This window comes from Grampus griseus (genome assembly GCF_964374135.1).
Source record: "Grampus griseus genome assembly, chromosome: 15".
In the NCBI taxonomy this organism is placed as follows: domain Eukaryota; kingdom Metazoa; phylum Chordata; class Mammalia; order Artiodactyla; family Delphinidae; genus Grampus; species Grampus griseus.
In genome coordinates, this window is record NC_139009.1 from 8,086,307 (window position 1) to 8,374,664 (window position 288,358).

General features: G+C 47.2%; 2 protein-coding genes across 6 annotated transcripts; one reads left to right on the plus strand and one right to left on the minus strand.

Moving 5' to 3' along the window:
* Positions 1-4,821: 4,821 nt before the first annotated feature.
* NTSR2 (neurotensin receptor 2) lies at positions 4,822-13,233 on the minus strand (the record flags this gene model as incomplete). The annotated part of the gene is made up of 4 exons (XM_082672184.1): positions 4,822-5,083; positions 6,062-6,152; positions 7,737-7,986; positions 12,610-13,233. 4 exons carry the CDS (start codon positions 13,231-13,233, stop codon positions 4,822-4,824), a joined length of 1,227 nt encoding a protein of 408 aa, XP_082528310.1.
* An 8,233-nt stretch (positions 13,234-21,466) lies between these two features.
* LPIN1 (lipin 1) lies at positions 21,467-143,026 on the plus strand. Of its 5 annotated transcripts, none has more exons than XM_082672908.1 (22): positions 21,467-21,599; positions 52,764-52,820; positions 91,432-91,632; positions 92,361-92,456; positions 95,737-96,035; positions 98,642-98,767; positions 100,934-101,041; positions 104,462-104,591; positions 105,937-106,252; positions 107,357-107,450; positions 108,112-108,302; positions 109,331-109,424; positions 110,206-110,275; positions 113,358-113,450; positions 116,506-116,585; positions 122,434-122,560; positions 123,815-123,963; positions 124,322-124,408; positions 130,517-130,669; positions 135,736-135,850; positions 137,302-137,405; positions 140,500-143,026. In XM_082672908.1, exons 1-22 carry the CDS (start codon positions 21,519-21,521, stop codon positions 140,657-140,659), a joined length of 2,931 nt encoding a protein of 976 aa, XP_082529034.1. In that variant the 5' UTR covers positions 21,467-21,518; the 3' UTR covers positions 140,660-143,026. The 5 variants fall into 5 exon arrangements, with proteins under 5 accessions (XP_082529034.1, XP_082529035.1, XP_082529036.1 ...); XM_082672909.1 differs by having other exon boundaries at positions 100,937-101,041; XM_082672910.1 differs by lacking the exon at positions 21,467-21,599 and adding an exon at positions 24,441-24,492.
* Positions 143,027-288,358: the final 145,332 nt, after the last annotated feature.

The window sequence follows — 288,358 nt, forward strand, 5'->3', positions numbered from 1 at the left end:
AAGGAACACTTTTGGGGTCTCTTGATCTTGGCCAAGCAGGCAAACGAGTAAACCAAACAACCACACAAATAGATATAGCTTATTTTTTTAAAACACAGAATTTAGGACTTCCCTGGTTGGGGGCGCAGTGGTTAAGAACCCGCCTGCCAAGGCAGGGGACACAGGTTCAATCCCTCATCCGGGGAGATCCCACATGCCGCGGAGCAACTAAGCCCATGCGCCACAACTACTGAGCCTGCGCTCTAGAGCCCGCGAGCCACAACTATTGAGCCTGCGTGCTGCAACTACTGAAGCCCACGCGCCTAGAGCCCACGCTCCACAACAAGAGAAGCCCGCGCACCGCAACGAAGAGTAGCCTCCCTCACCGCAACTAGAGTAAGCCTGCGTGCAGCAACGAAGACCCAACACAGCCAAAAATAAATAAGTAAAATAAATAAATTAAAAAATACAGAATTGTAAAGATCGGCTGCATTCGGGAGCCAAGAGCTTCCCTTTATATTAATAACGGCTACTACCCATTGAGCTCTTTGAGTGCTACATACACACTTTTCCAAGCATTTTTTCATATGTATGATGTCATTTACTACTTAACATCCAGAGGGTGGTGGTTATCATATCTGTTTCACAGGTGTGGACAGGAGGCCCGAGCAGGTGAAGGAATTTGCTGGTAAGTGGCAGGGGCAGGATCCATCTTCAGGCCTGTCTGAGCCTGGTCTGCAGGGGCTTGAGCCAACGCCCAGTGCTTCTACCTGGGGCCCCAGCAAGGGGAATTTGATTTCTATTTGAAATTTGTTATTTAGATATTATACAAACAACATTATGCCAGCCAATTAGGAAAAAAAAAAAAAAGGTTTCACAGTCCTTTTTCTACCAGACATTTACTAAACTCAGATCCTGGGATGAAGGTGGCAGAAACCGCCCTTATTCTTAGGTCACTCATGCCTCCATGGAAAACCCACCATCTTCTAAGTGCCTCATTCTAGACCTTTTCTCTGAACCGGAATGACTTGTGCATACTATAATTTTGCATTCTGTTTCCCTGTTTAGTTAATAGTAAGACCACAGTACGTTTATACTGCTAAGTAAGTCTTATTATGTGTTTATGGTGGCCTAACACGTAGGATTTGTTTGAATAAATGATCATGAATCGTTCGGTTCCTTAAGGCAGAGCCTTTAGTTTCTTATCATCTTTTGTCATCAGACTCTTGGGAAGCGGTGTGATGCAAGTAATGGGACAAGACTTGTCTTCACCTCTCTTTGCTTCCATTTCCCCACATGTTAAATGACAAAAGTAATAACAGTGTTTCCAGGCAGGATGTAAGGGGCAGGCATCATGAGTGATTAACCTGCTTGGTCCAGAGCCTGCTGGTAAATGTCCCATGAAGAGCCTGGCAACACACCTGTGTGCCCACAGAGAGGCTTTTCTTCCTTGGCAAACTGCCTTAAAGGAAAGTTCCAGCGGGTGAGACATAGGCTCTAAGTTTTTGAACATTTCTCTAGCTTCCAAATTTCTTGTCTATTTCCTTTCTAGGAGGGCACTCTGATTTTCCCTCCCTCCACGGTCTGAGCACATCGGTCACACCTGGCTTCTGGTGGCAATATGGGCTCTTGTCACTGACGTTTTGAAATGAATGTATTCGCCGCAAAATGCTGCATCACTATTGTTTCGATCGTTGTTTCTTTAGGAACTTTTGAGGCTGAACGTATTTCCTCTGGTGTGTTTCTTGGCCTTTGAGGTCCTGGTGTTTTCCTTAATGATTTGCGTGACATCTTTGGATAACATGGAAAGTAACTCCTTACGTATCGTTCATGTTTTCTTAAATTGTCTTCTCAATATGTTTTTCTTTAAATTTTGGTCCTGCTGTTCTTTGCTATTCACAGGGCCTCCTGTAAGGGTTTACCCAGTTACCAGGTTTTACCCGGTTTGAGGTCTAGAGTGATGACAATGGCAATAGTGATGACTAGTATTTATTGGGCATTTACTGTATGCCAGGCACTGTGATAGGAACTTTTCATTCTTTCTCATTTCATCATTACAAATTGATTATTAGGTACTATACATGCATAATCTCTTACCTGAAACCCTTGGGATCAGGTGTATCGATATTTTGCAATTCAGAGTATTTGACTTTTTGAAAAGTAGCGTGGTTCATATCCCACTTACCACAGCAACCCTAACAGGGTGTTACGGACTCAATGTTGGCATCCCTCAAAATTCATACGTTGAAGGCATAACCCCCACTGTGGCTGTATCTGGACATGGGGCTCTAAGGAAGTAATTCAGGTTAATTACTGATGAAGTAAGTTCATCATAATGAGGTCATAAGGATGGGGCCCTGATCCAGCAGGATTAATGTCCTTGTAAGAAGAGACGCCCGAGGGCTCTCTCCCTCCCCCGACACAGGCACAAAGGTCATGTGGACACACAGTGAGATGGCCGCTGCCCACTAGCCAGGAGAAGCCTCAGAATGAAATATAAACTCGTCGGCACCTTGCTCTTTGCAGCCTCCAAAGCTGGAGACAATAAATGTCTGTTGTTTAAGCCCCCCAGTCTGTGTTGTTTGGTGATGGCAGCCCGAGCTGACACGCAGGAACTTGGAGCATTCACGTTTCTGCAGCAAAATGTACATATACTTCTATGAAGAAGGATAGCTAAGGGCTGTACATGGCTTCAAATCCAAGTCAGTTTTTGCTGATCTACATTATTTTTAAAAACTGGATTTAAGGACTTTTGCTCCATCCGTTTTCTAGATGAAAAAACAGGCTCAAGGAAATTCCTTCGCCCAGGGTGGGCTCGTCCAAGTGATGAGGCCAGGCCCCAAACCGGGTCTGCCCGAGACCAGGGCCTGAGTCCTGGGCCGGCTGGACCCCGCTGGTTCAATTGCGTCTGTGCCCTTAACGGAGCTGCACCAGAGTTTGTATTTTGAGCTGCTTCTTGCTCTTTCCTACTTCACGGTGCTCTGTGAGCTTTCGCTAGAATGAAGGGGGGTGCCCTCCCCCGCCTTCACTAAGGAGCTCCAGAGATGGACCTTTAAGATCAGCCCACAGGGATCCTCAGCCAGTGCGGCGGAGCCCAGGCACACGGGGCAGAGAGGGGGCGCCCACCCTCCACGTGTTGGTCTGGAGTCCGTCCTGTTCCATCCCCCGGGCGATCTCGTGCCCGACCCTCGGAGCCACCTGACAAGAGGTTCCCAAGACCAGCCCCGTGTGGCTCCTTCTTTCCAGGTGGCCCTTCCCCTCCCTGACAAGGAGGGTGGTGGGCTCTGTGTAGGCTCTCTCTGAAGTGTGTTGTCATCGCCTCTGGCCTTTTCTCAAGGGCTTAGGGGCTGGGGGCCAGAACGGTCACCTCCCACTCATGCAGTGGCCACTGCACAGCACCCCAGGCCGTGTGCCCTTCCTCCTGGCCACCTTTCCTGTCTTCCTTTGCCTGTTCTAGCTTCTCACCTCCAACAGGGTACGCGTCCAGGCGCGTGTGCGTGTCGTGTGTGGCGTGATACGTGTGCATGAATGTGTGTACATGTGATGTGTGTGATGTGTCTGTGTGACTGTTTGCCCATGATGTGTGGGCACAGGTGCTGGTTCCAGGACTGGGGACCAGGGTGAGTGATGGATGGAGTTCAGGGAAACATCAACACAGTTAATCAGAGAGAACCTTTTTTCTTTTTAAATTTTATTTATTTATTTATTTTTGGTTGCGTTGGGTCTTTGTTGCTGCGCGCGGGCTTTCTCTGGTTGTGGCGAGTGGGGGCTACTCTTGGTCGCTGTGCGCGGGCCTCTCATTGCGGTGGCTTCTGTTGTTGCGGAGCACGGGCTCTAGGCGCGTGGGCTTCAGTAGGTGTGGCGCAAGGGCTTAGCTCCTCCGCGGCATGTGGGATCTTCCTGGACCAGGGCTCGAACCCGTGTCCCCTGCATTGGCAGGCAGATTCTTAACCACTGCGCCACCGGGGGAGCCCCAGAAACCTTTTCTTGGTCCGTCTGCTCTGCGCTTCACTTTTCTCTTCCTACCCCTTTGCAGATCTGTGGCTTCAATGGCGACAGACAGGAAAGCCACCCTTTCTCTCTGGGCTCAGGCCTCACAAGCCTTCAGGAGCAAGGCTGGCCGCGTCAAGCAGGACTTGGCCCTGTGCAGGCAGGAGAGGGGCTGAGGCCTGCGGGGAAATGGAGGGAGCCTGCTCTGACAAAAAGAATGGAAATGCAGCCTTTCTGAACACTGCTGGCCAGAGCACGTCTGTGGGGCTGTTCTCCAGAGGAGGCAGCCCTGCCGTCATCCCACAGCTGCACCGGCCGCCTCACGTCAGGCAGACACGCAGGTCCGAGGCCAGAGAGGGCAGCTGGTGACTCCAGGCTCTCTAGAGCCCACAGAACGCTCCTGCTGGGGTGGACGGCTGCTCCCTTACTTGGAGTGACTGGACGATTTTACTACAGCTCATGTGATCTAACAAGCAGTCAGCTCTGGGCACTGTTGGTTTGTCATTTGCAGAAATTCAGGAGAGCAGAGAAACAGCAATAACAATAATAATAATAATAGTAATAACAATAGCAACAAAAATAATGCCAGCGAAAATACATTCTTTATTATGCACCAAGCACTGTGCTAAGCGTTTAATCTTCAGACAACAGGAAAGATGGGTATTATTCATCTCCATCATACAGACGAGGAGACTGAGGCTAAGAGGGGTAAGTGACTCGCCTGCAGGTACACAGCTGGTGAGTGGCAGAGCTGGGGGTCCCTGTAGGTCCGGCTGACTGCATGGCTTGAGTTATTAGTGATGCAGTTGCTCATCTGACTGCTGGATGGCTGTGCAGTCAGTGTTACTCTTCTCATTCTTCGATTTCATCCAGGTCAGGATTCCTGGGGGAGCCCCAGGGCCGGATGCTGTATCCACTAGTACGGGGCTCCGGGGCCCCTGGGGGGAATGGCTCCGTGGGGTGGTGCTCTCGACACAGGGAGCTGAGGGCTTCCAGGAAGAGTTTTCTGAAGGAGGAGGACACAGCATTGTACAGCACAGGGGTCACCGCCGAGCTGACGTAGAAAAGCGTGTTTGTCACCATGTAGAAGTAGTGATAGAAATCGTAGAGCTTGCTGGAGAAGAAACCGGAAGGCAGGTTAGAGGGCCTGCCACCTGCCCGTGGCATCCTCCCCTTGCTGCTGGGAGTGTCTCCCCTTCCACACGGCTGGGTGAGGAAGGCCTGCTTCCTGCTGTCAGGAAGCTCAGTGTAAATTCAAGAGACGTTCCGTCACACCAGCTGCCTTTGGCTGACCTGCCCCACCCAGCCTTTGAGTCCCTGTGCCTGGTTGCCCGGCCCGGTCACCTGCACAGTGAAGGGTGCACCTGCTGGTGGACGGGGGCCACTGGCCAGCCCTCTGAGACATGGGGAGCCTCGTGGTGCTGGGCGTGGTCAAGGAGATGTGGCTTCGCTAAGAGGAGAAAGTCCTTCTGAGAAGCTGCGCCCCTTGTCGCTGTGGGAAGGGCTGTGTGTGTGCATGTGTGTGCACTTGGGGGTCGGAGGGGGGCGCTAGCAGCTCTCCAGAAGGAACCATCTGTTGACACAGCTATCTCCTTGGAGGCCACGTGGGATCTCTCTCCTCTCAGATGTTTGACTTTCCCTTATGATCGAGGCATAGTGATTTCCAAAAGGAAGATAAGGGATTCTCTGCTTTGCTTTTCTCCAATTGTGTCACAAAAAGGGTGTGCATGGTCTGGTCTCTAAGGGGCCTCTGTTAACTCATGGAATCACAGCTCTGAGGCTTCTTCCCTCTCTCCTTGTAAGAACATGGCCTTTTCTCCGCTCCCTGCCTGTAGGCCGCTCTCCGTCCTGAAGTCAGGATGCCCTGACTACCACTCACATGGCCTGACCAGTTCAGAGAGGCTTCTGGATAATGCTCTGTTCCCCACCCTGAGCTGGGAGCTTTTGGGATAACAGACTGGGCAGGACCAGATAGAATGGAGGCCAGAGTTCTGGGAAACCCAGCAACTGGGGGTCCCTCCGGAGAGCAGAGGCAGCCCTGGCCCCGCCCGGCGGCCCCTCCCTGTGTGCTGGGGCTCCTCCCCTCACTCACTCAGTCCACCCGTTGTCAGGGACGTAGCAGTACATGAGCCTGCGGGCGTGGTACGGCATCCAGCAGACGACATACACAGCCACGATGGCTCCTGCAGGACCGGGGAGAGACAGACAGACAGGAAACACGTAACAGTTACACCATCTCTGGGGAAGAAGCTGCCCAAGGTGACAAGAGCATTTCCCTTGAACTTGCTCCTGGAGTCTAGGGGTTGGAAGGGGACTTTGAGGTTATCTGACACACCCTTACCTGGATCTGTTCCCAAACCTGGTGTTACCCTGTCCTCTGAGTGAATGTCCACTTTAATCCTGACCTGTCCACTGACATGCTTCTAGAAACTGCTACAATATCTATAAGCTCCTGGTCACTAGAAAATACTCCCAACTCAGGGCTAGATATTCCCACTTTGTCTGACTGCAGAGACAACAAAACTCAAATGTCCTTCTGCCTTGTAAGGCCTCTCCCTCTTCTGTCCCTTTTTCTGATTGATTGATGGTACCACCATCCGTGTGGCACTCACATCGTAAGCCACAGAGTCTTCTTTTTCCATTACCCCCGAGATCCAATCTATTACAAAGCATCCCCCTCTCCATTCCTTCCTCACTTCCACTGTGCCCACCCTAGGGGCCCATATCTTCCCTTCACCGGATTATGACGGCAGTCTCGTAAGTGGCTCCATTGTCCCTAACCTTCTACCTCTTCCCTTCCTTTCTTCTACTCCTGCCCTGGGTGGCAAACCCATTCTCTAATCCACTGTGGCCCCTGTACCAGCAGCGTCCACCTCAGCTGGGAGCTTGTGAGAAATATAAAATCTCAGGCACATCCCAGGCCGGCTGAATCGGAATCTCTGGGTTGGGGGCCAGTGGTCTGCGTCTTACAACTGTCCACATCATTCTTGTGCACAAAGCACAAACTTCTCAAACTTGGAGAGCCTGTCCTCTAAGACTGCCGAGCACATATATCTCAAGAGCAGCTCTGGACACCAGCTCTTGCCATGACGGCCCGTTGTCTATGGAAGGAAATCCAGGCCTTTCATGGGCTGCCTTTGTTACTTGTCACATCACGTTGCACTTGGCTCCTATATTTTGGTCCTGCCCACAAGACCGTGGCACTGATGACAGAGGAGACCCTCTCCCTTTCTCCATCCTCCCAGACCGTCGTGAGTTCCTGGATCACAGCAGGTGCTTGGAAAGACCTCCGTTTTCCTGTGCCTTTAAAGTTGCCCTTACAAAGCCAAGTTTGCCCGGATACGTAGAAAAGCAAACACACTGATCGATGTCACATAGGAACGGTAGAGAGTTAGTGGAGAGCTGGATTCGGAGACCCAGCTGGTCTGAGTCCACTGTTCCTGGTCTGGGGATCCTTAACTACCTTTGCTCCTTGCGTCCGTCTGTACGGCCAGACTCCCTGAGAAGCAGCCAGACACCTGCTTGTCTTTGGGCACCACTCCCTGGATCAGACTGGGGGGTTCACGTGCACAGTTCCCATTCTTTCCTTTAATTCTACTGCTGCACCTTACAGAAGCCTATTGGTGATTATATAACTCCCCGGGGCAAAGAGAAAAATGAGGGCTGGAGGGAGGCAGCAACTTGCTCAAGGTCACGTGGCCAGGTATTGGCGGAGGCAGGCCTGGATCCGGCCCTTCACCTCTGGGCGGTGTTACCGGGCACTTAACTGAGAACTTGGATACTGCGCTGGAGGCCACGGATCCGGCGGGAGTCCTTGTGTCTCACCAGGGTGGCCTGGCCTCCCAGGGCCAGTGTCCTCCTCTCCTCGCTCATTAGCTTCAGGTGGCTGGGGGCGGAGCTGCCTGTGGCAGAAGGGGATGGCCCCTGGGAGCAGAGGGCCTCCAGGTGGCTCACGGTGACCCCGCTGAGGAAAGCAGTTAGTGCCAAGGGGAGCACAAAGGACGCCAGCACATTCACCTGGAAAAGGTAATTCCAGAGGTTACGGAGGTATCACCAGGGCTCAGTGATACTCTGGTCATCAGGCCGGGCCCAAGGGCCCAGGAATCTGTAGCAGCAGGAGTGGGGGCTGGCAGGCACGTGGTGACAGCAGGCTTACAAGAGTAAGTCGAGAAAATCCTCAGAAAGTAAGGAGAGAGCGATGAAAATGGAAGAGAAAAGATAAGAAAATTTGGGACGTTTAGGATGCTCACCATCTACATAATAGCCATTCCAGAAAGAAAAAGAATAGAGAAAACAGAGGGGAGGAAATTATAACAACATCGAAACACACGACCAAAACCACGTTTAAGGAAGATTTCCCCAAATGGAGGAATATGAGCTTCTAGACTGAAAAGCCTTTGACTACTCAGAACAATGAATGAAAATAAATCCATGTCAGGGCGTGTTCTTAGGAATTTTAGCGCCTGGAGATAAAGTCTTGAAAGCTTCCGAAGGGATAAAATGGCACATACAAAGGATGGGGTACCAGAATGGCATTATACTCACTCAGAGCAACAGTGGAAGAAGCTAGAAAATAAGAGTGATGCGTCACAATCTGTGAGGAAAACGATTTCCATCTTATAACTTTCTGCCCAGCCATATTATGAGAAACGCAAGGATAAAATGAAACATCTTCAGACATGGAAATTCTTAAAAATTTGTTTACCTTCTACGAACTTTCTCTCAGGTCGCAGGAGGTTACAAGAGCATATGTTCCATCAAAATAAGGTTCTGAACAAATACAGAGGGAGACCTGGGATCCCCAAATCAGTGTCCCACAGAGGAGCAGAGAGATGGGGTGGCATTGGCAAGGTGCCAGCTGTGCGCCCAGTGAGGCTGGAGCAGAGGAAAGGGCACCAGGGATGATTGAAGAAGACAAGGTGAAGCTGGTAGATCACCTCATGGGTCTGAACATATTGAAATGGTATTTATACTTCTGGTAGAGAAGGAAAAATGAGTTAGAAATAGATGGGAAACTAAACAAATGAGAGGGAAAAAAAGGCTGTTCATTATTAACTGCAAGGAAAACAAATACTGGAGATAATATTGTAATACTGGAAAGGACAAAAACCAAAAATATACAACCTGGCTCATCAGTGAAGAATTTTACATAGTCACAATAAAATAAATATTGACCATGAATCTAACCAAATACCATGACATAATTATACTGAAAGGATGGTGAGAGGAAGTGTGTGTGAACGTGGGGTGTGGAGGGCAGGGATGGGAGTGTAAAAGAATGACGTATTCAAGTCAGTGGATAAATTTAAGGCTGGTGGATAAAGCAGGCGTATTCTTTGGAAAATGTAGGCAAAATGTAGCGGGAGTTACGTAAGAGTGGATGGTGGTTGCCTTCAGATCAGAGACTAGAAATCAGAGCATGGAGGAGCAGAAAGGGAGCAGCTGTTTTACATTATAAGTCTTGTGTTATTATTTGATGTTTTTTGATTTATGAAAAACAAGTTTGTGTTTTAAATGTTTTAAATGTTTAATTTTTCAAATTCAAAATACATGTGTTATAGGGTTTTCTCCTCCTCAGTTCTTTCCCTCTGCAAACATTGGGAAAAAAAATGAAAGATTTTAATAGCACTTTAAAATCAGTGCAGAAAAAATGGGGACTTCCCTGGCAGTCCAGTGGTTAGGACTCTGCACTTCCACCGCAGGGGGCATGGGTTCCGTCCCGATCAGGGAACGAAGATCCCGCAAGCGTGCGGCCAGAACAACAACAAAAAGCATCACAGAACGTCTCAATTGGGTGCTGGACCTTTTTAAGGAGTTATCATTCAGGCTTTTTTCACCTTAATGCATGCTTACAAGTCAGCAACACCTAGAGAAAAATAAAACACTGTACATGACAATCATTTTAAGTTTGTTGTGGAACCAAACAGGTTTTTATTGACAATATACTTACTATCAAACTGTAACTTTAGTACCAGTCAAGACAGAAATTGAAGGTAAAACATATATTCATAAGTTAGTGATTAATCTTTGGCACCTTTGAGATCTTTCTAGAAGAACTATCAAGGCATACCTGGAGATATTGTGGGTTTGGTTCCAGACCACTGCAATAAAGTGAATATTGCAATAAATTCAAGTCACACGAATTTTTTTGTTTCCTAGTGCATATAAAAGTTATGTTTACCCTACACTGTAGTCTATTAAGTATGGAATAGCATTATGTCTAAAAAAAACAATGTACATACATTAATGTAAAAACACTCTATTGCTAAAATTTGCTAACCATCACCTGAGCCTTCAGTGTGTCATAAACTTTATTGCTGTCATAATCTTTATTTGAAATATTGCGAGAATTACCAAAATATGACACAGACATGAAATGAGCAAACGCTACTGGAAAAATGGTGCTGATAGACTTGCTCAACTCAGGGTTGCCACAAACCTTCAATTTGTAAAAAACACAGTAAAGCCAAGAGCAATAAAACAAGGTATGCCCTCGCAGCTTTTTCTGCTTTCAAAAACTCTGAGCAGTTTCCTTGGTCAAAAAGCATTGACTCATGTGGGTAATGAATCAACTCACTGATAAGACACTAAAAAGAAAGATGGGCCAAAATAATTTGAGTCTGGTGGTTTTGTTGTGTTAACACAGGCTGTACATCTCAAGTGAAACATTTTTGACATACACCATTTGTCAGACAACACTGGTTCACTGAAAGAATTCACTACATATAATGTCAAAAGCTTGGCCCGCGAACACTTCATGGCTTTCATTGCATTGGTTGGTCCGTACCAGTAAAGCAAACGTTGAGAGTAGCATATCTGCAGCACAAACATTGCTTGACACTTTTTTTTTTTTTTTTTTTTTTTTTGCGGTACGCGGGCCTCTCACTGTTGTGGCCTCTCCCGTTGCGGAGCACAGGCTCCGGATGCGCAGGCTCAGCGGCCATGGCTCATGGGCCCAGCTGCTCCACGTTATGCGGGATCTTCCCGGACTGGGGCACGAACCCGCGTGCCCTGCATCGGCAGGCAGACTCTCAACCACTGCGCCACCAGGGAAGCCCCTGCTTGACACTTTTTTCTCTCTCAGGCCTAACTCCAATATAATTATAGCCTGGAGGCCACTACCCCAGTCTGTGAAGCGTGGTAGAACTTGACAACCAGGTCTCTTGAGCCTGGGGTTGTTAGTCCATTGCCGGGGGACCACACGAGTGTGCAGCGGGAACCAGGCAGTCAGGCCTTGGGCAGAAGCAGCAGTGCACTGACTGTTCTGCTGACTGATTCCCTGCAGCTCACAATCTGGGACGCTGGGAGGTAGATGAGTGTCCCGTGCTGCCCTGTGGCCGGGATGTTCTTGGGCCAGGGCTGGGGCAGGCAGCAAGCATGTGGGCAGACCGCTGAGGTCTGAGGTCACAATTAGTCCACCTGATGCGGTGCTAGGAGGAGCCACTCCCACTGTTGTCAGTGGCCTCCCTTATTCTGACTGCTGTCTTGATTCCCTGCAGGACCAGTTCCATTAGTACGGTTACTGTTGGTGGGTTTTGGTGTTTGTTGTTTTGGTCTCCTTTATCATCAGGTCCAGACTGGGGTAAGGAATTTGACAACTTGCAAAAATGTCTGATATAGGAAGTGGATTTTTTAAAAATTAGGGATCCTGCCTAGCCGGCTTTGAGTAATTCTCCTTATAGGAACCATAGTAAGCCACTTTGAAAGCAAGTGGAATGTTTTCTTATCGGGTTTAACTTCACATTTTTCCATATTCTCAGTAAGGCTGCAGTGGATATGTGTATTTCTTTTGAAACGCTTCATTAATGTTGAATGTTCAGGCCTCTTTTTATATCTGCACAACGTCCCAGTAAACTAGTTGTTCTTTCATGTTCTTGTCTTGGGGCTAAAGATGACTAGTTTTGGTGATAATACAAAAGCAGAAGCCTAGGGGGGGTCATGAAATCTATATTTTTACCTGCTCTCAGGGTAATTCTTATACCCCGTCACATTTGCTCACCACTCCTGCAAGAGTGGGAAGACTCAGAGTTAATTTGGAATTCAAATCTGGACTTCTCTTTCTTTATTATTTTTTTTTATTGCGGTATAGTTGATTTACAATACTGTGTTAGTTTGAGGTATACAGCAAAGTGATTCAGTTATACATACATACATATTTTGTTTTATTTTCCATATAGGTTATTACAAGATGTTGATTATTGTTCCCTGTGCTATACAGCAAATCCTTGTTGCTTACCTATTTTATATAGAGTAGTTTTTATCTGTTAATTGCATACTCCTAATTTATCCCTCTCCCCTCCCTTTCCCCTTTGGTAACCATAAATTTGTTTTCTATGTCTGAGAGTCTGTTTCTGTTTTGCATATATATTCATTTGTATTATGTTTTAGATTCCACATATACGCGATATCATATAATATGTGTCTTTCTCTGACTTACTTCATTTAGTATGATAATCTCTAGGTCCATCCTTGTTGCTGCAAATGGCAATATTTCATTCTTGTTTGGACTTCTCTTAGTGTTTCACTTTAGCCAAGTCTCTCCACAAGTCCTTTGTAAAATGGGGCAATGAGACCCAAGTTTCCGACTGGTCTCCAGTATGAGAGATGAAAACAGGCTGTAGGGTCGCCCCTCCCGCTTACCTGGATGAAGACCTGCAGCGTGGTACGGCTCACCAGCACGGTGCACACGCGCGAGGCGGGCTCCGGCTGCCCGCCGGCCGTCTCCAGCTCGTGCTTCTGCCCCATGACGATTGCCATGGGCAGAGCCAGGCCGAGCGAGGCGGCCCAGACGAGGGACAGCAGGCGGCGGGTCCTGCGCGGTGTCAACAGGCTTCGGGCGCGCAGGGGCTGGCAGACGGCCAGGCAGCGCTCGGCGCTCAGGCTGGCCACGCTGAGCACCGTGGCGTAGGCGCACAGCTCGCGCACGAAATAGTAGGCGCGGCAGCCCAGGTCGCCGAAGACCCAGGGGTAGTGGAACCACACAAAGTTGTAGAGCTCCATGGGCACGCCGACCAGCAGCAGCAGCAGGGCGGAGAGCGCCAGGCTGAGCACGTGGCAGCGCAGGCGCCCGGGGGACCCGGCCCGCGCCTTCAGCACCACGTGCGCGGACAGCGCATTGCCCGCAGTGCCCAGCGCGAAGATGAGCGAGTAGAGCGCGGTGAAGAGCACCTTGGCCCAGAGGCGCGTGTCCACGCCCAGCCGGGCGTCCAGGCCCAGCGCGGGGCCGGGGCTGGGTCCCGGGGGCCGCGGGCTGCTGGTCTCCATCCCGCTCCCGCGGCTGCACTCCCTCCCTCTCCCTGCCCGGAGACTGGGCGAGCTGCCCCGTCAGCCGGCGCCTCCTCCTCTCTGGGAACCTCCAGAACAGGAGGACACGCCCCGCAAATGGTGCCCCCGAGCCAGCGCAGGACCGCGAGGGGAGGCCCGCTAGCCACGCTCACATTCTTCAGTTCGGCTCCACGCAGGAAACACGTGCTTGGTGGACGGTGGGCTCCTTTTGGGACCTGAGAGACATGCGTTGGGCCAGACGCCTGCACGTACTAGCTGTGTGACCTTGGGCAAGTTATTTTTTAACCCTCTCTCAACGCATTTAAAAAATATTATTGCAGAATCTCTGTGAAGATGAAGTGGGTGAATCTGTGTGAAACTCTGCACTGCAGCATAAGTAGGCATCCCACACGCACTGCGTGCCCCTGTGCTGTGCTACTGTCTGTGTGTATAGTCCCAAGGACAACTGATCAAGAATTTGCCCGCAGTTCAGCATTTTGCAGCTGTCATCCTTCTTGCTAAAGCACTCTTTCATCTTCTGTTAAAGGCTGTTTCAGTGCCGCACTAATAACCTCAAGGACTCCTTTGTCACTGTCAGATGCCTCCTCATGATATCACGTTTCCCCAGTCCTTCAAGAACGTCATTCTCACGGAGCAGTGTCAGCAAGGGAAAAGAAGTATGTTTCGCATGTTTCAAAACCTTCCATTGGTGTCTTTCCTAAGCCCTTCTAGAACACCAGAATTTTACAACTTGAAGGCCCTTGTGGAGGGTTTCTTATCCCCCCCTTAGCTCCCTGGGCATTTAGGGCCAGAACCAGGTCTCCTGATTTTTTGTCTTCAGCAAAGTTGTTATGGCCCAGTGATATTTAATTCTTCCATTTGGATATATAACCTTACAGTCACTGTGGGGGCTAGGGCTTCAATATATATATATATATAGATAGATAGTTTGAATTTTTTTAATATTTATTTATTTGGTTGCATGGGGTCTTAGTTGTGGCAGGCGGGCTCCTTAGTTGCAGCTCACCAGCTCCTTAATTGCAGCATGCGGCTCCTTAGTTGCGGTATGAGAACTCTTAGTTGCGACATGCATGTGCGATCTAGTTTCCTGAAGAGGGATCGAACCCAGGCCCCCTGCATTGGGAGCATGAGTCTTATCCACTGTGCCACCAGGGCAGCCCCAACATATATGTTTTGAGTGGACACAGTTCAGTCCATCACAAGGATTCCATACATATGAGTTTTAGACAAACTTTCTTTAAAGCAAATAACCAATATTAATAAATTTTTAACTTTTTATGGGTTTCACATAGCTCAATCAGGCCTGTAGGACCTGGAGAAGGGCAAGTTCCTGCTTCCCTTTGGACGAATTCTCCAAGGACTTATAGTCTCCCAAGGTCTAGACTGGAAGAGTGGAAAGACCCCCGGGGTGGAGTCGGAAGAGGTGGGTCCACGTCTCATCTCTGCTGTTCACTGGTTGTGTGTCTTGGACAAGCCTCCTGTCTCTCTTAGCCTAGTTTACTCTCTGAAAAGGAGGAATGAAAAATACTATGATCTGTTTTTCTTATCTCTTTGGGTTAGAGCACAGAGCAGATAGGAATCTTCCGGGCTGGAGTTCCCAGGCTGTCACTTCAAGGAGTTAAATTCTTAACTCTTTTGAGGTAAAGAAGCTCCAGGAAAAAGGGGGCAGTCTCTGGTTTTTCATTTGTGGTGCTATTGGGGGTGAGTCTGTTTTCCAGGACACACCCATCAAAGACATGAAGAGGTATTGTTACCTTTTAAGGATAGTTCTAGGCAAGCATCCTGTGTCACGGAGAAAGAGGAGAATTTCCTTCGTATCTTCTGTGGTTGGGCCTCTCCAGCCAGGTCAGAGGAGGACGGTGAAGTGCAGTTAACGAGTGAGTAGGAAGATTCAGCACCAGTGACGCACCCAGTGGGTTCCCCTTACAGATGTGTGCAGAGGGATTGCAGTTTCTCTCTTCACCCAGGGGGACAGAGGAGAATGACTGATGTGCCTTCTGGTTGTAGATCTCATGCATGGCCCCGCTAACCTGAAACTCTTCCTAGAGAGTGTATCTGTGTATAGATGCTCGGAGACTAGCGCTTGCTTCTTCAATACCCACGAGAACTTACTTTTGCCTCTGAATACAAACATCACTTGTGTCAAGATTGGTTTCAGCCTGTATTGGAAGACTCTGATCCTTGATATCCCCCACTGTCTATGTTAGAATCAAAATCTTGGGGCTTCCCTGGTGGCACAGTGGTTAAGAATCTGCCTGCCAGGGTGGGTGACACAGGTTCGAGCCCTGGTCCGGGAAGATCCCACATGCTGCGGAGCAACTAAGCCCGTGTGCCACAACTACTGAGCCTGTGCTCTAGAGTCTGTGAGCCACAACTACTGAGCCCACGAGCCACAACTTCTGAGCCCGCGAGCTACAACTACTGAAGCCCATGCGTCTAGAGCCCATGCTCCGCAACAAGAGAAGCCACTGCAATGAGAAGCCCGCGCACCGCAACAAAGAGCAGCCCCCGCTCGCCACAACTAGAGAAAGCCCGCACGCAGCAATGAAGACCCAACGCAGCCAAAAATAAATAAATAAAAAATAAAAATAAATAAAAGAAAGCTGCCTGCTGACTTAAAAAGAAAAAAGAATCAAAATCTTGGCTTTCCTGTTTAGCCACAGACCAGGCTAAACTCCTCCCTCTCTAATTGTGCAGCAAATAATTCAGAACCACTCAGTGCTGGAGGGTGCTGCCAGGGGTGGGCAGTTATGGAAGGGCAGCAGTTCTGAGTCCAGGGATGCCAGAGGTGGAGTGTTGCTCTGCTTTGGGCTGTCCAGGCAGTAGTGTCAAGTATTGACAAGGCTTCCTGGCCAGGCAAGGGGGTCTCTGAGGCCAGGAGTCGGGGTTTCCTGCTTGCTTTGTGTGCTCAGGTTCCTGCCTTTCTTGCCTGTTGCTTGTAGGATCCCATCCCGGCGGCTTCTGCTGTGGATTGAACTGTGTCCCCCGCTCCCCAACTGTTGAAACCTTAGTGACTGTATGTGGAGTGAGGAAGTAATTAGGGTTAAACGAGGTCATAAGGGTGATTAGTGTCCGTATAAGAGGAGACATCAGAGAGCTGCCTCCCTCCCTCTCTCTCTGTCTCTTTCTGTCTTTCTGCCACATGAGGACACAGTGAGGAGGAGATGTTCTGCAAGCCAGGAAGAGAGCTCCCACAAGGAGCCAAATCTGTTTGGCACCTGAGTCTTGGACTTGCAGCCTCCAGTGCTGTGAGAAAATACATTTCTGCTGTTTAAGCCACCCAGCCTATGGTATGCTGTTCTGTAGCTGGAGCAGACTAAGACAATTTCCGATCCCTAATCAGCTTTCGGTCCTGATGCCGACAAATGACCTGGAGAGATTATTTGCTACTTGAACCTTGAAAAAAAGACAGTTGATTCCCTGTTTCCCTCACTCCAGGAGTGAGTTATGGTGGGGTTTTCTGACTCAGAGGAACAGAGTTTACTTTCATGAGAACAAGAGAGTCATTGTGTGTGTGTGTTTGTGTGTGTGATGAGAGAGAGCGACACAGAGAGACAGAGAGATACAGAGAGACAGAGAGAGGGAGGCAGAAGATGTAACATATCCTGTGTAGTGTGACATATCCGCAGATTCGGACCTGGACACTTTGGAGGCCGATATCCTGCCTCATACACCTCAGGTCACTGATTCCCCTCCTGAGGGGCCTGGCCTCAGCCCCTCCCCTGGCTGGCCTACGTCCTGCCACCACCCCCTGCCAGTCTTCTTCACCCCTCCCCATATCCTTGTAAACAGCTCCCTTGTCAGGCCGTGACCCAGCTCCAGTCTCCCATCTGTTCTCAGCTACGACCTTGACCAATCTAGTGTATGTGCACGATAGAAGGCTGTTATCCAAAACATACACAGAATTCTTAACGTTCAGTTAGATGAAAAATGCGCCAAAGACCTCAACAGACACCTCACCAGAGAAGATATACAGACGGCAAATAAACGTAAGAAGTTGCTCCACATCATGTGTCATCAGGGAAACGCAAGTGAAAACAAACATGAACCACCATCAGACACCTACTAGAAAGGCCAAAATCTGGGACACTGACAGCACCAAATGCTGGAGAGGACGTGGAGCAACAGGAACGCTCATTCGTTGCTGGTGGGAAATGCACAATGGTGCAGCCACTTTGGAAGACAGTTTGGTGGCTTCTTACAAAACTAAACATACTCCTACCGTACAAGCCAGCAACTGTGCTCCCTGGCATTTATCCAAAGGAGCTGAAAATTTGTGTCCACACAAAAGCCCTCACAGAGAGGTTTGTAGAAGCTTTATTTATAGTTGCAAAACTTAGAAGCAACCAAGATGACCTTCAGTAGGTGAGTGGATAAACGATGGTACATCCAGACACTGGAATATTATGCAGCACTAAAAAATGAGCTCTCAAGTCATGAAAAGACATGGAGGGAGGGAGAGGTGACAGGCTGAGGACAGAGGACATTCATGGCAGTGAAACTCCTCTGTATGATTCCAGTGGTGGTTACATGTCATTAGACATTTGTCAAAAGCATAGAATGTGAAATACCAGGAGTGAACCTTGATGTAACTTATGGACTTTGAGTGATAATGATCTGTCAGTACAGGTTCACTGATTGTAAAAAATATACCCCCCTGGTGTGGAATTTTGATAGTGGGGAAGGTTGTACGTGTGTGGGAACAGGGACTCTATGGAAACTGTATTTTCAGCTCAATTTTGCTGTGAACCTAAACCGCTCTAAAAAATTGTTTATTAATTTTAAAAAAGCGGATGTGACCTTTTCACATGCTGTGTCACCCTCTACTGTGTGAGGTACTGTTGGAGCTAAAGATGAGTAAGGCCTGGACCCTGTGCCTACAGTGGTTGACATAATGAGACATAAACTCACAGGTAACTCTCCTGCCCCACCACACGCTAAGTGTTGGATAAGGGGAGTGGATGGTGAGGATTCTGAGCTCCACCTCTTCCTGGCCAGGGGAGCCCCTCTGAGTCTGTTTCATCCGGGAAATGACAACACCTAACCTTGGGACTTCGAGATGATATGTGTGAGAAAAGCACTTGGCTCATGGAAGATGATCAGAAATGTCAATCCCAACCTCGCATCCTTTTCCTCGAAGGTCAAAGCACGGAAACATCCTTATGGAGTGGAGAGATCAGGGAAGGCTCCATGGAGGAAGAATTCAGTTTGACCTGGGCCTAGAAAGTGGACACTTTTGGAAAGGCATTCCAGGAAGGGGTCATAGCATGAGCTAAGGTTCAGAAATGGGAACATCCAAGGTGCTCTTGTGGGGCCTCGCAGGAGACTCCCAGACCCTGGGCCTGGCCGTCTGGGAGAAAGGAGTGCCCTGTGCGTTCTTGCAGCCAAGAGCATGCAGGGGCAGTGTTTCGGGGGAAATGCCGCATGTTCCTGGCCGTGCTCCCTTGGGGCAGCGAGGGGGTCCTCAGAAGCTCCAGTGGAGGACAAGTTGGAGGGTGTGGCCAACAGAAGTACAAAATGAAACAGAGCCTCCACTGCTTTGCCTGTAAAATGGAGCTGTGAATACCCACCTCAAAGTTACCGTGAGGATTAAGAGTTGTTACGTCTTTTTTTTTTTTTTTTTTTAATTTATTTACTTTTGGCTGTGTTGGGTCTTCGTTTCTGTGCGAGGGCTTTCTCTAGTTGTGGCAAGCGGGGGCCACTCTTCATCGCGGTGCGCAGGCCTCTCACTGTCGTGGCCTCTCTTGTTGCGGAGCACAGGCTCCAGACGCGCAGGCTCAGTAGTTGTGGCTCACGGGCCCAGCCGCTCCGCAGCATGTGGGATTCTCCCGGACCAGGGCTCGAACCCGCGCCCCCTGCATTGGCAGGCGGACTCCCAACCACTGCGCCACCAGGGAAGCCCAGTTGTTACATCTTTTTGAGGGTCTGATGCACTCCAGGCATTGTGTCAAGGGCTCTCCGAGCCTGGCCTCAGTATCCCCACAACAGCCCTATGATGGAGAGACTATTTTTATCCCTGTGTTTCCCAGATAAGGAAACAAAGGTTATTAAAGGCCTGAGTCAGAACAGCTTGCAGGGGCCGAGTCAGCCCCAGGGCCCAGGTCTGCGTGACTCAGGTGACGAGGCTCAGTCATCACATGGAGCTTCCGGGAGCCAAGTCAACACTCACGTCCCCATCTCTAGGCACGCCAGTCAAGCCAGTGCTGGCTGTCAGCGGCCTGACGAGGCAGCAGGACACGCATCAGCCTGACCTCCCTGCCAGCCGGGTTGAGAAACGCGCCTGGGCCCAGAGCCCCGAGGACCACGCCTCCCCCGCTTGTTCCTCCCGCGGCTCCACGTGATAGCGCCTCAGGATGGATGCAGGGACACCGGTGTGCTGTGTGCAGGGTGACTGCTCCTGTGTGGCTCTGTGCATCTAGGCTAAATGGTCACCGTGACCAGGTATAATTACAGTCTTATCCCTCATCGGTCATGAGGTTCTCAAAATATCCCAACAGGATGAATTAAAACTAGTAAGAGGGGTGGGGACCCAGCTCAGTACAGATGTCTTAAAGTGTTATCGTCTCCCTTGCACTGAGGACATGTGGGAGCCATTCCAGGGGTGGGCTGGTGGGGGTCTCCCTACTTTTTCTGCTCTTCCCCAGTGGGAGGAAGGCCAGCAGAACAGTGTGACCGGGACCGCGGTGACCTGGGAATGCGGAAGCCGGGGGCTGAGGACCTCCCTGCTCCTTACTAGGTGCAGCGCCAGGGCAGCCACCGGCCCCAGCCTACAAAGGGAGGTCATTATACCCATCGTGTTAGATAGGACTCGCCAGGCACCTTTCATGCGTTCGCCCACGCCGCTCTCATCACAGCTCCGGATGGATTCCTTGTCAGGATCCCCTCCGGAGGGAAGGAGGAAGAAGAGTGAAGCGAGTGGAATGGGAGAAGGCCTGGCTGGGATGGAGGGGAAGGACCAGAAAAGGTGCTTCTCGGCCCACGGAGCAGAGTTGGGAGACTGCAGGAGGTGGTTGGTCTTAGTGTCACAGGCTGTAGGGACAGCAGCTCTGGGGGACACGCGGGGCGAGGGGACCCTCTGTGCTAAGAGTCAGGGAAGTTGTCTCCCTCAGTCCCTGTCAAACTGGATCGGAGCCTCTGCATGCATGCATGCTTGCAGCGTGCCCTGGACCCCCTCCCCTCCCCTCCCCTCCCCCTCCCCTCCCCTCCCACTCCCCTCCCCTCCCCTCCCACTCCCCTCCCCTCTCTCCCTCCCCTCCCCTCCCCTCTCTCCCTCCCCTCCCCTCCCCTCCCCCCACCCAGAAACACCTTCCCTCCTGCCCTGCGCTCCTCTGAGCCCAGCCCCATCAGCACAAACCCATGACTCCCGGCAGGATGAGAACCACATTTCAAGCACCACGTGTGGGATCAGGCTGACCCTGCTTTGTCACTTCCCGCTTTGTGACACAAGACCAGCTCTTCACGCTCCTTATTTTGCTTGCATAACCTTAGATGCAAAATACATACCAGAAAGCAGCTTCCTGGTGTGTGCAGGGCATTCAAATCCAGCGAATGGTCGCGATGCTGCCGCTGAGCATGATGGAGGTGACTGGGGCCCACTGGGGAAGGGAGGCCACCGACCCCAGCCTTCCTGACTCCCCGAGGGGTGCCCGGGCACGGAGAGAACGGTTTCCCCGTAGCTTTTGTGGGACGCACAGGGAAGAAAGTGAATAGAAAGTGAAGAAATGATCTGCACAGCTTTTTTTGCAAGGTTCCCAGCATGTGAGGTGCTCCCTCCCTTAAATCCCCTCCTCCCCTCAAATTCCCTCTGGAGGCAGCACTCGTGGGTTTGAATCCCAGTTCTGTCCTCTGTTGCTGTGACCTTGGGGAAGTTAGTCAATCTCTGAGTCTCACTCCTGATTCCTCAGAGCTGGTGAGGAGAGAATGGCCAGTCGCCGGCCAGCAGGGGTCACGCCCCCTCACCGGGTGTCCTTCTCAAAAAGTCTAGAGAAACTGGCATCTGTGGGAAACTTCTGCATCCTTCAGGGAGCGGGAGGTGTCCCGGTGTTGTTTTCTTAGCCAGTCCCAGGTGGGAGAGGATTTGCAATTCAGCACCCTGCTCTTTTCCTGAACCTTGTGACTTGGCGAGGCTCCTGGGTGTAAAGAGAAGCCGCCTGCTCTGGGCTCAGTGTCGCCAGCCCAGCCTCCCAGCTCCTGAAATTAGCCGCTGCAGACACTGCTCTCCGGGCACTGGGTGAGGAGGCGGCTGGCATCCCTCGGGCCCGGCCATGGAGGAACAGGACCGCGCCTGCGGCTCCACCTGGGAGCCCTCACAGGGCAAGAGCCCCCCGGACTCACCTTGGTCATGGGTAAGGGCCAGGGCGTGGCCACTTGCAAACCACACCCCCTCCTCCCCCAGCTGAGGAGCGCTGATGGGACCTGCGGGTCTCACTGGGGATTTGTGCATTCCTACTTCTTCAAGTGAGTGACAGGACCAGCTGCTGCCCACGGGCCCCTGCTATGGAGGCTGCATTTATAGACGAGGGTTTAGAACTTATTCAAGAAGTGAAGGCTTTTTTCTTTGCCTTGGATGGAGAGAAATAGTGATTGCTTTGAGCCTCAAGATGGGGCGTAATTTGAGGGCTCCCGCTCGCCAGGCACAGTGCTGGGACCTCTTGTTGTCGTCTGTGTCTGCATGCGGGAGAGGAGGGAGGCCCTGAGTGTTGAAGTTACTGGACCGACACAGTCATTTAAGCATAGTTGTCTCAGAGAGTGTGATGTGTGTGCTGTGAGTGCCCCTGGACTCCAAGGCTGGTGGCTGCACCGTCCTGCCTTTTCTGGATCTCATCCTAGATGCCAAGGCTTTGTTCAAAGGTAGTTATTTTCATTTAAAGCCCCAAAGCAAGAGCAGAGGGTGCTCAGATAACCCCAAGTGGAAGTGGGGACCGAGGACGGAGCCTGGGCTAGAGTCAGGCCTTGTCCTTTCTTCCGGGTGTTCAGATAACCCCAAGTGGAAGTGGGGACCGAGGACGGAGCCTGGGCTAGAGTCAGGCCTTGTCCTTTCTTCTGGGTGTTCAGATAACCCCAAGTGGAAGTGGGGACCGAGGACAGAGCCTGGGCTAGAGTCAGGCCTTGTCCTTTCTTCTGAAGGCTGGAGGTTTGGCTGCAGTGAAGACAGGGTGTTAATCTCCCACCCCGAACGGCATCTAGGACACCTGTGATGTTCCTCAGCTGCAGAGGCTGGGCCGGCACTGGAGGGTTCCACACGTCCTGCAGGCAGAGAGAGCCTGGGGCCTTCTGCTCCCTACAGAGAAGAGGGTGAGGGTGTGGCGTGCGCGGGGCCGACAGAGCCTCCCGGCTGCCGGTTCCCCAAAGCGCCTGTCGCTTGCACTTCAGGCACGTTCCCCCCGCAGCGCGGCTCCTTTCCCTGCGGGGGCGAGGGGCCTTGCTGTTGGTGCTCGGGTCAAAATGCCGGGGGCCGGGGGCGGGGGCCCGAGAGAGAAAGAGTGTCTGGATTCTGCTCTCACCATTTGCCGCTTGGCCCTTTGGGCCGGTGTTTCCTGGGTGGACAGATGCCTGCAGAGGAGACTGGTCAACAAGCCTCCCTCTGCAGGCTGAGGACAGGAATGGGGCCTCCCCCAGCAGCGCTGTGCAGATCAGTGGCGCCCACGCTCGGGCTAAAGGGACGGTTTTGTGGTTAGCTGGGGATTAAGATGGCTGTGTCTCATTTCCATTCCTGGAATATCTCTCTTGGACAGAGCAGCCCCGTGCTGCCTGAGAAGCGCCCCTACTTCTCCCGCGTGGGGAGCGCTCTCAGAAACCTCTCCCAGGCCCACTCTGGGACCGAGTCTCCCCGGCCCTGGGATGCAAGTTTTATTATCGTGGGTATCTCTCTTGTGCAGCCCAGGCCGACACTGTCATTCCCATTTGACAGCCGAGCACACTGAGGCTTTGAAGTTGGGACTTGCCCGCCGCAGCTTGGGGGCCAGCGGAGGCCGGAGACAGGATAGCAGCCCCGCCTGTCTGTCATCCCTGGTACCCAAGGCCGCTGTGATCCGAGGAAGCTCAGACGATATCTGCTTTCTGCTTGTGTCTTTGGATTATCAGTTATTTTTCCTGGTTATAAAAGTATGTTTATTACAGAAGATTTAGAATCTACAGCAAAGTGTAAATAAGATAGTAAAATGCCAGTCATCTCACCCCTCGGGAGGTAGTCTGGGAACTTTGTAAACAGAGGTCGTGCTTCATTTCCCTGAAGGCTCATTATAGTTGAGTCGCAGAAAGGATTTCAAAGCCTCTGGTCCCTTTTTATTTCAACCTTTACACCGCCCTGTGTGCTTGATTCTAAAATCCTCAAAGGCCCCTTGGCTGTCGCACTGTGGCCTGGACCCCCGCTGCGTGGCGCCTGTGACTGTCCTCCCTGGGAGAGGCAGGCATCCGTGGCAGGAGCGGGGGAAGGGCGGGTGGGTTGCTGGACCCCGCTGGCTCCTGCGGGGTGTCCACCCCTGGGCGCGGGGTCTCAATGTGCCCGGGAACTTGGGCTTGGCTCGGGCCGATGCCCACGTCTGGGAGGTTCTGACCTGCTGTGCTGAAGGGTGTCTGCAGGGTGGGGATCCTGGGAGCCTAACTGGGCTCCAGTGAGAGAGCTGGCCTCCTTCCACTGCTGGGGGCTGGGTCCAGCCCTGGGAGGACAAAGGAGGGCCAGGTCCAGAGTCGGGCTTCAGCAAAGCAGAACTGGAACACAAAGGAAGAAATGAAGGCAGATGCCCAGATGGACAGACTGCCATGCAGGAACGCTTAGGAGGAGGCTGCAAGAGAGCTGGCCAAGCAGGGTGGGAGAGGCGGGAGCCACAGCTGCTGTGGCCAGGAGCCCGGGCTGGGCTGGCTGCTTGCGGGAAGGGGAAAAGTGGCTCGGCCACCGTGGGGCACCTTCATTCCTGGGGCTGGGAAAGGGCAGCTGGCAGCTGAGCCCTCGGAGGCACCTGTGAAGTTGGCACCAGCTACCTGAACATTGGCCACGACCCTTCCCAGACACTGTGGGCGTGATCTCCAGGCCCTGAGCCTGTGCAGAGCCCCAGGGGGCACAGAGATGGGTGAGACCTAGTCTCTACCCGCAAGAGGTCCGGGCGGAATTTGAGTGGGTGGGTTTGCACCGAGCCAGCTGCCAAGTTCATGGGGACACAGATCAGGAGGAATTCCTACTGGCAGGGCTGGAGAAGGCGTCTCTGAGAAGCTGACATTGGAACCAGGCCTTGGCGAAGGGTAGGATTTCAATAAACAGAGCACGCGGTGGGTGGAGTCTTCTGAGCCAAGGGTTCAGCCTGAGTGAAGGCTGGGCTTTGCGAGCACAGGGCGTTCCCCTAAAGCTAAGTCTGAAGGTTTTGTTCCTCAGGCCATTTGGGATTTTATTTCTCCTTAGCTGGGGCGTGCATGGTGACATTCGTCTTGGTCAGGCACCCAGCCTGTGAAAGAAAGCGCACAGTCACGGGCCAAATATGCGGGACCCAGCGTGAATCTGGGGGTGGGGGAGGCGGGAGCCATGGGGCTCGGGCGCTAGTTTTGCCACTTCCAAGTTTTGATTAACTGGAGCCTTAGTCTTCTCATCTGTAAAATGGGGCTTACGATACCTAATAATATAATAATCACAGGTATTGGGTAAATGGTAGCTATTATTCATAATAGCACCTAAACCCGAAAAAACGATAGCTTGTTACAGGTTGGACTGTGAATATCACAGTGAAGAGAAATCACGTCCTTCACATTTGGCCCGTGGGTCTTAGCACTGTCAGGAGGAAATGCACAAATCCAGACCCCCGTGTCCACTGATGCAGAGAGTTCTGAGGGAGTCTTTGTCCAGACATTTTGGCTCAGCATTCAAGGCCTCTCAAAAGCTGGCCTCACCTTCCTGCTCTTGGCTCTGTTTCTCCTACCGTGACCTTGTGCTGCACAGCGAGTGCCTTTCGTCAGAGGCGCTGAGCCAGTCGTGTTAGCTGGGTCTCCAGGGAGGTGGCCGTCAGGACCCCAGACCCATTCTGCCACCTCCAGCCCCTGAGACTTGGGCAGGGGCTGGAATTTGGGCCTCAACTGCTCAGAGCAAATGTTTGCTACCTAAATTCCTTTGGGAAAGCTGAGCGGAAGCCTAGACAGAAGCCAGATGATACCCTCCTGGACTCCTTTCTTCAGGGACCTCGGGGGCCTGCACCCCTGACTGTGGTGAGGGCATGGAAAGACAGACTCAGGGAAAGGGTCCACCTCTCCCTAGACCCGCAGCCGACTTGAAACACCTGTTTGCCCACCCGGTCCAGGGAGGCTCCCAAGAGGCTACTGTCTGGGATCAGCCTGGAACCGCCAGCCCCCTGGGTGTGTGTGCATGGGGAGGCGGAGACAGAAAAACTAGGAAGCCGTCCCCACGCGCCCTCGCTCTCCGGGAAGTAGAGCTTTGGCTTCTTTGCTCCTTCTCTCGGTGTCCTGGGCCCACCCGATCCCCCTTCAAGTGAAGTCACAGGGGAGGACTGGAGCGCCTCCTGGAGGCAGTACTCTGCCACTACACACAGGAGAACCACCACGGCCTCCTAACGCAACCATGAGGCAGATGGAACTTTAAGTAGGGTCAGAAACTTAGGATGAACATGGAAACTCAATGCAGCAAAGTCAGTGATTACTGGGTCCAATTTGAATTCCTCGCCATTGCGTTTGTTTGTGATTTAACTCCTTGCGTCAAACTGCTTTATTTATTTGGCCGTGCCGTGTGGTTTGCGGGATTTTGCTCCCCTGCCAGGGATTGAACCCAGCCCCTCGGGCAGTGAAAGTGCGGAGTCCTAACCACTGGACCACCAGGGAATTCCCAGCAGCAGACTGTTGTTGGAATACATTCTGCATCTTGCCCAGAGAGAGATGCGGTTCCTTCCTTCTCAACTGATCCCAGACCTACTCATCCTTTAAGGCCCGGCTCCCATGCCACCATCTCTGTAACATTTCAGTTAGTGTTTAAGGTTGAGGGCCCCCTCCCTCGTGTCAAGTAACGCGTCAATTTTCTCGGCTTCATGTTCTGGATGTTTCTGATGGAAAGAGATTTTGTTTCCCTTTATGGAATTGGAGCGCAGGGGACCCTGCCTTTAAACTCGGACTCCAGCTGGCACCCCTCCCCCACCGCCTGTTCTGTTCTCATAGTATTTACAGCCTCTTCTCTCCCGTTGAGCGGTGAGCTCCAAGCGAAGTGAGGGTGTCTCCATCTTGGCATCGCCACCCCTCCTAACACGGCTGCCTCTGCCTGGGTCAGTCGGATTTACACCTATTGTCCTGATGTAATTACTTGTAGCCTTTGGCTCTGGAATGGGCTCATCTCTCTACCTGGCCCACACCTGTCAGTCCACACCTGTGCCTGGCTTTGGGGCCATCCGCTCACCCGCAGCTTGTTCCCAAAGGTCTTTTCTCACTGCCACTTAGGGGTCCTAGTCATCTCCCCCACCCCTCCGGTCAGGGCTAGAGCGGGTGGAGGGCTTTGTGTGGTAGCGCTGTGTTTCATGCAAAGATTAGGATGTAGCGTTAGTGCAAGGGACAGATATTGTGTGGGGTCCAGTTCCCTGCCGATGCTGACCCCTGCAGACACCATGCCTTGCCATGTTAGCAGAAAAAGTAAGGGAATAGATTAAATAGCTTCTCTGCTGGGGCTCAACGCCCAGCTCTCCGCCTTGCTAGCTGGTGACTGACCTTTCGTAGACGCCTTTCCTTGTGTGCAAAAAGGATTTTGTGAGAACTCAATGAGTTCAAAGCCATAAAGCACTTAGTATGCACGTAACGAGTGCTGGTTCTTGTTAAATCCAGCACAGGCCCTGTTTCCCGCAGCCTTAAAGCAGATTTCCATTCCCTCTCTTAAGCCTTGCATGATTGGCCTTTTTGTCACCAGGTGACCTCTCTCCTGGAACGCTATACTCACGTGATGTGCGATGTTCGCCCCCTAAGATCCTCCTGGGAAGTGAGACAGTGAGGAAAGAGCAGATCTGCATCTTCTATCCCATTCCTCTCTGGAAAACAGCAAGAGAAATTGTCATGCACGGTTGAACATATTATTTTTTGTTCTCCCCCTCTCTATTTTGCCAAAGTATAATTAATTGAATGCATTTACATTAAAAGTATGAACATGATGAGGGCTCCTCTCTTTGCCAACACTAAGCTTTGTTGTACATGTATACGTGCTATTGAGAAGCAAAATGCCGAGGTGCCCTAGAGCTGTGGACCCAGCTTTCCAAATGACTAGTTATCTGACCTTGGACAAGGTCATGTCTCTGAGAGGCTCAGTTTCTCTGCCTGGTGCTGGGAGGCTCAGATGAGTTATGTGAGTTGAAGCACTTCGCAAACTGTAGTAGGGCTCCCTAGAGATGCAGTTGAACTCGTGGGTATCCGCTCTGCCTGCCCTAGACCCTGCGGGGCTGCAGAAGAAGGGCACGTGCTCTCGAACTGAAACGATAGCCAGCCAGATTATGTGGCAGAAAGCTGGCGAGTTATGCTTTGAACCGTGAGGTCTGGAGCCTGAGGACGCTCAGGTTCAGAGATGGAAACCCTTGGAGTGAGGCCACTCGGGAAGTCGGCTTTTTGTGGCAGGTGGGCCTGGAGCTGAACCTGAGGGCTGGGAAGCGGGGCTGAGAAGGGAGAAAGAGAGAAAAGAGGCCTGGGGCAGCTTTTGATTTGGAGAGCTGCAGGTGCGCACTTCCTGGCCCCTGACCCTCACCCCCCCCACCCCCCCCACCCCCGCCCCCGGACTCCGCAGAGGAGAGAAGGCGGAGGCGGGGCCGCCCCTGCACCTGCAGTGCCTCCCCTTTTCCCGCCTCCGCCAACTTGCTCTTAGCCTCTCTGATGCTCCGGCTCTTCATCTTTACAACGGGGCTAATACACCGCCTTGGCTAGCTTACTGTGAAGGTAAATGGGGTGAGGTTTGTAGAGCCTTATTTTATTTTTCTCTTAGCAGCTGCATGAAAAATGCAGTAGAAGGAGCTGTGGGAAAAGTATAACTTCACTGAAAATTCAACGTGAACTGTAAAGTTCGTGAACCACAGGCTGGTGTCATGCTGGTTCTCTCTGATCCAGGGGGTGGCCCTGGATCTGGGCTGGCTTCTGGAGCTGGAAACCCACCCTTTTTCAGTGTCAGGAATGATCCCCACGTGAGCAGGCACGTCTGGGGAGCATGGGCCAGCCAGGGGCATGTGAACCTCTTGTCTTTTTTTCAAGGAAGAAGCACTGTGACCCAGAGCTGGAGGGTTGGGAGGTGTTGGAGATGAACGGCTGATGGTGCCAAAGGCTTCAGTGATTCACAGTGGAAATACAGACTAGGGCAATGTTGTGTGACGTATGCGTTGACGTGACCTTTTCTTGGGAAAGACTACTGTTTATCCTGAGAGAATGCACTTCCCACTTTGGGGAGGTTAAAGTATCTTTCCTTTATGAAATGATTATTATAGTAGATTCCTTCCTTCCTTCCTTCCTTCCTTCCTTCCTTCCTTCCTTCCTTCCTTCCTTCTTAAGATAAAGAGTTGACAGTTCTATGTCACTAATCACCCGTGCTCCTCCAAACAAAAGTAATAAAAGATTACTGTCTCTTTATTCATTTATTCATTCTAGTAATAAATACTCATTAAGTTTCTATTATGTGGCAGACATCTTTCTAGGCACTGGAGATGAAGCAGCAGATAAAAGGGCCGAATATCCCTGCCCCGCTAGAGCTTACATTCTAGGTGGAGGAGAAAAGAATGAGCAAATAAAAAGGAAACTATATGCCAGATGGAGAGCGGGGGTATAAAGTAAAGTAGGGAGCATAAGATGGGAGGATGACGAGCTCTCAGATGGAGAGGTCAGGGCAGATCTCCCTGAGAAGGTGAGAGTTGAGCACTCCCCTAGTAGAGAACCTGGGGGAGGGGTTGCCCCCGTCAGTCGTCCACTGATCCTTCAAGGCCTTGTCCAAGTGCAGCCTTTGCCTGGAAACCCCAGCTGCAAGTGATGTCTCCATCCTCAAGCCCCATCCTCTTTTTGGAACTTGGCACACACGGTCTTTCATTGTAGTTGTTCCAAGACTGGTCCCTGGCACACAGCAAGTGCTTGGCATTTGTTGAAGGAACAGGTGAATGAATGAAATGACAAAGTGAGAACCCCCAGGTCTTTATCACTTGATGGCGAGCTTTTGCCTGGTCTGGTCTTCATTTATGCACTGCTAGCACTTACTGTGTGATCACCCACAGCCCTGCCCTGGGTGGATGGGATGCACTTGGAGAGGAAGGAACCAGGGAGTAGGTGGGCCTTAGAAGCAATTGAGAGATGGCTCTGTAGGTACTTCCCTGGTGGTCCAGCGGTTCAGACTCTGTGCTTCCACTGCAGGGGGCGTGGGTTCGATCCCTGGTCAGGGAACAACGATCCCTGCGAGCCACGCGACACAGCCCCCCAAAAAAAGAAAAAACAAGGAATCTCCGAGGTTGCTCTGTAGTTAGGCCCAAGGGTGAAATGGGGGCAAAGACCAGAATGTCAGGAAGGAAAGACTCTGGGAAAGGAGATGGCTCATAGGAAAGGGTGGTACCGGAGGGTCTCGCCCAGGTGAGGTATTCTGGAATGTCTGAAGTTAGTGGATATTGGCTGCTGGACAGAGGCTGTGTGGTGTGTTTTGGGGGGTGAGCTGGCCTGGTTTAAAGGCACAGGACTGGGGTGGATGGCCACCAGCTGGGTGCCGTGAGCAGAGCGTATGCTCACCAGAAAGATCATACCCATCCCACGCGAGTGATCTAGAAGATGCCTGCTCTTGAGGCTCTGGTGGTCGGACGCTAGCTTCTGTTGTTATCTGTCCTGTGTGAGATGCCATAAATCCATTCCTTGCAGGGTGTATGGTTGGGTTGCAGTCTAACGGTGATGAATCGACATGAGTCCTTCTGTCAGACAAGAGCCCTGTTTCTCATCTTCCCCCTCCGCCCTGGATGCCCTGGGGGCTGAGCCTTTCTAAGTGCCCAGTTGCGGGATTGCTCTGAGACTAGATTCCAGGAATAATCTCTCCACTTCCTCCCCTAATTCTAAATCCTGCTCCATTGCGTGGCTTTTGACGGTAGTTTTCAACAGTTTGATTACTTGAGTTTTTTTCCCAAGCTGCTTAGATCCTTTTTGGATTTGTTAAAGGATATAAGCAAACAATAAGCAAAAGTTTGGAATAAAAATACCTAATGTCTTCTTAATTTATCAGGATTGACAGGAAAGCAGGACGTTCTGGGAATGTGACACTCCTAGTTGGTTGGTCTGTAGTCTGGGGGGAGGGGCTGAAGAATGTGACATCTCCTTCAGCGGGGACAGCACGGGGGCGGGGGGGGGGGGCAAGAGGGGCGCCTCTGAACTTTTGAAGAGTTTATTGTCACCAGGATGAAGAGAATGAGAGTCTCTCTCAGTAGGAGGGGAACACAAAGAGTTTGAATGTCTGGAGGTCTAGGTTCTAAGCCACAGTGTGGCTTTGAGCAGGCCTGCTGTCACTTTGGAGCCTTGCCTCCGCCCCCATAGAGCCGTCTGCAGACCACAGGAGACCCTGTCTGTGTAGCTACAGGCACAGGAGTGCCCACTCTGCAGAGCTAAGCTCACTATTCCTCAAGCCTTATCAGCTGCCTTGTAGAATGAGGGTGCGGCAGGGCTGCCATGTAGGGTCCTGCAGTTGCGGTCCGCACAGAGTGCTGGCTCAAGGGCAACTGGGGGTGAAAAGCCAACCTGCACTCCGCTCACCAAGCCTGCTGGACTCTGGGACTGAGGGTGGCTGTGACAGTCGGGAGGAAGGGGCACCTTTTTGTAATCTGTTCAAACAAAGGGGTGCTCTTTCTGCACTCTGCGCTCCAGAGGGGCCCTGTGTGCCAGCTGTGGCCCGGGGAGTTGGGCCTGAGCACGCTTTTCAGCACTTGCATTCCCCGATACGAAACCCTTGCTATCAATGAAAATATCTGCAGATCCCTCCCTGTAAATGAAGTAAAAACGGGGCAACTTGTGAAATGCCAAGATGGCAAGTTTGGTGCCCTCCCTTCTCAAGCGCCCACATCAGCCACCACCTTGTCCCCACCCTCGCTCTCTTCACCGTCACCCAGGGCTCCATGCAGCATACTCTGAAGCCCCTGGAGAGGGAGGTAACCTCCTGTGGTCCGTCCAAGTGGACCATCTTGGAATCACAGCCTAGAATTCTTCAGGGAGCAAAATGGAGTGACAGTCTCTGGACTTCAGATGGGTGCGCTGAGCCCTTCTGTGGAGCCATAGCTGGGGGACCCTGTTTCCATGTCCTGTTACATCCAGCGGGCCCTGCACGTTCCTCCTTTACTCCGTAAACGTGCAGCCCTTCGTAGGGAGCATCTAACTGCTGTCCTTCGGTGTCCTGGCCCAGAAATGCCCTCTAGAGAGCGCTGTGACACTGGGACCCAGGACAGGGCATACCTGGGGAGGGACCATGTCCCCTCTGCTCCATGCAAGTGCGGGACAAATGAAAACTGAATCAATATACAAAACATTTTGGCCAACAATTAGAGAGTTGTGTTGAAATTCTTGAGTGAATTATTTTTATCTAAGGTGATGTGAACTTCAAAGGAGTTCAAGATAAAGGAAATGGGGACTTGGGCTAGCTAGTGACTTCCCCTGATTTGACCCAGGCAGAAACTTAGTTTATTAATAGACATTTGGCGGACACTTCACGTTTAAAGGTGAAGCAAGATGGGCTCAAGTTTCTAGGTGTTGTCCAATTAGAAATGCCAAACAGGTAAGAGGTCACCAGATGGAAAGAGAAAGAACAGTAAGTCTTACAGGCTGAACACTGAGCGGCCACCTGGTAGAGTAGTGTTTTTGCAAACATATGAGTTATTCGCAATTTATGGATAATTTAAAGTTCTTTCAGATTGATACATGTCCAGGTTTATTATTGTTGTTGCTGTTTACTGAGTGCTTCCTGTATGCTAGGCACCCGATGAAGCATTTTTCTTTTTGTCTTATCAGTCTTCATAAGTACCATGTGAGTGGATTTTAGCCTCCTTTACACACAGAGGCGCTTAGAGAGATTACGTAAGTGGCCTGAGGTCTCACAACTAGCGGTGAAACCATTATTCCTGCTTCTAAAAACCTGCCCTCTCCACCGGAAATGCTGCCTTGCTGTTTTTCTCTGGAAGCTTTCGCAGGAATGAGCTCTTTCACGGGAGCCAGTCTCCCAGCTTCACGTCTCTGCTCAGCCCTGTTGCTCAGGGTTAGAGATTTGACTCTCCAGCAGGGACCGTCTCACTTGAATGACGGTCATTTTTCAACTGGCCCCGTTGCTCCTTGCCTCTTCCTGGGGTGACCTGGCGGCGGAGCAGTGGAGGTGGGGTTAGCAGGAGAGACACTGTTCTCCGTGGCTCCCCCCCTGGGAGATTTTTTTGGTTGAGAGAGAACACTTCTTGGTATATGGGCTTCTCGAATGTTAGATGGGAAGGGAGGGGCCTTGCTGGCTGTCACCTAATCTAGTCTTACACTCACAGCTGACCCCTGGGACTCCTGTGGTCACTACCAGTCCTGGACATCAGACTCACGGGGTTTCCAAATAATACAGAATCAGAATCTGTGGGGTTTAGCTCCCCGTGTCTCTGTTTTCTTAGAAGTTCCCCGGTGATCCAGGCATAGAAACACAATTCTGGTCACGCTGAGCTCTCAAGTTTTCCCCAAATCCACCCCCTCCACGCTTCTGCCCCCTGTTCACGAAGTTCCCTCCCTCCCTCTTTGTTCAGCGAGCTCTTACTTGCCCTTCAAAACCCAATTCCTGGGTCACTTTCTTAGTGAATCTTCTTGTCTACTCTTGGAGAGCAAATGAATTCCACCTTCCTCTGGTGCTGGTTGTACTTCGTATCCATCAGTCTAGAGCTGACTTCATTGTATCAGTTAGTTCTGCAGCCTTGTTTCCCTACCGGATGGTGAGCTTCTTGAGGACAGAAACTCTGCTGTGTTTCTCTGGTTTCCCAGCACCTGACAGGATCTGGGGGAGAGAAGCAATTCCGAGAATGGAAGTGGGAGGTGGGGCAGCTTAACTGCAGGCCAGCATTTAGGAAACAACATTCACCTTTTTTTTTTTTTTTTTTTTTTTTTGTGGTACGCGGGCCTCTCACTGTTGTGGCCTCTCCCGTTGCGGAGCACAGGCTCCGGACGAGCAGGCTCAGCAGCAATGACTCACGGGACCAGCCGCTCCGCGGCATGTGGGATCCTCCCGGACCGGGGCACGAACCCGTGTCCCCTGCATCGGCAGGCGGACTCTCAACCACTGTGCCACCAGAGAAGCCCAACATTCACCTTTTTGTAAGGTTAACCCTTGCCTCCAGCTGGACCTCCTGTGCTACCCAGAATCAGTCTTGTATGTATATTTAATAAATTGAATCTTATTATTAAAACATATATAGTTAACCCTTGAACAAGACAGGTTTGAACTCTGCGGGTCCACTTATGTGAGGGTTTTTTCAATAAATACATACTACGATGTGATCCTTGGTTGGCTGAATCTGCCCATGCAGAACCGCAGATGTAGAACCGCAGACGCAGAACCGCAGATGCAAAAGGCCAGCTGCAAAGTTCTATGCGAGTTTTCGACAGCACGGGGGTCAGTGCCCCTAAGCCCTGCATTCTTCAAGGGTCAGCTGTATTGATAAAATCAATATAGTTAACAAAGATAAATAAAAATATATTTAACAAAATATTAAATATATCTATATTTATTTAATTATAAATATATTTAAGATGTATTTGTGCATTAAATATATAGGTTTAAGTATAATAAATATATGATATATATATAAAATATAAATATATGATGTATAATATTTTTATATATTATTTGTATTATATATAAATATATATTATTTATATATAATAATATATTAATAAATATAATTTTATGATAAATAAAATCTATAAATACATAATAAAAATATAATAAATTTTATGATAAATATGTGATAATATTTTTATATTATTTATATTATATATATATATATTTTTTAGTGACTATGTCTTTTTTCCAAGGTATGTAGACAGCGTTCACAACGCTGCTTCATCTTTTCTTCTCCAGACTAGATATGCTCAGTTCCTTCCACTGGCTCTTTGTTGTGAGACATGATTTCTGATTCTGTCGACACCCACTTGGACTCTTTGGGAAGACCCTAGTTTGCTAGTGTCCTTCTTAAAGTTTTATCTGACCAGTGGCCCCCGCCTCCTTGTTCTAGATCTTATATATCTCTTACTGTTTTCTAAGATCAAAGCATTCAGAGCTAACTGCTGATGGCTAAGCCTTCCCTATCTTCTAGTTGCACAACTGACTTTTTGAGCCTTAGTTTATCTGTCTTAAACGTCATTTCATTGGCTTTAGACCTGTCAGAGTCCTTTGGTGCTTTAATTGTTATCCAATGTACTGATTTTGTTACATCTGGAAATCTGACTTACTTGCTTTCCTTTTCACGTTCCTCAGGAATGTTAGTTTAACTAGCTGTACTTATTACTATATTACCTAACCCAAATTATCCAACCTATCTTTTAGGGGCATCATGAAAGATTTTATCAAATGCCTTGGTCAGACCTTTAATACCCTTGTGTGTGTGTGTGTGTGTGTGTGTGTGTGTGCGCGCGTGTATGATATTCTCCTGATCTGCCAACCTAAGTATTCTATGAAAAAGAAAGCATTTTCTTTGCCAGGCTTATTTTTTGTGGATTCTGGTGGCTGCCAGGCTGTCCACGCCCCTGGCTTTTTAACACTAAGAATGACTCACTTGGGGGCATGCAGGGTAAAGTCTGCATGGTGAACATGCCTTTGCTGGGAACATTGACTCACTATGTATCCTAAGGAAACACCGGCATATTCAAAGTAAAAAGTCATAGCCTATTACTCCTGCCAGGATTTTGAATGTTTCCGCTTCCTGTGAAAGTGCCGCCAGAAAGGTTGGTCCCACTTCCTTCTTGCTTTGCTCTGACGTTTACTGACCTTGTGACTTCAGAACGTCCCTCTGCGCTAGAGTGGCTTCATCTGTAAAATGGGTTGCTGTGAGGGTTAAACGATGTAATACATGCTTCCTAAATACCAGAATGACCTGGGAGCTTTGAGAAGGTCCTGGGTTCTCCCGCTAGAGATTTCAATTCAGCGGGTTAGAGTGGGCCTGGAAGAAGGACTGTTAGTGAATTTTCCAGTTGATTCTGCTGAGCAAGCAGGTTTAGATCCCAAGTCGTAGTGTTTGTAAAGTGCTTAGCAAACAGCCAGTGCCCTGCACAGGCCCTCACCCCCTTTCCTTCTCCCATATCCCCTCCTCTCCTTTCCTCCGAGACACCCAGGGCTCTGGTGTTGTCCACTTTGTGTCCCAGAGGAAAACCACAGGAGGAAACTCATTTAAATTGCTCTTCTCCAGATGTTTTCCTTTGATAAAAATAGAAGAAAGGGCAGTATTTAGTTCAAAGTTTTCATTTAAATTTTACTGCCACTTACTAGGTCCATCTTCTGTACCCTTGGGTAAGCCCCACGATACAGAGGTAAGTAGGATCCTGGCCCTGAGACCTTGGGATTATATTGCAGCCTGAGAAATTTAAGGCATCGAGACCAGCTAAAGTGGGGGAGACATCTTCTTTTGGGTCGCGGGCCAGGCTTCCTTATACAGATCATACCCCCTAGGCTTTCTCCGGCTCGAGTCCAGCTGTGAATGAAAGGAAGCTTTGAGGTCATTATGACAGACAACATGGATCCAGCAGGTGGAGCGAGAGAGTCAGAGACATTGACGAGCCAGGGAGAGCTGGTCCTTGGGGTCTTGGGAAGGTGAGTTGGGACAGTCGTTTTTGGAAAAGACTGTGCACCAGAATCCCTGAGCAACTTGTGTGTGTGTGTGTGTGTGTGTGTGTGTGTTTAAAGACTACAGAATCCTAAATGCCATCCCTATGGAATCAAATTGCTGGCATTAACAAGTTGCCCACGTGACTATGATGTGCTGACAGGTTTGGGAAGCACTGATCTAGAGATTCTAGGCTGATCTAAATGTGGTCCAGGCGCTCTGCTGAATGGTCCGGTCAGCAGTCTGAGAGCCCTGTGTTGGTCCTCAGACCAGCGGCAGCATCTGCATCACCTGAGCGCTAATCAGAAGTGCAGACTCCCAGCCTCCACCCCAGGCCGGCAGGATCGTAAACTGCCTTCATAACTAGAGCCCTCGGGCTGGCTCAGAGGCGTATCAGAGTGTGAGAGGTCACCGAGAATGGCTTCTTGCTTACCTGGGCACCCAGCCCTGCAATGGGAGCTCCTGGAGGCCGGGTTTGTATTTTGTCCTTGGTGTCTCTCTGAGCCTCAGTTTCCTCATCTTCATTGTATCTTCTTCTCAAGGTTGTTAAGGGAACTGATGTCGGACTCCCATATTAGACTGTGAAGTCTTTGAGGCAAGAGCTATACCTTTAAAAAATTTCTGCCCGCTCAGTGCCTAGCATTGAGTGAATTGGTCATTTTGGCACACAGGATTATAGAATCCTCAAAACAGAAAAGACTTTGTGGGTTGTATAGAACAAGCGACCCTGCGAACGGATGCAAAAGTTATGGTGAGGTTGACAGATGTTTCTAGGGTCAGATGCTCTGTTATTGTCACATGAGCTTCCTGCGAGAGTGCACTGCTACAGCTCCTGTTCTCCATGAAGCCTTTCTCCTTCCCATGGCTCATCAGAGCTGACCTCAACTTCCCGTCTTTGGGAAGGTCTGGGCCCTGGGCCCTCTGAACTTCTGTGCCATTGAGTGTCAGTACCACTCGTCTGCCCATGAATCCTGGACTGTCTTCCTCGTATGTTCTGGAAGTTACTGTGTTGTCTCACTGTACGTGTCAAGGTCTTGGAGGGTAGGACCAGCGTTCTTCGTGCTCCCCACCTACTCCCCAGCCCAATACCTAGCATAGGACTGAGCCCATAGTAGTTAACGGCTAACTTGCTGAATATCTGTTATTTAAAAAAATATATGAAATCTTTCATAGATATAAAAGTTATGGAGAATAATATAATGAACATCTGTATCCCTACTACTCCTTTAAAAAATAAAAAAAGATTATTACAGTTGAAGTGCTCTAGGTACCACTCTCCCATCATGTTCTCACCATCTGTGAATCTCCATGACAGCCCATCATCTGTGACATCATATGGTTTATTTGTTTGATTTTGCTGCCCATCAAATAAGCATCTTAAAACCAAGGTTCAAGGCAGTCATGAGACTATAATTAATTCAATTCCATCACTCAAGAATAATTATTGAGAGCCTATTATACGCCAAGAACTCTGCTAGAAACTTGGGACGCATCAGTGAACAAATCTGACCAAAACCCAAACAAAACAACTAAAAAATAAAGCCTCGCTCTCATGGAGTTCACATCTGGACAATCCATAAACAGTAAGTATACTAAATATGTAAATTATCTAATGCACTAGAGGTTAGAAGTGCAATGGAGAAAAATGAAACAGTACAAGGATCCGAGATTCTGAGGTGGAAAGGCAGACTGTGGTCAAGCGTGGCTTGTAGAGAACGTGATGTCTCAGCAAAGACTTGAAGGAGATGAGGGAGTTGGTCATTTGATTTGGGGGAAAACGTGTTCCTGGTGGAGAGAATAACTAGCGCAAGGACCCTATGGTGGAACCTTTGGGGACCAGGAAGAGGCTGAAATGGAGTGCAAGGGGGGCGGGGCATCAGGAGATGGTCAAGGTTGGGGTGGGGCTGGAGTGGATGGGGGAGCTTTTAGGGTTTTCCAGGACGTTATGAGGACTTTGGCTTTTATTTTGGCCATTGCCGGGTCTGAGTTGAGCACAGCAGTGATGTCTTCTGACGTCTGGGCCTGCAGTGTAAAAAGTAGTTTGTAGGATCAGAGAAGCAGGAAGTCCAGCTAGGAGGCCACTGAGAAGACAGATAAGGGGGTTCCAACTAAGGTGAGAGCAGTGAAGGGGCTGAGAAGTGACCAGATCCCGGACACATCCCAAAGGCAGAGCCATCGGGATTTCCTGGTGAACTGGATATGGGTGCGAGAGAAGCAGAGAAGGTTGCCCAAGCCCCTGAAAGTCTATAGCTGTCATCACCCAAGATGGGGGCGAACCTACAGGCAGAGCGGGATGGGGGTCAGTGGAGGTCTGCACGTGCTGAGTTGGAGAATTCTGCTAGATTTCACAATTGGAGATAACGAGTAGGCAGCTGAGTATATGATTCTGGACTTTGGAGAGAAATTGGAGCTGGAGATACACAGTCAGGAGTCACGAGCCTTCTGTAGGTATTTAAAGCCCTGAGACTCGATGAGGTCACCAAGAGAGTCAGTCAGCTCGAGAAGAGGGACAAGGTGGTCCCTAGAGGGCGGAGGAGAGACCTGCAGGAAACCTAGAGCTAACATTGGAGCAGGAAGAAAAGACAAGGGCCTTTGGTGTCCTGGAGGTCAGAGAAGGAAGTGTTTCAAGGAAGGGGGAGTGAGAAATTGTGTCAAACGTTGGGGGGTTTTTTTGTTTTAATTAATTAATTTTATTTTTGGCTGCGTTGGATCTTCATTGCTGCATGCGGGCTTCTCATTGCGGTGGCTTCTCTTGTTGCGGAGCACGGGCTCTAGGCGCGCGGGCTTCAGTAGTTGTGGCTCACGGGCTCAGTAGTTGTGGCTTGTGGGCTCAGGCTCAGTAGTTGTGGCGCACAGGCTCAGTTGCTCCACGGCACATGGGATCTTCCTGGACCAGGGCTCGAACCCGTGTCCCCTGCACTGGCAGGTGGAGTCTTAACCACTGCACCACCAGGGAAGCCCTCAAACATTGCTGATGGATCAAAAACATGATTAAGGACTGAGAATGTTGATGGGATTTAGCAACCCGGATGCCACTGGTGACCCTGACGAGGACAGTTCTGGTGACAGAGTGGGGGAGGCGGGGAGCCCCTGACGCGGGTTTAGGAGAGAACAAGAAGATGCACCTGAAGAACACAAGCACGAACGACTCTTCAGAGGCATTTGCTGGAAAGGGAAGCGGAAACGGGCAGCAGCCAGCAGGGGAATCAGGTGAAGAGAGGAGCTTTGATGGGCAATAAACAGGCAAAACAAAGGGAGAGCGTATTTCATGGTTGACTGGGTGGATCAGCGGGGGAGATGGGCAGGTTGGTGATGTGTTAAGAGGGGCTGCATTCCGTCCCTGGTGCGGGGCAGCCTGCTGAGTCCCTAAGGCCTGATGCACAGGCTGGGGCAGGCTGCGGGCCTTCCAGCCAGAGCAGGAGAGGCGGGCGCAAAGCAGCTTCATCCGCAGCAGCGCGGCCAGCTCGGCCTGGGCCCAGGGCGCCTCTTCCCGGCCCCGCATCAAGCCACAGGCCACCAGGGGCTGCTGCTCCGAGCTGTGACGCCCTTGTGCCCCTTCCCCCGCTGCGGGAATTCTTTCCCCCTTTTGGCCTTGAGACCCCCATCCACCTTCACAGCTGAGCTCGGCTGTCACTCCCGTGTGACTCTCCCTGTGTTCCTGCCCCGTCATCATGCTCTCTTTTACCTGGTTCTCAGGTTAGCAGGCGTTGGTGGTGGGGGCCTGGGACCCCTCAGAACAGGGACCTCCACCCTGTCTCTGGGTACCCAGCCTCTGGCCCAGAGAAAGGTGTTTGTTCCCAAGAAGAGAGCTGCGTCCTAGCTCGAGTGTTTCCCTAGCTCGAGTCCCGAGAAGGTTGCACCCATTTCTGTGGAGCTCTGGCTTATTCCCTCTTTGTTTCTAAGTGAAGCCGTCATTCAAACAGGCAGTCCCCAAACCCGAGGCCCCCTGTGTGCCCCAAGGCCAGGCTCCTGCACGTTCCAGAAGCCTCGCCCAGCTCCTGTGTTTGTGGCAGCCCTGAGCTCTGACTGCCCTCCAGGCTAGAGCAGCAGCAGCTCCTGGGGGCCCGTGGCCGCTGCCGGGGTTGAGGGTCAGGAAGGGGCCCCTCCAGCCACTCTGGACCACACCAGGCTTTGGTTCCTACTTCTCCCTGCTTCAGCCTGAAAGCCCGGCCAGCCCGAGGAGCCTGTGCATCAAGACTGAGGGATTCAGCCTGCGCCCCAGCCCTGGGAAGCTTGCATTTGCGGAACCTTGGTGACCTGCTGGTTCCTTTCTTGCCTGTCATTGGTAGTGACGGTGCTTGGCCCGGGGACAGGGAAAGGCCCCCCTCACAGGCGAGCTGAAGGGAGGAGCTCTTGGATGGCCGTCAGCGGCTGAATACCTGACTCCCACCTGATTAGCCTCTTGGCTGTGGGCACCTGGCAGAGCCTGGTACCAAGCCCCTCCTGGGTCCCGCCCCATTTACATGCCCCTCCTCCCCATGTCCCCAGGCCACCGGCCACCATCAGAGGAAGGGTTGTCATGCTTCCCTCAGCTTTCGGTGACTTCCCAACCTGGAAACACCAGGCTTTGCCTGCAGTCCTGAGTCGGGCACAGGCGGCCGGATGGCCAAAGAATGTCACTGTGTCCAACGCTGACTGCGTTGTCAGTTTCTCCCGAGCAACAGACAATCTTTCCCTCCAGTGCCCCTCCCCACAGGTCCCAATTTCACAGGGATGTGGGTGTCTGTCATCTGGGTCAGCTCAACCCATGGTGCTCTGGGGTAAGGCTGGCCACGTAGGGGCACATCGTGTCCTGTCATGTCCTGATTCTCCTGCTGTCGCCTCCCTTGCCCCTTGCCCGCTCTCCAGCCTGGCGGGGGGCCAGCTTCACCGCAGCTGTCCTAGGAGACCAGATGCTTTCGTAGAAGGAGCTGGATGTACGCAAAGTCAGGAGGCTTTCTCCAAGTTCTTTATGTAAGAGTCCTCCCTGGAATCAGGGCTGCTGTAACTGGCTCTCTCCTCAACTGCCTCTTCTGAGAAATGCAAGAACAGTATTGCGTGAACCTAATGTCTTCGGGGGAAGCAATTTCTTCATCTTCTTGGTGGTTGTTTATACATAGAAACCCACCAACTTTTGAACTGATGGATCAGGGCCCGATTGTTTTTTTTTTTTCCCAAACATGCCTTCCCCGCTTACTCTGTACCATTCCCACCCTTCCATCATAAACTCCTTTTCCTCAGAGCAACCGAATTTGCTGAGCGTATTTAACCTGTGGACACTGTAGGTAAAAAGCTTGCTCTGTTTGTTCTCTCCACAGGCTGTCTGTATCTTAAAAGATGAGCTTATTAATCCAGACAAATACTGAGTTGGTAGATGGCGTAGGAAAGCTATCTTTTAAAATTGAGATATAATTGACATGTAACATTGTATTAGTTTCAAGTGTACAGTATAATGATTTGATGCATGTATATATTATGAAATGATCACAGTAAGTCTAGTTAACAGCCAACACCATACATAATTAAACATTTTTTTTCTTGTGATGAGAACTTTTAAGATGTACTCTCTTAGCAGCTTTCAAATACACAGTACAGCATCGTGAACTGTAGTCACCATTGCATCCTCAGGACTTGTTTGATCGCTGGAAGTTTGTCTCTTTTGACCCTCTTCATTCATTTCATCTAAAAGGAAACGAAACCGAATGCATAGACACGGAGAACAGGTTGCTGGTTGCCTGGGACTCATTTTTAAAAGCTGGGCTTTTAAACTCTGTGGCATGTGGGATCTTCCTGGACCAGGGCTCGAACCCACGTCCCCTGCACTGGCAGGTGGATTCTTAACCACTGCACCACCAGAGAAGCCCCTGTGCTAAGTGTTTTAAATTCATTCACGTTCAATCCTCATCATAACAATATAGTCGTATCCCCATTTTACAGGTGAAAAAGTTGAAGCACAGAAGAGTTAAGTGACTAGATCAAGATCACACGGATAGTTTGTGATGGGTCTGGGATTTGAGCTCAAGCTGGTCAGATTCTAGAATCTATGTTTTAGTCGCCCTGTAAAAAGCTACTTGAATTACTAATTGGTGTATCCAAGGCTGATGTGCCCTTTCTGGTTGGTTGGGTGTCTGTTTGGTTTGATCAGTGGCTGTACTAAAATTCTTAACTGTTTTGTATAATCCCCCTGGGTATATCGATACCTTGATGTTATCATGGCTGCTTCTGTCGAGTTCCACCTTCTGGGCTTGTGGCTCCAGGAAGCCAAGTGTTTTAAGTGTACGCAAGATTTGTTTTTTTCTGGTGCGGTAAGACATGTGGACACAGAAATAACTGCCATGAAGGAAGAAGTTTGTAATTCTCACAGATTCCTAGAAACAGGAAGCAGGCACTCTATGCAGGGTCACACGAGGAAGCACCAGGGTCAGTCAGGAGGTAGAAGGAGAGAGGGGAACATATGGGCAAGAGTCTTTATTGTGGTTTCGGGGGTAAGGAATGGACAGGCAGGGTCAGCAGGCTTCGGACTGGCTGGCGTGAATGATTGCAGCAGGCTCTGGGGGATGGAGCTGTCCCTGGTTGTCTGGGCCCTCTTCCTGGGGTGATTAGGACAAGTGGATAGTGGCCCAGAGTGTGAGCATTTGATCAGAGAGGTGGTTGAGTTAAGGGGTCTGGACTGGTTGCTTTGCATATGAAAGGCAGGCCCCTAAACGTCATCAAGCTGGGATCTGAAGGAGAAACCAGCCAGGGAAAGCTGGACTTCAACTGCGTCACTTGTAAGAGTTTTTTTTCTGTTTTCTTTTTTTTTTTTTTTTTGGCCACTCTGCTGCAAGGCTTGTGGGATCTTAGTTCCCCGACCAGGGATTGAAGCCGGGCCCTTGGCAGTGAGAGTGCAGAGTCCTAACCGCTGGACTCCAGGGAATTCCCATAAGAGGTTTTTATGCTTAAGAAAATAAAGAAGTAAATACTGCTGCCTTTTCTTTTGACTCACAAGACCAGGTGTTCAGTAGCAGAGAAACGGCACTAATTTCTCTTCTTGGCTACTCGGGGAGGGGTAGTCTCTCCAGGATCAGCAAAGCTCTAGATATTAAAGCATTAAATACAGAAAATAAAAAGACATGGTCAATACACCATGGAATGTGGGTGCTTGAGACAGACAAACCTTGGCTTACTTGGCGTGGGCTAGAGAAGATCTTAGTGAGAGCCCAGGGCTCTCTCTTTGATGAGACCTGCATGGAGAGTGTGTCAGGATGGTAGCAGAGAGGGCTTGGGCCAACCTCCCTTCCTCTGGCCTTGGTTCAGTCTTGTCCCTTATCCCCATGGCACAAACATCTCCTGTTTTCATTCATTTTTACTGCCCTCCCAACCCCTCAGCCCTCCCAGCCCTCCCAGCCCTCCCGTGTCTCCTTCCACTAGCCTCCCCATTCAGACTTGTCTTTTTTTTTTTTTTTTAAGATTTTTGATGTGGACCATTTTTTAAAGTCTTTACTGAATTTTTATTACAATACTGTTTCCGTTTTACGTTTTGGTTTTTGGCCGCAAGGCATGTGGCATCTTAGCTCCCGGACCAGGGATGGAACCTGCAACCCCTTCATTGGAAGGCGAAGTCTTAGCCACTGGACTGCCAGGGAATTCCCCAGACTTGAATTTCTTTTATAAATTTCTTTCTTTCATTTATTTATTTTTGGCTGCATTGGGTCTTCGTTGCTGCGCGCTGGTTTTCTCTAGTTGCAGTGGGGGGGGCTACTCTGTTGCGGTGCGTGGGCTTCTCATTGCGGTGGCTTCTCTTGTTGCGGAGCACGGGCTCTAGGTGCGTGGGCTTCAGTAGTTGTGGCACACGGGCTCAGTAGTTGTGGCTCGCGGGCTCTAGAGTGCAGGCTCAGTAGTTGTGGCGCACGGGCTTAGTTGCTCCGCGGCACGCGGGATCTTCCTGGACCAGGTCTCGAACCCGTGTCCCCTGCATTGGCAGATGGATTCTTAACCACTGCACCACCAGGGAAGTCCCTGAATTTCTTAAAACTACTTACTACCTTACCTTCTCTGGGGGGGACGGTGGAGATGGGAGAGGTAGATGACTGACCCCCAGGGTTGGAGACCACACCTGTTACTTCTGCATCAGAATGTCCCGTGAATGAGTTACCAGACACACAGAGACCACCATTTGCTCAGTGGAAAAGGGATTTCAAGATTGTGTGGTTTGAGGAAACCCTACGTTTTATATTCCCCTTAGGAGACTGACAGCATACAATGAGGTAGTAAGGAAAGAAGTTATGCAGGAAATAAATCTTTGTCTGTTTTATCTGGTGTTTCCAGAATTACCTACCCCACCACAGAACTGGTTTTTGCGTAAGACTTACTACCGTCCCACGAGAAATCCTCGGGGAAGGCTGCCCTGCTTGTCGGGTGGGGTGGGGCGTGGCTTGGCTCTGAGCTGCCCACTCAGGGGCTTGGACTGATGCTCTTACAGGGCTTCAGGTGCCCCAGGAGCCCGAGGTCACTGCCCCCAGAACTCTGGGCTCTCATCTTGGCCTGACCCTCCCCGGGTCCCCAGGCTCCCGGCAGCCCAGGGCATTGTACAAGACCTCGCTTCTCTCTGGATTCCCAGATCTTGGCACAGTGCCTGGCAAACAGTGGGTGCTCAGTGGTTGCCTGTACTGAACGAATTCCCCAATAGAACCCACCAATTAGAGGCTATGTCCTTGTTTTCTAATCAGACCTTATCCTTGTATACGCACACACACACGTGAATACACCTATGGTCTGTGTGGGTTCTTCTTAAAGATAGGCAAGGAGGCACGTTAGCCCTGGGGTTGGATTTCACGGGGGAGAGTCGTCCTCATCATTTTGCCATAAATACACACACACAGACACAGAGAAAATAAGAAGACACACAGATAAACACACAGAAGCACAGGCTGTGTAGATACAAGCAAACACATAGACACACTTGCAAAACTAGGCACAATCACAGATGCGCAGATGTAATTTTACATGTAAACAAACAGAGAAATAGAAACCAGACGCCCTCCCCCAACACACATCCTCTGTTCTGGCTACTTATTCCTCCAGAGCAAACTGCTTCACAAATTAGTGCACTTACACAACAACTATCTCATTATATCTCATGATATCGTGGGTCAGGATTTGGGCAGGACTTGGCTGGTGATGTTTCGCCTCCTCATGTGATGACTCAGTGAACCTGACTGCTAGACGGGCTGGTCTGGATGGACCACGCTGGCTTCCCTCACGTGGCTGGTGGCTTGGCGGCGGTGACTGGTAGGCCGGCCTCAGCCGGGACTGTTGCCAGGAGCGCCTGCAGGGCCTCTCAGACGTGACATCTCAGGGTAGTCAAGCCTCTTGCGTCGCAGCCGGCATCCCCCTTAAAGAGCATTGCAAAACGCGGAGGGGACGCTGGAAGGTTTCTAATGACCTCAGGAGTTGAAGAATGTCACTTGTCCTGCATATCAGCGAGCAAGCAGGTCTGTTAGGTTTCCTCAGATTCAAGGGGAGTGTTAGACTTTATCTGTCAATGGCAGCAAAGAACTTGAGGCCATCTCTGATCTAACGCCACACACACACACACACACACTCACACACAACACTCTCACACACACACACACACATTCTCACACACACACACACACACACACACACACACACAGGCTTCCGGCAGGGCTGGGAGGTGCTGCCTCTCTTCATTGTCCTTCCAGTGGCGGCACATGAAGTACGAGGCTTGGGTAAGAGCCTGTACTGGCGGGGGGGGTCACTCCTTTCAGGGGAGAGTTCTCTCCTGGAAGTTATATCTCAAGTACTTGCAGGGACCGACACCACCTTCATCTTTCCTTAGGAAAAGCACGAAAATCAGGCCATCCGCAGTCCCCTTCCTTTACCAGTTGCCTGCAATGCAGATGGAGTGACGCTGTGGCTTAGAGGTCAGTCACACCTGGGTCAGATCCCAGCTCACGCACCCCCGCCTGCTAGCTGTGTGACCTTGGTCAAGTTCCTCGACCTTCTGAGCTCCAGTGTCCTCGTCTGTATGTTGAAAAAGTCACACTTCTATACTTCCATTCAACAAGTATTTATTGACTATCTTCCGGGGGTGCGATGGTGAGAACAATAGGCGCTGTCCCTGATGGAGGAAGCTGTCATTAGCTGAAGAGTTGTGCAAACAATTGTAACTTTGCCAACTGTGCTAAGTGCCAGCAAAGAGCAATAAGGTGCTATCGGAGGCTGCAGTCATGATGTGATCTCTGTCAAGGAGGCCAGGGACCACTTCTCTGAGGTGATACTTGGCCGTGATATGTGTCTTGGGCAGAGGAAGTAGCATGTGCAAAGGCCCTGTGGCTGGATGGAATAAATTGAATAGGAGGTGGTGAAAGGCCAGTGTGACTGGGTCAGAGAGATCAAAGGGTGCAGGTGGGAGATGAGACTGGACAGGTGGGTGGAAACTTTGTTCACCAAGTTAAGGAAGGGTTTAAAAAATTGTATACATTTTATATATTTATTTGAGTGGTTTTACTCATGGAGGTAAAACGACCAGATCGTGTTTCAGAAAGATGCCCTTGGCTGCAGCAAGGAGGATGAACTACAACGTGGCAAAAGGAGATGTGGGCGATCCCATGAGGAGGCCGTGCCAACAGAATACTGCCCCCTGAGATGCCCATGTCTTGATCCTCAGAACCCGTGAATGTGTTAATCACATGGCAAAAAAGAATTAAGGTTGCAGATGGAATTCAGATTACTCATCACCGACTTTAAAATAGGGAGATTATCCTGGATTACCCCGGTGGGCCGGACGTAATCCCATGAGTTCAGAGAATGGGTCAGAGACATGGGACGTCAGAGGCACTCAACCTGCCCTCGAGAGCTTTGAAGATGGAGCAAGTGCTATTAACCTCATTTTGTAGTTGAAGAAACTGAATTTCTAAGACATGAAGTGACCTACCCAAGGCCAAGCATTATTAAGTATTATAACCAGGGCTTAGATCCAGTTCTCTTGAGTACAGACTCTCTTTCCATTTCTACACTAGTCGAAGGGACCCTGGGGGACCCAGGTTAGAGTCTGACTGGGTCCAGTTCCAGCCCCACCTGTGGTGTCCTCCTCTTCACCCCGTCTCCTTCCAACCAGAGCAAACCCTTCCTTATCCTCATCCCTTACTTCAGATCGTATTGACAGAGGGTGCTGGGCTCAGAAGAGGGGGATCTTGGCATTGGAATCATGATGTAGGAGGGCACGTGCATTTAGGCTTATAGAAATTTGGAGATAAAGAGCACTTAGTGTAATTCTGTCCTTTGACAGAAGAAAAACTGAAACCCAGAGAAGGGAAGTACCTTGTCCAAGGCCCCCTCCAAGTTAGTAAGACAGTCAGGACTAAATCCTGAATTGCTTCCTCCCCAGACCAAGGCTCCTCCCACTGCACCCTGGGCTGTTCCCAGGTGTTCCTGGAATCCTCAGCTGGCGTTTGGATGCATTTTCCCATAAAAGGAGGCTGTATAAACCGTACTGCCAGCAGGTCCCTGGTTGTACAGCTCAGCCTTGCTTCAGTTCATCTAGGCCATGGCTTCCTCTGCCTTTCCTCCCCTGGAAAAACGAACTCACTTGGATGGAACACTTTCTATGCGAAAATGTTACTCTTTATTTAAAAAGAAGTTCAGATGAACAAATGAACCTTAGAATGTGTAAACTGGGACGCGCCTGGCCTATCACTGTGGACTTAAGGCCTGATGATCTGGAAGACTTTGTCTCCGAAGTCTCCCTCTTTCTCCTTCTGTGTGGTGGGAATTCTGTGGTCCAAATGCTTCTCCATCAGTGAAACGGCAGCAAGAGCTTTGGGGTCACGCAGACCTGAATTTGAATTTGGATTTAGGCCCATATATGTGACCTCCAGCAAATCACGGGCAAAGGCCCTACGAGGAACACAGGAGACTGTGTCCTGGACTTTGATCTTCATCAGGCAGCCATCGAGATTCAAATTCACCTTCATTGAGCACCTACCATATGCTGGTCACTTTCAAGTACATCTCTCACTTAACTCCCACAGCAGCCCCGAGGTGGGTAGTGTCATGTAGGTTCTTTAGAAGAGGAAACGGAAGCTCAGAGAGGGTGAGTCAGTGGTTCAGTATTATTCTACTTATAAGTGGCAGAGGCCCTGACTAGGACCAGTCTTTGTGGTTCTATTTCAACTGCCCTACACCCCATAATGATTAATATAGTCAAGTGAACAAGCAAATCCACACAGCATAAAGGAAAAGACAAGAGGAAAGTATCTATCTATCTCCTATCTATTATTGTATCTACACTTACTAGGTCCATTCTCCAACCATTTTTTCATTTCTCTATATCTGTCTGTCTATCATCTATCTGTGCGTTACTGTATTTATCGAAGGACAAAAGATGGTTCAAAACATAACAGAATTTCTGTCTTGATCAGCTGAGGCTGTTATAACAAAAATACCACAGACTGGGTGGCTTAAACAACAGAAATTTATGTCTCATAGTTCTGGAGGCTAAAGAAGTTGTGGGTGCAAGTACAGTTGAGTTCTGCTGGGAGCCCTCCCCCTGGCTTGTAGGTGATGTGTCACCTTCATGATGTATCCTTACATGGCAGAGAGAGAGCTCATTTCTCTCCTATCTCTTCTTTTAAAGGCACTAATCCCATCACAAGGACTCCACCCTTATGACCTTTATTACCTCTCAGAGACTCCACCTCCACATACCATCACACTGGGGATTAGGGCTTCAAATATGAATTTGGGAGGGACACAAACATTCAGTTCATAGCAGTTACATATGTCTAAATTAAGTGAGGAATAAAAGAAAATAAGAGGTAGAGGCAGAAAATAGAGCCAAGAATGAGGCTAACACAAACATGCGTTTCATAGAGTCCGGCTCATTTATAAGGAGTAGAGCAGAAGTGTGGCTCTGGCCCCCAATGTCTCAGGAAAGACCTGAGCAATTACACATTTCATGGTATAAATAAGGTGAAAGCAAACCAGCTGTTCAGAAGATGCTCACCTGTTCCTGACACTGAGACTTCCGTGCTATCATCAGCCAGGATTAGCAATTAAAATTTGTGCACTGTTGTTTTACACAGTATTATATCTTTTCTTTCTTACATCAGCTCCAGAACTATTTTATTTTTCTCTTCCTTTTACAGATGAGAAGATTGAGGCTTAGGAAGGTTACATTCCTTGCTAAAGGCCATACAGCTCTTATTGGGAGAATGGGGGTTCAAACCCAAATTCATTTTTGGCTTCCCCCACAGTTGCTAACTGCTTGGTGCCCAGGGACCAAAGGTTGGGCTTCAAATTTTGCGTTAGAATTTTTTTTTTTTTTTTTTTTTGTGTGGTACGCGGGCCCCTCACTGTTGTGGCCTCTCCCGCCGCGGAGCACAGGCTCCGGACGCGCAGGCTCAGTGGCCACGGCTCACGGGCCCAGCCGCTCCGCGGCATGTGGGATCTTCCCGGACCAGGGCACGAACCCGCGTCCCCTGCATTGGCAGGTGGACTCCCAACCACTGCGCCACCAGGGAGGCCCTGCGTTAGAATTTTGAATGACAACAGACAAATAGCTGTGGGGTGGAATGAGATTATTTTCTTCTTAGCTTTGAGAGAAATGACTGTTGAAATACATGGGTTCACCATTTCTGGTGTTCTTGTGTTTATTTTTAATCTCTGAAATCAAAGCAAATTTCTGGGGGGTCAGAGTCATTGCTCCCATGGCAGCAAAAAATATATTTGGTATTTGATTAGAAACTTCATTTTTAATTGGGACCAAATCCAAGCATTGTGAATTTGAACTGCTGCCAGTCTTCCTAGCCTACCTCGTGAGTGTAAAATCCGTGCAACTGTTGTACCAGCGCGTGCTGGCGGGCATGTGACTATGTTTGTGTCCCATGAGGAATTTGAGGTGGGTGGTTCAGAACATCTGTACCCAAGGGGCATGATTTTTTGCAGAATGCTGGAATACTCTAGAGGAGCTAAAATGGAGGTAGTAACTGGACTTCCAGAAGTGTTTCAAATGCATTGATTGGTTGAAACCAGGACTGAAATAATTACTATATTAAGCAATTTATAGATGCAGAAACCAATCGCCTTGTCCGCTCTCCCTACCAGGATCTGGACTTGAATAGAATTCCTTAACTCACACCTACCTTCCTTCCTGGGTTCTGTCTTAGAGGAAAATCTATCCTTTTTATTACAGATCTTCCAGAATACTCTAAGAGTCCTCCCCAAATTTACCCTTTCAGTTTTCCTCATTGAGTGATGCTTAATGATACCATCATCTACCAAGTCACCCAGGCCAGAAACTTCAGTCATCCTCAAACCCTCCCTGTTCTTCACCCATCCGACCATCCGAGTCAATCACTAAGCCCGGGGGGCCTCTCCCACTAGGCAGCGCTCACAGCCGCCCCTTCCTCTTCCCCCCCACTGTCACCACCTTCCTTCACACCCTGGCCACGCTTTGCTAGAATAGCCTTCAAAGAAAAAAAAAAAGGAATTCCACGGCCGTCCAGTGGTTAGGACTCCGCGCTTTCACTGCTGAGGGCTTGGGGGTTGAATCCCTGGTTCCGGAACTAAGATCCCACAAGCTATGCGGCTAAGGGAAAAAAAAAAAAGCCTTTAAATTTGCTTCTCTGCGTCCAAAACACAGATGTCAGAGTGATCCTATAAAACACAGGCCTGACCATCCCGCCCCTCGGCAGCTCCCCACCGTGTACAGTCGCCGTTCTCAAACTGTGTTCTCTGAAGCCAGGGCTCTGCACCCAAGCCTGGGGACGCCAGGCCTCTTCCCTGAAATGACCACAGCATTCCCCTTCTTTTTTTAAAAAAAATTATTTATTTTTATTTATGGCTGTGTTGGGTCTTCGTTTCTGTGCGAGGGCTTTCTCTAGTTGGCGGCGAGTGGGGGTCACTCTTCATCGTGGTGCGCGGGCCTCTCATTGTTGCGGCCTCTCTTGTTGCGGAGCACGGGCTCCAGACGCACAGGATCAGTAGTTGTGGCTCACGGGCCCAGCTGCTCCGCGGCATGTGGGATCTTCCCAGCCTGGGGCACGAACCCGTGTCCCCTGCATCGGCAGGCGGACTCTCAACCACTGCGCCACCAGGGAAGCCCCATTCCCCTTCTATTTACATACGGACTTCTGTAAAAGGTTTTGTTTAAGGAGGACATTTGTTAAAAAAAAAGGAACTTTTTTTAAAAATGACCCCACTCTACGCATGTCTCCTGACTGCAGACCATCCCGGGCCTGCTCTGTATCGCTTGCACACGATGGGATATTCTCCAGTCCTGGGCGCTCCTGGCTGTTCCCCAAACATATGTGTGGTGCCTTTGTTTCTTTGAACACACCCTCTTCTCTGCTTGGAATGGAATTTCTCCTCCTCTCTCCTCAGAGAGCCCCACTTATCCTTCAGAAGCAGCTCAGATGTCACCTGTGGATGGCGCAGAACCTTCCTTATATTCCCCGCAAGCAAACTATTGCCTCTCTCCCGGGCTCCCACCCGACCCTGGGCATGTCTTGGTGGTGGTCCTGGCCATGAAAACCTTTTCTACATGTCTTCCTGCCTGCCCCCCACTAGATCATGAGTGACTCAAGGACAGGATTTCTATTTTACTCATCTCCTTGTTCCCACAACCTAGCAAAGCACTTGGCCCCTGCGGGAAACTAAATGAACCATCAAGTAAAGCAACACCAGTAATTATCTGCCAATCAACAATAGGGATTGGAAAAGCTAAATGCCTTAGATGAATAGCAGGTAGGGTGATGGGCAAGGGAATGAGAGGATGAGGGAAATAGGGGTAAGGGGCTTCAGGGGTTGTTGATTCTGGGCTGCTTTAGTTTCACTCAGAACATATATGGTTTTTTAAAATTTTACTTTATTTATTTATTTATTTGGTTGTGCTGGGTCTTAGTTGTGGCCCGTGGGCTCCTTAGTTGTGGCATGTGAACTCTTAGTTGCAGCACACATGTGGGATCTAGTTCCCTGACCAGGGATCAAACCCGGGCCCCGTGCATTGGAAGCACAGAGTCTTAACCACTGCGCCACCAGGGAAGTCCCAGAACATATGTGTTTCTGAGTATAACTTAAGTATAGTTTAAGGACTATGAAAACGTATCACATCCCTTAGGCTGGGAGCTCTAATGGGGGCCCCTGTTGGAAAAGCAGACTGTGCAGGTCCTACTTGCTTGGATAATTTCATACCAACAGTCTTCACAGCTCATCTGTGCAGGACGCTTTGCCCTTTCACCGGAATAGTCTCAGTGAGCGCTCACTACACACCCATCCATTCCAGGGTTGTTGTTATGCCCATTTTACAGAGAAAACTAGCCCTGTGAAGTCGTACAGCCAAGAAACAGTAGAGGCAGCACGTGAAAGCATGTCTTCGGACTCCCAATCCCATCATTTTTCCACGTTGCCTTATCTCCTGACATTTCCCCAATAGGTCCATGTGCTCTGGGAAGGAGGAGACCACAGAGAAGTAAAGGAGTGGGAGAGAGAGATTTACGACCTCACGATGTGTCGTTTCTTACCAAGACCTCACACTCTGAGTGTGTTCAGAAAAAACCTCACCAAATCCTTCTTCTTACTGCATTTCCTTTTTTTTATTGAGATATAATTCACACACCATAAAATTCACCGTGTTAAAGTGTACAGTTCGGTGGGTTTTAGTGTATTCACAAGGGTGTGCAATCGCTACCACTAATTACAGAACATTCCCATTAAGTAATTTCTAATGTTTTTGTTTTCCAGATTCCAATAATGAGAGACCCTGGATGGATTCGAAATGTATGGTCTTCAAACATTAATGTGAGTAGAGTTGCTATGAATGCCCTAATTATATCAATACTTTGACATTTCAAGATGAGAGAAAATACTCTTTGACAAACTGGTTTATTGACATGGATACATGCAGTCCCCAAACCAGGACTCTGCCATTCGACTGAAGCTTTCAGAGTTGGCCTGTCGCCCTTTCTAAAGGTTTGATGAGCCCCAGATGAAGCTAGGAACATTATGGCTAGTTTCTAACCTCTTCTCCCTGCGAGCCAACCTCTGCCACGCATAGATCTGATTTTGTCACCTCTCTGATTGAAAAGCATTCAATGGGGCTTCCCTGGTGGCGCAGTGGTTGAGAGTCCGCCTGCCGATGCAGGGGACACGGGTTCGTGCCCCGGTCTGGGAAGGTCCCACGTGCCGCGGAGCGGCTGGGCCCGTGAGCCATGGCCGCTGAGCCTGCGCGTCCAGAGCCTGTGCTCTGCAACGGGAGAGGCCACAGCAGTGAGAGGCCCGCGTACCGCAAAAAAAAAAAAAAAAAAAAAAAAGCATTCAATGGCTCCCTAATGCCAACAGGAAAATGTTCATATCAGGTTTATGCCATTTGTTTGCCCTTAACGGACTGTCACGTTTATTTAATAAGAGCCCTTGCGGCTGCCCCTGAACCCCTCAAAGCCCTCCTGAAGATTCTGCCTCTTCCTCCTGTACCCATTGGCCCCTTTTGGCACTGCCCTGTGCCTGGTCCCCAAGCCTCAGCTGGGCCCTGCAGGTTGTCTCTGTGACTGTACTTAGTGCTTTGCTCTCTGCTCTTTTGGGTCTCCCTAGACCCTGTGTTCAGCAGCCCGAGGGCCAGCACCACGCCGCCCCCATGCCCACGCCAGCTTCCAGGTTCTGCTCGTGAATCTGGCTCGCTGAGCCTCTGTAGTCCGGGGGGATAATTTGCTGAAGCATCCCTGGCAGTGGTCCACCTACACCCTGGTTCTTTTCTCACAGTATGTTGGTCTCGCCCTCACCTTGCCTAAGTTCAGCAAGTTCATACAACTTGCTCTACCCCATAGATTTTAAGCCTGGGGTCCTTTCCTGTGGAGAAGAGGCTTGGAACAGCTCAAGGAAAGGCTTTTGGAATAATCCAGGGAGGAAGTGATAAAGCCTGAAGACTTATTTGTCCTGACTGTGGCCTGTCCTAAACCTTGGGGATGTGGAATAAGAGTAACACTTGGTGTCTCTCTCAAAGAGCTCAGTGCGGAGAGAGACTCTGGTCAGAGTGTGGACCGGGAGGCCTAGTGCAGGGCCAGGCAGAGGGAGAGATTCTTCCTCAGATGAATCCAGGGGCTCCAGTTGAGTGAATGAAGAAGGCTGCCGAGGAAGGCCTGGCCCCGGCGACGCTGGGAGGACCAGAAGTTCTATTGATACTTCCCAGTGGATTGGCAGAGACGGGGCCCAATCAGAGGCCAGGAATCTTAAGCAGGGCAGGCAGCTAGTGGCCTCTGAGCCTGGAGTGAGGGGAGCCGTCCTCTATGGAGGAGAGGAAGGGCAGGAGGTCCCGGTAAGTGAGCCGCTCCGCCTGTGGGTAGGCGGGCAGGCTGGCCATCACAAGGTGGTGTGAGGCTGCCATTCTCCGTGGCCAAGTCCCATTCTGCAGACCTGGGGGCCGGAGCCCATGGCCACCGGGTTTCCAGGCCCAGCCCCCGGCCCAAGGTGCAGGGCAATGGCCACGGTTACAAGGGAGGCGGTCTAGGAAGGGCATCTGTTGAGCCTCTGCTGCCGGGCCCTGTACTGGGCCCGTCACAGAGCTCATGCGGTAACAAGACAGGAAGCGATGGACAGGGGATGTGAAATAGAAGTTTCTGCTGCAAGGGCGAAATTACAGGAAATCTCACCATCTAAGCAGGGGACCTGGATGTGGAGTCCAAAGTTCTGGTCACATCTGCCACTTAGAGTACGTGTGACATCGAGCAGGTTCCCTAACTTCTCTGAGCTTTAGTTCCTCGGCTGTACGTTGGGAGTTCGTCCGATCGTGACCACAGAGTGCTTGCTGTTCACCACCAGGCATTGTGTAGAAGAGAAGAGGGCTTGGGACTCAGCTTGGAGGGGTCGGGCAGAGAGTTTAGAAGCAATTCAGAAAAATGCTTCTAAGAGAAAGTGAGTCTTATGCAGAGTCTTGAAAGAGGTGTAAGCTAGCCAGGCACGGAGGTGAGAACTGGGTGGTGGGATTGGAAGAAGGGAAGAGTGGGAGGTGACAGTGGAGGAGAAGGGAGCAGGGTGCTCATGACGGGGGGCCTCACTTGCTTTTCTAAAGACCTTGGACTTCATCCTACAAGTAATGATAATGGGGGGTGTTGGCATTGAGGGGCCTTAAGCAGGCAGTGCTATGTCACATCTGCAGCCCTGTTCCAGGGTAGTCATGGGATGGGGCTGGAGGCAGGGAGGCCATTTAGGAGGTCATCGTCAGCCTGGTTGAGCTGAAGTGCGTGGTGGACAGTCCAAATGGAGGTTTCCAGAAGGTAGCTGGACGTTCGGTCTGGAGCTGAGAGGCAAGGTCAGGACTGGAGATACCGATCTGTGGGTCAGCAGTATTGCTGAAGTCTCCAAGGGGGACAAAATCACCCAGGGAGTGTGTGTGGCCAGGGGTGGTGGGCGAGGTCACACAGGTGGGTTTCCAATCAGAACCTCTACTGTCACAGCTTTTGGTAATTTTTATGTTGTTATCCTTAGAAGATAGGTTCATAAATTCCAAAAATGCTTAGTGATGAGAAAACCCAAACGAAGGGAAAGTACAACAGGGCGAGAGAGTAGGACTCAAAATCTCTGTCTTTGCCTGTCTGTCTCTTTCTCTGTCCCTGTCCCTGTCTCTGTCTCCTACTTATTGTGCAAATAAATGTTCTAGGCACGAGGGTACACTGATGAGTGTGTCGTGGCTGGTCTTTTGCTTGAAGGGCTCACCAACCAGTAGAGCAGATAGGGGCATACGAAATGACGCAGCGACAAGGCTCTGTGAAACGTGCCGTGACGGAGTTCCATGTGGGCTGGTTAGTACAGAGAAGCCAGTGATGAATCCTTCATGGACCTGAGGAATGTCTGAGGGAAGGCTTTCCTGGAGGTCCAGCTCTCAGTTTGAAGAATCTTGGTCTGGCCGTGGGATGCAGAAACCCCCCAAATACACACCAGCATACCCATCCCTGTACACATGGAGGTTCATTCAAGGCCAAAGGCCCCCGAGTTCTGGAGGGAAAGTTGAGCAATGAGATGTTCACCCAAACTGCGTAACCCGTCTAACTCAGGCGAGGGAACATGGTACAGTTAGTCACGTGAAGCCTCCCTCTTGGCCAGCCTGTGCTTTGATTGCCCTATTTCTAACAAAAGCATCAATTCTCAGAATTCTAGATTATCCTGGCACAGTTACGTGGAACCATATTTTTCTTATTCCTTTTCTTTCTTATCTTTCAGTTTGAAAAAGGACAGGATTTAAAATGTCTTCTTGGATGGAGAGCACATTCTGTGCAGAGAGGAAGTGGCTTTTGGTTAGATTTAAATTAATTTTTGAATTTAAATTTTAAATTAAATTTTTGAATTTAAATTAATTTTTGAATTTAAATTTTAAATTAAATTTGAATTTTAAATTAAAATTTGAAAAATTTTATCCAAGTGCTTCACGTGCCTATTTTCTAGAAAATCAACTAGGAGATGCTGACTCACGACTAAAGCCAACTACTTACGTATCTTCTTTGCACCTTATCCTATGGAGTTACTGATAAACTAGCTGATTCTCACAGAGCGTCATACGCTAATGCATCCTCCTTTTTCAGACTCTGCCATTTATGTATAATCTTATCCTGTTTTAGTTTGTTCTTTATTCAGACTCTGCCTTTCTTACATATAGAATTTTTCTTGGGGAGAGGTGTGTTTTTCCTGGAAGTTATGTTTGCCTTTCTTTTTCCTTGTTAGCAGGAAAAATTTGTGCTTCCCATTCCCTGCCCGTCCTTTCTCCCCTGCCCTCCGTCCCCACAACACACACACATAATGTCCTTAAGCTTTGACTTTAGTCTATCACTTGGAAACTATCACAGTCTTTATTTTTAAGTCCATTAACTTGTTTTAATTGGGATCTATTTATCTTATTTGGGTGACCATGATTTTCATATAGCACTTTGGTTTTCTTATTTATTTAACCAACTTTATATGGTGCTTACCAAGTGACAGGTTCTCTCCTAAGAGTATTACAAACTTAACTCATTTAATTCCTTATAGTAATAAGTTGGTCTTATTATCTTCAGTTGAGAGATGAGAAAATGAGCACAGAGAGGTTGAGCCACTTGCTCAAGGTCACACAGCTGATAAATGGCAGGATTAGGATTCAGACCCACATCTTCTAGCTCCAGAGACTTTATTCCTAAGCACTGCAACATGCTGCCTCTATAAGAAGTTTTTCTCATTCAGTAGTTTCTAATTCTTTTCTTTTATTCCTTGCACTTAGTACTTTTATCACGTTCCCTAATTTTTCCAAACTCTCAGCTCTCTGTGCAGGAGTCCTTTTTTTCCCTATGACCTCTCTCTGCAGGAAATCTCTCTTCCTGCTTGCTCTCAGTCTTCTGCCAGAGCTGTCATCTTGGGAGGCTCTCACTACATCCACCTTTACCCAGATCCTTGTTTTCTTCTTAGCTCACTCTTTAAAAATAAGCAAACTGGAGTTTTGTTTTCATGTAACCTCCCAGAAAAGGGAGATAGAAGATAAGTTTTCGAGCCCTTGCCTGTCTGAATCTCCTTTTTAACTTGACTTCACATTTGATAGTTTGGTTGGAATTAGCATTTGAGGTTGATAATTTTTCACAGAATTTGAATGCATTGTTTCACTGACTTCTAATAACCAATGTTACCTCTATGCCAGTCTGACTTTTGTTCCTTCCTGGGTGACCTACTATTACTATTTTCTACCTGTAAGTTTTTAGGGTCTTCAACTAATCCTCTGTGTCCTGAAGCTGCACAGTGATGTGCCCAGCAGTGGATCATGTCTCATTCATTCTGCCTAGACCTTGGAGCACACGTCTGTACTGTCCTAGTGGACAACATACTTGTAAGCTAATGAATATCAGCAGATTAAATATGTCAACAGACTAAAGGAAAATGGAAAACAGATAAAGAGTGGTGACTGGACACCCATGAAGTTGCCCTCTGTCTCTCTTATCTCGCATAGCCCAGCTTTCTGGTCTACAATTGGTATTTTCATTCACTTAATCTTCTACTTTTGTTATGATTCTTTTTGGCAATCAGATTTTTCCTTTAACAGATTCTTTTTTGTTCTCCAGTCTTTTTCTCTTTCACAGCATTCTCCTGTTTTTTGTTTTCTGAATGAAATAACTTCCCAGATCTCTCTGAGATTTGAATTTGGGAATTTCTTCCTATTAATTTCTCTTCTGTTCCCTTCATTATTTTTATTTCTTCTGGAGTCAGGTTTCCCCCTGTCTGTCCTTCTCTCTCTTGATGTTGCAGAGTTTCCTCAAATGTCTGGTGATTGGCAGTTGACTGTATGCCTGGGGTAGGAAGGTTGCCTGGAAACTCCCATGGCTGGGGTTCACTCTAACCAGTCAGGGAGCCGGTGGTTACCCGGGGAACAGTGTGGTTCTGGCTCCGGCACCTGTTTGAGGGTCTCCTGGGCAGGTAGCCCCTCCCTTGGCTGCAGCCCCCCTGCAGGTATTCCAGGTTGTAACTTGCTCCGTGTTATTTCTTTTTCTAAAATTTTATTTACTTTTTATTGAAGTATAGTTGATTTACAATGCTGTGCCAATCTCTGCTGTACAGCAAAGTGACTTGGTTCTATACATGTAGACATTCCTTTTTTAATATTTTTTCCATTATGATTTATCACAGGATATTGAATATAGTTCCCTGTGCTCTACAGTAGGACCTTGTTGTCTATCCATCCTGTATATACTAGTTTGCATCTGCTAATCCCAAACTCCCAGTCCATCCCTCCCCCCCCGCCCCCCCACCTCTTGGCAACCACAAGTCTGTTCTCTGTGTCCGTGAGTCTGTTTCTGTTTTGTAGATAGGTTCATTTGTGTCATATTTTAGATTCCACATATAAGTGATATCATATGGTATTTGTCTTTCTCTTTCTGACTTACTTCACTTAGTATGATGATTTCTAGTTGCATCCATGTTGCTGCAAATGGTATTATTTCATTCTTTTTCATGGCTGAGTAGTATTCCATTGTATATCTGTACCACATCTTCTCTATCCGTTCATCTGTCGATGGACATCCATGGCTGTTTCCATGACTTGGCTATTGTGAATAGTGCTGCTATGAACATAGCGGTGCACGTATCCTTTTGAATTATAATTTTGTCTGGAGTGTGCCCAGGAGTGGGATTGCTGGATCATATGGTAATTCTATTTTTAGCTTTCTGAGGAACTTCCAGACTGTTTTCCATAGGGGCCGCACCAACTTACATCCCCACCAACAGTGTAGAAGGGTTCCCTTTTCTTTTCTTTTTTTTAATGTTTATTTATGTTTATTTATTATTTATTTTTGGCTGGGCTGGGTCTTCATAGCTGCGCTGTCTTTCTCTAGCTGTGGCGAGCGGGGGCTACTCTTCGTTGCGGTGAGCAGTCCTCTCATTGTGGCGGCTTCTCTTGTTGCAGAGCATATGCACGCAGGCTTCAGTATTTATGGCTCGCGGGCTCTAGAATGCAGGCTCAGTAGTTGTGGCCCATGGGCTTAGTTGCTCCGTGGCATGTGGGATCTTCCCAGAACAGGGCTCAAACCTGTGTCCCCTGCCTTGGTAGACAGATTCTTAACCACTGAGCCACCAAGGAAGCCCTAGGGTTCCCTTTTCTCCACACCCTCTCCAGCATTTGTTATTTGTAGACTTTTTAATGATGGCCATCCTGACTGGTATGAGGTGGTACCTCACGGTAGTTTTGATTGGCGTTTTTCTAATAATTAGTGATGTTGAGCATCTTTTCATGTGCCTACTGGCCATCTGTATTTCGTCTTTGCAGAAATGTCTATTAAAGTCTTCTGCCCATTTTTCGATTGGGTTGTTTGTTTTTTTGTTATTGAGTTGTATGAGCTGTTTGTATATTTTGGAGATTAAGCCGTTGTGCTCTGCGTTCTTTCTTTACTCAACCTTTCCCTTTGCTTTCACCTTCCAAATTTGATTAGATGTCTTTTCCACAGAAGATGGCCCTCCTGTTCTCTCTCTTCACTGTTGTAAGTTTTTAAGTTCTGAAGTTGCCTTGAAATTTAATGAGATGCAGTGTCTGGAAGTAAAGGGAAAATAAACACACCCGTGTTTGTTCGGCTTCACCTGCTACCCTGCCCCAGGATTTTCCTCCTTGTTCAGCATTGTTAATGGAGCTATTCTGTGCGTGTCCGATGACATTCACTGTGTTCCTATCTAGAAATGCACTGCATATCTCTTACAGCCGATTGCGTTTCTTAGCCTGAATCACGATAGCCCCATTCTGCCGTACACGTCCCGGGTGGACTAGTGCCAAGCACCAGCACAGTCAAATCCAACAATAATGTATTTAATTAGAATCTTACAGAGAATGATCATTCCCTGTTCAGTGAATGCTTAGGTTTTATAGAGATGTCCCAGGGCTCCTTTCTCACTTGTGATAGATAGAAACGTTCTATGAACGTCTCATTTTAGTGTGTATTCCCAATCCTCCCTTTCACCAAATCCTTCTCCCACCCCAGCGGGCATCCTGTTCTGAATTGTTTGTGTTCGTTTTCTCTTGCTGGACACACTGTGTATCGACTTATCTTGAGCTCTTTGAGGACAGAGGCATCTCTTAATCGTTAACCCCCCACTGTACCTAGCACAGAGTAAGCACTCAGAAATGGCTGGTTCAGGACATGTCAAACCTGAGCTTTCCAGTACAGTATCCACCAGCCACGTGTGTCTCCCGAGCAGCTGAGACGTGGCTGGTCCAGACCTAAGTGTGTTACAAGTATAAAATACATACTGGATTTCAAAGACAGTATAAAAGAAAAGAACGTAAAATATTTCACTAGTAATTCTAATATTGATCACCTGTTGTAATGGTAATATTTTAGATTTATTGACTTTAATAAAATATTTTATTGTAAAAAAGAGAAGTGGCTGGTTGCATAGATGGGTGCATCCTTTGTGACTTCCCTCCTGCCTCATTCATGATAAGGGCACTGGTACCTTTAACACCAGTGCATCCCTAGTTAGTCTATTTTTATTAGGATGAATATATATATTTGCAACCAGGCATTATGACCCCTATATAATCATTATGCATACATTTCAAAATATTTATTGAGCACCTACTAAGTGCCAGAAACGGTGCTAGGTATTTAGACAGAAATGGTCTTTTCCTTCCTGCAGAGTCGGTCTGCTGGGGAGAGATTTTACAATAATTGCACACACAGATGGAGCATTTAAACTATGCTCAGTACATTGAATGGAAGATATGCAGAGCAGTGTGAGTGTCTAACAGGGAGAACTGACATACATGGGGACGTTAGTGATGCTTGAACTAAGGTTGAAGAATGAGCAGTGGTTAACCAGGTGAAGAGGGGAGAGGATTCCATGCAGGGGGAACAGCAGGTGCAAAGGCCTGGTGGTAGAAGGCAACAGGACAAGCACAAAGACAGGAGAATGATCCAGCCCAGCTGGAGCTTAGACTGTGTGGAGAAATAGTGGAACCAGAGCAGCCGGGACAGCAGACACGCAGTCAGACGTTTGATGCTGGAGAAGCGGGCACGTGTGTGTGTCAGAGAACCGTTTCCCATTCAGATGCTCTCTAGCTGATCCATCTGTCTGTGAGTCTCCTGAGGACACTGCAGCTGAGCTGAGCATCAGGGGAGCCAGTCGTACCGCGGTGGGTTCGACGCTACAGAGCACAGAGTGACAGAAGAGAACTGAAACTGAGCAGTGTTGGGACCGGGGTAAATCTTTGTCTGCCAGCCCCCAGTCCCTGCCTCCCACTGGAAATTCAAGAAACCCTCAACTGATTCTTTGTCTTGAGTATGCCCCACTCTGCTCAGGATTTCCTGTAATTAGGTTAGTGATGCCCAAACCTTCACTTACACATCCCCCGGGGAGGGAGACAGAAGAGGAGAATATTGGGTGCGGGTGTTATAGTTTAAAATTAAAGTGGAATCACATTAATTTCTTCTTCTGAAACTACCTCAATGTCCTCTGAAATGAACGGAGATGCCCTGGGGTGTCATGGGCCCAGGACTGACAGGTATCATCACACTGCATGTGTGTTTGGGGGCTTGGGCAGGGGTGACGATGCAGGACTGTCTGTACCTAGGAAGTCACAGCACAGATGTGTAGATGACAGGCCAGAGCTGACGGTCCTCTATTCCCACTTCCTCTCTTTCTGATGTGGAGACTGAGGCGACATCTTTAGGGTCTTATAAGTGGCAGAACACAGACCAGAACCCAGGTCTCCAGTTCCCCAGAACCACACCCTGCCCAGGAAACCTCAGATTCCAGAAAGTTCTGTGGGATTTTATTACTGGGCCAATGTCCTTACTGTTTGGGGAGGAAAAAAATCACAGAGTGTGGCCAAGACCCAGGTCAAATTTATTGTTTTTAAGCTTTTTAACGAAATTTAAAAAAAATTTTTTTTTCTTGCTGCGTTGGGTCTTCATTGCTGTGTGTGGGCTTTCTCTAGCTGCGGTGAGCAGGGGCTTCTCTTGTTGTGGAGCACGGGCTCTAAGCTCGCGGGCTTCAGTAGTTGCGGTGAGTGGGCTCAGTAGTTGTGGCACGTGGGCTCAGTAGTTGTGTTGCAGGCTTTAGAGTGCAGGCTCAGTAGTTGTGGTGCACAGGGTTAGTTGTTCTGCGGCATGTGGGATCTTCCCGGACCAGGGCTTGAACCCATGTCACCTGCATTGGCAGGCAGATTCTTAACCACTGTGCCACCAGGGAAGTCCCCCAGATCAACTTTAGTGTGGAGCTTGGGGAGGGCCACTTTCCCTCTGGGGACATGGGTTACCTTACAGATGCAACCTGAGCGCTGGACCAGGTGCAGATCTAAAACTCAGAATTAGCTTTTGGAACCAGCTTGCTCTCAGAATCCCTTTAGACAGAGTGTCCCTGGCCCTTTTCTCCTCTTGGGGCAGAAGCCTCGTTCACCTCTGTTTTACCCAACACAGAGCTTCCCTAGAACCAGGTCATCCTCTTTGGGGGGCGGGGTGGAGGTGGAGAGCAGCTAATTCACTCCAGGAGCCGAAGAATCAGGTGGCAGCATTTTGAGCCCGACCTGCCCACCTCTACACAGACCACCATTCCTCTGCGGGCTGCTCGGGTGGGACACAGCGAGGCTAAGCCCAGAATTCTCAAACTGGTTATGCAAAAGATCCAGCAGTTCACTCTGGATCTGCCTCCCGTTCAGAACCCTCCACAGCCCTGCTCCAAGTGGGGATCCAGCTGGGAGCTCCCAGGCTCCAGACGCAGCCCAGATGGTCTCTGTACACGCCTTACCTGTCTCCTTTGGTCTTTTTATCACGATCACAAATCCACCTACTTTCATCCTTCAGATCCTTTGGAATCTGCAGGCAGATATGATCGTATCCTCGCATTAGGCCACCATTTTTCCATCTCCTGTTCCCCCCCAGTGGGTTTTCTTTTGCAGGTTGAACAGCTTTTGTTATTAGAGAGTGGTTTGACCTCACCTTTCAGGTTGTGGGTCGTTCCTTCCAGAGAGGCGTGCGCCATCCTTACGGAGCTCAAGTATGAAGGTGGCACCAAACGTGGTTTTGTGAGTGTGGCGTGACCTGCAGGGAAAGCCAGGAAAAATGACTTCCTTTGTTTCGGGCTAACAGTCGTCTATCTGTGCAGCCCAATACCACTGGTTTGGGGAAGTGTGAAGGTTCGGGATCTTCTTCTCCTGAGGCTGGCAGAGGGGCACAGAGGCTGGAATCTTGTGGCCATGCATATGCTGGCTTCATATCTCAGTAGAAAACTGTACACTTTAAAGATGAGAATCACAATTTAAGAAGCGAGTTAACGTTTTTTAGCCTCCAAACTTTGGTAAGGCTGGGTTGACATGATCTGGAGAAACTACAAGAAGAGCCTCATATTTGGTGGAAATGATTTGTAGGTAGCTTAGATACTGCTGCTTCCAATGGCATTCTCTCACACAGGACAGAATGTGCTAGATTGGCACGTGACTTCCTGAAACGTGCTGGGTTGCATGGTGACAAGTCAACAGAGCAATGTACAAATCCCACGCAGCTACTGGGACCTACTGCTCAGCCTTTTCACATTAGAACGTCCTTTTCAGGACTCTGCCTTAACCACAAATCTATCCAAGCTACCATGAGCTAGAGACGAAAGGAACAATTCTCTTCCTTGTTAAGAATTGGTCTTACAGACGCGACTTTTCCATTAAGATTCAAAAGCACCATCTGAAGAAGACATGGGAAGGGGTAAGTGGGTTGTGTAGATCTGGAAGACCAACTCTGGCTGTAACTCTGGATTTTCCCAAAGAATGAGAAGGCCCATGGTTTGTGAACCAGTATTTTCAAGTTTTACCTTCTACTCTGATGTTTAACATCTGGTGGTAGGCATTCTGGTCATGCCTAAAGAAATTGCTTGTGAGAAAACAATCCCACTGTAATCTTAAGCATCTATATAAAGACTGGGTGCAAGATGGTCCTCGAGATTCAGCTAAAAGTTTGAGTTCACAGTGTCACACCTGAGCAAAGACGTCTAACGCTGTGTAGCAGTATTGTCATATTTCAAAGGATTCCAGTCTAACTGTATAATAACTTTCCAGTTGATCACCATTTAAAAATATTTTTAGTTGATGGATAATACTTAAACAACTGTATCCTGTAATTACTCATCATTTTTGTCCGTGACTTAGGCATTTCAAAGGGTTCCTATATAGTTTAAATTTCTTGGAATTGATGCTTTTTCTGCAAAAAGGTCTATTATATAAATATCTTACTAGTATACTTAGTAGATAACACCAAATTTTCGTGTTCTATAAAAAATGGATATGCTAATTCCTCTCTCAATGTTTTCTCACTTTGTTAGAGTGACAGAAAAGTCCCTTCTAGTTAGCTTTTTATAACTCAGAATTCAGCCAGGCAAAATCTGATTTCATGGAAGAATTTGGTCACATTGTGCTCCAAGCTTTCGATCAGCCCCAGCGTTGACTAGGTTCAGCTCCACGCAGCAGCCTTACTGAGCCCTCTCTCTCCTCCCCTGAGCATCACCAAATGCTGACATCATAACCCCAGTGGGGTCATCAGAATCCTGCCACCCAACAATGAGCTTTTCCCGGAGTCTTTGCAGAGGGCACGGGTGAAAGGACAGTGGAGAAGGAGAGAAAATGGCAGTGGACGAGGCAGGTTGAGGGGCAAGATCAAGGAGGAAAGAGAGAGGAGGGTAAGGCTGGGATGGGAGCCAGCCACGTGTGTCCTAACAACAGCCCGTAAGCAGTGGCCTGGGCTGAGGGGAACTAGAAAGCTAGGAGAAAGAGGAAAATCAACCAGGAGGCCAGTGTTCCCATGAGCAGCGACCTCCAGATGAAATTAATGGACGTTGAATGGGGTCCTGCCAACACGCCCTCCAAGTGGGGAAGGTGAGGATTTCTGCTGGCAGTGAAGGTAAACGGCTGGTTTGCGGGGGTGGACATAATGGGGCATCAATCCCCACACGACACGTCCAAACGTCCCCGGTGCTGGCTTCTCAGCCACTGAACCCACAGAAGAATGGCATCAGTGGCTGAGATCTGGGGACACTAGAGCCCTATCACGAGACTCTTGGGGTCTCAATTCTACCTTCTGTGAATTGGTTTGCTCTGGGGTGTTACACAGGTTTCCTCATCTGTTCAGTGTCACGGATTGCCTTCTTGTGGAGTTCTTTGAAGAATGGTAAACTATGGTGCATTATTTATACAAATATCCAATATTTTATCTTAATGGTAAATGCAAAGGAAATGCCATTTAGATGTACATGCAGGCATGTGATACTGAGAGTATTTTCAGGGAGTCCTGCAAGTTGGTGCCTAATTCTCATTAGAAGGACGAAGCAATAGGGACAGGAGCTTCGATTCGCAGACCAGGACCCAAGCAGAGCCCACAGCACCCCTGTGAATAGGTGACTCTGCCTTTTCCCTCCACCCCCTCCTGGCTCCCTCCTCCTCCCCTTGGTATAGGCCCAGAGCAGCTAGTCATGAATATATCAGCACACAAGCATTTATAGAAGGTGCAGTTTCGTTGGGATTTAAGAGAGTGGTTTCTTTCTTTGTTTTGTTATGTTTCTGAGTTGGGATATGGTGGTAGCCACAGACCTCTCCAAACAGCCAGCTTGTGTGGACAGACACCCACACCAGGGTCCCAGCTGGGAAACAGGCAAGCACAGCTCCCGAATCACTTTCTCTCCCTGGTCTCTTGCCCTTCTTTAATGGATGATGGCAGAAACAAATGAAAAATCCGGTTTTCTACATCCAAGAAGGATTTCAGTTCCAGGGAAGTTCTAAGGGCTCTCATTTCACAACGTGGGGCAGGACTTATCCCACCCGGAGCCAGTGTGGGGATTAGTGTTGTTACCTGAGAAAACCCGAGGAGTTTGGAAAGGTGCTGTCCCTTCATCCGTTCTCTGTGACAACTGATGCCTGATCATTGCTTGACCCCAGAACTGGATACCTAGACCATCGCAGAAGCCGCCTACCTCTACTGTCTTCTGCCGCCCAGCCTTCCCGCCATCCCGCATGGCCAGCCCACCCTGGCCAGATTCATTTCCATAAAATGGAGGTTTCATAACATTTCCCTCCCTGCTTATAAGCTTTTAATGGTTCTCCAGGGCCTTCAGTTTAAAGCATCATTTGCAGTGCCATTCTTTTTGCAGTAGGCGAATGTTCACTTTAATTGTAATTCTAAATTACTTACTTTCGCGTTAACAGAGATATTTCATAAACCAAAAGGAACCAAGTATTATATATTTTTTAATGGTTAATGTGACTCAAAGAATTTTTATTAAAAAGGGATCAAGAGCTGGTTGAAATTCTCACCATAAATATAAAATATCTACTGCTATCTTTATTCACAGTGAATTCAGATCTAAGCTTCCCGAAGAGCTGTACTCTCTAATATAATAGGGATGACAAGTACTTGACAGCCACGCTCAAAGGACGGGCTTGACATAAAGCGAGGTGGTTAAAAACACCAACTATAATACGAGGCTGCACTTGAGGCCATGACGTGCTGGTCTCAGCCCACTTGCCCATATTAACTGCTCAACAAACCCACGAGGATATTCGCTCTTTGATAACCTGCACGGCAAATCCCCAACACGTTTCTGACTTGCCCACTGCCAAAACTTCGATAAACTTGTCTTTCCACATTTACCTGCAGCCCTTCCTCCCACCCCTGCAAAATCCCTTCTCTATTCATTTCCACTGCTTGTTATGCAATGATCCTTCAAGGTCTGGATCAGACCCCATCTGCTTAAGTAAATTAAGCACAGCCTGTAGCACCTTTTTCCACCCAGAACTCTCCCAGCACTCCTCCCTAACTCCTTGGGCCTTTGGGTCTTTGCCAATCATTTGGCAATATCGAACCAGTCATCTATTTTTTCTCAAGCTAAGCTGCAGAATTTATTCAAATGTCGCCAGTTTTTCTGCCAATTACTTTTTCTGTTCCAGGATCGAGTCCAGGATCCTCAATGGCATTGAGTTGTCCTGCCTCCTCAGTCCCCTCCGGTCTGTGACAGTTCCTTGGTCTCGCCATGTCTTTCACTATCTTGACACTTTTGAACGGTACTCATCAGTTACTTTGTTGGAAGTCTCCTCGACGTGGGTGTTTTTTCAGGATCAGATAAAGTTGTTCTACTGTTGGGAAGAAGGTTACGGAGGGGACACGCCTCCTCAGTGCATTCCATCAGGGGCACGTGGTGTCACTGTGCATCACCTAAGATGTTAACCTGCATCCCCTGGTTAAGGTCATGTCTGCCAGGATTCTCCACTGGCTCTCCTGCGTGGTTTCTGATGAGAAATACGCTGTAATTCATATCTTGTTCCTCTGTGTAATTTCTTTTCTCAGGCTGCCTTTGAGACTTTCTCTTTCCTTACTTTTCAGTGGTTCAATATGATATGCCTATGTTCATGCGTGTGTGTGTGTGTGTGTGTGTGTGTGTGAATATGGTTGCTTGGTGATCTTTGAGATTCTTGGATCTGTGGTTTGGTGTCTCTCACTCATTTTGGAAAATTCTAGGCCATAATTTCTTTAAAGATTTCTTCTGCCTAGCTATCTCACTCTCTTCTTCTGGCATTTGCTACATGAATGCTAGACAATGTTTGGCATTGACCCACCACTGCAGATGTGTATTTCTTTTCTCCTCCCTTTTACTCTTTGTGTTTCAGTTTGGCTGTTTCTGGTCACCTTACTTCAGCTTCCCTGATTCTTTCCTCACTATGTTGAGTCTATTAACGAGCCCACTGAAGACAGTCTTCATCTTCATTACTGTATTTTCCATTTCTAGCATTTTCCTTAGATTCTTATAGTTTCCATCTCTCCAGTGAACTCATCTGATCTTGCATATTGTGTACCTTACACATTAGAGACTTTACCCTATACATCAAATTTAAAAAATGCAAGTCAGATAATTCCAACATCTGTGTCACATCTCATCTCTTATTGTTACTGTCTCTTGGAAGCGTGTTATCTCGCCTATTCATGTGTCTCCTCTTTTTTTCTTGAAAGCTGGACATCCTGGTAGAACTGTAGAAACTTAGACAAATTGCTTTTAATCTCTAGAAATGGACTCACTTTTCCTCCTGGCAGGCCCTTAGCGCGGGGGTGGGAGTTAACCTGGGTAGAAGTTGGGCTGGGCTTGAGGTTCCTTGTTGCTATGGTTACCCTCAGTGCACTGAACCCTTCAAATTCCTGTGGGAACACCTTGTGTTTCAGGGTGTGGTTTGCCCAAGAAATACTTGCTTGACTCTCAGCTTTAGACCTTCCCTTTGCACTGGGCCCCACAGAGGGTCCCTTTGCCTGTTATTCTTCCTCTCCCTGTGGGGTGTGGGGTGGCAGAGGGAGACGTTCTCTGTTGTTCTGACTAAGTCCCAATGGCTGCCTCCCGTCCTTGGTTCTCCGAGGTCTGGCTGCCTTGGTTCCCCTGTCCCTGAGCAGCAGATCGAATAACGACCAACATTTTTAAGTAGTAATGAGTGTCTAGGATATTTCTCAAGGTCGTCAACAACTTTGTTGTGGTGTGAAAATATTTGTGATCTGTAGTTGGTGGCGTTGGTCTCAGGAACTGTTGCTACCATTGTGTGTTGTTGCCCTACGTTCATAATTGAAGGGAACGCTACTAAATGTGAGTTAGAAGTTAGTGAAATGAAGATTTAATTTTTTCCCCATTGAACTCGTGAATGTGTGCTTTCTCTCTGTGGATCCTCTGGACTCCTAACATGCTTTGAGAGAGAACTTGCGGGATGAGGGATGGACGGCAGTAACCACATGACCTGTGACCAGAAGCAGCTTGTAGAGCTTCTCTCGTGAGTTAACCTTGGCTGCCGCACACCGCATGCTTCCCTGTGCTGCTCGGGGAACCAAGGGGCAGGAAGGCTATGTCCTGAGGACAGCCAGGCCGGTGCTGGGACACAATACACTACCAAACGTAAAATAGCTAGCTAGTGGGAAGCAGCCGCATAGCACAGGGAGATCAGCTCGGTGCTTTGTGACCACCTAGAGGGGTGGGATAGGGAGGGTGGGAGGGAGGGAGACGCAAGAAGGAGGAGATATGGGGACATATGTATATGTATAGCTGATTCACTTTGTTATACAGCAGAAACTAACACACCATTGTAAAGCAATTATACTCCAATAAAGATGTTAAAAAAAAAGAAAAAAGATCAAAATCTCCACCCAGCCCAGAAAACCTCCACAAAGGGAGATGACAAAGAAATGCGTTTAATTATCGAATAAGCATGAAACCAGGCCGTCCAATAAGAGACTGCAAAGACATGAAGGGATTTCACATGTTCATGTAGGCAGGCTGACATGTGTTCTCAGGTTAAACGACAACCAGTCCTCAGTAAGAGGACCTGACAGCACCATTTGTCACACACGGTTCACCTGGTAACGGGGTGGCCATCTGTGTTAGCTTATTGCCTTTATCCAAAGGAAAAACGAAACTTCTAGTTCCTTTGTGACAAGAGCTAGTTTTGCACCGTGGAGCGAGGCAGGACACCTGCCGAAGTTAGGCGCCTGCCCTCCCAGGGACGCTGGGAGACGGGGGGCGGGGGGGGGGGGCATCTTTCTGTTTACATTTCTGAGAGGTGGCTACCAGGTGCTAGGAATATTTCTGAGTTGTACAGGTGCCCAGAGGCTTATTTAGCTTTTAGAAAGATTTACTTTTTAAGATTTACTCTCAAAGGGGCAGAGAAAGAATGTATAGTAAGTGTCCAGTAGTAAACGTGCTAAGGAGAGGGGGGAGGGGCAGGCAACCTCTTTCCCTTGTCGCACCAGGGAAGATGGAATTTTGTCTTGGTTTGTGCTGACCGTCACACCAGAAAGGAGCAGTTGAGTCACAGCTCCGTACTTCCTTCCTCAGAACGGAAGGGACGAAGGGTGGAGAGAGAGGCCAGAGGTTTACTGAGGCAGCGTTCCCATGGGTGCCAGAGGAGGCGATGTGGACGTTCCATCATCTTTGATGCTCCTCGTAGGTGCACGTCATTTTGCTCAGGTGTGATGTTAATGTTCTGCTTTGGGTTAAGGGAAAATTGAATTTAGTCCTCCTAAGCACAAAGGAACGTGTGCTTTAAAATCCAGGAAATTGACTTTAAGTCTCCGGAGTGGTTAATCCCTCTCCCAGGCTAACTAAACCTAGCAGATCAATTCAGCAGTCATTCAGCGTCTCCTCTGAGACCTCCCTGGGGGCCCAGCATGCACTGGACACCATGGAAGAGAGACGGGTATGAATTCATTCTTGCATTCAAACTGGGGAGTCGACGCCACATTTGAGCCACAGGGCACGAGCTCCCCACTTTCCCACATGCCTTCATGAGGCCTTTCCACGTGCTGGTCCTTCGGCCTGAAATATCTCCTCCCACTCACACTTCATCGGTCAGGAGTCTTCCCCAACCTGAAGGCCCAAAACGTGATACTGTGTTCCGTATCAGGCTTCTAAGTGTTCAAACTAAATAATAACAATAATAGTAGTAGTAATTATCATTACTATTATAAAACTCACCAGAGTGGACCATGTATATCGTGCCAGGCATCGCACTAAGTACTTTAGATCATTTATGCCTTCAAACAGCCCGTGAAACATATTTCACCCCAGTTCAGTAGAAAAGGAAACTGAGGGTCAGAGAGGTCAAGATCACATAACTAGCAAGAGGTGAAGCTGGGATCAGAGCCCAGCATGGAGCCCCTCGCCCTGGCGTCTCCCATCAGGCTTGATCCGGTCTTCTCCGCTCTTCCATAGCACCTGCTTCTCTTCCTCCCTTAGTTCCCCCTGACATCAAGGCTCGGATGTTTGACAGACTTACGGAGGCCTTGAAGGAAGGTGCCACGTCTGGCTCACGGCTCGCTCTCCTACAGTGTCGAGCACTGTGTCTGGGGTACGCGAGGTGATGGAAAAGGGGATACGAGCAGAACTGGGGAGCACTGGACCAGGGATGGACAAGCAAAGGTAGTCATTCCTATCATGTTAGTGACCTGCGACTTTGTACTGTAGGTTGGGAGATGACCCGAGTCAATACAATTTCTCCCTTGAAATTTTGGGGTTAGGGGAACTGAGGTAGGTGGTCATGTGAAGGAAAGAGCTACCTGGTGAGCTGTGTGTAGGAGGCAACCCTGGAGAGGAAGCAGAGGAAGCAGCTGGGAGAGGGGAAGGGGGCAGAGCTAAGCAAGTGGAAAGACAGTGAGGGACAGAGAGAAATCTGCCACAGTTCAAGGCCCATTGCTGGAATCCCTGGCCCCTTTCAGTGTATCATGCTCCACACACACACACACACACACACACACACACACACACACACTCACACTCACTCACTCTACTTGAGTTGTCTTGTATGGGTTCTGTTATAAGGACATTTAGAAGGAACATAAATGACATGTTGACCCTTGGCACAGGGTGCTGGGAGAGGAGATGGTGGGCTTTGAGAGAGGGAAGGCCAGCCGGCCAGGGTACAGGATGAAGGGAAGTGGACTCGGAGAACACTGGGTTGTAAACGTGACTGTGCACTTGAATCTCATGGGGAGTTCTGCAGTGTACCGATGCCTGGGTCCTGCCTCCAGAGACTGTGGTTAGTTGATGTGAATGCTGGTCTGGGCATCGAGAGTTTTAACAGTTACCCAGGTGATTCTAATATGTGAGAAGTTTTCGTGGCTGGTCTGGGCATCCAGAGTTTTAGCAGTTCCCCAGGTGATTCTAATATGTGAGAAGTTTTCATGGTAAACACTGCTTTACCGTGTTAGGGGTGGGTGAGAATGTCCAATTCGGAATAATTTTACTTATTCTCAGAACAAGAGATGATGAGAGCGATGACTTGAAGTCCTTGAGTATAGAGTGACTTTCCTCAACCAACCCCAGGTTCTAGGTCAACGATTAAAGAAGTTGTGTTTAGTTAGGCTCCAGGCAACGAGCAGATGCCAATGTGCCTGGCTATTGGCGAGTTTAAATGCTGCATGTTTACAGATATGAGAATTTGTTGGCAAATCCTGTCCCTTCTCCTTTCTTAATTGTTTGTTTAGAGACGACAAAGGATTATATCAGTTAGCATTGAAGATTTTATCTTAACTGGGTGCAAACAAAGGTCTATCAGCTGAAAATTCTAGTAGCTGAGCAATGACCTTGGGGCTGGCCCTGAGCCCACGGCCTGTAACGGGTTGCACAGTGTCTTCTTGCAGGAAGCTGATTTTATCCTGTAGCCAGCTTCCCTCAGTGAGGTCAGAGGCTGGACCACTATGTTTAGCTTTGGCGTCCAGGTTTCTGGTGGGGCTCCACCTTCATGATTTCATCTACAAGCCTAATTCCCTCCCCATCCCAAATGCCATCACACTGGGAGTTAGGGCTTCAACATATAAATTTGGGGGGGATATAAACATTTAGTCCGTAGCAGATGCATTTCCCAGTTGAATTCCAAATATGTTTTCTTCTCAGGTAGATTCATCTAGTATGGCCTTGCCAATGATTAACATACCAGTCACCAGTCACTGTCCCAGGTTCCCTAAGTGGCCTCACTCCTGCCACCTCATCTCTCCTCTTCCCTTCACCTCCCAACCTTCTCCAGAATCCAGCAGGACCCTGCTCTGCCGTGCTACATGTCTGTTCTCATTGGCAAATGCCTGTCGCAGACCAAACAGAGTGACTGTCAGTCCCGGGCCTGGCAAAGGAGAGACACTTGTTCACTACAAGGCTGGGGTAAAAACAGGGAGGGAGGAAGGCTATAGAGCGAAACTCAGACATTTGGTGTGTGTGACGTATACACCAAAGGACATACCTTCCGAGGTGTGAGGGCTGCTTCATAGAGACCTGGGTCCTGCAGGCCTGGCTGTGGAGGAGGAAGAGAGAACGATGTAGTTTCTTAGCAAAAATGTATTTCTTGTCCTCACCTGACTCTTTAGGAATCTCCCCCATGCGGCCAGGGGAGAAAGGATGTCCCAGCCCCGCTTGATCACCGGGACGCAGGCGGGGAGCCACTGCCGGGGCGGTCAAGGGACTTGGCGTGCTCCCCCTCCCCCATCAGAGGCCAGCGGTGCAGGGCCGGGGCGGGGGGTGTCTTCCTTCAAGCCCCGCAGGTGCCAGGTCTGCTCCGGCACACCCGGCCTAGAGCAGTGCACGTTAGCGCCTGCCCCTCTTCCTCTGGGGCCGGGCAGGTCAAGTCCCGCAGCCATGTCCAACCGGTCAGTTCATGGTGGCACTGAATAGGGTCACAATTTTTATGTGTATCTGTGCCATCGACCGACATTACTGCCCCCAACCGAACACTCAACGGAGGACAGACGCCGCGACTGGCCTGGTCCCCGCTGGAGCCCCCAGCGCTCAGCATGGGCACAGGGCGGCACTCAACACATAAGTACTGAATGAAGGCGGGGAGACAGACGGGGCTGGGGCTTGCGGGGGTGGTGACTGCTCTCCATGCCAGGCAGTGTGGCCCGCCGGCCAGTGGGGGACCTGCGTCTCCCTCTGCCCTGAGGCTGGGGGCTCTCCTTGCTTCCCTGCTGCACGGTGTGCCTGAGTCCCATGAGTCTTGGACTCTGCCCAGCGCGTGGCCCAGGGGAGGGGGCACTGTGCTGTCTAATTAATGTATCTGTTAGGGTGAATTAGGGTGGTGTGGCCTTCAAGCTGTGGCCAATTGTCAGCCGCTCCCCTTAATCTCCCTGCGACTTCTTTTGCCCTCTTGGATGCCTCAGCCCTCATCTATGATCCTCCCCCTAATTTGGGGGTGGGCCCTCTGTGCTTTGGTTCCAAGCATTCCCTCCCCCTGGTGTACCCTCCCTCCTCCTCCTGTGGAACCCAGGACCTCTCATACCTGCCTCTTCCCCCAAGAAACTCGCTTTGGTTAGCCCGCCCACGGGCACCCCGCTGGATTGGGACCCACTCCACCTCTGGTGGATTTCCACACTGCTCTGTGCCCTGCCCTCCGAGGGGGCGGGCAGCACTGGGTGGTCCCTGGTTCCCATCTGATTCTTGAGGCCTCGAGCAAGGGAGTGCCTGTGCTGAAGGCCTCCAGCCAAACCCTGGCCTTGCATCCTACTGAGATTCCCTCCCTCCCTAGGAGACCAAGTCAGGCACCAGAGATAAAGTATAGCCCTCTGGGGGAAATTCATTGTTCTTTCTCCGGTATCCTTTCTGCCCTGGGCATTTACCTAACTAACCACTGTTGTCAATGTCAGGAGATGAGTCAATTGCACACCCACCTGTATTGTTTCATGAGACTCAGGTGAAGAGGGGCAAGAGGTCACCCTCCTGTCTCCCCTCCCCCTTGCAGAGCCCTTTCAATTGTGTAGGTAGTTAATCTGGAAAACTTCAGAATTCCCAGGATTGTTATTGTCACTGGATAGAAGGATGGAGATTTCCAGCTGGAATAGGGCGGCTTAGATCATTCTCGTCGCTTTTCTATGTAGAGAAGAGTTCTGACAATCGAGGAGTTGTAATTGTTTAGCCTTACACATCATCAGCCTTCTCTAGGTGTCCCTCCTAGGAGGAAGGTCAGCAGCCTGCAGGGTCTTGAGGCTGGGCAAGCCGGACAGTCTCTGTATCACAGCTGGGCTAAGCACTGAACAGATCCTGGGAATCACCACTCCTTAATGTATACGGTTCTAGAACTTCAAAATCTTTCAAGTTAGCAAAGTCCATGTATTTCACGTGATGGCCATTTCCATCCTCAAAGTGGATCTGTCTCCGATTTTCCAGATAGTGAAACCGAGTCTGAGTCTTTTTAGGATCGAGGGTGCTTGCATCGCTTTGCTCTGGCATCACTCCTCCCTCCTTCCTCCTCCAGAGGCTGGAGCAAGTTTACGCATCCCGGTGGTTTCCTTCTCCTCTTTCGAGTTGGGCTGAAAGCGGCAGGTCCAGGGATTGGCCCAGGGGATCACCTCAGCTGTCCTGGCTGAGTCACAGCTGGGTGACTGCTTGGTTGCAGACCGCACAGCAAGGGCCCTCCCAGGGGGACTCCAGCCAGGGCAGGATCAGCAGGGCAGAGGGCTTTCGTGAATCCAGCTCAGTTTATACTGAAACGTGATCTAGTGTCTTCTCCTCATTGCTTGTTGGAAACAAATTCTCCCTGCAGAGTCTGGACTTGTTTAGATGCAGTGGAAATAATGGGGATAGCAGAGAAAGATAGCAGATGACCCTAAACTTCTACCTAGAGCCAACCGGCTTCTTCAACGAGCACCAGAAGCCTTCCCCTTCCCGACATGTCTGGGTTGGCTGGAAAAAATCCCAGTCTTAGAGTGGCCAGAAGTGCGCTCGCATTTCCTTCCGAGCCCGCATCTTCCGTCTTCCTTCTGCATCTCAGTAAAGAGCACTAAGGTAGGCGAGGAAGGAGGGGGCGGGCTGCCCCGGCACTTCCTGCGAGGGAGGCTCTGCCGCCTGGGGCCGGGCGGGCCCTGAAAGCAGCCGAGTGGCTCGAGTCTCGTGAGGCCCCTTGCGCCGCCCCGCTCGCCCCGCCCCCGGGGGCCGGGCCGCGCAGACCAGGAGCGCGAGGCGGGCTGGGTGTTTGCATACAAAGGCGGCCAAGCGTGCGGCGCCGCAAGGTGAGTACCAGCCTCCCCGCCGCCAGCCTGCCGTGTCGAGCCTCCGTGGAGCCCCGGCCAAACCCCGGCCGCCGCCGAGGTAGGGGCCACAGCCTCTGCGGGGCCAGGCTGGGCAGGGCGGGGCACCGCCCGGGGGCGGGGGGCGCGGTCGGGCCGCTGCCGGCCGGGGGATGCGGGACGACGTGATGCCCGGGGACCACACTCTGTCCCCGCGGCCCTTTCGGGGCAAGTGTTTCAGGGAGGGAGGCGGAGAACAGGCCCAGGGACCCGGCGGCCTCGTGAGCTTCCCTCGGGCCTTCTCCCAAAGGGCTGACCTTGATCGGCGTGGCGAACTCGAGGGGTGGCCGCGGGACTCCGTCCTGGCAGGACGTGTGGGTAGTACTTGGGCGGCAAGCAGCCCTTGCTTAGCGCCGGGGACTTTTATGAAACTGGTCGGGGAGGTGGGGGTGGGTTATTTGGGATTCCTGCTTTGCTGTTGAGGAAACAGGCTCGGGGAGGTTGACTTACGTGCCCAAGGTCACACAGCTGCGGGGCGGCAGGCTGAGCCCGGGTTGGAATCCTGGTTCTCGGATTACATACAGTCTGGTCCCTCCACTGCCAGCTTCTGTGCACCTTTCCTGCAGCCTGCTGGGTGCTAGGCCTTCCATCAGCTGCCCCTGCGAATAATTTTATTTTGGGGAAGGTGGGGAAAATGTAGGATGAAAAGTAGTGTTCTGGAAATACCTTGAAGAGCCGCGGAGCAGGGGTGTGTATAGATGCCCGGCTGGTCATTTGCGTGCAGGGTAGTGGCTGGAGAACGCAGATGTCAACCCGGTTTTGACCAACAAACAGGAACTTGACTAAAACAACTGGCCGTGTTAATTCAGAGAATTTTTAGAGCCCAGTAGTTTGGAGGAGTTTTTTGGAGACATGAGCTTATCAACTGTTTTTATGGGAGGGGGCGGGTAATGGGGGAGTACTTGTGAAATTTACTGTTTGTCCCTGTTCTATAATTCGGGTCTTATGAGTTAGTAAGCAATTGCGGAAAGTACAGCAACTGAGAAGTAAACACACACGTACGCGTCTTCCCCCCCGAAATGGTGGACATCGAAGAGTTTGTCTTCCGGTTCTGTGTTTTGATAATGCTTCGTTCACATCTGCCGACATCTGTTTTATTATCGAGTGTTTTGTGTGTGGGTGTGTGGTTGGAGCTTTTATGCTTGTTTGTGTGGAGGGCCGTGTGGTGTGGAGCCAGGCCTGGACAGAGCCCTGGACCTGAACTTAGTGGGCCTGGAGGCCTGGGCTCTCATCTGGGTTCTGCGTTAGCTTGGCAGTGGGGCCCTGCCCAGGTGCCTTCACCATCCCGGGTCTCAGTTGCCCCGAATCTCAGCACTCTGGGAAAGAATGGCTGCAGAGGGCAAACCTGCTGAGTCTTGTTGCAAGGGAGAGAACTTGGGCACTCGGGTGGGGCACTGACGGATCTCCTGGTCTTGAGGGGACCTCGGAGAGTCTGGGAAGTCTGCCCTGGGAGGGGGCAGTGTGGCCAGCCCGGCCAGAAGGAAGTCTGTAAGCCTGCCCCCCACCCAGTCAGCTGTGTTCAGGGCCCTGGACCAGAGGGCGGGGTGGAGGGCAGGAGATGGAGAGAGATTTCAAAGGAAGGCCTGAGGCCTGTGGCGCGCACAGGCTGGTGCAAAGAACTTGGCTTTGTAGTTTTACCCACTTGTAACTTGGGCCAAAGACACATGCTCTCGAGTGTCTCTTGAGTGTTTCTTCTCCTAGGCAATGAAGAGAGACTCACACCCATTTGCAAGTTATGGTAAACGTGTTCACTGAGATACACAAGAGCCCCTGGGAAAGAATGCGGGGTCCCTGTGGTCACTGTTATTTTAAGGGAGGAACGCAGGGTGCCAGTGAGGAGGGCTAATTGTGGAGTTGGGACAGTCCTGCCTGACTCTGGCCTCTGGGCTGTGAATCAGCGCTGTGGGTCCCCCCTCACGCTGCGAGTTGGCCTCCGCTGGGTCCTTTCTCTTCTGGGTTCAAGGTCTAAAAGGTACCCAAATGTGATGAATTGATTTGGGCAGGGGTGCCGATGGGCATGGATGACACTGCAGGCAGCTCATTCCAGGGAAGGCCTGTTGACGGGAATGGCCTTTGGAGAATTTTGAAAAAGACCTAGGAGACGGTGGTCCCGTTGGGACACTGAGGCTGGTGGTTTGACCTGTTTGCACTTCAACTTCCTCAGCGTGACCGAGCCATGAGAACCGGGGGCTGTTGAGGTGACAAGGAACGTGCGAGGCCGCGACGTCTGGTCAGCGTTGGGGCGAGTGCCCTGGGGAGGGCGGGCGAAGTCCCACTTCTTAGGTTTCACTGAACCCTGGCCGGGTTTATTACGCCCGGAGCCCACTCACTTAGAATCGGAGTGGGATTTGTGAAAAGAAGTCGAGCAAAGTCCGAGCAAAGCCCATCAGCGGGAGCTTTCTAAGCTGTGAGCAGAGGGTCTAGAAAGAGCAGGGGCCTGACACCTGCTTTCATTCCCGGCAGCAGGTCCAGCTCGGGGGATGCAATGTGCCGGGCTCGGGAGACCCTCCTGACAGTGGGGGGGGGGCTGTCAGGGAGACTGTGACCTGTCCCCCTGTCCTGTGTCCTCCACACTTCCCTGTGTGCCCCTTCTCCTTCGTCTTCCCATGTCTCCCCCCTGACCCCGCCCCACCTTTTATTTAAGCAACAAGAAGTGAATACTGGCCCAGGCCAGTATTCTTCACAGTGCCGCCTGTCACCCTCTGGTCCTAAAATCAGTTTAGTAGGCCCATGGGCATTTTAGAAAAGGTGAAATAGAATAGAAGAGAAAATCCCAGACCCGGACATACTAATCTTAGGTGAGGTATTGTTTTGTGAAACTTGTTTAGCTGAGATGGCGTGTGTGTGTGCCCGTGTGCCCCCGCGTGCGAACTCTGGTGGAGGGAAGCGGGGTGTGTGAGACCCAGTGCCTGGTGTGCGGGGAGGGGCCCGCGTGTGTCAGGTGTTGGGCGAAGGGGCAGGGCTCCGTCTGGAGAGGATGCTTTTCCGCGCCGGTGATGGAAACCACATCTCTCAACACGCTGAGCAGGTTTGGGATTTTTGGAACAACCGTTTTTCCTGCTGCTGAATGCTGGCCTTTCGAATAAAGAGCTACAGGTTGTTAGAGCAGAGTCATGGCTCTGCATCGACTGCCTGCCGACCACAGACCCTGCATTCGAGACACCCTGTGTGCCCAGTGCTCCTGGGACACCATCAGCACGCTTCTACCACGTGCCTCCTTCCCGGAAGGCCCGTTATCTCCTTGGACACATGTCTTCTCTCTTTTTGGTGAAATCTTCCTCTGCATTGATTGGTCTCTCTAGGCATCCACCTTTGGTTTACAGAAGATAGAGGCAGCGAGGGTCGTGGGATAACCGGGCACCCACAAGGCAGCTCCCCGCTTTGGCCAGAGAATTTCCTGCCGGTGGACTCTGCATCACTCCAGCCTGTGGCCCGGTCTTCGGGGTGCCTTTGGGCTCAGATTTTTGGATAAATTGGAAATGTATTCCCAGCCTATTGGAATCTAACCATACCCTTCTGATATTTCTGTATTAATTTCAACCAGTAGTATTCTTTGGCCCTGTCTTTTTGGGAGGGTGCGATCTAAATAGTTGACGTATGCAAAGCGCTGTCAGGCTGCAGCCTTAACTCACAGTCCGGCCTTCGGTGCCGTGTGTGACCAGAGGGTTAGCACCTGGCTTTCGTTTGGCCGTGCACTTGGAAAAGAACTCCACGTTTACCCGTCCTATGAGGTGGGTGCTGTTAGGGTCGTCCGTTTTATAGATATGAGACTGGGCGGCCGAGGGGTCGGTCAGTCGTTCATGGTCATGGCTTAGCAGGTGGTGGAGCTGGGAGGTGAAGGCCGGCTGTCTGCCTCTGCGGACTAAGCTTTTACCCCTGAGCTGTAGGCAGCACTCTTGAGCGTCCAGGCGATATTTGGGTGGAGGGAGCAGGGTTCACGCAGAAGTCACAGAAGCAGGGCTTTCTTTTTGGCCAAGACACAGACCTGGACAGAGGGCCCTTGCTGGGGTGGAAAGAGAGGCTGCAAGCCCTGTGCTCCATTCGTGAGTTGCGGGGTCAAGAGCTGGGGGATCGGGGTCTAAACCTGGGCCTGTTTTTCCAGCACATTGGCCACCGGGGTAGTTCAGCTGCCTCCACCCTCCACCACCCAGGCCTTTTGTGCTCCTTGGCAAGGACCTGAGAACACTCATCACACGGGATTGTAAGATCGGAGCATTGCACAATCCCAGCGCTGGAGGAGCGGTCACCCATCTGACCCTTCCGACCAAAGCAGGACCACCCCGCATCGCCCCCGCCTGTCCAGCAGTTTCAGTGCTGGGGAGACCCTGACACCGAGCAGACCAGAGTTTGCCATCCCTCCCCCAGTTCTCTGAGGTCATTAAAAATTAACGTTAAAGCAGTACATGCGCATGTAGAAAACAAAACCCAGGAACCAACGCCTTGGAAATATTTGTGATGAAAAGTGAAGGTCTCCTCCCCTTCCCCAGGCCTGTTCCCTAGGGTGAGCCTGTGAACCTTTTTGGTATGTACATCAGTCCATAATTTTTTTGTGCATATGAGAATATGTATAAATGTAATTCTTAGAAATGGGTTCATATTATAAATATTTTTGTACTTTTTTCACACAGTATATATACCTTTTCATGTTAGTATTTGGAGAACTACCTCTCCCTCCCTTTTTTTTTTTTAACAGCCTCAAAATATTCAATTATATGGTGTGGGTGGTCTCTAATTTACTTAACTGAAGTCCTGTAGATATTTGCTTCTAATTTTCCTTATTATAATCAGTGCCCTGATTACTGTTTTGTACATAGCAGAAGAATTGCTGGAGTTTGCTGGTGTGTGCAAAAAATGACAGCTATTGCCACAATGCTTACCCCGTTTATTACCCCTCCGGCAGGGAGTGGTGAGTGTTCGTTTCCTCCTGTTCTCACCAACCCCTCAGGTTTTTACAAAATGCTTTGATTTTGGACCACCTGAAAGGCCTCCTTTGATTTGCATATCTTAAATTATGAATAGGATTGAGTATCTTCTCATACATCTTTGACCAAATGGACTTCTTTCTCTGTGAACTCTCTCTCTCTCTTTTGCTCATTTTTCTGTTGGGATGGTCTGAGGCCATCTTAAATTGACATTAATATTTTAGAGGTGGATGGTATTAGCAAAGCCACGGGGTTACGAGAGCTATGGCTGGGGTATTGAATTTTGGCAGAAGTTCCAAGAAAGCAGTGTTTCTTGGCAATCTGTGAACCCTGGAGAAGGATTCTGCCAATTTTGGATGAAATGCTGACTCTTCTGGTGTCACAATGAGGAGAGAAGTCATGAGACCTCCCTTCCCTCATCTTGACAAGTGTTCGCAGCGCTGCCCCCTGGACCCATACGAGACTGGGGCAGCTGGCGCGTTTGTGCATCTGCTGTGTGCCCAGAGTGTGGGGCTCCTCCCCTGTGGGCGGCCTTGAAGGAGGAGAAAATCTCCTCGACCTTCCCTTCCCTCTCTGTCTTTGCTGAGTGTCTGGAGTTATTCTGGACGCCCGCTTTCCTGACTGACTTTGCAGAGCGGCAGCCCCCTGCATCCTGGGCACACTCACGCCCCACGCCTCCTGCCGTGTACCCTGTGTCCTGCAGGATGGCCTGCAGCTGGCTCGCCCTTCCTCTGGGCCTGGAGCTGAGCTGTGGTGGGCAGGACCTGCTTAATTCAGAGAGGGCTTTGGCGCGGGGACCCCAGCGTGGGCTGGTTTTGCTGCTTCATCACTTTTGTCAGGAAGTATTGATATTAGTGTGACCTGCAAGCTTTTCAAAAGCATTGCAGGTTTTTCTGGTGAATTTTTCTTACTTTGGACCAGAGTGCCTCCTGAGGAACGCTGGCGTGCCAATAAAGTCCCTGCATCCCCAGGGGTACTGACGGACACAGAAGTTTGCTCTCTTGCGTACGAAGTTTCTCTTAGTGCTCCGTTCAAGATGGTCGGACATGGGCTTCCCTGGTGGCGCAGTGGTTGAGAGTCTGCCCGCCGATGCAGGGGACACGGGTTCGAGCCCTGGTCCAGGAGGATCCCACATGCCGCGGAGCGGCTGGGCCCGTGAGCCATGGCCGCTGAGCCTGCGCGTCCGGAGCCTGTGCTCCTCAAGGGGAGAGGCCACAACTGTGAGAGGCCCGCGAACCGCCAAAAAAAAAAAAAAAAAAAGATGGTCGGACTAACACATGGGGCAGCTGCTGCCAGACTCACCTGGTCCAGACTGGCCAGGGGAAGGGACCTGCCCCAGCGTGTGCTGTCAGCGCGGCAGGGGTGGGCGTGAAGCCCAGGCACCTGGACTTCCAGTCTGGCGTTGTTTACCCTGCGTCACGCTGCACCTAAGTCATACTTCCTCGTTGGTCTATATAATTTATCACATTTGCCACTGATAAATATCAGTGCGCAGTGCTCTGAAGAAAGACTTCCTCTTTGCCGTTGCTGTAAATAGCACGAGGAAGATACGCTGTTTATAAACCAATTTCATTTCCATGTAAGTCTTACTAGTCATAATATCATTTTTGGAATTTCTTAGAAATTGCCTTTTTTTAATGCTTTGTATGAAAACCAGCGTTTGCCTCGTAACCTCCCAGGTGAATGTGATCTTGGCCAGTTCCAGAGCAGCACGATGTTTCTGTTGTTACTCAGAGCTGATCAGACCTCACATTTGGACCCCAGACGTGGAGACAGAGTCTGGAATGTGCTCAGCGGAGATCAGCCAGGGGTGATGGGTGGAGGCCCCCCACCCATCCCTGTGAGGCCCGGCTAGACTGCTAGGGCACAAGGGGCAGTCACACAGCCGTCCTCAGAAGAAGAGAGAGACGTGCCGGGGCTTCAGGGAGCTGTGGGGAGAACCCCAGAGAGGCAGCCTCTGTCGTGTCCTCGAGGAAGAATGGTCCTAGCTAATAAAAGCCAAATGGCTTAAATACGCCCAGTGGCAGATGCTCACTCTCCCAGAGCAAATTCTTCAGTGTCCAGAAAGGTTATAGATGGACGTCCACGTTCAGTTGTTCAATAACTGAGCCAGCTAAGATGTAAGGCTTCCAGCTTCTCAGGACAGGAGTTAGCCTTGGCCGGTGCCAAGCCCTGTGCCGGGCACAGGTGAGCTTTTGTGTCATCTGCTGGGTGCAGGGGGAGTGGACGTGTGTGGGAAGGGCTGGGATTGGCTAGTTACTCACCAGTCCTCAGAGGTGACTTTCAGATGCTTGAGGTAGATAAGGATAAAAAGGAGGAGGGGAAGGTTTTATCCATGGGCATTTAATTTAGATTTTAATGGTAAAATCTCTTTGCCCTTTTTCTTCGTTAACTCAAAAGTAATGAGACCCTTTCCAGAGCTGCAAGGTCCCTGGGGCACGGCCCTGACTATTAGCTGGTGGCAGGGCTCGGCTGAGCCTGTGCGCCTGCCCTGAGCACCTTCTGCTCACCTGCGTGTGCCACCTGGACATGTCAGAGGATGAGGCTAGTCTGCCGCTCCTGGACCAACCGGCAAGCACAGACATACCCCTGGAGCAAGCAGACCAGTTTCCAAGCCAGCAGATACAGCTCTTAAAACGTACCGCGGTGGATAACTTTGCCTTCACCGTTGGAGAAGTGAATTTATTTTTAAATGCTGTGCGTTATATTTACCTTTCCGCAGGTGTAATTTAAAGTCTGCGCGCGCCGCCCCATAGGTAGGTCGGACCATCAAGTCATACGGGAGGCTGGCAGGATTGTCATAGTGTTGGATATAGACTGAACCTGGGTTGGATGTACTTCCACCCCTTACCCTGCCCAGGTTATATATAGACTGTCTGCAAACTGGGACAATTATATCCCTTGCATCATGATGATAACTAAGCAAACAACTTAAACTCTTGATGATTATCCCATCTGGACAGCAGACCAGCCTTAATGGTATGTGAACACGGACAGCAGGTTTAAAGGTTTGTGTCACGCTGGTTTGCTGCGTTATTGTCTTCGCCTAGCGTTGCCAGTAGGTATCCACTCAGTGGATATCGAGAAGTCCCTCAGATGCGCTCCTTTGACCAGAGTAGCTGACAGGCCGGCCCGCCGGCCCCGGAGAGCAGCAGCTGGTTGGGTTTCTGGGGGTGTGATCCTACTGCCGATCACAGGAGCACAGAGTCAGAGGCCTCGCCCTGCGTGATGTTGGGTTGGTTTTCCAACCAGGACACTCCCTGCATGTGCCTTAAACCCAGAGTCCACAGGAGTCCCTTAGGCCCCTGCTGTGAGGGGAGAGGTGACAGAGCACACGGCTGTGTGCACAGGTGGGGGATTCCCGGCAGGCTCGCTCCAGGAAGCCAGGAGTCATCCTGAGGACAGAAGTGCCGAAGATGTCTTCGGATCCCAGACTGCATGAAGGAGGGTGTCTGACCTTTTAGACCTTGAGGGCTGTGGGGGAAGGTTTTGGATTGACCTTCTGCAGCCCCGAGGAGGGGTAGCTGAGGACGGTGTGAACGCTTGTGAGAATGTTGTGCCCAGAGCCCACGACTGAGTCCGACTTATCGAGTCATTTGCTCAGGGAAGAAATGGCAGACGTTTGGCCTGTGCTTTCCAAGCGCAAAGACCTTTTCAAAGTCACCGTCTTGTATCTCGCTCTTGGTGACAGTGGCGAGGCCTCATCAGAGAGGCCGTGTGAAGACCCGGCCACCGTGCACACAGCTCACAAGTGCCGGAGGAAGGCGAGCACATCCAGGCCTTCGGAGCCCCATTGACTAAACACACATGCGCACCTGAAAGCGGAGAGCTATGTTTATCTGTGACCTTGTTGAGGACTAGCAGCCTGGGTGCTCCAGAGAGGTAAGGGGGGAGCCAGCGGATAGAGGAATTTTTTGCTGAAAACAAAAAATTTAGTTGAACATCAAAAGATTACTGCTGGGCTTCCCTGGTGGCGCAGTGGTTGAGAGTCCGCCTGCCGATGCAGGGGACATGGGTTCGTGCCCCGGTCCGGGAAGATCCCACATGCCGCGGAGCGGCTGGGCCCGTGAGCCATGGCCGCTGAGCCTGCGCGTCCGGAGCCTGTGCTCCGCAACGGGAGAGGCCACAGCAGTGAGAGGCCCGCGTACCGCAAAAAAAAAAAAAAAAGAAAAAAAAATTACTGCTAATGACAAAACCCCAGACATCTCAAGTTAAAGATTTGGGAAGATGCAAGAATCTGGGCTCATTGAAACGAATTCTTTGAAATAGATTTTAATTGTCTAGGGCCGGTATCCTGTTTTTCTCCATCCTGAGTGCCTTCAGGGTGCACCGTTGGGGTGGCTGCAGTGGCGGGTGGCTTGATGGTGCAGCGACATTCATTGTTTACCAGAATGGCAGGCAACGTTATTTGTTTACTGAAATGGCAGGCAACGTTTATTTTTTTGTCCTCACCCCCAGTTTTATGCAGTTTCTGTTTTTCCTACTTATCCTTTATCTTTCATGGCCTGTTTGTTGTCAAGAAACGTGTTATGAGCTTGTTGCCTAAACTGCGTTTGTAGTGAATTTAGTTGGGGGCATTGTCTTCGTGAGTTTTATGTTCCTGGGAGAGAACAATTCCCGTTTTCTTAATTTCTTCTAATTTTTGAATTTTAGCACTGTTCCCCTCATACCCAGACTTGCTAAGCTACTTTGAAGCGGTATGTGCACATCTGGAATTTTTTATGATGGGACAAAAAAAAATTCCCAGACAAATCCCTCTCCCCTACATCCCCGCTCTATCCCTCCCCTGGCCAAAAAACAAAAAACAAAAAAAACCCCCCAATAACCCTAAAACAAAAAAACAACTCCAAACCCCTGGTTTCTTGCTTGGGATGAAAACTTGCTTTTATGATGTTGTTATGACCAGGTCACAGAATCGTCAGCTTAGAGCCCCATTTTTGAATTTCCTTTACAACCTCTTTGTTGGATCGTGCCTGAGATTCTTTGAATGCTCCCACTGATGCTGAGCTCACTCCCTCTAACGAGTCAGTTCTCGTAGAACTGACTGTTCTAGATTGTGCTTTCCACCCTGGCTCTGGGATGGCCTCTCTCTGATTCCAACTTTAATTACAATCTCTGATCACTGGGGTAGCACTGGATACCCTGTAAACGTGTGCCGAACGTTACCGACCTTTAGAACTAGATGACTGTCATCTGTTCCGCTAAAGCCACACGACTGGTCTTTCTTTAACTGGGCCTCACCCATTGATACCAGTTCTGTCCAGCAAGAACGGGAGGCAACGCTACGCACAGCAGGACAGGGAGGGCCAGGGGTTCAACCTGGGCTCCTGTCCTCACTGCCCCTTACTGGCTGTGCTGCCCTGAACACCACGCAAGCCTGGTGCCCCAGTTCCTTGTCGGAAATGGAGTGATGATGTCGGTCCTGAGTACTCAACCTAGGCAAAGGAGTTTCATAGATTTGCATCAGATGAGCTGCCCTGGGCAAAGGAGTTTCTTGTGTCGTGAAGTGCTGAGCAAATGTCGTGTGGAGGCTTGCGTGGCCTTTCACCTGGGATTCGGGAAAAGGTGATCATTAGTGATTAGTGGCCTGCTGAGGATTTGCGGCACCCACGGGGTGGGCGTTAGGTCTGATGGCTTTGGAGTATTCCTTGTTCTCCAGAGTCAGTAGGTACCCGTCGTGGTTTTCCAAGCCCATTTAAATCTTTCTCCAAACCATCATTTTATCTTCTTGTCTCCACTTATTCTCCCTGGAGTTCCTGGTTGTTGCGTCAGGTAAGAAGCACGTGTGTTCAGACTGCACCTGCAGCTCCCCGGAGAGCCTCACGGAAACAAGAATCGGTCTGGGGGCGGGGGGGGGGGGCTGGGTTGACCGACAAAAAGTTAACATCATACGGCAGTAGAATTTGTTTTCTCAGAGAGCCTGAAATTCTGTTTCATTCTGTATGTCCTTTCAGAGATGATCCACAGGTTAGCCTTTGCTGAAATTCTAGTAGAGTTGGGGAATTTGTTTTCAGTAGTTCTCTTTCATTAGCTTCTGGTACGTTTCCTCTTTTCTCTTTATGTGATGACCTGTCTCCTCGTTCCTCATTAAAGCACTAGAATATTGTGCCCACCCGTGTGGCCATGTCTGCCCTGGGGGCCCCCTCTGTGACATAGCTTCGCATCCCCCTGCCTGCCACCGCCCCAGTCCTGTTGTGCCACGATGGTCACCAGGGAGAAATAGGCTTCTCCTGCACTCTGGTCCGTCACTCTGGGACGTGCGTTTGTTTCAAAGTGATAAGAGTAGGACCGGGGCAGCTTTGACGTGCGTCCTCTGTTTCCATCGAACCAATGCAAAAGCGTTCCCAACCAATGAAGCATTTTCACTTTTTGGAAGACAGTCACCATATAGATTTAATTCAATCACGTCATTCCACACGTACCTATCTTAATAGACAAATACAAGAGATTAGGCTCCTGGCAAATGCTGAAGAATGTAGTCAAAGGTAGCCTGGGAAGTAAAAGGAAACGTGGTCGTGTGTGGCCGCAACATTTCCTGGGTGCCCAGAGATGAGCAGGCCCCCTCCCCGTCCTCAAGGGGGGCAGACAGCTTGCTGGATGGGGTCTCGCCAGCAGCTTGACAAATGACAGCCTGCGTTTATCAAGCAGCTTTCCAGGATGGGAGGGGTTGGTGTTAACTGAACAGGAGGGCCAGTGGAAGGTTCAGTTTGCAAAACGATGAGTGATTTTGGGCGCGTAGATGAACAAGGTATCCTGATATGCAGATGAGGACGTTGGAGACGCGATGGGAAGGACAGGTTAAGGGGTGATTGTAGAACTCTTGCGGGACTTAAAGAGGTGAAGGTAGAAGGAAATGATGAAGGTGAGGAAGGTTTAACAAACATGGGGATTCTGAGAATTGTGTTTACTGAGACAGTTTTGCACTCTTTTTGACCTTTGCTAAGGTGAGGTTTCTCAGCCCCGCGCCCTGATCCACCAGCCTTCCTGGAGAGGAGTAGCTCCGACTTGGGTGTCGCCTGTCCTGTGGTAGCATCACTGTGTCACGGCCGGGAAGCACAGCCACAGTATGAAAATGGAGACACTGTTATTTCCTAGATAACATGCCTTCGATAATAGTCTCCTTGACAGACCCGGGAAGGGAATTAAAATCACTTTTATCCACTTGCATAATAAATGAGTGGGGATGATTCCTGAATTGACGATTAAAGGGACTGGCCTAAAATAATTCAAAGCCCCGTATTTAGGTTCTTTTTTTTTTTAAATTAATTAATTTATTTTTGGCTGCGTTGGGTCTTTGTTGCTGCGCAGGGGCTTTCTCTAGTTACGGCGAGCGGAGACTGCTCTTCGTTGCGGTGCGTGGGCTTCTCATTGCGGTGGCTTCTCTTGTTGCGGAGCACGGGCTCTAGGCGCACGGGCCTCAGTAGTTGTGGCTCGCGGGCTCTAGAGCGCAGGCTAAGCAGTAGTGGCACACGAGCTTAGTTGCTCCGCGGCATGTGGGATCTTCCTGGACCAGGGCTCAAACCCGTGTCCCCTGCATTGGCAGGTGGATTCTTAACCACTGCGCCACCAGGGAAGTCCCTAGTTTTAATAATTGATGCTCTTCAAGCTGAAGACGCTGTTGATTATGAATGTTGTAGATAGAATCCCCAGTGGGAATATGCTTTTGGAGTTTTGTGCTCCATGGTGTATTATCTATTTGGGTCTAACACCACTACTGCAGTGGTTTCTAACTTAGGGAAGAGTATCCAGAAAGACGCTGTTCCAACGGCATGGAAGAATCTTAGAAAATTAGTAGTATTCCAGGAGGTCAAGCTGGAAGATGTCATGTTGAGAAAAATATATTTACCTGTTTCCTAACCTCAGCGTTAAGCACAGCTTAGAGAGCCCCAGTCTGGCCAGAGGGTTTTTTTTGGAGGTTTGGTTCAGCTTTCCTTGAAAAACTTTGGAACGAGGGCTGTGGAATCCCGTTTCACGTGGTCAGTGAAGCCTCGTAAGGTGAAGCAGGCGTTTCCTGCCAAATCCTGAGATTAAAAGCAAGAGATTGAAAAGTAACTTGGAACGGGGTGAGTGGAGAGCAGGTGTCTCAACGCCGTTCAGCGGAAGTTGCAGCGTTTGTTTTGTGCACATCTTTGGCTTCTCTTGAGGTCCTGAGGCACTTTCTTCTTCGGGGCAAACGTTCCCCTCAACGCCTGCTGGTGTGTCTCCGCGGACACCGTGGCGGGAGGGAGGTGAAGGGCGGCAGGGAGGGGGACTCGGGCTGGCCTGGCTTCTTCACTGACATCAACTTAGCTTCTTCCTTGAGCCTTTTACTTCAAATAGAACTGACGGAAGTGAAACTTGGGAACCGGCGCCCAGCCGGTTTATTCTTGTATTCGGTACCTATTCGCCAGCCCGTATTTACAAGAGACCCTGGACGAAGGGAAGGTCAAGGAGAGTGTGGTTGCCTTCACGCCCCTCGGTCAGGCAGGCACTGGAGGTGACGTGGGCCCAAGCTGTCACTCAGAGAAGCTTTTTAACCAAATAATGGTTCCTCTTCCTGAAATGAGTTTTGGTTAATGCAGTATTCTCCTTTACCCTCCTTGTAAAAAAATTTAAAAATGGTGGTAAGATGCACGTGACATAGAATTTATTCTTTGAACCACTTTTGAGTGAACAGTTCAGTAGACTTAATGCAATACACGCACGTGGTTGTGCGTTCACACGGTGGACAGTCACCATCCAGCTCCAGAACTTTCCTCATCTTGCACAACTGAAGCTCTGTCCCCGTTAGACGTGAACTTCCCCTGCCCTATCCCTACCCCCTGGTAACCACCGTTCTGCCTTCTGTTTCTCTGGGTTTATCTGCTCTAGGTACCTCAGATAAGTAGGAGCACACAGTATTTGTCCTTTTGTAACCGGCTTGTGTCACTTAGCGTCATGCCCTCAAGGCTCATGCGTGTTGTAACGTGCCAGAGTTTCCTTCCTTTTTAAGGCTGAGTAGTATTCCATTGTGTCTGTAATACTGCATTCTGCTTATCCATTTATCCATCTGTGGCCTCTTGGGTTGTTCTCACCTTTTGGCTGTTGGGAGTAATGCGGCTGTGAACACGGGTGTGCAGGTTATCTCTTTGAGACCTAGCTTTCAGTTCTCTCGACTGTATACCCAGAGGTGGCATTGCTAGGTCATGTGGCAGCCCTGTCTTAAGTTTGTTGAGGGGTCACCACGCCGTCGCTGCACCTGGCTGGGCAGCCAGGCGGGTGTGGCTCACGCCGGGGTGGCCGTCAGAGCCCCAGCTGTGAGGGGGGCCAGGGCTCGGCGCCGGCGGGGCTCCCGTTGCCCTGTGCCCCAGCGTCTCCCGGATTGGCGCTCTGCCTCGTTTCTTCCGTCACTGCCGCCTTTCAGGCTGGCATCCTGTCTTGTCGGCACCATCACCAGAAGCCACAGGTTGGTCTTCCTGCCTTCAGTGTCTTTTCTTGGCCGCCTTCTCTACATTTTTACCACAGTGCTCTATCTAAATCACGGATCGCATCCCGATCTTGTGGTTCCCGAGTCCCTGATGGCTTCAGTTGCTACAAAGCATCTTCCGAGTCTCCTGGCAGGTGTCGGCTCTCGTCTTCCCCCTGCGTGTTCTCTGCCGCAGGCGCCACCCCCTCTGTGCCTGTGCGCACACCTGTCTGTCTGCGGCGGCCTGTCCACCTTCCTCTCCCGGGGAGCATCCCAGCCCTGCTCCCCACCCATCGACTGTCGTCTCCTCTGGGATGGCTCTCCTCTTTCCCTGGATGTAAGTCCCTCAGCGTCTCCTTAAGTCCAAGCAGACACGACCACGCGGACGTGTGTTCTCCTTCTCTCTCCTTCACGAGCCCGAGTCCCTCCGGGGGACGGGGTCCGCATCTTTTTAATCTGTGTTCCCGGCGCCAGGCCCCTCGTGGAGGGGAGGCCCTGGATGTTTGCTGAGTGGACTTCGGTTGATCTGCTGGGCAGACAGACCGAAGCCCAGCGCAAGTGTCCCTCGAGATGTGAGAGCATCAGGTGGGCAGAGAAGGACCAGGGTGGAAACTGTTCAAAACAAAAGTCACTTATTTTTTCCTTCTCGAGTAAAAACAGTCATTTTTTTCTACCAGCGTTATTAAGCGCCTACTCTTTTTGGCGTGGTGGGGAGTATGAAGAGGTCTCAAATACAGTCTCTCTTCCCGAGAGTCTGAAGATTTGGTCTGTGAAACCTGCACATGATGAAAGAGCGAGCGCCACACGTACTGTGGACTCAGAGAGGCAGAGCCCGGTGACGACGGAGATCAGGCCTCCTGGGGTGGCCGGGGCTTGGGGTGGGGAGCGCTGGGTGGGGCCCATTCCAGGGCAGCCAGATGCCCTGAGCTGGGTGTCTTTGAAGTCGGGCGTGCGGCGCGGGCACGTTCACCTTGACTGGCTCTGGAGCCTGCCCCGAGTTAATCGTTTGTGCACCTTGTGTCTCTGTCTCCTAGGCTCAAACCATGAATTACGTCGGGCAGCTGGCAGGCCAGGTGTTTGTCACCGTGAAGGAGCTCTACAAGGGGCTGAACCCTGCCACCCTGTCTGGATGCATTGACATCATCGTGGTCCGCCAGCCCAACGGGAACCTGCAGTGCTCCCCCTTCCACGTCCGCTTTGGGAAGATGGGGGTCCTGCGTTCCCGAGAGAAGGTGGTACGTGACCTGGGGGACGGGTTCTCCTTAGAGAAAAATCCTCGCACTTCTGCGGCCTTACGTATCCGGAGCTCCTCGCGGACCCCGAGTTTTAGCTTTCCTTTGGAAAGGGCTGGTCCCTGAGTTGACAGTTACTCAGATTGTTCTGATCTCTATGCTTGTGTAAATTTCTCCAAGATTTAGTGGCATAAACCAACTGTTTATTAAGCTCCGGGGGTTCTGTGGGTCAGGAATTCACAGCAAGTGCCTCAGGCTGGCCCATCTCTGCTCTTTGCCGCCTGGGGCCTCAGCTGAAGACTCAGGGCTGGGGGCTGGGACCCTGGGTAGATGCACTTGCTCACTTGGCTGGTGGCCCTTGGCTGGACTGAGCCGAGGCTGTCACCCAGACGCCTCCGCGTGGGCTCCCCATGTGGCCTGGGCTTCCTCACACCATGGCGGCTGGCTGCAAGGGGGGGAGCCGGGCGGACTCTGCCTTCTTTTTCTTGTCTAGCCTCGGAAGCCACGTGGCCTTACCTGTGTTGTGCTCTCTCACTGGGGCAATCACAAGCTTGCATGGACCCAGGATGGTGGTGGTGGGGGAGTAGACTCCGTTTCTTGACCGGAGTGACCAGCGGAGGTTTGGAACTGTGAGATATCTTGGGGACGTGTGTGACTGAAGTGTACGTAGAGACCTGGTCATTGCCCATGAGGTTTCCTGTTGTGATGAAGAACGTATGTTTTTCCTTCAGGTTGACATAGAAATCAATGGGGAAGCAGTGGATTTGCACATGAAATTGGGAGATAATGGAGAAGCATTTTTTGTTCAAGAGACTGATAACGATCAGGTAAGGGAGCCTGGGTGGTGAAGCTGTCTCCCGCATTTTGAGCTTTGAGCAGGGCTCATCTGGGAGCGTGTGTGGAGAGGTGATGCTGGGGCCGGCTGTGTGGGTGACGGAAGAGGAGAAAAGTGGCTGTTTACCTGTCCTGGGGATTTGAGCCACAGGGTAAGTGTGTGCTATGTCTACCCAAGACTCAGCCTGATGCGTTCGCTCCCTGGTTCCAGGGAGACAGAGGAGTTGAATGACACTGGCCTGAAACCATCATCCAAAAGCATGCAAGTTATACTCGCGTGTCAAATCTCAGATGGCTAAAATGTTCTAATTTTTGTTTAGTGAGGGACTAAATCACATTACTTTTTGACTATGAAAAGATGTTTAACAGCTGCGGAGATACCATTCTCCCACCACGTGCTTCAGCCATCTCACGTGTACAGCTCTGTGGTTTTTAGTGTTTTCACGGATACATGCAAGTCATCCCCGCAGTCAGTTTTAGAACATCTTCGTCGCCTCAGAAATAGACTCTGTACCCTTTAGCTACCCCTCCCCTATCCCTAAAGCCCTAACTCCCCACCACCCCGAGCCCTGAGCAACCACTAATCAAACTTTCTGTCTCTATAGATTTCCCTAATCTGAACTTCCATCTGAATAGAATCACATTGTTTGTGGTCTTTTGTGCCTGACTTTCGTGTAGCGTAATGTTTTCAAGATTCATCCATGTTCTGGCTGTGTCAGTACTTCATTCCATTGTATGGCCGAATGATAGTCCACTGTATCTGTTTACCACATTTCGTTTATCTTTTCACGTGTTGGTGGACCCTTGGGTTTGTTTTCCACCTTTTGGCTGTTGTGAATAACGCTGTGTACAAGTTGCCGTATAGACACATGCTTTCATCTTGAGGGGTATATACCTGGGAGTGGAATTGCCGGGTCATATGTAACACTGAATTTACCACTGAGGAACTGCCAGGCTGTTGTCCAAAGCTGCTGCCCCATTTTACATTCCCACCAGCAGTGCACGAGGGTTCCGATTTGTCTATACCCTCATCAGTACTTGCTCTTTGACTTGGTGATTCTAGCCATCCTGGTGGGTGTGAGGTGGTGTCCCATCATGGTATTGATTTGCGTTTCCCTAATGACTAATGATGTTGAGCATCTTTTCATGTGCTTATTGGCCATTTGTATGTATTCTTTGGAGAAGTGTCTATTCAGATCCTTTGATCGTTTTTTTATTGGGTTATTTGTCTTTTTATCCTTGAGTTATGAGAGTTCATTATATATTCTAGATACGAGTCCCTTATCAGGTAGACGATTTGTAAATATTTTCTTCCATTGTGTGAGTTGTGTTTTCACTTTCTTGATGTTGTCCTTTGAAACACACAAGTTTTAAATTTATCTGTTTTCTCTTTGTGGCTCGTGCTTTTGTTGTCACAGGTAAGAATCCTTGGCCGAGTTCCAAGTCATGAAGATTTACCCCCATGTTTTCTTCTAAGACAAACCGTTTGTTTTTACTCTTTCATTCACTGGGAAAGCCACTTTGAAGGGATCTGATGTAGAGATTCCTCAATAAAAACCGCTTGAGCTAGTTCCTTTATGAGAAGATAGCCTTTCTAGAGGAACGGCTGTGAATAGCTCCAGGCTCTAAAATGAATGCCCATAGTTTCAATTTCAGGACAAAAACATCCCAGGCTCTGCTTCCTTCTGGTCTTCCCAGAGGTGCCAGGGTCTCTCCCAGCCTCAGCCTTCCCGCTCACATGTGGATCTCATACGTGTAGCACATTGTCTGATGCTCTGTAACCCACTTTATTTATTTAATTATTTATCTTTTGGCCATGCCGCGGCCTGCGGGATTTAGTTCCCTGACCAGGGATCGAACCTGAGCCCCCTGCAGTGGAAGTGCGGAGTCTTAACCACTGGACCGCCAGGGAGGTCCCTCTCTAAGCTACTTTAAACGATCAGCAGCATGCTTGTTAATCCCCCCTCTCTTTTGTATATATTCTTTACTTCTTTTTTTCCCTAGATTTTCTTTCAAACTAGTTTATTTAGGGGTTCCATTGTCTCTCCTCAATACATTTTATGTATTTCTCATATGCTTCTTCACTCACTAGTTCACCTAGTTCCGGTTGTCATCTTGATCAGCCAACCATCTTCGTAACAAGATTTATTGACAAGTCCTGGATTTTCTGATAGAGCTTCATTAATTTCATTTACTTCTCCTGATAGAGGAGAATAGAGTTCACGAGCAGCTTTCACGCTTTCCAAAGCACCAAACTCCTCTTGTTTGTTCAGTTCTGTTGCAACTTCGGGCAGACGACAGTACACAACATCTCCCAAAGCTTCCTGGGTAAAACTGCTGATTCCCGCTGTTCCAATACCGTTTTCTGTTGTTATCCATTCATGTTTGTGAATTTTTGCATATGTGTCAGGCTGTATGTACAGTAGTTACGTTGTTCCCTTTTATCTGACGACGCCGTAAGGTCGAGATTATCACTTCCATTTTTCTGATGAGGGAAACAGACTCAGAAGTTAAGTGACTCTGCCCAAGATCACATAGCTCATCAGAGGTGGAACCCTATTTTTTACTACCTGTTACCAGGTTTCTGATAAGAAATGAGTCATATGATAATAAAATGATGGCTATCGTTTTTTAAAAAACTGGTGAATCATTATAAAACAACTATTAAATTGACAGGCGGTGGAGGTTTTTTTTTTGGTTGTTGTTATTTTTGTTTTCTTGTAGAGAAGAGGGTCAGTACCTAATCACTTGACAGCCGCATACCTAGGTGTGCTCTGGTGCAAGTGGGCACTTGGGGCACGGTGTGGGGACACTGTCAGATGTTTTCTTTAAAAATTATTATTATCCTAATTCAGTGCATGTTAAAAACACACACACACATTCTCTCTTACACACACACACCCACACACACACGAGTGCAAAACGGAGTCCAGTTCCCAGGGTAATGTGAGACTCCAAGCCCATTTTTCCTCTTTACCCTGGAAATTTCAGACCAAGTGGAATTTTGGTAGCCTGAAATAACTGATAATTCCCTCGCTTTGTTATAATTACGAAAACGCAGGATTCAGTACAAAATGGCAGTTAGCGACTTGTCGACTTTATGACCAGCTGTCAAATTCGGCAGCCGCGTCTGCAGATCGCCGTGACGCCCTGTGCGTCCCACTGCCCCCCGCGCCTGGGCTCCGGAATGAGCACTGGTAGGTCGTCGGCACCACCGGCTCCTTAAACCCCAACTAACGACGCTCCTTCTCGGAAATGGGTTCTGTCTTTCAGGAGGTGATCCCCGTGCACCTGGCCACCTCCCCGATCCTGTCGGAAGGAGCCTCGAGGATGGAGTCCCAGCTGAGGAGGAGCTCCGTAGATTGGATGAGAAGCCTGGACCCCAACACGTCAGTGCAGGTCTTACCTCCCAGCGAGACCCCTTCAAGTGGCTCTTTAGTGAAGAAGCGAAGGAAGAGGAGGAGGAAGTTGCAGCTGGACAGCCTGAAGCGGGACGACAACACGAACACGTCCGAGGATGAAGACATGTTCCCCATAGAGATGAGCTCGGACGAGCTGCAGGACAGCAGTAGGTACGTGTGGGTGAAAGGCAGGGCCTCAGCTAGAACTGGGTGAATTCATTGTTTAGGATGATCCTTTTATTTATTTATTTATTTTTAAATTGACGTATAGTTGATTTATAATGTTGCGTTAGTTTCAGGTGTACAGGAGTGAATCGGTTTTTTTAATATATACATATATATATATATATATGTATATATCTGTTCTTTTTCAGGTTCTTTTCCCTTATAAGTTATTACAGAATATTGACTAGAGTTCCCTGTGCTCTACAGTAGGTCCTTGTGGTTTATCTATTTTGTATATACTAGTGTGTATCTGTTAATCCCAAACTGCTAATTTATCCCTCCCCCCTTTTCCCTTTGGTAACCGTAAGTTTGTTTTCTATGTCTGTGGGTCTATTTCATTTGTATCTCTTTTTTTTTCGATTGCACATATAAGTGATATGGTACGATATTTGTCTTTCTCTGTCTATCTTACTTCACTTAGTATGATGATCTCTAGGTGCATTCATGTTGCTGCAAATGGCATTGTTTCATTCTTTTTGATGGCTGAGTAATATTCCACTATGTATATATGTACCACATCTTCTTTATCCATTCATCGCTGATGGACACTTAGGTTGCTTCCATGTCTTGGCTGTTGTGAATAGTGCTGCTGTGAACATTGGGGTGCAGGTATCTTTACGAATTGTGGTTTTCTCCATATATTGGCCCAGCAGTGGGATTGCGGTAGGATTATTCTTATAAACTTTTTTTCCCCCAGAATTTCTTACTCTTCTGTTAATGCATTTGAGACTGAATTTTGGAATCCTGCAGGCCCGATTCTAGAGTAGCATAAAGATGGGATGTAGCTTGTGACAGAGAGACGATTGGTAACATCCTTGGTGATAACTCCAGCTTTCCAGATCAGAACCAAGAAACAGGAGCTCAGCAAATGAATACTTCATGCATGAAACCGTTGTTTCAGAACCCGCTTATTCCTATTTGAGCACCACCTGTGAGCCCGGTAGTTGGGCTGATGGATAGCTGGAGGCCAATCTGTTATAGACTTAGGGCCACAGGTGAACGTAGAACATGACCGGTTTCTCCACAAGCAGACTTTTCAATTTTGATGAGGCCCAAAGTTGAATGGACACCTGTTGTTCTTTTTTCTTTGCTTTTAATAGTGTGGCGGAATGCTGTTTCTGGGTATTACTATTTTGGTGAAAAATGCCATTTTTAAAAGCCAGTACATTTGTAAAGAATATTTGATGTTTCATATTTTTATGTAATTCAGTGTAATTTTTGCTCATTGTTTTTGTGTCTTGTTAACACAAAAGGGAGAAGGATGGGTAACTGAATCGCTTTGCTGTACACTTGAAGCTAACATAACCTTGTAAATTAACTATACTTCAATTAAAAAAAAAAGGGAGAAGGACCATCAGGATTAAGCTCTGCTTTGTTATTTAGAATAGAATTTTTTTTTTTTTCCTGGCTGAAAATAAAGGCACATTGGCAACGTCGATTTTCCTAACTGTGGCCTCTCATCCGCTGTGGGCTCAGAAGCTGGGTGGTTGGGTTCATTACAGTCGCCTTCCCTGCATGGCTTTTAGTTCCAGAACTTAGTGTTAGGTATTTCAGATACCATCCAAAAATAGAGACCAGTGGCCCCTGCGTGAGTGAAATAGTGAATCCTATTTCGTTGAGCATGCTGTACCTGAAACGAGGTAGATTTGCAACCATTTCATAATGATAAGACTACAATTGATTGTGACATTTATTTAATTCTGCTGGATGAAACATTATCTGTGTACGGCCATACAGGGATTTGGTAGCTCACTCGTACATGGCAAGAGTTTTATTAACCCTCTGGGTACGGTTTTGGGCCCCATCTACCTCTCAGGCTTTTGAGACATGAGATGTGAAAGACAACTCCGTAGGCCCTACAGTGTAAGTAAGAAGCAGTGTGGTCATCGAGCCCATGTCTAAGTCCCAATTCTTGAACAAAATCACTTTACATTTATAATTCAGCCAAAGCATGAGCACACAAAACATTTCTCTGAGTCACTTTTTTCCTGTCCATTCCTGTCCTGGAATGTGCCTGGAATATGCCTGGGTAGTTTATTTATTTTATTTTTTTAAATCTTATTATTTATTTATTTATTTATTTATGGCTTGTATTGGGTCTTCGTTGCTACATGAGGGCTTTCTCTAGTTGCGGCAAGCAGGGGCTACTCTTCGTTGCGGTGCATGGGCTTTTCATGGAGGTGGCTTTTCTTATTGCAGAGCACAGGTTCTAGGCGCATGGGCTTCAGTAGTTGTGGCACATGGGCTCAGGAGTTATGGCTCGCGGGCTGTAGAGCACAGGCTCAGTAGTTGTGGCGCGTGGGCTTAGTTGCTCCGCGACGTGTGGGATCTTCCCGGACCAGGGCTCGAACCCATGTCCCCTGCATTGGCAGGTGGATTCTTAACCACTGTGCCACCAGGGAAGTCCCGCCGGGGTAGTTTAAAAGGAGATCATGTTAATCTATGAAGTATTAGCGATAATCAAGGAAAAAATGGAAACTTGCCTTTATTATGAATCTATCACTAATAATTCTTTGACTTTGATTGTTTTTTTTTTTTTTTTTGGTCTCCAGAACTCTTTCTAATGATATACCTCCATTCCAAGGAGATATCCCTAAGGAAAACCTTTCCCCAGTCATGACTTACCTTCAGTCAGCATCTTACCCAAATTCCGACAGAGAGTGGTCACCTAGTGCCAGGTGAGTGGCTGGTGTGTGTACGTGTGTGTTCACCTGTCCTGGTCCAGAGGATTCCAAGTCAGTTACAGGAAACATGTTTAATAAAATGGTGAAATCTAAGTAAAAAATGAAACAAAGTAGGACTGGAAAAAACACAGTTTAGAGTAAGAGGTACAGATCAGGATTAAAACCAGAGAATGTGCAGATCATGCACTTCTATCTAAAGCAAAATGGAACTACGGATACGGCTCTTAGCTTCCCCAGGAGACACTGAAAGGCCAACCACTTGTTAAGTTACATAAAGCTAATTGTCAACAGCAGCAGACAGGTGACAGAGCCTTTCTGGATACTGAGCCCTGAAGTGGGATTCAAGAGCAAAGAGATTGCTTCGGGGGCCCCTGCGGTCCTTCGGGGCTGTGAGAATGAGGCCTTCTTCCCTTGCTGCGTTTACGAATATTGATTTCCCTGAAATGAGCTCTCAAGGGGCCCTAGACTTCCTGTATCAACTTGGAGAACCAGAGCTGCTCGGTGTGCGGGGAAGACTCTAAAGCCTTGAAGGCTGTGAAACCTGTGAGGATATGTGAGCCCTTCTGAGCAGTTTTCAGGACTGGGGAGGGGACAGAACCGAAGCGTGCCTTCTCTGCAGGGATAATATCACCCCTGTCGGGACACAACTTGGTTCTGGGGTGGCAAAAAAATCTTAGATACTATAATAGTGGGTAGCCTCCAGAGGGCCACAGCACATAAGCAGATGCATGGTACATCCATGGCGTTACAGTTTCATGGTGGAGGGAGGGCTATCGGGAAAAAAAAGGTCCCGGAGGTGTGGCGAGAATAGAAAAGAGGTTGGGAAGCACTGATCTAAGTGACAGCGCCATCCTCAGGTTACTCGTGCCTCTAACGTGTTAGGTTTGCTTCTGGTCTAAAGGGGAGGTTTCGGAGCCCCTAAGCCCTGGCACTTGCTGCAGGGCTTCCCACCTGAAGCCAGGCTCACATAGACGCCCCTCCCGGTTCCAGTTTGACCCGCGTAATCTCATTGATGAGATGGCACGGTCAGCGCCGTGTGCTGAAGCTGAGGTTGGAGAAAAATGGATGCATCACATGCCTGGTTTCTAGCCGGGACTGTGACAGTGAATGTTCGTCAGCCGAGGTGGGGCTGGGGGCCTGTGGGGTCCCCTCATGGGGGTCTGTCTGTCCTCAGGCCAGCCCTGTCCAGTGGAAACATAATGCCAGCTACATACGTAATTGAAAATTTTCTAGTAACCATCCTTAAAAAATGAAAAGAAACTGATGAAATTAATTTTGATGATCTATTTCAATGACCTGGTATATCCAAAATATTTTCATTTCAGGTAATCAGTTTTTTAAAACATTATTGAGCTGTTTCAATTCTCATTTTCATAAGCCTTGGAGTCGTGTGTCTCATGTGTACAGAACATCTCAGTGTGGACCAGTCACATTTCAAATGCTCAGTAGCCACATGCAGCACGTGGCTATCATATTGGACAGTGCAGGTGTAAGACCTTTCTAGAACCTTGTACATTCTTTCCCTAGGCCTGTGGAGTTAAACCCTGAGGGAAAAAACACAGTACTTTTAGGAAGAAAATGATGTGGAATATTTAGAAACCACTAATAGGTAGAAAAATCTGTTCAAACACTCTAATTTTAAGCATTTTAAACAAGTGTTTTAAACACAATCCTGAATATGTTTCTCTGTCTTTCGTGTTTGGCTCTGTGAATCTAGAAGAATGACCACGTCAGATTAAGTGATCTGGCCACTGTTAAATGCAATTACAAGTTAGGATAAATAGATACATTTCCATACTTGGGTTTATGCGTTTTCTTTTAAGAGACAGTTACCAGCCCAAATTATCCAGCCTTTTGGAGTAAGTCATTTGATTAGGCACTAAATTCTGACCCAAGAAAAGCAAGCGTTTATGGGCCTATGGTTGAAATAGAAAGTGAAATGGGTGTCTTGGCAGTGTTCTGCTTCTGTGGTTCAGAAGATTCATGTTGATTTCTTAGTGATTTCAACATGTGATCCTCTGCTATTGTTGGATGTCCAAGTACCTTCACTTTCTTAAAGATGTTAGCGTGGAGAGTAGTCAAATAATTGATAAGAAATTTTGTTTAATTGAATTGACCTGTGATTTCTCTCTCCTCTAATGTGGATCACGTGGCGTCCAGTAGCCTGACAGATTGCAGGGGGAGCCCCCCTCGTCTGGCAGTTGCGGCTGAGGGCGGTCTTTCTAGTTCTTGCCCTCCACAGTCTTCCCACTTCCACGCTTCGGAAAGGTAGATGGGTTATCTTCCCACCGTGGATGTCTTTGATAATAAAAACTTTGATCTAACTCTTAGAACTGTGTGTTGCCATTAACCAAATTACTTATGTGGAAAATACATATAGATTCTATGAAGTGAAAATGTAGATTTAACTCTTACCAATCTATTTTACCAACTAACCAAATCACTTATGAAGAAAATACGTATAGATTATTACTTTTCCTTTCATTTTAAGCCTTTGTCGATGGTTAGATTTTTTTTTTTTAAGTACTAAATTTAACTCTCTGGAAATTAGGGTCACGCATATAATTCTTTCTAATTTTGGGAAGTGCTTTGAAAAATACAACAGTGCATTGAAAATTGGGAATATGATCTCTGTTTTGTGTCTGGGGTTGTTCAACAAATAAGTTTACGAGACTTTTTTAAGATGTTGCTTAAGCATAAGGAGAGTTATTATTATAACTCACTAAATAGCTTATGGACCTTCCGGGACGTCCCTGGCAGTCCAGTGGTTAAGGCTTCACCTTCCAAGGCAGGGGGTGTGGGTTCAGTCCCTGGTCGGGGAGCTAAGATCCCACGCACTTCACGGCCAGAAAACCAAAACATAAAACAGAAGCAATATTGTGACAAATTCAGTAAAGACTTTAAAATGGTCTACATCAAAAAAAAAAAATTCCTTAAAAAAATAGCTTATAGACTTTCTGCGTAATATAATCAGATGTTTCCACAGCATTTGTAGCATAGAATTTTGGAGAATAGCATAGGATGGACTTGAAGGTTTGGGATCCTAGTTTAGAGTCTTCATCTGAGGCAGAGGGCTTAGATTCTTGCCTCCATTCCCTCAACGTTGCCCACGCTTTGACCTGCCTGCTTTGTAGACTTACAGGGTTTTCTTTAGAAACCTGAACAGAGAAGCTGTGATTAACTTCTACCTGGGAAACTGTTTTTCTTTTTGATTCAAGAACCCAATCTCAGGACGTACTTCACTCACAGCTTACTGTGCAGAAGAAAGGCCACTTTCAAATGAGGTCAGCTAAGTTGTGAGCAGTTATAACGGATGTCCCTGATTGGGATTTCAGGAAAAATGCTGAAAACTATTATGGCTAATAAATGCATTCGTTATGAAAATCAATCAGTGACCTTGAAGCTTACTTTTGAACAACCCTTATCTTAAAAGTCTAATATTTGGTAATCGTATTAGAAATTTTGGAACCATCTTTCTCATCGATCACAGTCAGCATTGGGAGTCTTTTTCCTAATTCATCTTCTGTCTATCTGAATTCTCTCAACAAGGGCGCCGACTGTGCTCACGTATTTGGGTGCAGCATCCTTCCGAGAGGCTGGTGCGGCCTGGGGGCCAGCGTTTACTGTAGTGGCACAGTGAACGTGAGAGGTGGCACGTCTGGCTTATGGCTCACACAGGGCCGGGTCCTTTGTGAATATGAATTTGCCCACCTGCATGCCTCTATGGAAACCGTATGGCTTGTAACTTTTATCACAGGATCAGAATGTTAGGGATTCTGGAGTTGAGCGGGGTGACAGAGAGCCGTGTTCAGTGTGTGCATTCTTCTAGAGTGGGGTTTGGTAAACTACAGCCCGTGGCCCCAGTCCGGCCCACCCTCTGTTTCTGTAAAGTTTTATGGGGCACAGCCAGTTTGTCCATATGTCGTCTGTGGCTGCCTTTGCACCGCGCGGGCAGAATTGAGTAGTTGCTGCAAAGATCACATAACCCACAAAGCTTGGAATTCTTGCTACCTGGCGTCTTAGAGAAAACGTTTGCCAACACCTGTCTCCAGAGCAGGCCCAGTCTAAAGGGCTTGACTTCATTTTGTGCAGTGGGTAAGACGATGTATTGTTCCAGAGAATTTATAACAAAATATAAATAAATTGTGTTCTTTTCAAACAAATAATTTGAGGTTTGGGTGCAGCGCCGATGAGGGTGGGAAGCCAGTTACGATAGATTTTCCCCCGTGATGCCTCTGGAGAAAGAATGACCCAGGTCACAGTTGTCGGCACAAAGGCCCCTCTCTGGAGGCCACAGCGCTCCATTTGCGCATGTCACTGATGCTGAACGTGTAATTCTGGACGCTTCGGTGCCAGAAAAGCACTGACCCTTTGGAGAAAAGCAGACTTAGGAAACTAGAGGAAGCAAGACAGATCGGAGGTGATGAACGCTTCACCTCTCAGATGTCTGGAGGGCCCAGCGTTCCTTCTCGGGGGACTCCTTCCTTATGGGCACGAGTGCGTGTGTGTGTATGTGTGTGTGTGTGCACGCACGCATGCACGCTCATGCGTGTAGAGGTGTCCCATCGTTTACACGCCCACGGTATGCTATCTCAGGGTCCTCCTCTACGCAGACTGGCCAAGCGGAGCCCGAGGGCTGCCACGTGCCGTTGACATGGGTGGAGGGCACCGGGCGCCCAGGGAGGAGGAACCAGCCAGCGTCCCCCTCAGTGTGAAACGATGGCGAGAAGCAGCATTTAGTCTGTTTGTCCGAATGGCTGGACTAAAGAGAGCCAGGAGCAGTTTAGCCATTCAGGGTCCCTGTTTGTCTGAAACATGGCTGTGTGTCCTCCACGGGCTCTCCTTGTCCTGGCAGGAAAGTTCTGTTCCCTTGGAGCTGACATCTAACTCGAGCAGATAAATGAAACCAAGCACGTGGATGAGAGGTGACTTAGGGGAGACTGTGTGAGGTCTGTGAGAGAAGGTGCAAAAGGAAAATTACAGGGGCTTTCTTTCTCACATCATTTAAAACTGTCATCTTAGAGGAAATGGTGCAGGAGACGGAAGACCAGAGATAATCAAATGGGTCTTCCTTCTCCTCCGGTTGTTGCTTAGAAGGCTGTGAGAACTCTGTAGATAAGGTGATGGTTTCTGTGCTTGGACAGAGGTATGACGGCTCAGGGCTCAGGAATGAAAATGTAGAAAACGCAGAGAGGCAAACCCAAGTTACAGCCACTTAAAAGCTGGTCTGAGAATTAAGCATCATGATGTGTTGTTGCAGGAAGAGCTTAGCAAATAGGAATCTTTGAAGTATTCTTGGAAGATATAATATTTTGCAAAATCTCAGCTTGGAGGTCCCTGCCACGTTAGTGAGTTATTTGTGGTAAAGTTGGCCCATGATCAGTTTCCCGTTCCATCTCTCTTTTTTCCAACTTGCCCTTTTAAATGCTCCTTCTTTTCATCCTTACTTACTTGGAATTTGGCGGCAGGTTGGGACAGGGCTATGCAAATTGGGAGCACCTTCCCCCTTGGCGCGTGTTCTGTCGACCCCTGGTGGCCACAGAGGGGATAGTCATGAAGCCGTGGACATAAGGCAGTGGCGGGTTGGGTGCATTTTTCTGGGCTCTCCTGAACCCTAGAATTCTGGGCCAAAAACAAGTTTTAAATGTTTCCCTTCCCACTTTAATCATGCATTTGTGTTTTCTTAAGTCCTTCAGTTTCCCGACCTTCAACACCTAAAAGTGATTCGGAATTGGTCAGCAAGTCTGTGGACAGGACAATGCAAAAGGATAATCTAGAAATGCTCTGGCTTTGGGGAGAATTGCCCCAAGCCGCAAAGGTAAGTTCCCCCCTGCCCGCCGCCTGCTCAATTCTGCTACGCACCGAAGGTAGTTTGGAAAAACATGTAATGGGCACAGTTCTTTCTTTCAAGAAATTTTATTTCATATTCCAATGTGTTACAAGAACCTTGAATTATATTATTATATCGCAAGCTGGGGCTTTTTTTAAAAAAAAATAATAATATTGTAAGATCCTTGGAAGATGCTATGGCCTCTTGTATCCCCAGTAAATCTTTGTGATATGAATAAATGAATGAGTGAGTGAGTGAAGATGGAAAGCATTTCTATTATGACTCAAGAAGGGCAGCTCTTTGGAGACTAGGTCTGTTGCGGCTGGAGTTGGGGGTTAATTCGCTTTCTATGTTATTTAACTTTCACGGAAAATGATGACTTCTCTGCCCACAAGTGGTAGTGCTGACCCAGCCAACCATCTTTACAAATTCACGTCGTTTGTTACTGGAGAAACGGCACGAAAGTGCAAACCCATCACTTCTTCTGGCGAAACAGTTCCGGCCACAGATCCGCTGTTGCATTGTTTCCATTTGTGTTCGAAGCTGTGGGATCAGATACAGAAATGCATACCCTCTCCCCACTTTCTGGCCCACAAATGGCATTTCGGTTTCTGTTTGGATAAATCTTTTCCATAACTGGAAACTCCTTGGAGAGATAGAGACAGAAATGCTAATTTCCCACTCATGTGAACCAGCCACCAAGTCTGCCCTTGTTCATTCACGTTTTGGGGGGGTAGACTTCGTTGAAATATAACACACGGGCAGAGAAATACCCAGATCCTAAGTGCTGAGATCAGTAAATTTTCACACTGTGAACGTGTCCACGTGACTTGCACCCAGGCCAGGAAATGGGGCTAAATCAGAACTTGGAAACCCTCCAACCCTTTGCAGTTACTGTTCCAACTGACCGTCCGCCCTCCCCCCCCAAACCCCCAGGATAAACCCAATCTTGACTCTAACAGCAGAGATTAGTTTTGCAAGATTCATCATGTTGTTGGGTGTAATCGTAATTCACTTGTTATTCTTATTACTGCAAACGCCCTGTGGTGTGAATACACTTCCCATTTTCCTGCTGGACGTTTGCGTTCTGTTGCTAATCTCACTCACTGCTCTTTGGTAGTTGATGTTTTCTGTGAAAGTTCATTCACTTTGGAAGTACTGTCCTTGGTTTCCAGACCTTTTGGCAGGTACGGAATCACCAGGTGACTTCCGAGGCTTCACCGTGTCCTGCCAAGTGTGGGCATGGCTCTGGAGATCCTTGCCTGCCCGGTTGTTCTTTGGTGACTCAGTTTCTCTCTGACCTTCTCTCTCCCTCCCTGCCCCTTTGATCTAGTCATCTGCACACAAGATGAAAGAGTCCAGCCCGCTGAACAGTAGAAAAGTCTGTGATGAGATGCACTTTCAAGCCATCCACAGTGAATCTTCAGACGCGTTTAGTGACCAGTCACCGACACTGGCTGGGGCGTCTCCCGTGCAGCCGCTGTTGGAGCAGAACAATCCGCAGACGGAGATTCAGTTCGCGAACGAAGAAGACATTGAGGCCTTAGGAGCTGCAGCGCCCCCGTTGCCTACGATTGAAGAGTCCAAAGCCCTCTCCGCCAGTGCTGCCCCCACAGCCAGCAAGACGGATTCGCCTTCTAGGAAAAAGGGTGAGAATGCCGGCGCTTCCCAGCTCCCTCCTGCGAACTTGGGGCTCGGCAAACTACAGCTTCTTTCCCGCAAAGTTCGGGGTGCTTCAGAGTGGAAACAGGACATCTCTCCTGTTCGGTCCGTACCCTTTTGCTGAATATGTGAGTTCTCAGAATTTAGTCATAGAAAATCCGGCCTGAAGGAGGCCTCGGGGATGGTGTGGTGAGCCCCGCCCTGTGCAGGTCAGGGGTGCTGGGGTCCAGCACACGCTGGGACTGCACAAGACGTTGATGACTAAGCTAATCTGTGCCCCCTCTCCCCTTGCCCCTAGTTTCTCTCTAGTGCATTATCCTGTTTTAATTTCTGCGTACTGTGTGTCACTATTTCAAATGATCCTTTGTTTCTTTTTTTGCCTGACTTCCCTACTAGAACATATGTGCTCTACAAGGTCAAGAATCTTTTTGGTCTGTTTACCTGTTTCCGTGGTACTTAGAATAGTGGTTGGCACATAGTGGGGGCTCCTTACATATAGCTGAATGGCCGCCTGGTTGCCTGTCTGGAGGAATGACGTTAAGCCTGTCTGTTAGCCGTGTGGCTTTGTGCAGTGTTCTAGGTTTGTATGAACCAGTGACGTAATTCTCCAGCAGAAGTAAACTGGAAGGCTGCAGTCATGGTGCCCAGGGGCCGATGGTACCCTCATTAGGGTACTGTGCTTCAGAGTCTCGATGGGGAAGTGCTTAATGAAAGCGTTATTGTTTAGTAATAATAATAATAACAAAGCCAATACCATTAATACCAATAATAATAACAATAGTAATGGTGTCAGTATATCGAGTGCTTAGTACTCTTCAGGTCCTTCCCAGCTGGGGAGCTGAGGCTCAGCGAAGTTAGGCGACCGGCCCAGGCCACACGGCTGGCGAGGGTGGGAGCCGCATGCGAACCTGGGCCGTCGGCCTCGGTGGCGACGCTGTGCCACTGGCTTCCAGCTCTTGGGTTTCTTGCAGTTTGGGCACTTCTGAGCGAATCTGCACACTGTGCTCAAGTGCCCTTTCTGGAGACGCTCAGAAGTCCATGAGGTTGTCTCTGGAGAACGGTGCTCTGATCTGACCCCTTTGCTGTTTTAGACAAACGGAGCAGACACCTTGGTGCCGACGGCGTCTACTTGGATGACCTCACAGACATGGATCCTGAAGTCGCTGCCCTGTATTTTCCCAAAAAGTAACAACCTTTTTATTCTTCGTATCATTTTCTGTAATCTGAATATTAATCCAGGAGTCCGCTTTTTCCTTACATTTGATTAGAAAGTGAGTGAGCAAAGGCCGCGGGAGGCTCACGTTTTACTGTGAGAAGAAACCAGTGAAAGCAGTGGACCCTCTGTGGAGATGAGAGTGGGTGGGCGTGTCCCCGGGTGGCATCTGAGCGGGAACGCAGGCACGAGGCCACCTCCCCGATGGCACCAGGGTGGTGTCGCAGTGGTCAGTGGCCCGCAGCGCGAATCAGTGGCCAAGAGCGGGCAGCTGTGTGGCCCTGTCCCTCCCCAGGGGAGAGTCCCCCGTGGCCATTGGGGGCCCATCTTCAGTTCTCCCGTGATTTGCAGGGAGGGCCAGATCCTCGGAGCACGTAGCAGAGGACTGTGGCCTCTCAGGACAGCGTGCTTTCTCTTCCGTTGGTTTCAGTGTGTCTGGGAGAGGGTGCAGGGAGACGTAGAGGCCAAAAATGACCGTCTTCCCTCCTGAGGTCGTTCACTGAGCTTGTCTGTCTTTGTCATGGTGCCTGAATGAAAGTCTGTCCTGGGATGAAATCATTGGCTCCTCTGATTGCCAGAGCCCCTTGATACCCATGTGAGACCTCACAGCCCGTTCCACTCTTCTGCTTCCAGCGGAGACGCTTCTGGGCTCACAAAACACGCCAGCGACAGCGGAGCCCGCTCAGCCAACCAGTCCCCGCAGTCCGTGGGCAGCTCTGGCGCTGACAGTGGCATGGAGAGCACCTCGGACAGCCTGAGGGACCTGCCGTCCATCGCCATCTCCCTGTGCGGCGGCCTCAGCGACAACAGGGAGATCACCAAAGGTACCGTCCCGGAGCCGGGCTTAAGCCAAGAGCTCCCCCTGGTGGCCGCTGTTGGGAACGGCTCGAAGCCTGGGCTCCTAGAATGCGTTCAGGTCACGGGCGATGTTCTCTGGCCCGGTTAGTGGAGCACACGTGACCCACTGTTGCTCAGGACCCGAATGTTGCTGCCTGGCAGTTGGCTGACCTCAGGGTTCTGTGGGTCACACGTGGCTCCAGGCGACAGCAAAGCCACTGGGGTCACGGGTCGTCAAGTGTGCTCGCAGAGCACAGCGTGTGCCCGTCCTGCAAGGGGTGTCCCAGGGCGGCAGCGTCAACACGGGGAAAACGCAGTACGTTGCAAGTGTGCAGAAGTGCCGGAGGAGGGAGGGATGTCTGAGCAAGTGCTGGGACACATCCCGGCTGCATCCGAAGGGGGCACCCACCCTACTTATAACAGTGGTGTCCCAGCATCTTAGGCCAGTTATGTGGTGAGGTGGCCCTGAGACCCCCAGTCGATGCAGTCAGCCATTCCAGCTGATGATTCCTGGCCCTGGTGGCCCTGGGTGTTTCCCACCCCCAACCTGCCTTAGGCAGGTCACCGTGCTTTCATTTGTGACTTGTTCATCCTCACGACTACCGAGGGGGTAGGTGAGGTTCCTATTCCCACGTTACACGTGAGGGAACTGAGTCACACCAGTGACTGTGACTTAAACCCGGGTGGCCGGACCTTGAGCCCTGCTCCCCGATCGTCTGCTTCTGCAGACACGTGTGTTTACCATAGTCCCACGCGCCTGCTGCCGCGTAAGCGCGTGTGCACTGATTAAGGGTCAGCCTGCCCCCCATCCTCCGAACGCCCCACCTCCCTCCATTTATGTGCAGACACTGCCCCCAAAGTAACGGAAGCCCCCTTTGCAAATAGATTTTATAGGATTGTCTGCACAGTTGGAATGTATAAACTCTCAAAATACCTGTGAACATGAGCGACTGAAAAACAGGCCTGGTTTTTGAACCAAATTTTCCTTATGTTTTCCCTATGCTTGCTTTCGCAGATGCGTTTTTGGAACAAGCCGTGTCATATCAGCAGTTTGTGGACAACCCTGCCCTCATTGACGACCCCAATCTTGTGGTGAAGATCGGGAATAAGTAAGTTGCTCCCGAAAGTCATTTCAGCTGTCGTGTGCTAATGCTTCAGCTTCAGTTTCTCCACTCTAGAGACCTGGACGATAGCTCTTGGAAATATGTGAAATTAAGTCTCTGTTAAAAGTCTACTGCTGTCTCTTCACTCTTGGCAAAATGCTGTGTCACTCTTGGCAAAATGCTGCGTCACCATATAGCGAGAGCGTTGACGTAACTGGATCCCCGGGCGTCTACACTCACCTGCATGAGATTTCATGATGGGAGGTGTGATGTCACAACCTTGGCCCGTGGGGCTCGGCCCGTATGATGCGCGGGTGTCGCACGATAGACTGTGCACACACCCCGTGAAAGCTTCGTTGTCTAGGGTCAAGGGGCGTGCACGTGTTTTTACAGACTGTTGGCAAACTTTTCTCTCCAAGAGGAAGCCATGGATGTTTATGTGTTAACTGAGGGCCCTAGTTTTCTTTTCCTTGAAAGGTGGCAAGAAACGCCCCAGCGCGTTGGTGGTTGATGCGCTGCGGGGCGAGGGCTGCTCTCAGCTGGCCTCTTGGTCGCCCGCCACACCGTGTGTCGTGCCAGACGGCCGTGGCCGCTGTGGGTTTGATGGAGGAGGGGCTCCTGCAAGGGTGGGGCATGTAGGGGGGGCTGGGCCGGGGTGCTGGCCACAGTCATGGGCTCTTTAAGGACCCAGCTGGGGTTCCAGAGCCTTCCACGACCGCTTCTCAGGACATGAGGTTTTCAGTCTGAGCCTTGGTCTTCTGACATCTTTTTTGTTGTTTCGTGTCAGGTACTATAACTGGACGACGGCGGCACCTCTGCTCCTGGCGATGCAGGCCTTCCAGAAACCTTTGCCAAAGGTGAGCTTTACCATGAGACAGAAAGGGACATGGAAAATGATGGCGAGATGAATGTGGGGGGTTGGAACTTAGCTTTTAATTTAGAAACCACGAGGTGAATTACACTGTGCTGTTTGGAAGTCCAAGGGTGTAAACGTCAGGGTCTCTCTTGCACCTTGACTGTCCTTCCCCCATCCTCGCAATCAAGGCAGTGCCGGTCTGAGCCCTGCCCCCTCCAGTCCCCTGTCCCCGCACCCGCCGTGCCAGGGACACAGGTGGAGGCAGAGCAGACGGGCCGACGTCTGAGCCCAAGGGAGATGAGGGGAGAAAGGGTGGGAGCAGGCAGCAGGGTTGGGCGCAGGGAGGCGCTGTACCAGGTGCCAGGTGCCACCGTTAGCATCAGGCGTCCCTCAGCCAGGAAGCGGGTCTGGGGCCGATGGGCCGAGTAGGAGCAGGTGCGGGCTCTGGGCAGCTCGTAGCTGCACCTGAGCGCAGGTGAGCGGCTGCAGGGAAGAGGCAGGGCGAGGGGCAGACGCACCGCCGCGGCCCCGCTGTGCCCGCATCCTCCCCCTGCCGGCTCCCTGGGCCTCGCCTGGGATTGACCGTTTTCCGGCGTTGAGTCTTTCTACCAGATGCTACGTTCTTTTTGCTGCAGAGGCCACGTCTCACGCTTGCCTCCTTCATGTGCTTAGCGAGCGCTTTGTGCTGCCGTGGATGTTGTGGTCTGTCGGAACTCTCATCTCTGAGGTTCCTGAAGGTCTAATCCGACTTCGTTGAGCCCCTGCTCGCTCCTTTGTGGTTGTGTGTGTGCGTGCTTTGGGATTGTGACCTCGTCCTTGGTGGTGCTTTATCTGTGAGTATCCTTTGTTGGACGGGGCCGAGGGCATGTTCTCCAGAGCGGGTTTTGTTTTGTCCTCGGCAGCTTCTCCATAGCATCTGTGGCCCAGGACAGACTTGTATGTTACGTGTCTCAGCTCTGAACAGCTCAAAAAGAAGAAAGAACAATGCACTAGGTGTTTAGTGATAAAGTTCATGGAAAAAGAAATGCCTCCTGCACTTAAAGAAATTAGTCTTTGTGGTAGGCGTTCTCAATCTTCCTACAGGTTGTCAGTAATTTTTTGCGTTCTGTTTTCAGTGTTTATCTAATACAGAATTTATCTTTATATGTAGAATTTTTCACCGTTTTCTTTTGTGGCTGCTGGGTTTTGTATCACACTTGGATATTTTGAGAGTCATGAGTGAGGTGTCAGGACCCAAATCAGTTGGTTTTTTTTTTCTCTTCAGCTGGTTATTGAATCAGGACGCTTTGGTTGCAAGAAACAGAGTGACTACAAGTGCCTAAAATAATAGGGGTTTATTATCTGCCACAGTACGAATGTTAGAGGTTGGTAGTTTCAGGCTTGATGAGTCTGGGTGAGCTTCTTTGATTTCCTTGGCTTCCCCTTTACGATCCCAAGATGACTGTTTTACCCATCATCTCGCATCCAAAATAGGAAGGATAGAGGCAGGCTTCTCACATTTCATTGGCCACAACTTGGTCACATGACCACCTCCAAGCCAGTTGTTGGCAACACGGTGGAAGGGCCAGTCGAAGTGGTGCTGACCCATCGAAGTTCCTCCCCTGGAGGTGAGCCTGCCTTCCCAGAACATCCTGTACAGTGTAGTCTGGTTCTCGAGCAAAGTGTTGGCTATGTTGGCAAGAAAGAAAGGGGATGATTCACCCAGGGAAGAACCGAGAGGGTCTGTCAAAGCTACCTAATTATCCCGATACCTTTCATTAGATAACTCTTTCTCCCCCTGATAGGCAGTTACAACTCTATCATATGACTACTTCCTCCGTGAATTTAGATTTATCTCTGGACTTTGTCTTCTGTTGCATCAACATGTTTACTCATGTCCCAACACTGCGTTCTTTTAAATACTATGGTTTTTAAATGTATTTTAATAAAATAAATTTTATTAAGGCTCATGCCTACTTATTATTCTGTCTGAGTTTTCTTGGCGAGTTTTGTTTGTTTGTTTTATAATTGAACTTTAGAATCAGTTTGTCTAGGTTTGGAAAGAATCCTGTTAGTTTTGTTTAATTGGAGTTTTGTTATATTTATGGATGGAATAGGGCAATTGACATCTTCATGACTTGTCCTGTTCGTGAATTGGGTATGCGTGGTTTGCTTTTTGGTGTATTTTGTGGTTTTCTTTTGTGTCAGGTAGGGATTTTTAAATGATAGAAAGAAGCACACGTCAGGCTAAATATGTGAATTATTTCTCTTTCCACTTACCTGCAACTCGTTCGGTTGAAAGACTTAAATCTTTCTTTCATCACTAGCTGAGGTATCAGCTACCTGATAGTTCTGTAAACCAAGGAAAGGAAATTAGATAACATTTACCTTGGTCCTGGAATTAGCCTCAAGATGGCTATTTTGTTCTTTGGAAATATGTGGAAAATTATAATTATTTTTTTAAAATTTATTTTATTAAAGTACAGTTGGTTTACAAAGAAAATTATTAATTAACATTTAATCTCCTCCTATTCCATTGGCATTTATTTAGGGCAAGAGTATGAATTTTCTTTCTAATGCTTGAGCTTTTAAATCAGATGCATCTATTAATACTCAGTGTGCCACAATTTGGAAACTTACATTTGCTAAAAAGATCCTGTGCGTTTTACCTTTTATGGAAGACTGTTTACCCTGTACCTCATGTTAATCATTTCATTTTTTATTTTACAATCATCTTATTGAGAATAACAATATCTTAATCAGTAAACCACTTTAATTTGAAAACTTCTGGTCTGACTAATCACTAATGATTTTCAATGCTTTCTTTTTCTGTTGTTGTTGTGTTGTATTTTATTTGTTGTTTGTTGATTCCTTTAACATCTTCTTAAGTCTTCATGCTTAAGTTATCTTAATGTAATTTTGGACTCCATTAGGTTTTGCTTCTCAAAAATTTTTAATTCACAAATAGTATGTTGTGTTTTCTCTGATTTTTTTTTTTTTTTTTAAATCTTACTTTAATTTGCATGTGTGTGTCTTTTGGTTTGAATGTGCTAAGTTGATCTTTTTTTGGTTCCATTATTTATGTTACCATCCATTTAAAACAGGCCACGGTGGAATCTATCATGAGGGATAAGATGCCCAGAAAGGGAGGAAGATGGTGGTTTTCATGGAGGGGAAGAAACAGCACAATCAAAGAGGTGAGTCTGAAAAACAAGAGTGTTCCTACTTAGCTCAGCAGATTTGGGGTTTGGGTAGTAGGGTTTGTCTCCATGCGCGTGTCAGTGAAAGAAGCCATCACACTGAGTGTGCAAGAGCCAGGCCTGCCACAGGGTACGCAAAGGCAGCACAGAATGAGGGGAGGTGGAGAAGGGCCCGGAGCGGTGAGCAGAGTTGCCGTCACCTCCTGGCTCTGTTACCTCTCAGCCTGGGGACCGTGGTCGGGTCACTCCTGCTCTGAAATGTGTCTTCATCTGTAAAAAGAAGAGATTCAACGTGATGTTTAATTTTTTTTTTTTAAGTTAAATATCTTCCTGTTGCTTGTGAGAACAGTTTTAACGAGGTAGACTTACAGCCTAGACTAATTCCCATTAGTCGTTCCACTTCAGTGGCTTTGGTTTCCATTTCTATAAATGCCTATAATTTGTTTCAGATCTTTGCCAACCTCTCAGCCTATTTCTGGAAGCACTTTCTTTGCTTGGCTTCTGTGCCAGTGTGTCTGCCTGGTCTTCCCCCCCGCCTCGGGGGCTGTTCCTCCCCTGGCTCAGCCCCTTTGTAAGTGGGTCCTCGAGGGTTGTCTTAGAGCCTTCTCTCCTGCTTCGACTGCCTGTTTTTCCCTAGGCAACCTCATTCACGCCCATGTGATGACTCCATTTTTATTAACAAGGAGGGCGTTTTGTACTCCATGTCCGTTTATCAGATAGCCAGCTAGGCAGATACCTCCACGTGGACGCTTCAGGTACTTCAAACTTGTCATTTCTGAAATCGATCTGATGGTTTTCTCTAGAGTTCTTCCTTTGTTGGACCACCGTCAGCAAATGGCACACTGTCCACCCACAGGTTAGCACTTCCTTCTTCCCTCACCCCTCCTGTCAGTTTACCATCCTAAATATCGCTCAGGCTTTCCATTTCTCTCTAGCTCCACACCCCACAACTCAAGGCTGCCACCTTCCCTCCGAGGATTGCTTCCAAACGGTCTTTCTGTATCCATTCTTGCCCTTTCTTCCTCATTCTCTGCAGTTGGCATTGGTCTATGTAGTATAATGGCCCCATTTATATTTCTCCCTGCTTAAAAGCTTTCCGTGGTTTCCCAGCGCTCTTGTAATTAAGACCAGTATCCCTAGCATGGTCTACAGGACTTGTGTATCCTGGCCCCTGCCTCTGTAGAGCCTCACCCTTTGCCATTCTCCCCCTGGCCTCTGTGCTTTGGTGTCCCTGGCTGAAAGTACCTTCTACCCCAGGACTCTTGCATGTGTTACTTCTCTGCCTAGTGTTCTTAGGACCCCTGTCACCCTTCTTCACTTAATTAACTAGCATCTCAAATGGCCCTTTCTGGGCAGGTTAGTCTAGTCTGCTGTTCTCTGCTCTCCTGACCCTGCCTGTGAACTTTTCCTTCACAGGTTTTCTCGTCGTTTATAATTATACCCCGATTAGTACGACTATTTGATTAACATCCCTGTGTCCCCTCCAGACCCTGAACTCCATGAAGGCAGAGACCACACGTGCTCGTGGCTTGGATCCCTGGGGTCTCCCGAGCACCCGTTTTGGGACCCAGAGCAGGGGTTCGGCAGATATTTGAGGGAATGCTGATTGTACTTTTGGAATCTAGCGTGAAGAAACCCCAAGGGCAGCGGTCAAGTTGGTTATTATAAGAGTAAAAGAAATCCCAGGAGCTCAGTTTGTTTATTTCATTAGTTCAAAGGGAAAGAGACTGTTGGGAGGGTTTCATCAAGATAAAACTGTTCTTGGGCATTTTCTGTTGGCATACCTGAGCTTTACTGACTGTCCCATTATCTCCAAGGGGTATAAACACGGTGGAGCAAGCACGCGCTTTACTTTAGGAGACTTAAGGTGTAAGGGGCCTTTCTGATTCTCTTACTGGAGAGCAGAATGTTCGAGAATTTAAGAAGAAGGCTACTTCAGAGACCTATTTTTGCAGAGTGTCCGGAGTTTCATTAGTTGGAACTGAGGAGAATACGGCATGCAATAAGGAAGAGTTATGAAATCTCTTAAAAACCTGAAATATATTTCAGATAGATACACATTTTTGTGCTGGTCTAATAAAGAATTGTTAATAGTGGCGGCTAAGTTACCTGCCTCAACAGATAAATTAAACATTACTGGGCCTGTTCTCACATCAATTATTTGCATGCTTATAAAAAGCTAAAGAATATTTGAAAATAGCTTGTCCCCATCAAATGTTAAGCTCATCACCCTGTTACACAGTTTCTATCACTCATTTTCTTTATTCACATTGAAAACATCAATCTCTACCCCCTGACCAAATGACCACAGATCGTGAAATTTGTAAATTCTGTGGCCTTTGACACACGTGTCTGGCCTGTGATGACTTCCTGTGACGTCTGTGGGGCTCGTGGATGTTCTCCTCCTCCCTTGCCTGCTGTGGGCCAGGCTCTGTGTTTATTTGCAGCATCTCTGTGGTCCCCATGGCAGCACTAGGAGAGGCATGTCACCATCCCTGTGTTGCTGGTGAGGAAACGAGGCTCCAGAAGGTTGCATGACTTGCCCGAGGTTCCTAAGCCAGGGAAGCAGGACTGAGCCCAGAGCTCTTAGAATTCCAAAGCTCTTTCCAGTACATCAAAGGAGCATCTTCTATTAAGAGCATGCGGTATTGAGAAAGAGAATGCGCCCATGTTTTTCTCAGGCAAAATATGGTGTGAAAATATTTTCAGGCATTTCTATCAGCAATTATAAGAAAATATTTTGAAAGCCCTCGCGTATCCAAGCAGCCCTTGATAGAGCATTTGCATAAGCTACAGTGATTATGAAGTTTGGTTTGGTGCCAAGAATACTTATGGAAAACAGACTTATTTTTGTCAAAAATACTTCTCAGCTTAATTGTAGACGGCTAAGCAAAGCAGTAACTAGGACCCACCATCCCTGTGGGGGCGTTGCCGTTGGGGAGGGCACTGGGGCCCTGCTCTGGACTTTGAGGAGCCCGTCACAGAGCGCCAGTGGTTGTGTAGGTGGTTTCCCTTTGGTGTGTTCATGATTCTTTGTCTTCTTCTTCTCCAGGAAAGTAAGCCAGAGCAGTGCCTAGCAGGAAAGAGCCACAGCACTGGGGAGCAGCCGTCACAGCTGGGCATGGCCACCAGGTACAGTGCCAAGTCACCTTGGGGCGTTGCGGCTCCTTTCCGTGTCTACGGTCAAGGCACAGATGCTGACAGCGTTCACCGAATAGCCCGGGCCTTGGACCCGGACGGACCTGGGTTGCAGACCTGGCTCTGTCCTTTACTCAATGACCTGGAGCAATTTACTCAAATGGTTGTTCCCAAGAATCAGATGGAAGCGCTTACTCCTCAGATACCGAATTTCCAAAGTAAACGTGAGGCGTGCATGAGACGACGTAACGAGCACCCCTCGTGCTCTTGGCATGTGCTAGCCCTCCGTTTACAGAAGGTGGGAGCAGTGGTGGTAAATAATGATGATGAGGTTGAACAGCGGCGTTAACGGGCATGAAAACAAGTTGCCCTTCTGAAGGAACTTGCCTTTCTCTGGAGTTGAAACACTTACCAGGACCTACATTGATACTTTCCTAAGTATTGATAGGGATTCATGTTAACTTGGTACAGGAGCCCTTAGAGTTTGATAATACGGACCGTATGAGTCGTGTTTTGTCTTCAGGGTAACCTACTTGTACGGGATTTGAGGGTAACTACTGTGAGGGCCATGCCGTCGCCCTCTAATTCGACGGTGTTACTGCATATTGACGCTGAGTGATCCGAGCTTGTATAACACCTTTTACATATGACCTCACCCTTCTGATATTCCTGTGCTTGAGAAACCCAGGGTTGCGTTTCTTATTTAGCAGGCAGAAGATGCTAACATGTTCCTTGAGGGCAAGATGCATATCTCTATCCTTTTATTATTATTATTTTTTAATTTATTTATTTATTTACTTATGGCTGTGTTGGGTCTTCGTTTCTGTGTGAGGGCTTTCTCTAGTTGCAGCGAGTGGGGCCCGCTCTTCATCGCGGTGCGCGGGCCTCTCACTGTCGCGGCCTCTCTTGTTGCGGAGCACAGGCTCCAGACGTGCAGGCTCAGCAGTTGTGGCTCATGGGCCTAGTTGCTCCGCAGCATGTGGGTTCCTCCCAGACCGGGGCTCGAACCCGTGTCCCCTGTACTGGCAGGCAGATTCTCAACACTGCACCACCAGGGAAGCCCTCTATCCTCTTTATAGCTTAGAGGCCAAGCCAGCGGCTGACCCAGAGCAGGCATGTCTTCAATGTGCTATTACTGAACTGATGAGATTTTTCCAGTATATTGTTGTTTCCTAGGGGAGGCGGGCTTAGATTTCAAGTCCTTGGATTCCTGGCCAGAGCTCTGTATCTTAAACTATTTTATTTCTAGAACTCATTGTTGGAAATAGAAACTCATGTAGGTGTCACGTAGGAAACAGTCTGATTTCTTTCTTGTCCTCTGTGGAGAAGAGTGTGCAGGACCTGATAAAACTGCATGGCAGGACCGGCTCTCGGCTGGGATGCTATCACAGGACACCCTTTCTGTTCCCTCTGCTGGTGCCCTGGCGCTGTTCCTTCCCACCTGACCCCCTGCCGGTCTGCCCTGGACAAGGGAGCAGGGTTGAAGAGCTTGTGTGTTTCTTTTCCAATCTTCACCCTCCATCTCTGGCTCATTCTCTGGGGAGGGGCTTTCCGGCACGGTTATCTGGATACCTTCCTGACCTGGAATTTTGAGTGTACCTTGAGTGAGCTTGGAGGGGGGAAGGCAGGTGGAGCCCGGGCTAGAAATGTGCGGTCCTGAGGGGGTGTAGGAGGCCGCTAGGATAGAAGGCGGTAGGTTTTCGGTAAGTAGGTGTTTGAAGCAGCAGGATGTACACGGCAGACTTTGGAGTCAGGCAGATCCGGCTTGGAGTCCTGGCTTTGGGTAAACTCCTTTCCGTATCTGAGGGAAGGAACTAGCGTGCTGTCCGTTCCCAGAGCAACCAGGGAGGGAGACACAAGCAAAGATGCCACCCTTCTGTCCTGAGCAGTTGAAACCAGCAGTTTGGCTGCACTGGAAATACCCTGCTCTCCTGGGGCTCTTTTTGAGACCCTCTGTGTCCTGCAGTAATTTCCAAGCAGAAGAGGCAGCATGAGCTGGGACTTTGTCACTCTTCTCTATGATCTTTGGCGAATTCATCAGCCCCTCGGTGTTTCCTCCTTCATCTGTGAAATGGGCACAAGACTGACACCCACACCGCAGGTGTTGGCTCATCTAATCCTCACGGCAGCCTCATGAGAAAGGAGGTGCAGAACGTGAAACCCAACAAGGCCACATGGGCTGTGCCTGTGGTCAGGAGGGTGGGTGGCTCTGTGGTGGCCTGGAAGACACAGGCTCATCTTTTTTTTTTTTTTTTTTTTTTTTTTTGCGGTACGCGGGCCTCTCACTGCTGTGGCCTCTCCCGTTGCGGAGCACAGGCTCCGGACACGCAGGCTCAGCAGCCATGGCTCACGGGCGCAGCTGCTCCGCAGCATGTGGGATTTTCCCGGACCAGGGCACGAACCCGTGTCCCCTGCATCGGCAGGCGGACTCTCAACCACTGCGCCACCAGGGAAGCCCAGGCTCATCTTAACCATGCAGTTGCAAGTGTTTAAAATTATACTCCACAATATGGGCCAAACGCAGGATGTCCGCCAAATCCGGCCTGTGATATGCCAGTCTGAGACCTGAGGAAGGCTGGCCAGGGGCTCAGAGAGGTTTAAAAGGGACAGAACACGACGGTGGCTGGTACGGGCTGTGTGTTCTTCTCCTTTCCAGCCGCGTGACCGCTCCCGGAGGCCGCCCGGTGGGCCGAGGGTGGAGGAGGCAGCAGGGCGCTCCTGCAGCTCTTCCTGAGCTGGAACATCGGCTGACACAGTCCATCTGAAGCGCTTCGGATTTTCTTAGTATCTGATATGATCCTATTCAGATGTTGACAGAAACGCTCTGCCCTCTTAGATAGAGTTTGGCTGTTGGCCACTCTGAGTTAGTTAGTCAGGCTACATTTTTTTTACGAAACCTGAAACACGAAGAATTGACTGTTGCGAAAAGGATTTGAGGCTCTGAAAAGTCTTCGTGTAAAGTCTCCTGAGCAGTGTACATCTTTTCCTTTTTACTGGCATCCTAGTCCCCTAATTAGATTCATGCAGTTGACTGAAAAAAAGTGTCGGAGTGCTTTCCTAATTGACAGACTTGTGATTGACAGAACAGTCCCTGAAGTCTCATAATTGAGCAAACAGCTTGTCACCATGCAAGTCATTAAAATACCACCAAAAACTGCACACTGACAAGTGCGAACTTCAGTGTTGTTCACAGCGCCTCGGCGGAAGACAGACACTCGAGTGAGATGAGCCCTTTTGTTTCGTTCTGTCGCTCCTTGCAGACGCCGCGAAGCCAGTGACGTTAAGGACTGTTGCAGGACTGGGGAAGGGGGTGGCCAGGTCCACAGATGACCGTGCCCTCGCCCTAAGCGGGCACCGCCAGCTGAGGTGTACAGCTCCCACGGCAGTTTCCGTATCTGTGTTTTCCTTCCCGCGCTCCCTCAAACGTGGCATGCCGCACCGATCTAGGCGTTTCGGGTTTTGTTTTAAAGCAGCAGATGGAGATAAGAGCTCTTCTGCCTCGCTTCCGCATCCCACCAGCAGAGGCTCACATCAATCTGTTGCCACTGAGAGCTTCAGTTCACATTTGGATCTCATCTCCCACCAAACTGTTTGCGTGGAACGTAAACATTTTCCAATTCAATGAGGGGCCTGTAGCTTCATCTCCTGGGTTCCCACCCAGGCACTGGTCAGGCCGCTTGGCGCCAGGACCACGTGTACCCGTCTGTCTGAAAACCAGCCTCTAGGTCGTTGGTTGAAAAGGATCAGCGTTGTTTGTAGGATCGGCAGAGGTCGGAAGGGGAAGGGACTTCTGTGTCGTTTTACAGATGAGCCACTGAGGCCCAGAGAGGAATCCTGAGGTTGTGAGGCCTTTCCTGGGACGCCTGTTTCCCGGTCCACTTCTTTCTGTCTCGTACCTGCCAAGCTCCGGGATCTCTTGGTCGGTGGGATGCCGTTTGCTCCCCTGCACTTTAAGATGAGGAGATCTAGTCTGAAAGAAAATAGTCTGAGCAGGATAACACAGCCTGAAGTTCCTGGGGTTCAAACCCGGGCTTCTCAGGTCTCCACTCTACCTAGAACCGGCCCCCAGCGTCACAGGTGTAGACTCATTCATCCAGTTGTAGCTTAACCCTGCCATGGACCAACCGGGATTCTAGGCTACGTGCTCCTTCTCCGTGGACATAGTCACCTGTCCCCACGGCTCGTTCACCAGGGCTGTGTCCCCCTGATGGGCAAGTCTGTGACTCCAGCCCAGCTTGTTCTGTGTAGCTCTTGGACCCCTCGTCCGGCTGCTCTCAGATGTCCTCTGCCTTCTTAGTGTAGCACTTGTCCAGCTCTGTTGTGGTTGTTCAGACAGAAAGCCCCGGGGAGCGCAGGGGCCAGGCCGCTTGCTGTATCCTCCACGCCTGGCATGGTGCCTAGAGGCATCGGTGGCATGAGCTCCAGTCCACCAGCCCGCAGCCCACAGGCTGCCCCTCGTAGGGCCCCGGGAGCAGGGGCCTGGGGAGGGGCGACTCATTCTGGACATGGAAGGAGCCAGTAGAAAGAACACAGAAGCGGGGTGCCGTGTAATGGGGTCTTCCCTCTTGTCTGTCCTAGTGCGGGGCAGTATCGGATTGTAGGAGCTGCTTCTGGAACGAGCACATGGGGCAAGAAAGCAACAGGATGCAGAGGAAATACCCAATCATTTCCTGGTAGAAGGGAGGGGAGGGCGAGGGGGCAGGAGTTCACTGAGATGCAAAGCTAAGATGGAGCCCCGTGTGCCTGTCTTGCATAAAGGGATGCGCTGAGCCAGAAGCTTGGCAGCGGGGCCGGGGGGGGGGAAGCATGCATCCCGGGAGCCGGGCGGGGCCTGCTCTGGGGCTGCCTAGCTTTCTCCATTTAGCCTAACAAACGTCTACGAAGCACTTTGTAGGGCGTTAACGGCATTTTCAAAGAAAATGGTCCCGGGAGGCAGGTCTGGTACTGCTGGGTTGGGGACTATGCCATAGCAGGATTTGAATCCAGGGGACAGCTAATTGCTGACATGCCTTATCTGAGCTATTTAAAGAAAATGAGCCTGCTTCCCACCCGCACCTCCCAGCCCCGACCACGTGGAGAAGTCCAGAAGCGCTCGGAGCGCTGGATCCTGTGCAGGTGAATAAGGTACGGCTCTGGCTCCTGGGGAGCCTGCTTCGGAGTCCAGGGGAGCATCGGGGGGCCTTTCTTGGCTCCCCCGGCACCTGTTCGTGAGGCCTAGAGTGTCCTCGTTACCTGGGATTGCGCGTTTAGAGCGGTGTGTACTGGGAACTGGTCAGCTTGGACATGCAGGAAATTTGGGCTCCTGTGCTTGGCCAGCAGCCTGGGACACGGCAAGAGAGGGAATGTGAGCATCCTCCAAGGCCAGGAGGGAGCTTGAGCCCGCGGATCAGGACGGGAGCCTTCTGGTTTAAAGTAGAGTGATGATGACAGGGTGAATGAGGAGAGGCAGTCCCAGATGAATAATGCAGGAGCCGCATGGATGGCGTTAGTGATGGCATCTGGTCAGTGACCACCCAGAGACGGCACCGGGAGACACCCGATGGGCTCCGTCATCGAGTCTGGCCTGATGCTTTTATTTATTTATTTATTTTTTTTGCGGTACGCGGGCCTCTCACTGCTGTAGCCCCTCCCGTCGCGGAGCACAGACTCAGCGGCCATGGCTCACGGGCTCAGCCGCTCCGCGGCATGTGGGATCCTCCCGGACCGGGGCACGAACCCGTGTCCCCTGCATCGGCAGGCGGACTCTCAACCACTGCGCCACCAGGGAAGCCTGGCCTGATGCATTTTTAATGGCTACCCAGATGTACTTCCTAATTGGCAGTTACATCACTGTGTGTTCCAGAATAAAGCATGAGTCATCCTCCAGTGAGGAGGAGCACGCGTCCGCCAGGCTGCCCAGCACGAGCCGCCCCCCCCTGCTGTCCAGCGTTGGCTACAAGAAGACCCTGCGCCTCACGTCAGAGCAGCTGGTGAGTGTCCTGTCCTCCCCCTCCACCACGCTGCGGGCACTGGCCCAGCCACGGCCACCTGGACTCGGTGGGTTCAATGATCCGGGCGTCCCTCCCGTGCTCTGGCTCCGGCTTCAGCTCTGGCACCTTCTCTATCCAACTGCCTGCCGCCCCCCCGCGACCTCACATCCCCCTTTTGGTGCCTCCGGTTCGCGCCCCACGTCAGCTCCTGTCCAGGCTGGCTCCAAGGCATCACTTCCCCTGTGCCGGCCCTGCCGCTGCCCGGGAGGCTCCTGTCCGCAAGTGTTGGCGGAGGGCGGCCTGAAGGCGTGAATTTATCCTGAGCTGTGAATGCCTGAGAGCCCAGATCTCGCAGGGCTGTTTCCACTTTTCCAGAGATGTTTGTTAAGTCAACCGCATCTCCTGAATTGGGGGAAAAGGAGGACTTGTGATGGGATTCAGAGAGCTTCCGGTAGCAGGGGGCCATCCTGGTCACAGCGTCCTCTGCTCTGTGGCCGTGCCACCAGTTTTAATCCCTGGACCCTGTTTCCCAGGAGCAGACAGCGAGCAGGTATCTGCGCTCTGCTGCTCTCCTAGGAGTGCGTGGGGGCCAGGCTTAGTTGTGACGGTGTCTGATGGGAAACGAGAACGGTCAGGCCTGACACCCTGCGCCGCTGGGGGTGACCTGGACTCCTGCCCCCAGCTGGCTTGCACTCGAGGGCCCCGGTGCCGAGGTTCAGAACCGCTGAGAGGGGATTCTGCCTTCGGAATCCGGCGTGATTTCATGGGGTCTAGCTTCTGGGCTTCTGGATATGAGATGTACCTGATGACTGAGACGACTGCTTTCTTCCAGTTTGTGTCCGTGTATTAACTAGCACGCGTGGCTGGTTCGGGGACGTATTTTCACCCTTGGCTTAGATTCGTCTCCCCGGCCATGGCCCTTCGAACTCAGCCGTGACCTAGGAAACGCATCCCAGTCTGAAGTTGTGATTTCCTGCGGCGACCCTCAGAGCCCGTCACTTACAAACCCCAGGGGACGTGGGTGAGGGTGAGCTGCGCTATGCTGGGGCCTGCGAGGGGGCCTGGGGTTCAGGTTGCCCAAGTCCTGGAAAGACCAGTCCTCCTCGAGAGCAAGACAGGAAAAGAACTGTACGGTGGCCTAGGGTGGTGCTTTGAAAAGAATAAAATCCGGATCCGGTTTCTCGTGGAACAGAAACCGAATATCCCTCTCCCTGAGCCTCGTCCTCCAGCAGACACAGAGTGCGTATCTTTCAGAAAAGCCTGAAGTTGAAGAACGGACCCAACGACGTGGTCTTCAGCGTCACCACGCAGTACCAGGGCACGTGCCGCTGCGAAGGCACCATCTACTTGTGGAACTGGGACGATAAGGTTATCATCTCTGACATCGACGGAACCATCACTAGGTGGGTCCCGCCGACGCGGGGCCGTGGGACCCCGGGGCCTGGAGCCAGCGCGTCAGTTCCTCTTTCCGGGGCGTCGTGCGGCTCATGCAGCTCAGTTTCTGGGGCGGTCGGTGCCGCCCACGGAGCCATAGCTCCTTGATTTAAACAGCTGCAGTGGGGATTGGGGGTCGCTTCCCTCTGGGGCGGTGGCTCCCTGGCTTTGTTGCTCAGTTTCGGGGTTTCCGTCCAGAGAGCAAGTCGTGCATCCCATTTGCATTTTTTAATGAGGCATTTGGTGCGATGAGTCAGAATGACTTTTTTTCCCCCCCTTTCGCGATGCCCTTTTAACCTTATTTTTCCTGTCTCTGTTTTTATTTAGATCAGATACTCTTGGCCACATTTTGCCCACCCTTGGGAAGGATTGGACCCACCAGGGCATCGCCAAGTTGTACCATAAAGTGAGCCAGTAAGTACCCAGCGAAGTGCTTGCGGCAAATCCGCACACGGAACCTTTGCCGACGGGCTGACTTACAGACGGGTGCCCCTCGGCCAGGGAGGGTGAGCGCGTGGTGACTCCCGCCAACTGCAGATCTGAATTCAGTACCAAAAGGCAAGAGAGGAAGTGGCCGGGGAATTGCAAACTGACAGAGGAGGAAGGCGGTGGCAGCCTTAGGGGAGGGCTTGAGGTTCAGTTCATACTGAGGAATGGCACAGATAGTCGGGTGAGGACATGGTAGTCTCTGATGTAGACCAAGGGAGTTATTTTAGGCTGAAAAGGTCCAGATTCCAAGCAGGTTTTGTGGGCCAGCCAGCAGTGCACCCCTTGCCCACCTGGTCTGGGGAGCGCTCTGCTGAGGGGCTGTACCTGAGACGTCAGTGTGGGAGGGAAGATCCTGAGTTGCTCTCGTGTGTCGGGTACATCTGTCACTTCACTTAACTCTTACAGTAGTTCCGAGAAGCAAGTAATATCATTTCTAGATTTAGAGGGTTAAAACAATTTGTCCAAATTCCCGTAGTTGCTAAGAGGCAGAACTCACTGAAACCCTGGTCGACCTATAGCTCCAAGTGCAGTACTTCTGCTCTGGTTCGTCTCCAGGGTTCAGAGCCCTTGGGGTCCCCATCCCTGCACCACCACCAGCAGGTGCTTGGTCCCACTGTCTCCATCTCTCTGTGGACTAGAGTCTCCCACGTAAGTGAAACCTCTCTGTCCTCCAGTTAGTTACAGCCGGGAGGTGCAGACATGGTCTCTGGCCTGCTGGACCTCACGCTTCGGGTTGGTGGGGCACGAGGTGCCTGGGAGGACCTTTCCTCCTGGTGGATTCAAAGCTTCTCACTTCTTAGGTGCCCAGCTCATTGATTTGACTTTCCTTTTCTGGATGTCTTCCTTAAGAAATGTTAAAAGTAATACACGCTTCTTCGAAAAAAATAAATAAGAAAAACGAGAGAAATATAAAAGTACAAAGGTCACATCTCTCTCCCGCCTTACCGGTAAGCTGTAAGTTATCGGCTACGAGTATTATACGTTCTCTACCAGCGGAACCACCGTGACCGGTTTGGTTCCGTGTATACTGAAAATTCATTTACATGCTCCCCCGCCCCACGTGCACATTATTTAATGAAAGATCCTTCTGTTTCATTATGTGTGAGGTTTACCTCGTTCTTCTTAACTGCAGTACAAAATTCCATGCTGTGGATAAACCATCCTGCATTTAACTAGTCCTGTTGGTGAACACGATAGGGTGTTTCCGGTTTTTCACTCTTTCCAATAGTGATGCAATAAGCATTTACAGAAAGTCCTTATTATGTACGACGAGCGTACAGATAAGTAGAGAAGGTACGACGCTTACACGAGGGCCGCTGTAAGGTGGATTCTCAGAAGCAGAATTGCCGGCGGAAGGCTGAGCACACGGAAAGGTTTGGTCGATATTCCCGAGCTGCCCCCCGAGAGGTTCTCCTGGCCTCCCTCCTGTAGGCGGTGTGTTCAGGGCCTTCCCCGCCACCTCCGCACGGCTGACTCTTTGCCTCGAAGGATTGATCCACTGATGAGCTGCCTTGACTGGCCTCACACTGAAAACTGTCTCTATTTTTAGTCGAAAGAAACCCCTGTGGGTCAGGATACAGAGTAGTTCACAGCCTCATTCATTTTGGGTTTTGGAACATAAAGCTATTCCTGTTCTTACTGTAAGGTTAAAAAAAAAAAGGCACTGTGTTTTGCCGGTTTTTTTTTTTTTTTGGTTTTGATTTGTGTCTCTCTTGGGTTTTCCTAGAAAAGGTATCTTCTTGAAAAATAAAGTTGCGTAGCTTACCAAGGAATGCCTGGTGGTTGTTTTGGTTCGGTTGATTGATTTAGGATGAGTCCGGTCTGTGGGTGAGGACCCGAGGATCACAGAGTGCTTGTTGTGTTTTCATTTTGGTCGAGAGGAAGCAGCTTGACACTTAACTTGTTCACTGAGTTTGACGTGTGTCCTCAGTGGCACCCGGATGGTTAGCCCAGTGATGTCCTGGCCGTCCCGCAGCTCGGCCGTCGCCTTCAGGGGCTCATCGCTGTCTGCCAGGAAGGGAGAGTGTGGTGTGGCGAATGGGAGGGAGTCGGGGACCTGGGCTCTAGGGGCCGTAGCCGTCGGGCCACCACAGACCTTCCGACCCGTCCCCTGCTCGCGGCTTTGGCTTCCTCATCCCCGAAGGGCGGAGTTGGATCCCACCATCCCTTCGGTCGGTCCCTGCTAGGCTGGCAGCACTGCGCCGCTAGGTCGGGTGGTTCCAGTCAGTCCCGAGCCCGCGTGCGCTCCGTGAGAGCCCTGAGGATGCGCGGAGCCCGACCCCAAACCCGCTGTGCACCGGGCGCTGTTCTGGGTGCGCTACGGGGTGCTGCCAGCCCCTCCCGTCGGGCACCCTGTGACCCCCAAGAAGGACCCCTACGGCGCGCCCCGTAACGAGGCACTGGGGCGGGGTGTAGTGAGAGAGGCAGATTTTACAGACGTCAGTGAAGGAGAAATGAATTCTGATTGGAAGGGCGAGGAACCAAAGAAGGCTTCAGCGAGAAGGTGGCACCTGAGCTGAGCCTTACTGGGTGAGCAGAGTTTTGAAAGAGAGGAAGGCTCATCACAGGTGGAGGTAGCAGTGGGAAGAGGGGCTGAGAGATGGGCAGGTTCGTGGGGGTGAGGAGTGCTCACAGAAAGGAGGTCCCGGTGCAGGGGGCCTGCGGTGCAGGGGGCCGGCGGTGCAGGGGGCCCGCGGTGCAGGGGGCCCGTGGTGCAGGGGTCGGCGGTGCAGGGGGCCCGCGGTGCAGGGGGCCGGCGGTGCAGGGGGCCCGCGGTGCAGGGGGTCGGCGGTGCAGGGGGCCCGCGGTGCAGGGGGTCAGCGGCCTATGAGACTTGGAAGTTGGCTGGCACCAGACAGCAGGGCCCGTGGAGGCGGGGCTGAGAACGAGCCTGCGTTTGGCCCTGAGCTTTCCTTTCTTAAGGTGGCAGGCGAGTACCCTTCCTCTAGGGCTGCAGACAGGGCTGCCGAGTTCCCTTGCCTCTACATCACTGTCGTTCAGTGGGGATTTTGCCCCCCGTGGTGTGTGGCAATGTCTGGAGACATCTTTGATTGTCATGACTGGGGCACGTCACTGGCAACTAGTAATCGAGAAACTCCAATGTAGAAGCTTATCTTGGAAAATTAAGTAGAAGAGGTAGAAGGTTACCCAAAGGGAATCTTTCCAGTCTATTTCAGTATCTCTCCAGGCCTCTAAGAGGGATGTAGAGATTGGGACAAAAGGAGAAAATCATTTGTACCAAGCCTGGCCGTGGAATGATGCCTTCTTTTTGTCTCTGGCGTTTCCCCAGAGCCCTGTTCTAGTTGCTGAGATGTCGGAGGGTAAGTGTGACCCACGTTTGTGTGTTGCACCTCTGTTCACTGGTACCTCTTCAGGCAGGGCTGTCCTTCCTGCCCTGGGGTCCCTCGTGGCCACCTTGCTCCATCCCGTGTCCTGTTTCCGTTATAGTTGGTCCCGCGGTACACGCTACCGCAGGGAAGGGCTGTGCTGGGCCCTGAGCACGCCCAGCCCAGCGTGGCTCGGGAGTGTCCGGTGGGTATGCCTGCTGTATCCTGCTACTGGCTGCCCTTCTGAGCGAGGGTCTTATCCACGAGGGGTACCGTTGAGAGTAATCTTTCTGGTGACTCTCTGCCACCTGAGTGACTGATGGGAACACCTGGCGTTTCACAGCTTTCACCGGGATGAAGGCTCTGGAGAGGTGATCCCTGCTGCCACCAACAGGCATTTCTGCCGTTAGGACGTCCTCGAGCTGCTTTTCCAGCTACGTTTAGTAACGGCCTTTGAAGCAGAACACTGTGTGGTGAGGAGAGCCAGTGGCAGGCTCAAGCCGTGAAGCGTATTTGCAAACCAAGCCTTAAATAAAATTAGCGTCTCAGACCCCTGCAGGTGGCAGCTTTTAGGACTTTGACGTGAAGAGCTATATACAGAAATAGTGATTTTTTAAAAAAAGATTGCATTAATTAGACGGCTCAGATACAAAGATGTTTCATTAAAGTGCTTGCTTGATTTTCAGATACATCCCTGTATTCCAAACAACCTGATATTTCTAGATTCTCTTCGTCCCAGCACGTTCCTGTTTCTTGGTTTTAAAGAACATATTATTAGGCAAATCTCAAGACAAGTCCTTTGGCCAGCACTAAGTATTCATGGTGGAGCAGTAAGTCGGATAGGAAGCGGGTAGTTTGTATTTACCCATCAGCAAAGATGTACAGAGTGTCTGCTACTTGCCAAGCACTGTTTTTGGCGCTGGAGTTAACAGCAAGGAATGAGACAAGGTCCCCACCCTCAGGGAGCTCATGAATTAATGAGACACAGTCAAACAATATTAATGACAATATTAATGTAATATTAGTGACCGGTGGTACATGAGGAAAAAAGCAGAGCGAGGGCTTAGTGCCTGGGGTGAGGGTGAGGGAGGGTGTGTTTTATTAGCTAGGCGGATGAGGGAGGGCCCGCCGAGGAGGTACTGTCTGAGCAGGTCTCGACGAGGTGAGGGGGCAGGCAAGCCCAGAGGTCTAGGGGAACAGTGTGCAGGCAGCAGGAACGGCAGGTGCAGGAAGGGGTGTGGTGAGTGCGAGGATCGGTGAGGACACCTGGTGTCCAGCCCGGTGCCAGGGAGCAGATGGGGCTGGAGAGAAAGGCAGGGACCAGGTCTCAGTGGCCTTGCGGGTCCCGGCGAGGAATTTGGATTATATCTGAGAGAACTGGCAAGGCTTTGGAGAGCTGAGTATTAAGTTTTCTTTCTCTGTGGAGGCTCGGCGGGGGGCAGGGAGATGATTGATGCTGTTGCAGGAATAGAGGTCAGAGGTCCCGCTGGCGGGGGCAGGGGGACTGAGGGGCGGCACGGGGTTCACGGTGTTACGGGTGGGACTGAGCGGGCTTGCCGATGGGTTGCAGTGGGGATAGAAACCCAGGGGGTCCCCTGAGATGTGGGCCCTACCCCTGGGCTTCCAGGGGTGCCTGGAAGTGTTTGAGGTACTACTCGTGGGTATCTGATGGGTAATGTGGGGTGTGCCGCTGAGTCTATTGCTCTGGAGCTGAAGAGAGGGGTCTGGGCTACGAATGTAAAGTTGAGAGATATCCGTGTACAGATGGGGGTAAACATTTTTTGTCATGTATTTAATCCAGTATATTAAAATACTACCATTTAATCATGTACTCGATATCAAAACTGAATGGGTGGTATCTCATATTCTGTCTTTATAGTAAGGCCTTGAAATCTGGCCTATATTTTATATTTGTAGCACAACATCTCATTTCGGACTCCTAAGTTTTTAGCGGTTCAAAAACAGGGACATGTAGTTCTCCTAAAGTGATAAAGTTGTGTTTAACAGAAGAACCCTCCTGTGATCTGTTTCTTCACTCGCGACACTTCCGACACCAGATGTGTGGGGGTTTCACACGTTTCACAATTCCCAAGTTCTCTTCAGACACCAACTGGGTGTCCATTAGTTTAATTCTGACACTAACTACCTAGTTAGTGCAGACCCCACGGGTTAGGGGCTCATTCCTGCAAAGCCTCCCCAAATTCAGACACCAGTCGTAAGTAGTAGGTCCTCAGCTTACCCACACTTCTGCCTGACTTGGCTACAAAGTGAGGGTTCCCACATGCCCTCCCCAGGTTTGATGACGGCTCATAGGACTTGGGGAAACGCATTCACCGGTCTACGTTATCAGGGTATTATAAAGGATACAGCTGAGCATCCAGATGGAGATGTATGAATGGTCCGGGTGCAGCTAAGTTGGACAGTTTGATGCCTCCAGCCTCAGTTTCCCTAACTGTAAAGCGAGAGGAAGACACCTACCGAACAAGGTTCCCTTGAGGATTAAACCGAGTGAGGCCGTGAGGGTCCTTTAGCAGACGGCAGGGAAAGGTGTTCAGGCTTCTTTCGCCATTAAGGTTTTATAGAATGCGGCCTTTTGCTTGGGAACTAGAGCCGCGCCCGTCCTCCGGAAACAGGTACAGATGAGGGTTTGTGCGCAAGAGGCTCCATCGTGTGATGCCGTTAAGCGGGAACGTTTCATCTTTTTCAGAAACGGGTACAAGTTCCTCTACTGCTCCGCACGGGCCATCGGGATGGCGGACATGACGCGGGGCTACCTGCACTGGGTCAACGAGCGGGGCACGGTGCTGCCCCAGGGGCCGCTGCTCCTCAGCCCCAGTAGCCTCTTCTCCGCCTTGCACAGGTGAGGGCTCAACCTGCCCGCCCCCCGCCCCGCACCGCTGGGCCGGCTCGGGACCCCTCTCCCGCTCACCGGAGGTTTTGCCAGAATAGCTGCTTTACTCGTCCTCCCAGCCGACACCCCCGCTCCGTGCTGGGCCCCGGAGATGCAGCCTCAAGTGCGGGTCTGGCCTCGTCACCCATCAGCATCCTTCGCTGGCTCGTCACGGCCCTCGGGAGAAAGCCCGAGGCCACGAGCTCGGCGTCACAGGCTCTTCACCACCCGCCTTGTCCTTCTCGCCCATCTCATTCTCTCCGGGTTCTGGGATGCAGTCGTGCTGAGCTGTCTCCGTTGTCCAGAGAGACGGTCTCTGCTCTGAGCCTTAGCACGTGCTGCCCTCCTTCGTGCGGAGCTGCCCCTCTCCCTGCGTCGCTGGCCTGAGTCTTAGTGACTCTGAGAATCTATCTATGTGCTTTCCGTCGAATCAGGGACCTCGGCTGGGTCCAGTGGCCCCTCTACCAGCCACCATCACCACCTGCCTGACCTGAGACCTCCCGTAATGAGGAGTCCAGGTCACACCGTTTATTTTTATAGACCACCAGCCCAGTTCTTTTCTTTCATTGGTTATTTTTAAAAATATTTATTTATTTTTAACATCTTTATGGGAGTATAATTGCTTTACAATGGTGTGTTAGTTTCTGCTGTATAACAAAGTGAATCAGCTATATGTATACATACATCCCCATATCCCCTCCTTCTTGCGTCTCCCTCCCTCCCACCCTCCCTATCCCACCCCTCTAGGTGGTCACAGAGCACTGAGCTTATCTCCCCTTGTGATGCAGCTGCTTCCTTCCCACTAGCTGTCTATTTTACATTTGGTAGTGTACATATGTCCGTGCTACGCTCTTACTTAGTCGCAGCTTACCCTTCCCCGTCCCCGTGTCCTTGAGTCCATTCTCTACATTTGCATCTTTATTCCTGTCCTGACCTTAGGTTCATCAGAAGCTTTTTTTTTTTTTTTTATTCCATACATATGTGTTAGCACACATCATCTGTCGATGGACACTTAGGTTGCTTCCATGTCCTGGCTATTGTAAATAGTGCTGCAGTGAACATTGTGGTACATGACTCTTCTTGAATTATGGTTTTCTCAGGGTATACGCCCAGTAGTAGGATTGCTGGGTCGTATGGTAGTTCTATTTTTAGTTCTTTAAGGAACCTCCATACTGTTTTCCACAGTGACTGTATCAATTTGCATTCCCACCAACAGTGCAAGAGGGTTCTCTTTTCTCCACACCTCTCCAGCATTTATTGTTTGTAGATTTTTTGATGATGACCATCCTGACCGGTGTGAGGTGATACCTCATTGTAGTTTGGATTTGCATTTCTCTAATGATTAGCGATGTTGAGCATCCTTTCATGTGCTTGTTGGCAATCTGTATATCTTCTTTGGAGAAATGTTTGTTTAGGTCTTCTGGTTGTTTGTTTTTATGGTATTGAGCTGCATGAGCCGCTCGTATATTTTGGAGATTAATCCTTTGTCAGTTGCTTCATTTGCAAATATTTTCTCCCATTCTGAGGGTTGTCTTTTTGTCTTGTTTATGGTTTCCTTTGCTGTGCAAAAGCTTTTAAATTTCATTAGGTCCCATTTGTTTGTTTTTGTTTTTATTTCCCTTTCTCCAGGAGGTGGGTCAAAAAGGATCTTGCTGTGATTTATGTCATAGAGTGTTCTTTCTGCCTATGTTTTCCTCTAAAAGTTTGATAGTGTCTGGCCTTACATTTAGGTCTTTAATCCATTTTGAGCTTATTTTTGTGTATGATGTTAGGGAGTGTTCTCATTTCATTCTTTTACATGTAGCTGTCCAGTTTTCCCAGAGCCACTTATTGAAGAGGCTGTCTTTTCTCCATTGTATATTCTTGCCTCCTTTATCAAAGATAAGGTGACCGTATGTGTGTGGGTCTATCTCTGGGCTTTCCATCCTGTTCCATTGATCTATATTTCTGTTTTTTGTGCCAGTACCATGCTGTCTTGATTACTGTAGCTTTGTAGTATAGTCTGAATTCCGGGAGCCTAATTCCTCCAGCTCTGTTTTTCTTTCTCAAGATTGCTTTGGCTCTTTGGGGTCTTTTGTGTTTCCATACACATTGTGAAATTTTTTGTTCCAGTTCTGTAAAAATGCCATTGGTGGTTTGATAGGGATTGCATTGCATCTGTAGATTGCTTTGGGTAGTATAGTCATTTTGTCAAGGTTGATTCTTCCAATCCAAGAACATGGTTTATCTCTCCATCTGTTTGTATCATCTTTAATTTCTTTCATCACTGTCTTCTAGTTTCCTGCATACAGGTCTTCTGTCTCCTTGGGTAGGTTTATTCCTAGGTATTTTAGTCTTTTTGTTTCAGTGGTAAATGGGAGTGTTTCCTTAATTTCCCTTTCAGATTTTTCATCATTAGTGTCTAGGAATGCAAGAGATTTCTGTGCGTTAATTTTGTATCCTGATACTTTACCGAATTCATTGATTAGCTCTAGTAGTTTCCTGGTAGCATCTTTAGAATTCTCTATGTATAATATCATGTCATCTGCAAACAGTGACAGCTTTACGTCTTCTTTTCCGATTTGAATTCCTTTTATTTCTTTTTATTCTCTGATTGCTGTAGCTAAAACTTTGTTGAATAACCGTGGTGAGAGTGGGCATCCTTGTCTTGTTCCTGATTTTAGAGGAAATGGTTTCAGTTTTTCACCATTGAGAACGCTGTTGGCTGTGGGTTTGTCATATGTGGCCTTTATTATGTTGAGGTAAGCTCCCTCTATGCCTACTTTCTGGAGAGTTTTTATCATAAATGGGTGTTGAACACCAGCCCATTTCTGATGACCCTCTCCCCTTCCCTTCATGCCCACATTCAGGACAGCCCAACCAAACTAAGTCTGGCCTCCTAGTGGGGGGCAGGAAAGCAGCGGCCTCCCTGGAGCTGGGGGCCCAGGGCAGTGTCCTGAGCTGCTCTCAAAGCAGTGGATTGAAGTTTGAGACTTATAATCATACATTCACTCATGTGTCTCTGTATAAGAGTCCTGAGATGTAGACTGTAAGGCCCTTTTAGTGCTAAGGAGGGTTCTGGAGTCCATAGAAGTCCATGCAGAGCCAGGACCAGCCCCTGGGCCTTCTGACACTCAGTTTGGGGCTCATCAGCGTCATCTAAATTACGTTCTGTTGAGGCGCCAAAGAATAGTTCAAAAAATACATGCAAGGCATCTGTCGATAGATAGATAGATAGATATGCAGTATCTCTGTAATATACGCAAGCTGAAAGGGACCCTTGAGATCATCCAATAATCAGACAGTGAACACCAGCCTGCCCACGACCGAGATAAAGCGAGAGGATGTGCTCTCACTCCACCCTCTGAGCCGTAATAGTGGCTGCTATCCCTGGTTGTGCGTTAGTCATTCCCTGCTCCTCTAAATAGTTAGCACGTGTGTGTGATCCTAACCAGTATGCGGAATTGTGCACATTTGTGGACTTTATGGAAATGAGTCATATGTGCTTCCGGAGCTCACTTCTACTGCTCAGCGTGACGTTCCCAGGATCGTTGAGAGTCGCTGTAACTGGCTCGTCTTTGCTTCTGTGTGGGTCCCGTTGTTAGACTCCACCACAGCCCGCTTATCTTTTCTGCTGTTGGTGGGTGCTTGAGCCACTTGTGGTTTTCTGCTCTCGGGCGCAGTGCTGCCTGTGTGTGTCCTCTGGGGGCAGCTGTGCAGTGTGCTCCGGGGTACACCCCCAGGAGCAGGATTGCTGGGCCACAGAGCATGCACATGTGTGGTCTTCTTTGGCCATTGCAAACTGTTGTCCAAAGTAGTTGAGCCAGTTCGTACACCAGAAGCAAACAGTGCGAAGTGTTCCTTCCATCGGCTTTACTTTCTTACCTACATGTTGTCAGCCGTTTACATTTTTGCTACTCTGGTGGGTACGAAATGTCTCTTTCCACGCGTTTATTGGCCATGTGGGCTTCACCTTCTGTGATGTGCCTGTTCACGTCTGTCCCTTATTTTCCTTTTGATTTGTAACAGTGTTAGAGATTGTGCACACATAGCCTTTGTTACGAGCGCTACAAATATCTTTCTCCAGTTTATGGCTTTTGATGGACATAAATCTGAGTTGCCTTTAGTTGAACAGATCATTTCCCCTGTCATTTTGTTCTTTCTGTGTGTTGACAAAGCCTTCCCTGAGTGTGGGCCTGAGGAAAGTCTCCTGTATTTTACCTAAAGGTGTCGCCTTTCACATTGAAGTCTGTAATTCACCAGGAATTGCTTTTTGTATATCGAGTGCACTAGGGGTCCATTTGCTTTTTCTTTATACCTGTATGGATATTCAGTTGTCTCAGCACCATTTGCTGCAATGAGTGCCCTTCTCCTCTGCTTTGACTTGTCGTCGTGGTCGTAAATGGAAGGCCCGGAAATATGTGCCTCCATTTCTGGCCTTCGTTCGTCTCTGTAGCGATTTGAGTCACATTCCATAAAAACGTGCAGACAACAACCTGGTGAGAGTTTAACTGAAATGACAGTGAATCTGTAGACCAATGGAGAATTAATATCTCATTATAATATTGAATATTCCAATTCAATTGTAGGGTATATTTCTTCATTTATTTAGGTCTTCGCTAGTATATTGTAATAAAGTTTTTAACTCATTTAGAATTTTTGCACTGGCGTTCCCGAGTGAGATCGGCCCACACTTTCCCCATACTTTCCTACCTCTTTCGGTTTAGTTTTCGAGGTCATGCTGGCCTCGTGAAGTGAGTCAGGAGAGGTTTTCTCTTCCTCTGTGCCCTGGAATCCTTTGTTCCTTGGATGACTGGTGGAAGTCTCTGTCGAAATCACTTGTCTGCGGTGTTTTCCTTGTGGGAAGACTTGAAAGTACGGATTCACTTTCTGTCCAGCGCTTCTCTGGGATGGCTTGACCGACTTGCGCATATTTAACTTCTGAAGATACAAAAGAAAGCGCTCTTAGTATCCCAGCACCTCTGACGGTTAAAAGTAGTTTGTTGCTAATGAAGCTGATGCTCTCGTGCTGACCCGTTATTTATTTGTTTTAACAGAGAAGTGATCGAAAAGAAGCCAGAGAAGTTTAAAGTCCAGTGTTTGACAGACATCAAAAACTTGTTTTCTCCAAATACAGAACCCTTTTATGCTGCTTTTGGAAACCGACCAGCTGTAAGTAGTCGTCGGGTATATACGAGTTCTTGAAATTACTGTCTGTTCAGATAGCCGTCATCTGAAAGGCCGGCCTAGACTCCCATGTGAAGCCAGATTCTCCTACTACTAGAAATAACTGCTAAGGAGCCGCTTGCCTACATCTGAAGGCAAGGAGATCGTCATTATTTCGTGGCCTCTAGTTTTCTTTGAAGGTGGGCTTGTGGGTTTCAGTTTGAAACTAGAAACTTTAAATTCCAAATTGCTTGCTAAATTAGTAAAACAAGAACATTAAATGGGACTAGATCCTTTCTGCCGGAATGGGACCACAGAGCACAAAGGTGAATTCAGTGTCTCAAGTTTTAAGAGTGTTATTTCCTATAGTAAAAGTAGTACTTTGAGATTTTGTGCATACTTCCCAAATTTGCTAGAAGGGTCAGCATTCTGGAGAAGGTAGTTGGGTACTTACTTCCCAGTCAGAAAATTCTCCTGCTTTTGAAACTCATGCCCAAGAAAATGGGTCACGGAGTAACCTTAAGGAATGTTAGAATTGCAGGGGATGTCGTAGGTGGTTTACATTTTAACTCAGTTCTTGAATAGAGGGGTGAACTGAGGCCCAGAGAGGACAACTTACTTACTAGTTTCACATCCAGAGACTTTCTTTCTCTACACTACTTGGAGGTATTATTCGAGTTTAATGAAAGTTTTATAACGCAGGCAGACCTCGTTTTATTGCACTTCGATTTGTGACACTCTGCAAATATTGCTTTTTTTTTTTTTTTTTACAAATTAAAAGTTTGTGGCATCGAGCAAGTCTGTCAGCACCATTCTTCCAACGGCATTTGCTCACTTCCTGTTTCTGTGTCACGTTTTGGTAATTCTTGCGATATTTCAAGCTTTTTCATGATTTTATACATTACGGTGATCTGGGATCAGAGATCTTTGATGTGACTGCTAGGACTCGCTGAAGACTCAGGGTTAGCATTTTCAGCAATAAAGTGTTCTTTTAAACTTTTTTTTTTTTTTTTTTTTTTTGCGGTACACGGGCCTCTCACCGTCGTGGCCTCTCCCGTTGCGGAGCACAGGCTCCGGACGCGCAGGCTCAGCGGCCATGGCTCACGGGCCCAGCCGCTCCGCGGCACGTGGGATCCTCCCGGACCGGGGCACGAACCCGCGTCCCCTGCATCGGCAGGCAGACTCTCAACCACTGCGCCACCAGGGACGCCCTGAAGTGTCTTTTGTATGCACTTTTTCTAGACATAAAGCTGTCGCACGCTTAGTACAGTGCAGTGTAGTGTAAACATGACTCTTATATACACCGGCAGACCAAAATGTTCGTGTGCTTGGCCTTGTCGTGGTGTCTGGAACCGAACCCACAGTAACTCTGTGGTCTGCCTGTGTTTGTATCAAATCTGAAATATTTGTATTTACGATGAACTCTTTTCTTCTCATTAACACTTTACCAAATATAGGATGTGTACTCGTACAAGCAAGTGGGCGTGTCTCTGAACAGGATATTCACCGTCAATCCCAAAGGAGAGCTGGTGCAGGAACACGCGAAGACCAACGTCTCCTCGTGAGTATTGTGGCCCCTCGCTGTCATCGCTGTGTCATTGCCTGTTGTCGTCATCTTGACCTTGGAGTGGTGTTTCACAGTCAACAGTATTATACCTTTTTAATCCTTCGGTGCCTATATTTTAATCTTTAATTCCTACAAGGGAAACATACGTTAACGTGTCGGATTTTGTCCAGAACCTAACTTTTGGACAGCCTGCATTATTAAATCAGATCCCCACCAGGTCGAAAATTTAAACGAGTGGTTAGATGCTGCTGCAGAGTGGGATGGCATGAATTTGAAAACCACTGGCTTACATTTGCCGAATTCGTTTTGAAAGCCTAGAATGCGAATTAGAAATATAGCCAGATTAAAATATCATGAGAAGATATATTTACAGATGAAGAACCTATGTAGCCCTTCACATTACTGACCTGTAATAACATTCTCACCAGAAACATGGCTATGTGACGGTAAGAATTCTCGTAGTTTTGGCCGAAGCGCATTCTCCCCAAGGCCGTGGGCTGAACTGGGTTACTGTTTGCAGTGACGCCTCCTGGCTGGCCGGGAATCTCCCTTGACTGGGATATGTCTCTCTTTGGGTTCCTGACTTCTTAGAGTGGAGAGCGTTTCCTCAGCTTTGCCCACTGGGTGATGTCGGGCAGACAGGTGTCGTCCTGCCTTGTCCGTTTCAGAGGCCGTACCCCTGTTGGCCTGATCCCTGCAGACCTGGAAAACAGCTTCTGGCCTGAGCGACCCCAGGGGGCCTGCTGGGGCCCTCCTTATGTGGAGGAGTTGGACCGGGGGAGTTCGGGTCTAGCGGCTTCCCAGGGATTGGTTTTTTTTGTTTGATAGAGATCTACGTTCCCCTAGGGCAGATTTTCACTTTCAAGATGATCCTTTTACCCGTTGGGAGTCTAATCCAGGGTAAAGAGGATAGTTCCAGGCTAGAGGGCGCCCTGGGGTCTGCCTCCCTCCCCCATAGCCAGGCCAGGGCCTAAGTAAGCAGTTCCCAGGGTATGTGGGGCGAGAGGGGAGTGGGGGAGCCAGGACCCGCCTCCATCCTTCACAAGGGGAGGCCGTGCAGGTGCTGCCTGATGGGCAGAACGACAGCAGGGACTCTTTCTTCCACACCCCTTTCCTTACGGTTTCTCCCTCTCCTGAGTTCTGAGCGGCCGCCCTGATAACGTCTCAGTTCCCTCTTCTCCGTCGTTCCCCACGTGAAAGTCTCTCCTCGATCTCGAGGGGAGAGCGGATTTCCATTTAGGGTTGAAAGAACTGTCAGCTGAAGGCACACTGCCCTGAAGTGGCAAAGGTTTCTGCCCAGGCAGCAGCCCAGTGGCATGTCTTGTCCTAAGAGGTGTTGAAAGGGGGATGCCAGCATCTCTGAAGGTCTGCCCAGGAGGCCTCTGAGGTTATCCCGTTCGCTGAGACGCTGGGGTAAAAATGCACGCTTTGCCCACGCCTTGGGGGAGGAAACTTTATTTATCGCCAAGGAATGGTGTCTTCTTCCACCTAGACCGGGAGATGTGATTCTCCCTGTGGGAGAGAGACTCTCCTGCCCCAGTTTAAGCACACACTTTTCTCTGGTGGTACCAAACTCGGTACCACCATTTCAGAGCCAAGTGGGTGCTTGCCCCTTGGAAGCTGGGACATTGTCTCGGAGAAGTCAGGGGCCCACGCCGATGGGGGGCTTCAGTGCTTTCCTTCTTGGCATTTATGGCCAGCAGTGTGTGAGCTCTGCCTGCTCTGAAGGAGCCCCGTGCGTGGAGGGTTGGTCCGAGAGGCACAGACGGAGCTGATGATGAGCCGTGAACTGCCCCCTGCAGGGAGGGGCCACCTTCCAGAGCCACAAAACTCAAACAGACAGGTCTCCAAGCGAGAGGGTATTTTAAAATTTTGTTTTAATCCCTAGGAAAGACGATCCTTGCTTATTAAGAGAGATTTTCCCCATTTTGTGCAAGCACAATGTTTCTCATAAGTCTTTGGAGGTCCTTTATTAAATACACACACACACACTCATCCTTATTTAAAAGTTATTTTATGCCTCAGAACATGCTAACTCCTTGAGTTTGGATTTCAAAAGCCTTTTTGGTTCTTAGCAAATTAGAGCTGGAGAGGGACCGGCGGCTGTCAGGGAGGACTCCGAGGATATGCAGGGAGGCCTGGGCTTGTCACAGTTTCTGGTTGGAGGTGCCCGGAGGTCTGAGAATGCATATTCAGTAGAGCAACTTTCTTTTGGTAGTTCTAGGCCACAGAAACTAATACGCAACATCTTCTTGGGAATACACAGAAAACAGAGTGAGAGAGTCTTGCAGGGAGCGTTGAGAAACACTGATCAGGTCCAAGTCCATATTCATAAGGACCTGAGGCCCAGAGAGGGCAAGACACCTGCCTAGGGTTCCACAGCAGTAAGGCGGGGGTCTTGACCCAGGTCTCTTGACCCTCATGCCAACTATGGCTTTTTTTCCTGAGGCTGACAGTTAGCCAGGGCGAATTATTTTGTAGTGTTCATGGTTTATTGTTGAATAAATTTATGGAACATCGGCTCACGTTATTTTCCCGTGGCATACGTTATCTGATTTAATTCTCACGTGAGCACTGTGCACAGTTTCTCCCTTTACGGCTGAGGGAATCGTGGCTTAGAGGGATGAAGCCACTTGTCAGAGGTGGCACAGCCCATAAATGGCAGAGCTGAAGGTCAGATTGGAGTCTCCTAACCCCGGGGCCCAGTGCCCTTTCATTGCACAGTGAGGCAGCCTCTGGGTGACGCTCCGAAGATGTGCCTTCTCTGCGATTCTTGTCTCCACTGCCCCCAGGGCGGGCGGCTGTACGTCTGTCATGCTGTCTTGCTTCTGCTCCTTTGAGTGAAGTCAGGTCACACCCGCCTTGCCCACGAGGCCATCTCCGACTCCCCTCCTTGGCAGACTCTCTGATTTCCTGTTAATTAGTGAGGGATTATTCTAGAACAGCCTCCCTCGTGTTAAGCACATGGTCCATTCTTGGGGGTCCTGGATCCCTCCTGACTCCCGGGCACCGCTCGGGGGATACGTGCTGGTGTCCTGCGTGGCCGAATGTCCCTCCCAGGCGGTGACGTTGTCCATCTTCCTCCCAGGTATGTGAGACTCTGCGAGGTGGTCGACCACGTTTTCCCCTTGCTGAAAAGGAGCCATTCTTCAGACTTTCCCTGTTCAGATACATTCAGTAACTTCACCTTTTGGAGAGAACCACCGCCACCCTTTGAAAACCAGGACGTTCATTCTGCATCAGCATAGTACGTTCCGGGCCACTTCCTGGCATCCTGTGGAGATCAGGCGCCCCCATTAAAGGATAGGTTTGGGAACCTGCAGTCATTTGCTTAAGAGCAGAGGAGCATTTCTCTCCCGGTGCCCCTGGCCGGGGTTGACATTTCTAAGCGATGTGTACGTCCTAGACAGGGCGTCGGGTGCGTCCCTGGTGGGGAGGCCATGCCCGGTTGAGGCTTCGAGCCTGTGGCAGCGCTGCCCTCCCCAGCCTGCTGCAGGTGGGAGCGGTTAGTGTGCAAGATGGGCTGTGAAGCGGGGGTCCCTGTGATGATGGGATCCAAGGAGGGGCACCAGGTGTGCACGACTTCTGGGAGAGTGGGGGACACATCTGTGCCACGTGGAGGGCTGTGCAGGGTCCCGTGACCTGAATCTGAGGTCTCGGAAGGGACTCCAAACCCCACCGTTCTGGGCCTTGACCTTGCGGATGTCCCCTTGTGGTGTTTGCCGACCGGTCTGATGGTTTTAATTCCTCTGGTTAAAGCTAACCTATGTAACTGGCATATTTTCCCCTACTTTTGTGGCACAAGGCTGGAATATTTATGCCTTAACGCACCCGTGGCAGATGTTTTATTTAGAATGTGCTTTTTCCAGCTTCCTGTACCTCTGCGATGCCTTAAGTTCAGATTATAGGAAATATTATTAGGGCAGTATTTCGAATCAGTTCGACACTCTGCCAGCAACCTGTCTGGCAACGCGCCGCTGAAAACGTGGGCTCGCGCGGAGCTTATGCCAAGCGGTGACGGTGTCAGTTTCTTTTGGGAGCTCTCGACAGAAACTGGTTGGTTTTAAGAAAATAGTTTGAAGAAGTTAAATTATATTCTTTGTAGATAGTATTATTTATTACCTTACTCTGATTGGGTTACTGCTATAAGCATTTTAGCCATGTTCTTTCTATTATAACTGTCAGTAATACATTAAAAAGATATACGTGTTAGACCATCCAAAGAGCCTTATTCTGTAATTCTCACAGCACTGACCTTCTTTTGGAATTTATGAGTCATACTTTTTATTTCCCTTAGCTTTTCCCACTCAGATTTAAGGGCAAGTGGATAAGTAGTCATTTGAGTGACATTCGTCAAGCCGGTAGAAGATGATTCTTTTACTTGTTTGTTAAATTGGCCTGTGGAGAAGAGAATAATTTGAAAAGTGAAAGAATTATTTTGGTAAAAGACTTCGCTTTTCGAGCTCTTATTTTGTTAAAGAGCGTTTTACTCCGGTGGTTGAGATGCTCTCCTATTTAAATCGCATGGTTAGAGTCCTGGAGGCACACAGTGAAACAGTTGAATGCAGTTTTACTCTTTCTGTGAAAGAAAACCCAGAGGCGTTGCCTCCCCTGTCGCCGGTGGGCTCTGCTGGCAGCGGACGCCTTTCCCGAGCGGTTCGCGCGGCCACCCAGAGAAACGCAAACACCTGTGCGTAGCTGGTCGCAGATTCGCGGAGCAGCACACGCCTCATGTGCAGATGCCCTTTTGGAGGCATTAAAAATGATTTAAAATAGTCCTGCCTTAACCTGGGCTAGCCATTAGTGACCTTCAGAGGCTACCTTCATTCTTCCTGTCACGAGGGTATTTTGCGGTGAACTTTAACTGCTGTGAACTAAGTAGAAGGCGACCAGCTGTAGTCCTCTCGCAAGAGCATGCAACTTTGGAACCCCCAATTTTGATGCACCCTAAGCTTCCACGCCACTGCCCTCTGAAACAGAGCACGCCTTCCAGAAAGTCGCACTCGGGTCTGTGTCAGGTTCAGAGTGTGACCCCTGGAGAGGCAGTGACATTCACACCTGCCTCGTGGCTTCGGAAAGCGGGATTTGTGCCCGGGCCGTGCTCACGCATGTGCGAGCTTGTTTATCTGTGTTCACACAACCGTAACTCAGTGACCCCAAAGCCACGTGCTAGGATGCTGTGTTTGGGCCACACATTTCAGAGTTGCCCGATGGAAACGAATCCCTCCATCGCGACAAGTCATCAAACATTCATCACACGTGATGAAGAAAAGTATATGTCCCTGGTACATTGGAGAAAATGATGACACCTTCAAAGAGGAGTCCCTTTTCCATTTTAGGTTTGGATCGCCACTTTAAATATATTTTATTTACAATGCTTGGTCTGTATTTGTGTATGCTGGTACGATGATAAAAATCACTGTAATACTTCATTGCATTGTGCTGGATGCAAAGCTAGGATGTATTGTAACAAATGAGACGAATGACAGACTTCCCTGAAAATCAGGTGTGTGGATTTTAAATAGTTTTTGGTAAGTTATTAAGATGCTGATTTCCTACTGTGTGATATCAAGCATGTTATTTTCTACTCAGTAAACAAAAAAACGAAACCCTTAATGCTGTGAACTGTTCATTCAATATTTGGAATAAAAGAGCCAGTCTCTTCTGATGCCTTCGGTGAAATACTGACCCTCTGTGTGCACTCGGCGGGGGGCGGGTGGGGGGTGGGGGAAGGAGGGGTGAAGACAGAGAGGAGAGGAGAGGGCTGCCCCCCTGGGCTTGTCCCACCTTGATGGGAGTGACTCTGGAGCAGGGAGCGTTCCGTTAAACGCTGTACCTGAGGTGCCTCCCAGGACCTGGCCTGTAATCGGTGTTTAACACGTGGCTCTTACACGGGTGGGCTCCGTTCCCTGTTCTTGAATGGGATGTCAGTCAGGTGGCAGCCACAAGAGAAAACACAGGAGAGGCTCAGGAAAACCAAGCTTATTATACTAGCGGCTTCTCAGAATGGGAGGCAGCTCGCCAGCAGGGCCACGTGGGGAAGCACCAGGGTGGTCAGGAGGCAAAAGACAAGTGATGGGGGGGGCGGGACTGAGGCCACGACCTTTGCTGGGATTTCTGCAGGAAAGGCAGGGCAAGGTGAACAGCTTAGGACTGCCTAGTGCAAATCATTTCAGTGGCCTCTGAGCTATAGGGGTGGCCCTTGGTTGCCTGATTAAGGCAGAGGACTAGTGCCTCCTGGGGGTGCACAGGCCAGACAGGAGGCCTGGCTCTGGATCAGCTAGTTGGCACATCACAGGCGTGCTTCAGCTGGGCCCTTTGCTATCCCTAAAACATGGCCAGCCCGTCTTTCCCAGCCAGCAAGTTTTTTAAGATCCCAAAACACTATAATATACGTAAAATAAAAGACACGATACAGGTTCCCTTGCGTCATGTCCACTGTCCTCATTTTTTGGACACTTTCTGTGGTATACCCGATTTGTCTCTCATTTTGAACAAATCAGTCAAAACCCTTGGCGAGTTTACCCAGATCACCTGAACGCTGTCGTAACTCCTATCGATGTTGTGCATCGTCGACACAATAGGATGCCTGAGGCATCCTGTTACTTACCTGTGTGCATCAGCCTGAGTGTTTCGGGAATAAGTGTAAGAATATTGGTCCCTCTTTGAAATGCTTCAAAGATGTCTCTGGTACTCTGGTACAGGGTGCCGGGCTGAGCTCCTCCTGAAGCCCAGATCCAAACAGTTCATCTCTTCACGCCTCTGTATCTTAAAAACAAAACAAACTCTCATTTAGCTGAACATCACAGATTTATTCCAACCCTGATTTCAAGTTGTAGGTGCTTTTATCTGGAAAGCAAAAATCAGTATAAACTGCATCTTGGGCCCGGCGATCCCCACCTGCTCTCCCATCACCACTTTGTCTCCGTGGAGCCAGTAGGCTCTGCTGTTTCCATTCGGTTGTGCAAGCAGCCTTCACACATGCGCCGGGGAAACCAGTTCGGTAGCTTGCATTTCCCCAATGTCTCAGCTGTAATCACCTGAATATTCAAAATAATTCCTGTCCTTGTTTTCAAACCCTGATACACCCCACCAGGTTTGCCAGTGCCGTCATGGGACCTCAAGGAACATTGCCGATGGGTCAGTGACCGCCGGCTTTGGACCTCAGAGTGACCTTTCCTATAAAAGGTAACACAGGCAGCCCTGGTACACACCTGGGACAGGAGAACAGGAGTGGAGGAAAGTTACACAAGCCCCATTTAAAAAAATGAAACTCTGGAATCTGACTTCCTTGTTCCAGCAGGAGTGTTGTCCTAACCAGCTGTTCCAGGGAGCTTTGTGACATCACCCATCATTTCCTACTTATCTGCCTCCCCTTGAAAGTGTCTGTACAAAGCACTGTGCCCTGCTTCTACGGGTCTGCAGTGGTGAAGGGTGGCGGGGTATCCCGTCTCTGTGCTAGGCAAAGATAAGGTGGTTAAAAGCGCCACTAGAGGGCTTCCCTGGTGGTGCAGTGGTTAAGAATCTGCCTGCCAGTGCAGGGGACATGGGTTCGAGACCTGGTCCGGGAAGATCCCACATGCCGTGGAGCAACTAAGCCCGTGCACCACAACTACTGAGCCTGCGCTCTAGAGCCCGCGAGCCACAGCTACTGAGCCCACGTGCCACAACTGCTGAAGCCCGTGCTCCTAGAACCTGTGCTCTGCAACAAGAGAAGCCACCGCAATGAGAAGCCCGGGCACTGCCCCGCTCGCCGCAACTAGAGAAAGCCCGCGCGCAGCAACGAAGACCACGCGCAGCAACGAAGACCCAACGCAGCCAAAGATAAAATAAATAAAATAATTAAAAAAAAACCAACCCAACCAAAAAAAAAATGCCACTAGAGTCTCCTTCCTGTTTCTGACCGCTTTTTCAACTCCTGCTGCAGTGGAAGGTGGAGGTGGGTGTCACCACCACCGCGATAGGTCTTGGTGTCTGCAGAAAACCAGAATTTGAGCAGACAGAAGCTGGCCCTGGAAGTCATTGGCCCCCAGATGGCCACCGGGGGGCGCAATCTGTTTTGGTTGGCAGTTCAACCTTTAAACACATTGTCCTGGCTTGACAAAGGCCCCTCCCTGTAGTGCTTGCCTTGGAGGCCAGCCAGGTGTGTTGTGAGCTTATGGGGAGAGAAAGGAGGGACCATTCTGGTACCAAAGTGCCTTCAGTTGGCATGGCCCCAGGTCAAACGTCATTAACCAGCCTCGAGGACGGAGCAGTTTGTGGCAGCTCGTCATTCAGGTCTAAGACCCATTTAGATTCGTGGTTCTCAAAAGTATATGGTCTCAGGGCCTGTAGCGGCAGCATCAGAGCTTGCTAGAAATGCACGTTCCTGGGCTCTTCCCTGGGCCTCCTGAATCAAACCCTGGGCATGGGGCCCACAGTCTGTGCTAATAAATCCTCCCCAGGATTCTGATGCACGCTCAAGTTCCAGAGGACACACCTGAGGCCGGATCCTGTTCCCAGGGAGCCGCTTCTGTATCATAGCCGCTGACATCTACCTTTGGCCTGGTCAGGGCCACAGAAAGCTGCTGAAGGTTGGGGGCCCCTGGAAACCCAATACAGCGCCTCGACCGAGTCCAGGGTGTCCCGAGCCTTTGAGGCTCAGCTGCCAGCCGGAACCACCTTCCTGGGCATCTCGGGCCGCTGGTCCCGGCTGGGAGGAGATGGGAGTGCGTGTGAACCCGCAGACCTGGGCTCGGCCCGGATTTCTGACGGCTCCCTTCCTCCCCCAGATTGCTGGAGCCTTGAGCTGCTGTCCTGATGCCAGCGATCCTTTCACTGGTGCAGGAAGTCCATTCAGCCTTGCATTGCTTTTAATGAGTTTTGCAAGCAAGTAGCCTCTTCCGGTGACTCATTCTGCCTTTTGTGAACCGGAGATGGTGGTTTTAGGTTTCACTTTGGAAAGTAACCACGACTTCTCTGCTGCTGGAATCCGAACAAGTTACATTCATTTTGCAACAAAGAAATGTAAGTGTAGGAGCGCCAGTCATATTTCTGCTCTGATTGTAAAAACATCCTTTTCCGAGATGCACGACAGAGCCAAGCTAGGAAGAAATGGTTTATATTTTCAAGGAACACATTCATTTGGGAACTTTATATTTTTCCTTCCAGAGTGGCCTGATAGTTTCGCTTTTATTCTTTTGTCTTTTTGATTCATATTTCAGGGATATTCTAAAAATAAACAGTGCCTGTTGACTGAGTGAAGCAGTTAACCTCTGTTTTATTGAGGGAGATCTAGTTCTGGACAAAAGTTCGTATTCTTGTCTTCATGCAGCACACAAAGGATGATAATGGAAATAATTTCTTACGCAGTAAAATTGTTTTCATCTGGACCTTCCGCAGAAATAAGTTTACAGTACCCGAATAGGCGAACCTCTTAGGACTGGAGAGCGTGTGTTAAGTGGACAAATGCTACGTAGCATCTTTTCTCCAGTTCAAACAATACAGGGATCTTCAAAATGTTGCGGTGTTGAACTAAATCATTTTTATATAGTTGTATTAAGTACGCATAAACAGAAAGCAAGAGCCCTTATACAATAATAAAAACAAAATGCCTTCAAAATTAAGAGCAGATAAAACTAAAGCACCAATGAAATTCAAATTAACCTGAACGTTATGTGGTAGAAAATGGTGTATTAAGGCTGGCGAGATGGTGCTGGGTTTGGGTTTATAATAGACGTATCCGTGTTTTATGTTTCATTTGTCAGCCTGATCCTTTTGGTTTTTTGAGCATGGTGGGTCATCGTTTAAATCATTATTAACACTGACTTCTGCAAAACACAGTAATGAAGAAGTTCTTATTTCCCATTTCCAGCAACACTGACGGCTAATGAGCGGTTGCAGATTCTTCCAACAGGATGGAGGTCCCCTCAGTAAATTGTCTGATGGGATAAGCGTGGCACTGATTTGGAAATGGGGACTTTGGTATTTAGCCAGGGCTCGCACTACCATTCCATCGTCCTAATCTTCTCTGTCTGAAGGGCCCTAAAACTATCGTTTGGACATCGTGCGACATCATTCGGTACTTAACGCATCAGCACACTTGGAGGCTGGGTCTGGGGTGCCCATCGCCCTTCTCTCCTCCAGGATTCTGGTTGATGGAGCACAAGTGAAGAAAATGGGCACTCACGGGTCAGCTTTTTTCCCCAAAATGACAGAAGTTATGGAAGTTGCCTGAAGTTTCATTGGAGCGTTTAAATATCTCTTTTCACCCCCCACACTAGAAAATTCCTCCCGTCTTTGGCTCCGTGGAGAAGGGAGCGTGCCTGCCGCTTTTGGGCCCAGCTGGCCTGCACCCGCATCGTGCAGCAGAAGCTCAGCGCCCCCACCCGCCAGAGGGAACAGCGAGGATGAGGCCTGCTTGGCAGCCCCTCACACAGGGCGGGGACCGTCCCTCCAACGATGTGGAGGGTCTGATGGGCTAAATGCACATCTGCATGCATTAGGGGAGGCAGGTGGGCAATTCTGTTTCCAGGGAACCAAAGCGATTTTGAAACTTCTAAGGGTGGTTTTGCTTGCTTTGGGAGAAAGTTGGCGAGTGGTCAGGTAAGAACCTTTGCATGAATTTGGGGGGCCCTGGAATGGCTTTCCCAGGGACTGGGGAACCAGGCCTGGCACCTCTCCTGCCCATGAATGACAATGAACTTGACTTGGGCCTCAGAGAAGGCGTGGCTTTTTCTTTCCGCAGAATGGCAGTACCTGGCAACGAGCATCCTTTTACAACAGTGTAAAATCATCAGCTAAAGTACAGAAATTGAAATTCAGATACAAGAAATAATTTAGGGCTGTCGATGTACAACGTATGAAAACGAGAGCTTATGAAAAGGGCAGACATTAAAACTGAGCGTGTCCTGCATGTCTGTGGGAAGGTCTCACCCATGCCTGTGGATAAAACATGGCTTTTCTGAGGCCGTTTGTTTTCGGTATAGTTGATATGCCTGTTCATATTGATAAAAGAAATGCTCACATATTGAGTTCCGGGGAAGTCATTCTGGCTTATACATGCGCTAACTCGAATTTTATGCTAATTAGAACAGCTTTCTTTGTGACCTACCAAGCACACCTTGTACATCTGCTTTAATTATTAACGAAAAGGGCGCAGTGACCAGAGCTAAAGAATGTCCATTTAAAAAATAAAGATGAAACGCCTCCATTCCTGGGACACCAGTGCTGGGACTCCTTTGACGGTAGGACTCCCTTCCCAGGTGCCGAGGCCATACTGACTCGCTGTGCACATGCTGGTCTGTTTTTTTTTAAGGTTGAAGAAATATATCCTTGACTTCTTCCATGTCCTTTGTTCTGATAACATATAAAACTGTGCTGAAAACTGTGCTTCTCTGGAGCACTTTCTCAGAGTAATCTGGGAAGGTGGCTTCTGGGCTGTAGGTCCTCAGTGTGGCTCAAATAAAACGCTTTTTTATTCTTATTAGAGATCGTTTATTGATTATTTTCTTTGACAATATGTTCATTGAAACAAGTCCTCTAAGGACATCTCTCAACTCGCGTGCCGATAGGCCGCACTTACAGTAGTGCCCCTCTGAGCATCTCTTTCCAGTGTACGGAGTGCTTGCACATTCCTGAGCTCACTGGCTTGGTCCCTGCCGCCCCCCGCCCCGCCCCCTTCCGCAGGCGCGCCTCAAGCATCTCTCAAGGCCTGGTGTAAGCCTCACCTTCCTGTGGTCTCCGTGAAGCTCTCTGGACGGCTGCCGCACGCCAGTCATTCAGTTCATCCTGACTTGCTGAGCAAGACGGAGCCGGGCCAGGAGCAGGGAAGTCTCCCTTTCCCTGTGTCATCCCACTGCAACTCTGAGCCCCGTAGAAGGACAAGCTCTTATATTTCTTTTCCAAAGCAGTGATTGCACTGCCTGGCGCCCCATTTATGTCCAGAAAGGTTGATTTGTAACCCTAGTCGGTCTTGCAGTCTTTCCTCATGGGCACCAGCATCCTACCTGGGCATGAGTTTCCTCATCTGTGAAGTGGGAGAGCATCGTTATCCCTGCTGGCTCCACACGGTTGCCATGCAGCAAATAATGGCGCAAAATTATGGGCATGTCTGTGCTTTGGACATGGCACTATCCTAAGCTTTATTGTCATTGCTGTTTCAGATCACTTTTTACATTCGCTCTGTTTTACTGAGGAGAAAATTGACGTTCAGAGAGACTGTGATTGGTCGAAGGTCCTCTGATAAGTAAAAGGCAGAGCAGGAACCGGGGTCTCCAAATCTAGCATGATCTCAAGTGTTAACAGGCCCTGTCCCACTGCACCCACCGAGAGTCGCAGACGTATGGGTGGCCACTGGGGCGATGGAGGTGAAGTGAGCTAAGATCAGAGCAGCCCCACGGTGTGCCCAGAACTCTGCACACAAGAGAGGCACCAACATGTGTCCTGGCTGAGCTGATGGAGACAAGAGGACACAGAGCAGGGATTAGGCCGTGAGAAAGACCTGAAGCATCTTCCACAGATTACTCAGGGTTGAATCATTGTGCATACCGCAGTGCCTTTTCGAACTAACACATTTTGAAAAAGGGGGTAAGCGCTTCCTGTTTCGACCAGAAACGAATGCAAACCAGGCCCTGTTCCTCTCACCAAGCAGAGCTTGACCTTTCAATTCAGAAGTATCTGCAAGGACCCAATTCTGCTTGGGTGGGCGAATGGAGCACGTGTCACTGAAACTCCTGCCAAAGACACCGACTCTGGGCTGCACTGGAGGACTCGCCAGTCACTATGAAACCTACCGATTGGACGCACCAGAGTGTGAACTGAGGAAATAGCGTCTGGGGCGCGGGAGTGAGTGAATGGTACTCGTCTTCGGCCTTCTGCTCTTTGTTTGCCACAGATGTGTTACAGCAGCCTAGGAACACAAAGGAATGACACTCATGTTCAGTTGCTGAATTCCTGCTGTATAATATCCTGGTGGAAATGTTAATTGGTTTTGGACTTCCTGTGAAAATGGGGTAGGGCATTTGGAGACCCTGAGCTTTAGGAGGTAGAGCAGAGGTGGTTAGCTGTCCTCTGAAGAGCCCTGCTGTCCTGGAGAGTCGTTGCTGAAAAACAACTTCCGCCCAGGGACTAAGTTCCCTAGACCCCAGCCTCCAGCCCCACATCTAGGTGGGGCTGTGTCACCCCCATCTGGGCAATGGAATTATAAGCAGCAGTGATCTGACCACCTCTGGGCCAAAGCGGTTGAAAACCAGGTGTGCCTTTTTCACATTCCCTGTCTCTCTGCATCACTGGAAGCGAAGGTCTCCAGGGCAGAGCCACAGGATGGAAGGAACCTGGATCCCCGACTCACTCTGTAGTGGGCCGCCTGCCAAATACGCAGATGAGCTTTGCAGAGGGAGAAGTAAGTTTCCATGGTGATAACCTCTGAGATTCAGAGGTTCATTTGCGACAGCAGCTGGTGCCACCTAACTGATCCACAGGACGAGAGAACAGATGAGGGAAGGGATTCTGGTTGGAGAGAAGCACGATGACAGAGCAGTCCTGGGGAGGGAGGTGGCCCAGGCCTCCTGTGACAGCGAGGTCACTGTGCTTTAGGAGAAGTGGTGTTTCATCCTGAGTTCTGTGTTTTCTTTTCCTGTTTGTTAAAGAAGGAGAAAAAAGGAGGGAGGTATTTGACAATGTGAAAAAATGCTACTGAGAAGCTTTCTTCTCCCATAAGATGTTTTTTTGGAGAAGGGAGGAATTAGAACTACATTGAAAGAATGATAAGCAATAACAAAGGAGCAACTCTCCGCCCCAGGAAAAGTAAAAAGTTATAGAAATACAAAATATCATGGCGTTTATACTAGGAGGTTTGGGGATGGGAAAAGAGGGCATATGAAAGATAAAATCTTCATCTGTCATAGTAAGTCAGTAAGTAGTATCTCAATTTGGTTAATGCAAATATTATAGTACGTTCATGTTATTTAGAAATAGAAAAAGTGAAATACCAGAATCAACAGCTGAAAGAGTTGGAAAGGCCCGTCTCCAAGGAGCAGAATGGGTATGTGTGTGGTGGCCAGGCCAGGCTAGAGTTTGGTTCTGTGTCTTCTAGTAACACTCTTTGACTTTTAGGACTATGTGAATATATTATTATGGTTTCAATAAAACAGATGAAAATTATCAAAGGATGCCAGCAAAATAAAGTGAGAAAGAAACAAAAACAACAACACAGCAGGAGCAGGAAAGAAGCAGGAAGAAGAGAGAGAAACGACCTGCGGAGACTAGACCCAGCACCCGCCTCCCGTCGCCTCCATGCTTCCACTGTTCCTAAGGGACAAGGCTTCTTCACTCATCAGACTCTTCAAGGACAGTCCTTTTTATTCCATCCAGTGGCCAGATCTCAAGAGCGCCAATCCATTTATTTATAAGCTGCTTTTTGCCTAGAGTGAGTGTTTATGGGACAATGAGTGGTGTCTGGTACCTTAGAGCTAGTACTTGACAATAAAGCCAGCCTCTGAAGGAGTAAAGTACATTGCAGACCCACTATACGCCTGAAGAAATGCTAGCTGTTGGGGCTCCGAAGAGCCCGTGCTCAGGAGGAGATAGACGTTTAAGAAATGGTGTGCTGAGGTGGGGCAGGTGCAGCGATAGAAACGTCCAGGGTCCTAGGCGGGGGTGGCAGCGTGGAGGGAAGGGTAAGTTTATCTGGGGGCGGGGACGGTGGGTGTTAGGGAGGTGCCTGGACTGAGTCTCACTTCTGGCTGAACAAGTCTCAGGCCCTCTCAGAGCCCCCCGGAGCCCAGCTCCGAAAACGTGTGAGCAGGGGGGACCCACCTTCTGCTCGCTCCCCTCTCGACCTCCGAGCCCAAGGCTGGCCGGGTGGGCTCCCAGCATCTTCACACCTGAGGAGAGGGAGGCGGAGCCTCATCTGGGCTCAGGTCCAGGTCATCTCCATCCCAGCTCTTCTCCTGTTCTTCCAGGAGAGAGGGGGCTGTGGACACCTTGTCCAGGTTAAAAAAAAAACAAACCTGATATTTGGTTCCTGCAGGCCTGTTAGTTCCTGGTGCAGAATGGAGGAGGAGTCGCTGATAGATCTCGGTGCCTTCCGGCTGGGAATCTCTGAGCATAAAGTTTGCGAGTTTTACATGAAGAGAAGCAGATTCTTGGTGGGGAGGCAGAGTGTTTACAGACCCTGTGGGCCTCCGTTGTCCTTGGGGAGGCTGCAGCTCTGTGCCCCCATCAGCATTACAGCTGTGACTGATGCTGGTTTAGAACAGAGAACCTTCGAGTTCCTACCATCAGAGATCCTCAACCTTGATTGGATTTTAGAATTAATGGGAGGGTGGTGGTATTTTAAACATCACTGATGTGAAAGTCCCGCCCCAGACCAACTGGATCTGAGTCTCTGGATCTCCATCCTCCAGGGAGGTGGGGCTCGGCTTGCTCGTCAGTGCTCACGTCGTAAACTCTGATTATTAGAGATTTGAAAGACCCAGACGGTGGGTTCAACCACAGCAGCGTGATGGTGGATTTTATCTACAAAAGGATAAAGACCTTTGTGAGCCGGGGGAAGGAGTTGTTTTATGAGGGTTATTCCATCTTCTTGAGTAACGCAGAGAGAAAAAAACCAAAACGGAATTGTCAGGAAACAAAACGCTACACATAAATGTGGTTTGCTCTGCTGAGGGAGCAGAGATTGATGGGATACACGGTTAGGCACTGGGGGTGCCAGGAACGCCTGGGGAAACAAATGAAGAGACTTTAAGAGGCAGAAGGGAGCCTGTAATAAATACGGAGACGTCAAATTTCTCAAGTTTTCAGGAAGACGGCAGTGTCTCAAATGTCACTTTCTGAAGAGCCATCTATTTGCAGCCATCACCCCGAACCTCCTCCAAGGGAAGGCTTCCTGCTGAATTTGTGCTTCTGGAAAAAAAAACGCAACCAAAAAATGGCCAGACTCACTGGGCTTCTGCTGCAGCTGAAACCAAGCAGACTGAACTTTTCCCGTGTATTTTCCATTTCTTGTCCTCTCACAGGAATTTCTGAAATCTGTAGCGGTGGGCTGGGTGCTGAACTGTGCAGTGAACTGGTCTCGCCACCCTAATTTTCACAGAGCGAGGGATTTGCTAGGGTTTTGTAACATGTGTGGGTGGTGGTGGTGGTGCTGAGGTAATCTTGTGGTTCTTCATGGATCTTTGGAAAAATGAGGCATACGAGAGACTTGGCATTGGATTTCTGCCCCTTTGCGAGTGTTAAAAAAAAAAATCACATCCCTTCCATTGGAAGGAGCTCAGGAAGCAGCCGCTTTGGAACAAATCCGTCCAGAATCTACTTTCATCAGGACCTCTTTCTCTAATTCTGAGTAGAATGAGACATTTGAAAGGAGAATTATTTTAGATGCGATTTCTTTGGCCTTTAATTCCTATGTGGAAATTTAAAAATGGGAAACAATTTAGTGTCCATATTTCAGAGCATTCTTTAATATATATTTGGGCTCAGTGTACAATCTCTCCAGGGCTGTATTAGACTATATGGCTGAACTTAACATACAAAGCGGAATAGAATAAAGGGGAATTTTCAGAAGAGGGGAAATGTGGCCTTGGAGTTAATTATTGTCTTGTTTTTTCCCATCAGAGCTTTTGGTGATACACATGGAATAGTGATAGGAATTGAGGGAGTGGGTTCACACCTTGGGGAGTGTGAACCCCCAAGGTTCACACCTTGTGAGGGACACCTCGGGGAGTCCCCATCAGGAGGACAGCTGCACTCATAGACACGCATGGAATTCGATGTGAATGCAGAGTCTGGTGGCAGCAGCCACCCTGTTGGTTTCAGTCTGCATTTGATCGGATGGAATAGCCTGGGGGACTATGGGTGACGTAAAACATTCCAAACACTATCCCAACAGCCTACTCGCTCACTGACCTTTCTGCGGTTGGTAAAGTGGTCCTCAGAAGAGATCACATTTTAGAATCATCTTTCAGTTTTCAGTTGTGCAACATTTCAGGTGGATTATGGGTTTGCTACCACCTCATCTCAGGCAAATATCCGCTCTCCGGTTGCATTAAGTTTTCTGTTTATTTAACCAAAGGTGCAGACACCTATTGGAAGTGAGGTGGTCACACAGCGCGGAGAGCAGAGGATTCACTGTGATGCATTAGAGTTTCCTCTGGCCCTTCGTTTATCTGCAGGACAATAGCCAAGTAGGATAGTCTCTCACTGGGTCTATGAAAGTAAATTTTTTATTGTTCTGTAATATCCAAGACAGCCCAGTCCTGCAAGTTCACCCCTGGACTGTCATTTAATATTTTTTTATTTAGAGAGAGAAAGAGGGTGAGGGAGAGGGAGAGAGAGAGAGAAGAATTGGTTCACAGAGTTGTGGGTGCTGCAAGTCTGAAATTTGCAGGGCAGGCTGGCAGCCTGGAGACCCAGGGAAGAGGTGATGTAACTCAAGTCCAAAGGGAGTCTGGAGGCAGAAGTCTTTCTTCCTCAGGGGACCTCAGTCTTTTCCTCCGAAGGTCTTCAGTTGATTGGATGAAAACCACTCACATTATGGTGGGTCCTCTGCTTAACTCAAAGTCTACTGATTTAAGTGTTAATCCCACCTAAAAAAATACCTTCACAGCAACATCTGGACTAGTGTTTGACCAAACATCCGGGCACCAGGCATAGTCTAGCCAAGTTGATGCAGAAAAATTAACCATCACAGATGATAAAGCTGAAACTCAGAGAAACATGGGCTGGTGTACCTAGGACTCGAGTCAGGAGCTGACTCCAGAATTTGTTCCGTTAAAGCCACACCGTCTCATTTAGCGCGTGTATGGATGGGTAGGGGCACCGGACCTGTTAACCCTGGGGTCTGCTGATGGCAGCAGCCATTTTTCCTGCCTTGATAACCTTCTGGTCACCTTCCTGGGAGAAAAATCTGGGATTCCCCCAGGCTTCTCAGGATAGCATCTCTGGAAGACAGTTCTCGAAGACCTGGCTTTGTGGGAAGGTAAGGATTCCTGGGTAGATGCTGGAGGCTGGCCCAGTTCAGTTCAGTTCGATTGAATCCAGCCTGAATTCTTTTGCCCTGACCGTGTGTTGGTTTGCTGTGGGCTACAGTGTCGGGTAGGAGAAACAGAAGAAAATACGTGGCTCGTGCCCTGTGGCTTTGGTGGAGAGGGAGGCAGGCAAGCACAGAAACAAAGACTGCACAGAATAGAGAGGACTGGGGTACATATTATAGTGGGAACCCAGGGCTGCCCCCGGGGATGACCTGACGCATTACTCAAATCAAACCTTTCTAATTCAGTCCTTAATAGACAATACTGAAAAAGACAATTTTTAAAAGACCTATTTAAATATGTGTTGCTTTGACATTTTAGCCAAGCTTATTTTGCCTTTGACAGAGAGCTTTATGATAAAGAACTTGTGATCAGCGGTGACGTGAGTATGTGTGTGTGTGTGTATAATTTATCAGAAAGAACCAACAAACATGGATTTGAATCCTAATTGCTGCTGAAATTAAAATAAAGGTAAAATCGAGACTCTCATGGAAATACATAATGAATGCATGCCAAGAATTTTATTTAACTCATTAATTAATGAGGAAACCAGTAAAATGTACAGGCAGGTTCAATGGAGAATTCAAAGAACACACAAACACAGGCAGTCAGGAATTGGGAAATGAATTTGCAAATAGATGCAAAACAATTCAGTGTCCACAGGGCAATAATCAGCTGTGTCTCCGAGGACCAAAATTCACTTGCATTTCCGTGGACAAGAATTGTTTGCATTACTGTCAGTTTTCTACAGTTTACAGAGTAGTAAATAGCACAGAAGTTTTAGATATCTTGAAAGGATGCTCTAGAAAAAACACCTAGTAATCTGTTTTATTCCCATTTCAGAGACTTTCACAATTTTTTCTCTGACCCCTGAGAACCCTGGGATAGTGGCTTTGGGCGTGTTATTTAACCCCTTCATTCCTCATCTGTAAAATCAAGCTGATATTTCTTCACCATCTTGTTTTGCAGATGAAAAATAATAACATACATAGAAAGTTTCTGACATAGAGGATTTTTCCAATCAATATTAGATCTTCTTCTTGCACTGTATTTTTTTTCAAACGGATACGCGAATTTGCTCTCCCATAATCACCCGTGCATTTGTCCCTTCCACTTTTGCTGTAGCCCTAGGACACCAGGCACGTGCCAGGCTCTCACGCACAGCTAACGATCACACGATGAGCAAATCGAAGGCTAGGAGGAGCTTTAGACCGGAGGCAGGGGGTGTTGAAGAGACAGACCCACAAGTACATCAGTAATTATGATTTCCTGTGACACGCACAGGGATAACTGGAATCCTGGGAGGGTAGCCCAGGGCGTGTAAGTAGTGGCTCAAAGCAATGACTCGGGAGCCACACAGCCTGGGCTAATGAACTGTGTCCACGGGCAAGTTACTTACCCTCTCTGTGCCTCAGCGTCTTCGCCTTTAAAATGGGGAGGATACCTGTAGCTTGTGCAGGTTGAATAAATGAATTAATGTTTGTGAACATTTGAGGCAGCTCCTGGTGCCTATTCAGTGCATTCTAAGTATTAGCTATTACTATTTAATGAATTAATATACGTAGATTGAACAAAAAGTAGTTTCTCCATAAAAACCCAAGTCAGGGAAGGACGAAAATCACAGGACAACATTCATATCTCCTGTTGCTAGACTGCACTGATACACCACACTCAGGCAATCACTTGATGTTACCGTGTTCTGTTTTCTCCCGCAAGTCGTTTCTTCCCCAGGCTGAGCTGGTACGGAATTAAATCTTATGGACCCCGCTCGGGCCCTAGCCCGGCCAAGCCTCTCTGTGTTGGTGGGAAGGGTTCTTTTTCTGTTCGGGTAGGAGCAGCGGGAATAATGAAACTGAAGCTGAGATCAAAGCTGCACAGGCTTTATTCAGTGGCCAAAAGATGGAGAAGCGGGAACTAAGTTCACAGAGCAATTTCTTGCCCACGTGGCAAGAGGAATTTAATTTAAAGAGTAAAGACAAAGGGAGGAGGAGTGAGGCTAATGATGGGGGGCATATGCATTAGTCTATGGGAAAGGGGTGGGACTTTTCGAGGGAGAGGGGTGCCACCCCCTCTTTATCCTTTTTTGGTCCTTAATGTCTGGCCCTGGTCGTTGGTAGGTAGGCGTGTCATTTAATATGCTGATGTCGTCAAATCAGCATATAATGAGACGGGATCTGTTGGAGGTCAGATTGGTCACCACCTTGGTCCCAGCTGGTTCCGTCTGTTTTTGTTTGTTTGTTTCTTGGGGGCTTCCTTTCTTATCTCTGGACTCTTTAGCTTAAAGATTTATGTTTCACTCCTGCTAAAGACTGGTTGGGCTGGTCTTTTGGCCTCAGTGGCTGCCGGTCCTGAATGCAGGGGACACGTGAAGGAGGTTGAAAACAGACTAGATTTAAAAAGCTCTTGCAAACCCTTAACGACCCCCAGAAAGGGTGAAGATGCTGACGCTATGGGCCTTTTCTCCTACCCAAATGGACCAGCTCCTGTCAGCTCTCCGAAGGCATTTTTCACAGTTTCCACCTCGTCAGAGAAGGCATCTCTGATTCTCTGCTGTTTTTTTCTGTGTCTTCAGTGCATATAGAAATCTGATGAGTCACCGTTTGGCCCAGGGTCAGAACTACCAGGGGTGAAGTGATGACTTGAGCACGTGTTATGTACCAGGCATCGTGAGGGGAGCTTCGGACTATCATCAACCTCATGCTCAAGACCACCCTCAAGGTGAGGGCAGTGAAGGCCGTGTGTATAATGGACGTAGACTCGAACCCAAAGCCGGTGTCAAAGCGGCTGAGTTCCTCTGCACGGAGATGGTGAAGACCTGGCTCTTCACTGGCTATGACTTGCTGTTGGGCAAGCTTCCCTGAGCCATGCTGCTCAGTGGTAAATGGAGGGACAGGTGAGCAGAGAAGGGGGTGCGGACAGGGAATCTCTCACAAGGCTTGGGGCCCGGCCGGGTGGGCTGCGGGGCTGGGCTGGACTGGAATGGATCTCACCGGCCACGCCTTCCCGGCCCACTGCCCCCAGCCCAGCCACACTGAGCCACCAGCCCTCCCCATCGCCCCAGCTCTTTCCTCCCCTGAGAAATCTGGGGACCATTTTCTGAAAACGTTGGACAGACCCCAGGCAATCCCTACGCTAACTTCTGTTAGTAGTTCCCAGTCGTAGAGACAAGAGCGTCACCGCAAAAGCAAGCTCGAAGGGCCCTGGGCGTGCGGGCTAAGACTGCCTTGCCTGTCAGGAGCCCCCCTCCTCACTCCTGGTGTCACCCCCGGAGAGTCCCTTCCCCTCTCCGGGCTCCTGTTTCTCCACCGTGAAGTTAACTGATGGGGCTGGACCACAGTTCTCCAAGTGCGGGCTCTGGGCTGGCAGCCTCAGCACCCCCTGGGAACTCATTAGAAATGTGTGTTCTCAGGCCGCACCCCAGACCTCTGGAATCAGGCGTTCAGGGCTCAGAGTGCAGCAGTCTGTTTCCCCAGGCCCTTCGGAAGGGGGTGGTTCTAGTATAACCTAAAGTTTGAGAACCACTGGTTAGGTGAATTTTAAGTTTCCTTCTGGCTCAAAGAGCCTACGATTCTCTCCTCTAATCTACGAAGAGGACAGAGTATACCTATTACCAGTACCACCTGGGATGATGACCGGCAGGAGAGTGGCCTCACACGATGAAAATGGAGCTAAAATAGGTGGCTCTGGAAGTTCCTTTCAAGGCATCGCCTATTATCGCTATTACCTAAATGCCATTTGCTAGTTTATTGAAGCAAAAAGCAGACCCGTGGGAAGGTCCTGACAGCCTGCAGTGAACGCATTAGGAACAGCTCTGTTGTCCCTGGAAAGGTGCCCTGTGGGCAGCACCTGAAGAGGGAGGCTGACAGCACCATTGTGCATCTCAGAGCGGACACTGTTTCTCCTACTGGTTGCTGACACAATCGGGCAAGTGTGCACTGGCCCGGCCGGCCTCCAGCTGCAGCTGTGTGCCCCGCGCTCCCTGGAAGGGCGCCTGGCAGTCCGAGAAGGGGCGATCTGTTTCCCCGGGAGGATCCCCAGCTCCTGTGGACAGGTTTGTCGTTCACAAAACTTCTGCTTTCCGGAGCTAGCCTGGGACGGAGCCAGGAAACAGTTATCTCAGAGCCTAGCACGTAGTAGGTGGGATGAACATCACACATCATCATCACTGCTAAGAGTTGCTTCAGGGCTCAAGCGGAATCCCAGAATCAAATTTGGGCAGCTCCTTGGCTCCTGGTGTTGCAGGGAGGGACACATGATCTCAGCTTCCTGCTTTCCCCAGCTCCTGTCTAACGGATAAGCCGTGGAACGAAATTACATTTTGCCACGTGGCAGGCTTGATGGTTTCACGTCTACGGTATCGCATTACACTCACCATGGCATTGCTGGGTGGAAGTTGTTTCTAATTTCCAGATGAAAACTCTAAGGTGCAGAAAATAAAGATCCTGACCAAAGTCACACAAAAAGTGAGTCTAGAGTCAAGATACTAAATTTAATTTCATTTATTGAGTACTTATTATGCAGACAAATAATGTACTCATTATAGAATGGGTTTCTGTTTCTAATTATCCTATGTATTTAGTTATTATATCTACTTCTTCTTATTGATTTTATTTAATATATCTATTTAATTATTCTAATCATCCCAGTAATGCTTTAAATAGGTGTTATTGTCACCATTTTACAGATGAGTAAACTGAGGCTCAAAGGGATAAATTAACCTACCCTTGGTCACAGAGCTAGGAAGTGGCTGGGCTTGAACTGTACCCCAGTAGGTATTTGGATGGATGGAAAACGTCATAGTCTGTTCTCAGCCGTGTTCCTCTGCGGTGTGGATTTGAGTGCATCCTGGAAGAACCTTGCTTCCTATCCGTGGTTGCAGTGTCTGAATTTTCACCAGCTTAGAATACTTAGGCTTCTAATCTCCTTTAGCCCCCTTTAGCAAGTGATTCATTTTCTCAGTGAGTGTGGTTAGTCCTGGACAGGTGAGCCATCAGATAAGTCACATGAACTGTACCTGATGAGACATTCGGTGAGGCGTTGATGTCACAAGCTCACACACTGAGCACGTAGTCATCTACAGGCTTTCCTTTGGACAGAGGCACCTCGAGGGGTATGGGAACCCCTGGAGCTTGGGCAGGAGGTGGGGCACCTGTCCAGAGGAGAATTCCGAAAGGAAAGGGATGGATGAAGAAGAGGGAAGGAAAGGAGAGGGATGAAGAAAACCTTCACTACATTTGCCTCTTGGGGCCATGTGCTCTCCATCTTTCAGATGAAGAAGTGGGCCTAGAGATGTTGGAAGACAGGTTCGGTTAAACTGGAGTCACTCAGTCAGCAAATCATTGACGCCCACGACAAACTTATTCTGAGCACCTCTCTGTGCCAAGGAAGGGGAAGACAGAGAGAAGACACCATCCCCACCTGCAAGAAACCCACCATCGAGTGGCAGATAGAAGCCCACCATCGAGTGCAGATAGATAGGCTATCCTAAGGGATCACACAACAGGACACGGTCTGTAATTTTTGTCAAATAACCTAAATTTCACAGATACGAGAACAGTGGAGAAAACGCCCTTCCTGACTTCCAAGTAACAACGATGAGCGTGGGGTCTGCAGGTCACAGAGCACATTCACACGTCAGCCAGAGGATTGAACGCATGGCTGGTGAGGGAATAAATACCACCCCACGTAGACATGTTTTGCTGAGTCTAAGATCACACGACCTGTGAGGGGCAGAGCTGCAACTTAAACCTGTGTCTGAGGTTTGAAATCTCATGTGGTTGCCAGCATCAGGGTAGGTGGGCAGGGGCAGGGCTGGGACAGTGAAGTCTATGGATGGGAATAAGCTGGGGAAGGCTGGGGTGACATCACCAAAGTGTACCCTCAGACCTGAGAGATTCAGGTCAGAGCCGAGAGCAGGAGATAGAGGCAGAGAGGTCACAGAATGGCAGCGTGCCTCACGGCAGAGTCCTGGGGAGGCCAGGGAGGGGAGGGAGGAGGGATGAGCAATTACTGACTCTGATCGGGGGTTCATGATCTTGCTTAGGGATGAAGGGAAGTGGCTTGCTCAAGTCTGCCTTGTTAAGCAGTGTCAGAGGTGGGTTTTGAACACTGCTCCCTGCCGGACTCCAAGTCCACTTCTATTCCTACACTGGCCGGCATCCCCATACTGGGTTCCACCCCATCCTGTAAGATCTTTACTGTGGCATCCGTCTCAGCTGTCCTGCCCCAGCCACGTTTCCTGTGGTGACTCGTGGTGGATCACACTCTAGTAACAACTTTAGTTTGGTGTTAGGGTCTTACAACCATCTAGTGGAGTAAACTGGTTTCCATCGATCCAAGAGACTTGCTGTAAGAGGCTCAAATGGGAAATATCAATATACTGGTGTGGGACTAACTCGGAAGAAGTGCTTCATTCTAGAGAGCTGGAGAGAAAGGAAGCGAGCAATCCAGGCTCAGGGAACAAGTGTAAGCAAAATCTTAGCTGGGCATGCAGAAGTCTTGGAGTTTATATGCCTGGAGTGCAGGCCCTCTGAGCTGGTGGTGGGAGATGAGGCCAGAGTGGGCAATCTGGGCTGGATACAATGGCTTGGAGTGCCTGTAGGTGATAAGGAGCTAATGGAGGGTCTTAGGGAGAAACGCAACACCAAACAATGGAGAAAATTCTTGTCCTGTTAGTTGGGGCCAGGGAGCAGGGACTCCTGCAAAGATAAAGGTTTTTGATTGAGTGGGTCTTTCCCAAATGCTGAGAGGGAAATGCATCTCAGGTGGCCAGGACTAGAGTCCCCCTCAGACACCTCCTCTGAATGGCCTGAGTCACTGGAGGCTAGAACATTCTGAGGGCCGGCCACGTGCGTCTGTCCAGGATGACGCCGTGTGAGCGCTTAGATCCCAGTGCTTCTGTTCATGTCTCCGCTGATGCCTCTGCTCAGCTGGGGCTCCTTCTTCTATCCGCACTGGTCCAGTGACAGGAGTCAAGGTCCCTGCTGCCTTGGCATTGCCCTTGTAGTTGAAGTACAGACAGTAACCGTGTAATCAAGAGGCTGCTCTGAAAGGTGCCACCTGGAGGTGAGGCAGCATTATTGCAGGGGCCGGGTGGGGGGAGTGGTTGCTCTGGGGAGGTGACTGGCTAAGGTCTGTGCTGAAGTTGAGCATTGAGGGTGAGAACAAGTCATCCATGAGATGGGCTGGGGAGAGGGCTTTCCAGGCAGAGGGAACAGTAAGTACAGAGACCTGGGGCTGGAGAGAGCCAGGTGTGCTCAGAGCAGTGAAAGAAGGCCAGTGTGACAGCAGGGGAGAGAAGGGACATGACAGGAGCTGAGAGAAAATGGCAGGTGGCTCATTGCTCAGGGCCTTCCTGAGCCATGGGGAGGAGGTGGAGTTTTAAGAGCACGGGGAAGTCACTGAGGTATTTTAAGGAGGTGGGGGGAAGTGGTGGGAAGGATGAGTAACAGCAACAGTGAACGCGAGGGTCAGGTGGAGGCTAGCCCCAAGGAAGGGGTGGTGGGGGCAGTGAACAGCAGGTGGATTTAGGAAATTCTGGAGGTAGAGCCAGAGGGATTTTGGTTGTTTAGATGGGAGGCTTAAAGGAAAAGGAGAAGTCAAGGGTGTTTCTTGTGTTTGGGGTTAATCTAGCAAGACGGTGGTAGCAGATAAAGTGAATTAGGAAAGGCAAAGGGAGAAGCCCACTTAACTCCATGCTGGACACGTTAAATTTAGGATACCCGTTGGGTGGTTGGATACACGGGTCCATTGGACTTGGCACCATGGAAGGCTTTAGAATCCTAAGAAGAACATTTTCAGAAGAATGGATATGAAGACATGGAAGCAATGAATTTGGATGACCATTTTGAGGCGTTCTGCTCTGAAGGGGTCAAGGGGAACTTTTTTTTTTTTAGACAATTTAAATTTCTTTCTTTTTTTAATTGAAGTATAGTGATTTACAATATCACGTTAGGTTCATGTGTATAGCACAGTGATTCAGTTCTACATATATATTTTTTTCAGATTATTTTCCATTATAGGTTAATACAAGATACTGAATATTGTTCCCTGAGTTATATGGTAAATCCTTGTTGCTTATCTATTTCATATATATAGTAGTGTGTATGTGTTAATTCCATATTCCTAATTTACCCCTCCTCCGCTCCATATCCCCTTTGGTAATCATTAGTTTGTTTTCTGTGAGTCTGTTTCAGTTTTGTAAATAGATTCATTTGCATTATTTTTTAGATTCCACGTATAAGTGATATCATATAATATTTGTCTTTCTCTGTCTGACTTACTTCACTTAGTATGGTAATCTCTAGGTCTATCCATGTGGCTGTCAATGGCAACATTTCATTCTTTTTTGTGGCTGAGTAATATTCCAGTGTGTGTGTGTGTGTGTGTGTGTGTGTGTACACACACACATATATATACACACACACCACCTCTTCTTCTTTATCCATGGGAAATCATTTCTTGATAAGCTAGGGGTTATGTGCTGAATGGTATCCCCTCAAGTTCATATGCTGAAGTCCCAACCCCAGTGCTTCAGAATATGACTGCATTTGGAGATGGGGCATTTAAAGAGGTGATTAAGTCAAAATGAAGTCTTTAGAGTGATCCCTAATCCAGTATGACTGAGGTTCTTATAAGAAGAGGAAATCTGAACGTGTAGAGGCACCAGGGATGTGTGGGTACAGAGGAAAGACCATGTGAGGACACAGTGAGATGGTGGCCATCTACAAAGCAAGAAGAGAAGCCTCAAAAAACCCAACCTGCTGACACCTTGATGTTGAACTTCCAGCCTCCAGAACTGGGAGAAAATTAATTTCTGTTGTTTGAGGCCCCAGTCTATGGTGTTTTGTTACAGCAGCCTGAGCTGACTGATACGTTCAGCTAGTCAACACCCCTAAGGACATTTGTCTGCCTGTGCACTTGGGCCTTTGACTGTCGGCTGAAATGCCCACCCTCCCTGCCCCCGGTCTGCTGGTCAATATTGCTCAAAGGTCACCCCCTCTGGGAAGCCTTCCTTTATCCATCCTTTTCCAGAAGCTCCTTAGGGGAGTGGCACTGTGGGAGCTGGTGCCCTGCACTGTGCGGCCTGCACTTCTCATTCCCCTGCCTTCTTCATTGTATCTTTTCTGTAGCGTGCATCACCTTCTTACGTTGCCTGTGCTTTGCAAGCTTGCCTTGTCTGTCTGTCTTCCTCCACTGGGATGTAAGCTGCATTCAGACGGGCAATTTTGTCCATCTTGTCGCTGCGGCATCTCCAGGGCCTGGGACAGTGCCTGGGACCTGGTAATCACCCAATGCACTTTTGTTAATGAATAAATAAGGGAGAAATAATGGTGCAAATCTCTCTGCCACTGCTAGGCATCTTGCTGTCCCCGAGGGAAGGTCCTGCCGTTTTGATGAGCCATTTGTTTTTGCCGTAAGGATCATAACTCGGTGTTTTTTTTGCCTTTGTGTTCCAAAAAAATGAGGCAGTGTTTGGCTTATACAGTGAGTGTTTCTGACATGCACCATAGCGATACTGTTGAGGAAGGCTGATCAAGGGTTTGCTAGCCTGAAACTTAGTTTCACATCCTGTAATATATGATCTTCTCACTTCTCCGCCTTTGCCAAGCTTTGGTAAAAAAGTGGAAGTGCACCTATTCGCAGCCCTGAACCAGGCTTATAGTCCCAAGGCCTGCGGAACTGCCCCACAGTCAAGGTGTGGGCAGTGCGCGTTCTGTCGCTGTGCCGTGAAGGGGAGGGCCAGGCACACCTGGTCCGCAGGGGGTATACCTGCTCATCCAAAGGAGAGTAAAGGCTTCAGCTTCTGTCTTCCTCTCTGCAGTTTTCCTTGCGTAGATGGAGTTTTCCCTCAAACCCTTTGTAGAGTCCTTCCCACGTGGGATACAGAGTTGAAAAGGGGTCATTTAGAGGACAAACAGCAAAGGAAGCCAGCTGGCTCTGCTACCTGCTCCCCAGCCCCCAGTGTGCGCGGGAGGCTGTCTTTGCAGTGCAGTGGGTAAGGTGCTGGAGCCAACCCCTCGAGTGAGGCCGGCTGCCCCGCTTGACAAGCTGGGCGCCCTGGGCAAGTTCCTCTGCTTCTCTGAGCCTCTGTCCTCATCTGGCAGAAGAGCCTGATGACATCTGCCTCGAAGCCGTTTGTGCAGGTCAAGCAGCTGGTGCACAGTGGATGGTCACTAACTGTTGGCGCTCTTCTCCCTTCCTGGGCGGGATCATTGTAATCTAGGACTCGGGGCCTTGGGACAGGGATGAAGATCTCAGATGAGCAGATTTACCACTGGTTTTGGTCATTTTTGTCATCTTATTTTTAAACCGTTCATTTAGAAATGAGGGAACAGTGCTGCTTCCTAGCTTGGGCACTCGGGAAATCCCATTTTCTAGGTAAATATAAAGAGAGATCAGAGCCTGAGCACAATAACTGAGTGCCCAGTGCTGGACCACGTTTGTACAGGAGCCGAGCTGGATGCAGAAGCTTCTAGATCTCAGTACTTCTGACATGCTGCTGACGTGAGGGTCATTTTTCTCTCTGACTGGCTGTGCATTGTTCCTCCGCAAGTTAGGAGCCTCCCACTTCCCCCCCCCCACCCCCTCCAGAAAGTCAGCTTCCCTTGCCGAGCGGCTCCAGACCAAGGGTTGAGAGCTGCCTGGTCCTGAAGCTGGGATCTAGTGGCTGATGGTGTGCTGGTTCCTTCCCGCTTTGACTCTTTTTCTTTTTCTCAGAGGGTTTATAAGCAGCTTGTGCTCATTCTTTCCTGTACGCATTCAGTGAACGCTTACCAAGTATATACTTCTATCTAGGACATGCACAGATGAAGATAGTGCTTTATGTATGGTAGTAAAGTATGAACAAAGTCTCTGGGTATTCAGATAAGGGAACAACTAAATAGTGAATGGGGTCGTGGGGGGAAGTTTCACAAAGGGGTGATATTGGAGATGGGTCTTGAAGGTTGAATAGGAGTTTGCCTGAGAAGGAGAGTCATCCCAACCAGAGAGAAGTACTACAAAGATTCAAAGATGTGACAGATCCCAGCGTGTTTGGGGATATTGAGGTTTCTTTGCCGGAGTCCATGACTGGTGCAATTTTTGCCTGTGTATAGGAGTATGGATAGTAGGTATGCTTCTGTGTTTATAGGAAGGTTGTGTGTGTGTGTGTGTGTGGGGGTGATGGGGGGGGGAATGAATGGAACGGTTGGTAGGGCCCAGCATGAAGCGACTTGATGAGCCTGAATATCACCAGACATTGGAGAGGAAGAAGGGTCCTAGTCTGGGACAGGAAACAAAGGGGATAAAGCTGTCACAATAGTGAATGTTTTTTCAGAACCCTCAGTGGTGGCTGCCACCGGCCACCTAGGACTGGTTCGAGTTCCTTTAATTCGGCGCCTGCCTGTGCAGCTTGATCTCCTTCCTAATGTGGCCCCTCCGGAGCAGCTCAGGGCTAGGAAGAGGTCCAAAAGGAATCAAGCCCCTCCCAGGCTTTGAAGTAGTTTGTAATCTTGGAGGATGATAAAGCCCCGGGCATTTCCTGAGCGCCACTGACAAACACAGCTGCTGTTCTAATTTTTGCATTTAGTTTTTCCTATTCTGTTGGATTTATACAGACAGATTACAAAAAGATCCAGTTACTGAAGCCTGGTCCAGTCATTCACGCAGAGAACGTTTATGCTTCAGGAACTATTCCAGGCTGTATGAGCTCAGAAAGAGGATGGATTTTTCAATGACAGCAAATTCATCATCTTGCCCTCTGTGAAATTAATTATCTCCCTGAACCTCAGTTTCCCATCTGTAAAACTGGCAGAGCAATTCTCACCTAACAGGAACGTAACATTCAAGGTACATGGAAGCATCTGGCTCATCAGAGGCAGATTTTTATTGCTCTCCTCTGACATGTACCTTCTCTCTGAAACATTGTTTTTACTTTGTTTGGGCAGGGAGATGGGTGTGGTTCCCCAGGACACCAGCAGATGGCGCCCAACAACGCACCGTGCTGGGAACGAGGTTTCCCCCGGTCCCCAGCCCTCCCCTTCCCCCTGTCTCCCCCACCCACTCCAGCCCCTTCCCTGCCTTCCTCCCCTTCTCAGTCATTCCAGGACCCAGGCAGAAAGTCACACAAAACACTTTGTGTTTGTCAGCAGATTCCTGGAAGGTCAAGCTGAAGGATGAATGCTCCCGGGTAGGACTGGAAGGTTCTTTTTTCTTATTTATTTTTTTTCTTTTCTCTCTCTTTTTTTTTTTTTTTTTTTGTCTCCCATGAGTTGCATCACTGGGCAGCCTCTTGGCTTTATTCATCCGACTCCTATGGTTTTTAGACCTTTCCCAATTGTTCTGTGTCTGCTTCCTTTCCAGGTCCCTTCTGACCAAGGCAGGATATGCAGTGTTGGCTGTGGCCAGGGAGCTGGTCCTTGTCCAGAGTTTTCTGTGGTCCCTCCTTCTGCCCACCCATCGTATCTCCCACTTCCAGAGCCCAAACAGATGTGGTCCTGGGGACAGAGACCTGACATTGCTGTGATCCCAGGTGACTGTCTCTCAGCCCCAAGTCCCACATAGGGGAATCTTGTCTGGCAGGGAAATGGGTTTCATCTTCAAAGTCTGATTTTTTACCTTGGAAACCCTGGCCTTTTCCCTCCCTCTCCCTCTTCCCAACCACACGTGTGCTGCTGCTGGTATTTTTAATTTTGCGAGGTCTTCAAGGAGCTATCCCAAATTGGGTAGCCATTTGTTTTGCAGGTATCCTGGGATGGTCCTAATGTACCATTCTGACCCATTGTCCCTGTGTCAGGTTTTAGGACCAGAGAATTGATATTTTGTTGGAGGAAGGGAGACTGGCCATCCAGAGGCATGCGGTATGCGGTGTAAGAAAGTGCTTCTTTGCTCATCACCCTCACTGTATGCTGGGCACTGTGAGTTATGGCAATGAAAATAAACGCGGCCCCCAAGGAGCCCTTGGACAAGGGGGCATTAGAAGACAGACACAAATATAGTCCCTGGAGTGAGACATGCTGTGGAATAGGTAGATCACACGGGTCCAGGAGCTAAGAGATGGGAGCAGGAGTGGCTCTGCTCACCATCGCCCCCTAATGACCCACTTGGGGAATTTATGTTTCCTGTCACTTCTGCAACTTTGGGCTCTGAGGGTCTAGAGGTCTTGGGTCCCAGAGTGGCAATGTCATCACCAAGGAATACAACAAGAACCCATAGACTTAAAGCTACAGCATCTGCTGGCCATTTTGGGCTCTTTGTGCCAATAATCATCAGGCAAAGAAAGGAGTTCCTCTACTGGTAGAGGTAATTGGCCGTGCTCATCATGAGGAAGTGGGGCTGCTGCTTTATAACGAGGGCAGGGGAAATATGTTTGGCGTTGAGTTGGTCCCCTGGGCATCTCTTGGCACTCCCACACTCGATTTTGACAGTAAATGGGCAAGTTCCACAGCTATGGCTTAATAGGGGCTCAGGCCCCCTTAGGGGATGGTCGGGTCTCCCTCTGCCTCGGGAAAATCCACATAGGTCAGCAGTGCTAGCTAACATGGTGGGAAACAGTGCGGGTGGTGGAGGAAGGAGATGATGAACTTCAGATACGACCTTGGGAACAACGCAACAGCCCCTCTCTTGTAAGTTTCCCCAGGAAGTATGCCCAGTCAGAATCCCAAAGAAGCTGTGCCTTAATAGAGTGAACTTAATATGAGAGGCAAGGGATGTGAGTGGTGAAGCGTTGGACTGCATTGCTGATGCCCATGTAGACCCCTTCTACCTGATAGTTCCTTCTCTTGAGAATTGCCTTGGATAGTGGGTGCAGCCCTGGAAATGCTTGCAAGGTTACATTCTCCCCCAGAGGATGGGTTCCAGCCAAAGGTTAACTCGGCATACAGAAGACTAGACTGACCCCTTGCCTCAAGGTAGGACAACGCTAGGGTTTCTTTTATGGTCCGCATAGGCTTCAGCTGAGCCCAGATTTTTGCTTAGCTCTCTCCACTGCCCCATCTGCTTCCCTCTCCTCTGTAAGGATCTTACTGAGAGCCCTCCCTTAATGGTTTACTTGCACAAGGATCCCTGACTTAGTTCTAGAGAGCGTGACTGAAAATCAGTAGCTGTTGGAACAGAAGAGAAGGAGATACGTTTGTCTGGGAGCTCAGAGGAGTCTTCCTTCGGGTAGGTCTCGAAGGATGCATGCGAATTTGATGATAGGAAAAGACATTCCAAGCAGAGGAACAGCATAAGAAAGGTACAATAGTCATGTGCTGTGTCTCGAGAATATCGGGATGTTTTATTTGGCTGAAGTGCTAAGCTTATGGGGTAGGAAGGGCTGTGAATGGCAGAAGCAGTTTGAAACTAATTTGTAAAAGTCCAGGTAAGAAGATGGACTTCAGGCTTTACATCCGAAATAACCCTGGCTGGAGCTCTTCCCTGGCTCTGTTGCAATTGGCTCGGACCTGAGGGACCACCACTTAGGAGTTAATGGCTATATCAAAAAAGCATCCTATGTCACATTCCAAGTCAGTGGGAGGGTTAGGGTGTAAAACTCATGCTCCCAATTTCCAGCCCAAGGCTTTATCCTTTGCTCATAATACTGAAATCCTTTGACTCCTAAAATAATATTTTTAGCCCACTCCTGCACTGTGGAGATAGATGTGTCCCGATTCATCTAGTCCTAACGTTCTTAACTTTCTTTTTTCTTAACAATTCCTAACAATAGTAGCTCAGATTCATTAGCCTCACTCTACGTCAGATGCTTTCATGTACATTAACTCATTTGATTCTCACAACTGCCCAGTGAAGCACGTAGTGTTATTCTCATGTTAGAGATTAAAAAATAGAGTCACTGGGAGGTCAAATAAAGTATCTAATGGAGAAACCCAAGATTTCGCCACTTTACTACTAGAGTATGTTTTCTTCTATGTCATTTATTTTTTGTTGCATAACAAACCACCCCAAATGTTAGTGGATTAAAACAACAACTCATTTATTTGATGACTCCCTGGGTTGGCGATTTGGACTGGAATCAGCTGGGTGGCTTTTCTGCCTCAGTGGTGAGCTGCTGCTGGCTAGACACCTCTGTTTCTCGAGATTAGCTGGCTTATGGCTGGGGCACTGGGACAGTTTGTCTCTCATCACGCCACAGACAAGCCCAGGCTCTGTCGCACGGTAGTTGTCTTAGGATCCAAGAGCAACCAGGTTAGACAAGCTCCAGCGTGTGAACGCCTTTTAGCCTCTGTTTGTGTCACAACCGCTAACATCCCGCTGACCAAGTTACCTGGCTCAGAATCTGTGTGGTGGTCGCTGCCCAAGGGCATGGATGCAGGGAGGGAATAATTTGTGGCACTGTTGTCCATCTATCACATTCTGTTTTCAAAACACTTCTTTTAGATTATAAAAATGAATGTATGTATGATATATTTATATCTTATACATGTATTATACGTATATTGTGTTCGTTTGGAAAATTGGGGAGATACGGAAAAATCTAAAGAAGGACAAAAATCATCTATAACGCGCCACTCAGAGATGATCATTGTCAGTATTTTAGTGTTTCCTCCTGTCTTACGAGCATGTGAGTGAATTGATGACTGTGCGTGTATATACGTTTGTGTAATATTTTCTTCTAAAAGAATATCAGAGCCTGCCTTTTAAATTGACATTATATTATGAACATTTCCCCATGTCACCAAATAATTCTTGCAAATATGGTACCTTTCAATATTCTATCGTATCTCTCCACCGTATTTATCCTTACCCTGCCTTTAATTTATTAATTTTTTTTCTGCGTTTAGGTTGCTTGTATTTCTTTTTGTTTGTTCGTTTTTAGGTATTATAAACGACAGTATATTGAAGACTCTGGAATATAAATCTTTATCCACATTTCTGGTGATTTTCCTAGGACAGATCCCCAGAAGGGAATGACTAGATCAAAGAAGATAACATTGCTAGGGCTTTTGATACATTTTGCTAAACTGCTTTCCTGGAATTTACTCTCTCACAGCCTGCATTGTGGCACTCTCAAGAGTGCTGAGTATTCTCTTGAAAAGAGAAAAATGATCACTTTTGCCAATTAGGCAAAAAAAGGTACCTTATTTTAATTTGCATTCCTGGTAAGCAGTAAGGATAAACATTTTAGAAATGCTTATTGACCATTTATAGTTCTTCTGTGAATGTCTTTTTCTTTAAAAAAATGTTGTCCATTTTACATCAATTTGTATGAATTGCCCTGTATTCATGTTTGCTAAATTACAAATATTTTCCTACTTAGGTTGTCATTTGCCTTTTAATTTTGTTTGGGGAATTGTTTTTTATTTTTATATTTTTTTAATTTTTGCGGTACACGGGCCTCTCACTCTTGTGGCCTCTCCCGTTGCGGAGCACAGGCTCCGGACGCGCAGGCACAGCGGCCATGGCTCACGGGCCTATAGCCGCTCCGCGGCATGTGGGATCTTCCCGGACCGGGGCACGAACCCGTGTCCCCTGCATCGGCAGGCGGACTCTCAACCACTGCGCCACCAGGGAAGCCCTGGGGAATTGTTTTTGACATGTGGGGTTTATCGTGTTTTGTTGTTGAATCTATTTTTCTTTATTTTTTGATAACAGCCATTGCTTTCATGTTTAGAACATCTTTTTTGACCTATCTCTTAAAAAATGTAAGATGTAGTGGCTTTGCCACTTAGCAGAACAATGTTCAGAAAGGCTGTCTCTGGAACCAGAACTGACAGGTAGAGCTGATGTGCTGTGTGACATTTCCCCTCCAGCTGAGCTTGTGTCCACTGCCTCCAGGGTCCATGGTTAACTGACACAAGGATGCTTGGCAAAGGCCTTTGGGGCCTCGTGGTGATGCTGTGAGCCCATCAGGAAGCCTGCGCCTCGCTCACACCCGCTGCTTTTCCTCTTACCATTGGCCCCAGCCTCCCATCATCCTACCTGGGAAGCGGGGGCCACACTCTTCTTTGTGTCTTTCATAATCCTGGCTGGACTCATCACCAGATACTCTGAGGTGCACGCTGCGTGGTAGTCTGTCGTCTTCCCCATGGTGTGAACTTGAATCCCAGTGGCCGTGAGGCTGGTGTGTGACGGTGTTGCTTAGCAGAGTGATGAGCAGAGCCATCCCTGTCCATCCCTGTATTTCAAAGTAGCTTTTTAGTGCCACCTGTGGAGTAATCGAGTGGTTCTTTCTTCATGTGCGCTGAAGATGCAAGGAAATAACATTGGTGTTGCAGATTCTCATTTGTACTGATGGGGATCTGAGGTTGATTTCCTAGTGGCAACTGGGAGGGAACATGGTTGTTGTGGAAAAAGGTGAGGGATACAGAGCCATTCAGAACGGGGTTCCCGTTCCTTTCAGCCTCTTATTATGTTGCTCTGACCAATCACTGACCTTCCTGAGCCTCTACCTCTGATCATTAGTAGAAACTGCCTTTCTCAGAGAACTGTTACGAGTATGGAATGAGGTGATGCAGATCATGTATGGAATGAGATAATGAGATCATGGTTGACACATAATAGGTTCTCAGTAAACGGTCAATAGTATTTTTTTTTTTCTTTTTGGCGATACCGCACGTCATGCGGGATCTTAGTTCCCTGACCAGGGATCGAACCTGTGCCCCCTGCAGTGGAAGCGTGGAGTCCTAACCACTGGACTGCCAGGGAAGTCCCGGTCAATAGTATTTTTATCCAGAAAAAAAAAGCGATCGAAGTAAAAAAAATTAAATGATGGTTTACAGATGTTGGCAATTTGTGAAAATTTCAAGAATAGTTTTTTGGAATGTCAGGGATCTGTCACTATGCTCTCCCAGAAACATGAGGTGAGATGGGTTAGGTGTAATGCAAAAACACAGCATTGCCCACCTTCTGTAAGCATCGATTTTGATATTAAAACACACAGTTATATGTAATGGAGTTGGATGCAAAATTCACATGAACTTCTAGGAAGAAACATAAGCCTTCAAGGAAATTGCTCACCAGGGCAATTTGAGGGAGCAGTTTCCTCCCAGCCTCCTGGAAGAGAACCTCCCAGGAAGGTTCCCTCCTCTTGGGCACGCGCAGTATCTTTATACACTCCTTGTGGGGACATTGGAGCTGTGGAGAGACTATATCTTGTTCTTCCGGCACTCCCCTGGCCCCTTGACATTTGGTGTAACTGTGGGACTTGTCATAGACAACGAAACGTGGGCAGAAGTGATATTTGTCATGGGAGCAGAAGCTCATGAGCCAGCATCTGGTTCGCCCTTTTGCTCTGTCCAGTCTCAGCCATCGTGGAAATGGGACGAGCTTCACTGAGCCTGGGTCTCTGGCAGGGTCTCCCAGTAGGTCACAGTGACATGTATTGGGTGGGCCAGAAGGTTCGTTTGGTTTTTGCCGTAAGATGGCTCTCGTAGCACTTAGTTGCCTTTAACTTCATTAGAAACAATTTTGTTAGATTGTATGTGCCAGCTGTCATATCAGCGTGCATTTAAAAAGTGACTTATCAAAATCGGTGAATTTTTGTGTAGCCATTTTAATATTGAAGATGGAAGAAAAAAAGCAACATTTTCGGCATATTATGCTTTATTGTTTCAAGAAAGGTAAAAACGCAACTGAAACGCAAAAAAAGGTGTGTGCAATGTATGGGGAAGGTGCTGTGACTGATCAAACGTGTCAACAGTGGTTTGCGATGTTTCGTGCTGGAGGTTTCTCGCTGGACGATGCTCCACGATCCGGTAGACCAGCTGAAGTTGATAGCGATCAAATAGAGACACTAATTGAGAACGATCAATGTTACACCACGCAGGAGATAGCTGACATACTTAAAATATCCAAATCAAGTGTTAGTCATTTGCACCAACTTGGTTATGTGATTCCCTTTGATGTTTGGGTTCCACATAAGTTAAGTGAGAAGAACCTTCTTGACCATATTTTCTCATGCCATTTTCTACTGCAATGTATTGAAAAAGTTCTGTTTTTAAAACAAACTGTGACGGGCGATGAAAAGTGGATACTGTACAATAATGTGGAATGGAAGAGATCGTGGGGCAAGCGAAATGAACCACCACCAACCACGCCAAAAGCCGGTCTTCATCCAAAGAAGGTGATGTTGTGTATATGGTGGGATTGGAAGGAAGTCCTCTATTATGAGCTCCTTCCAGAAAACCAAACGATTAATTCCAACAAGTACTGCTCCCAGTTAGACCAACTGAAAGCGGCACTCTATGAAAAGCGTCCAGAATTAGTCAACAGAAAACATAATCTTCCATCAGGATAACGCGAGACCACATGTTTCTTTGATGACCAGGCAAAAGCTGTTCCAGCTTGGCTGGGAGGTTCTGATTCATCCTCCATATTCACCAGGCATTGTACCTTGGGATTTCCATTTATTTCCGTCTTTACAAAATTCTCTTAATGGAAAAAATTTCAATACCCTGGAAGACTGTAAAAGGCACCTGGAACAGTTCTTTGCTCAAAAAGATAAAAAAATTTGGGGAAGATGGAATTATGAAGTTGCCAGAAAAATGGCAGAAGGTAGTGGAACAAAAGGGTGATACGTTGTTCAATGAAGTTCTTGGTGTAAATGAAAAATGTGTCTTTTATTTTTACTTAAAAGACCAAAAGCACTTTTTGGCCAACCCAATAACACAAGCGAGAAATCAGCCTCTGTTGTTTTAAGTCTCTGGGCATTTGGGATTATTTCTTTCTGTAATTGCAGCAGAACCGAGCTTATCCTGACTGATACACTACTTGGGGGCAGAGGTGGAAATGCAGATGGCTTCACTTTGCCCATATGGCCTTCACAGTGCTGCATTCACAGCTGACACTCAGATGTGTTTTATTTCAGACACTAATGGAGCAGGTCTGGGCCTCGCCGAGAAGATTTGGGTGTGAGGGTGACTGAGCTGGAACATTCCATTGACACCTGCCCCCGCTGGTACCAGGGCCCCAGCACTGGTTTGGCTCATGAGGCTCATGAGGAGAAATAAGGGCAAAAGGACAGACCCTTGTTCAGCATCTACTGGGTAGCAAGGCCTGAACCAGATGCTTCCTCTATATTCTGAAGATCATAGCAGCCTAGGGAGTTATTATTATTACTTCCCTTTTATAGATGGGAATGTGGTATCTCAAGGAAGTAACTTATTCAAAGCCCCAAAGCTGGTAATGGTCCAGGCTGAGATGCAAACTCAGGCTGAGGAAATGAACTATGAAGGGAGAATCTGTGTCCTTCTCATCCATTATTTATATTTCTCTGAAGTGCTGATTCTCATCAAATTAGAGCCAGGAAGCATTTTCTGACCACTCAGTCTAAAAACGATCTTGTCCCCTGCCTCTGCATCATCGTTTTTTTCTTACCGTGTGTTTTCCTCCGTAGCTCTTAATTGTTTACTATCTGCCCCTCGCATCATGCTATAAACGCTAGCACAGAAAGGATCACATCCTCTCACTACCTCTGGGGTGCCCAGGACCTGTTCCCTGATGGCACATAGGAGGCATTTAGTAAATGGTTGCTTTATTCAATAAATGAAGATCCCATATGTTGATGGAGGGTAATGTAGAGGTTAAAAGCACAGGCTCTGGAGCCATACTACCTGGTGTTGAATCTCAACTTTGCTAATTCCTGGCTGTGCAACCTTGGGAAAGTTACTTAACCCCTCTGTGCCTCATGTTTCTCATCTGTTGAATGAGGATAATACTAATAACTTTCCTCATGATAGTTGTAAGGATTGAAAGGTGTGTAAAACAACTTGTAAAGCATTTAGAACAGTGCCTGGCACACAGGAAGTGCTCAGTGAGTACCAGCCATTTGTATGTGTGAGTCCACTGGACAGTGTCCAGAATATGTTTCTCATACTATCGCTGGTAGAGCCCATGAGAAAATGGTTGATGCTGCAGTGCTTGAAATCATTTGCTACAGTAGAAGGATCATGGAACTTGCAGTCAGACTGACCTGGAATGCTCTCAATACCTAAGTTCTGTGACCATTCACCAGGCTTGATAAACTGAACGTTTGTGTCCCCCCAAAATTCATGTGATGAAACTTAACCCCCAATGTGATGGTATGAGGAGGTGGGGTCTTTGGGAGGTGATCAGGTCATGAGGGTGGAGCCCTATTGATGGAATTAGTGCCCTTATCAAAGAGACTCCAGAGAACTCCCTCCTCCCTTCCACGTGAGGACACAGCAAAAAGACTATATACCAGGAAGCAGGCCCTCACCTGACATCGGATCTGCCATCATCTTCATCTTGGACCTCCAGCCTCCACAACTGTGAGAAATAAATATCTGCTGTTCATAAGCCACCCAGTCTCTGGTGTTTTTGTTACAGTAGCCTGAGTGCATGAAGGCACTAGGTGATTTGGGCAAGCCCATTGCCCACGTGAATTTGTTTCCCCATCTGTGAGTTGTGCTGTGTTAGCAAGCACATAGACCAACATTGCTGGGAGGGAGTGATACACACAATAATGATGAGAACAGCAATGACATATATGCATGGCAGACTTAGTATGTGGATAAGATGAAACTTGGTCTGTGAAGACCTCCTGCTCAGTGTAGGCGAAGAGCCTGTGAGTGTCTGTAACAAACGTGAACAAATGTATGGATGAAGGTGGATTTTGCTGAATGAATGCAAAGAAGAGACAGCATTGCTTTTTTGGTTTAGGACTTAAAAATGTCGTACTGTGTGGGTAGAAGAGATTATGTAGGCAACAAGAATTTCTCGGGGATTAGGTGAAATTCTGGCATCGAGAATCGCATTTTGAAGATTTTGCCAGGCACAACGTTCCTCTTGCCCTCCTCGTGGGGCGGCCTGTGTGGGAACGGCTCTCTACTAATCTGTCGTGACACGGCCTGAGCTCATGATCACGTCTTCCACTTACTACTGACTATGTGGGAATAAAGAAATCAAAACCATGGTTCCTAAAAGATTCCCTAATGGCTGCAATATTTTGGCTTCCTGAGCATAACTGAATTAATTCATGGTTTTTGTAGACTAGTAATGGAATCCATCGACCTGTGGCTCTGTCATGCTTGTTTGGGAGATATGCCAATTGGTTCCATTAATTCTGGGAGAAAACAGTCGTCAGCCAGTTTTTCTTTGCACCTCACCTGCACAGTGAAACATTGGGTGGTCTTTTTCTCCAGTTGAATAGATTAATCTGTTCCTTGTATAAAAGGAATCGTGAGCTGAAACATTACATCAAACTGCTAGTCTGCACCCTACGCTATGGAATATCAGTTTTATTAGTTCCATTCTTCAAGACATTGCAAAATAATGGGAAGCACATTGTGTAACGGAGGTACACATCATCTGTATGGCAGATTTCAGTGCACACAATTCCAAATGACCTTCTTGGTTTTCTAACTAAGTGTAAATTACTTAGTAACAATGGAGTTAACGAAACTACTATTCACTCAAAACAACATTGCTATTATTCATTTAATACAAAGCCCACGTGAGATGCCTCTAGTATATGAAATACATTATGGGTAATTATGCAGTTGTTAAAGTCTTCTAAAGCATTTGTTTGAAAATTCAGGAAATGGAAACATCAGTAAATCCAGATGTTAATTAACCTTGACAGTGATCACAGTGTAACTCCTCTTTTGGTAAATAAGGCTGGGAAACATACTGTTATTGTTATTTGCTAAACAAGAGGGAAAACAAATCTAGAGGTTAATAAAGTTGGCAAATCACTTCTCAGCTACTCCCTCATTTGTAACTTTCGACTCCATTTTAGAGAGACTCTGGGGAAGTTATGGCTGAACATTCTGTGAGGAAATGTGACACCTCTTGAGATGATGAAGAAAGTGGTCTTCTGATGTTGTTTGGTTTGGACAAAAACATTCCCTTTCCTTGTCAAGGTCATCCTATTTTCACAACACGCAAGCAAGAGGTTTGTTTAAAAAACTCAAAGGACTTCAAAATTGTACCTAATCAGAACTTGAACTCTGGTGCCCTCCTTAGTCACTAAGCATCTTTTATTATCTTCCAGGCACAGTGAAGGCAGGTACTTAATTGGGGAGAAGATGGAGGGGGAAGATTGGGAGAACGTCTAGATTGATTTAAAAACACCAAACATCCTACTATTATTTTACTTTTTATCCTTTTTTATGTATAAAATGTTGAAATATCAGGGTTAGAGGAAACTTTACAAGTTATTTAATCCGGTTGACCACTGAATTTCCTCTAGAGAATTTGTGTCACTGGTCTTCTAACTTCGACTTGAAGTTGGGTGGTGGGAAGCTCAGCAGGAACGAGCAGTCTTCCTAGCTCAGCTGTCTTGCACTAGATTTTGTAAACAATTGAAGTGTCGTTGATTTACAATGTCATGCTAGTTTCAGGTGTACAGCACAGTGATTCAGAGATATATACATACATATTTATAGACAGATAGATAGATATGGCCATTCTTTTACAGATTCTTTTCCCTCATAGTTTATTACAAAATATTGAGTAGAGTTCCCTGTACTATACATTAGGTCCTTGTTGGTTATCTCTTTTATATATGGTGGTGTGTATCTGTTAATCCCAACCTCCTAATTTATACCTCCCTCTTTTTGACTATTAATTTCTTCCTTACTTATTTTAAAATTTAGCTAAAATTCATTTCCTCATAAAGTCTCTTGGTCCTAATTCCTTCTCCACCTGCCTCCACCCTCGCTTTCCCCTTATGGTCTCACACCTACGTCTATTTCTTCTACAAGACCAGCTGTGTCTGATAACATCCCTCTGGCCCTCCAGACCCTCTCTTCACCTCGTCCCTCTGCTCCCTGCCCTGGGACGCTGACCTGTATGGAATTCAAGGGGCTTCATCCGTGGGGTCCTGTGTGCTCTGACTTCTGGTTGGCTTTGGCCATAGGAGACTGAAAGGAGAGAGGAGAGTGGGTTCGGATGTCTGTATTACCTAGGCGCCTACCTGTGGGGTTCTCTCTGGTGGGGTTTGTTCTTACTGATTGTCACTGATTTTTTTTCAAGGAGACCTTCTCTCTACATGACTTTCTTCAGGTTTCAGGAACTACTTCCTCCCTACGTACTCTGTGTCTTGGGGGGACAGCTTCTCTGCTTCTAGCCTTCTTCTTTTTTTCCTTTCATACCTATTCCACTGCAAATAGTCCCTTCGTAGACAAATGTTCCTCGAATTAACCCAATTGGATAAAGCCATCTGTTTCCAGTTGGGACTCCGGCTGATACAAGAGCCCTTCAGATAATTCTAATACAGTGCATATCCACTATGTCTTCTCCACTCGAATGCCCCAAGATCCCTCAACTGTGACTAACATTGCATGGCTTTAGGAATTCTACCTATTCTCTGCAATGTTCCAATGGGGCAGTTTCCCTGATGACGTGTGGGACCTAGAGTGAAAGCAGTGGTCCCGGGCTGATCAGAACATGGCAGGGGGGCTTACTGGTGGTGCAGTGGTTAAGAATCTGCCTGCCAATGCAGGGGACAGGGGTTCGAGCCCTGGTCTGGGAAGATCCCACATACCGCGGAGCAACTGAGCCCTTGCGCCACAACTACTGAGCCTGTGCTCTAGAGCCTGCGAGCCACAACTACCAAGCCCATGTGCTGCAACTACTGAAGCCCGCACGCCTAGAGCCCGTGCTCCGCAACAAGAGAAGCCACCGCAATGAGAAGCCTGTGCACCGCCACGAAGAGTAGCCCACGCTCGCTGCAACTAGAGAAAGCCCGCGCGCAGCAACGAAGACCCAACGCAGCCAAAAAAAAAAAAAAGAACACAGCAGGGTTCCCTCTCATTGCCTCTGGAGACCACGTTAGCCACTGACATAGCTGAGGGCATGCGTGCAGACCGCCTTTGGACACCACATCGTGTGGTGGCAGCAGGCCGAGCTTGTAGTTGTGCTGTGTGATGTGAGGCTTGCTGTCGGTCAGACCTCAGGGTGAGTCCCGGCTCCACCATTTACCAGACGTGTGAGCGACTCTGAGTCCATAAGGTGGGCTAAAGTGCCGCTCCCTGCCTCCCGGCTGTGTCCTGAAATGAGCCAGTGTATGGGGAACTGCTCTGTGAACGGTAAAGCTATGACTACTACTATTCATCAGGTGGTGTTACCTCTGCTCTTCTCCCTTCCCCTACCTCTCCATCTCCCTCCCTCTCCTCTCCAGCAGCTGCAGGGGTGTCACCTTTGACAGAAATGTCTCTCAATACTTCATCTCCAGATCCATCAACGTTCTAGGCATTTCTCAAAGGCCAGCTCACGACGGCCGCCTTCCCAGCACTCTCCCCGATCAACCCTATGACAACCACTCTTCTCATTTTCTGCTAGAACCTTTGTATTTCTCCTGCAACGTTTTGCTATTCCTAACTCTTAGAAAGCTAGAGACAGAAGGAATCTTAGTTATCCTCTGGTGCTACCTTTTTGTTTTAGAAAAATGAGTGAGTTGAAATTTAGGAAGGGGAGCAACTTGTCCAAATTTATGGAGTAAATGAGGGATGCAGTCAGAACCCAAAGGCAGGACTCAAGCCTCTGGGCCCAGAGCTGCTCCCAGGACACCCTGCACCTTGAGGACTGTCTGCCCTGCCCCATGGTGGATGGTGTGTCCACTATTCAGCTGTGATCTCTTGGAGGGCAGAGGCTGTGACTCGTTCTTCTAAGTTCTCACCTGTCGTGACATTTACCTGTAGCCTGGCCAGTCTATTCAAGGCACAGATGACTGCTGTACTGAGGCTGGAATGGAGAACAAGACTGAAAAACTGGGATGGTCTTAAGTCAACGGCTGACTGAAAGCGTCTTCATCTTCTGCCTCCTTTCTCACCCCAGATGATATACCCACTGTTTAAAATCCAAGGCCAAGATGGGATTATCCCTTTCCCCATTAATTTTGAGCGAACATTTTTGAGATTCCTGGATCTCACTGCTGAGCCCTGCTGAACAGAGGTTTTGGAGCACTGTCAAATGAAAAAGGCTCAGGAGTACGTGAAAATGGAAAATTCAGTTGCGAGGAAGTGACTTCCTTGGCTTATTGCAGTGAGAAAAGTTAGCTGACGAGAGTGAATCTTCAAAGAATTAATTTACAGAACTATGTGCTTAACATTGCAGCCTCAGCTGAAAGAGCCAGAGAGTCGGAACAAGTGCGTGTGTGGGGAAGGTTACTGACGGCCTTGGTACTTTGTGAGGTAGGCAAGCCAAGTCAGCATCCCAGAGCGGGGAGGATGGCCCTGGGGGCCGAATCTTCCCAATGAGGTACACTCTGCAAGGTGGCGTCTTGCCTGCTTGAGGTCCCGCCAGTAGAGCTTTCCAATGGAGTGGCCAGAGTCCTGGAGCTTCCTTTCGAGAGCCACAGAGAGCTGAGAAGCCAGGCTGCTTCTTAGCATGCCATCAAGTTCATGTTTCTCAAGGAGTGTGGTAGCCCATCGAAGCAAGACTTGTTGTGATAGCTACATGCAGGAGAGCATTTTTTTTTTAAACCATGCGAGCAGGGGCGGCTCTAACACCTGTTCCTCTGCTTCCTAACGTGGTATATCCTGTGCTCAGGTGCAAGGTTGGTATGGCGGCATGCAGGAAGTCTTAGGGAGAGAGTGGGGTATCCTGGAGACAGCACCAGCGTTGGAAGAAAACAGAACTGGGCTTGAGGCTGAGTTCTGCCTTTAACTTGCTAGGTGATAATAATTTACCTCTTTGAGGCTCAGTTTTCTCACTTGGGAAATGATGACAGAGAAACGTACCTTGACAGCTCTTGTATTGAATGGCAATCAGTATCTCCAATTATAGCTTATACTAGTACCCAGCACGTAGTAGGTGTTGCTACTGATAACGGCGCCGCTGTTAGTGATGACAGTGATGGTGGTGGTCATCATGGTGCTGGCGGCTTAGTAGCAATGGGGCTTTTTCTTCCCATTCAGTATTTTGAAGTACATGATTCTTCTTTGTGATTAGGAAGTAGCACCCAAATACAATAGAATAATGGGATTCCCTGGCTGGAGGGGATCATAGAGACCTTTTCCTCTAACCTCCTACATGTGATGCCTAAATACATTTAAATTAGTATTTCATCCTCTGTTTCAATATCCTGCTGATGGGGCATTCAGTAACTCACTACCCTGATGTCGATCAAATGGTTTCTTTCTGAGCAGTAGTTTCCTAACCTGGATAATAGGGTTGATAATGCCCAGGTATCAAGATTGTTTCAGGGGTCAGAGGTCATGCATGTCAAAGGTCAAGACAGGAGTGCAATAACTGTTTTCCTCTCTCCCTTCTCTTTCCCTTCCCTGGAAGCTGCTTGTTTCATCTTTGGATGGCTCTATTTTTTTTTAAGTCAATTTCTGACTCCCCGGGCTTTCGCTCATCAGTCTCAGTTTCCCTCTCTGTGGCCACCAGTCAGTCTTCCCTAAGCCAGCCCTGCAGACATCACTCTTGTCCCTCAGTGTCTCATCTCTATCCCTGGTTCCTTTGGTCACTCCTTGTCGTCACGTGGTTTCCAGGCCTCTTGCCTTATTTAATCTTCTCTGAGTGTGTGCCTACTTCCTACTCAAACCATGGTACCTCTCAGAGCCAAGGGAGAGAGGGTGTTTAGAGAGCATCTCACTTGTAGTTTTGTATCTGGGGAAACAGACGCCCAACATGAGGAGTATTAGCACAGCAAGTTCTGTCGTGGTCGGCGACATATCCTAGTAGGTGTTTGCTGATTTATCTGTTTACAGCTGTGATGCCATTGTGGCAGCAACTTTTATACTTTCATTGCAGTGTTTCTTTACTCTTTCGAGAATGGGCTCCAGATACAGCAAAAGGGTTCTCTTGGTGGTAAGAGTATCTGGATTCTTTTTTTTTAAAATAAATGTATTTATTTATTCATTTATTTTTGGCTGCGGTGAGTCTTCGTTGCTGCGCACGGGCTTTCTCTAGTTGCGGCAAGCGGGGGCTACTCTTTGTTGCGGTGCATGGGCTTCTCATTGCGGTGGCTTCTCTTGTTGCGGAGCACGGGCTCTAGGCGCGTGGGCTTCAGTACTTGTGGCGCACGGGCCCAGTAGTTGTGGCTTGAGGGCTCTTCCCGGATCAGGGCTCGAACCCGTGTCCCCTGCACTGGCAGGTTTATTCTTAACCACTGCGCCCCCAGGGAAGCCCTGAATTTTTTAAGAACATTTTACATGCAACAGCAATTGGTGTTCCTTAGCACAACAACTTGAAATTTGGATGAGCATCCACTCTTTGAAGCTGGTGCAGCTGTACGGCAGAGGCGTGGAGCTGGTTATTTTTATTCCACATGGCAACAGGGTGGAGAAGAAGAAGGCAAGCTTCCCTGTGAGATGGGGCTGAAGTACTTCCTCCAGTTACATCTAGTAGTTCAAGTGCAGGTGCATCATCCTCTCTCTCTAGACCTCAGTTTCTTCTTAAAAGGAGGGTTATGACCTGTTCATTGCCTAACGCTAAGGGTTGTGGGAAGATTATGTGAAAATAATGTATCAAAGGATTTTTTAGAACTATAAAGCATGATGCATAAACACATTTTCTTGCAATCTAGGCTGAGTAAATTTTCTACTGCCCAGTTATCTTCCGTGAATTCACAGCCATCTTGGTCACCTGAGGCAGGTTGCCAAGTATGAAGTACACTCAAGTTCACTGTTCTGGATTTTTCTTTTCTCAAGCTCAAGTTCAAGACTCCAGTTTTCCTGAATGTCTTCTTGGACGACATCAGCCATGGTGAGTTTTCTGTCATCTGAGCCTAGTCCTACCTGTTGTGATTTTTATTTCGGGCACAGTTATATTATTCTACTTCATGTCTGTCTCCCCTTTAGCCAGTTTCCAGCAAGTTCTGCCAACTTCACGTCTTACAAGACTGTCCAGTTAAATCCTTTTACGTATCACAAATGCATAAAAATAGAGCTTCTGAAGCAAGAGATAAAAGTTGAGAACATGTTAAGAGTTACCTTCCATTTATAATGATTTGATTATAATCAATGATTTGATTATAGTGAGTTTACTGTTTCTCTTAAGTTTTGGGCCATACATATTTCTTTTTTCCTCCCTCCTTCCTTCCTCCCTCCCTCTCTCCCTCCCTCCCTCCCTCCTTCCCTCCCTCCCTTCCTTCCTTCTGTTACTGGACTAAACTTGGGTCCGCTTGCCCGCGCACAGTAAAGCCAATCTACTGACACCAGGCTTTGGCGAAGGAAAATGAAGCGTTTATTCGGGGCGACAAGCAAGGAATCCAGATAGCTAGTGCTTAAAAGATCAGAACTCCCCAAAGGCTTTCAGGGAAAGGTTTATAAAGACAGGGTGACGGAGGGGCATTGTGGGGTGTGTGATCAGCTCGTGGACATTCTTCTGATTGGTTGCTGGTGAGGTCATCAGGAGTCAACATCATCAACCTTCTGATTCCAACTGATCTGGGGTCTATGTCATTGTGGGCAGCATACAGTTCACTTCTTCCACCTGGTGGGAGTTTCAGTATCTGCAAAACAGCTCAAAGGACATGGTTCCAAATATTATCTACAGCCCTTGAGGAGGAACTAAATGTCCTTGACTTTGCTTAATGGCCAAACTAATATTAGTTTGTCTTGCTTGACTGTTTTCCTTTCTTTCTGCATTTTCTCACTTCTCTGATTAAATTTATTCTTTGACTAAAGTTTTTGTACAGACAAAAGGCAAGCAGAGGGCATGGGGGAAGCCCTGTTCTGGGAAGACCCCACAGTCTCCTGCTCAGTTACACTTCCCTCCTTCCACCCTCTTTCTCTCTCTTTCTTCTTTTCTTTCCTTTTAAAAACAATTCTCATTTGTATCTTTTCCCATTACCTTCAATGTTTATTTTTCTAAATTTGTTAGATTTTGCTCTATGGTTTTTATCTTTGTTGATATACTTCAAACGTCTTCTTATATATGAAGATTATGTAAATATTGATCAATTTTATCTAAGTATTCTTATGTATTAAAAAATGAAATCTTTAATTCATTTAGAACTTAGATTATAAAATATAAGTCAGGGCTCTAGTATGGTATTTTTTCCCTAAGTGGTTAGCTAGGAGTTTCATTGCCTTTGCCAAGTAGAATCCTTTTTCTTTCCAGCTGAAACAAAATTATACCATTCCATTTATTTGCCTACCTATATTGGCAAGAGGCTATGATTCTTTCTGTTTTTGTTATTTTAGTTTTAAAGTTCATTTTAATATATTTTATTGCATGGACCCCCTCCTTTTATTTCTACTCTTCCCCATTCCCTCCCTCATAATGTCCCATTTAGTTTTATAGATTTTTTCCTATAGATAATCTTTAGGATGTCAAGTCTCCCAAGATATTCCACTGTATTTTGATTGAAATTGCATTACCACGATTGGATAAAACAGACTCCAGAAAATAAAGTAAAACAAATAATAGCAGAGTAGAAATTCAGTGTTGTACAAAAATAATAACAGAGCACCAAATCAAAGTGAAATTTGGATGGAGAGAAAAATGACAGATGTAGAAAGTCAGAAAAAAGATGATGTAAATAAACATGGACTAGAAAAAAGAATAACTGCTAGGCCTGAAGAACAAATCAGAAAAAAATATTCAAAGTAATACAGAATAAAATGTTTCTAAAACCAAATAAGTTGTGAACCTGTCAGGTGAACTTTATCCACTTTATCCAGAAGATTTAATTAAATCTGACAAACATTTTTACATATCCTAGTGAAAATATTGAATTCCATGGACAACCAAAGAATCCTAAAATACTTGACAGAAAAAAAAAAAAAAGTACAGTGGGAAAAAGTCAAGGAGTCCTCAGACTTCTGTCTACAACACTGGATAAAGGCAGTCAGTGGAATAGCATCTATAAAGTTTGGGAGGATTATGACTCAAAAATTCTATACCCAGCCAAATGGTCCTTTGTAATTTCAACAATTAACAGGCATTTTCTTATTATAGAAGAAAAAATATGTTCATGATAGAAAATAAAGACTTACTATTAAAATTTAAAACAGCTTAAAAACTTAGAACCACATGGAATCCATATTTTTAAAAAAATTCTAGTTTCTCCACTGCTTCCTTTTTCCTGCAGCTGCGTGCGGTGGGGCTTAGGGACTTTGTGGACATAACTTGTTTACATTCATTCTGCTCCCACAGTCCTCACAATGATGACTGGAATTTGACTCCATATTTGTACTACCTACCAGGCAGAAACATTTGATTTTGATTTTGGTTAAAGCAGACTTTAGAAACAAGTTAGGAATGAACACATAGCATGGAAATGAATGGACTTATGTGCCCGTAGATTCGAGATTGAAATGTCCTCCTAAGTTTGAATGAAAACCAGGCAAAGCCATTGGAATAAATTCTCAGTCATTTGAAGCTTCATAATCCAGAATTGTCAAGGGGTTCATTTGGAGGAAAGGTCATTGCCGTGGGCGGAATTGGGCAGACACAAATTTGTGTATGCAGTGCTTTATTTAACTTGTGTAACTTTGGCTTCTTAGATCACAGAGCCTATATATATATATTATTTTTAGCACATATAAAATGATAATTACGTCCATCTTACGTAGTTGTTATGAGGGTTAAACGAAATGATATGTATAATCAGCCCAGCAAGACACTGAGTATTAACTCATTAATAAATGATGACTGTTTGTTAAACTAATAATTTAGTAAACATAATAATTGTTAGCTTCATTTCAATGCTGGATAAAATCAGTGGATACTTGAAACCAAGAGATCAAGAAATGAAACATTCCTTCAATATCTGGGCCAAGTAATTAACTCTCATATTCATAAACCTTGGTGATACATTATCAAGTAATATAGGCCTCTTGTGAATGATAACTTTTTAATGAATTCACCTCAGGGGTACTGATTAGTACTAATTTATAGCTTAGTTTGCATATACTTGAAAGAGGTAAACCTGTGTGCCTTTTGTGTGCACGTACTTACGCGCTCCTCAGACTGTGCTCTAAGCCAGCCCAGTCCCTCCTCTCAGTCTGTCTTCCTCCTTGTGCATAAGATTTTCCTGCAGTTTTTAATAATCCTGGCCAAACAGGCAAACCATATAGTAATCTGTCCCATTTGCAGGCCTATAGAGATATCTTCCCTCTCTCCCTTTTTCCTTCCATCGGCTCCATTTTCTGCCACTGGCCCTCCTCATGGGATGGAAGCCAAATGCCATCATTGTGTCTTAGTGGAAAGATCTTTAGGTTTGGTGTCAGAAAACTTGGTTTAAGTCTTGGCACCATTAACTATTTACCATTTATGTCACAGAGGCTGTTATTTATCCTCTCTGACCCTCAGTTTCCTCTTGGAGGAAGATAGCTTACAGAATACCTACTTTACCAGGTTGTGTAAGAATTGGAAAGATACACAGGTTAAATTGAGTTGCTCTGTTTATGGCTATTTCCAATGGGCGGGTGTTGCAATGTCAGAAACAATAAAGCCATTTCTCTGAAAGGAGAATTCCTCCCTGACTTCCTCCAACAAAGAGAGAAAGGGGGGCTGAGAGAGGCAGAAAGGACGCCACGCAGGGAGGTGGACGTTCTGGCTGGGTCGTCACCCTTTCCCTGAACCGGGCGGACGCTGGCAAGACAAGGGAGGGCTTGGACGTGGCTGGCCTTCTTTCATCCTGAGAAATGGTGAGTGGGGTTGAGGACAAGCCCCAGGGTTGGGGTGGGGGGGAGTGTCAAGAGCATGGCTCTGGGTCTGGCATTGCTGCTGTTTGCTGTGTGAGCTTGGAAAATCCACCTAACCTTTCTGAGCCTTATCTTCCTAGCTATTGAATTGAAAGCGATGATAACCATCTCCCTCCCTTACAAAATAGCTGCAGGGATTAGATAAGAAAATGAGTGTGAAAATGATTTATCAAGTGTAAAGTACTTCGCACATGGTAGTTATTACTGTAGATGATCTCAATGATCCCTTTCAGTCCTAAAGATTTGTGATTCGAAACACAGTGGTCTGAGCAAGAGGCTTATTTTTTCTCAAGCAACTGTCGATATGATTTCCTCCGAGTTTCCAGTTCCTAATGCACAACCAAGGCCCCATCTCCTCCCTGGGAGGAAACGTCCCTCCTTGGGGGCCATGCCTGCCACAGGGATATTGGGGTGACTCAAGGGACAGAGTTGAGCTGCGTTAACTTGAGGATGTAGAGTTGCAAAGTGTAACTGAAACTTTTGAGGTTTAAATTCAGTTTTCTTCAGTCAGATTCAGATTTTTCAAATCCCCTCCCTTTTTGTTTAAACTCAAAAGCTCCAGGAGAGCTTCGATGCCTTCTTGGACGTGAGATCTTCCTTCTGGGGAAGGGGTAGGAGGGACTTCTGATGAACAAAGCGTAAACGAATCTGAAACATATGGATTTGATTTGCCCCACGATTTGCACGTTTAAGTCTTGCATAGAAAAAGGCCTGGAAATGTGGATTTGGTGTTTCCCTCCTAAACTCTAAACATTTATAAATAGATCGAGATGCATGGGGTGGGGAGAACACATTCATTCTTACTGTGGCTGAGTGTCTGGCTTAGAGGAGCCCAACCAGACTGGAGCTGCCTTCAGGGGTCCCGATGAGCCCTTTCAAAGGCTCTCCTGGCCCTCTGCATTTGGACAAGCTTGTCTTATCAGCACGATCAGGTGCCTACATTGTAGGTCCAGTGAAAATGAAAACGCAGGTCTCCATGTTCAAAGGTGAAGAATTTCAAGATGGTGGCTGCAGAGGATTAGAACAAGTAGGGTCCCTGGGCGACGATGCAGGTGACGTGCCTGGGAAGCTGCCTCTGCTTATCCGCCCAGCACACAATTCCTCTCCTTCCCCTAAGTCACCTCCCAAGCTTAGATCTGCTGTTTCCTTCTTAGAGCTTTCCTTGACTCTCCAGGAGGGCGAGGCACCCTCCACTGTGCTCCTAGAGCCTCTTCTTCTCACCTGGATCAGTGCACCCTTTAACCAGCATGGACCGTTTATGTATTCACTTACTCACTCAACAAACATCGACGGCACTGCCTGCTATGCACAGGGCACCGTGCTGAGCGCTGGCAAGCCCATTCCGGGAGCGTGGAGGAGGGGAAACTAACTCAGCCTGGGAGAGTCTAGAGAAGTTTTCTTTTGGAGAGGATGCTTCAATTGAGTCTTGAAGGATAATTAACTGTAAGAAGGGAATTGGAAGGATATGAATAAGACATGGGAGCAGGGAATACCTGGGTCGATGCGTTGCTGCTGGTGCGTGACGCTTGAGACAGAGGCTGAAGTTAAATGGGGCTGGAGAGGTAGGTGGGCATGAGTTTATCAAGGGCCCTGTAAGCCACACAACTTGCTCTGTCTCATCCAGGAAGCCACAGAAAGTTGTCAGCAAGGAGTAAGTAGTCAGATTTGCACTTTGAATGAATGACTCTGGTTGCAGTGGGGAGAGCAGGTCAATACGCGGGGAAGCAGGTAGATAAGTTGAGGTAATTCCAGGCAAGAAATAATGGTGACCTTGAATGAAATAGCAACCGTGGGGAATGAAGAGACATGTATGGATTCAGGAGACAGGGTGTAAGACTGGTGAGCTTGATGGGATATGGGTGACGGAAGGAGGGGCAAGAAATCGCAGATGAACCCTGGGTTAGGTGACTTGTTTTCTGGTTGTAATTCAAACTGAGATAAATTAGGAAAAGGGTTTTTTTTTTTTTTTTGCGGGGTGGGGGGGAATGGGCATGACAATGGAAATGAGTTTTGTCTTGAACAACTTGAATTTGAGGCTCCAGTGGGGGCCTGTATGGAAACGTGCAGCCGGCAGTGGACGTGCACACGGGGAGAGGTCTGGCTGGAGCTGTAGGTTTCAGGGCGTGAGTATATGGGTGGCAGTCGAAGCCCTCCCCTGCCCCATTCAGTAAACTCATCGAGTATCCATAGTAAGATATGACTGGATGGTTTCCACTGCACTTGACAATGAGCTATTATAACTAATAAATGATAAAATCCACATCAGTAGGGATGGGACAGGAAGCAGTAGGTTGAAGAGTAAATGGAAGGTTAGGAAGTAGGAGAGAGGAGGTCAGACAATTAATTTTAGAAGCTTGTGTAAGAAGGAAAGGCGAGCTTGGATGGTGGGCTAAAGAGGGATTTGAATCAAGGGAGGTTATCTTTAAGATGTGTATTAGTTTCCTACGGCTGCTGTAGCAAGTCAGCACCAGTTTAGTGGCTTAAAACAACACAGATTTATCCTCTTACAGTTTTGGAGATGACAAGTCCTAAAATCAAGGCATCTGCAGGTTGCATTCCTTATCAGGGAAGGGTCTGGTTCCTCACCTTTCGTAGCTTCTAGAGGTTGTCGGCATTTCTTAGCTCGTGGTCCCCTCTTTGCATCAGTCTGACCTCTGCAGCTGTCGTCACATCTTCTGACTCTGACCCTCCTGCCTCCAGCGTATCAGGACCCTTGTGATGACATTTTGGTCCACCTGAACTATCCAGGAAAATCTCTCCATCACAAGGTCCTTAATTTAATCAATCTGCAAAGTCCCTTTTGCTGTATAAAGTGATGTATTCACATATTCTAGGTGGGGGCATTGTTCTGTCAATCACAGGATGGGAGGGAAGTGAGCACGTTTGACGTTTGAGGGAAAGGAGGCAGGAAAGAGAGAGAAGGGGGAGGGGGGTAGATAGATAGATAGATATTGCAGATAGAGGAGAGGAAATGATAGTAGTGGGCATCAAGTGCAGGTGGAGAAAAGTTTGGAAAATTGGGAAAAATAAAGTAGTTATGGGAGTGGGTACGTTGGGTTTACAATTTGGGAGGCATGAGGTAGTAGGGCCATGGGAGGGGTTTATAGGGAACTTGAGGGGAGTGGTAAATGAGTGGAATAATTACTGAAGGAACTTGGGCTGGAGGTGAGTCAGGATAAGCAGAGAGGTGTAAGGGAGGGGCTGAGGATCCAGCTGGCGTTGGAGAGATGACCTTGTAGCTGTTCCCACTCCAGGGTATGCAGTGTCCCCCAAGAGCACCGAGCCACTTGGGTGTAGAAATTCAGCTGCAGCTCGCCTGGCAGAGATGGCAGAAGCTATCGCTGGGATGGGCTGCTTTGTGTCAGCCTGGCCGGGCCTCGGGATTCCTCGGCATTTGGTCAAGCATTATTCCGGGGGCGTCTGTGAGGATGTTTCTGGATGAGGTTGACATTTGAATAGGTAGGCTGAGTAAAACACGTTGTCCTCCCCGATGTCACTGGGACCCAGCCAATCAGTTGAGGACCATTCTAGAACTAAAAGACTGAGGAAGAGGGAACTTCGCCTGCCTGACTGCCGGAGCTGAGATGTGAGTCCTCTCCTGCCTCAGACTAGAACTGTGCTGCTGGTTCTCCTGGGGCTCCAGCTTGCCCTGCAGACCTTGGGACTTGGCCTCCTTAATCACATGAGCTAATCTCTGATAATCAGTGTCTCTCTCTGTCTCTGCCTGTGTCTGTCTCTATATCATCTCTCTATCTCTGTCTCTATCTCTATATCCTCTTGGCTCTTTTTCTCTGAAGACCAGAGACTAATCCAGACTTCAGATTGGGAGAGAAAGGAGGAGAGACCAGGAGGGTGTGGGAAAATGGAGGGATCCAGGACCTGGAGGTCTCTTCAAGGTCAAAGACAGATGTCAAGAGAATGAAGGCAGGAAAGATACGGAAGAATTGGAGGTGGTGGTCAGAGGCAGGATAACGACGTTTAATATTTGTGAGATGCTGGGGCACCGCCTCCAGAGAGTCTAGTTAGGTCGGGCTTTCACAGATGGATGTGCAGAGCACCCAGGGTTGAGAACCTCCTTATCAGGAGTTACTGGTAACCAGTATGACGTGGTCTGAGAGGGCTGACTCCTCTGCCCATCATCTGTGATGCCCACCTGCTTCCACGGCGTCTTCCTGTACAGGAGCCCGTATCTGTCCTGTCTCTGCGTGTACTTGCTCCATTTTCCTTTGTGCAGTCGCTTTCCCTGTAGCTCTGAGGAAGGTAGCTTCCTTCAACACTCTGCCGGAACTGTTGGCTGCCTGCTTCTTGTGAATACAGGCATGGCTTCCCTTCTGTTCTTAGTTTCCCACCTCTCCTCTTTCAGTGTTGAATTCCGCCGCTCTGTGGAGAAAGGAGGGGTGTTGTGAATGTCTTTTGGTAGCAAGACTCACTTCCTTATTGGAGTCTGAGCTGAAAACAGGGTCTGCCGTCAGGTAGAAATGTAGACACCATGCATCACACTATTAGAAATAAATCCGTGGTTGGAGGCTGGGGGGCAGTGCTCGTTAATCATTTCATGCCAAATACCACATGGGTTGCACCCACACACCCCAGTTTACAAGTCCTTGTAGAGTGATGAATGCACAATGGACCCTCAATAAATAGGTCTGTTCCTCCAACCAAGTGGCCAATAAGAATACGAGTTCTAAAGGACCTATTGAACTGGACTTTGAAAAGCATTAAAAATGATGAAATGCTTACCAGGTGCCAAGGAGCAAAGCAGACCCTGTGTATACATGACATCACCTCATTCTTTCAATAATGATGAAACAGAAAACAAGGCAATGATTTGAGCTCTTCGAGTTTTGGACAACCCTCTCATACCTCTTAGTGCACGAAAACTGTTATTAGAGGCAACAGTCGGTGAGTTTTCATTAGGACTTAACTCTCCCTTTGTTACTTTTGACTTGATTTTTCTGTGTATGATGTTGGTTCGTCCTTTAATTGTCAATATAAGATTAGCACCACCCTGCTGCCTCTTTCTCTCTCTCGTCTTTCTTGTTAACTGTTTATACTCTGACTATGACCAATTCTAAGTATTCTTGGCTAAGGTATTTTTTAAAACAGTTTTTACTTTATTTAGGAGGATTTGAGAAGAAAGAGGGGATATTTTAAAAGTGTGGAGTGGCCGGAACTGGAAGCTGAATCTCATAATATCCTTAACGCTTTGGAATAGAGAATCTTCTCCATTCTAGACGTTACTCTATTGTGTAATACTGCATTCACAATCTAGAGGTAGTGCCCCTTTCACACATCTCCTATTCAAAGATGTTAATTTATCCTTTGTAAAACATTGTAAATATTCCAGACCCCTGAGAAGAGATCACTTTTCTAGCCGAGGGAAATTTATTCTGAGTTAAGAAGCGTTAAGCTTTTCTTTCTTGGCATCTATCTGAATAAACAGCGTGGCTCTGTGGCATCTGAATTTTGCGTTCAGATCAGCATTCTTAAGGAAGCAAGACGACCTGATTTTTACTTTCCCTTGTAAGCACGTTGTGATGAATCCACAAAATACTTGCGCCCGTCCCCTGTGTCTGGTGGATAGCTTGCATGGTGGTGTTATTTCCAGCAGGGTGGTAGTTTATGGGGAAGCATGGAAGGTTCGGGCAGGGAATAGATGGAATCAGAGAAAGCTTTAGGGAAAAAAATATCAGTGAGACTTAGAAGTAGCTGATTGGGGATGAGCCTCTAAGTCCATGATTTTCCTCTATTATACTCCAGAGTGAAAGAGGCAGAGGAGAAGTAATCAGAAGCACAGGGAAAAATGCCTCGGGTGTCCTGAGACTGGGGAATTTGTTGATGGTATGAACACATTGGCTGGAGGACAGGCCATTGAGTCGGACCTTCAGGAGGACAAGGGAACTTGCAGAGATGGGAGAAGCTAGATGGCAAGAGTTAGGCAGATGGGTAAGATTGAAACAGTGAAGAAGAGAGGGGATGGGGGCCTGTACCTGACCCTGGGGAGGTAGAAGGGGATAGATTTAGGAATCCCAGGTACAACTTGGTACTATGATGCAGGGTCAAATTAGAAAAGAGGATGAGCAAGTTTAGGGATCAAGACCCAGACCTCAAAGCTGCTTTACCTCCATGAGCCTCAGCTTTCAAATATGTAAAATGGGCACAAACATAGCCCCTTCCTAGAGTTCTGAGAATTAAATGAAGTGATGATACTGCATAAAGGCTTAGTCCAGAGCCAGGGGCCTGGGACAGAACAGGATGGACATGCACACTGGTTCTGTCCTCTCCCCTTTCCTGGAGGAGGGGATTAACTTTGAAGCAAAGGAAGAGAGGAAGGGGGAAGGTCACAGAGGAGAAGGGTGGAGAAGAGGGGAATCAAGACAGCTCACGTCAGTGGCTCCTAAACTCAAGCCCATTTTCATCTTTTTTTTGCGGTACACGGGCCGCTCGCTGTTGTGGCCTCTCCCGCTGCGGAGCGCAGGCTCCGGACGCGCAGGCTCAGCGGCCATGGCTCACGGGCCCAGCCCCTCCGTGGCATGTGGGATCTTCCCGGACCGGGGCACGAACCCGTGTCCCCTGCATCAGCAGGCGGACTCTCAACCACTGCGCCACCAGGGAAGCCCCCCATTTTGATCTTTAATCCTACTATTTTTATTTGAAAATGAGCACAGCACTTTTACAAATGGGGAGGGGAGGAACGTCAAGGTCACCTGGCCAGCACTCTACCTTCATCCAACTGAGGTCGCTAAGCTGCATTTCATGAGGTGGGGCTTGTCCTGTGTCACACAGCCTGGGAGAGGAGAAGCCAGGCTGAGGCTGCCACCGCGAATTCTGAGTTCTTCCTATTGGTGTATGGAGGAGGGGAGCCTCCTGGCTGGACCCCATCCGCCTGGCCCGGGACTCATGGCCTCCGGGTGGAGTCCAGCGAATCCACACAGGATTTGGAACCTTCCCCGTGCAACCACCCCATGACTTTTACGGCAAAATTTCTCCCTAAATCTGGCTAGAAGAGTGAGTCCCCGACGACCTTAATCTGAGCAGAAAAACAAATGTGTTAAAGTGATTAGGGCTGTGGTTGGGAAGCACCGGACGCCGTTTCCCGCTCCGGTCCAGGGCAGGACGCCCTTAGGAAGGCGAGACCCACTTTTCTGGTGAGAACCGCTGATAGAAACAGCTCCCTTTTCACAGGTGACAGCATCCCAGGCTGTGCCAGGCCTGCAGCTTCTCCTGTGTGAATCTCGCTATGAGCCAAGTTTATGTTATACTGATTACACTGGAAAACGAAATATTTTGTGTGATACCAACAAAGGCCATGGATACTTAAAAAAAAATTCTTATTGGAGTATAGTTGATTTACAGTGTTGTATTAGTTTCTGCTGTACAGAAAAGTGGATCAGCTATACACATACATATAGCCACTCTTTTTAAAGAGTGGTCATCCCCATATAGGTCATTACAGAGTATTGAGTAGAGTTCCCTGTGGTATACAGTAGGTCCTTATTAGTTATCTATTTTATATATAGTAGTGTGTGTATGTCATTCCCAATCTCCCAATTTATCCCTCCCCTCCCTTACCCCCTGGTAACCATAAGTTTTTTTTCTACAACTGTAACTCTACTTTTGTTTTGTAGATAAGTTCATTTGTACCCTTTTTTTAGATTCCACATATAAGTGATATCATATGATATTTGTCTTTCGCTGTCTAACTTCACTCAGTATGACAATCTCTAGGTTCATCCACGTTGCTGCAAAAAAAGCCATGGATAATTTTTTTCTTTTAATGAGCCTTGATTTAAAGAGAAGTCTGTGCTTAATCGTAGCCCATGCGCATCAATTATGTTGTAAGCAGAAGGTACCGGGTCGTGTCTGGAGTCCCAGGTTCTGGTTCCGGCTGGGCTCTGTCCCCGCGTGACTCTGGGTGGCTTCTTTCCCTTCCCTTCCCCTCAAGTTCCCTGTTCGTAAACCCAGACATTTGTTCTACCTCTCCAAGGCCCTTCCCAGCTCTGGGTCCTGCTGTGCGCCCCTGAGACTGTCAGCCGCCTCTTTCTCCAGGAGTTAGACACTCAGGAAAGCAAGCGGTGCTCATCGGGAACATCTTCATGCTGTAGCTTGTCTTCTTTCCCCTGCCCAGAGCAACCTTCATGCCCCTACTCGACCTGGAATCCTCTTTTTCATTCTTTAAGACCTGGCTCAGGCCATACTACCTTCTTAAGCCCTCTTTGACCCTGGTGTGAGAGGTCGGGCATTTAGTAGTTTGCTAGGGATGCTGTTACAAAGGACAGCGGTCCCTCAGTGTCTGTGGGGCATTGGTTCCAGGATCCCCCTGATACCAAAATCCACGGATGCTCAGGTCCTTATATAAAATGGTGTGGTATTTGCATATAACCGATGCACATCTTCCCGTATACTTTAAATCATCTCTAGATTACTTATGATACCTAATATAATATAAATGCTGTGTAAATGGTTGCCAGTGCTTGGCAAATTCAAGTTTTGCTTTCTGGAACTTTCTAGATTTTTTTTTTCCAAGTATTTTTGATATAGGGCTGGTTGAATCCAAGGATTCAGAACCTACGGATCTGGAGGGCCGACTATACCACAAACTAAGTGGCTTAAACAACAGAAATTTATTGCCTCACAGCTCTGGAGGCCCAGACTCCAAGATTAAAGCATTGGCAGGCTTGGTTCCCTCTGTGATGGAGAATCTGTTCCGTGCTCGCTCCTAGTTTCTGCTGGGTGGCTGGCAATCTTTGGCATCCTTGGCTTGTACAAGCATCATCCCAATCTGTTTTCATCTTCACCTGGTGTCCTCCCCGTGGGTGTGTCTGTCGCCACATTTTCCCTTTTTATAAGGACACAAGTCACATTGGATGTGGGACACACCTTATTCCAATGTGACCTCACCTTAACAACTACCACTCTATTTTCAAATAAGGTCACATTTGGAGGATCTGAGGATTAGGCCTTCAACATATGAATTTGGGGGGATGCAATTCAACCCACAACAGGTACCCCTGTGCATGTTTCTGGACTCCCTTCTCTCCCAGCCCCATTAGACTGTGGACCCGTCTCTCCCAGAGTGGCCAGAGCAACAGACGTGATTCAGCCAGAACCATGCGTCTGGACTGTGGGTCTAAGAAACAGTGGCCAAAGGGAGCAACTATTGCAAAGCTCACATCTGCAACTGGTGGACCAGGAGAGCAGAGGGGCAGATCTTTGTGGGTGGGGCATCAGCTTGGAAGGTGGGAGGAGCTACAGAGGAGGAAGGTGTGGTCAGGGAAGAGAGGACCAGTCAAGACACAGGCAAGGTCACCTAGGTTAGTGCTGCATAATAAAGATGCTAATTGCTTCTGTCCTGGAGCCCTTTGCAGTTTACACACACCTGCAGTTTGACAAGTTCTTTCACATTAAATCCCTGGATGCGTGGGAGATGTCTCTTGCCTGGTGACACTCTTCTAAATTTGTGTAAATGGGCCCTGAGAGGCCAGTTCTTTGTTCATCTGTTTGTCTTCCTGGCCCCCCTTCCTCAGCCGCCGGGTATCTAACTCCAGCCTCCAGCCTGGTCTCCCCTGAGGACTGGCCTGGCTGCCTTCCCTTTGTGTTGCCTCCTCTTTGTCTCTCTGATTTTATTTCAGAAAATTCCCATCGCACAGCCTAATGGCTGGGAGATTTTTCGGGGGCAGCTCCAGTGGTTGCCTCATGTGTGAAATTTCTTTGAAATCATGTTTTATTTTAAAAATTCATGTAGATTATTGAATTCTATTCCATTTTTCCAAATTTGTGCCAATGTGAAAGTACTGTTTGAGACTACTGAGCTTTGCTCTTGCAAAGAGGTGGGCCTTGCTTCTCCTGTGGCTTGTTGTACACCTGCCCACCTGTTACACGCAGGTTGCCTGTGCATGCTGGGTCCTGCATTTTTGGCCTGTAGCTTCAGTTTCCTTCCCACTTCTGATCTGGCTGAGGACCCTCATAAGTAAAGTCCTCCCCAGATTTTGGGCCCAGGTTCTCAGTGCTGCTTCCCCTTGGTGGTCCCTGAGACCAGCCCCTCAGTTACACTGGTCCTGGACTCCAGGGCAGGGCCACACATGCCCTCCAGGGAGCACCCCGTCAGATGCCCCATCCTCATCCCTGGACTGGGCTGGGCCCCTGGGATGCTCCCCTCTGTCATGGGGGAGCCGTGAGCCACTTTTAAGCTGCAGTCCTCTGGTTCCTCCTTCCGCGCCCCCAACAGAGTGCCTCTCTTCTCTCAACCAAGAGGAAAAGGCAGAGTGGAAGCCCCCCTGCCACGTCTGCCCAGCCCAGGGCTTTCCACCTCCTCTGGGAGCCATAAAGAGTGTGGGCTTCGGTGTCTGAAGGACTTGGGTTCAAACCTCTCCTTTGTACGGGATCTTGGGCTAGTCTCTCAACTGTGAGGTTCCATTTCCTTCTTTGTAAAATGGGAATATTAATTTCAACTCCAGCTGAGAGAATTAAGGGGTGAAACGTGCAACAAGGCAGGTTAACAGGGTACCCGGCACCGAACAGGAACTCTGTGCATTTTCCTCCTAATCTCCTTTCCCTCCCAGTTGGTCTGTTTCTCCGCTGTCGGGACAGGTGATCCTTAGTCCCCTTTCCACAGTCTGCATGACCTCTCTCAAAGCCCCTCCCTTTGGAGGGGTGGGGCCACTGATGTCCCGTTTTGCAGATGGGGAGCCTGTGTCCAGAGGGGTGACTCTACCATGGCCGGCCCGGAGACCAGGCTTTCTCCACGTCTTCCTCTGACTTAGCCTGGCTGGGCCACGGCCACATCTGGGAGGTGTGCGTTGACTAGAGGATGACCAGGACCAGAGGGAAAATTAGATCTCGTTGTCTTGGCCAAATTGACGTCTAAGATATGTCTTCTCCATCTTGCTCACCTCTCATGGGGCATCTGCCTTCCCTCCCGCTGTGTTTTCCTGTACCCACACACACGTGCCTGACTCTCACCAGAATCTTCTAGTCATTTGTATCTTAAGATACTAATTTTTGTTTCATAAAAATACTAACTTGCTTATTTGTTATCTTACATGTGTCTCTCTTTGTTTCCTGTTTATGTCTGAAAACTTGCTTACAAGCTCCTTGGACTCAGGGACCACATCTTCTGCTTTTCTTGTGTTTCTTTTCTTAGTGTCTAGCATATTGCTGAGCTCCCGATAGGTCCTGGAAATATTTTGTGTCTGCTTTTCAGTGCACAAAAGCAATAGTAGCTAATATCTATAAATAAGTTAGATGGTTCACCAAACAAAGCTCTATTATATCGTTTTATCTTCTTACCTACCATGGAAGGTAGTTATTACGGTAATAGGAAAACTGACGTTTGGAGATACTCAGTGACTTGCCCAGGGTTCCACAGCTAGTCATTTTGAAGCAGGGTATGTGGGACTGCAGGACATGGAATGAGCAAGGCTTTAGATGCACAGCACAGTGGAGCACATGCTTGGGTTCTTCAGAATTTAATCTCGCTGCTTGGAAAACTCATGGCTTGAGTTTGTCCTAGTCGAGGGACATAACTGGAGTGATAAATCTGATCTGTATCCTTAAGATGGTTGAGTCCGTCTTTGGTCTCAGACTGAAAGGCTCTTTAGGAAATCATTTCCTTATGTTAACTTTTTTTTAAACGGAGTTTTTGGACTAAATACATATTTTCCATTTTTTTATTGCAGAGCACAGTATTTATCTCATAGAGAATTATGATAAACCCCCTGAATGTTTCATGTTTTTCACGATTCATATGGAACAAATTAAAAATAACTTTCCATGGTACAGATTGCCCCAGAGAACGGCTCAAAGACTCTTCCTTCCGCCTGCTTCCTCCAGCTTTTCGTCCGCTTCGAATTTCAGCACCTACAATCTGAGAGAGGCTGGGGTGAAGAGGATCGCCGGGGAGCACCAGGCCCCTCATCCCGAGCAGAATGCATATCTGGAGACTTTGTTCGATGGGCCACCGGGTCCTGTGAAGGAGAGGTGTCTTTTAAGATGATTTGTTTATAGGCATACACAATTGGGGAGACTGCTGATTTTTATTACTTTGTTCAGATTTTAAATATACTTTGTCAGTCACTTCAGTAAGTATTTTAAAAAAGAAAAATGTAAGCCCCCAACACGAGCTTCCAGCAGATGCCCTCTGCTAGAACATGTTTGTAAAACACTTTTGTCTTTATTGAATCTGCGAGTTCCTAGGATTTGGATTGTCACTGTTACGCTCAACTCTACCGCAGTGTGCCCCAGTTACAGGGCTAAGAAGTGGTTGAATGTGGATTTAAATCCATGTCTATTGGACTAGGAAGGACTGTTTGATTTCCATTCCACCATGTTGCTTCAGAAAAACTGGCTCTGCGTGGTAGCCCTGCCATCTGTACTGGTGACCATAAGAAAATCACCGTCTTTTCAGTAGAGTGAGGCAATATAACCAGTTTCAGTGAGTTATTGTGAAGAGTGAGGCAATATAACCAGTTTCAGTGAGTTATTGTGAAGAGTAAATACACACGAAGCACCTAGTTATTCAGTACATTTTGGTGAGAAGCCAGAATATTGGGACAGTGAACCTGCTGGTCTTGCTCAGGGAAATCTGGGAGGGGTGGGATCAGAGCTGGCAACTTCCCTTGTTTCTTCACATCCTTTTCACTCCCGCCCCCTGCAACCTAAACATACTCAAAAGGAGTGGGTCTGAATTTCTCCAAAAGGGCAGTGGGCAGCATCAGCTCTGAGGACGTTTTTCCAACACTGAGCAGGGAGTTCAGAAGGAAGGCAATCCCTTTGCTAACCACGGAGAGCTGAGATGCCCCAGCCACTGGGTTTGTGGAGAAGACACTTAATTGAGGTCTCGGGGCTGGCTGTCCAGACATGGAGAGGGAACTGGGTCTTCTCTCTGTGATCCTTCTTGGCCTCAGTGGGCCAGAGAGAATAGAGGCAATGGCAGGAAGTGCCAGGTAGGTACCAGTGTCTGTTGGTCCATCCTTCCATCCATCCCTCCATCCATCCATCCACCCGTCTGTCCGTCCATCCATCCATTTATCCATCCATCCATCCACCACCCACCCACCCATCCGTCTGTCCATCCATCCATCCATCCATCCACCCACCCACCCATCCGTCCATACATCTGTCTGTCCGTCCGTCCATCCATCCATCCATCCATCCATCTGTTCATCCATCCATTCATGTTCCTTTCCACATATATTGAAACCTAATTCCATGTTAGCCAGTTGGGCTTAGGGCTGAGGATACAGATGTAAATCTCAAAGGTCACTGTCCTCTAAGACCGCTCTCAGCCTCTCTCTATCGAGTAATTCTGGTTAACTTTTTCATAGAATTTTTCATTATCTGAAATTATGTTAGGTATTTTTTTGCATGTCTCCTCTGCTGGACCATTAGCTCCATTAGAGCAGGAACCTTGTTTGTTTTGTTGACAGGTATGTTCTCAGTGCCTCCCATGGTGTCTGGCAAATAATGATTAAACAAGCTGACTTCAGAGGGATTAATGGTGCTGACCGAGCACAGGGAGTTCAGGAACCACAACAAAAAAGTTGTAGGTTCACCCTGGGGAGGAGGTAATTACACTGGTGGCAACTCAGAGGGAAGTTACTTGTTTTGTAACTGTGACGGATTTCTTTTTTAAGCAAAGTACAATTGACCAACAACACTATGTTAGTTCCTGGTGCACAGCGTAGTGATGTGATGTTCCTATACATTACAAAATTATCACTATGATAAGTCTAGTTACCATACATACCCATACAAAGTTATTACAATATTATTCACTATATTTCCCATGTTGCACATTTCATACCCGTGACTCATTTGTTTTGCAACTTGAAGTTTGCACCTCTTAATCTCCCTCACCTATTTCACTCATCCCCCCACTCCTCTCCCCTCTGGCAACCTCTGATTTGTTCTTTGTATCTATGACTCTGTTTCTGTTTTGTTATTCTTTTTCTTTTTTTTTTAGATTCCACATGCAAGTGAAATCATATGGTATTTGTTTTTCTCTGTGGGATTTATTTCACTTAGCATAATACCCTCTGGGCCCATCCATATTGCTACAAATGGCAAGATTTAATTCCTTTTTATGGCTGAGTAATATTCCATTGTGTATATGGAATATATATATCACATCTTTGTCCATTCATCAATCAATGGACACTTAGGTTGCTTCCATATCTTGGCTATTGTAAATATGCTGCAATGAACATAGGGGTACATGAATCTTTTCGAATTAGTGTTTTCATTTTCTTCAGAAAAATACCCCAAAGTGGAACTCCTGGATCATATGATAGTTCTGTTTTTAATTTTTTGAGGACCCTCCATACTGTTTTTCATTATGACTGCACCAATTTACATTCCCCCCAACAATGAATGAGGGTTCCCTTTTCTCCATATCCTCACCAACACTTGTTATTTGTTGTCTTTCTGATAACAGCCATTCTGACAGGTGTGAGGTGATATCTCATATGGTTTTTCATTTGCATTTCCCTGATGATTATTGGTCATCTGTATGTCTTCTTTGTAACAATGTCTATTCAGGTTCTCTGTCCATTTTTAAATTGGGTTGTTTACTTTGTCAAGGTTGAGTTGTATGGGTTCTTTGTATATTTTGGATATTAATCCCTGATCAGATATATTGTTTGCAAATATCTTCTCCCATTCAGTAGACTGCCTTTTCATTTTGTTGATCATTTCCTTTTTAGTTTAATGTAGTCCCATTTGTTTACTTTTGCTTTTGTTTCCCTTTCCTGAGCAGACAGATCCAAAAAAAAAAAAAAAAAATTGCTAAGACCAGTGCCAAAGAGTATGCTGCCTATGTTTTCTTCTAGGAGTTTTATGGTTTCAGTTCTTACAACTGAGTCTTTAATCCATTTGAATTTATTTTTATATATGATGTGAGAAAGTAGTCCAGTTTGATTCTTTTGCATGTTGCTGCCCATTTATTGAAGAGGCTGTCTTTTCCCCATGGTATATTCTTACCTTCTTTGTCATACACTAACTGACCACATAAGTGTGGATTCATTTCTGGGCTTTCTATTCTTTTCCATCAATCTATATGTCTTTTTGTTCCAGTACTATACTGTTTTGATGACTATAGCTTTGTAGTGTAGTTTGAAATCAAGGAGTGTGATTCTTCCATCTTTGTTCTTTCTCAAGATTGTTTTCGCTATTTGGGATCTTCCGTGTTTTCTTACAAATTTTAGAATTATTTGTTCTAGCTCTGTGAAAAACGCCATTGGTATTTTGATAGGGATTGCACTGAATCTGTAGATTGCCTTGGGTAGTATGGTCATTTTAACAATATTAATTTTCTCAATTCATGAGCATGCTGTATCTTTCTATTTGTGTCATCTTCAATTTCTTTCATCAGTGTCTGATAGTTTTCAGAGTACAGGTCTCTTATTGTCTTGGTTAGCTTTATTCCTAGGTATTTTATTCTTTTTGATGCAATTGTAAGTGGGATTGTTTTCTTAATTTTTCTTTCTGAGAGTTCACTGTTAGTGAATAGAAATGCAACAGATTTCTGTATATTAACAAAAATATGGAACACTTCACAAATTTGCATGTCATCCTTGCACAGGAGCCATGCTAATCTCCTCTGGATCATTCCAATTTTAGTATATGTGCTGCCAAGGTGAGCACTGTAATAGATTTTTTTTACCCTTCCTCATCCACAAACTTTTCCCTGTAACTGTGGAGGGCCCTCCCACCTGGCTTTTGGCTTGGCCATGTGATTTGCTTTGACCCCTGGGGTTTAGCAAATGAGATGCAGACTGAAGCTTCAAAAGCCCTCACTCAGGTGGGTTTACTGGTCTTGCCCTCCTGTCATCACCACAAGAACGTGCCTGGGCTAGTCTGCTTTGGGCTGAAAGATAAGCAGAGCAGAACACAGTTTCCTTGGAGATTCTAACCAAGGCCTTCCAGGACCAGCTGACATCTGGCCAACCCAGGCCATGTGAGTGAGGCCAGGTAACATAACTGAACACAGCTCATGCTCCCGAACCCCACAGACTGTGCACTGAATTTGTTGTTGCATGCCACTGCAGTTTTGTGGGTATAGTAAGTCCCCTACATATGAATGAGTTCTGTTCCCAGAGTGCGTTCATAAGTCCAGTTGGTTCATAAGTCCAACAAACTTAGCCTAGGTACCCAACTAACACAGTCGGCTACTGTACAGGTTTATAATACTTTTCACACAAATAATACATAAAAAACAAACAGAAAAAAATAAAGAATACATTTTTTTTTAAGAAGATGTTGGGGGTAGGAGTTTATTAATTAATTTATTTTTGCTGTGCTGCATCTTCGTTTCTGTGCGAGGGCTTTCTCTAGTTGTGGCAAGGGGGGCCACTCTTCATCGTGGTGAGCGGGCCTCTGACTATCGCGGCCTCTCCTGTTGTGGAGCACAAGCTCCAGACGCACAGGCTCAGTAGTTGTGGCTCACGGGCTTAGTTGCTCCACGGCATGTGGGATCCTCCCAGACCAGGGCTCGAACCTGTGTCCCCTGTATTAGCAGGCAGATTCTCAACCACTGCGCCACCAGGGAAGCCCAAGAATACATTTTTAATCTTACAGTTCAGTACCTTGAAAAGCACAGCACAGTACCAGCTGCATCACCGCTGCTTTTACGCTTACTTCTGGACATCCTGGGCTTGAAATGAAGATAATGTACTACTGTACCCTATATAGTACTGTACAGTAAACTACACAAAAGCGCAACGGCATGTGGAGGATACACACATGTGACAATGTACGCCAGTTACGTGAACTAACTTACATGATTGGATATGCGAATGCACGTTCGCATCTTTGAAAGTTTGAAACTTGAAGGTTCCTATGTAGGGGGCTTACTGGACTTGCTATATAGCATTATTGCAGCAATAGATAACATACAGGAACTTTATAAGGGGGTCAATAAGCACACTTTCCACTGGCCTTAGTTAGAATGGTGATGATTGTGATAGGAGTGCTAATTATTCATTACTAGGTTTTGGATACCTACAGACTTTTCTAGGAACGTTCTATGTTTTATTTCTAATTCTCACAATAAACTTACAAGGTTGGCAAAGCAATAAGACCATCGCCACTTCTACTACTTACTGAGCTGTGCACACCAGTGACTGAGGCCATAGACAGTGGGCTCAGATGGCCTGGGTTCAAATTCCAGCTTCACCTCCCTTCTCGTGTTGTAACTTTGGGCAACAAAGAGGTTATACTTATCCCCTCTGTGCTTTTGTGTCCAAATACGGGGATCATAATAATATCTATCTCCTAGAACTGTTAGGAGCAATGAATAAGGTGACACACAAAGTGCTTAAAGCAATGCCCAGTGCACCATGATCGTGAACGTCCCTGTCATCGTTTTTATTAGATGACAGCCCTGGGCTGAGCATCTTATATAAATGCCTTCACTTATTCTTACAAAAACCCAGGAGAAAGGTCTTACGATCTCCATCTTATTGAAGAGGAAGCTGCAGGTAGAGGGGTTGGGACTCAGACCATCCAGCTGAGAGGTGCTGAGTAAACCGGGATCAAATCCAAAGGCCAAGTTGGTTCTCCAGGCCGCTGCCCCTCATTGGTCCCAGATGGTTTCTATTCCCTGTGCTTGGGAAGGACGGCCAAGTTGTCCCAGGAGCTGTCCTAGGCTGACGTGGGCTCCGTGAGGCTCTGCGCGGGCTGCTTTCTCCCATCTCCCTCTACAGGAGGCCCCAGCGAAGCATATGGGAGGTGTGGGATGCAGTGTAAACCTCTGTCCATGCCTGGACGAGAGACCCTCGCACGGCGCTCCTGTCCACCTCCGCCCGACTCATCATGAGACTGGATCCTCTGCTCCTTGTCTGTGTCCGTTTCCCAGTGCTCTGCAATGAACATCACTTCCGTCACTGCCTTCCCCCGAGGCAGCCCTGGGACTCAGAACAGTGTGGGAGTGATCTCCCTCGGGGCTCCAATGCGCTGTCCCGTCCTCTGCAGACTGAACCTCGCTGGTGCAGGGCACTGTCCAGACCTGGGGGGCCCAGAGGGAACCTGACGGGTGGGCTAGGCGACCCAGCCCTGCAGCAGCATCCCGCCACCCGCTTGGAGTCTCCCCGCAGTGTCTCCCCCTGCTTCTGCTGCATCCTCAGGGCTCACCAGCTCTCCCCGATCCAGCACTGGTCACCTGGAAATGCCGCTGTGCACATCCCTCCAGACATGGGGCTGTGCAGCCTGCCAAGTGTGCTTCTAGTGCTCTCTGTTCTGTTTTCTTTTGTATAATCCCAGAACAATTTCTGAATAAATGTGTGCCAACAGTTTTACATTGAGGGATGGGATAAGTATGGGGGGCTTTTGACTTTTGACTTACACCTTTGTTTTCCAATCAGTTGTCTTCCTTATGGGAATGAGACCCCTGGAAGACAAGGACTAAATCTAATTGCTCTCTAGGTCCTCAGACCCGCCCCCGCATAGCGGAGCGGAGCGCTCAGAAATGTTTGCTGAATGAATGCGTGAATGAGAGAATGTCTGCAAACAGAGCTTTTCCTTTATTATCTGTGACCAAGACCCTCCTGGTGCTTCTTCTCCAGTGAACAAGTCTCTGAATTTTCCCCATGAGCTTGAGTCTCTGCCGAGGTAAGTTGTCTGGCAACATCTCACCCTGGATACGACTTTCTGCCACCAGAATTCCCTGTTCTGCTGCACATCCTGCTCTGTGAGCTCCTGGACCTCCATCCCTTGGCCTCACCATGTGGTACCAGTCTGGTCCTCCCTGGCAGGGCACAAGGAGGGCTGGTACACCCCTTCTAGGAAGAAGAACAAAGCAGCAGAGTTTTAGGGTATGCCCCGTGGCCTTCCATGACACCTGGCCTGCAACCATGAAAGCCATGAATTCTCAGAGTCCTACGTCTGTGACTCTCCCGTCCTGTCCCTTGCTGGCTGCAGCTCTAGGACCTTCCAGTGCGAAGGCCTGTAGGTGCATCTTCAGAGGCAACAGAGCAGAGTAACTGGGACCAACCTGACAGCTGACAGCAGAGCAGGCCTGGAAGGAGACATCCCTCAGGCCACACTGTGGGAGGCGAAGCAGATTGAGGCCTCCCGGGGCCTGGGGCTGAGAAGAAACCAAGGGTGTGAGAACCAGCTTAGGCCCGAGAGAGCACCCTGGGGCTGGGCAGGGAGGGAGCCGTCTCAACCACATTTCCTGGAATCAGAATGTACTCTCCTCACCCTCCCATCCTTACGCTTGTCTCTAGAAAGAAATCCAGAGGCACGGCCTAGATTCCATCCTCCCGCACATGAGCTGCTCCCCTCTCTCCAAGGTTTTCCTCAGGAAGATGACTGTTGTGCTGCAGTAGTGGCCCCTGGCAGCTCTCCAGCCTCTGGGAACTTTTGTTCCCTCAGCCATCCATCTGTGGGCTTGGTCTGGGCTGTGAGGAATGATACGTGCGGGGCCCACACAGTGGGGTTTAGGTCTTTGTTTCCAAGCAGGCCACAATCCCTGCAGAGCCATGGGCAATGAAGGCCATGAGAGAAGAGAGAATGGACTCCTGATGCTGTACAGATGTTCTCGGGGGAGACTTAAACTCACAGGAGATGTTGGAGGTTGGGCCACTATCCACAGCAGCAGTATTACCACTCTGATATGTGGTTGACCCTGGATGGTGGTGGTCCCTGGGGCAGCCCAGGTGGACTTGAGCACAGAAGATAGAGACACAGGTGGACGATCCTGCTCTTCTCAGTTGAGGTGGAGTCCAGAAAAGAGGAGGGACCTGGCAGCCCTCTGCCATGGGAGGATATAGAAGATAATTTCTGTCTGATACTTTGCCGACTCCAAATGCCCCTGGGAGTGCCTAGAAGAGCCATAATTGCCTGATGAATTAGCGCACCTCTTAGACCTGGAGGACGACGGGCTTCCCTCTATTAATGTTGCTTTGGAGCAGGGACTTTCTTTAAAGAGTTTAGAAAATTGCACCAATAGGTCTTTGCTTTCATGACCACTGTAAAACTACTCTGCGTAACCTGGTTTTATCTAGCCTAGGGTTTTAGAACTTTTTGAAATCACAGATTCTCTGTATAGTAAGTCCCCTACATGCGAACCTTCAAGTTGTGAGCTTTCAAAGATGTGAATGTGCGTTCCATCAACGTCAGGCGTGAGTGAGATTGCAGCCTGCCCTCCGTCTACCGTTGCTGACGATCCTTCAGCTCTACCATCTCCCACCTCCTCTCCCTCCTCCAGTCAGTGACTCTTCTTACCTGTTCACTTGATTCCAGCCCCTGTATGCCAGCTGTTGTACTGTATTACTGTACTTTTCAAGGTACTGTTCTGTAAGATTAAAAATGTTTTATTTTTTGTGTTTGGTTTTTATGTTTTACTTGTGTGAAAAGTATGATAAACCTATTACAGTACAGTACTATAAAGCCATTCGGGTACCTAGGCTAACTTTGTTGGACTTATGAACAAATTGGACTTCAGAACGTGCTCTCGGAATGGAACTCGTTCGTATGTAGGGGACTTACTGTAATTTAAAAAAGGAAGCGCAAAAATATTGATTCAGATGACCTTACGTTAATAAACAAAATTTGTGTGGTATTTGTGTAGGAACCAAGGTAGTTCTGGCATTTCAACTTCATTTTAGTATAGGCCAGCTTTAGTCCACGTTTCAGCCAACCAATGAACGGAACAAAGTCCTTTCTAGCCTTCCCAGACTACAACATTAAACCTGGAATCTCTGTGGGTAGTGGTTCCCTATCCACAATTCAGCCTGATCCAACTTTATGTTCTTTCCACCATTATCCCACTTTCTTCCTATGTGTTCCCATACCAACCCCCAAATTCTGTCTGGATACACTGGAAAAAATTATAATTACTAATGTAATAGATGGAGAAGGGTGTATATGAGGGCTCTAAGTCTTCTTTCCTTTCTATATTTCTTTATTTTGGTCATAGGAAAGCAAATTTAATAAACCATAGCTAGAGCTGCAGTTAAGTGCATGGCATAGCTGGTGTTTATTGTGTTTGGAAAAAAGTACTGATTTTGACTGGGGATCAGGGAACCACTTGGAGACGGAAGATGAAACTGGAACTCACTCCAGGGATAATATCTTCATGCAACCTTACTTCAAAAAATAATAATTTCACAACATATGCCTAAAACCGAACCTGCTTTGCAAAGGGGGAAACCATGTAGGGTAATGTTAAAGCATGATTTTCCACAGCAAGTCCATGTTCAAATTCACGTATTAGTGGTAGGAAATCATCTGAAAATTGTGATTTTTGTAGTATATCTAAGTATTAGTTTGCTAGGGCAGCCCAAACAAAGTGCTACCAGCTGCCTTTGCCCCATGTCTTGTTCCCGGTCATGGCTGGTATCTCCTTTCATCTTGAGGAATCCATAACTCCATTGCCGCGCTGGCTGCCTGATCTCGGCACCAGCAGTGGGCTTTCTCAGGTTGGCTGCGTGCTCAGCGTTTTGAAGTGGTTTCTGTGAGCTTTCATCAGAGCCCATCATAAAAATCGCTGCAACACCTTTTCTTGTAACATATGTTATTGGGATGTCAGAATGATCACACGTCTCACACTTGCTGTATTTTTTTTTAAAAAAAACTTAAAAAAATAAATATTCATCCATTGTGAATAAAGAACGCCCGCCTCCCTTGCTTCCTTTCCAGCCTCACCTGCTCTGCCCTCGCGCAGCTTGGTCGTCTCTCTTCTGCTTTATGTCCAGAGCCTCCTCCTGGGTCTCCTCATCTCTCATCTATCTCCATCCTGTCCATTTTCCTCTCCACAGCCAGAATGACCTTTCCAGAACACAGATCCGTCTATGTCACCTTTCTACTTGAAATGGAATCCAATCCCCTCTGTCCCCAGGGACAGTTCTGAAATCCCTCACATGGTCTCCCAGGCTTTCATGCTTCCTCACTCAGCTGTCACTTGCCCCTTCTCCACTCTCTTTGTACATTCTAGCCTCACCAAGCAGTGAGCCGGCCACCCGACATCATGACCTTTCAGGATGCTTTTCTGTGCCTTCCCCCATGGTTGTTTTCTCGGCTTGATGGTTCTCAACTCCCACCCTGTCTCTTGTTCAGATTTTTCTCTCCTATATGAATTGGTTCTAATAGCACGTCTTCTGCTGAAGCTTTCCTTGATCTAGTAGATATAGTCAACCTTTCTTCCATGTAATTTTTGTGCGCACCTGCACTAGGGATGACCCTATCTTTTACTGTTTACACATTTGTCTCTTTGAAGGCAGGGAACACTCTTCCTCTTTATAAGCCATCATGTCAAAGTTTGTATTTTGATGCACTGGTCATTGTTTGTTAATTTCATTTGTATTTATTGTATTTTGGCCATCTACAGCACAGTACAAGCAACGCTCTCCAGTAGAACTTTCGGAGGGGATGGATATATTCTGCATTTGCTCTGTCCAATATGGTAGTGACGGGCTACACTTAAATGTGGCTATTTAAATTTAATTTTTAATTAATCAAAACCCAATCAAATTGACAATTCAGTTCCTTAGTTGTACTAGCCACATTTCAGGCGACCATTGACCACCTGCCACTAGTAGCTACCATATTGCATAGAGCAAGTGCACTTAAGCAAGAAAGTGGGAGATTACTTAAAGTTTTCAAATTCTTCCTGGGATAGTATTACCCCTACTCGTTTGATTAACAAATATTTTATCTGTGAATACTGCAAAAGGGAGACTTTAATTTCTATCTCTTTTTTTTGTAAAGAAATATGTAATTAGTATGCACGGATTAATGTGGTTTAAGAGTGCTTAGATTTGAAGCAGGAGTCTTTAAAATTATTAAGTAAATATTCCTAGAGGCAGAAGGATGAGTTCCATCATGAATGGAACTCTTATATAAATCTGGACTCAGTGAGATCATCCAATTTTCAGAGTTTAACTTTCAAGGCCTGTTTATAGCTCACCAGTTCCGTGAAGCATGTTTCTGAAAAAGTGTGTTTACATGGAGACAGTCTTCCAATAAATATAACAAATTAACAGGCTCTGCACGTAGCTTGGCTGTAATTATTCGCCTTTTTGACGTCTTCCTTTATTTATGTAATATGTAATAAATCCGGAACATACTCATTGGATGGTACATTGTTTTATATCAAATGTAAATGTTAGGTTTTATGACCATTTACCATAGTTCCTGTTGAACATTACAATTTACTTACTTCATGATGTTTTGGTTTTCATCATCATTAATATTTCACTCATTTTCCACTTGCCATACATTTATTTAACACCTACTGAGGCCTTCTATCTTGTGGTGTGTGTGGGGAGAAAGATGAATCAGATACTGACTGGGTCGTCTAGGGTCCACAGGCTGGAGGGAGAAACAGACAGACAAACACAGGCCACACAATGTGGCTTCTCTGTGACTGAATTTGTATGGGAGCGTTGAGGAGGGAGCCATGTCTTTTCTTTGGAAGCTGGGGAAATTTTCATGAAGAAAATACCACTTGAAAAGACCGTGGGGCATTAGTTCACCAGCAGGGGTAGCACATTGCAAAATGAAGGGCCAACAGGAAAGAAATTGAGGCCTGAAAACGTGTGGTGTGTGGGAGAAGAGTGAGGATTTGGTGAGGCTGAGGCGTGGGTGCCAGAGCTTTGGGAATGGGTTGGTGGAAAAGAAGGGTGGAAAGTTACTGAGAGTCACATCTGAGGATGACTATTAGATATGTTTTGAAAATATTTTGACTTTTGGGTAAGAAATCCTTGCTATGAATTTTAAGAACATTTTAAAATAATTTTAAACAGTGTAACTGAAGGACCATAGACTTTAGTGTTGGCGAGACCTAGGGCTGAATCCATACTCAGCTGTTTAACTATGTAAAATTATGCTAGTTTCTTAACCTTCCCCAGCCTCAGTTTTCTCACATGTGAACTGTTGACTGTCTCCTCTATCTGGAATGCTTTTTCTCTACATAGCTGCATGACTAATGCCTTCACCTCCTTAAATATTCCTTCTATGGTCTGAATGTTTGCATCTCTGCAAAACTCATACATTGAAATCCTAACCCCCAAAGATGGTAGTATTAGGAGGTAGGGCTTTTGGGAGTTTCTACCCTCGTGTATGGGATTAGTATCTTTATAAAGGAAGCTCCAGAGAGATCCCTAGCCCCTTCTGCCATGGGAGGACGGAGCTAGGAAGAAGACCCTCACGAGAATGTGACCACACGGGTGCCTTGACATTGGAGTTCTAGCCTCCAGAACTGTGAGAAACAAATTTCTGTTGCATAAGCCACTGAGTCTGTGGTATTTTGTCATAGCAGCCAGAACAGACTAAGACCATTCTCAGCGAGCGCTACCCTCACTCCCCGTTTAGAAACGCAGCCTGCCCGTAGCAATCATTTTTGACCTCTCTAATCCTCCTCTGCCTTTCTTCTTTACTCCTCAGAGCACTTGATTACCTTTTAACGTACTGTACATTTGCTTATTTATCATGTCGATGGTTTATCATCTTCCCCAGCCCTGTTAGAATGTAGGCTCCATATTTTTCAAATATGGTGACAGCTAGGGACCTCCTTTTTAAAATCACCATTGATTGAGTAGTTAATAACACCCCCTCCCCATGTGCGTTCATCTTTCAAGCTTCTAGATACAGGCCTGTGTCTATGGTCTCCATTCCATTCCACTTGTCCATCTGTTCCAGCGCCTCCTAATTTAATTGGTATAGTTTTATAACGACCCTCAGTCTGGTAAGTGTAGTAACCCCCTACTCCCAAACTCATCGATTTTCTTCACAACGGGTTCAGCTATTCCCAGTGCTTTGCTCTTCGTGACAGGAGTTTCCAAGACCACCCTCAGGCTTGATGATTTGCTAGGAGGACTCACGGGACTCAGAAGGTTGCACTCAAAGCTACGGTTTATTGCAGCAAAAGGCTGCAGATCAAAATCATCAGACAGAAAAGGGACATGGGGCAGAGTGTACGAGAAATGAGGTGCAAGCTTCCAGCGGAGTCACATGGGGACACATAGTCCTCCCAGCAGCAATGTGTGACATCGCATGTATGTGTCACGACCTGGGGAGCACACCTGAATCTAGTGCAGGGCTTTTATTGGGGGGTCTGTCAGGTAGACACGCAGCAACCTGCATGACTGACCTCAGCTCCTCGGATTTCAGACCCTTCTGAGTAACCCCCTCTAGCTCTGAGAGAAAAAGTCGTCACCATAAATCACATTCTCAGGATGATTTTATCAGGCCAGAGTAGTACAGCACGACCCGTGGCCTCAAGCACACAAAAGCAGTCTAATCAGACAGAATATTCCGAGGACTCAGGGGTATTTCCCAGGAGCTGGCTAACCAGTCCAGAAGAGAAGCCTTTCTCTGGAATGTGCAGGGTTTGAGCAACCTAGGGCTGCTGCGTTAACCCTTTCCTGCCCACTCTTCCTTTTGGATTTTAGGGTTAGCTTATCAAGTTCTACAAAAACAAAACAAAATAAAACAAACCCCAGCCCCCACCAAAAAAACCCCCCCAAAACCTTGTTGAAATTCATGTGTTAAACGTACAGATTAATTTGAGGAAAACGCCTTCTTTATGATGGTGATCTTTATAATAAGCATGGTAGAGATGACCATTTATAAAGGTCTTCTTTTATGTCCTTGCACATATTTTTACAGTTTTTCTTAATAAAAATCCTGTACATCTTTTGCTGGATTTTTCTGAGCTCTTTTACAGATTTGTTACACTTGTTCATGCCTCCCTCTATCCCCACTTGAGACGGGGATAATGTCCCCATCTCAAACTTTTTTAATGAGTCACATTGACAAAGTCCCTTTTGCCATAAAAGGTAACATTCAGCTGTTCTGGGGAATAGGAAGTGGGCATCTTGGGGGGCGGCGTTTTTCAGCCTACTTCCCCAGACGATGGCATTGTTTGTAAATAGGTATAGGTTTTTTTTGTTTTTTTCTTTTCTGCCACGCCAGGCAGCATGTGGGATTTTAATTCCCCAACCAGGGACTGAGCGCGCCCTGGCAGTGGAAGTGCAGAGTCTTAACCACTGGACCGCCAGGGGAGTCCCGGTATAGTTTTTTTGTTCTCTCCTTATTTTCAATTCTTATACCTTAGCTGTTTTTCTTTTCTTATTTTTGCCTGTTGGGTTATCTAGGACCTCTAACACGCTGTTGGAGGAGGCAACGATGGCAGGCAGTGCTCCTTCTGTGGTAGCAATGCCTCGGATACTTCCCCGTTATATTTATCTTTGCTGTGAGGGTTTGCCAGAAAGTCTGTCAGGTTATGAAGACTTTTATGTCTCCACCTATTTGGGTCCAACAGCTGCTTTCATCACGCACGTTTGCCGGTAAGCTCCGTCATGACTGCCTCTCAGATGCCTCGTGACTATGGACACACAGAGTAACCTAGCTCCTAAGCAGAAGGCTGCCGTCCACCTTATCGACTCACTGAGTTTGGGTTGTTAGCTATGGCAGGAAACCCTGAGACACGAATCTTCTCCCGAACAACCCCAAGCCCGTCTTCCAAACACGACGCGGTGGGCTTTAGCACTGCCTGTGCAGACTCCTTGCTACCAAGCTTTGGTGCACCCTCGCCTGGTCCCCTATCCCCTCATGCAGCTCCCATCTCCCCTCCTCCAAACAGACGCACATGCACTCCCAACATCTTTCCCGAAGCTACACCGCCTAAAACCATCCTGTAATCAACCAGCTCTCCCCGCTCTCTCTCTCCCCTCCAGCTTCGCCCTTTGTAATTTTGAGCGTTCGTATTATAGATAAAGGGTATAAAGCGGAATGCTACAATATCCTTCATCCCCAAGTGTGGTTGGGTTTATGTGCTATTCAGGGAGCCCCGGGTACTTCAGTGATGAACAGAGCGGAGGACACTTACGAGCAACGGCAGAGTAGTTAAAATGACTGATGGAGAAATTGAGGTGGTGTTTCAGCCTCCGGTCAGGTGGCCGAGGAGAAAGGAAGGAGTAATTAAGATGGTTGGGTGATGCTTCTGGCAGAGAGCAAGGCTCTGCAGGCTGTAAGCAAGTCAGCAGGGATAGGGGTCAGCAAAGGGAACAGGGTGACGTGGAGACAGCTCATTCATGGAAATGAAGGAAGGGGTGAGACACTGAACATGACCAGGAGGAGGGAGCTGGTCAGGTGCTGCCACGGAGAAGGTTGCAGCCACGAGAGAGTCCTTTGCTCCAATATCGAGGAAGAAAGAGGAGGTGAGTCCCTTTTCTCCAGCCCCTCGTGTTGACTAATGACATTTTCTTTATCACAATTCTGCTGATGGAGGAGGGACAACGAACGTCAGTTCAATGCTGATTCTATCTCAAATTAGCCTTTGACTCATGGAACTGGTGAGAATTAGTTTTTTTCTTCCCCAAAGTTTCAAGCTAAGCCAACACTCCCTTGAGGAGCGACAAGGACCCTGTCTTCTGTCCCTGTTCCTGCCGACTTCTCCTCCTAGCTGGCTGAGTCAGAAAGAGCTGGGAGGCTGGAATGGCTTTGCCCCTGCCTGCCCATGACCATCCTCAGCGTCCAGCTTCTCTGGAGCTGACTGGACTGAAGCGTGGAGCAGGGTGAAGGGGGAATTCGCTCTCTTCTCAGCAGTGTATTGTCTAGCTTGCCAAGGAAATAGCCTCCGTTTGTGGGCCCCGAGACATCTGTGCTAGAATCGCCTGGGGTGTGTTCCTGAAAGCTCTTTTCTAAGCCCCATCCTACACCTTCTGCACCAAATCTTCCCGTTACAGCTTCGGAATCTGTATTTTCTAGCAAGCTTGGAAGCAATGCTTTTGCAAACTTCAAGTTTGAAAACCACTGCTCCGGGGCCGTACCTTCTCACTGGATCTTCTCTCTCAGTTGTTTCCTTCTCCTCACTCGGATCTGGTCCGGATTCACTGAGCAGCTTTGCAGCACCACAGGGCAGGGCTCCCAGAGTCAGATCTTTGCCTGGATGGTCTGGCATCCTCACTCCCTTTTCTACCGCTGTGGAGGCCCTGCTTCTCATTCCCATCCTTGCTTGGGGAATAAAGTGACCAGCACTTCCTGATTGCTTGGGGAGGTGGGGTAGAAGTCTGGGGACACGGTCACCCCATGAACCGGACCTCAGACCCACCTAGGGACTTGACATGAGGTAATCGTGGAAATGGAGCTCCTGGGAGAAGTATGAACAGGCCAGTCTGCAGGGGCCGTATCTGTGTTCCTCTGCAGCTCACTTACCTGCCGAGGACCTCCCTACATCTGCCAGCAAACCCTCTGCCCCCACTGGACTGGCTGCTCTGTGAGGACAGAGGGGTGTTTGCTGGTGTATTAGTTAGGCTTCTCCAGAAAAACAGAACCAATAGGATTATTATCTACAGACAGTGCTATAGATATATAGACACATCTATCTATTTATGCACCTATGGTGTATCTATCATCTATCTTTATCTACCTATGCACATATTCATGCCATGCATGTCTTGTGTATGTATGTATCTATTGAGACTTTAAAGAATGGGTTCATGCGGTTGTGAGGGCTGTCAAGTCTCAAATCTGTAGGGCACACAGCAGGTCGGAGATTCAGGTAAAAGTCTTGAGTTTGAAGGCTGGAAACCAGGCAGAATTTTTTCGTTGTAGTCTGGAGGTGGAACTCCTTCTTCTTTGAGAAACCTCAGTCTTTGCCTTTCAAGATCTTTCACTGATACGATGAGGCCATCCACGTGATGAAGGGTGAGCTGCCTTACTCAAAGTTCACTGATTTAAATGTTAATCGCATCTAAACGTACTTCCATTGCAACATCTAGACCGGTGTTTGACCAAACTGGGCACCATAATCTAGCCAAGCTGACATATAAAATTAACCATCACAACTGGCTTGCTTTTAATCATTTCTTTTTTTTTTTTTTTTTTATCCCCAGTACCTTCCAATCCCAGGATAGAACAAAAATGGCTAAATATGTAGAAAAGGGTTAAAAGTGAAATCTAAGCATGAAATCAATCTGCTGCCCACACTCTGGTCAGAGTAGGACAAAAGAACCAGTGAAGGCTGGTTGTCGTGTCTCCATAGGGCCCTGTTGGTTGGAATGTGGCATCGGCAGAAGGCCGGAGAGCACCACGCCCTTTCTGCTCCAGAGCAGGCCAGTTTTCTTTCCTTTAGTGGCAGCAACACTGATGAGTACAGTCCTCCTAGGTGAGAAAGCGCAAGCCAGTTCGGCTGGCCGTTTGGAGGATCTGAAACTCTTCGCCCTGATATCTGTTTGCACTTAGTGTTGTGAGAGATTAGCGCTTCTGTTCCGAAAGTGGAGTGTAGTCCTGTGAATTCAATCAAGGTATATACTTTCGTGTGTGTGTGCTGCACAGAATTGCGCTTAGCAATTTGCCACCGTTTCTGATTAAATTCTTATCGCTTGGCAGGAAGGTGATGGCTGGAAGCAGGTCTTAGGATTGCAGGCAAGAACCCTGTGTTTTTTCTACTCTGAAATCATGTCTTATTGTCTGAGCTGCAGGTTTAGAGGCAAAATAAATCTGACTTTCTAAAAAGCCTTTTTTTTTTTTCTTGCTATACGATAGCTGTGTATTTAGGGCAAAGCTGTTGGAGGATTTTACAAAAACACAAATGTGTGGTTTCATGCCATTGCAGATAGGAAACATGTGTGCTACTGCCGCTCTGAAGCCTCTGGGGCTATTTGCGAGACCATGAGCTTCTCATTTATCATTAATCCCTTTTCTGTTGGTGGACATTTCTTTGGACTTTTCTTTTCCTCCCTAAGGTAGTAGAGTGAGCAAAAGAAGGCAAATAATTCATATTTCCTATTAAGTGCTATCAAGCATTTCACGATTACTATCTCCTTCGATCCTCACGACTGTGACACGGTGACTGGTGTGTACTAATGTCCCCATTTTACAGATGAGAAAACTGAGGATTGGGGAAGATAAATAACTTGCCTAAGGAGTCACTTATATGATCTTATATGTCTCAGAGGCTAATGCTGCGTTTGAGTTTCATTAAGAAAAAAATCGCACAGCCCAAGAAAAAGGTTTTGTCTTGGTTGACCACGCTGGACCACGGGTAAGGGTCTCAGTTAGCTAGAGCCTAATTTTGTGATGACCCCTGTCTTCCTGCTCAGGTATTGGGGTGCTCCTTGCTTGCATCATTCCATGGTTGCCGGGTGGGTGGTATTAGGACGAAGAATGGTCTGTCTTCTCTGGCTCACTTGAGCCCCTGACATTATTCCCTGAATGAAATGTGACACCAGATCACAAGAATTTATTTAGTTTGGCGTGCAAGGAAAAAGCCTAACGGTATTGCTCAAATCGGATCTTCAGCTAATGGCCACACTCGCTAAGAGGCCATTCCCCTGCAGAAACGGGCTTTACAAACATGATGTGCAGCACTAAAAATTTGGAAAGGATAAATAAAAAATAACATTGCCCATACTTACATCATTCAAACTACTGTCAACATCTTAAGGTTATGGCCAGTAGTGCTGTAACTGGCTGGGACCAGCTTGGGAAACCCAACTGGGTGCTTTTATTCCCCATTTCATGTTCAAAGACATAGTGACATCACATTGGCAGCTTGAACTAGGTCATGGTGGGAATATTTACATCACAGTAATCGGCACGTACTACAAACCAAGGCTTTTTAATTTTTTGCTTGTTAAACATGTCACTACTCACGCGGCTATTGTCTTCCGGTCGTTTTTTTAAAATATATATTTTAAACATAGTGTCATTTATTTTTTTTTTCATTTAACATAACACAAGCATTTTCTCCTGGTATTAAGAAAAAACTTATAAGCATCATTTTTTAAAATAGAAGCGAGATTCTTTACCAAATAGATGTACTATGAATTATTTAATGGTTCAAATTCTTGGGCAGATATATTGCTTTCAGTGATTAAAAGTTGTGCTTTAGTGAGCGTATTTATGTATTACGTATCAGGTGCCAGAAATAGACTTACTGGGTAAACTGACATCAAACTCCTTGGCTCCTGGTGAGTGGTGCCTTGTGCAAATAGCTTAGCAGTCTGAGTTTCAGTTTTCTCTCTCGTCCTGTCTTCGCCATTAGCTCCTGAGTTCCCTAAAATCCGTGACTTGCATCTTACTTTGTATCCTTAGTACCCAGTGCAGTGCTTGGCTTATGGAAAATGCTCAGTAGTTATGAACCGAAATAATGCCTCATTTACGCCTAAAAGGGGTGTACTAATTTTCAATAGTGCCTGCAATTTCCCCCAAACCCTGGAGGACACTGAGACGATCGGTAAAGTCTACAAAAAAGGCAGCTTATGTTAGGGGGTGAAAAATGTTATCTTGATATTGTGCTAGTTTGTGAAATAGAAGTGCTGGAAGTAAAAGAAGATAAAACAGCCCCACGTGCTCTCTCGAATGCTTGGAGGAGGCTGGAGGTCTTGGAACACTGAAGGATGTGAGCTGGGACCCACCCCAGCTTCTTCGGGATGTTTTTCTTGAACATTCCAGGATTTGTAGGTCCCCGTTCCTCTGATCTTCAAAAGCATCCTTCCTGACCAGCTACTGTGGCTCTAAAGCTGTCTTCCCCACCCAAGTAACATGGGCCCAATGGCCAGGGGAGACACATCTCAGACACTTCAGGGCCATAGCTTAGCAGCACCCTCTCAGCTCTCATCTACCCTTGTTCGCAGTCTGTTAGACTCCCCCTCCAACTTGACAAGGTCTCCTCCACTAATCTTTGATATTTTCTCAGTGTAAGCCTCCTTGCTCTCTGTCACCATAGAGAGAACCCAAGAGATCAGAGTTTGACTCCCAGCTTTGCTGTTTACTAGTAGTTTGCCCTCTGTCAAGGGATTTCACTCTTTGGGTCTCAGTTTTATGATCTGTAAAAATAGTTTCAGGATTATGAGAAAGTCCAGTGAACTCTCTGCATGGACAAGGCAGTCAACGAAAGTTCTCACTGTTATTTTTGTCTAAGGAATTGGGGTCACCTTCTGATATTTTTCACTCTTGGCAACCTTGAGTAGAAACTTCCAAGCTGGCGCCCCTCTCTAGCTTCACCTCCAAGTCCAAACCTCACCTTCCTCCCCATCCAGCCTGCCTTTGCAGCATGCAGGTTTCAGCTTTCCTTTCCAGTTGTCACTCCCATGCGAGTTTAGCCTCCCAGTAAAGCCCGACGCATCTGAGACCAGGAGCTGGGTGTTCCTTCTACTCCCGGGGAGCCTGAGAATGCAGGATGTACTCACTGATTGACTGGGTTGAGTGGTCTTCTTTTTTAAAAGGAGGGGTGACACTCTCTCCTCTTAAACTCATTTCGTATTAACGAGCTGATTTCAGTTTCCTGGTCCCTTTGAACTCAGAATGAGGTTCTGGACCTGAGGCTTCCTGCAGTCATTAAGCTCAGTCAGCCTGGAACTCATTTTACCTTCACCAATGCTGCATGGCTGCCCTGCTTATTAGCACTGCTTCTGCCTCCTATTTCTGGGCAGGGATTTGTATTTTTCGTGCTGTTTAACTCAGTTTTCTCAATGACCTTGAAGATGAGTCCCATTCTACAGAGGAAGAACCTGAGCCTGGAGACATCTAAATGCTTGTACAAGCTTGCTCAGGAAGGAAGGGGGTGGGAATTAAAAGCCCCGTCTTTGTGGTTCCACAGCTTGTACTCTATCACGGGTCTTCCCTGAATCCCGATTTCATTATTTATAAAATGAGAATAAAATACTCTATTTATCACAGAAGACAGTTGTGCAGACCTAGCAAGAGGCAGTCTATGTGTGGTGAAGACACGTGCCCTTGATTCTAGTACTGGACAAAGTTGGGTCAGAGCAGTTGGGGTTAAGAAGTGGCCGGAACACAGACGTGTTGCTGTTTGCGATTCAGTCCTTCCTATGTGAATCCTGAGTGATCAGTATTTGAAGGTGACGCCACCAGGGTGGAGACCAGGTGGGAGGTGACCCCACTAGAACCAGGGATGATAAAAAAGTAAGTAAAAGTAAGTAAGTGCCTGCCGATGCAGGGGACACAGGTTCGTGCCCCGGTCCGGGAAGATCCCACATGCCGCGGAGCGGCTGGGCCCGGGAGCCATGGCCGCTGAGCCTGCGCGTCCGGAGCCTGTGCTCCGCAACGGGAGAGGCCACAACAGTGAGAGGCCCGCGTACCGCAAAAAAAAAAAAAAAAAAGTAAGTGAGGAGAGTCAGTAGAAGACGGGCCACAGTCTGAGAGCCCCTGTTCTCTACTGGGGGGTAGCTGGGGGTAATGAAAGAAACCTGCAGTGTATTGAATGATACGTGCATTGTCTACAGTTACGCTAAAATTAACTGTTCAGTAAATTTAACCAAGAGAATTACTGGCTGCGTTAACTTGGGGCAAGGTTTTAAACCTGTTTCTAGGGCTGAAAAAGGAGCTTCTTATGATGACGAAATCAAATAATACCTGTGAAGCATCCAGCTCCGTGCATGACTTGGAGTAACGTTTGTCTCCAGAGCAGCGCTTAACGGAGATTCTTAATGCATTAACATGTCAAGTCAATAACAGAACATACCAGAGCTTGTTAAAGGCGCAGATCGGGAGCCATTTGAATGGAGAGGAGGACCTCGTTGAGATGCTGAAGGGTCTGGAGCGGTCCAGCAGCACTCTTTTCAGAACGGGGCTTGAACCACGCTTATATTTACTGGGGGGCACAGGTGAGGCTGGGGTGCTGCCAGAGAAACACTCCGAAAGTGGCAACCGCCCACCGGGTGGAGTTCCTCGAAATTTCAGAAGTCCTCACTTCTAGTTAAACTAATGAATTGCCAAGTCTGAGCACTGTGCGTCCCAAGAGTAAAATCTGTTCGCCTTCGGGCTTCTCTTCTAAATCTCCTTACTGTCTGGCCGACTCCTCCTGCTTTTGAAAAGGAGAGAAACATTTGCAGCCCAAGCCACCGCTGTGTTGAAACGTGCGTGTTAAAACGTTCCGGTCCCAGCAACAGTGCAAGAGGGCTCCTCTTCTCCACATCCTCTCCAGCATTTATTGTTTGTAGATTCTTTGATGATGGCCATCCTGACCGGTGTGAGGTGATACCTCATTGTAGTTTGGATTTGCATTTCTCTAATGATTAGCGATGTTGAGCATCCTTTCATGTGTTGGTTGGCAGTCTGTATATATTCTTTGGAGAAATGTCTATTTAGGTCTTCAGCCCATTTTTGGATTGGGTTGTTTGTTTTTATGATATTGAGCTGCATGTGCTGCTTGTATATTTTGGAGATTAATCCTTTGTCAGTTGCTTCATTTGCAAATGCTTTCTCCCATTCTGAGGGTTGTCTTTTCATCTTGTTTATGGTTTCCTTTGCTGTGCAAAAGCTTTGAAGTTTCGTTAGGTCCCATTTATTTTTGTTTTTATTTCCATTTCTCTAGGAGGTGGGTCAAAAAGGATCTTGCTGTGATTTATGTCACAGAGTGTTCTGCCTATGTTTTCCTCTAAGAGTTTGATAGTGTCTGGCCTTACTTTTAGGTCTTTTATGGAATCTAAAAAAATAAAGATTCTGAAGAACCTAGGGGCAGGACAGGAATAAAGATGCAGACGTACAGAATGGACTTGAGGACACAGGGAGGGGGAAGGGTAAGCTGGGACGAAATGAGAGAGTGGCATGGACATATACCCACTACCAAATGTAAAATAGATAGCTAGTGGGAAGCGGCCACATAGCACAGGGAGATCAGCTCGGTGCTTTGTGTCCACCTAGAGGGGAGGGATAGGGAGGGTGGGAGGGAGACGCAAGAGGGAGGAGATACGGGGATATATGTATACATGTAGCTGATTCACTTTGTTATAAAGCAGAAACTAACACACCATTGTAAAGCAATTATACTCCAATAAAGTTGTTAAAAAAAATAAAAACATCCGGGTCTGGGTGAGGGTGCGGGGGTGAGGGTGGCCCTCTGCGGGGGTGAGGGTGGCCCTGTGTCACTGGCTGGGTGGACGTGCTCCTTCAGTCAGGGGCAGTGGCATTCTCATCCTGGGTGGGATTCCTGACAAAATAACCCATAACATAGCTGAGCCCCTCCCCCTGGGATGCTGGGCTGCACAATTTACCTTCGCGTCTGGTTAAGCATATTCTTACCACGTTCACAACAGGATTTGCAAGTGGAGGGCATAAGGCACTGGGGGAGGACACGGTCCTTTCCCCTCGCAGTGTGTGAAATACCCGCAGTAATTCCTGGGGCCGGGTGCAAAGCAGGAGAGGGCACGTGCGAGGTCCCTGGACCCAGCTGGGAGGCGCCCGGTAAAGGAGAGTGTCTGACGTCGGGCCTGGCGCGCAGGAGTCCCCCCGGGCGGCCTGTGCCCCCTGCTGGGCACGGGTGTAGCCCAGATGGCCTCTCCCCAGACTCACCGTGACCGTGAACAAAAGTGCGCCACAGGCGTCCGGCGTCGGCCTTGCTGCAATGTGAGAGAGGCTGTTGTGCGGTGATGTTTCCTCTCTTGTTTCCTGCTCTGAGGTGGGAGGGGGTGGGGGACCACCGGATGCTGAAGGGACAGTCAGGATCCCTTCCCACCTCCGTGCCCTTCCCCGGAGCCTGGCAGGTGGTGGGGAGACTCTTCCATGCGGTGACCTCCTCCAGGGCGGACACCAGGCTTCACCTCTATTTCCCCGCGTGGGGCACGTGACGGGCCCTTCGTTGGGGGCGGGGGGGTGGGACGTCTGCCCACGTGGGCCGTGGCAGTGCTTCCTCCTGGGTACTGAGTGGAGAAGGAACAAGAACCCGCTGTCCGGGTCGGCCGGCAGGGCCTGACCTAGTGGGCACTGCCTGTAGGGGTGGGACCTGGGCTGCCAATCACTCCTCGTCTTAAACCAGATCTCCTTGGCGCGGATGGGAAGAATCGCGTGTACAGACTTCCAGGGTCGTAATAAAGACGAAAGGAGATAATCTTTGTTAGGTGCCCCGTACACACCTGGCACGGAAATGGGCTTCAGTCAAAGTTGGTGTGCTTCTTCCCTCCCTCTGCCTTCTAACGTTTCCAGGTTTTTCGAAGTCTCTGAGAGTTTTTGTACTGGGGAGGAGTCCCCACAGCACTGGGCCTTGAGACAGAGTATCTGGATGTTGGTGCAGGATTTGCCTCCTCCCAGCCTCCTCCTGGCCTTGAGAGAAGCACTCCTGAGAGGCGGCGCTGAGTTCTCATCCAGGGCTTAGTCCCTGGCCTCACGCTGCCTGTATTTTCAATCTGTCTCTCCACGGATGAGCCAGGCAAATTGCTTAACCTCTCTCTGTCTCAATCCCTATCTGTGAAAGGAGGATAATAGTGGTTCCTGCCTCCTTGGGCTGTGATGGGTATTAGGAGAGATTAACACACGTCAAATGCTTAGTGAGTGCTCTATAAGGTTTAGCTATTACTTACTCATCTGCCAAATAAAATGGGAATAACACTACCAACCTTGGTCACGTGGATGGATATAAGCAGATAGAATGGAGTGTGAAGACACCTTTGAAACCTGTCGAGTACCACACACACGTGAGTCTTGTTATGTCACCCCCTGAACCTTCCTAGTGGCCCTTCACTCATCACTTGCTCCTCCAGGGAAATGACCGTCACTGCCTTGTGCCCCCACTAACTTCTGTTATAGCACCTGTAACTCTTATTGGCCTTTTGTTTACCTGTCTCCCTCCCTCACTAGACTGTACCTTCCTTATGCTAAGAGAATGCATCCAATTTGGTCCCCTTCCTCCAGTGCCCAGCTGGGGCTGTGCAATAAATGTTTGTGGAATGGATGCAGAACTAACTTCAAAGGAGCCAGGAGTGGACTAGGAAACCCTTGCCCACAGCTCTGACCTTTTTGACGCACTGATGCTTCTCTCTCTTCTGGTAAGCAAAGAAAATTTGCTTGTCTCTAACACCTGTGTGGATATGTTTGTACTAATATAGTAACAAAGTTGAACACAGCTAGTCAGTGTGACAGTTAGGTGCTCAGATACAAAAATAAATAAATAAATAAAAAATAAATGGGCCCAGGGAAACATTAAGCATACAGATCTTCCTGTAAATTAACCCCCCATTTGTAAGTCTTATTACTGTTGCTTAGAAAATAAAAAATCTCTTTTAATTACACCGTGCCAGTATGTATACTTTAGCAGGTTATTCTTCCAGGAGTTTTTGTACATATGTACATATTTATTTGCAAAGTGGGATCATATTATAGGTATTGCTTTGCAGTATGCTTTTATAATATTTAATGTACGAGGTAATAGTTTTCCAAATCATTACATTTTGGGGGGATGCTTTTTCACTAGTTGTATGGTATTTCGTCAAGTATGCATACCATAAATTGTTTAAACAGCATGGTATCGTTGGACAGAGTGCCTGGATGGAATTGCAGTCTATTTGAAGGCCATATCTTAAGCAAACAACCACATAAATAAATGCAAACTTACATCAGAGGTGAGTGCTATGAAGGAGTGGTCCATGGTGTCATCAGAGGGTGTGGCAGGGAGATTTTATTTGGTCAGAGAGAAAGTCGTGAGTGAGCCGTGAGCTGAGAGAATGTGGGAATCAAATAGATACAACGAATATCCAGGAATAGTACAGGGAAAAGGGAAGAGGGCCAAGAAAAGACCTTGGGGAATGTCAAGAGTTAAACTTGGTATTAAAAGAGGGGTCCATGATGGAGACAAAGAAGGACAGACGGATAAAAGAGACAGGAAGAGACTCAGGGGAGAGAGGCACTTCAGAAGCCAAAGGAGAAGGGTGCAGTGTTAAATGCTTCAGGGAGATCAAGTAAGACACAGGTGATGAAAATGTCCATTGGTGTAGAAAGTTCCATGTGACTAGTGACCTCCAAGGAAGCAGCTTCGTTGGAAGAGTTAGCTCAGAAGCCAGATTAATGGGAAGTGAATGGAGGGGTGGTTGGAGAAGAGGAAGTATACAGACTGGACTATAGTTTTTGGAGCATGTGGCTGTGCAAGTGACGAGGGAGCAGGTGATTGCTACCCCAGAACGTGGCGCGAGGCGTGGTTCTAGCGAGAGCTTTGCTGTCTCGTACCCACTGGGAAATCACCCAGACTTCCTGCGCCTGTGGCCCCCTGCCCTCACTCCCCTCGGGGCCCTGGCCCAACCAGAGGGTGGCATTTGTTTGCTTGTCTGTCTCTGTTTACTTTTGGTAAGAAATCTAAGGGTGAGACGTGAGTGTTAGGTTGCTAATACAGTGCCCTTCAGTAAGTACTGAATATTTGTCGAATGGGTTTTTTAAAATCCAACTTGGAACAGACGTGGGCTTTAAAAGACCAGCAGAGCAGAGGATAAGTATTCAGAAGAGAGAAGTGACACTCTCATGATGCAGGTGAAGGGCGTATCTGCAAGTAGACACAAGTAGAGGGGTGACACTCCTTCCTCTGAATCAGGAGAAAAGGCAGAGGGGTGGAAGGAAATACACAGATACAGTTTCAAAGACAGGGCAGGAATTGGAGGGAGCTCATGTCTGGTGGTCTCAACGTTTTCAGTGAAATATTTGAAAAGGATATCTGCTGTGTTAGGGTAGCAGGGAGAGGGGATCTGCTGTGATAGGGTAGCAGTGATAGTGGAAAGAGCTGGAAGAGGACAGAGGAGGTTTGTAACAACCAACAGAGGAATGAAATAGGGCTTTGGTGGGGTATATACTGGTGAAGGAAGCTCACAGTTTCCTGACTTGGCGCCCAGTGATCTGGACACACTTCAGTGTTATTGTAAATTGATGGCTTAAGTCAGGTTTTCCAAAGAAAACTCTGTCTGTTTTGGGGGATGTTTATAAACGGAAAAAACAGCACAGGGTTTCATGAGCGGATCTTTTTGGGAAACACTGTTAAACATAATGAAATGGTTTTATTTACTGCGGGATCTTTAGAACCTTTCACATGTTAATTTGCATCAAGACCCTGAGGAATGACCCTCAGGAAAGACACGTGAGACGCCACTTCTCCCTGTCTCCCTCTCTCTCTCTCTCTCTCTTTTCCTTTTTAGACCATAGCACTATTTTTCTAAGAAATTTTGAGGAACATTCTTAGGAAAACACTTTGGGAATTGCTGTCTCAAAGTGTTAGGCTATTTGGGTTTGAACAGAGAATCTGGAAACCAACAGTTTCCAAGGCCAGGATGGAGGGTTTCTAATGGCGGGAGTCCTGGCATCCGCTCAGGATGGTAACAGCGATATCTGAGACGGGAAAGCGTTCAGAGCAGATGCCTTGGCAGCCACCTACTGGGCAGAACAGATCTGAGAACCTACTTTTCTGTTTCTTTTGTCAGCCCGGGTGGGAAAGAGGCCATGGAGAAGAGAAAAAAAGTGTCCATTTGCCCCATTTGTCTGTTCCTCCTTTTGGAGTAGCTGGGTGAGTGGGTGTTGAGGGAGTCATCCCCCCACCAGGAGCCCAAGACCCTGGTTTTGTGGGTGGCAGAAGCCCTCTGAGAGTTTTCTAGGCCTTGTCCATCTTTTAAGCTGTTCATATAACCCTGAGGGATCCAAGCCACGGGGGGAGATTTCCAAAGTTTGCATGGAAGCTGAGAAGGATTGCACAAAAGATACCACGCACGGAATTGAACCCTCAAGAGAAAAATAACATTGTGATTAAGGCATGGAGCCCAGCTCAGCCTGCCCGTCTGCATCCGGGGCTTGACATCAGAGGGGCGCATGTGTGTGAGGCTGGGGTCCCCCTTACCCAGGCTGCTTCCTCTCTGGCTGTTTCCAAGCTGCCAGTGGTGCCGGAGTGGCTGTGATCTGGACCTTCTCTTGTCCCGAGCTCTGCACACGCCTCCTTCGGTCCCCAGCTCCTCTCATGCTGCTTTCATTCGGACCAGCTTTGTGAGGTTGTGGGGATGATCCCCGTGGTCCTGTGCGAGACGAGGGAGGCCCAGGAAGGTCTGGGTGGCTGAGAGTAAGAAAAAGGAAAAGGAAGCGAATTTGTGGAGGAACGGTTCTCAGAGTATTGCTGTTTTGTCAGGATCTTCTCAGAAAAGAAACGTGACAAAATTAAAAGAGGAAAGTGGTGTATCTTCTATGATGAATTCTTGACTAAATTCCAGAAAATATCATTCTCATCACTGATTACATATATATTTTTGCAGGGCCCATTGTGGAGACCCTGCATCTCGGTAAATCTCAGAGTTGAGAGCGGGTCCAGGCGTTACTGTGGCGGCTCCAGGGGCTCCCCCTCAGCCTGGGGGCCGTCCCCTGAGTTCTAGACTCTTCCAAGCTCATCTCTCAGCTCTGCAGGTCCACTTGCTCCCCCTGTTAGCCGTTCACCACTTTTCACTTAACTGACAACTCTGTGTCTAGAATTTTCCCTGCTCCATTTTCTGGCGTGGCCTCTCACTTCTGTATGAACCCTGACTGATACAGGGCTGCAGACTTTGAAGTTTTATATACTCTTTTCATCCTTATTTCTGGAGATTTTTTTGTTTTCCTTTATAGCCAGAGATACTTTGTTTTACACTTGTTAGTGAATCATCTTTCTTTTGGTTAGTGTTAGCATGAAAGTTTTCTTTCTTTCTTTTTACTCTCAACCTCTCTGTACCCTTGTTTTTAAGGGTGTGTAGCAGACAGTTGGATTTTGTTCATTCTTGTCCCTGGGATGTTATCTTTCTGGGGGGTTGTTGTCAAAATCTCGGCTTCTCTGTGCACTGATGCCGAAGAGAAAGACGGAGACAGAGATTTTGGAGGATAAGAGAGATGGCCTTATTCCTCTGCCAGGCAGAAGGGAAGACACAGCAGGCTAGCACCTCAAGAACTGTGCCCCTCACACACGGGGAATCAGAGATTTTATGTGTGGGGCTTGCAGTCGCGGGTATGTGATAAGGATCAAAGCAGTGAAGGTCTTGCATTCTACTTCTTCAGGAAGCCCGGGTGTCACCAGGCTTCTTCTCCTCGGGACTGTCGAAATCTCTGCAGCTTTCCTCATCCCTAGCTTTCTGATCAAGAACAAAAACGTGCCAGAAGTTGGAATCACCTCTTTTGGTTTCCCTTCTTTTCAGGCTTTTAGCCCCTGAAATTCTTGCTCCTTTAGTCATCTTCTAATACCTTCAAATAAATAAAAAGTTTTTTGGTCTAGCTTTTCTAGTCATCTTGGAAAGAGGATTGTTTTGAAACAAGTTAATCTACGGCTGGAGGTGGAAATCTGGAAATATTCAAGTAGGAAAAAAGAATCAGTCTCTTTAAGAAACTGGTAGACTTAAGCATCCAGCCCAAGCATGACAGCGCAAGAAAAACGCATACATCATACACACATAGCTCTTAAAGCCCAAGCTAGGAGCACAGAGCTCAGGAAATGAAGAGATGTCATGGCTAGTAAGAGCTGATAAAGGATGAATGTTAAATTCATGGGGTGGCCAGTACTGTGCCTTGTCTTGATTGAAATGAAGCGGGGATGGGGCAACGGGTCTTATTTCGTGGGAAGGGCACCAGGCTAATTGTCTTGCCACCGCTGTGTCAAGGCCTGGAAAAACTTATGGGATGCACAAGGGCCAGAAACCCTCTGACACTCGGACAAATGTGAGAGAATCCCTGCTAAGGAAACCTCATTAGACTTAGTCAATATTTAATAAAATTTTTTTTTAACTAGATGGCTACTTGTATCTAGGTGGTTGTATCTCTTTGCATACTGTTCTATAATATATTTTAAGTTTGTCGTAATTTACAGTTATTTTATTACAGGGCCTGACACATAGAAAACCTCGAGGGGTGCTCGTAGAAGGGACCCAGTGAGCATAACTGGTGGTTGGTGAGCTATCTCGGCAATTCAGTACTTTAAGCATGAGAAAACTGTAATCCATTGAGTCTTTCACCCTTGAGGAAGCATCATGTCTTAATGGAAGGTACTGGAAATGTGGCATAGCATTTTAGGGTAGGTTCGTCAGCTCTCTGGGTGGGGCCTTGCCCCTGATGACAAACTGTAAGGAGTGATGGAGTCAGGGGACCTGGGTTAGAACCCCGCTTGGCCACTAGCCAGCCGTGAGACTTGGAAGGGTGATTTAATCTCTCCGTGCCTCAGTTTCCTTACCTTACTGTCAACCTTACAGGCCCACTGTGAGGACTAGATGAGCCAATTTGTATAAAGTGCTCTTCACTGTGAAAACTCTTAATAAACGTTAATTCTCCACAGTTGCCCCTTTCCCTTGGAGGACGTAAATCGGCAACATCTGGTTGGAGTTCAGGAGGGCGCTGTTTTCCCACTGATGAAGGCAGGCCTGACTCCGTCACATCTAAAAAGTCACTGAAAGGAGTCAGTCCCAAGTTCAAGTGCTGCACTATCACCCGACCCAGCAGAGTGAGCAAAGAACGAAGGATGAACATAGACGCCATTCTGTCCTGCGGCCTCATTGGGAACAGGGCTGACCTTAGGAACAAAGGGCACGGGACTCCTTTCAGGTGGGTTCTTCTCAAACTCCTTCTGGCACCTCGGCTGCCCCTAAGCATCTTAAAGCGGCGTCTGAGACGTGGTACAGGGATGGGGGAGAGGGAGGAAGCAGTGATTTCAGAGGAACTTTCTGCCTCGCCCTATTTTTATTTCATTTGGTTATGTAATCATACCAAGAACTAACACTTCCCGCGTTCTTTCTGTGTGTCAGGCAGTGTTTTACATAAATTAGCTGACTTGCCCTTAGTCACAAAGCTTCTAAGTGTCAGAATTAAGATTCATCGCCAGGCAGGCTGGCTCCAGGCTCTACCTGTGCTCAGTCGCCTCTCTGTGTGCAAATTTGCTTTGTCTTCCCCGGCTTGTTCCACTTGAACTTCAGTGAACGTGCACCTGCGGCATTTAGGGTTTGGGGCTCTGTTGCATCCATCCACCACAGGGGTGGAAACCCAAGAGCTGTCCTTGGTCCCTGCTGGTCACCCCAGGCCTCATATTTAAACAGTCACCAATCTGTATCAATCTGAGCTCTCACGTCGGTCCCTAGTCCCTCCACCCTGAGAACAACGCCTTTCCTTTCTTTTTCACCGTCTGCCTGGGCTGATGGATTAGCTGGCAGCCTCCCAGCGGGCTTCCTGATTCCAGCTCTCCCAGCTTTGGCTTGTTCTCAGTTTACAGAAAGAACAGAGAAAATGCTGGTCTCTTCATGTCCAGCCTCTGATGGCCTCCTCTGGCCCTCGGAAGACACGAGAACCTGAAGAGTGTTGGCCCCAGAGTTAGCTGTCTGGGGCGTGAATCTCAGCTTCACCATGTAATACATTTGTCGGCCTCTTGACACTTCAACTTTCCCATGTGAATACTGAGGATAATCAGAAAACCTGCATCAGGTGTGTCGTGAGTTCAGCTAATGTGTGTAAGGCACTCGGCATCAGGCATGGTGAGAGCTCAGCAGTCGTTGCCTACTTTTATTATTACCCTATCAAGTGCCTTATAAACGCCTTTAAACAGGTGATATTTTCAACCTAGTATCTTGCACGTACCCTATACATTTTCCTTGCCTTAGCAACTCTAACTCTCCTTATTCCAGGATCATCAGTATTTGGACTGTCTGCTTTTTTTCTTTTAATGTATATGTATTTTTAATTGAAGTTTAGTTGATTTACAATATCGTGTTAGTTTCAAGTATACAGCACAGTTATTCAGTTATATGTATAATATATATTATATATATAATATATATTATATATATAATATATATATTCCAGATTCTTTAGGTTATTACAATTTTTTTAAAAAAGAATGTTCTTTTTTCCCACTTTATGCCCCAGCAGTAAACTGTATTGAAAGAGGCAAGTGTGAGAGAAGGATCCAGATGTCATAAGGAATTCTAAGGTGACTAACAATCTTCTCGGCTGTGCTAGCACTTTTATTTGAAAGTAGCATAAGATTGGGGTCCATGGATGCGTGCCCTGTTTTTTCATTCCTTCATCTGTCCCCCTAGCAGGGGGCCTGGAGGTGAGGAAGAGCTCAATATGGGTGTGGCCTGATGGGAAATGGACACAACTAGAAGCAGATAAATTTAACCAGAGACAAAGAAGCTCTTCAACAGTTCTTGCAAAACAATGAGAGCTAACATTTACTATTTATTTTATGCCAGACACTGTGCTAAACACTTTAAATATATTACCTCTCTTAATCTTCAAAACAAACCTGTGAGGTATTACTGTTATTATCTCCATTTTCCTCAGGAAGAGACTGAGATGTAGGGAGATGAAGTGACTTGCCAAGATTTGAACCCATAGTACCCGATGCTGAAGTCAATTATTCATTATCTGTGAAATATCAGTCCTTCAAAACTCTTCTGCACAAAGGGGATCAGTTAGATGAGTGGTTTTCAAACTTCTTGACCTTGATCTGCAGTAAGAAATACATTTTATGTCATGGCAATGACCCAGGCAATACACACCCTCCCCACACAGATTCACACACATGTACACACACACCCCCCCACCGCCCCCCCAGATATGCTCACACACATATTTCTATACCCCCATATAAAAATATGAAACTGAAACAAGTTTCTCAAAACAATAATTGTGGGCTTCCCTGGTGGCGCAGTGGTTGAGAGTCCACCTGCCGATGCAGGGGACACGGGTTCGTGCCCCGGTCCGGGAAGATCCCACATGCCGCAGAGCGGCTGGGCCCGTGAGTCGTGGCCGCTGAGCCTGCGCATCCGGAGCCTGTGCTCCGCAACGGGAGAGGCCACGACAGTGAGAGGCCCGCGTACTGCAAAAAAACCCCAAAACCAAAAACCAATAATTGCTCTTTCTATATGTTTTTATTCAACTTATATTTTATTGTAAAACACATATGCTAATATAAAAAATACAAAAAATGCTCATTTGTAACCTACCAATTTTGTAGGAGGTGACCTTCTCTACGAAAAACCAGTGAATTATAAGATTTTTAGCTCCTTTTCAAGTCATTGGATCCTTTTGTTTCTCTATTTCTTAGAAATTTTGTTGGGTTTATTCTGTTTATTAATCATTCCAAGAGATACCTTCTAATCATGTGAGATATAAATTTTTAGCATGACACGGTCATAATATCTTAGGGTTCTGTGTTTTAGATATTGTTAAAAATGTATTTTGTAAAGTGTTTTTTGTGTTTTGTAACAGGAGAATATGCTTTTATTTCTCTTATTTACCAGAAGAAATTGTATTACACTGATCATTTCCATATGTAGTTTTAAAGTTGCTTGACTGGGTTAAAGATTTATTCTTTAAGTTGCAAAGGGCACTGTATTCAAATAAAAGGAACAATCATAATAGTATTAATTAGAAAAGCAATAAGGCTTTGGTTTCCATGCTAATGAGCATAATTGAAATAGAATTGCATTTTTGCAAATGGATTTTGAAACTTTGGTGGAAAAACTTGGAAGATAAATATTCTCAAAGCTAAGGCAAATGCAGTCTGTATATGTAAATGAGATCAATTAATTTTAGCAGGCAAATGAGAAAATCAATGATTTTCAAAATCTAGTAATTTGGTAACCATTAGTTTCATTAGCCTTTCTGTTTTAAACTTAATTATTCAAATATAGAACCAGATTGAAGTATAATTTATGGAGGACTCATCCTTAAGTTAATTACATGCAAGGCTTTCCTCCTCCAACTGGAAGAATTGAGGATGAAATTGTAAATAATTAGCGCAGGGTGTGGAATCCTTCAGTGAAGATGTGTTCCAGTTCAGCTTGGGAGACAGCGTGGAGTAACAGCACAATGGCTTTGACTCACACCAGGGTCTGAATCTCACCCTTGACACTGCCCAACCCCGGGCTCTTAGGCAGCTTTCTTAGCATCTGAAGAGCCTCAATTTTTTTCATCTATTAAATTAGGAAATTATACGTACACTGCAGGGCAGTGATGAAGACTAAGTGGGGAAATGTGTGTGTAAATCTTTAGCACAGCTCCAGGCACAGAGAAGATCTTATTACAAGTAGCATCCTCCCCCTCCCCCTCGCCTTCCTGCCTTCCCTCCCTTATTGTCCTTTTTGCGTTGAGGAAATGCTGTGTTTCTGGAGTTGCTTTTGAAGAAGGGTGTGTGGTCTGGTTGGTATTTCCCCTTTAGTTGGAAAAGTAATTTAACCTGAGAGTGTTCTGTGGATCTCTTGCCATATCACGTCCATCCAGAACCTGAGACAGGTTTTAGAAGCTCACTCATTGGAATTATTGAAAAGGCCAGAACAGAAGATGAAACAGGGAAGAGTTCATGCAGTTGGTTTTCTCTTTTTATTTCCTCATTGCTGTGATGGGTGCTCTGATCCCTTGCATTTCCCGCTCTTACCGAATGTTCTCGTTATGACCATCGTGGTAAAGCTCACATCTGTATGATATCTACTCAGTGATTTTGTGAGACATCTGGAGTGGGTATTATTGTTGACATTACGTAGATGAGAGAATTTGAGGCTCAGAGAGGTTGAGTGGACTGCCCAGTGTCACAGAGCTAGAAAGAAATGGAAGTTCCAACCTAAGTCTGTCAGGTTGCAAGTTTTGAATAACGGCTTTTTCTACCACGTGGATACAGCGTGTGGTCCATAGGTGAGCCTTGATTTAAAGTGTACATTTCACTGCAGACCCTAAACTGTGAGAGAGAAGCAAATGTGAATTGGTCTGATATTGGTGGGAATTTCTTTCTCAAAATCGGTAAGGCTGGTCAGCAAATGGAAGATCACGCAGCTGCAGAGGATCATCTGACCCAAAGGAGGAAAAATCATCAGCAGTGAAGGGAGTCAGGGAAGTCACGCTCCTTTCCCTGCTTCCTCCAAGACATCTTTCCCGGGATGCCCACCCTGACCTTAGCCCCTGTGTGTCCCTGACAGAGAACTCTCTAGGCTCTCTTCCCTTCCTTCCCCGCACCCTGCCACCTCTCCTTGGCTCGTGTTTCTCCACCTCCATTCTCCATCCATCTTCCCATCATCCAGGCTGAACCGCTCTTTGGGTCATCTTTGACATCTCCATCTGTTTGACAGACAACCATCCCCATCTCTCGACACACTCCTCCCATGCCCACTGCCATGTGCACGTCAACATCTTTTGTTTCTCCATCCTGATTTCACTGTCCTGGCTCAGGCTGTTGATAATTGTTCTGTGAGCTCTTACACTAGTGTCTACGGACTTGTGCTTCCTGTCCCTGCTCTCTGCCTGCTGCAAGCCATTCAGCACACCTGGCCCCATGAGACATCCTGAGAAAAGGCTCTGATCCTGGCACTCCTTTTGCAAAACTCTCAGTCTCCTCTTTTCTTATTGGTCAAAGGATATGGCAGTGATGCTAAGCTCTTTCTGTAAACCATTTTCCATGGCTTCACACACCCTCTAGCTTATTCTGCCACTGAGGTTACACTCATGGAGGTATCAGCCTCTTCTGGGAACTCTGAGGACACGCACTCCATCCCGTTCATCTCTGTGTCTCTAGCGCACAGCACAATACCTGGAACAGAGCTGGTGCTCAGAAAGTACTTGTTACACGGATCACCAGTAGACTTAACCTTGCCCTGCCCATGCCTCAGAATTTTCATAGAGTTTAAAATCATTTTTCATTCTTTTGAGGAAAATTTTATTTTTCGGTGACATATATAAAATATACTCCAGGGCTTCCCTGTTGGCGCAGTGGTTGAGAGTTCGCCTGCCGATGCAGGGGACACGGGTTCGTGCCCCAGTCCGGGAAGATCCCACATGCTGCGGAGCGGCTGGGCCCGTGAGCCATGGCCGCTGAGCCTGCGCGTCTGGAGCCTGTGCTCCGCAGTGGGAGAGGCCACAACAATGAGAGGCCCGTGTACCGCAAAAAAAAAAAAATATATATATATATATATACTACAGAGTATAAAAAGTGTATGTGAAGATTAGTTAATGATAATAAATTGGAAACCATGTACCAACTACCTAGATTAAGAGGCAAGACATAACCAGTACCTTAGAAATTCTCTGTCCGCCCTTTCCAGCTCTGCTGTTTCTTCTGTTCACTTTCAGCTCTGCCACCTCGAAAGGAAATCACAATCCTGAATCTTGTGTTAATCATTCTGTTACTTTTCTTCATAGTAGTTCACCTTTGTAAATAACCCTAAGTAAGAAACAGTTGTTCTGCTTTGTCTGTTTTTGAACTTTAAATGGTTTGAATAACTTTCTTTGCCTTAGTCTGTGGCCCACTTCTTTCATGCAATGTGATTATTTTGATTTATAACATGAATATAGATTAATTCATGTTGGTGAATGTAGCTGTGGTTCATTCATTTTCCCTCCTCTGTAAAGTCCCATTGCATTGTTTATTTATCCATGCTAACGTTCTAGTACTGATTGATACTATTCTAGTATAGTATTTGAGTTATTTCCAGTTTCCTGACATAATGAGTAATGCTTCTGTAAATATACTTACAGAAACAAATGGGCAAAAGGTTTTCTGGAGTATATAACTAGGAATGGATTTCTGAGTTGTAATTTACATCCATGTTAAACTGGTTGAGGTTATACCAAACGCTTTTCTAAAGTGGGAGCACCAATTTCTGCTTCTATCAGTGGTGAATGAGAGTTCCCATTTCCCACTACGCCTATATTAAAAACGTTTAAAATTAATGATATGAATTTGTATATTAAACTAGTTAAAGGTACAAATTAAAACAGAAGTAAGTTGGAAGAAAGAAATAGTAAAGATTAGAGAAGAAATAAATGAAATAGATATCAGGAAAACCTAGAGAAAACTAACTAAGCCAAAATTTGGTTATTTGAAAAGATGAACAAAATTAATGAACCCTTAGTAAGACTAGTCAAAGAAAAAAATAAAAGAGAAAATGCACTATAAATAGCAGGAATGAAAGAGAAGAAATCACTGCAGATTTTAAGGAATATTAACAAGAATTGTAGGCCAATAAATTTAATAACTTAGACAAAATGACAGGTTCTTTGGAAAATACAGCTTACCAAATGAATTGAAGAAGAAATAGTCATATCTATCTCCTTATCTCTCTCTCTCTATCTATCTCATAGTTAAAAATCTTCCCACAAATACCAAAACCAAAAACATTTCAAGAAAACTATACACCAAGATCTCTCATCAATATAGATGCAAAAATCTTCAACAAAGTATCAGCAAATTGAAACCATCAATGTATTAAAAGAATTATACACCACAACCAAGTCCCACATAAATATAGTCAACTGATCTTTGACAAAGGAGCAAAGGCAATACAATGGAGCCAAGATAGTCTTTTCAATGAATGGTGCTGGAACAACTGGACATCCACATGCAAAAAAAAAAAAAGAATCTAGACACAAACTTTACACCTTTCACAAAAATTAACTCAAAATGGATCACAGACTTAAATGTAAAATGCAAAACGATAAAACTCCTAGAAGACAACATAGAAATTTTATATGACCTGGTGGTGACTTTTTGTATATAACACAAATGCATGATCCATGAAAGAAAGAATTGATAAGCTGCTCTTCATTAAAATGAAGTTTCTTCTCTGTGAAAGATACTGTCAACAGAATAAAAACACAAACCACAGTCTGAGAGAAAATATTTGTGAAAGACGTATCTGATGAAAAAGACTATTACCCAAAACACACAAAGAACTCTTAAAATTCAACAATAAGAGAACAAATAACCTGATTTAAAAATGGGCCAAAGACCTTGACAGACACCTCACCAGAGATGATATGCAAGTGGCAAATAAGCCTATGAAAACATGTTCCGCCTTGTATATCATTAGGGAAATGCAAAATAAAACAACCATAAACTACCACTGCACACCTATAAGGATGACCCAGATCCAGAACCATGGCAACACTGGAAGCTGCAGAGGATGTGCAGCGACAGGAACGCCCAGACGTTGCTGGTGGGGCTGCAAAATGGTGCAGCCGCTTTGGAAGACAGGTTGGCGGTTTCTTACAAAACCAAACATACTCTCCCCATACAATCCAGCAACTGTGCTCCTTAGTATGTACCAAAAGTTGAAAACTTATGTCAACAAAAATCTAGCACATGGATGTTTGTAGAAGTGTTATTCATAATTGCCCAAACTTGGAAGCGACCAAGATGTCCTTCTTTGCTGAATGGATAAACGACGGTACACCCAGATAGTGGAATAATATTCAGAACTAAAAAGAAATGAGCTATCAAGCTATGAAAAGACATGAAGGAATCTTAAATGCATATTACTAAGTGAAAGAAGCCAATCTGAAAAGTTTACATGATTAACTGTATGACATTCTAGAAAAGGCAAAACCATGGAGACAGAAGATCTGTGGTTAATAAGGGCTGGGGCAGGGAAACATGTATAGTTGGCACACAGAGGATGTTTAGGGCAGTGGAAATACTTGGTATGATACTGTAGTGGTGGATACATGTCATTACGCACTTGTTCAAACACGTAGAACGTACACCACCAAGAGTGAACCCTAATGTAAACTATGTGCTTTGGGTGATTACTTACTGTGAAATATTTGTCAAAACTCTTCAAACTATGCATGTAAATTTGTGGAGTTTATTGTATGTAAATTATTCTTTAATAAGAAGATTAAAAATGGAAACAATTTATCAAGGAACACCATAAAGGTAGTGTAAAGACAAACTATAAATCTATATTTTCAACATAACCAATAATGGTTTAATATCTAAAGACCTACAGCAGATCAAAAAGAGAAAGACAAACCAAACAGAAAAAACTTGGGCAAGAGATAGAAGAAGCATTTCAGAGAAAAGGAAATAGGAAATGGCCCATAAACACATGCAAAGATGTTCTTTTTCATTAGAAATCAGAGAAATGCAGATTAAAATAAGTAGATACCACTTCATCCCTACCAGATTGGCAAAGCTTAGGTACTGAAGAAGAGTAGAGAAAACAGAACTTGACAGAATGCTGGGGGAAGTGTGAAAAGTGTATGAACATGTTGGAGAAGTGGATATTATGTTTTCAGGTGACGCTGTGTAATGCATCTGACACAGCAGTGGCTCTCAGGTATACAGACCACATACATTCCTGTGTGTGCACCAGGAGAGCTGCAGAAATATGTTCTGAGTGGCATTGTTTGTAATAGCAAAAAGCTGGAAACATCCCAGATATTAATCAAGGGGAGAATGCATGAATAAATTGTGGTTATTCCCCTGTTGGAACACTATACTTTGGCAAAATGAATTAACCATAGCTTCATGCACCAACCACAGTGAATCTTAACAGAACTTGAAGCTGAATGATGAAAGCAAGTTTCTAAAGAGCATAAAGAGTGCGATACTGTTTGTACAGAGTCCTCGAGAATACAAAATCTTACAAAGTTTAGAGATAGTTATTATTTAGTTATACTTTACGTGAAAGCGAGGTAACAATACTAATAAACTCGAAATTCAATATTATATTTCCTTTTGGGCTGAGGGGAAGGGAGAGGGGAACTTGAAAGGAATTGTAAGAATCTATTTCTTCACTTGGGTCCTGGGTATAATGATATTTATTTTATAATTCTGCATACTTTATCTATGCATTTCCTGTGTTTTTGTATATATGATATTTTCATGAGAAATCATTTAAAAGGATTTTTTAAAAAAGTCTTAAGATGTGGTACATATATACAATGGAATATTACTCAGCTATAAAAAGGAATGAACTTGAGTCATTTGTAGAGACGTGGATGGACCTAGAGACTGTCATACAGAGTGAAGTAAGTCAGAGAGAGAAAAACAAATATCATCTATTAACGCATATTTGTGGAGTCTAGAAAAATGGTACAGATGAACTGGTTTACAAGGCAGAAATAGAAACACAGATGTAGAGAACAAATGTATGGACACCAAGGGGAGAAGCGGGGTGGTGGGATGAATTGGGAGATTGGGATTGACATATATACACTGATATGTATAAAATAGATAACTAATGAGAACCTGCTATATAGCACAGGGAGCTCCAGTGTACAGTAGAAACTGACACAATATTGTAAAATAACTATAACCCAATAAAAAAAAGTTTTAAAATATATATATAGAGCACTTGACCTAGCATCCTATGTGTACAGTGCAGACACATCACAAGCTAAATTAAGAATGAGCCTGTGTTGGAACGAGGTGGAGCCTTCACTCACAGGCGGGAGCCCTTCATTTACGGGACCTGCTACACCAGGCAGCTGCCTACAGAGTTTGGGCAGTGAGTGCTGGCTGGAGCAGCCATAGCTCGAGCCCCCTGGTGGGACCAGCACAGGGCCAGGCTCTGTCAGGGGAGTTTAGGGGCCTGGGAGGGTCCACCTGGCCTTAACACAGAGCAACTGTGCTGGTGAGCAATCCAAGCCCAGAGCTCGCCTTTCTTTTCCTGGTTCTGGAACAACCCACGGCAGGGAGAGGGACCACATAAAATGACCGCAGATGGCTTTCTGGCCGGGCTCAGCAGAGGATGGGCTTACGAAAAAATAGTTCTTGCACCTTGAGAGTAATGGATTCTTGATCCCTACCCAGTACCAGAGAAGTGAATCCTCAGCAATACAGTGATTTTGTAACAGGACATCCATGACAGTATGATGTATAATGTCAAAAGATATATTTACACCTAAATCTATAAATCTAAGTATATGTAATGTACTTGCATGAGATGTGTATATCTGTATGATATGTCTTATATATCATACATATTGTACATTGTATAAACATTATGTATGTAATATATAAATACAAAAATATAAATATATGCTTATACAATGTAAATTAATACGATAAAATTATATAAATATGTAACTATTATACTAATATGTATATAAATATGTTCCTTAATATTTAAATATCAATCCGCTTTTTGATATTATAAATATCATTATGAATGTCCTCTTACACCTAGTAAAATGTTTACTGATGTTATTTGTGGTGGTGAGGTTATGGGTTATTTTTTACCTTGTATATGTTCTGACTTTTCCACAGGGTTTACAAAAATGTGTATTACTTATTAAAAATCAAATTTAATATCTGGTGATTGATTTCAAGAAAGATTCATAATGAGGTAGATGCAGTACGTCTGCCTCTTCGTGTATTCGAGAGCTTCTGGTCTTATCCAGCAATTCCCAGGGCTGTTGCTGGGTGGGCATGTGCTGTGGTTTCCATAGAGGGAGGCTTCCCTCAAGGTTGTGTAGCTTCTGGTCCTGGGTTGGTTTCTCAACGTTCAGGTCCCTTTTCCTAAGCTTCAGTGACTAATCTTATAAATAGCTCCACCATCATTCTTGTAATTTTGACAGAAACAACATAAATCAAAGGTTACGGGTAAGAGAGATTTCAGACCAGATTTCCAAGTATCTCCGTCTGAAGGTTGAGTGATGGGAGCTCACACGTGGTGAATAGCAATGGTGGCAACAAATTGAAAGCAGGGTGTTGCTGAGAGGCTGCCAGTCCGTGGGATGGTGGGAGCCTTTGATGGAAGGCTTTCAGGCTTTCTCTCCTTTTGATCTGGTAGCTGGGGTCACTTTGAAGTGCTAAAGATGAAGAGATTGTTTCTCGGGGGCGTCTTTTTCTCACATTTCATGAGGTTAGGTCTTTATTGCTGAAAGAGGGAGTCTTACTGCATGAAAGATACATAGCCTGACTGTGGACTGATTGCCACAGCGGGGAACGAAGGGCCGGGGAGAGGAAGAAGAGTGCCCATGGGAGGGATGCAGGGGGTGGGAGCAGAGCATGGAAGAAAGGCGACTGAAGGCAAGAAGGCTGGAGAAGTCTGGTGGAAAAATAAGAATGGCGCTGAGCGTGGGGCTCTCAATAAAGAAAATAGAGGCCCCTCTTTATTGAGTGCTTCCTCTATACTAGGCACTTGCTAGGGTGATTCCTACAAGGACTTCACTTAATCCTTACCTGCTGACTTACTTGACATTAATTTGGTGTTAGCCTTAACAGACAGGGTAAGTGACTTTCTCCCCCTTCTCAGGGGTAGAACTCAGATGAGATTTGAACTCAGGCCATCTGATTCTCCAGCCAAGGCACTTACTCTGCTGTCATCCCTTCCCGTCTGCTCTGCACCAAGATCTAGCATCATTCTTGCTACACAGTAGCCTTTTGCCAAAACTAATTAACACCTGGATAGAAACAGATGCAAATATGATTTATTTAAGGCTTCTAATTTCTAATGGGATAGACTCTTTTTTCATCAGTGTCTCCATCACTGGAAAAAAAGCATTTTAGAAAAATGACATGAAAATGGGAGATGAAACTCCACAATACCACCATCAAGACCAATGTACTTTTTGGGTTGTTGTTTGTGTTGGCCCGTATGTACAGCAGCACATACATACAGCTGAAATCACACTATTGATGGAATTTTCTAATGAACTTGAATAATGACCCAGTCAAAAGCCACAAGGTGAAAAATAGATATGGCAACTGTCTTGTAAATAAAGCAAATCGATAGCAAAGTTACTATTGGAGAAGCTTGAGTTTAGAGGGGCCAAGAATGACATGGAATTCCTCATCACCAGCTAAAAATCAGGCCAAAATAAACAACACAATTTTCTAGCAGGTACTTAAAATCCAGTTTCCCTCTAGGTAATTTTCACCTAAATAAAATTGGAAGTGAAACTCTTGACTATATCCTGCATATTTCTTTGCTGGGAGAAGAGGTGAGCACAGGTTATACTTCACTGCTCGCTAGCTGTGGGACCCTGGTCAGGTATTTAATGCCTCTGAACCTCAATTTCCTCATCTATAAAATGGGAGTGTTATGACTGTTAAGGAGAAAGCATGCAAGGCACCTGCACATCGACGGCAAGGCACTGTGGAGGGTGCTCCGTAAGCGGTGGGGAAGAAGCACCACTGGGGCTGGATAAGAAAGCCAATCTCCCCGAGTGGGAGGGGCCTTCCTGAGCACTAGATTTATTTGATCACGTTGGTCAACTTCTATTCATGGTCTGAGTGGGCTAGTCTTCTTGGGACGGTTGTCTTTTAACTTATAAAGAAATCTAGGGTTGGAATTCTGAGCAAAGATGCCAATCAAGTTATCTTGCAAAGAGGGAGGCCAGCCACTGGGATAAGGATATGGAGAACAGCACTAGCTTATGAGTTCAACAGCCCTGGTTTCAAATTCTTATGCTCTTGAGTTAGTTACTTAACCTTTCTCAGCATCAGTTTCACCATCCTTAATATGATCATTCAGCCAAAATTAATTACGCACTTAACGTGTGTGTCAGTCCTGGGGATACAGCAGTGAGCAGGACAAACAAGGCCCCCATCTTCACGGGGAAGACGGATGTGATGGTGTGAGGATTAGGGGAGTGGAAGGAGTCGTGAGGGCTGGGACTGGATCCTGACTTGGGGTTCGATGCTATGTCATTTAATCGGTGCAACATGACATAGCATATGTGTAAATATGTAGTGGAGGCTGGTAACAGGTGAGTGATCCACATGTATTAGGATGGTCAGAAGAACAGCTTGACAAGCTGCAGAACTGAAACAGCCCCTTCTAGATCATCTGGTCCTTTCTAGCTTTCTAATCTGGTGACGGGTACGGAGCTGGTTGCCCCAGGAGCTGGAGCATTTGTTAAAAATACACATTCCTGGGTTTCATCCCCCAAGGAAACCAATCCAGTAGGGGAAATGAATCTACATTTTAAAAGATTTTCTAGGTGATTCTAATGTAGCCTAGTGGCTTCTCCTAATCCCATATTAGAGATGAAGAGATTGAGATTCAGGACAGGTGAGATGCCAAGGCCATGTAGCTAGTAGAGGAAGTCATTAAGGAATTGAGAGTATGAGGCTGGTTCTCTTCATGGCTGAGTAATATTCCACTGTATATGTGTACCACATCTTTTTTATCCATTCCTGTTGATGGACGTTTAGGTTGCTTCCATGTCCTGGCTATTGTAAATAGTGCTGCAGTGAACAACGGGGTGCATGTATCTTTTCGAATTATGGTTTTCTCCAAGTATATGCACAGTAGTGGGATTGCTGGGTCATATGGTAGCTCTATTTTTAGTTTTTTAAGGAACCTCCATACTGTTCTCCATAGTGGCTGTACCAATTTACATTCCTACCAACAGTGCAAGAGGGTTCTCTTTTCTCCACACCCTCTCCAGCATTTATTGTTTGTAGATTTTCATGTGATATCACTTATATGTGGAATCTATAAAAAGAGTACAAATGAACTTAGTTACAAAACAGGAGTAGAGTCACAGAGGTAGAAAACAAGCTTATGGTTACCAAGGGATAAGGGGGGGAAGGGATAAATTGGGAGATTGGGACTGACATATACACACTACTCTATATAAAATAGATAACTACTAAGAACCCACTGTATAGCACAGGGAACTCTACTCAATGCTCCATAATGGCCTATATGGGAAAAGAATCTCTAAAAAAAGAGTGGATATATGTATGTGTATAACTGATTCACTTTGCCGTAAACCTGAAACTAACACAACGTTGTAAATCAACACCTCAATAAAAATTTTTAAAAAAAGAGAGAATGAGATTGGATGAGAGGGCAAATGGGAGTCCTGGGAGCACAGATCTCTAAGGAGTGTTTAGGACAAGCATTCCGTTGTTCCAGCTTCTGCATTTCTTCTAAGTGTCTTGGGTGTTGGCAGCCAAGATGCTGATGGGAAAGCATCCTGGTTTTGTCTGTTTTTAGGCAGAAGCCTGGACGGGGATGGGGTGTGTGGTGGCTGGACTGCCAGAATGACTGTGGGGCTTTTGCTCGGCCTTGGCCAACAGAGAAATTGGAAAGCCAGTTTCTTGGGAAATCACCGTGCAATCTCTTCCTCTAATTCAATTTTGCATTGATATCCAGGATGTCACATCACTGTGGCGATGAGAGGACAACATGGACATTGAGCCTGTGTCACAGTCCGTGATTTTCAAATGTGTGTGAAGATCCTTAATTGTGTTGACACCAATTAGGTCTCCCTCCCTGGGCAGCTCCATGAGCTGCTTGAACACGCTGTGATTAAGTTTCCTCATTGTGTCCTTGTGCCTGTGGTCCCAAGGATGTGCAGCCTCAGGCACCGCTCAGACCTTGATTTCGATGGCCACATTTCTGCAATACCCAGTCAACTGGACATGCGCTCCCTTTTCTGCCTCTGCTCATATCTGGCCCTGGTAGTGCGAGGGGAGAATGGGCTGATTAATTAGAAATGACAGAATCTTTTGGACACAAGTCATGATTGGCTGAGAGACTACCAACACTGTCTCCGTGATTTCTCGCATAGGTTGTAAGCATAACACCCCACTCTACCACTGAGAGTTTCAGCAGCCAGTTCTGTCTTGCTTCCTGAACTAATCAAGCCTGAGAAGAGTTTCAACCACTCCTTGTCCACCAGACTGGACATAAAGGACTTAAGGATAAAAATCCATCCTGATTATTATTAAATTTAATATGCAGCACAGTGATTCCCTTCATTCTGATGCTCGGCCGTATTAAATACTGATCCGATCCCATCATATTCATCTCTAATGGATCACCTAAACATTTTCCTTGCAAAAGTGAATTTGAATTTTCTATAATTACTTGAAATGGGGGTGATAGGCTAGGGCATAGATTTTCTTTTAAAATTGGGATTTAAAAAATGCATTTTGATGTTGTAAACAGCCAGAGTTTTGTTGATGTTTCATTCAACTATATATATATATATATATATATATATAGTTGAATGAATATATATATATATATATTTTACAATTGCCACAAATAATATCAACTGAGGAAAAGAGAGATGTGATACTTAGGCAATACTTTTATGGTGGGAGGAATTGAATTCTTATTGTCAGAGTTCCCCAAAAGTGATGGGAAACAGTAAAGCGTTTCTGCTGTGAGAGTGACTTGCTCTGATATGTGATGCAAAGCTTTACTTTGGCAGTACAGAGAAAGGCTCAGAGTTAGGGGATGGAGGCTGGAGAGAGGGAGGCCGAGGGAGTCTGATTAGGTGATGTCCACAGACCAGGTGAGTGGTAAGCGCTGGCCGTGGTACTGAGCTGGAGAGGAGGGGATGGATTGGCCGTGTTACGGAGGCAGATTGGACTGGATGGGTTGATCTGTGGAATATTCTGGTGCAGGAGAGTGAGGCGTGTTGGGATGACTGCTCTGTCTCTGGCTGGAAGACTGTGGATGGGGTGTCTGGGGAGGACTGATGTGGGACAGGGGAAGGGAGAGAGCGAAGCGAACCTGGGGACTTCTCCACGGTGAAGTCAGACTTCTATCCGCATCTTCTGGTCCACCACTCATTCTACCACCCCCAAAGGAGGAATGAGGTCTCGCGGGCTTTCACGATGTTGGGAAGATTCATTTTGATTTGACAAGATAGGCAATAGGGAGCAAACTTCTAGGAATAATTATGTGCAGGCGAACCTTTATTTGATAAGGAATAGAAGATGATCAATTGTATTTTCTCTGCCAGCCCTTTAATTCCCCAGCTCATTCTGATTTTATGACCCCCTAATTAACCTGGTAATTAAACAAATGTAAACAGCCATTTCATAAATACAGCGCCACGCTTTGGTGCTGCCTTTGTGCTGAGTTCTCATTAACAGCCTGAGTTATTTCTCATTTACATGCAAGGAAGTACAGGAACCCGGTGCTCACAGAGAGCAGCAAAAAGTAGTTTAATATCTCATGTAGGTAAATTGATGAAAACATACCTGGAAATTGTGTGTGTGTGTATGGCGATATTGTTTTGCTAAAAATACCTTCTTGTGTTTATGACTGATCATTTTGCATTCATTTCATGAGTTTTTGTTAAGGAGCATGGTCTACTATTTTATTAAAGTTATCATCTTACTACTAATATCGTTTTCCTTTTCACCATTTGTTTTTCTATGAGATGCGGCCAGGGAAAGAAAAAGAAACCTTCATACTCAAGGTGATGGCTCCAAAAATTTTGAAAGTGAGGGTCCCCGCCCTCCCATTTTGAGGTTGAGATGATTCCTTAGGGGCCAACTGGAAAACTGTAGTGGAAGAGGAGGTACACCTTCAATATCAAGTTCGCAGAAGAGAGCTGAGACCTGGCATGTCTTGTCAGCATGGTCTTCTGGAAAACACACACACTTTAGAGCTGAAAGAGATGGGGTTGGGTCCTTAGCTCTGACTCTCCCAGCTGGGTGACCTCGGCTTGCTTCTGATTTCTCTATTGGCTTATCTGGAAACTGAGGGAGAATTACACCTTCTTTATTTGGTGATATGAGTACAAATGAGATGTTTCATGCAAAAGTATCTTATAAAATGCAAAGTGCTCTAAAATGTTTCTTCCCTTTGCATTTATTACATTAAAAACATAAATTTATTTATTTAATTTATTTATTTTTGGCTGCGTTGGGTCTTCATTGCTGCGCACGGGCTTTCTCCAGTTGCGGCGAGCGGGGGCTGCTCTTCATTGCGGTGCACGGGCTTCTCATTGCGGTGGCTTCTCTCGTTGTGGAGCACAGGCTCTAGGCGCGCAGGCTTCGGTAGTTGTGGCTCGAGGGCTCTAGAGCACAGACTCAGTAGTTGTGGCGCACGGGCTTAGTTGCTCCGTGGCATGTGGGATCTTCCCTGCAATGGCAGGCGGCTTCTTAACCACTGCACCACCAGGGAAGCCTGCATTTATTACATTTTTACCAAGTGATTTTTCTGACAGTCACCTCCTACTTTAGACTGTGCTCCTTTCCTCTCTGCTACGCTCCCCCACCACCCTAGTGGTACCTCTAGCCTTCCTTCATTCACTCCATCAACAAATGTGGATCGAGCATCCATTAGGTGCCAGACATGGTGTTAAGCGCTGCCCCCTGTACTGAAATTACCCCAGCATTTTTTTGAAGAGACTATTTGCTTCTTGAAGGCAGGGATGTGTTTTTCTTATTCTTGAAGGAAAGGAGCATCTATTTGTTTCTTTTGTTTTGTTTCCTTTTTTTAAATTGGGGTATATTTGTTTTACAGTGTTGTGTTAGTTTCTACTGTACAGGAAGGTGAAGTAGAGTTCCCTGTGCTATACAGCAGGTTCTCGTTAGTTATCTATTTTATACATATTAGTGTATATATGTTAATCCAAATCTCCCAATTCATCCTACCCCCCCTTCCCTTCTTGGTGTCCATATGTTTGTACTCTACATCTATGTCTCTATTTCTGCCTTAAAAACTGGTTCATCTGTACCATTTTTCTAGATTCCACAAATATGTGTTAATATATGATATTTGTTTTTCTCTCTCTGACTTACTTCACTCTGTATGGCAGTCTCTAGGTCCATCCATGTCTCTTCAAATGACCCAGTTTCATTCCTTTTCATGGCTGAGTAATATTCCATTGTATATATGTACCACATCTTCTTTTCCATTCTTCTGTTGATGGACATTTGGGCTGCTTCCATGTCCTGGCTATTGTAAATAGTGCTGTGGTGAACATTGGGGTGCATGTGTCTTTTTGAATTATGGTTTTTTATTTGTTTCTTGAAGTCAAAGAAATTGGTATCCTTTCTCTTAGCAAAGTGCCTAACATACAACAAGTGGTTTTTAAAATTATTATTTTTATTAATATATTAATTTATTATTATTAATAATCAATATATTATTATTATTAATATATTATTAATATTATTTTATTATTATTTTAAATTTTTTATTTTTAATGCAAGTTTTAAAGGTTACACTTCATTTACAGTTATTACAAAATATTGGCTATATTTCCCATGTTGTACAATACATCCTTGTAGCCTATCTTACACCCAATAGTTTGTACCTTCCACTCTCCCACCTCTATTTTGCACCCCCGAACTGGTAATCACTAGTTTGTTCTCTATATATGTGAGGCTACTTGTTTTTTGTTATATTCACTAGTTGGTTGTATCTTTTAGATTCCACATATAAGGGATATCATACAGTATTTGTCTTTCTCTGTCTGACTTATTTCACTTAGCATAATGCCCTCCAAATCCATCCATATTGCTACAGATGGCAAAATTTCATTCCTTTCTTAAGGCTGAGTAGTATTCCATTAAATATATATATACCACATCTTCTTTATATATATGGGGTACATATATCTTTCTGAATTAGTGTTTTTGTTTTTTTTTGGATATATACCCAGGAATGGAATTTCTGGGTCATGTGGTAGTTATATTTTCAGTTTTTTGAGAAACCTCTATACTATTTTCCACAGTGACTACACCAGTTTACATTCCCACCAACAGTGTATGAGGGTACCCTCTTCTCCACATCCTTGCCAACGTTTACATACAGCAAGTGCTGATTGAACCTGAGGCCTGTATGTCCCATGAGCCTCCATCTGGTCTAATTTTGTTATACAGCAGTAGAGAGAGAGGACAAGGAGTTAAGAAACCGATTGGTCATTCTCTTCCAAGACATGCTTATAGAATTAACAATAACAACAGTATTCAAATACTTCAATTTTTAATGAACAAATTCCTCCATGTTAGCAGAATTAGGATCATGACCTACTTGGACCTCTTGGCTTGCTAATCCTTGCCCATCCTCCAGTTTTGTGTTTGCCCAGCTTCACACACACATGATTTATTTTCCTTTGTTTTGAAGGTATCCACTCTGGGGTGGTACCTTCATGGATACACCACTTGGAATGAGCCCGTTTGACAGCACTGTAGGACCTCATAGCCTGTGTCCCTTACCTGTGTGGCCTGTACCCATAGGTTGTTCAGGATACACTTCAAAAGAAGTAGGCTCACCCAGATAGAGGCATAAAATGCCCCCTCCCCAATACAACTTCTTTATAACTTTTAAAGTTTCTCTGCCCCATGTACCTTACTGAAAAATCCCCAGAGTTTGTCTGCAGATATGTATTGAGTCTGGGTGTGCGTCAGTCCTTATCGATATGCAGTGAGGGATACAAACAAGTATGTGAGACTTGAAATATGCCCTTAAGGCTTATGATCTTTTTGGAGAGATGAGACATGAATTCAAGAACGTCTATTAGGTTTTTTCCATAAAGAGATGATTGTGAGGTGATGGGAAGAACATGCATTAGGAAAGAGACCCAAGCTCTTGCCTGGATTTATCATCAACTCACTTATTTAGGAAACTCAAGTCCTCTCAAATCATATTTCTGCTTTTATCTGCTTTTTGAAGAGTGACTTCCTTGATGATTTCATTTGAACAAAGGTTTCTGCTTCTGCTGAAAAACAAGGTTAAAACCAGTCAGTTGCTAAGGGCCTTCTAGTTTGAATGACTCCATCTTCTAAGAGAAGTCACAGAGAGCAGGGTGCATTTGGTCTTGTCTTGACCACAACAATGAGATGCCATAGGTAAAGTTCTCAGGACACGGACAAACATTTACTGTGTTAAATAATCAGTAGTTTATTCCTTTCCTTTCTTTTCTTTCCTGCCACATTTGACTTTTTCTCTTTCTTGTTTCTTCATGGCTAATATGGCAAAGCTCATCCAGGTCTTTTGTTCTCAACTTAAAATCTGATAAATTTCACCCTTGATTTGCAGTTAGTAGCTCTAGGCAAAGACAAATAAGATTAATCAAGACACCTTAAGTTTGGTCAAATCAAATTCTTTGGTTCTGCCAGGATTCAGGAAGCTTCTGTCTTCACTTGCAGCTGAAGGTCCCAGGGCCTCTTGGGATAAACTCTCTCTCTTGGCTATTTTGGCTTTTGTGGCTGGTGGTCCTGAGTTGGCCTCCCTGGGACCAGCATCCTTATCCTGCTACTTTAGTGCTCTCTTCTGGACTGATCTAGGCTCTTTGTTTTATTTATTTATTTATTTATTTATTTATTTATTTGCGGTACGCGGGCCTCTCACTGCTGTGGCCTCTCCCGTTGCGGAGCACAGGCTCTGGACGCGCAGGCTCAGCGGCCATGACTCACGGGCCCAGCCGCTCCGCGGCATGTGGGATCTTCCCGGACCGGGGCACGAACCCGCGTCCCCTGCATCGGCAGGTGGACTCTCAACCACTGCGCCACCAGGGAAGCCCGATCTAGGCTCTTTGAACAGGAGAGACTGCTCCAGTTTCTCCCCATAGATGTGGCTTGCTGTTACGAGCTGGTTATTCAGCCCTCTGAGTACTGCACAGATTTTTCCATCAGTTATTACAGTGAAATGCTGCCATTGGGAAGGTAATAAAATCTCTGACCCAAGGAAAGAATGTTTCACACATACCTAACGACCAGAGAGAACTCATAGAAAGTTCATCACAAGGCAGCACCATTCATCCTTGTGCATCTCCCCATGACCATTGCTACAAAACTTTGCTCTGGAGCACACATCCCTATAGTTTAATAGGGACAAAACTGCCCAAACTGTGTGATTAAAATAAATTTGGGTTAAAGAGTCTCTCCTCTTTCTAACTATCATTTGTCCTCCCATTTTCCCACCTCTTGCTTACCCCTCTACTAGAACGTTCTTCTTCCCCTTTTTATCTCCTCTTCATTCTAATCAGGTTGTAAGGAGGAACAGTTGAACAGAAGCCAGTTAGGTCAAGCAGAGCCCAAAGCAGAAGCAGCTGTGCCAGTGAGTGGATCCAGATCACGTGATAGTTGAGAAGCTGTGAATTGTATGAATCGAATATTTAAGAAGTGTATTAAAGCTTTGGGCTTCCTTGGTGGCACAGTGGTTAAGAATCCGCCTGCCAATGCAGAGGACACGGGTCCGAGCCCTGGTCCGGGAAGATCCCACATGCCGCGGAGCAACTAAGCCCATGTGCCACAACTACTGAGCCTGCGCTCTAAAGCTTGTGAGCCACAACTACTGAGCCCACGTGCCTAGAACCCGTGCTCCGCAACAAGAGAAGTGACCGCAATGAGAAGCCCGTGCACCGTAATGAAGAGTAGCCCCTGCTCGTCGCAACTAGAGAAAGCCCCCATGCAGCAACGAAGACCCACTGCAGCCACAAATAAATAAACAAAATAAATAAATAAATAAAAGAAGTATATTAAAGCTCTGAAATGTAATGTGCTTGACATAGTAAAACTAAGCTGAGATCAGAAATGAGGGAAGAAAGCATCACCTATGAGGTGTGCATCCCCCTTTTAAGTCTTCTCTTGCCTCCTGGAAGAAAATACACTAATGTGTACATCTTTCTCCAGTTTACCATGAAACTTAAAGGAATCTGCTTCCCCTTAGTAGGAAAGATATCAAGGATATTCTTTATGCAAAACATCCATCCTGAATGAGAGAGATCCCGTTGACCAAGGTTTTGAAAAGTCTCTTTAAGGGAAATGCCCTGACAGAGAAATGCAGTGGTGGAATTTTAAATTGACATCTAACATGAGGAGTTTCAGAGAGGAAGATCTCCAGGAGGAAATAATACTCGAAAATGTCATTGTAAAAATGTAATATTTAGTTTATTGTTTTCCTAGGTAAATGTTTCTCCTTTACATGGCTTTCTAATTTTTGCCTGTTTTGAGAAAATGATCGGGTTGGCACAGCCCATGCAAGAGGAAGGATTGCATCTGATGATGGTTCTAGAATGGGTGTATTGTTCCAGCCATTATTCAACCCAAGGGAAACGTCTGGCTCTTTGTATCAAGACTAATGCAAAGGAGTATATAACAATGTCCAGAAAGGCACTGGCATCTACTTTATAAATCTCTATAAACACCTCTTCACTTTAATGAAATGATGCCAAAGAAAAGTCATTAGAGAAAAAATTTTCATTTTGGTGAAGCCAATTTGTCAAATTTTTTCTTTTACAGATTGTGTTCTTGGTTTATGGCCACAAATATTGTCTATTGTGTTTCTTCTAAAAGCTTTATAATATAATATTTGGTTTTTATATTTAAGCTAATATATTTTAATTAATTTTTGTATAAGGCATGAGGTTTAGGTCAAAGTCAATTTTTTTTTTTTTGCATATGGCTTATCCAATTGTTCCAAAACTTCTGTTGAAAAGACTACTCTTTCTTCATTGAATTGTTTTTGTGCCTTTGTCTAAAACCCAATGGACATATTTGTGGGTTTATTCTATCCCATGATCTTTGTGTCTATTCCTTCACCAGTATCAACGCTATCCCAATTATTGTAGCTTTGTAACATCTTAATATTGATTAGTGTAATTCTTCTAACTTTATTCTTTTTTTTTCCCCCAAATAGTTTTGGCTTTTCTAGTTCCATAGCCTTTCCATAAACTTTAGAATCAGCTTGTCTATATCTACAAAAAAGTTCTTCTGGGATTTTGATTGATATTACATTAAATCTATAGATCAGTTGGTCATCTTTACTATATTGAGCCTTTTAATCTATGAATGTACTATGTCTCCCCAGTTTTTAGGCTTTTGATGTCTTTCATTAGGATTTTGTAGGGATCTGGAAAGTATGACCTATGAGCCAAATCTGGTCTGTGGCCTATTTTGTAAGACGAGTGATCTAAGAAGGGTTTTTACATTTTTAATGAGTCATGAAACAAAAACAAAAGCAAAGTAAAACAAAACAAAAACAAAGAGGAATATGCCACAGACACTGTAATAGCTCTCAAAGCCTAAAATCTATCTGGCCCTTGCCATCAAGTTTTCTGGCTTCTGCTGTAGGTGATTTGTTAGTTTATACCTCAATGCTTCATTTTGTGAGGAGCTATTGTAAATTTTTGTTTGTTTCCAATTGTTCACTGGTAGTATATTAGAAATCGGATTGGTTTTCGTTTATTGAATTTAACTTATAAGGAACTGAACTAAAAATTAAAACCATTTAGTTTTAAATTCATCTGTAGTGCTAAACTCCTGTGGCTACAAAAATCAATGAAGATATATATGATCCTTTCCCTCCACTTACTCTGTCTGATGGTGGTGGAATCAGTGATGGAGGTGCTGATGGGAGACAATTGACAGAACTCATTGTGAGCTATGTACTGTGCTGCAGTTGGGTACAGGATGCTTGCAGCTGTGTAGAGCAGGGGTTCCCAGCCTCCAAGCCATGGACTGATACCGGTCCATGGCCTGTAAAGAACTGGGCTGCACAGCAGGAGGTGAGCGGCAGGCGAACGAGTGAAGCTTCATCTGTATTTATAGCCGCTCCCCATCACTCACATTATCCCCTGAGCTCCGTCTCCTGTCAGATCAGCAGCAGCATTAGATTCTCATCAGAGCACGAACCCTACTGTGAACTGTGCATGCGAGGGATCTAGGTTGCAGGCTCCTTATGAAAATCTAATGCCTGATGATCTGAGGTGGAGCTGAGGTGGTGATGCTAGTGCTGGGGAGCGGCTGCAAATACAGATTATCATTAGCAGAGAGGTGTGACTGCACAGAGACCGTAATAAATCAATTGATTGAAGACTCATATCAAAACCGCATCAGTGAGTGGCAAGTGACAAGCTGCATCTTATGGAGTAGACTGGACATAAGCAACACACTTCGGGTGTCACTGTCTCCCATCACCCCCAGATGGGACCATCTAGTTGCAGGAAAACAAGCTCAGGGCTCCCACTGATTCTGCATTATGGTGAGTTGTGTAATTATTTCATTATATATTACAATGTAATAATAATAGAAATAAAGTGCACAATAAAGGTAATGTGCTGGAGTCATCCCACACCCCCACCCCACTGCCAGACCATTGGAAAAATTGTCTTCCACAAAACCGGTCCCTGGTGCCAGAAAGGTTGGGGACCACTGGTGTAGAGCACAGAAGGATACTATACCACACAGGCAAAGAAGAGAGGCAGGTTCCGGGAGGCCTATGTCTGGCTGACCTGAGTCTTGAAGAACAAATAAGAGTTAAGGAAAAAGATGGGAGGACATAAAGGCAGAAGTAGAAAGTCATGAAACAGTAGGTTTGTTTCTAGAACTACAGGCAACTCAGTGTCGCTGGGACCAAGTATGTATATGTAGAAGGGGTGACAGATGCTACTATAGGGGCCAAGCACGTGGATCGTGTGTGCCAAATTAAGGCATTTCAACTTTATAGTGAAACTATTGGAAGATGCTAAAGTTTTGTGAGCATGCAATACAAAATTCTCTGTACTGAGTATGACTTTGGCATGCAATGTGTGACACTGTGTCCCTGAAGAGTAACTGTCTCTATTTAGAGGGATGTGACAAAAAAAAAAAAAATCTTTTAGAACTTCTGCCTCTCCCAAAATAGTTACTCTCGTGTGAATAATCTAGCTGGCCATCTGGACTCAGATTGTACCTTCAGACGTTTCTACTCATCACCTCTTCATCCAACTTTTAGCAGCTTCCAATGTCCTGCCAAGGACTTTTCTGCATATTTCTTTCTTGCTCTGCTTTTCTTATTTCATCTCTGAAAAAAATCCAGTTCCTCAAGATTCTTAGGGACATGAGTGTGCAAAGCAACAAAACAAACATTTGATAAGAAACATACATGGAGGTTGGTGGAGTGACCTCCGTGGAGCCTGACCCCCATTGCCCTTGGGTGAGGATCACTCAGCACTTCTAGGGGATCCCAGGACAACACCGTCTTTTATAGCCTGGTGATCTGCCGTAGCAAGTCCTTTTCACACAACGTTTCATTAAGTGGCTCAAAACAACTCTAGAAAACATGTATACAGTATGGTTTACTGGTTACGACCAAAGTTGATTTGCCAAGTTACTTAACCTTTCTAAGCTTATTTCCTCATCCTTAAATGAGGCCAACGATGGTACCTACCTCTTTGGGTCCTTGTGAAGATTGAGAAGAAGTCTGTAAAGCTCTTGGCAGGTACCTGCCCATGATAATAGCATAACAGATAGGAGCTACCCTTAGCGGTGCTGGTGCCTTGCTGTTCCCCACACAGTTGTGTTAGCCTCATAACCCTTATACTTGTGCCTACAGAACATTTTGGAGGAATTAAAGGTGAGTTGGGAAGGAAAACAGGAATCATCCTTTGCTCTTCACAATCAAGTATAAGTATCTGCACATTTTTTTGCCTTGAGATGAGATAAAAATCCATCTTGGTATAACTTACACCCATCAGTTCTAATTCTCCTTCTTTGGATCCCATAGAACACATGGGATTTTTCTTTCACATCGTGGGTTCTTCGGGCATTTTAGGAAAGTAATTTTGCTCCTTATTATATCCTCTTTACTTAAAGAAGCACTTTGTCTCTCCCAGTCTAATGAGATTATATCAGGATTCATTTCTGGGCTGACAGGTTCTGTCTGCTATTAGGCTGCAACATCCATACCTGCAGCCCCCAAATTCCCTGTAGGAAGGGAAAGCCACAGCCACAAGTCAGTCTGCGTAAATGTACTGAGCATAATTACACGTAAGGCAACTGGAGAAGAGAAATGGCCACATGCTTCATAACATCAAACCAAGTCCTTTGGGGTTGTCCGTGGAGCATGTATCTGTGTCTGCATGTGTCAGGTGGTGGAGGAGGTCAGGGCTGGAGGGTGAGGCCAGCCCTTGGAGTTCACACCATTGGTGGGAAGATGCACCTTCCCCTTGGAGCCAGTCTCCAATCCTGGTTGCCGAGGCTTCAGGGTTGCTGCTTACGTTTTACTCTTTGTTATGAACTGAATGTTTGTCTTCCCTGAAAATTCATATGTTGAAAGTTTATCCCGCTATGTGAAGACATTAGGAGGTGGGGCTATAGAAGAAATTAGGATTAGATGAGAGTATGAGGACAGAGCCCTCATGAATGGGATTAATGCCTTTATAAGAGTCATGAGAGAGCTTGTGCTCTCTGCTGTCTGTCATGTAAGGATAATAAGTCAACAGTCCGGGACTCTTACTAGAACCTGACCATGCTGGCACCCTGATCTTGGATTCTATCCTCCAGAATTGTGAGAAATGAATTTCTGTAGTTTATAAGCCACCAGTTTATGGTCCTTTGCTATAGCAGCCTGAACAGACTGAGGCATTTATGCTGCCTGGGGTGGTCACAAACCCTCCCCATTTTTTTCAGAGCACAGGTGGGGGCTGGAGTACAGCTGGAGCTACAGAGTAGCTCACAAATGGGTACCATATACGTCTGCACTCTCAGCACACAGACCCTGGCCCATCCACATGGGTTTTTCCAGGCTGTTTCTGTCTGTCTGGCTGGCTGGCTCTGGGTAATTGGATGTGGCAGCCATCACTGTTTGACTTCCAACCAGGAGCACCCTGAATCTATCTATCTCCTCACAGTACAGACCCAAGGACAAGTCCCAGAAATGAGAAGAAACTCCAACTTCCCATTTTCTGAGTCTCTATTTCCTGCTCCACAAGCTACCTCATCTCAGGATGGTGGGAATTTTCTCTTCCTTCAGTGGATGCTCTTGTCCTTTACTCACAGGGATGTGGCCTCTGGCTACGCTCTGAACAGGTCCAAAACACCAGAGCACAATAGCATAACAGCCTTACAAGGACTTACAAAGGACACCCTTAGGCTGGTTTTGGGCATGTGCCTCATTTCTGTGCCAGTCTCTGTTGCTAAAGGGCTGGGGTTCTAAGGCTAGTTCAGCTTGAGTCACAAGCCTAGTCTCATGGTTAAGACATAGGATTTGCTATTTGAAGAAATAATCATGAAATGACCACGATTTGTGACTTATCTATTCCCCACCCTTTACATTTCCTGCCGTTCCTTTTGAAATATTCCCTCAATTGGAGCACAAGTGTATTCTGACCAATACACAAAATCATCATCATCATCACCATCATCAAAATTTCTCCAATACCTATTATGTTCCAAGTGCTGTATGAAATCTATGTTATTTACTATTCCTAGAAAACCTATATTGTGGCTAGAACTAAGATTGCCTCCAGAAAGGTAAATTCTAAAATCAATGTTAGGAGATCAGAACACGGCAGTGCAAAATCACTTCCAACAGAAAAATGTTTCTTGGGTCTAAACGATTTGAAGAAACTCAATTGAACATGTTAGTATTTCTAAGGGAAAGAACGAGGCTATCAGAAAGGACCCCAGGAAGCAGAAGGCGTGGAGGCAAAATTTACCAGTGCCCATACAGGCACTGTCCCTGGAGAGGTGCTGTGAATACTTTGGTCCCAATGGCCACGTTGTCCTGATGCCTTGAAACAGGTGTTTCATCGAATTCTCCTTTTTCTGATTCCATGTTCATGAGTCGACCTCCTGATTACAATTTGGCTTCCCCTGTGCTTTCCAGGGAGGACAAATATTAGTCATGCTGATATGACCTTGAGCTTTTTTTTAATCACAATTCCAATCCTCCGTATCATTTTAAAAGTCGATATTCTGTTTTTTCCTCACTCCAGTGAGCTTAGTCAGTGTGATTCCATCCTGAGAGATGGGTGGACATTTGGTGGGCTGAAAAATCATGTCATTACTGTCACAAAATTGATGGCCAGACATTAGATTATAGTAAATTTCCAGGGTACCTATGTCTGCCATTCTTTCCTTTGGACACGTTTGACGCTGTATGCTTGGCCTAGGACCAACCTTTTTCCTTTACTATTTTCAACATGTCTAAATATAAATAACCTCATTTTTCAGATGGAGAAATAGATGCTTAATAGGGGAAATTAAGTGATTCCTTAAAAATCACACTGTTGGGCTTCCCTGGTGGCGCAGTGGTTGGGAGTCCGCCTGCCGATGCAGGGGACACGGGTTTGTGTCCCGGTCCGGGAAGATCCCACTTGCCGCAGAGCGGCTGTGCCCGTGAGCTATGGCCACTGGACCTGCGTGTCTGGAGCCTGTGCTCCGCAACGGGAGAGGCCACAACAGTGAGAGGCCTGTGTGCCGCAAAAAAAAAAAAAAAAAAATCACATTGTTGTGATGAAGTAGGTTTAGAATCCAGGTCTTTCTGACTTCAAAGCTCATGCCGTCTCTCCTTTACCAGATACTTTCTCCCTGTTTGGAGCCAGTAGTTCTCACCTACAGCCTAATATTGCATGTTTAGTAGGGAGAGGGCTGCCTCTGAATGTATTTGTGGTGGACCAACTCCTTGTCTACAAATGAATACCTCTATCAAGGAAAAACCCATCACCATCTTTGTGAGCACATGCAAGATGGCGTCACCAAACAGAAGAAAATAATGTGCAGAGTCTCCTAACTAAAGGCATTTTCAGATAGGTACATAGAGTGCAGGGCTTGGAGCACAGTAGAGCCGCTGTCACTGGTGGCTCTTTTCCCTATCGGGACAGAGAGGTGTAGGAAGAGAAAAGAACCAAGGGTTCCTGCAGGCGTGAAAACCACAGGGGCCCGTAGCTGCATAAAAGATGCTTGGAAAATTCTTCCTAATCATCCACCTCTGGTCGATTGTTTGCCTCCTTGGGTGGGGAGAGTCAGCCCAGACAGATAGGAAAGCAGTAATCTGTGGAAACCATCTGTAAGTGCTGACGGGACTTTGGCAGGCAGGCAGGCTGGGATCCGTTTCTACTGATCTGTAAATCCAGCTTTAAAAACTGCTCCCCATGGGAGGCCTGGGGGTGGCTTAGAGTACTTTGTGGGTCAATTTCTGAAAGAAGATATGTGGAAGGGCAGGAGGATATGTCATCTGGACCCACTTAAGAGGACATTTTTTAGGTCTCAGCTCAGATGTCACCTCTGCAGGAAGGCTCCCGCCCCTGAATTATATTTCTCTATTTATATATTTCATAAATCAACCTCCTGAATCCTATTTATTTATTTACTACCCTCTCCCAACTAGGATGTCATCTGCATGAGGGTAAAGCCTTCATCTCTCTTTTGTCAGTATACTGCAAATGCCTAAACGAGAGTCTGGCACATGGCAGGTGCTTCATAAATATTTGCTGATGGATTGAGTCGATGAATGAATCAATAAATAACTGAATTGATGAATGGGCAGAGAAGATGGTGAGAAATAGTGAGAAACAATGGTGAGTGGAAGGAGCCCAGCATTTGGAAAAATATGGACCTGATTCCAATCTTGATCCTAAACTAACTGGATATATGACCTTAATCCTTCTGAGTTTTGTTTTTGGTCTATAAAACTCTGTTTCATAAAATCATTATAAAGATTAAATCATAGTCCATTACCATCTGCAAAGTGACTGGCATAATGGCTGACATTATGAGCCATTATGCCAGTCACTTTGAGAACTAAGATATATTAGTGTCACTGTCTTCCTTCCAAATACATCAGCACAAGTACAACCACGCATCTACCTCAAATCGATGTACATTTCTTGTATGAAATGCTAAGCACTTGGGACCATCAGATAAATAAGGTTCATGTTCTGCCCTCGAAAATCTCCTAGTACCCTTTACACAGAAATTAAAAAAGTTAGCTTGGAGCCAGGGATATGCGTTGGCATTTTCTTCATTTCTTAATAATAGAAGCACCTACTTTCTATCTCACACAATTATTTAATTGAATTTTATCTTTAAACCAAGCCTAAGGGGTAGGTACTATTTTAATTTGGCAGATAAAGAAATTGAGACTCAGAGCAGTGAAGTAACTTGTTCAAGATCACACCGTTCACGGGCAGTGGACCAACGGCTCGGTACCAGTTCTGTATGATGTCAACATCTACATTCTTTGCACTGTGTTTCATGCCTGTGTGTTTCTAACAACTCTATTGGTGACTCTAGGGGAAGTTTCTGTTCTTTATTCACCTATTTGCACAGGCAATGTGCATTCTCTCCTTATTCTAATTGAATCTTTCTTCTTGGAGTCCCCTAAGATTTTGACATATGCCTGCTCTTATTTAAGCCATTGGCTGCTACGGCTCAGTTTATTTCATTTATTATAAAAGATGTGCACATTTTATATATTATGCTCTAGGGCAACTTAGTGAATCATCTTGTGATTCAAGACACCAAACTAGTGTTTTTTATGGAACTGCAGCCATCATTGGGTGCAATCACAGAAGTTTAGCCATTTGGAAGTTTTTTCTGATAGCCATTTTGTTTCAAGGTGACAACTCACAAACTGAACTGAAAAAAAAAACAATAAAAATGTATAGAGAATAAACTACACCTACATATAAGAACATTTCATAAACTAAATGCTGAGTAAAAGGTACCAAACTCAAAAGATTACATACTGTATGATTCCATTTAGTAGCGTTCAAAAACAGGCACAGCTAATTTGTGGTGAGAGAAGTGTAGACGTTGGTTACCCTGGAGTGGGGGAGGGAAAGTAGCAGCTAGATGGGGGAGTGAGGAAGCCTTCTTTGGATGATCTGGCTCGGAATTCGGATCAAGACGCTCTGAATTAATTCTGATAATCTTTGCCGTACACTGTTCTGTCTCTTTTCAGGTGGGAGTTTACTCTGTAGAAGGCAGCTTCTTCTGTTTTTGAGCCATTCCAGTTGATGAAATGCCCATTAAACAGAAACCTTTCTCCTGTAACTTCCAGCCGTTGGTTCTACTTATGTCTTTAGGTGTCACCTCTCACCTAGAGGAGCAACAGTAATAACTACTATTTAGATGAGACCAGTCATGTGCCAGGCACTTTACATATTTTCTCTTTTAATTCTTATTAGTATCCTCCAAGTTAGGTACTATATATTTTTTCTAGTAACAGACTAGAGGAGCAGAAAGGTTAAAGTTAGGTACTATTTTTTCTTTTTTAATATTTAAGAAAATTGAGCATCACAGAGGTTAATAACTTACCCAAGGTCACACAGTGACTAGATGGGAGATTTCAAACTCAGGTCTAGGTTTAAAGCCTGTGGATTTTGAATGACTCCACTCTATCCCCTCTCCTCTCTGGTATAGTCTGTTAAATGCCTGAATACCAGCCATCATACCCTGACTCCTACTTCCCTCCAAAGTTTGAACTCTTCAGCTCATACTCCTGTGCAGACACCTGTTGTTTGTCTGTTCAGCACTCCCCCTCCAGCTCCGTGGCTGCCACAAGAGCTGTCATATTTGGTCATGACCCTGCCCCTGGTCACAGGAGATTGGTTCATGTGGGTTCCTGGTCAAAGCTGGCCAGTGAATTCCGCTTTTCTTTCCTTATTGCCAAGGGCTTATGGACTATCAGCAGTCATCTGACTTGGTTAAGCAGACTCAGAAACAAGCCAAATTGTTGGTTGTTAGTTGTCTGCTTTGTCTAAGTTTTCCTCTTCTAATTCATTGAGAAGAATGTCTCCCTGAAATCCCCTCACTTTTCTCCAGTTACAGGGTTACTTTCTACCGCTGGTCATGCAGTGGTTCCTTCCTCAGTGCTGTGCTCTGACCCCCACCCAAGCAGACCACCCTCATGCTTGTCCACCTTGCACATCCAGCCGCTGCGCTTCCACCTGAAACAATTCTGCTTAGATCTCTCAGCTCACACGCAGTGAGGCCCTTGGATCTTCCCCATGGCTCTTTCTTGAACATGCTGTTGGTGCATTATTTTCACCATGAGATCCCAAGTTTTGTTGGTGACAAGAGCTGTGCCCTGTGCATATCTGTTTCTTCCCTCACTCTGCCAGGGACTAGGCTAGAGCTCTGTTCAGAGAAGGATGTTCAGAGAATCCAAGTAAAACACAAAAATAAATGAATGGAAAATAATTTTGCTTCATAATGTGTGGTGTTGTTTTGGTGAGTGGAAATTCCAGGGAGACAGATTTCAGCTCAAAGGAAGAATTTTTTTTTTTTTTAAAGCCTAAGAGACTCAATGACAGACGGGGCTGCCCAGTAGAGGAGTGAGCATCAGTCCTCTCTTGTTGGCTCAAAGGTAGATGTCTACTTGAAAGACTGCTGGACAGGAGAGTCAAGGATGGTCAGACACTTTCCAAACTGTTATGAACATGAACCACGTTAAATGATGTCCTTTATACCACAACTGTCTTAGTTAGCTCAGGCTGCCATAACAAAATACCACAATCGGTGGCTTAAATGGCAGAAATTTATTACCTCACAGTTTTAGAAGCTGGCTAGCCCAAGATCAAGGTGCCAGCAAGGTTGGTTTCTAGTGAAAGCTCTCTTCTTGGCTTGCAGACAGCTGCCTTCTAGCTGTGTCCTCACATGGTGAAGAGAGAGAAAATGAGAGAGAGCTCTCTGGTGTTTCTTCAGATATTGGATCAGGGTGCCACCCTGATGACCTCATTTAACCTTAATTACCTCTCCAAATATAGTCACATTGGGAGTTAGGGTTTCAACATATGAATTCTGGGGAGGACACAATTCAGTCCATGGCAAAAATCTGGTTCTTTCTCTCTCCTTCTTTGTATATATATAAATTGAAGCATGTGTTTCACAAATATAACTTCTATTTTTCTGTTTTATTTTATTTTATTAAAAAATTCTGACCCCTGCCATGAAACTGAGTTCACATTTACTTTGAAAAACACTGGGTAAGTTTATGGTGATGATGATGGTTGTGATGATGGTGATGGTGATGATAGTGATGATGATGGTGATGGTGATGATGACGGTGATAATGGTGATGATGGTGATGGTGATGATGATGGTGATGGTGATGGTGGTGGTGATGATGGTGGTGATGGTGATGATGGTGGTGATGGTGATGATGGTGGTGGTGATGATGATGATAGTGATGATGGTGATAGTGGTGACGATAATGGTGATGGTGATGATCATGGTGATGATGATGATAGTGATGGTGATGATGGTGATGATGATGGTGGTGATGATGGTGGTGATGATGGTGATGGTGATGATAGTGATGATGATGGTGATGATGATGGTGGTGATGATGGTGGTGATGATGGTGATGGTGATGATAGTGATGATGATGGTGATGGTGATAATGGTGATGATGGTGATGGTGATAATGGTGATGGTGATGATAGTGATGATCATGGTGATGATGATGACAGTGATGGTGATGATGGTGATGGTGATGATGGTGGTGGTGATTATGATGGTGATAATGATGGTAATGATGGTGATGGTGTTGATGATGGTGATGATGATAAAAGTCATGTTGTGGTAGTAGTTCATAGTAGCTGCAAATATTTCTAGTAGAAGTTAAGAGCTTTATAACAAATGCTTCATTCATGAACAACAGGTCTGTTTTCATCTTATGGGCACCATTAATCTTGTCACTTCCCAGGCTTCTCTCTTTGCCTTAGCCACTAGAAAGCTCAGAGCAAAAACTAGCTTACCTCTGGTCCAGAACCATATGGAATGCAGTTATGTGGACTGACCTTCCCCTGTCTTTTCTCTTTCCTTCTTATTTGTGGTTTCCCCTCTTTATTATTTATCTGTTTTTCTTGCTGCATCATGTCTGTTGGTAGACGCTTATCACCATTTGTGGTGTGGAATCAGGTGTGGTAAAGAAAAAAATAACCTAACATTATCTAATGTAATTGTCACAGTATATTATGGCATAGGTATTTGATTTTATTTTATACATAAGAAAGTGAGTTTCAGAGAGGTCAGATGCCTTCCAAAGTTGTACAGCTTGTATGTGGGAGATCTTGGTTTCAAAACAAAATGATGTTACTTTAAAAACCACTCATGATACCCCACTTCCTCCTTGAAGGTGCCTCCCAGTCTTGAGAATCTAGTATTCTTGTTCCACTGTCAGAGGGTGGGCGGGTGCGTGGTGTCAGCAGAGGGGACCCCCAGGATCTGTGTCTGATCATCATTGGGCCTCTTCACCATACAGCCCATTCAAACTCAACCTTCCATCTCCTCTCCTTTCGTACAGAGACCTTGGGGCTGGTGTGTCTCCTCCATCAGCCATCCCAGTTCTTTGTGGTCTAAAAAACTGTGGCAGCAACATGCCTGCAGGTTAGGTTGGGGGCTCACATCACCTCCAGTTGCTTGGATCCAAACAGAATCTTCTCTGCTTTCATTGTTCCCTGAGGAGACTGTGGCAACTCCAGGGTCAGAATGATGTCTCCACCTCCAAGGTCTGGCACAGACCTGGGACAGTCAAGTCACCAATGAGCACATCAGTGAGCAGATGAAGCACATTTTGTGATAATACTTATATTACTACTACTACTAGTCACAAACTTACAACAACAACTAACTTCATTGCATAGTTGCTGGATGCCAGCTACTTTTAAAGAGTTTTCCGGATTTCTTTCATCTAATCCTCACACTAACATGATGATATATGTCCTTTTTTGATCTCCATTTTAGAGATAGAAACACTCAGTCCCAGAGGGGTTAGATAACCAACTTGCACCCATTCATTCGGCTAAGAAGTAGCAAACCAGAGTTTCAGGGCTGACACGCTTGCTCCAGAACCCATGATCTCCACTGCTGTGTACACAGCCATCTCATTCCCCGCTGACTCCTGTCCTGTGTCCCAGGATGGGGCTCAGGGACCTCAGCTGAGGATTAAGTAGAGTTTACGTTGACCCCTCTGACATCCCAGCATTCCTTCCCAAGTGTTGGATAGATTGGATTTAGTTCTGAGAGCCTTTCAATGCTCTGATTATATTGTAGGTTTATGCTGGTTTGGTTTCAAATCATGAGGCAAGAAGGAGGGCATGTCAAGCCCTGCCAATCTCTTCTGCCCAGGTAACCTCTTGCCTTTAGTTGGACGCCTGAAGCCTGGAAGAACCTCCAGCTGAAGCCAGCCAAGTCTCATTCAGCCTTCAAAGGCCCACCTCAAGTAAACGCCAGATCCCAGTATCAGATCCTGGTCCAGCTCATGTAAACCACACAACTCCAGGGCGACTGAGGCCATGGAATTCTGAGATCAAGTGGTTTAATACCGAAGGAAAACATTTTCAAAGTTTTCTTAGAGAGAAAGTAAAACAGTGATGATATTGAATTCTCTAGCTTGCTAATTCATTTCTATTTGATCAGCTCTTGATAGGATGTCATGTCTGAGTGTCCCAGCCCACAAATTTATAATCAAAGAGGTCAATGTTTTTATATGGATCAAGCAGACGCCAGAAGACAGACTTGGACCCACCTAGCACCAAGAGAGGAATTTTTCCATGCCAGGTCCTGGAGTAGTTGACTTTGCATAGATTCTCTTATTAATCTCACAACTGCTTTATACATTCTAATATTTTGGGCCACACTTTATAGATTTGGGGAATGAAGTTTATGGAAGAAGGAAGAGAAATAACATTTTATTTATCCTAGAAGGTAGAAAGGCGTGTCCTGATTCTAAGTCCAGTGCTTTGCCATCATGCTCTCAGGTTCAAATGCATCCTCTGCTTCTATTTCCAAATGCACCCACCATCACAGCAGGGCTCCACGCTGGGTGGAAGTGTTGTGTTAAGAGAGGAGGGCATTGCCTTGTGGAGATGCTGCTGGAGCTGATCAGCACCGCACTTTCCGGCTACCTGTGTGCGCTGCCAGAGCACGCTTTCCAGGGTTTTTGTCACTGGTCTGAGTTGGGGCCAGTGCAACGTGAGCAGAAGTGACGTGTGTATATGCAGTTTGGGATCCTGGGAAATAGACTCTGAAATAGAGATCAGCATGCTGGAAGTTTATCTGTGAGTCCTCTTGATGTTAAGACCAATTGAAGGGAAGGGACAGCAGCAGGACTGGAAGAGGCAGAAGTGAGTCTGGTCTCTGAAGCTGGTATGGCTCTTCAGAGTTGTCCTAGGTGGGAGTGAAGGACCTGGGCTTTTACACTCCTGTGTTGCCCTAGGAAAGGGATAACTTCCTTCAGCTCAGAGAGATTCCCGAGGGGGCTGCTTGCTGAAGACGATCTGCTATTGGTTCTAGCAGGAGGGAGAATATGTTCTTCAGTTTTAGTGGGGGGCCTGCAAGGCACAGCCCAACGTTCATTACATGCACCATTTGCAGTCCTGGCTCATAAAAACCTTGCACATACAATCGTCACGTCATTCACCTTCTGAATGGAAAGAATTCCAAGGACCTAGGAAAGGTTGGAGCCACAAGATGAAAGAGGTCTGGGTCCCTGAATGGCTGCATGGAGCAAAGCTCTCCAGGCTTAAATGAACAAAAAACAAACCCTTGCTGGGTTAAACCAGAGAAATTTGGGGTTTGTAACTTACAGCAGTTGGCTTACCTTAATATTGGCTGGAAGACAAGGACATTGAGGGGAATCCTGGGAAGAAATGGGATCTGCAGATCCCAGTATAAGATCTGAAGATCTGCAGATCTTCAGTATAATCTCAGAGAGAGGGGAGATGTATATAAAAACAGCCTTAAGAAGCAGAATGTGGGTTCCTCTCGCTGATCCTCCTTTGTAGGCAGACGTCCCTTGGTAAGAATCATCAAGGGCTCTGCAAGGTGGGGGAGTTGAAGGCACCAGCTCTGGAGTTGGATTCCCGGCTTTGCAACTCAGCCCCATGCTGTCTTGGGGGCTCTACCCTGCCCGACACTGGCTCACCCAGGTAGGATCAAAGCCCTGGACTCTTAGCTGTTGGGGAGGAAGTGGAGATCCATCCTGGGGTGGGGGTCATAGACACCCCCGAAGCCATGCTGAGCTAAGTTGGTTAAGGAAGGCTTAAGCTAAGCTTTTCCCTTCTCAGTTTTCAGAGCCCCAGATTCCAAACACAGACGAGCAGGAGGGAGGAATCCAAACTTCTACAAAACATCTCATCGTCCCTTGTGCCTGCAGCATTGTGTGCTTCGTGCGGGCTGGTGGGAGGCGAGGCAGGACCATGCAGACCTCGGAGGTTTCTGAGTGCCATGCCAGTGGGTTTGGCCTTTATTGGCCAGGCAAAGGGGAGACAGTCCACGGCAGCAAGGAGAGTTGCTCCACCCGGTCTGCGATGTCTCAGGGCCAGAAAGGTGGCGGTGGGGTGGAATGTGATCTGAAACAGAGCAAGTTTCTAGAGGGCACTGGTCCAAGGTGGAGATGACGAAGGCGTGAGGCTGGGAGCAGCAAGGAGAAGTGCTGATTGGCGCGGGGGACGCTGAAGGTGAGGGAGGGTCAGGAATGAGCGGCTGCTTTCGAGAGTTGGGAGGAGGTGCAGAGAAGACGAGGCAGCGACTGGGGGGTGAGTCCAGGGTAATTAGGGTGGAAAATTCCGTAGCATCCTCATTGCCTTTCTCAGGACAGAGGCTGTGCTTTTCTCAGCACTGGCAGCGCCTGGTGGGCTGACTTGAATACGTTGCTTTTCTGAGCCATCTTCTATGTCTCTTCAACTTCAGCAAATCAGTTCTTTTGCTCTGCCTGAGGTTCCTAGAGTTCTGGCAAGGGCTCAAAATCCCAGAGACTACTTAGCTTCTGTCCAAGGACAGCTCTCAGGGGCCTGGACATGTAGGCTGTGATGTCACGAGCAAAGGGCACTGTCTAGAACTACCAGGTGGTGGCCCAGGCCAGGGTCAGGTTTGCCGGATTTAGCAAATAAAAATACAGGACACTCAGGTAAAAATTTCATTTTCAGATGATAAAGGAGTACATTTTAGTATCACTCTGTGCCAAATATTGCATGAGACATACTAATTTGTTGTTTATCGGAGATTCAAAATCAGCTGGGTTTCCTATTTTTTCTTGGCAAGTCTGCCCGGGCCCCTCCAGGCCTGGTTTGCTCGGAGAGAGGGGCCTTGCTACTGGGGCTGCCTTCTTCCAGTACCTAGAAACAGCTCTGCTGACTCTAAACAGAAGGGTGGGAGCTGCAGACCCCATGCTGGCCAAGCCCAGCTTCCTCCCACTAACAATGCCCTCACACTTTCTTTTCATTCAAAACACTGAGCAGACTGAGGCCACGGGAGCTGGGGAGGGCAGCCGGGCAGTCATCCATCAATGCCACTCCCAAGGCTGTTGGGCCATCGGTTCCAGGCATGACGATCATTAAGGTCCTGTTGAGCATTTGTGATGCTGCTGGCGGAGGTTTCAGCCCATTGCTGTCTCCGGCAGACGGGGTGGGGATGGCCTCAGCGGGAGCTTATGGGACGGGAGCTTCTAGGGACTGGAAGGTCTGGGTAGGATGAGTAGAAGGGAGGGGAGAAGAAAGTGTGAGCTGAAGGGGGGCGGCCTGAGCTGAGGGTAGAGTTGAAAGGGCAGGAAGGGGGATGAGCATGGGGGTGGGGGTGGGGGTCTGAGGCCATCACGTCAAGGGCACAGAGAGTCGGGGAAGTCTTTGCTCTCGAAATTCCCTGTTTCTCTTATAATATAAGGAGACGTGTGATAGCATGTAGGACCCCCCATGATAATTCAGGATAAGCTCCTCTTCTCAACAGCCTAAGCTTAATCACTTCCTTTGCCATGTAAAGGGATATTCACCCTTTTGCCATGTAAAGTGTTCTTTAGTGGCCCAGGAATTAGAGTGTGGACATGTTATTTTGGGAATCACCATTCAGACATTCAGCCCACTCCCTGGTGTTAGGAGGGACCGAGCATCATGCCAGGGGAGGGAAGCTTCCTTCAGGGGTCACCTGGAACCCCTGCCCACGCTTTCATTCCCTCCCTGCACTTTGATGCCTCAAAGCCCAGGCAGAGTAACTCACACGCTCCACGGAGGGAGGCACGTGCTCCTGGGAATGAGCTCTGGGCTGGGAGTTCCAGCTCTGCCTTTGACACTCCAGGAGACCTAGCAGCTGGACATGCCCCTCTTTGGGACTGTCTCACTCACTGTAAATACGGATGTGGACTGTAGGGCCTCTAAGGACCCCTTTGACCCAGAGACCAGTTGGCAACGTCTAATGTCATTTTATGTGGGGAAACTGAGGTCCCTGGAAGTTGAGCTCCACATCTCTCAGCTTCATTGGGACACAGAACCCAACCTTGGCGGTGGTCCAGGCTGAGCTTTGGGTCTGAGCTCAGGCTTGCTCTGAGCAACTATTTATAATTCAGAAGTGAGGTCATAATTCAACTCACGGTTGATCTTAGCGCTAAGATGTTTTCACTGAAGACACGTCCTTACTTAATAGCGCAGCACAAACCCAGATCGACAGAGAGGCAGCTGGAGCACGGTGAAGGTAGACAAGTTCGGCTCTCTGTGACCTTGGGTATGCTGCCGAACTGTCCTCATTTAAAAATCGAGGATATTTTGAGGTGGTCAATTTATGAGAATTAGAAGTCAATAAATGCAGAGTGCCCACTAGAACGTTCCGTCTGTGTGTGGGGCTTAGCCAAGGGTAACCCTGGCAGTGAGGGCTCCCCCTAAAGGCGGCTCCTGTCTCCTGTCCTAGGTAACACTGTTCCCTCAGCCTGGAGGATCCTTCTCCCAGACACACCCGGCTCACCCTTCACTTCATCCAGATGTTCATGACCAGGGCACCTTCTTGGTGGCCTCACTGCCCACCCTATCTAAACTCTCAGCCCCCTGCCCTGCTGTATTTTTCTCCCTGGAACTTATCACAGGGTAACTTGCTATACATTTTACATAATTATCTTGTTACCTGTCTGTTTCCCCCATTAAAATGTAAGCTTTATGAGGCCTGGGATACTAACTTATTTTATCACTACTGAATTCTCACTGGCAACAGAGCCTGGCACACATTAAGTGTTCACAGATATTCGTGGAATGAAAGAATGAGTGAGAGGGTGAAGGGGATGCCCTTGGAGCTGCTATGCTGAGGACAGAACATTGGGAGTGAAGGACAGAAGCAGAGGGACGAGTTAAGAGGCTACAGCAGTCAGGCAGGAGCTGCTGCGGAGGCTTGGGGCAGGGGGAGCAGTGGCGGGGGCATGGGGGGCTTTCTGAAGGTAGAGGTGACAGGATATGTGGGAGGATCAGATGGACGGCGTGACACAAAGACGCGTTGTGGAGGGACTCCGGGCTGTCTGCAGCGCATGGGGAAATGGGGCTTCTGTTTACTGAGCTGGGATCTCTGGGGAGGAGCAGGTTTGGGACGCCCGTGTCCAGGGGCCTTTCTAACTAGGGAGACACCGATGAGAATGAACTGTACCAGCTTCGGAGGAGCAGGGTTCTCCTTCAGCCTTCAAGAGGAGTTCACTGTTTGACCTAAAGCGATGCACCTCCCGCCCTGGGCCGGGGATTGTTCAGCTATAAAACGAGGGAAAGGGTGGATTAGCGCCCACCTGAGGTCCTTGCGCAGGCAGTGTGTGACAGTGGAAAAGGCTAGGCTTCGAAGTTAGACTCATTTGGGCTCTGATCTGACTCTTGTCGTTTCCTAGTCATTCTCATTGGAGTCAATTTCCTTATCTCTAAAATGAGATGGTAACTCCGACCTCACAAAGATGCTGTGAAGTCCAAGCGATATAATGTCTCTAAGAGCCAAACACTGCGTCAGGCACACAGTAGAAAATCAGTAATTGTTAATTTTCTCCCTCTGACCCCACTGTGATTTCACAGTCCCCACTAGCCACCCACTTCTAAGCAGATGGAGTTGCATGATAGTATGAGGTTTATAATGCTTTTTCACCTGTGCACATCTAAGAAACTTACTATTTCATTGCAAACATGCCCCATGGATTATTGTGAAAGGCCATTTAATATGTACCAAATAAAAATATTAAAGGAAGGTCTATTGCTTTGCTCAGTGTCACTTGAATATATCGTAGGGAAGGAATTAGAATTAGTCTCTTTCTCTGCCATCACCTTTCTGTTCGATGTCCTCACACCAGGTGTTCACATCCCGGAGAGAAAACTTCCAATTCTCAGTCTGACATTTTCCAATGTGTTGATACATCCCCGATGGAGTGATTCTACAGAAGATGGTGCCACTCACAGCTCCAACCCGAATGAGTAGCTCCCCAAATTCTATTTAGGTCATAATGAATATATTCAAGTTAACAGTGTCAAAGTCTTGGTAGGCACACCTGCAGCTACGAGTACAGTACAGATCTGGAGTGATTCTGAATTTTCCTTCCACAAAAATAATTTTGGCAGCTGGCGATCAATATCTTCCTCCCATATGTTTCATATTCTCTATAAAGTATAATTGAAGACAGCCATCTCAGCAGTGCTTTTGGGTGTGAATGCCTTCAGCGATTCTAAAAAGGTAATTTGGAAAGGAAGGAAACTAACATTTGGCTCGTGTCTACTACGTATCAAGGCTGTACTATGCACCTTTGCATATGTTATCTCATTGAATCTGCACAACGTCTCTGTGAGAAAGAGAATGTCAGGCCTACTTTTGCCCAATAGGAGACTGAGGCTCAGAGACGTTAAGGTACTTGCCTAAGATCACACAGTCGTTAGCGGCGCACCCAGGATCTGAAGCCCGTGTTGGACTAAATCAGTGGAGAAACCCGACACTCTGAGACCAGATTTGGAACAAGCTTTCTTGGCCCAAACTTCCACTTGGACCACCTCCACTTCACCTTTAGTTAGAATGCGTCAGTGTCTTTATTTCCTTGGGTGTAAACGGAAGCAAAGCTGGACAGAGGTGTCTGTGACCTTAGACCAAGGGAGATTTTGCCTCTATTCTAGGAAATGCATCTCTTTCTCCGGGAGGTGAGAGGGAAGCAGTCCCCGCCAGGGGAGCCGGCTTCTTTCCACTGCTGCTCTGACAGCCATCTCGGCAGCTCTCCCAGCCAAACTCTCTGGGCAGCTTTGTGCTCCGCTGCACGGTTCCTGTTGGGGTAAGATTTGCCTCTCTCTCTCCCTCCACCCATTAAGATTTAGTTTGTTGCTATAAAGATACATCTTGAAACATTTAAGAAGTGAAGGAGGAGTTCATCCGTGTCACAGACAGCGTGCTCCAAAGATTGTTATTCCGTCAACCTGGCCAATTTGGACGTCAAAGCATATACCCTGGGAGGAAGTGGCCTTGGAGATTTTCCTTGCTTTTCATGATGTCCTCACCTCCAAATTTGTCCAGAGCAGCAATAACCCATTTTTATTATAGTGTCGATGACCAAGAGGACAGGAATGTCTTCTGTGGCCCTGAGAGCTGGGGGGGGAGGCTTTGGACCCAGGGTATTCCCAGCTACCATGGTCCCCAGACCACATGCTTTCAGCATGGCCACCATGAAAAGTCCTTTTCCTGGAGCCAGTGGATTTCTGCCAGACCCAGGAAGCTCACTGGCATTTCCCCTGGCGACCATGCAGTTATTATGAATCAGCTTCTGGAGCAGGCTCGTTAGTCTCAGGACCCACACTGCTTCCGACTCTCGCATGTTTGTTAAACTGATAAGTGCTGCTGGTCATTAACCATCCACCAATGTTTCCTATATTTCTGTTTTGGGGAACTCCAGATAAGGGAGAGGTTCTGACAATTGGAAACTTGGCCGAATGAAGAAGCATTCCTTAGGAAGTGGAGCTCTTTGGACTTAGAGGAATGAAAGTCCTGGGATGGCGTGTTCCCTAATTTCAGCTTCCAGGCAGATGCCTTCATGGGACCAGAAGAAAAGGAATAATAATTAATCAGAATAATTAACACTAATTGAGTTCCTGCAATCGGGTTCCTATGTTCATGGCCTTTGCCATCTACTTTATTTACATTGTCTTATTGCATTTCTGGCAAGCATAGCCCTGTTTTGCAGAAAAGGAAACTCATGCTCATGGAAAGTAAGTAGGTGATCATGCTGAATTTTCAAATGTGATTGTATATGGAAAGACTAAGCAAAACCCATTGTCAGGCTGCTGAGGTGTTTCATGAGGTGGTTAGTGTTGAGACAAATTTTCCATGGTTCAAGGTATGACCTTTAGCCTTGTTGCTGGATCAATTCACCAAGTTTGTGCTCCATCTCTTGGGGCAGACTCACCTTAACCAAACTCATAAAGGCTGATGTAAAAACCACAGTGTCAACGTATTAAGTTAAAATGGGGTCACACCTATAGCACAATGGCCAAAATACTTGCAATAACCCAGATGGCACCTTCTCTTCTTGTAGGCAAGTCACACAGGAAAGTAAATTATAATTGGAAGGTTCCTTGATGAAAATACATTCAGAGTATGATTAGGTAGCTATGCAATTTAAGTGTCCCATGGCCTTGGGCTCTAGCAGCCTCTTCCATCCATTTTCATAAAGGGGTTAAATTTGCCACAGAGACTGGATGGGCTGAACCCTTAGACATGGATTCCATCTCCCCTGGTCATTACTGGTATGGGTACTACTCTGTGACTCTCCACTTCCAGGAATGACCAAGTGCTCCTCTGCTTAACTTTAATTACATTAATGTATCCAGTTATTAATAGCTTGGCTTACAAGCCATTCTATTTTTTTCCCAGTTATCTTTCAACATCCCAGCTCTGATCTGGTGTCTGCGCTGCTAATATTAACTCGGCTATTAACTTTATTTCTTTAATTTCCAAGTTTTTGGCAGCCCCCATAGCTGTTCCTTTGTAGAGATAATCTCTATGCTGCAGGATTTGGGGGAAGGCTAAATGAGAGACCATGTATGGGAAGGGAGCCTGGTGTGGGCAGCTGGTTCTTTAGTTCTATTCCTTTCTTTCCAAGAGGATTAAAACTGTGCAAAAATGCCCTACCCAGATCTCCATCTCACTGACATCAGAACACCAAATTATTATTTCTATTTCACACTCATCACAAACTCTGGAGCAGGGAAAAGTTTTCCCCTCACTTAAAAAGAGACTTTTTACTAACAATGGTGGTCTCTCTTTCCACGTGTGTGACTTTGATTACATTTTATAGAATCTTCGAGTTGGAGACCATCTTTCTCAAACCTACTGCCTGTCAGTGGCGTTAATCCACTGTCATCAGAAGAACAGAAACAACATCACTAGCAAAGGAGGACTTGACATTTGCTTGTGCTCACACTGTAGCTCTAAGAAAGCTTTTACTGCTCCCAAACTTCAATGTCCATAGTGAGAACTTAAGTTTGGGCTTTAGAGAGGGGTAAGAGCCAGAAAGATGCCATCCCATCACCCATACAAGGCGTCATGGTGTTGACCAAGATAGACACCCAAGTTCTCTGCCTTCTAGACTTTGTATTTGTCCACTTAAAGAGTGAGGCAATAATCACCTATTAATTAATATTCTCATTAATAACTAACATTTCAAAGTGTTTCATACTTGATCATCACATTTGATCCCTGATGAGGGGGTTATTAATTTTAACCCCATTTCATAAATTTAAGAAGAAATGACAGCAGATATATAACCAATCAGGTAGCAGAGAACATATCTCTATTGACTGCAAATTCAGAACTCTTATCAGGATGCCGTGCTTTTTCCTCGTTTCTATGCTGAGTTCACCTCTGGCCCTCAGAATGAGTTCAGTATGAGGGTTAGGAAATAAATAACGTATGTCACTGTCAAGATTAATTTTATGTGTCAACTTGGCTAGGCCACAGTACTTAGGGATTTGGTTAAATGTTATTTAGATGGTCCTGTGAAGATACTTTTTAGGCGTTGCGTAAAGCAGACCACCCTTCAGGATGTGGTGGGCCTCGTCCAATCATTCGAAGGCCTTTGTAGAAAAAGACTGACATCCCCCAAAGAAGAGGAAACCCTGGCAGCAGACCATGTCTTAGTCTCACGTGGCAGCTCTCTTTTGGGACTCCAGCCTGCAAGCCACCCTGCAGATTTTGGACTGCCAAACCACCACAGTTACGTGAACTGGTTCCTTAAAGTAAATGTCCCTCTGTGTATTTATACATCCTGTTGGATTTGTTTCTCTGGGGACACTGACGAACTTAGATTGTGGTGCTGGGACGTGGGGGTGTGGCAGTGACAAATACCTATAACTGTGCTGGTGGCTTCAGAGCTGGGTAAGGGGTAGAGGCTGGAAGAGGCTTGAGGTGCATGACAGAAAGCCATGATGGTCTTGAAGACTCTTCACAGAAGCGTGAACACAAGAGGTGCTTCTGGTGAGGTCACCGATGGACACGAGGAACACGTTACTGGACGCGGAGGCGAGGTGATCCTTGTAATAAAGGGACAGAGACCTTGGCTGAGCTGCGTTCCAGTGTTTTAGGGAAGGTAGGACTTGTGAGGGATTAGCTGGGATGTTTAGCTGAGGAGCTCTCTGAGCAAAGCATTGAAGGTACTGGCTGGTTTCTCCTTGCTGCTTAGAGTGAAACGTGAGAGGGGAGAGATGCACTGAAGAAGGAATTGTTAAGCCGAAAGGAACCAGAACTGGAAGACCTGGAAATTCTCAGCCTATCAGTTTTGCAAAAACTGAGAATGAGAGAGCGGGAGAGAACATCAGGGGTGTTGCTGGACAATCACTTGGTTATAAAGACATGACAGATATGACTCATGGATCCAATTAAACATTTCAGCAGAAATGATGGCAGGTTGAACTGAAAGGGGGGGCAGAGACAGGACAAGATATAGGAAAGCTGTTGGACTTCTGAGACTTTATAGGATGGACCAGTAGAGCAATCTGGCTGTGAACATGTTACTTTCCAAGAAAAGAGAAGAATGTCCCGGAAGGCAGTTCAGAGGTTGGCAGGGCTGCCACCGTAGGCCTAGAGGGCACAGGCCTGGGAGGGGTGATGGGGCTGCTTCCCTCTCGGTTCTATAGGGTGAGAACTGCGGCCCAGGGCTTTGGGGGGCAGGGCTGCCTCCCTGGTGGACCCAGAGGATAGAAAATGGAGCCACAGAGGGCTATTCTCAAGCCTTAAAATCTAATGGAATTTGCCTTGCTGGGCTTCAGACTTGCTTGGTACTTGCTACCCCTTTCTTCTTCCTGACTTTTCCCATCTGGATTGGGAATGCCTATGCTCTGCATGTCCTACCATTATATTTTGGAAGCAGATTACTTACCTGGTTTCACAGATTCACAGCTGGAGAAGAATTTTCCCTCAGGCTGCTTCATACCTTCAAGATGTCTCACCCATAACTGTTTTATATTTTAGGTGAGATTTTGAACTTACAGTTGGTGCTGGAATGGGTTAAGACTTGGGGGCTGTTGGAATGGGGTGAATGTATTTTGCATGTGAGAAGAACCTGCATTTTGTGAGACCAGAGAGTATAGGGTTATGGACTTAATGGTGTCCCCCCAAATTCACACGTTGAAGTCTAGTCCCCCAGGACCTCAGGATGGGGTTACACTTGGAGATAGGGCCTTTTAAGGGGCTATTAAGGTAAACTGAGGTTGTATAGTGGGCCTAATCCAGTAAGACTAGGGTCCTTATGAGAAGAAGAGATTAGACACAGCCACATGGACTGAGGGGTGACCATGTGAAGACACAGTGAGAAGACCATCTGTCAAGTCAGGGAGAGAGACCTCAGAAGAAACCAAACCTGCCAACACCTTAATCTTTGACTTCACGCCTCCAGACCTGTGAGAAAAGAAGTTTCTGTTGTCTAAATACCCAGTCTGTGGTATTTAGTCATGGCAGCCTGAGCAAACTAATAGGTCACCAACATGAATTAAATCATTTAGCGGGGAGGGGAGTTAGCCATGGTCGGGGGGAGAGTTAGCCACACTATTTTGTTGGCATTAAGAAGATAAATCTTGGTTATCTGACTGATTTTGTTATTCCAAAGCTGATATTGCCTAGACCCAAGTTGAATTATATGTTTCTTCTTCTCTGAGTTTTTCCCATGTAAAATCACTTTCTCTCAAGTTTATTGCCTTGATAGCCTGGGGAATATCTGCTTCTGAGGATCATATATCAAATCTGTTTCATGTTAGTCAAAATATCTTTCTTTCTTTGTAAACAAAATTATACTGTGATTTTAAGTGCAGAAACTCTTGGAAGGAAGAGTCTGCTTTGGATTCTAACAGAGTTTCCTCTTATTACATTTCATCTCTATTACATTCTTCAAGACTCCTACTTGAAGGATTGCTTTCAGACATTACCTGGAACCAAACTATCCAAAACTAGCTGTCTCCCACCGAAAGGAATTGTATGACTAAGGAACCTGCCCTTTGGAGAAATTCTTGACCTCTCCTGTTTCTCCCCGTGAACACTCTCTAAGGAACCCTACCTGGCGGATGGGTCTTTTTTCTTTTTCTTTCTTTCCGATTCTGAGTTTTACATGTCCAGATTCCAACATTTAAACAAAATATGTATGAAAAAAATGACCAAAAATTATTCCTAATTGACATCTCATTTTCTGGCTGTAGTTATCAGCCCTGAAGATGAGAAATAAGTGAAAGGCTGAAAGAGAATCCTGCCAACATTTGACAATAGACTCAAAGACCGTCTTTGTGCAGGGATGACACTATCGTTCATGAACAACATTATTTCTCATTAACTTGCTTTTCTGGCTAACCAGAAAATCTTTCTGATTTCACCTTTTTTAAAATTATAAATATTTTTTAAATATGGCGAGCCAAATTCACAAACTAATGGCACAGTTTGTTGAACAAACTTGATTTTTGTTGTTTGATAATTCTCTTTAGATTCCTATCAGGAATACAGAAGATTATCCCGAAAAGTGTAGGAGATCAGAGAAGCTAGACACCAAGCAGAGGAGTTCCCATTATGCTCAGAGGATATTTGTCTGTTCATCTTTTCCATCTTTAAAGTAAATGCTCCCCAAAGCTCCTCCCTCCCCCACAAAAACAAATAAACAAAAGCAGACCCCTGTAGATCCTGGTTAGTTGGATTCCAGGAGAATCTGAACCCGCAGGTGTTTGGTGGGTAGTTAGAGTTCTGGCTGATAGTGTATTTGATGGGCAGAGTGCAGGGAACGTCAGGAGCTCGGTTCTGTCACTTACCCATTGCGTGTCCTTAGCCGAGTCATTCAAACTCTGAGCCTTGATGGGGGAATACTAATATCTGCTCCACAAATTTTCATGTGCCTCAAATGAGATAATGGATGTGAATTTGCTCTTTAAACCATAACTGGGCTATGCAGATGTTAGTCATTATTTTCAAACAGCATCTGTGACCTAGTTTTGATTGTGGTTTACTTTTGGAGAGAAGAGAATTATAAATGCCTCTTGGCTCAGCTGGAACAAACCTAATCCAGTGATTTTAACTACCAATGATCACATTAAAGGCAAATACCCTGCTGCAAAAGAAGACTGACTCCAAGGACTATTCTTGTTTTCTAAATTCTTATTCGCTAATTAATTATAAGTAGCATTTCCATCAGCATACTAAATTTTGAAAAATCCATTCAAATAAAAAGCATACTGTTTTATAGAGTACCACCTCCAGATTCTCCCACTCGGTTCAGCATAGAGAAGGAAAATACTTCTTGGAAAATTTCCATGTTCAAATATTTCCATCATTTGTAGGGAACTTGCTTTTGTCACTTGTATATTGTTTCTTGAACAATTTTTTTGGATAATTCTTCCGTTATGTGTATTTTCCCTTTAGGTGGTTTTATATAAGGGACTATTTTTTATTGCCCAATTGCCATATGGAAGAGATTAATTGTTAAAAAACTCCCAGGAAATTAACCTCTGGTTCACAATATTGCACATCAGATGGAATTCTTCAGGATGACCTCATTTTTTCCACCCCGAACTATCCATTCAACCATCTTATCAGGGAATCATGATACTGATTTTCTAGTTCAAGGGAGTATTTTGCTAGAATTCAGAGAAAGGGACTGCACGAGAGACCCCTCCAAACTTGCCCGCCTAGTTGACTTTTGCTTTTTGTGCATAGTTTAATTCAAACACCTTTTGTCTGTCATCTTGTCAATATCTCCGCTTTACTTTTTACATCTGACATTAGATTATTTGCAAATCTTTACTCACATAATTTTTGCTGCCCTCTCAAAATATTCCAATAATATTCTGCAGATTAACAGTACCTTTTCTTCTTGTGGTCTAAGGATGTCTTTATTAGACAGTCCTTCCTTCTGGGCACCTCTCTGCTTGACTTTGAGCCTGTGTGTTGCTGGAGGAAGGGCACGGGGCTTGGGTTTCAGGAGACCTGGGTTCCGGTTCTGCCACTAATGAGCTCCAGGGTGTTGCCAATGTCTCTAGCCTTCTCTGGGCCTCTGTGGATTCATCTGAAAAATAAACTGTTTGGAGAAGCCATCCTCCAAGAATTTTTCCAAGTTTAGATTTTTCATAGTTATCAAGTATGTAGTACAAGGACAGAATATGGGCTTTGTATGGTGTTGGGAGAAGTTACTGAGATTCTTTAAACCTCATTATTCTTGAGGGATGATTCTATTCACCTCAAAGTTATAAGGATTAAAGGGGTTTATGTCTACAGAATGCTGTGATATAGGAAAGAGATAGTAAGTGTTGTTTCCCATGTCCTCCTCCCATCCCAGCCCCAACCCCTGTAAAAAAAAAAAAAAAAAACAGCCATGTAGAAATGGAATAATAAGGCATATTTTGCAGTGGAGTGGGAAACCTGTGAGATGGCTTGCCCATTTTACCTGACAAACTCTTGGAGCGGGAAGGGTTTGGGAGCTGGGAAGGCAGCTCGCCAAGATTTCCAGTTCACTTCTAGCTCTAAGTCTCACTGGCTCTTTAGGGGACTTTTGATGAGACATCATTCAAATCTTCTCGAATAATCTTTTCAGAGAAAATTGGGATGAAAGATCTGACGAAGGACACCGGGAACGTTTCTGAGGCAAAGACAGTCTGGGAGAGGCAGCAAATATAGAAGATAAGCTACTGTAATTTCTAGGACGTTTTGGTGATTTATACAGGCAATGGAGCAGACGGAATATTAGAAATTGGGGCTGCTCCAGGAATGTGGGGATTCAGCCGTCACACCTCCGTGGCTTCCTTCCCTACAACAGAAATAACGTCGATGCGGACTAGATTCCAGAGTAACGTGGAAAGGTCAGAAATGACAGCTGCTTTTGGAATGCTGGCCTCACCAAAATTCCACGCTTTACTTTCTCCCAAATTTCCGAATCATACTGTGCAGAATCTCAATACTCTGCATTCTTCACCAAGGAAAGGCCTGACAGTATAATATAGTTCAGTGGTGGGGGCTGGAGCATGAATCGGGAGGGAGGAAATGAAAGATCATGGTGGAAAATGCAAACTTCTATCTTTAAGGAAAATGAAAAATTAGTCCATTATACAGTGCAGCTTGGCGGGCATGGGGCTTAGCAAAGAGTTGCTACTGAAAGAAATGTTTCAGTGGTTTGCGATGACTGTGTACGCCCTATAAATCAACCATGGGACGTAGCTACCAGAAAAATAAATTGAAAAGTAAAATGCATTGTTAGAAGCATTATGACTTTTTTTTTTTTTTTTTTTTTTTTTTTTTTGCGGTACGCGGGCCTCTCACTGTTGTGGCCTCTCCCGTTGCAGAGCACAGGCTCTGGACGCGCAGGCTCAGCGGCCATGGCTCACGGGCCCAGCCGCTCCGCGGCATGTGGGATCTTCCCAGACCGGGGCACGAACCCGCGTCCCCTGCATCGGCAGGCGGACTCTCAACCACTGCGCCACCAGGGAAGCCCTGCGTTGTGACTTTTAAAAGGGAAGTGCTGTTTTTCTTGTGATTTGCATGGCCAAGGCTCTAATTAGGGTGTTGTATTCAATTGTGGGGCTACAGGTGGAAAGGAAATGGGTCACATTAATCCAGATGGATCACTGGGGTTTGCCCATGCTGGTCAATTTGGAGTGGGTTTTTCTCTATATGCTGTTTGGGGAAGTGCTGCTCCTCCCTAAAGGCCTCAAGGACATGCACACGCTCCACACGCTGTGTTGCAGCACATGCTGTACATTAATCTACAGCGGTCATTTACAGACGGTGCCTTTGTGAGCCACGAATTCCTTGGGATCACAGACTGTTTCTTATTTAACTTCCATCCCTGTTGCTCATACAAGAATATTATTAGTCCTCGGGCTTCCCTGGTGGCACAGTGGTTGAGAGTCCGCCTGCCGATGCAGGGGACATGGGTTCGTGCCCCGGTCCGGGAGGATCCCACATGCCGCGGAGCAGCTGGGCCCGTGAGCCATGACTGCTGAGCCTGCGCGTCCGGAGCCTGTGCTCCGCAACGGGAGAGGCCGCAGCAGTGAGAGGCCCGTGTACCGCAAAAAAGAAAAAAAAAATTATTAGTCCTGTATACCTGTTAGTTGAGTAAACGGAAAAAAAATGAGAAACTTTTCAAATGCATTTAATTATTCATCTATTTGTTTGACAAATATTTATTGAGCTTCTACTATGTTCAGGAAGCCATTATGTGACTGCACCAAATGGATCGTGCCTAGACCCTGCCTGGCTTCGTTCTCAGTCTTGCCGAGGTCTCTCATGTGAAGAATGGCTCAAGGAACTGGGTGCTCAGGTTGTAGGAAGCGCTTGGCAGTATTTGAAGAGCTAGATTAGGGTGTTTATTCAGCCTTTGCAACTTCAGAGGGTAAAAATTGGGAAGAAGTTTTCTGATGATAAGAACAGCCCGAGGATATAATGGTTTGCCTTGAAAAAAGGCAAAGTGCGCCAGAGGGGCTGTGTTTGTGGCTGATGCCTGGGAAGCCCAGCTGACCACAGTGGGCGTCTGCCAGAAGACAGAGGGCCACGCTCTGAGGCCTCTTCTGGTCCTAGAGAGTTGTTTTCCCTGAAAAAGTGGTTTTGTAGAACAGACATTTGGTCCCAGGCTCTTAACCTTTTGCTGCTAAAAATAAAACCTAAAGATAAAATGGAATATAAAGTCTGTGTTTCAAGAAAGACTTCTAGAGGCCGCCCTAATAAGATCCAAGAAAGGGTTCAGTCACCTGCTTGGGATACGGTCATGAAGTCACCCCATTTATTTTTGCTTCTCCGAAGATGTAAATCTACTGGGTGTGAAATTTCATAAATGGACACAGCATCTTAAATAGGACACTCTCCAGCCATTGCTTGGAGTCTTGTTGACACATCAGAGCTTGCTTTCAGCAGAGAATATAATTTTAGAGTGAATTTTCTCAAAATATAGCTGTTAATCTCTGTAGGGAGAAGGTGTAATAAAGGTGTCCTATAGTCTATATGTTTCTGGGAACAAGAAGCATTTATTCCTTCACTTGTTCAAAAACATATATTGAAAAGAATAATTAATTGCTTACCATGTTTCAAAAATACACCAAGCATTTAAAATAGACAATCTAATTCAATTCTCAAAATAATCCTGTAAAAGAAGTATTATTATTGTCACTAGTTTACAGGTGAAGGAACTGAGATATCCGAGAGGCTGAAAAACTTGCCCAAGCTTATAGAGCTAGCAAGTGATAGACCTGGGGTGAGAATGCAGGCAGTCAGATTCTAGAGCTGTGCTTTTGGGTTGGGAACAATTTAGGGAAACTGGATGTGGCTGTGCACGTATGCAACAAAAGTTTCCCGCGTTCCTAAACTAGGAGCACAGACGCAAGTCACAGCCATTGTCATTAAAGAGCTCATGGATTGTGGGGCAGTTAGAAAGGCAGTGATGATTATAAACATTACCGGGAAAGCACTTTGGGTGGGAAGAGGTTAGGACAGGCGATAGATGTGAAGAAATTCCCTGTGGAAGGACAATTCAAGGTCAGATAAAAAGCAGCAAAGTGTAGGTTAGATGGTGATGAGAGAGGTGGTGGGAGGGTGAGGAATGGTGGCCTGCAAGCGGCTCCCAGGAGATAGAAGATGGGTTTATTGATAACTATCATAAAAGCTTGGAAATGAACAATTCCACAAGAAAAGTATGAGGTGAAGTGCTCTCTGGGACTTGTAAGGAAAACAAAATCATTTCCTGCTGGGGGCAGACACGGGAGGCTTCCTGGAGAAGGTGGTATCTGAGCTGGGCCTTGGGGCCTGTGGACGATTTGGACATGTATAGACATAGATCGTAAGGGTGGCGGGTAGGGGGTCAACCAGAAATGAGTAAAAAGACATAAATGAAGGCGGGGTTATGAACAGCTCATTTTCCAATGTCTTATTCCATTTGGGTTTGACATATACATACAAGAAAAGAATCTCCTGGAGTGATATTTGTAAGGCATGCATTGGTTTGAATTCCTACCAGTTCTTAATCTGCAGAAGAGAGTTGACTTGTATGGGACACCTGATTATCCACCTTCTGTTAGATGCTTTTTTGGGGTCCAGGGTGGTAAAAGTAGTTCTCAGCCAATATTTGGATGCTTTGTAGAGAATGCATATTATATTATGGAGATCGGATCTCTGCATTTAATCACAGAAGTAGTAACCAGAATACAGGGACTGGGAGAATAGTAGGTTGGAAGCAATGGTAGTCATGGAGTAGAAAAAAATTCAGTATTAATTCTGTAAAATTATATGGTGACAAAGATTCTTTGATTTCTCCTTTATGATGTTTCATTATTTCAGAATGCCCTCAAAATCGAGGACGTTTATTGTATGAATGAATGGATGGATGAACAGACTCTTTTAAGGGTTCAAAAAACTGTAGAATTGGGATAAGAGTTGGTTGGTCTTGGGGTTGAAAATGAGGTCCATGGGCCATGCCAGCTGGCTGCCTCCTGGGCGACTGGCAGGTTTGTGGACACCCTTTCACCTCATCTTTCAACTCAAGAACTTTCTGCTCACTCTTTTTCCTCCTACCCTTTCTCTCCTCTCTTCACCTTCCTTTCGTCCCCTCTTTGCAGTATTTTACCTTCTTGCCGCTGTCAGGATACTGTTTGCAAGGGTATGTTCTGTCAGCATTTCCTGTAACTTTAGTCTGACCCAATGTTGAGAAATTTCAAAGATTCTCCAAGGAGATATTGAGTGACTTAGGTTACCTTGCAAGAGTCTGTTAGCTTTTTAATCTCTATGTGACAAGACTAGAAGAGTATAGGAATTTTAGGCATTGGTAACATCTATCTATATCTGTACATACTCATCTAATTATACATACACATACGTACTAGGGTATATATATCTCTATATATCAAATGTACATATCTGGTTTGTCCAATTTATTTAATAAATATCTAGTGTATGTATTTGTTGATAGACAGATAATAATCATCCTACTTCCGCTGAGAACCTTGTACATGCAGGTACTTTGCTGGCTCCGTGTACATCTCACTCACATTCTCACTGGAAGATAAATCAACTCTTCGTGTTATCAGAGGTTTGCCGTAAATGGTAGAATTGTATTTGGACCTTGTAGGGCTGGTTCCAAAGCCTGCAGTCTTCTCACTTTACCAAATTATATTCCATGAGGACGATGGACGGGAAAAGGAATCTGTAGGTATTTCTCCTCTCAGTGTTTGAGTGCTAACTGCCCAATGCAGTAAAGAGGTCCTGCTGCAGGGGAAGGAGGCCAAGATGGCAGCCCCCACTGGGACCAGCTTGCTGTGTGAACTAGGGTGATCTCGTCACCTCTCTGGGCTTTGATGAAATGATCCTCTGGGGCCCTTCTAGCCCTCACATACCAGGCTTTTTGTTTGATTCCAGAACGTTGTCTCTGCTGAGAGGTAAGCCACTGATGGAGTCACGTAATGCACTCGTTTGTATATTCATGAAGATAAATGCAATTCTTTGCTCACACATGCAAGCTTCACTCCTGCAATAACTAAATAAGACAGTTTTGATGGCTTTTAAACTGGTACCTGAAGAGTTATGAAGAGTTTTACATTTGCTGGAAGGTAGAAAGTTCATTAGTTATTCTTTCTCACCAACCAGGTCTATGAATTCTTTTTACTCCTTTTGTTGGTTTCCTGGCATTTCTCAACACCTGGAAACACATAAAATATGTCATATTTGAGAAATTTGCTAGGCATGTTGCAAAAGTTGGGTGGAAACAATTTAGAAAAAGATATCTCTGTTTACTTGGAAAAAGAAGTGGAACTTGGAAACTTGTAAGTTATTTTGAATTTGAGGGTTTGAATGACATTCCTGTGCTAGAAACCAATGATTCTCTTCTACTTTTTAAAAAAATTTTTTGGCAAAGGTTAAGATTTTGAGCGTGTAAATTTTGAATACACAAGTAGTCTCTTATTTTTGCCCCAGTTCAAATTATTGACTCTGATAGGCCCAACAAAGATAGACTTGATAAAAATAACAAAGTGCTGTTGTTTTTACATCTCAGAAAAGCAACATCTATGACTTCTGACAAGTATTTCCTAGGAGTGGGAACGTCCTAATCAACTAGTTAGACAAACACCGTCAGGCTAACCAGTGACCACTTAACAGACTTTGCAATACGAATCTGTTTGATTTCGTGGCACCCTGTAGAATCCTACACCTTAACAGCAATATTAAGAAAGTTCTCAACCACCATCTTCTTTTCATTATGAAAGCGGCACCCCTTAATTGCATCGAATTTGGAAAATATATTTAACGTGATGACCACAGTAAGACTGAATAGCAGTGACTTTGGGAAAGACATCTTTGTCCAACTACTTCGTGATGGTCTTTTGAAGGCTATGAGACCAGACTGAACCCCAGCGTGTAGGGAAGGGTTTGCCGTTGAGTGAATGTCCCAGTTTTCCATTATTCCCAGAAGACGTAAATCTTGGAGCAAGAAAGGAGGACTCAGGGGAGGGGCCTTATCATGTTTTGTAAGTTGCCTCTTCTGGAACAAATTCCCTGACGTCAGTGGTCAGTCTCTGTGGCACAGAGAAGTATGGTGTGATTTAGTGGTGGGGGACCTGCCACTGTCCTGTTGGGTCAGACGGAAGCCAGGCACCTGGGATCTGGCCTGGAAGGGATGCTCAGTTGACCCTGGACCTGAGGCAGTATTATAAATGATTCTGTCCATAACATTTCCCCTCCTTTGTCTCAGAACGTACCATATCTTCTTGCACGTTGCAGTCTGGGATTTGTGGTGATTGTAATATGGCGGCAATACTAGTAATGGTAATGATATTGATGATAATAATACACTCACCTAGTGCCCATTACATTCCAGGTACTATTCTGAATACTAGTTGGGAACTCATTTTGTCCTCACAATAACGTTAAGAGTTAGGTACTAATACTTTCCCAGTTTTGCAGGTTAGGAAACAAAAGCCCAGAGAGGGTAAGCAGCTAGCTGAGGGACCCACAGCTGGTAGGTGTTGGAGCTGAGATTTGAGTGCAGGTATTGTAGGGGCACCGTGGGGAACAGAACACGGGCCTGTGCCCCAGGTAGCATGCGGCAGACCTGGGGAAGCTGAGTGAGGTCCTCCCCCTTGAGGTAGAGGGAGGTAGCCGAAGCAGGTTCAGGTAGAAGAGGCCACCTGCACCCAGGAACGAGGGGCTGTCACAGAGTGAGCTGTTGCAGAGGCCACCGACAGGGGCGCGGGAGAAGAAACAGAGGACTTTATCCCAGAGTACAGTCAAGGAAGCATCTGGAAGCAGCGGGGGCCACTTCAGGGAGATTAAATTCTCACTAACAAGTTGGCATCAGGGCCTCATGGTGTGGGTAATGTATAGAAATGTATAAAACAGAATTAAAATACCACTCAGTTGTCACCACCGAAAGATGACTGCTTTGAACATTTTCGTACATATACATGTTCATGTGGACGTGTACATAAAAACATGTTTTTCCTTGATTTTATATTACAAAAACTTTCAAACATACAGAAAAGTTGAAAGAATTGTATGGTGAACACTCATATAGTTACCATCTAGATTTTCTCGTTATCATTTTGCTGTATTTGCTTTAGCCCATCTCTCTATCTATCCCTCTATCTATTCATCAGTCTACCTTATTTCCTTATTCCTAGTTAGTTGTAGACACCAGTACACTTCATCCCCAAGGACTTCAGATCTGCAGACACACACAGCACACACACACACACGTATGTATGATGGCTTTTCATGTGACATTGTATTCTAAGCCTTTCTTCCTCTCACTGAAATTTTTTAATGAAGATGGTTTTTAGGGGCTATGGACTAATGAATTGGTGGGGTTCTACCACAAATTATTTCAGCAACCTGAAAAAAACTTCCCCAGCTACCTCTGCTACCCTCACCTACCCTAGGACACCTGTGCCCATACCCTCTCCCCTCTCTCCTATTACTGGGGAAGAACTACCTGCAAGAGTTTTTGTACCAAGTAGCTGCACAATAAATATGTATTGAATAAATGAATTTAACCATGCCCATTTGGGGAGCATTCACCTTTTCCAATTTTGTCCATCATCTATGCAAACACTGCAAGAAATATATTTATTTACATTCATAAATTGTTTCATAAGACTGGACTTTAAGAAGTGCAATTATTAAATCAAAGGTTATGAGCATTTTAAAGACCTTTGCCTCGTTTTGCCAAACTGTTTTCTAGAATGTCTTTGGGATAGTACTGCTTCTCCGTATTTTTGCAGGGTTGATTTTTACAAGTCTTGTAGCCCTTGTGAATTTAGTTCACTCTGTTATGCAAGGAGGTGTGTAAAGACTTAGCTGAAAACCAAAGGTGAGTGTAGGCTACGTGCTGGGAGTGAATGCAGAAGTTTTACTGGATTTTTAAATCCGAGTTATGGGGTCTCTCAAGTGATTTCTCTCACCTCCATCGGAAATCAGGTTCAAAAAGGGATGCTACCTCTCCCATCAGTGGATTCTCGGCCTGGGTTAACATGAATTTGCCTGAGTACGGATGTAGGAACCTGACCTTGGATTCCCAGTGACTGATCTAATGTCTTTGCATCCACTGCTTTTCTGGGTACAGAATGCCAGCCGTTTCATCTCAGCAAAGAATGAACACTATTGCACATCAAACTCTTTGCCAATGAAAGACAGCATAAACGCAGAGAGTAAGCAGTTTGCTGGTAATGGCTAGGATGGAGAGGAGCTCCGATATGATTTTGAGAAGCGTGCTCAACGCCTCAGCATACAAATGAACTTTAATCTCCCTGAAGATCAGAACACTTCTTAAATATAACGATCCACTTTCAGTTACCTATTAGTGGGAGGCCGGGATCAAAGACAACCGAACTCCAGATATAATTTAAAATGCTCATGTCACCACTGAGATGTGACACTCCTTCTTTTATCAAACTTAAAAAAAAAAACCTTTCCCCGGAAGCTCTTAAACCACACAGTTCAGCTGCTAACCACTGAGGCTCACCCTTCTGGATTCCCCCTGCTGTACCATGGTTGAGCTGCTAATTAGCAGGGAAAGTGTCAGCTGGCAGGCAGCCAGAAGGAAGAGCAGAGAAGTCAGAAGACCTGCATGAGCTGCCGGTGGGATAACCTGTGCAAAGCAAAGATGCGCCTCTACGGAGTTCTGCACTGAAGACCCTCCTCTGCTGAAGGGCAATGTCAGGTTGGCAGTGGGCTCCAGCCTCCTCACCTGCTACACAGGGATTATAATCATACCAAGCTCCCCGGCTGGCCCGGAGGAGTAAATAAAATCAGATAAGGGCAGTGGGCTAGGAAGCCATCCTTCCTTGGGTACCCACT

Coding starts and splice junctions, on each gene's coding strand:
- LPIN1 (XM_082672908.1), top strand. CDS start 21,519: ATGGAGGAACAGGACCGCGCCTGCGGCTCCACCTGGGAGCCCTCACAG. Junction 21,600..52,763: donor CGGACTCACCTTGGTCATGG/GTAAGGGCCAGG, acceptor TTTGTTTTCCAG/ATTCCAATAATGAGAGACCC. Junction 116,586..122,433: donor CAGCTGGGCATGGCCACCAG/GTACAGTGCCAA, acceptor TGTGTGTTCCAG/AATAAAGCATGAGTCATCCT.